Source organism: Leopardus geoffroyi, chromosome C3, assembly GCF_018350155.1.
Source record: "Leopardus geoffroyi isolate Oge1 chromosome C3, O.geoffroyi_Oge1_pat1.0, whole genome shotgun sequence".
Classification (NCBI taxonomy): domain Eukaryota; kingdom Metazoa; phylum Chordata; class Mammalia; order Carnivora; family Felidae; genus Leopardus; species Leopardus geoffroyi.
The window spans coordinates 1,874,978-2,109,471 of NC_059338.1; the positions used below are offsets into that span (position 1 = coordinate 1,874,978).

The following is a 234,494-nucleotide window of genomic DNA, read 5'->3' on the forward strand; positions in this document are numbered from 1 at the left end:
GTTGAGCGTCGGAGTCTTGATTTCAGCTGAGGTCATGATCCCAGAGTCGTGGGCTCGAGCCCCGCATTGGGCTCTGTGCTGCGTGTGGAGCCCGCTTGAGATTCTCTCCCTCTCCCTCCCTCCGCACCCTTCTCCCCAGCTTGGGCGCACGCTCGCTCTCTCTCTCTCTCTCTAAAACAAAACAAAACACCCCACCACGAGACATCATCCCTTTTGTTTTATGGAGTTTACACACACGTTTACCGTTGTTCTTTGTTCTGTTCTTGTTTTTTCTTTTTCTTATGACCCAAGATCACCCCACACGTGAGTCGGCCGGTGGTGGTCTCAGTTTGGCTTTGTCTGAAGATACCTTTATCTTACCTTCATGTGGGAAAGACGTTCTCGCCGGGCGCCGCATCCCAGACTGGCGGGGAGGCAGCATCCACCCCGTGGGCTTCCGCGTCGCGGGTGGGACGCGGGCGCTGGTCTGCCGCTCCCTCGAGAGCCCGCTGTCTGGATTTTCCGGTTGCTTCCAAACGTTTTCTCCTCGCTCGCGCCTTTCTGCAGACTGCTAGTTTATTGCCCGGGCTTGCGGCATCTGTGGACCGCTGGTTTGCACGTCTAGAGAATGGTGACCTGGTTCCTCAGGTTGTCCTTCGGCGTCTCTCCCCTCCCAGGACTCCGGTCGGCCGGCCGCCCGCTTCTTCGTGTGGACCCGTGTGCTCGTTCCTGCAGTTTCCATCACTTGCCCCCCCCCCCCACTGTGTCCTCCCCTCCCCCCGCCGTGGGATCTGCCAGCCCGGTGAGTCCGCCCGCGGACACCCTAACGCCGCTCACTCCACTTGGCCCCTTTCCGATCGTGGCAGATCTGTTTTTGTGGCTTCCAGCGGGAGAACCGGCCAGGCTTAGTCCCGGAGTTCAAGGCTAAATCTCCTGACTTCACTTGCAGGTCTGGATGCAATAGTTTGCTTTGTCTCGGCCTTTTTACCTGAGGTAAGAGTCTTGCCATATCGTCACAGGATGGCAGTAATGACCTTCCTACGCCCCGCCTCCCCGCCCTGACAGGGTGGGGGTGGCGGCATCCTTTAACACCTGTGGCAACTGAACCCCCTTCAACGTCCTCGGGTCTCGCTTTATGAAACCCCCTAAAACCGAGTTTTCTTCGGCCGGCCTCCTCTCCCCCAGAAAGCAAACACCAAGACATCCCGACAACAAAGACCACGTGGTTTATTTACAAAGGCCAGTGTGGAGGTTGGGGAGGTCAGGAGGGACAGCCACACACACCCTCTCCGGATTGCTCAGGACGCTTTCCCACTCGGGAGACAATGGTGCCCCTCGCGCCTCCATACTCTCGGCCACGGGTCCTCCGAGCAGCTGCGCGAAGCTGCAGAGAGAAGAGGCGACAGGAGCCTCCCCTGCGCTCGATACGGCAACGTCCAATTCCACACCAAAGGCGTCGCCGCTGCCCTCTCCTTCCTTCCCTTCCTCAGATAGAACTCTCTGGCCTGGAAGGAAACGGTGAAGGATCCAAAGGCCGGGGCTGCAGGGGTAGAGACCCCTCTACCGTTCCCCGACAGCTTCAGGACCACACTGCCCTTGGGGTGCCCGGTGCCCAGAGGCCCAGGACCTAGCTCCCTGGACTGTGTGCACTCCTGCCCTGGACCAGCCCTCCTGCCTGCCTCTCTCTGGTGGGAGACCGCTCGGAACCAGAAACCACGAGGGATCCGCCGTCCTGTGCCACTCGAGTGTGTGTGTGTGAGTACCCACCGCATACACACCCGCTGCTGACACAGACCCCAATCCCTTCGTGTCTCGTGAGGGGGACTGAGACCCCGGTACCTGGGGATGCAGGCGGGTTCTGGAAACGGAGCCGGCAGGAGCCCCCGTGAACCGTGTCGCTTGGCTTCCCTGAGCCCTTCTGCGGCTCAGACCCCGTTAGCATCTCCAGGGCCCTCTGCCAGGCCTGAGCCTGGACCCCGCCTAAGGGAGCTCCGTGGGGCCTCCACTCCCAAAGTGTCCACTCCAGGTTCCAGCCGCTGAGCCTGTGACTCAGTTCGTTTTCCCATCCCCCTCCTCCAGAAAATCTCCTCCCTCCTTTGCACCCAACTCCATCGGGCCGGTCCAGGGCTCGGTTCCTCACACGGAGGGTGATGTCTGGTCTCTCCCTTCGGACAGGACATCCCAACAAAGCCTGGATGAAGGGACCAGGATGGGGGGGGGGGCGGGGGGGATGGAAAAGAGAGCCTGTCCCCACCCCCCCCAACCGCCAGCCCTGCTTCACTGTGTGGTCCCAGCAGGGGTGAGGCTGCAGGTGGAGAGACAGAGGAGTCGCCACAAGTAACCAGACAACAAGCAGAGCCCTAGAGGCACACACGAAGACCCCGCCCCAGTCCCTCCTCCCACCCAGCATGGCCAGGCCACCGCCACCAGAGGTCTACAGGCTGTGCCAGGAGGTGGTGGGGCCAGGAGCTGGGGCCGACCGGGGACACCGTGAAAACCACTTGAACGGCCCTGCTGGAGCAGGGCCCAGAGCAAAGACTCCATAAGAGATGTACAAGTAAACCCAAAATGCGCAGGGCACTGGGGCGAGGCCCGTGCCCCTAAAGTCACCCTGCTGTCTGGAGAGGACGGGGCGGGGAGATGGGGCGGCAGGCAAAGGGCAGGGGCCGACAGAGGAGCCAGGCGCTGGCGCCCAGGGAAGGGAGAGGCAGGAGGCGGAGCCGGGGGGTTAGGAGAGTTGCGAGCCCAGGAGTCTCTCGATGGCTGCGTTGACGTCCCCTCCTGTGGCGATCAGGGCCTGCAGGTTAGCTTCACGGTTGATGAAGCCCATGGAGTTGAGCTGCTCCAGCTGCTGCTGGAACCGTACTTCCGGCGTCGTCTGCACCTGCAGAGGACGGGCCTCGTGAAGGGGGCGCAGGGCCACCCCCTTCTGGCGTCTGCACCTGCAGAGGACGGGCCTCTCTGAGTCCGAGGTTTACGGCGCAGAGCAGATGACCAGTAGGTCTTCTCCAGCATCCTCAGACCCAACCAGTGGGCAGGGAAGGGTGAGCCTCAGGGGTCACGGAGCCTGCACCCCACATCAGTCAACGACTGTGTAACAGAAGGTGGGGGGTGTCTTTCTGAACATTTCGAAGTAACAGACGGGCCCAGAGCAGCCTATATTCCTAACCACTTTCTGTCCCTGGAGAGGTTAACGGCGCTCCAGAAGCCAAACGGTGTGTGCTCGGTAAGACGCACGGTCTGCACAAAGTCCACCCCAGCCCTGCCCCCGGCAGTCTTCAAGCAGGGAGCCACGGGAAAGGCCAGGGAAGGGCCCCAGGAAAGAAGGAACCTGTTTGATCACGGTTAGCCAATCAACAAACACCATCATTTACAGAAGAGAAGGCTTTTCGTGTCTGACACTCCTGTGTACATCTCCTGGAAATGCTTTCCCAAAGGATGTGCGGGAAGCACTAGACTTGGCCATGAAGGAGCCCAGCAGTGACAGGCCGCCTGGCCTCTGATAGGGTGAACGCACTGTCCCCAGAAGGAAAGGATGTGCCGAGGGTCACAGAAGCCCCCTAACGTGCAGCACGAGAGCCTTCTCCAGGGTTGGGTGCTGCTTCTCCTCACGGTCCGCAGGATCTAAGCTGGACTGGACCTTCCTTGGTGACTCTTGGTCCAACCCTCCTACAGGGTTTTGTGGAACAGAGCCTTCTGCAGAGCTGGGCACACTTACGTTTCTGCCAAAATGGTCCTCCCAGACGAGTTAGGGAAGCCAGAGAAAGGTTAAGGGCCTCACCTGAGGTCAACCCTACTCCTCACCCAATCCCCCAGCCTTGACTTTGCAACACAGGGTTCTAGTTACCTCGTCCCCCAGAACCCTCCGCGCTAGTCTTGGAGGCGGAGGCCAATTTAATCACCAAAGGACCCTGTGATAGAAGGAAGCAGCGGCAGGACGTGGTGGTTAAGGTGTGTAAACTCAGGAGCCAGCCTACCTTGGCCTCATCACTTACTGGCCGCGTGACTCTGAGCAAGCCACTTACCCTCTCTGGGCCTCAGTTTCCCCCTTTTATAACACAGAGATAGCAGCTTCTTTCCAAGGCCGTTGTGAGGAGTGGAGCGAATGTGCTCTCACACACGAGGCATGAGAACGGCCCCCAGAGCCCGGTAAGTTCTATCATTACTCTCGTCTCCATCACACAGCCGCAAAAGCCAACGTGGAAAGGCGGCAACCGGCCCAAGGCCAGCAAGGGGCAGACCAAGCCCTGCGGGTGGCGGTCCGACTGGCTCCAAACCCCGCTCTGCCTCTCCAGGCTGCCGCCACCCCCCACACCGGCCCGCAGCCCCGCGTACCTGGGAGTTCCCGCCCCCTGCCAACAGCTGGACCATCTGCTGCATGAGGTGCTGGGGAGCATTGGGAGCCCCCGCTGGAGAAGGCGTGGCGGGGGGCGCTGGCGAGGAGGTGGGGGCCTCGGGCGCAGACCCAGTGTCGCTGCCTGCCGGGGCCGCCGGGGTCCGGGACATCCCGAAGGAGCCAAGGCTGCAGGCAGGAGAGACCAAGGGGTGGGAGGCAGCCTCTGAGAAAGGGATGGGAACGTGAGGTCCAGAAGGCGGAGCGCACAAGCAGGAGAGCAGACCCTCAGAGCGGCGGGGCGGGGCCTGGCGCGGAGGCGGAGCCAGAGCCTTGTGCCCCTCCCCCCCCGCCCCCGGCCCCGCCCTCACCTGGGTACCAGCCCAGGGGCCTCGGTCTGCAGGGTCTGCAGGCCCTGCTGGATCTGCAGCAGGGCCTGCATGGCGCGGGGGTTGGTGAGCACGGACAGGGACTCCGGGTTCTGCATCTGGCGGGAAACAGGCAAAGGAAGGCAGTGGTGGCAGGACGCAGGCGGCCACCCAGAGCTCTGCTCTGCCCCCCCCACCCCCACGTCCCTGGCCCCGAGAGCCTCACCCACCTGCTGCAGGAAGACGGGGAGCTGGAGGCGGAGCTGCTCCTGCAGCTGGGGGTTCCCCGCAAAGAGCGGCACGTTCACCATCATCTGCGGGGTGAAGGCGGGAGGGAGGCCTGGGCCCGCCCGCCCTCAGAATCCCGGCGGCCTGTCTCCCTCGGCACCCCCACCGCCGTGGGAGATCTGGGTCCCCGTGCATCCCGAAGGCCTCCCGGGGGCAGTGAGAGGAGACGGAACCGCGCTCCGGGCCTCGGGCCAGGGCTCGCAGCCCCGCGCCTGGCGTTGACGGTGTCCCCAAGTACAGGGCGCACTGGGCACCACGCCACGTTCCGGGCGCTCTACTCGTATGAGCTCACTGCGCCCCCCGGGACGCCGTGAGGGAGGGGCCACGGCCACGGCCACGTACAGGTGAGCAAACTGGGAGGCTCGGGACCGGCTGAGCTCACGCAGCTGGGGGGGCGGGACCGGAGACACGAGCCCAGGCCGTCTGGCTCCCGCGGCTCCCGCCCACTGCGCACGACCTGCCCCCACACTGCGTACCTGAGCAGCAAAGTCGGGGTTCTGGGCCAGCGTCTGCATCATGCTGCGCATGTAGGGGGCAGAGATAACGTTCTGCATCAGCTGCGGGTTTTCAGAGATCTGCTGGAGGAGAGCCTGCATCTCCGGGCTGTTGAACACTCCTAGCACGAGGAGGAAGACGACAAGGACAAAAGGGTCCAGATGGAAACCAGATGCCTGCCCCTCTTCCATCTCCCTTACTTCCAACGTTGAGCCGTTAGGGAGCTCAGAGGGGCGGCGAAAAGCCGCCCCCCCCCCGTTCAGGGGCGTGGGCCCCAGCTCTGGCCTTGCTTCCGCCCGGCCCCTCTCCCAGCTGCTCTACGGACAAGCAGGTTGGAAACTGGGTCTCATGTGCGCCCCCCCCCCCCCCCGGGCCGTTCCAGGAAAGGGTCTGACGGAGGTCACATAGGCTCGTGGTTGGCAGTCTTAGTGGCAGAGGCCCTTTCCTCAAACCAGATGTCACTCCGAACCAAGTGTGACAAACGGACTGGCTGGAGCCCCTCCCACTCAGTCCTTTCTCCTTCTGGGGAAAGTCCGGACCTCCGGACTCAGGAGTACAATTTGAAAGCCACAGGTCATAAGGGGACTGGAGCACACAGAGGGGAAGGGACTCTCCCGATCAAGGTGCCGCCCCCACCCCCCCACCGGGGCATCTACCAGAGACGTCCCCGGGGTCATATGTACGGTCACAGTCCAGATAGTGGGGCCTCCCCAAGGGTTGTGCACAGCCCGCTCCGGTCTGTCCATGGCAAGTCCACACATCCTTCTCCCCCAGCCTCACACCTGCCTGTCCCTGGGAGCGCCCGCTTCCTCCCACACCCACTTCCCCAGGTTGACCCATTTGCCTGGATGGTACCAGCAGTGCTGAGCGCTTCGGAGTGGGGCCTGCTTTACTCTGTGCCGCCACCCAGGCTGCTCCAGGGACGTCAGGACACAGCCCAAACCACCCCTCATCCCAAGGGGGCAGAGCTTCTGCCCCAGGCTGCAGACCCCCCCTCCGGGGCTTCAGTACAGGCTCACCTGTCTTCAGGAGGCTGCAGCAGTGCGAGCCCCATTCAGTCCTGGGGCAGAGGGACTACCCTGGTGACCCCACTAAGCTCCTTCCAGCCCAGGACATACCTGACCCCAGGCTAGCCGCATTGATCCCAAAGGGGTTGGAGACTGTCGGGTGCACCTGGCTGGTCCCCGATCCTCCGGTGCCCTCCCCCCCGGACCCGGGGGCCTGGGAGGTGGGGGGCGAGGGGCTCCAGGGGTTAGGGAGGGGCTCTCGGTTCTCAGTCCGCAGAGGCTGGGAGGACGAGCTGTCGGAGTTCCCGGCCAGGGAAGAGAAGGGGTTGTTGCCAAACTGGGAGGAGGGAAAGGTTCTGGGTTAAGGACCGAAACAAACCAGGGTGAGGGCCAGGCCCCCCCGCACCTCTCACCTAGCAGCCTCCCCTCCCTGGGAGAGGGAGGGGGTGGGAGGTCCCGGAGGCCCTCAGCTCCAGGTCTGGCCTGGAGACGGGCAGCCACACCCTCACCTTGCAGGGTGGGAGGTGGCCAGTGCAGGAGCGGCCAGGGGATGACAAAACCCCTCAGGTAACTGGAAACTTCCCGCCTTCCCCGAGGGCTCCAAAGACTTGGTCTCTAGTCTCCTTCGTGCCCTGTGGTACTTTACACACACCTTCTCATCGCGTAAGGACACATATGTCTTCCTCGGTTCTTCAGGGGCACAGGTAAGGTCACCTTTGCACCCCACCCTTCCCCTGACACTAGTAGGCGCTCAATAAATAATTGTTGGCTTGAGGGGAGCTGGCTCTCTACTTCAGCCCTGGGCTGCCTCTAGGCGTCCCCCTGTCCAGCCGTCTTGGTCCAATAGGACCTCCCCAGAAGCCCAGGTCCTCTTCATAGCATTCTGTCCCTCCAAGCACACGCAGGGGAGCCCCTCAGGGGCACTCATCTCCGGCTGAGCGTGCCCTCCTTCCGCTGCTTCCCCCCGCACAGCCTTCTCCTCGGCCTCCTTCCTTCAGCTACGCAGGCCCCCTCAGCACCAGGCTGCCTGCTGTCCCCCAGGATGGCCTCAGGGTCGGCACCCCATCACATGGCGTGCTGCCCAAGGTGGCAATGGAACTTCCTCTGGATCCCCCGGCACCCAGGCAAGAGCTCTGTCCAGCGCTGTGCTCGCTGAGGGAGTCTGTACCCTATTTCCCTGCTCCAGCCCCCCATCCTGAGGTCCTGGGTGGTCCTCAGCTGCACAGCTTCAGCCCCTTGTCACCGCGGGGTCTCCTGCTCATTCAGAGCAGGTCGTGGGGACCAGAGCCAGCCAAGGCCCTCCAGCTCTGAGCCGGGCTTCCTCCGCCTTACCAGATGCCTGCTGGGATGACGGCCAGCAGGCCAGGGTCTGTGTACCCCAGCCTCAGGCTTTGTCCCTGTTTCACACTTCCCGTCCTGGTAACTCGCCTGGCACCCACCACCGCTGAGTTCTGGGCCCCCTAGTTTTCCGCGTGCTCTCTATGGACTGAATCTCCTTCTGACCACCCTCGGGCAATCACAGCTGCCATTTATTGAGCACCTACTACGTACCAGGCATGTTTCTTCTAATGTTTACAGTAGCCCTCCAATGTACCAGTTCTCAAAGTGTGGCCCTGGGACCCTTGCAAGGCTTAACCCTGGTTTTAGAATGCTGAGACGCTATTTGCCTTTTTTCACTCTTGTTGTTTTCATGAGTGTTCAGTGGCGTTTTCCAGAGGCTATGTGACATGTGATACTGCACCAGACCGAGCGCGGAAGCAGAATTGGGTCCCACAGCAAGCCAGACGGCAAGGGAGTCTGCAAAAGTTAGAACAAGGCCGCTCTCCTCTAAAGTTTTGTTTTGGAAAATTAAGTTATTTTTTAAGCGAACGTGCTTTTTATATTAATGTGTAGGGTATTTACTGTCGTTTTAAAACGAATTAATCAACCTTCTGTAAGTTTCTCGGTCTTAATTTCAGATACAGTGGCTATCAAGAGACCCAACCCACAAAAAGAAAACCTTTTTGAGGTCCTCAATAATTCTTAAGGGTATAAAGGGGTCAAGCATCACCGCTTTATTATATCACTTCCATTTTGAAAACACAGACGCTAAGACTCAGAAAGGTTAAGCAGCTAACTTAAAACTGCGCCACTAAAAATGGGCGTTAGGTATTTGAACCCAGGTTTGCCCACGTCAAATGTCTGTTCTTTTAGTTATTCCAATGGTTCTTACAATTTAGCCTGCATCAGAGTTAGCCGGAGGGCTTGTTATAAGCCTTTCTCAGCTCCTTGGTTTTTTGTTTTGTTTTTTTTTTTTAACCAGATGCATGCATTACTTGGATATACGTTTTTAATTAAATACTTAAATTCCTTTAAAAACTCATAGTTGATCCCGACAAGCACGTTCTAACATTTGCAACAGCATTGCCAAGAATAACCAAGAAGACGCAGGAGAGCAAGGTGAGGGGTTTGCTCCACCAGAAGCCCAGGCTTAATTAGGACGATGTGGTGTCACTGCAAGGACAGACAGACCGACCAGCGGGCCCGTGCACAGTCAGCTGGACTCACACTTATTTGTGGAGATTTGGTGTAGGACGGAGGCGGCATGAACAAGGAAATCTGCTGGGACAGCACAGACCACGCAGGACGTGGTGCTCTCGTCCACAAGGAAAAAGGAACAGGAGATCCCACCCTCCCGCCTGGGCCCTGGTTTGGGGTGTGTGTGTGTTCAGTTCGTGAAACTCCCATCAAGCTGCACGCTTATGATATGTGTCCCTTTCTGAAGCCGTGTTATCCTCCAAGAAATGTGTTCGTAAGAAATGTTTTTAAAAAGCAGGTTAAAACTATATGAACAGCAGGATGCCACTTCTAGGAGGTTTAAAAATATGCAAAACAATACTCTACATTATTTACGGACACAAACCTAGGCCATAAAAGAATCAAGGCGGTAAACACCAACTTCTCAGTGGCAGTCAGCTCTGGAGAGGGAAGGAGCTGTCAACTGGGGCAGGGCCGCATGAAGCTACACTTCTTTCTGGAAAGCCTTACTTGCAAGTATAAAATACGCGCAGGAAATTCTAAGAAACACTACCAGTAGTCACCTCTGAGGTAGAAAAGAGGTGGCTGGGAGATGGAACCAGAAGGACGGATCCCCTATTGTTTACTTTGTATAACTTCGGAACTTTGAAGCGTGTAAATATTTGTGTCACGTATTTAGTGCAAATTAAACTTAAAAAAGAAAAAACAAGAACCCCAAAGGCACTGACACTACATACAGGGACGTGACAGGACGCTGTAGTTTGGTCTATACTTCTCACGTATCTGGAAGAATCCATGAGGTACTTTTAAAAGTGCATCTTCCCAGGGCCTGATTCCAGAGATTGAGTCAGGAAGCGGCTCGAAGGTGGGAACCAGGAATCTGACGATCGGCGAGCCCCCCCGGGTGATTCTGATGCAGGTGATCCGAGGACCACACTTGAGACACGCTGCCGACCCCACGGCCCCTGAGCCCCCGGGGCAAGAAGTCGTCGGACGCTTTGCACGCTACACCCCGCCCGCTTCCCTGGGGAATTCTGCTACCTTCCACCCTGCTGCCCTGCCCCGTGCCAGGCTGGACCACCCCCGCCTGTGCTGTGAGAAGCGCTCTCAAGCCAAGGCCCACTGTCGGAGGGCTGTGTAGGCAAAGAGGCTGACTTGGATCCGGGGATAGGGAATCCTGAGCCCAAACAGCCCTCCCGCAGCCCAGCCCCTGGTCCCACCTGTTCCCGGGCGGCACTGAACATCGGCTCTTGGATGTCTGTGTACATGCGGCGGAGGGCGTTATACCCTCCGGGGATGCTCTCCAGGTTGCTCAGGGCCCGGTCCTGGTTCCGCATCATTTCTTGCATCATGGCTGGATTTCGAGCAAGCTCCATGGTCTGGTGGAGAAGGGAGAGAGACAGGAAGAACCCCAGAACCAGGGGGGCACCAGGCTTGGACGGGGGTGGGCCCCGAGGAGGAGGTCTGTCCCAGGACTAGGGTCCAGGGCCCAGGAACTGCCCCACAGCGGCAGGGTGGCCGGTAAATTCCTCCCTCTACTGTCATCTTGGCTCTGTCCCTGCCTGCAAGGGGAGTCTGCCTGGCTTTGTGCTGCGGTACAACGACCCAGGGGTGGGGGGGGCGAGGACAGCAGCTTCTCTTCCTCAGGTTCAGGAGGGCCCTCGAACCTGAGGCCCTCGGAAGTACAGGGAGCAAAAGGAAACTGGTAGGAAAGGACATGAGGAGGAGGAAGCAGAGGAGAGTAACATCTGAGCACCTATGATACACAGGCACCCAGCTAAGTAATTCACACAACGGAAGTCACGTGCTCCCCATGATAATTGTCCCAAGGAGATATTTCTGTCCCTATTCTGCAGATGAGGAAATAGGCTGAGATTCACTGGGGACACACAGCCGGTTAGTGGTGGGGCCAGGTTTTGAGGCCAGATCACTCTGTCTGTCCAAGACCACACTGCGGTTCCCGGAAGATGACCATAAGTTGGGGAGGGAAAGGATTCACGTTGGGGCGACACGACCAGCACCCTCTAACCCCACCCTCAGGTCTCCGGCCTGGCCAAACCTTGAGAAACCCGTGGACGGGATGGGGGCTCACTCTCAATAAGGGCTGGCCTGTGTCAACTCCAGGGGACGGCAGTGCATGACGGGGGACAAAGGGCACCCTGCCTGGGATGCCTTCCCTGTCCCTACTCCCAAGTCCCCCCACAAGTGCTCACTAAAGCACCTTTACGTCTAAGACGGGACCCTGACTCCTTACCCCATAATTCACTCATTCTCTAAGTATTTCCGGAGTGACTTCCACGCACCAGGAGCCATTCTAGGCAGGGAACAAAACACCCGCGAGTCCTTGCTCCGAAGGCACTTATCTCCAGGGGAACCCAGCACCGGTGCCCACGGCTCCGCTGACGTCATCTCTCCTCTTCCCCCGGGGGACTGGGCCACGAGACAGGGCTCCCGAAGCCTGACACGCCGCCGCTGCGGGTGTCCTTCGGCCACCGGCCCTGCCCGGCCCAGCCGTGACGCTCCCCGAACACCCTACACCCAGGCCTTTGCACGTGCTGTCCCTCAGGCCTGAACGCTCTCCTCCTTTTCTTCCTCTGGCTCGTGATTCCTCCTCTGGGTCTCAGCGTGGCTGACACTTCCTCCAGAGCCTCCTCTGAGCGCTCCCCGCCCTCCCCGGGTAGGGCCAGGAGCCCTTCTCTTAGGGGATCCCGGGACTATGACATCACCAACCACGCCACGTTACTACTGCACGCTTGCTTGTCCCGTTTCCTTTTGAGACCAGAAGTTCCTGGAAAGCTAGGCCTGTGCCTTGTCGTCACTACACCCCCAGTGCTCCAAACAGGGCTGCTGGATGAGTAAGTCACCAGATAAGCCAAGGCAGGGCGAGGTGGGAAAAGTCCCGCCGGTGTCTTGTCCGTCCCCACCCCAACCTTCTCTCACACCCACCTGCCTCATGAGCTCCGGGTTGTTGAGCATGTGGCTGATCTCGGGGTTCCGCTCCATCAACTGCTGCATCTGGGGGTTGGCCATGATCATGTGGCGCATCAGGTCGGGGTTAGACATCATGTCCTGGACCAGGGGGTTCTCCATGATCTGCGACAGCATCTCGGGGTTGGACATCAGCTGTCTCTGCATTTGCTGCTGCAGCTCCATGAAGTTGGCGGAGCCCAGGCCCAGGCTGCCCAGGCCCAGGAGGCCCCCAAAGCCAGCTGCGGGGAGGGGCCAGGGTCACGGCCCGCCGCAAAACCCTGCCCCCACCTGGCCACAGCCGCCAAATGCAGGCCTCCCCGCGATGGGCCCTGTCTGCTTCTGGCATCTCCCCTTTCCAACCCTTCCCCGGGCCCAAGCCCTGGCCCGCTGCCGGCAGAGACGGGAGCCTAGCAGACCGAGACCTCTCTGGAAGCCGAGGCCGAGAGCCGGGCACGGCACTGAGCAAAGAGACGGCGACCAGTGACGGCCTGCTGAATGAGCCTAACCACTCCCCAGCTGGCTGCTGCTGGACCCACTCTGTCCCCAAACTCCAATATCCTCACCCCGCATTCCCCACGTCCGCAACCTCATTTCTCCCGTCCCCTTAACGTTCACCCATGCTCCCCTCCTCCGGGAGGCCCTCATAGACGGATGTCCTCCCCTGCTCCGCTCAAGCAGCAATGTCTGGAACCCTATGTCGAGGGGTTCCCTGTCCCCATCAGACCAGGAGCAGGGACCATGTTTCTGCCTCCTCTTGGCTCCCCCCGCGCCCTAGCCCAAAGCAGGACTGGCACCTCCTCCCTCAGGGCTTACAGAGTATGGATGCAGTAGCGCTGGGGGGTCCCTCCCCAGCCCCTGGGGAGGGCCCCCCCCCACTGCTCCTCCGGCTTCCGCTGCCAGCATCCGAAGTGGCGCTGCCGGAGGTGGAGGGCTGGGCAGGGGCGGCGGGTGAAGCAGGTGTGGTGGAGGGTGCCGAGGCAGGGTCTGGAGTGGAGGGGGGAGAAGCAGTGGTGGCAGCTGGATCTGGAGCCCTGAGGACAGAGAAATGAAGTCCCAGCTGAGGTGAGCCCCAGAGGGAAGACGGTGATCTCGGAGGAGGACTTTCGGTGCCTCTAGTACCCTATCACAAGCCACCTCCTAAGCAGCCCTCAGGCGGGGGTGCGGTAATGCTGGGGGCAGTTAGTAGTTCAGGCCGAGGGAGAAGCTAGCACCATCTGCCTCCGGGGCATTCTGGGAGAGGTGAGTCCCGTCCCCTCCCCTGGTAGGGCTTGCCAATTCTTCCCGGACCTTGGCAGGGCCCTCCAGGTACAGACGAGTGGCGGGTGAGACACCGGGTGGGGGGGGGAAAGAGGCCTGATCAGAAGTTGGATGTGCTCCTCTCCTGGACTTACTTCTGAGGGGTCTTGATGACCAGATGGACAGTGAGCCCATCCTTGATCCCATGCTGGTTCAGGGTGTCCCCATCCTTGAGGATCTTGCCTGCGAAGATCAGGACCAGCTGATCCTGCTGAGCCTTAAACCTCCTGGAGATCTCCTCTTTGAACTGTGGTCAGGAGGCAGAAGTCACTGCGGAGGCTCCTGGGCTCCACCCACCAGGGACCCTGCCTCTAGCCCCCCAGGGAAGTCCCTTCCGTAGTCTCAACTCCATCCAGCCTGCTGCGATAAGCAGGCCCCTTTGTTAACCAAAGAGAAGGACCGGTGACGTCCCCTCTCAGCTCAACTCCTGGGGTCTCCCACCCCAGAAGGCCCTTGCTGCTTCCTGCCACCCCCTCCGCAGTCCCTCTGCCCAGCTCCCTGTGAGGGCCCTGCCCTGCTGGCCCCTGCCCATCCCAACTCCTGTAACAGCCTTCCACCCAGGCCCTGCCCCCCCCCACCGCCCCGCCTCCATTCTCAGACCCCAACTTTCCTCACGCCCAGCCATCTTGCAACAACTAGGACAAACGCATCCCAGCAGTGACTCCTCAGGAGTTAAGAGTCTCAGTCCCATGAGAAACGTATGAATCATTATCTCCATTTTAAAGATGAGAAAACTGAGGCTCAGAGCAGTTATGTAACTGCACTGGAACGCAGGACTTGACCCCAAAGCCCCAGCTCTTGACCAAACACACTGTCTCTCCATTCAAGCTGACTTCAAATTCAGCTTTGCAGGGCAGAGAATGTAAGTTCTGGAATGCAGTCACTTTACAACGGGGGAGAGGGAGCAGTGATGGCACTAAAGACTGGCTTGGGAGAGTGAGACTCCCCAAATCTATCAGCTCTCCCCTCCAAAACAAACTTAAACCAAAACAGACACTCTCAGTAAAGAGTGCACTTGCTAAGCAAACGCAGCTTCCAGAGCCCTTCCTTCCAACCAGATGGCCTGTGTTAAGCCCCGCCTGCGTGAAATTGTGGAGCAGCCACAGGAGGTGCGAACACAGGAAAAGCTCCCTCATTCACTCATTCAACACACTTTTATTGAGCACCTACTGCACACCGTAAGTCCCAGAGAGGCCGAGGGCCCACCGTAACCCCCTCGATTTGGGAGCGTCGGAAGGATACGGGCCCGGGGAAATGCTCCCCCGGCGCCCCGCGTCCCAGAACCCGGAGGCGCCCCCCGCCCGCTCTCCTGGCGCAGCGCCGTGCCCGGAGCCCGCCCGGCCTCGGCGCCCCGGCCCCCCGGCCATTCCCCGCGGCGCACGCTGCCCTCAAGGCCCTGGTCCTTCCCCTGCGCGGTGCCAGGTGCCCCCTCCCCACGCTCCGCCACGCCCCCAGCCCAGGCCACAAGGCGCGCCCCGGCCTCGCGTCCGCCGCACGCGCCGCGCTCGCCGGCTCCCTCTCGCCGGACGCCCCCAGCCCCGCTCCGCGCCTCCCGCCCCTCCGAGAGCCTGCGGGGCCCCCGCCCGCCGCCCCAGCGCCTCGGGGCCACCCCTCTCTTCGCAGACCCCTCCTCCGCGACCCTCGCCGCGCGTACTACCTCCTTGACGGAGGCTCGATCGCAGATCACGATTTCCTCCTTGTCCTTGGGGGTCTTGACGGTGACCCGAATGGGGGGCCTGGCCTCGGCCCCGCTCGGCTCCGCCATGCCGCCGCCGCCACCCGGCCGCCCGCCAGCCCGCCCCGGCTCCTCCTCCTCCTCCTCCTCCTCCTCCTCCTCCTCCCCGCCCGGCCGGCCGGCTCGGCTCCGGCCTCCGCCCCTCCGCACCCCCCCTGCCCTGCCCTCCCCTCCCCGCGGCCGCGCCGCCCTCCGGACCAGCGGCGCCCACAGCGCCCCGGGCGGCCTGGGGGGGCACTGCAGCCGGGGCCGCGCCGCCGCACCGGGCCTCACGGGGCGGGGCGGGCTCCCCACGACAGCCGGCAGCCAGCCCAGGCCGGCCGCCTCCGCGGGGACTCCCGCTCGCGGACCAAACGCTGTCCCCGTCACCGCGTTGGCTCCGTTCCCGGGCCCCTCCCGCCTCGGAGGCTGAGTTCGCCCACTTCTGGACGTCCACCCAAGATCTCACCTCTAGGACTGACTATGCCCCCGAAGGTCGTGGCCTGCACGACGTTACTAAGTACGGCTCCAGGGGCCTGGGTTCGGCAGGCGCGGCCTTTCTGAGCCTTGGTCTCATCCCACAGGGCCGTGCATAACGTAGGAAACTGCTTTCAAAAGTAACAAACGTGTGCCTGACAAATACGGGGATTGCTGTTTTCAGTTACTGGTCGTGGATTGTCAAGCGGGCATGATGACGCTTCTGCCCCCGGGGAGGGGTTAAACGTCCTTCCAGTACTGCCACTGTCCTTTTCGCTCCCGCTCTTTCCGCCCCCCCTCCGCCGCGTGGTCCCCGGGGAAAGGGGAACTACAGTTCCCAGGGTGCGCCGCAAGGCCGCACGGAACTACAACTCCCGGCGCCCCCTGCGGCGGGGGCGGTGTTGCGTCGTCACCGCAGAGCGCGGCCGGGACCTCCGGGTCGCGCGGCGTTCCGGAGCGGCCCGGAGCTCGGGGAGGTGCCCGCGGAAGCCCGCGGGAGACGGCTCGGGGGCTGGCGCGGAAGCGGGGGCTTGGGAGCCGCAGGCATGCTGCGTCCCAAGGCTTTGACCCAGGTGTTAAGCCAGGCCAACACCGGCGGTGTCCAGAGCACGCTGTGAGTGCGGACGGAGCAGGCGAGCGGCGAGCCCAGGGCGCGCTGGGGAAGGGTCTCGGGGAGGGGAGGAAGGCGGGGCGGCCGCGGCCGGAGGGGTGGGGGTGGGGGTGGGGGGGAGACCGGAGCGTGGATCCCGGGGCACGTTCTGGACAGGCTCTGCCCAGACCCCTGCTTTCTGCAAGCGCCCCGGCGGGAGCTGGGACGTTTTTGTCGCCGCCGCGGGCACGTCCGAACCCCTTGCCGCCACTCGCCAGGCTGCTGAATAACGAGGGCTCTCTGCTGGCTTACTCCGGTTACGGGGATACGGACGCCCGGGTCACCGCGGCCATCGCCAGCAACATCTGGGCCGCCTACGACCGGAACGGGAACCAAGCGTTTAATGAAGACAATCTCAAATTCATCCTCATGGACTGCATGGTATGGAGAGGAGAGCCACTTCCTCTGTCCCCCAAGGGGATCCCCATGGGGCGACCTGGACCCCATCCTGGATGGTTGGAGGGGCAGGGACAGGATCTCTGAGGGCTAAGAGTTGGTCTGCTGCTGCATTATGGTAGGGCAGGACCCTGTGCCTCAAGTGGTGGTGAGGAAGGAGCCAGGGACCCAGGGTCTGACTGGGCGTCTGGTGTCAGCCAGCCACCTGTGGTTTGTGGAACCTCGGGTAAGTCACTCAACCTCTCTAAGCTTCCCTAGCACATCTCTAAGGTGGAAGCGGTAATCCGTCCGAACACGCGTGCGTGCACACATGCACACAGGTTGTCGTGAAGACCAAAAGAAAGGACGTAAGCTGTGCAGTGTCGTCATCCCAGATTCGCAGACTCACAGAAGCACAGCAGAGTCTCCAGACCCTGGGCCTGTTCCTTCCGTTTACAGAAAACAGAGCTGCAGTCTAGAAAGGGGAAGTAGCCATTAGACGGCAAATTCCCGGGAGACAGAAACGGTTTCGCTCACCTTTGTGTTTGTTGGGCCAGCAAATGTTTACGTCCCTGCAGTGTTCTAAGGACTAGGGAAAAAGTAGCAAAGGAACAAAAAACTGCAGCTCTAACTCCTCACAGAAGCTCGCGGTTTTGTGTGTGCTGTAAAACGCGTCTAAGTTAAAAAACTAGGATGTTAGGTATTGAAAATGCGATGGGAAAGGAAGTGAGGTGGGGGCGTATGTCAGGGACCATCTCACTGGAAAAGTGACATTTCATTAGAGATCTGAAGGAAGTTGGCAAGCCCTGTGGCTGTCTGGGGGAAGAACGTTTTTGACAAAGGCAAGCGTAAAGGCCCTGAGGCAGAGCGGCATCTGGTCAAGGATGGACAAGGTTGATGTAGCTGGTACAGCGTGGGAGTGGGGGAGGTGAGTAGAGGTGAGGCCAGAGAGGCAGGGAGTGAAGCACCTGGCTCCCAGCACACAGCAGATGGCCAGGGAAAGTTCGCGAACCAAACTGAAAAGGCCCAAGAGTGAAGTCTCCCCAAAGGATTTGGGCTGTCACCCACCGTAACCGGGCTGTCTGCCTCATCCTCGCCCCGTGCCCAACCAAGGACGCCATTTCACTTCAGCTGATGACTCCTTCTTCGTGCCTGACCTGGGGTTGGTGCTGTCGAGCAGTGGTTTTCCAACATCTTGTCCACACCCCAGCTGTAAGACATGCCTCTTAAGTCAGAGCCCAATGCACGCCCCCCCCCCCCCCACACACACTAAAACAAAAGTTTCACAAAACAGTACTTCCCTTACCGCGTGCAACGCACTCCCATTTCTCTTCTTTTAAATGCTAATCCACCTCCTTAACTGATCTAACCCTAGAGTCAGACCTGCTATTTGAGAAACATTACCCCGGGGAAAAGAGAACTCTACCTTAGGCTACTGCTCCCTAGCTCCTCGCAGTGTCTTTGGTTGGGGTGAACCCATAGTAAAAACATCACCCATGTGGACAGCCCTTTGTAGATTCAAAACCCCCTCCTGTGTACCCTTACCAGCTGGGATGAGGTGGGGGGGGGGCGGTCACAGAAAGAGAAACCAAGCGGCTGGGAGATTGAGTTTCCCATAGTAAGTCGTAGAGGGCTGTGCTGAAGCTGGAATCTGAACTCAGGATCCCACGTCCAGGGCTGTGGCCAGAGCCCTTGGTCTGGAGCTCCTGCCATGCCCAGGGCATGGAAGGAAGATAACCTTTCTGAAGAGGAGCCCTTGGGGAAAGGGCTAAAGGTGCCAGGCAGAGCATTACATCCCGTGATCTCGCCCCACCAGGAGGGCCGTGTAGCCATCACGCGGGTGGCCAACCTCCTGCTGTGTATGTACGCCAAGGAGACCGTGGGCTTCGGGATGCTCAAGGCCAAGGTGTGTACGTGCCCCTCTGTCTGCAGCCCTGGGCCCAGGCCTGGGCTTTTCACTGTCCGCTCCCACCCCATCGCCTTCCCGGAGTCCTCCTGTCACCCAGCCTGTGTGTGGTGGGGGCGGGGCGCCCAGCGGAGGAACACACGTAGACTGGGACCCCTCTGGTGGCAGGCCTGTGCGGGCCTGATCACTCCTCCCCTCTTGCAGGCCCAGGCTTTGGTGCAGTACCTGGAGGAGCCCCTTACCCAAGTGGCGGCATCATAGCGAGCCTCGGTTGGAGCTGGGGTCAGAAAAGATCAGTGATCATTTGGAGGGGCGGGGCTCCCTGGGGAAACCTTTCTGGACGGTTCCGGAGGCTGAGACTTTTTTCCAAGAATAAACTTGAACTCCTATCTATCTTGCGTGATGGCTGCTTTCTTGAATGGGAGGAGTCCAAAGAGGTGGGAAGGAGCACGGAGTGCTCTGGAGACCCCTGAGGGCCTGCGACTCCTGCCGGCCCCTCACCTTGCCCTCTGGCAGCCAAGTGGCTCCCGCAGTGATGCCTTAGCTGCCTTGGCCTTTCCAGCAACAGGACGTATCATCGGCCCTGCCGCTGGGAGTGAGTTTACCCATCCGACTGTCGCACCGTTGCAAGTGATCTTGGAGGAGCGGGGCGCCGGTGGGGGTCTTGTCAGCAAGATTATGGGGCCCTGCAGATCCAGTGTCCTCCAGTCCCACCTTGGCGGTGGGGGTGGGGGGTGGAATGCCTTTTCTGCTCTTGGAGTTGGAAGAGTGCTTCCTGGCCACCTGCAAGGGCTCACACAGACCCTCCAGACATCAGGGCCCTTTGCAGACGGCATGGCTTCCTCGTGAGGCCTGAGATCCCGGGGCGGGAGTATAAGCAATCCAGAAGCTCTCAAAGCCCTTCATCTCCAGATCCTTCCCGGCACTCAAACTCCACGCTCCATGTACTCTCTGGGTCTCCCCCCCACCTACCCTGGGTCTCTAGAGCAGGCGTGGACAGGCAACCACCAGCCCCTAGCCCAGGGCCTTATGAAGGGACCCATCCCAGGGGAGAGGTAGGTGGCGAGTTTCAGCTCCACCCAGGGTGGGGAACACCGCCCATCCCAGGCCCTGGGCCTTCGGGAGGAGCAGCTGCCAGAACTCTGGGAGCGATGGGCACCCGTCAGCCCCAGCCCCTCGCCCCAACAGCCCTTCCCCTCGTGCCCCCAGTTACCCCTCCCGGAAGGTCCGAAGGAAAAGCAGGAGGCCAATAGGTTTCCGTTCCCTGAGAGGCTATTTCTCACTCATTGGTGGCCACCCAGGTGGGTCCCCGGTCCCAGGAGCCTAGCAGCATGGCTCTCTGCAGGTGCCGTGCGGGCCCCAGCTTCCCCTCCCCCAACCCCAGCCCCCCCTCCCCCCGCACCCCCTGCCGGCCCGCCCCGCTGCGGGAGCCCAGGCTGGGAGCAGACACCCAACCTGCCTAACCTGTCTGACGTCATCGTCTCTCCACCCACCTGGGCCCCAGGTCTCCTGCCGCCTGCTCTTCCTGTTCTCAGCTTCCGTCCCCTTGGCTTCCTCGCAGCACCCCACCTGCCAGCGCTGAGCCTCCAGGGCCCTGCCCGGCCTGAAGTCGCCCTCAGTCCCTCTGCCTGCAGAAGTTTCTTCACCCCCAATGAGAGGAGGCGCGGACCCAGGTCTCTGGAGAGCTGAGGGTTGAGGGCACTGCGCCAACACACAGTCCCGTCACCTCTGTCCCTGAAGACACTCGTACCCTCCATGTGGAGCCAAGATGGGGAACAGAACCGAGGAAGATTATAACTTTGTCTTCAAGGGTGAGTTGGGGTCTATAAAAAAAGAGACCAGCAGAGCCTGAAAGCGCCCGCCCGTTCTGTTGTTTTTGTTTTTTTTTAATCTCTCACCTGGACCCCTGAGGGCTCCTCATTCGTTTTGGATTAGAAAGAAAGCTGCAGGGAGTTGGGGAGGGTCCGATGACTAGGGCAAAAGTCCCGGGGCTTCGGGAAGGCTCTGCTGCTGTAAATAAGGATGTTGAGCAAGCCTGCGTAGGGCCGAGTTAGGCCCCTCTGCTCCTTTCGTAGAGGAAGCCCACGTCCCTAAGAGTCGTCAGCCACCACAGCGTAGGAGGTGGAGGTCAGATTTCAGGGAGGACTTCCCTCCTGAGAAAGAGGAAACAACCTCCAGAGGAAGAAAGTCCTGTCTCTGGGTGCACGTGCAGGAAAGAAAAGAAAAGGAGAGCTTTGTCCAGGGAAGATCTCATAAATTGAGAGCAGGGTCTGATAGAACCTGGAAGACTGAGGGCTGGGGCCCCGTCGGCCGTCCCTCGGCAGCCCCCGTGGGCCCAATAGCAGGCGCCTGGGTTCAACCTGGCTGGCCCCGGGAGCGTGACCTTTCCCGCTCCTTTACCTCAGCCCCTACGTTGGACCCTCTGGTGTCCCCAGCCCCCACGCACCCCTCCTCCAGGGCGGGGTTCACTGGCAGAGCAGTCGTTCCCGGCCCAGCCACCCCACCCGCCCGCCGCCTCTCCCGGCCTCAGCCCCACCCTCGCTCAAGCTGGGACTCGGGCTGCTGGGGCCGGGGGACCCGTGCTGTCCCGGCCTCTCTCCCAGGAAGGGGAGGCTGGGACAAACGGTGCTACTAGAAACTGCCCTTTACTGAGCCCTCAGCGCGTGCCCGCTCTGGCTCGTTGGCCACCGTAACAACCCCAAAATGCATCTCTCTTTCTGAAAGCGGCCAGGGGCCAGATCGACTGTGAGAGGGCAGCTCTGTCGGTCACTAGTTAGTGCGGGTTGGGGTCTCCGGAAGCTGACTCTAAGAAGTCTGGGGTATAAGACGTCTATTGTGGATCAACACCGGTGCAAGGAAGGGAGAGGAAGCAAGACCGAGCAGCGGGGAGAAGCTTTGTGCGGCCCAGGGTCACAAAGCCTCGGCCGAGGGCGGGGAGCGCTGTGGCCCCGGCCTTGCCCGGACGCTGGGTGCAGGCGGCCCAGGACCGCCAGGACCTCAAGCGAGGCCAACCAGCGCCTCCCGCAGGGCACCTCTGCGTTTGCCACACCAGCGGTGGCATCTGGTGCCAGCCACCGAAGCCCAAGTGCCTCCGTTTCCTCGTCTGTAAACATGGGGTGATAATAATACTGGCCTTGCCTCGTGGCACCAATGCGAGAATTATACGAGTGAACGTGTGTAAAGCTTTTAGGATGGCGCCCGGCACGTAGTAGGCACTCTGTCGGTGTGAACGGTCAGCGTCCCCGTTTCACAGCCGAGGACGAGACAAATGGTCACCCAGCTCGTACTCGAAGCCGGGTCTGTCGGACCCCAAAGCCCTTGCCCTGAGCACCTCTTGGGCCTGAGGACAGGCTGAGCCCCTCCCACTGGGAGGGGGGAGATGGGGAGGAGGCAGGGACACACCCCCACACTGCTCCCAGCTCTTTCCTGCCCTGCCCAAGTCTGAGGGGCTTTGACGCATTTTATAAACAAGGAAACTGAAAGCCAGAAGAATTGAGCCACCTGTTCGAGGTCACTAGCTAGTGAGAGGCCGAGTGGGGAGCAGCGCCCAGAGCGTGTGGCTCCCAAGGCGCCAGCCTGCTTTTCCAGAACCTGGGGGGCCTCCTGTCACCCTGGATGCGTGCTCAGTGCTGCCCAATTAGCAGGTCATGCTTGCATCGGCCCCCCTCGCCCTCCTCCAGCCCCTCGCTCACCCGCGGTGGGTAAACCTAGGCCCTGGACGCTTTCCACCGGCCCCGAGGCTCTTTGTGGCCCCACCGGTGGATCCTGGGCCCTGGAAACCTGACGGTGATAACACTGGCCTGCCGACAACGATCACGATGGTAACGGGTTTTTGCACACTCACTCCAGGCTGGGCGACATCTCACTTATTTCTTGCAACAACCGGTAAAATAGATAGTATCACTATTCCCAGTTGTCATACGACAGAGGTCAGGGCGGGCCGGTCCAACACCCAGCCCCATCATGTCCTTACCCGTGTCCCTCTGTGAGGATCACCCGCCGCACATTCTTCTCCCCACATTTCCGTTCACACGACGGCTCCCCACACGCGTGTGCGCACGTGCACGCCCAGCCTCCTCCTCGTCCTCACAGCTCACACACAGACACAGGCACGGCGCTGTCACGCTCCCCAGACTGCCTATGTCTCTGTCCGCATTCACACACGCTGCCAGCCTCGCGGCCCCTGAACACTGACCCCCACAGACAGATGGCACCCCATCACAGAAATGGGGGATGACCGCGCGGCCGTGTCTCCACGGACCAGGCCAAGAAGCCTTACGGGCCTGCAGCCCATTTCAGACTCTCGGCCCTTCACCCGGGGAGGATGGATCCTGCAGAGTTGCAGTCCCCTGGGTCCCCCTCAGTTTCCCGAGCTCAGCTCCCTTTCCGGATGGACAGACCCCCGAGCTCAGCCCTTGTCTCTCTGCCCCCTCAGTGGTGCTGATCGGTGAGTCAGGCGTGGGGAAGACAAATCTGCTGTCCCGATTCACACGGAATGAGTTCAGCCACGACAGCCGCACCACCATCGGGGTTGAGTTCTCCACCCGCACGGTCATGCTGGGCACCGCTGCCATTAAGGCTCAGATCTGGGACACGGCCGGCCTGGAGCGGTACCGGGCCATCACCTCCGCGTGAGCCTAGGGGCTGGGGCGGGGGGGGGGGTGCTGGGGAAGTCAGGGAGGGCCTGTGGAGCAGAGGCCACGGGCCCCGTGCACACTGGGGGGATCCCGGGACGCCGTGGCCCCGGCGAGACACGGGTGGGTGCCGTGAGCCACGCAGCCGGAGGCAGGATGTAGCGACCCCGGCTGCTAGTGGCAGGGGGAGCAGCCGCCCCTGAGCTCTTCCTGACTCCCTTCTGCTTCACACTCAGCAACCGCTGCCATTTCATCACAGACCTGAAGGGCTGGACCCTTCAGCCGCATTTTACAAACATTCGGGATACGGAGGACCTTCCGCCTCCGGACGCCCATGCAGGACATTTGCCAGTGTCCGGCGGGACGTGAGGGGGGTGGTCTGTGGGTGTGACGGAGGACAGCACCTGCCAAGAGGCAGGAAGCAGGAGTCCAGGGCTTCGGTCACACGCACGCTCGCCACTCCTGGGCTGGTCCCCTGGCCTCTCCTGAGCCTCGGTCGACACATGAGTAAAACGGAAGAACCAGATATCACAGCCTGAAAAAGCCCCATCTCACCCCGGGAGTGAGGCTGGATGCCTGCCGGGGTGCCTCAGATGGTCACCTCAGGGACTGCTGCATGGGGTGGGCTTGTAGCTGGTCCTAGAAAGGTGGCCGCGAGCGAGAAGGGGACGGCGTGGATGCAGGAGCCATGTGAGGAACGTGCCCACCGAGAGGGGCATCCAGGAGGCCGAGTGGGGCGCAGGTGCTCTTTGGTGGCCATCCAGGGCTAACATCAGAACGAAGGACCCAAGGGGCGCCTGGGTGGCTCAGGTCACGATCTCACAATTTGTAAGTTCGAGCTTACACGGGGCTCCGTCCTGATCGTGCCGGGCCTTCTTGGGATTCTCGGTCTCCCTCTCTCTCCCTGCCCCTCCCCCCCCCCAAATAAATAAATAAACTTTTAAAAAAGAACAGAGGACCCAAGGAAACAGTGGGCTAGAAAAAGCGGGAGGAAGGAAGGAAGGTGACTCTGGAGGCTGCAATACTGGTGAGCCGGGAGGGCTCTCGGCATCAGACACAGGACCTTGGAGTTGCCCTGTCTAGGTTTGGGTCCCTGGACCTCAGCTTTCATATGACCCCACCTCTGGTCTCGTCTCTGACCTTCCGGCTTGAGGGCTGTGCTCTGACCTTGCCTCTGTCGCTCCTGCCGCCCCCCACGCAGGTACTATCGAGGTGCGGTGGGGGCCCTACTGGTGTTTGACCTGACCAAGCACCAGACCTATGCCGTGGTGGAGCGCTGGCTGAAGGAGCTCTATGACCACGCCGAGGCCACCATCGTCGTCATGCTCGTAGGCAACAAGAGTGACCTCAGCCAGGCCCGGGAGGTGCCCACTGAAGAGGCCCGAATGTTCGCTGGTGAGAGCCCTCCACCATCCAGTCCGGCCCCCCCCGCCTGGCCCGTGCCATCCAGCTCCTGCCTCCCGGCCCCTGCTCCCACCCGAGGGCCCCAGCCTGGACTTCCTCCGTGGGCTCCCCTACCTCTCCCATCCATCACCTCTCTCCCAGTCTCTCAGCACTCCCCTTCTCTGGACCCTGCGTCCCTCATTATGCTTCACTGTGTGCCCCAACGTTGTCTTTATTTACTTATTTATTTATTTGTTTATTTATTTATTTATTTTTTGAGAGAGAGACAGACAGACAGGACACAAGTGGGGGAGGGGCAGAGAGAGCGAGGGAGACACAGAATCCGAAGCAGGCTCCAGGCTCCGAGCCGTCAGCACAGAGCCTGACTCTGGGCTCGGACTCACGAACCATGAGTTGGATGCTTAACCAACTGAGCTCCCCATGAGCCCGCCCCCCCCCCAAGATTGTCTTTATGGGCAATAATTTTGTCATTGGTGTTAAAGGCCAGGCCACTCAGGGATCCAGATCTCCATGGCCATCTCCAGTCACGCCCTCCCCAGGAGTCGGACGGGGTCAGAGGCAGCAGGACGCAGCGGTTAAGGGTGCAGGCTCTGGCGTCCCATGGCCCAGCCTCACTAGATAGGGGACAGTGAGCAAGTCCTTTGTTGACACTCTCGGTGTTTCTGGTCTTCCGTCCTCTTCTGCAAAAAAGGGATGATATTCAAACCCACCTCACAGGTTGTTTTAAGTGTTAAATCAGCAACACGTGCCAAGGGTTTAGCACATTGCGAATGTACGTAGTAAACATTAAGTAAATATTATTATTATTGTGTTTCTTTTCCTGCGAGAAAACAATGGACTGCTATTCCTGGAGACCTCAGCCCTGGACTCCACCAATGTTGAGCTGGCGTTTGAGACTGTCCTCAAAGGTTAGAGCCCCTGCCTGCATTTGGCAACGCCCCCCCCCCCCCATCCCGTCCCTGAGGCTCCTGTGGGCAGGAGTGGGAATGCAGACACCCAGCCCTTGCCCACCCCAGATGATCCCTCAGCCCCTCTGGGGGCCCCCCAGCCTCCTCAGAGCCTCCCTAGTGCCCTCTCCTCTCCGAGCCTGAGGCTTGGGGAAGGAACCAGAACGCTACACTTCGCAGGGAGCTAAGCATTAGCGCTTCACCCAGGTAAGTAGAAGGGACCTAGGTGCCCAAACTCCATTTCCTTCCAGCAAAACCTCCTTGTGTGGCCACACCCAGTGCTCAGTAAGGCCAGTGTGGAGTGTGTGTGTGTGTGTGTGTAGCATGGGTTCTCAGCCTTCTGACCCGATCACTGCCCTCCGCCCCCTCAGAGATCTTCGCAAAAGTGTCCAAGCAGAGGCAGAACAGCACCCGGACCAACGCCATCACCCTGGGCGGTGCCCAGGCTGGGCAGGAGCCGGGCCCTGGTGAGAAGAGGGCCTGCTGCATTAGCCTCTGACCTGGGCTCACACCAACCCTGCCCCCAAGGCTGACCCCACCGCCGCCACCCGGCTCGGGGACCTTCCCCTGCCCCGTGGTGCTTCCAGATGTCAGAGCGGATGCTTCCCTGCTCCCAGCCCCACAGACCACAGGGCCCTGAGGTCAGCACGGTCCCCCCACCTGCCATGTCTCCACTGCCTGCTCCCCCGCCACACACACTCAGTCTTCCAATAAAGCTGTGTTTTGTACCAACGTCTGGCCATCCTGCTGCTCCCATCCCTGCCTCCCCTTCACCTCTGGCCCCTCTGGGCTTCCCTCCCCCTCCTTCCCCTCCCCACCACACCCACTGCCCCCCCCCCCCCGGGGCCAGCTGCCTCTAGAGTCCTGTGGTCTGGGGACAGTGCCAAGGGGGCGGGAGGTGCCCAGCCTTCCCTGTGCCAACCCCCAGGGCAGGTGGGGGAGAGAGGACAGCAGGGCCAAGATGGGGTATCTGGAAGGAGAGACAAAGGAAATCACCGGCAGGTACCATCTGGTGCCCAGGGCCCTGATGCCAAGAACTGAGGTCGCTCCAATGCCAGAGGGGAGGAGGCAGGGGAGGGGTTGGAGGGAAGGGAGAGGCAGGGCCAGCCTGCGTGTGCTGGGCAAGATTGAAGCCTGGGAGGTGGAAGGTCCAAGTCTCACATCCAGCTTGCCGCCTGACCGCCCCCCAGACCCACAGAGGAAAGGGGGTGTCCAACCTGGCAGGGTGGGAGGGGGAGTCCAAGCTGTCCAAGCAGGGTCTCTGTCACCCAGCCTCACCTTCCCCTGTTCTGCAGGACAGGGTGCATGCACCCCTCCACCCCTACCCACCCCCCAGGAGGGGACTGAGCACCTGGAGACTCAAGCAGGGAGCTGTGAACAGCAGTGGGAGCTGTCCCTCCCCTGCACTGCAGGGGGGGGGGCAGGGCACCCAGTCACCCCTGAGAAAACCCCCTCACCCAGCCCACAGTGGGTCAGACTCTGATGCAGAGAAAGAGGCCAGAGCCTTAATTAATAATACTTTTAATAAAATTAAGTTCTTAATAGCACATTTAATACATTAACCCTCCCCCTTCTTGGTTTCTCTGCATTTTGTGCAACATTACTTTGACTTGATTATTCATGGGTCCGTTTCATTTCCCGCCTTTATTTTGCTTTTGAAATCTTTTTCCTCGGTGGGTTTGTATGTGTCTTCGCTAGATGCCTCAAATTAAGTCTGACCACAATCCTATGCTACTTTCTACAGTGGAGAGACCGTCCCCCTGCCCCAGGGCCGTCTCCCCCCCCCACCCTACCCCACCCGCACCCTCCAGTGGGAAGGGGAAGCCCTCCCCACCCCAGACTACCTTCCCGAACTAGCGGGGTTTCTAGGACAAAAAGAGCAGGGGGGGGGATCTCCCTAGGTGGGGTGAGAAGAGTAAATTGGGGAGAGGGAGATGTGATGGGGGGGGCCTAGGGCCAGGGAGGGGCATGACGGAGTCACTGGTGTCAAGGAGCAGCCTCCACGTGCCCAGCGCAGAGCCGAGGGGCCCCCGCCACCCCCTCGGACAGGAGGGCCCACCCTGAGCTGGGGCCGCTACAAGGCAAGTGCTAAGAAAGATCCGCGGGTTTCTTACATGCAAAAGCCAAGCTCCCCAGTCTTCTGTGGGGAGGGTGCTGTCCCCCCCGGCCAGGGCTCGGCGGGTGGCCTCGACCTGACCGCTCACAGCTGGAGGTGGGCTGAAACACAGGGGTAGAGGCAGGGTCCCCCGAAGTCCCTGCTGCCCTCCCCCTGCCTTCGTACCCCTGGGAGCCCTGTTCTCCCAGGCCTTCAAGGACAGCATCTCCCCTATACCCCAGGGGTGGGAAGTCCTTCTTGGAGTCTAACTTCTTTGAGACAATACAGCAAACCTGTGGAGAAAAGGGGCACAGTGCAGCTGTAAAGAACCATTACCGAGATCGCGACCTCCACCACCGCCTCGGAGGCCAAAAGCTGCGTGGAATATTGGATAGGAACGAGGACGGGGGTGCCGACCCCCTCAGTCCTCTCGAAGCTCTACGACCGTGGGAAGCGTGTGCGAATCTGTTTCTAGAATGACCCACCAGGCTCTTGAATCAATCCGTAGCGGGGTGGATGGAGGCTACTCTTCAAGAAGGACTTCCTTGGGCCTGGGAGAAGCAGGCTCCACCCTCCCTGAGACCCCGAGAGGACACCCCACTTTGGAGTAAGGGCTGCTCTGCAGAGACCAGGGATGCGCCTGATGGCAGGCCCCCAGGTGCAAGGGCACAGAGCAGGAGAAATGTGCTCACCTTCTCTGCCGCCCCGCCCCGCTCCCATGCGGTTGAAATGATCAGCGCCATCTTCCAAAGACCCTGGGGACCGAGCCCCGCATCTATTTGTCCTACAATTTAAACATCCAAGGATTCTCAGAATCAACCCCAGCAGACTGGAAGCTCCCCACCTGAACCAGCAACCTGCTCGCACCCGGACACCTGGACATGGGCGAGTTCTCACATGCAGGGTGGAATTGACCGCTTCCCTCACCTACTTTCCTTTTTCGTTACAACTTTTATACATTCTACTGGACCCAGGGGCCCTCAATGCTACTAAACTTTAAGCTATCTGAATATGGTCTACTAAGTAACTAGTAATTCTTTCTTTTTCTCTAGGATTATATGAAATAAATTTGAATTATTATTCTTAATAATTATTATTTTGTAGTATTCTTTTCTTTTAAACCCCTCGGTTTCTTTCTTTTTCTTCTCTCTCTCTCTCTCTCTCTCTCTCTCTCTCATTTTTGGTTAAACAAAACAAAACTATTTCTCTTAAATCTTGTACCTCTCTGAGGGTTCCCGCAGGCCTGCAAGGCCTCAGCTCTGGACTTCCCCCTCCTCACTCGCCCCTGGGACAGGGCAGGGGAAGGGGGGGGAGGGCAGCCCAGGATCCTCAGCCCTAGTGCGTCTTCCTTTCTCGTTAATCCCTTTCTTTGTTTGGCTCTGCCAGCTCCCCCGAGGGGGAGGGGAGCGGGGAGGGGGCCCATGGAGTGAAATCCAATCTACTTGTGGGGCCCCAGAAGGACCAGGTTCCCCCAGCCCCTGTCTCCACCACACATCCCAGGATGCTCCCCACGAAAAGCAAATGACATTCCTCCCCAAAAAAAAGTGGGGGAAAAAAGGAACGTAAACCCGAACATATATTAAAAACACTTTTTTTTTTTTAAGATTTAACTCTGAATACAAATGTATTTTTTTTCTTCTTCTCTCCCTACATATATTCTAAACCTTCTAAAGTTTTTTTATTTTTTTTAAGGATCACTTTATCATAAAATAAAATATCCTTTTCATATAATAAATTACCTAATAAAAAGTCTTTTTTTTTTCATATTAGCCCAGGTTCTTTGCTACATTTATACGGTAATAAACGCCTTTATTAAAATAGAATATTAAATTATAAAGAACTGCTTTTTTTTTTTTTTTTTTTTTTTTGCTATTTTTGTTTTCTCTCCTTTGCGTTGGTCGCCCATCTCGCTCCCTCTCACGCTTTCTCTCCTCTGTTTTGTCTCTCACTATGTGTTTTTGCGTTGGTTTCTAGGTTTGGCTCAATTGGTAAGGGTGGGATTGAATTTTCCGAGCCCCCTAGAGTAACAGTCTTCTGCCTTTGTGGGTAAGAGGTGGAGAGGGGGAGGGGGATCGACAGACAGACATCCCTTCTTCCCACCCCCCTCCCCACGCCCCCTCGGCGACCGGGGGTGCCCATTTGGTTTGGTTTCTATTGTACAGACATCTCAGGACGGCTCACATTGGCGGGAAGGAGGGAAGTTGTCAGCGGCCGGTTTTCCTGGCTGTGACCTCCTTCCTCTCCCCTCCCAGGCTGGTGGTCTGGAGGGGTAGGCCGGGGAGAGGAAGGAGAGGAGGAAATTCCCCCCTGAACCCCCATCCCTGCACTCCCTCTCCATCAGACAGAGATGGGATTCCCGAGCTAAGTGCTCAGAGATCACTTGGAAGAGTCTCACCCCACTATATACAAGAATCTCCTGGGACTCCCATCCCCCACCCTCTCCTGGCCCGGCCAGCGGAACCAGGAGGGTGGCAGGCTGGTGGCAGCCCCAAGGGAGCCTCGGGGAAGCAGTGGAGGGGGGATGCAAGGCCTGTTAGCAATATGGGGCCCTGCGGCACCACGATCCCGACCGGCCCGGGACTGAGCGCTCTCTGAAGACCCAGCCTCTCTCCTCAGCTACAATGGGTGGGACAGAGACTTCATGATTTGCCCGCTGATAGGGGTTCGGGTAAGGCCCAGAGAGGGGCACAGGGGTGGGAGCTGCAGGGGGAGGGGGGGCCCTTCCATCCACCAGCCTCAGGCTCCTTCCTGTCCCCTTGAACGGCAGACACACACACGACCCTGGCTCTCCACCACCGCCGGCCGCTAGAAAATCCAGCCCGAGAACCGCTCCCCAAATGCAATGCCCAAAGACGGTAGAGGCGGAGGTTCGACCCTTGCCGTACCCCAGTATCCGTTCCCTCCTCAAATTGTCACTGAGAATGGGGATACATTCCATCAAGAATTAGAGGTGTTTCTTTGGAGTGGGGAGGGCCTCCGAATGCCAGAAGAGGAATTAAATGGGGGGGGGGGTCCATCCAAATGCTCTTCTCCCCTATTTCTCCCCAGGGGAGATGGTGAACCCAAAGCTGGACTAGAAGAGGCAGGAGGGAGGGGGAGAAGGGAAGAGAGGGGAAGAGGACAGGGCTGGGAAGGGCAGCCATCAAGGGGAAGCAAAGAGGAGTGCCGGTGGAAACAGTAAAGGGAAGGGAGAGCCCAATGGAGGGAAGGTGGGGGCGGGGAGCCGGAGGGGCAGAGAGGAGCTCTCTCTCCAGACCCCTGCACCCAGCTCTGTCGGGGAGATGAGCTCTGAGCCCTTTATAGATTGACATGCTTCCCCCCACCCCCCGCCCGGAATATCTGTGCAGACTTCTGAAAGGGCCCCAACCCCCTTGTACCACTGGAAACCCAGGAACAGATTCCCAAAGAGGATATGGCAGTGGAGGGTCTAAAGGGTCATGTTGGGAGGTCAAAGGTCAGGGCCCGAGAGGGCTTGAGGATTGGAAAGAGCACCTCTAGATACAGATGGAACCTGTCCCCCTCCCTTTCCCCATCCCCTCCGCAGAGGGAGGGGCAGTGTGATGCAGATGGGGAGGTGGACAGAGGGGGTCAGGGTGCCTTAACGGTCACCTCCGGCAAAACAAAAGTTTCTCTTAGCTGCTTCCAGATTGAAAGGTGTGTTGAGGTATCAGAGTTGTAACTCTAGTAAAATCTCCTGCCTGGCCCCCTCCCCACCATTCCAGGACTGGGGTGACCAGAGGCTCTGAAAGTGGCCTACCCCTCCTCAGCCACCATCGCCTCCCCTCCCCCTCCCCACGGAGCGAGTATCTCTAAGCACCTTGCCCCTCAGACCACTGATTTCCAAAAGGCCCCGGTGGAAAACAGATCCAGGGCGGGCCCCTGGGGAGGGACGCAGGAGGCCTGGGGCAGGGGGCTTAGGAGAATATTCGGATGGCTTGCGTGGCCGTGATGTGGCAGACGGGACACTCCGGGTCCGTCCTCTCGCAGATGCGTACTGCACACTCCATGCAGAACAGGTTGTGTCCGCAGGGCACGAGGGCGGCAGTCACCTCGCTCTCGAAGCACACCATGCAGTCCCGCCCGCCGCCGGGGCTCCGCAGGCCGCCCCCCAGTTTGGAGAAGCCCTGCAGCGGCTCTCCCGGCGGGCGTCTGGGCAGTCCGGCCAGCTCGGGCCCCGCGGAGGAGGCGGCGGGCGAGCGGTGCGCCCCCGGCGGCGCGGCGCGGGCCTTGGCGGACGACGACGACGACGAGGAGGCGGAGGAGAAGAGCACCGAGGTGGGCGTGGCGTTCTCCTGGCCCGCCCAGAGCGGGGGGCTGGTCTCGGCCACGCCGTAGTACACGTCCTGCTTGCCCACGCCGTAGCCCGGGAACAGGTAGCCGCCGTAGCCGAAGTCCCCGCCCTGCTCGCCCAGGCGCGGGGCCTCGAAGCCGGAGTCCACCGCGCACTCGCCGATGCAGCCCAGGCTGTTCTGGCGGAAGGTGGAGAGCGGCTTGCAGCCGGGCGGGTGCACCCGCCAGGCCTCGGAGTAGCGGCTGTCCAGGCCGGCGTCGGGGCTCCCCGCCAGGAAGTCGTTCTCGTTGTTGTACTCGAGGATCTTGCCCGTGCGCACCGCGATGTGCGTCTCGATCTCCTCGCGCGCGCGCTCCACGTTCCCCGGGGCGCCCGTGATCTCGAACACCGGGTCGCGGTCGCGGCTCGGCGTGATGATGTACGTGTTGGTCTGCTGCTGGATGCGCTTGATGGTTGCCCCCTTGGGGCCCACCACCAGCCCCACCACGCGGTAGGGCACCCGCACGCGAATGGTCACCTGGCCCGGCAGGGCCGGCGCCACGCCGAAGGCGGCGCCCGACTTGTTGCGGGAGGCGCGGATCATGGAGAAGTGCTCGGCCGCCGAGATGATTTCCCGTCGGGCTGTGGCCACGTCCTCCCGCCGGCCGGTCACCATGAACACGGGCTCTTCGCCGCGCACCGGGGTCTTGATGTACGTGTTGGTCTTGGCCCTCAGAGCCTTAATCTTGCAGCCTGGGATGGGGGGTGGGGGGGGAGGGGAGAGAGAAGGAAACTCACAGGGCAAGAAGGTCTGTGCTGGGGCCAGTCGGCTCCTGATCTTTACTCAGACCCAGGCCCCCAGGGGCGAATGCCCCCTGCCTTCCACCGTCCCCCCCCCCCACCCCCCCGTCTCGGGTCTCCCCAACGCCTCTATCCACCACAGATTTCAAAATGTACCAACTTTCGCTCGGATTCCAGCCAGGACCCTCCAAATTCAATCACTTCTTGAAACCGGGAGATAATCACGGACCCTCCCGGACAAGCTGCTAACCTCAAATCTGCTAACTCCGCCCAACCACGTACTGTTCCCTCAATGTCTCCACGGATTCCTGACTGCTCACAAACTTCCAGGTCACTTAATCACACCGCCGCCCACCCCCCCCCCCCAAGGCTGACACTGACCTTGTAGGGCCCCAAAGTGCTCAGTAACCCCACAATCTCTGACGTGACCTCCATTCATTAAACGTGTCCTCCAGTCTACTCAGGGACCACTGACACCCATTTGCTCTGTGATCTATGATCACCCACCCCCCCCCCCCCCGCCCCCGACCGTGGGAGACTGGGAAGGGTCTGAGAATCAGTTTCAAGAGGGAAAGAAGCATGAGGATAAACATAATGACGTGTGAGGGACAGCACCCGAGCCCACGGACACTCCAGCCACACTGTCCCCTGGGGGCAGGAGCGCTGAGATGGGCTGGGCGCTGAGGAGGTGACAGACAAGGTATTCTGCACCCACACTGACGCTCTGAAGTAGAGGGGGTTAAAGCTGGGAGATGGGGGAGAGAGGCAGGAAGAGAAAGAGGGGAGCCGAGACAAAGAGAGACAAAGACAGCGAAGGGGAAGAGAAGGGTCCAGGGGGCTGGCGTGGACACGGCATCTCTGAAGGCCGCAGCCCCCTGATGGCTGACAGGCCAAGCCTCTCTCCTCTTTCCCAAGTTCTGTCTCTCTGCCCCCTGGCTTCACACGCAGCCAGGCTCACGTGCTTTCTCGAAGCACACATGCCACACGCGTGTGAGTTTGCACACACATGGACCTAAGAGCCGTGAGGCGCCGTGCGCCTTTATCTAAACACGACTCGTGGTGCAAACGCAGTGCACACTCACACTCACACACGGACTGCTTGTGTCTGAACCTCTCGCACACCCTGCTCTCCCATCTCCATCACCCGCAGCCCTCAAACGGCACATTCCCCTGCACGCCCACAACTTTTGCCCCCCGCGCACATGGAGACACGTTCCCACCGCTCTAGCCCCCACCGCGTGCCCTATTCCCCCCAAAACCCATGCCAGCAGTCCTAGCTCTCCCATTGGGCCCCAGCCCTCCGGCCACGGGCCTGAGGGCAGCTGGGGGGGGCGGGGGGGGGGGCTTTCTCTCCTCCCTTCTCTCCAGGTGGCTTCTTCTCCAGCCCCACCAGATTGGGCAGGGGGGAGGGTGGGGTGCGTTGAGGGCAGTGCTCCTCACCTTCAAGAGACCTCGGGAAGGAGAACGGGCTCCTCCCTTCTTGTCCTCAGGCCTCTTGGCAGTTGAGAAGTCCTACCTGTTGTCAAGCCCACATCCTTGCTGTTCTAATACCAGTAAATGCTGGTCCTCCTTTCTGTGAGGCCTGGAGGTGTGAGGAGCAGTGACTTCCTCTCCTACAGCTTCCACTCACATGGCGTCTGCTGGGCACCCGGGGCTCTAAGTTCTAGGTCCCTTAGCTGAAGCAATGGGGTATCTTTGGGGGTGGGGGGTGGGGGTGGGGCGGACAGGCCAGGGCAGGAGACTAAGAAGAAAAGCTGGGGGCCCGGAGGTGCAGAGCTGGTGGACGGGATCCTGGGCTTTGGAACACCGAAGAAGCATCTCTGGAAGGGAAGACCACGGGGCTTCACCTTTCTAGAGGTCAAAAAGAGGAGTCCTGGCACTGCGGCCCAGGGAGGGGGGCTAGACAAGAGGGAGGACTTCCACGTGCTTCAGGGGTGAGGGGGGCTTCTCTTCCCCGAATAGGAGAGATCCCCCTACTTTTCTGAGAGACAGGTCCATCCGTCTGCTGCAGAGGCAGATGACTCCATGAAATCCTGGGCCCTCCCAAGACCACCCCCGCATCCAGGGAGAGCTATCAGTGTCCCCACCCAATTCCAGGGCTCGGGGTCCCTAGTTTCTGGCAACAAGAGGAAATCCAACTTTTTGAACCAGGAATCTCGAGATGGAGAGCCCCGGGGGGGGGGGGGGTGAGGGCTGTGCAGGGGAGTGGCATCTTCCCTCCTCCATTCTGGATCGCCCTGCAAAATGCCCCCAACCCCCAAGCAGTTCGGGTGGATGAGGTGGGGTGTACGGTAGGCAGCGCCCCCCCCCCCAGGCTGGTCTCCCCTCCTCCCCTGCCCGCAGCCGGCCTCCTCCCTCACTCCCAGCCGGAAAGCAGCTCCTCTATTGTTCCCCACTGTGGGACAGCTCCTCCCCTGCTCCTCCCCCACCCCTACCTCCCAGCCCAGCCCCCTTGCAATTTCCAAATCCCGCCCCCCCCACTCCCCTTTGGGAAACCGGGAGAGGGAAGGGTCCCCAAGATCCCGTCTGCTCAGTCTGGACCCTCACCAACACTCCCACCCCCACCCGCCCAGGGATGCTGGAGCTGAGGAGGGTGTGGTATCAGACACACCACACTGGATTAATTCTACACCCCCCACCCCAACAACACACCCAGGCGCACGCCCTCTAACCGAACCTCCGCCCGAAGGTTTCTCACCACCCCCCCTGCAGGCCCCCTCCTGCCCTGTCCTACTCTCACACTAACCAGAGACCCCTCTCCAGGCCTCTGGCCCCTGGCCGTGGCCAGCCCAGAACAAAAGCCTGAGAGGGATGAGGACAGGTCCACGCCAGGACGTGGCACTTCGTTGGAGGCACCCCTTCCAAAACCCCACAGATCGTTCAACTCTGGTGTGTGGGTGACCACAGGACTCCCTCCTCCCAGCAGCCCCCCTCCCCACTTCTCCCCTGGGCTGGGACCCTCCCATGAGCCACACCCCCTTCCATTCCTGCACTCAGCCCAACAAAGAGACAGATACTCAGTCTGGCTTCCCGGGCCAGGTCTCCCCCAAAGTCTGTAACTCCAGCCGTAGGGGGTCCCAGGGGTGCCCCCTCCCCAGCCCACGAGCAGATCCCGGAGCAGGGGCTTCCGAGCAACTCTTTGCGCATTCCTCCAGTTTTTCTGGCTAGGAGTGGACATCCCCTCCGGACAGCCTCCCAGGATTGGGAGACCGATCCCCCTCCCTTTTCCCTCTCTCTGTGAGAGGCTATTTCTTTGTCTAAAGGCAGAGCCCTGGGGAAGGAAGGATCCGAAGAACAGTCCCGACTGGGGGTGGCAGGGAACTTTGTGGCACTTGGAAATCGGGGTAGGGGGCGGGTCCCCCTTTGTGGGGAAGGCACAGAGCCAGAGGCGGGCAAGGAGAGAGGAAATGAACTTTCCGTGCTGGGATGGGGTGCCCCCCACTCCAGTCCGTCTCCGCGGTCCCGGCGCCCGCTTACCTTGCCTGCCCACGATCTCGGCCACGTGCTCGGAGGTGGGCACGGGGACACACTCGGTGGTGTTGCTGCTGCCCTTCAGGCGCAGCTCGGCCTCTTTGTAGAGAGCGCAGAGCTTGGCGTCGCTGGCCCCTTTGGGGGCGGTGGGGGGCTGGGGCGTCTGCGCCGCGGGGGCCGCCGGCGGGGCGGCCGGGGGCGCCGCGGGCGGCGGCGGCGGGGCCGGCTGCGGGGGGGCGGCCGGCTGCGCGGGGGCGCCGCCCCCCCCACCTCCCCCGTCCTCGCCCGCCGTGGGGGCGGGGGGCTCCCCCAAACCCAGGAGGCAGAGTTGATCGAGAGCCAGCTGAAGGGCGCGCTCGTCTTCCAGCAGCCCTCGGTCCTTAGCGCTTCCCCCGAAACATCCTAGTTCTCCAAAGCCCCCATTTCTTTCCATTATTCCAGATACCACTAGACTAGGCATGGCGAAACAAAAGCTGGGGGAGAGAGGGAGAGAGGTGGTGGAAGGGAAAAGAGGAGAGAGGAGGGGAGGGGAGAGGAGGGGGGCGTGTGGGGAGGGGGGAACAAAGAACTGGGGAGGGGGGAAGAAAGCGAGATAGAAAGATAGACCCTCCCCCTAAGCCCCCCTCCCCAAACACCCTGTAACCCGACTCCCCTCGCCCCAGCCCCCGGGGTGGGGGTGGGGGGAAAGAGAAGCAAAACCGAGGAAGCCGCTCTCGTCTCCGCTCCGGGGGTGACGGGGGGCGGGGGGCTGCGGGATCTCTGCCCCCACCCCTCCCGCCTCGGACCCGGGCGGCTCTAGACCCCGCCGTCCAGACGCCCCCCTCAGGCTCCCGCACCGAGCCCCGGTCCGGGAGCGGCGCCCAGTGGCCCCCAGTCGAGCCCAGCCCCTTCCAGCGCTCAAACTCTTTTGTTTTAAATGAACTGGATGGAGCAGCATGGAACTGCGGGGGGGGGGGGGGGCGCGGGGGCGCCCGGGGCATGCCGGGAGTTGTAGTTTCCCGCCCTCGGGGGCGCGGGCTCGGGCTCCTCGCCCCGCGGAGGATGGGGACGTGCCTCCGGTCTCCAGCCCGGCTCCGGGGCGCAGCGGGGTGGGGGGTGGGGGTGGTGGAAGTCGAGGTCCCTGGTTTCCCCGAGGGAGGGGCGGGCGCGGGGGACGGAACCGGAGCGGGTCGGAAAAGGCTGACGGAGCGCCCCCTCCCCAGACGGGCTCGCCACCCGCCCCCGCCTCGTCCGGGCCGGCCGGGGTGGGGGGGGTGTCCCCCTTTCTTATGGTAATGAGGGGGCGAGGGGGCGGGAGCGGCCCGGCCGGGTCGCCGCGGCCCCCTCCCTGGCCGCGCCCCCTCCCCGCGCGCTGCCTCGGCGCCCCTCCCTCCCGCGGAGTCGTCCCGGCTGCGGGCCGCGGGGACAGCCTCTCCGCAGAGCAGACAAAGCCCGCAGCGCGATGCGGGCGCCGCCGGGCCGTGCGCGCCGAGGAGGCCGGGATGGGCCGGAGGGCGGGACCCCCTGGCCAAAGCCGGGGTCCGCTCACCGCCCCCCCCCCCCGCCCCGCCGAGCGGCCAGCCACCACCCCCCCCCTCCGTGCCCTCCCGTTCCCCCCCCCCCCCAGGTTCGGAGATCTGAGCGGCGGCGACTGGGAGGTGAGTTAGTTCTGGTCCTTCCGAGCGGCGGCGGGGCGCGGGGCGGGAGAGGGGGGGCGGAGGGCAGCGAGCGGGGAGGCAGGCGAAGGCTTGGACGCGAGATGTGACTTAACAGTTTCGGGGGAGAGCCCCGGGCTTCGGGCGCGACCCAAGGAGGGAGGGGAGACGGGGTGCGCTCGGGACCCGAACTTCCTTCGGGCCCGGGCCCCGCAGACGCCTTGGGGGTGATCTGTTCTCGGGCCTCCACCGTCATTGCACTTGCCCCCACCCCCACCCCCGAGCCCGTTAATTCGGCTCCTCGCACTCTGGACGTTCGGTGCAAGTAAAAATAAGTTTTTAAGGCGTGAATTGGACAGCTGGGTACTTCTAGAGGGAGTTGGGGCAAGTCGGGGTGTACTGCGACCTTTTCCCTCCCTACGCCGCCTCTCCAGCATTTCTTTTGTCTCCCTTCTTATGCCTGGGCCCTTCCCAAGGGGAGAGACGGTGCACTGCAGCCCGAGGGCTTGAGGTTGGACTTTCAGAAGAACTTCCCAAAATCGTTGCGTGAGAATGGGTGGGGGTGAGCTACAGTGGGAAGGTGTCCTTTTCTGCAGGGCCTTGGAAACCCAAACTCTGAACTGGGTTGTGAGGTAAAGTCCTGCCTGGAGGCGGGGGACAGAGAGATGAGGTGACCTCACAGAGCTGCCACTGTGAGGCCTTGAGGGCCGGGCGGTGAAGCCCAGTTCCCTCAGCTGGTTCTTGGAAAGAGGACATTTGAACAGCGGGAGGCTGGGGGCCAGAGTGGAGGATCCCAGGAGGGGCAGGGCTCTTGTTCAGCAGAAGATCAAAGGGAGGGGAACCATGGCCAGGCACCCCTGGAGGGCCCCAGAGTTGGTGCCCCCTGCGCTGGGGATTTGACCGAACATTAACAGCAAGCTTTAGGGCTTGAGCGGCAGAGGGAGTGGAGAGGTAGGCTCTTGTCCCCTCTCCTTCTGCCCCAGGAACGTGGATTGGGCCACCTGTGCTCCGGGGGGCCCGTGGGGCCCTCTCGTGGGGGGAGGCTCCTGCTCTGTGGACCAGGTGACTGTTTTTCACATTAATAGAAATAGCACACACTTGTATAGGACTTATTGTGTGCCAGGCATTTTTGTCACCAGCTGCTCCGAGCCTTCCTGTCCCCACCGAAATGAGATTCCCCCTTGACACCCACCCCTGAATTTGCTCTGCTTCCCCACTAAGCTAATTAAAGCAGGAGGTTAATGACCAAAGAAGCCCCGGGGATTTGGCCCGGGTGGAAAACAAAGGACAGAAACACGTGTGTGTGTGTGTGCGTGTGTGTGTGTGTGTGTGTGTGTGTGTGTGTGTGCGCGCGGGGAGGGGGCAGCCGCTGAACAGGAAGGGTAGAGTAAGGAGTGGGGCAGGGGAGGCGGAGGCCCCTGCTGGACCCACCTCACTGAGCCGACAAAGACAAGTCAGCTCCCCCCTCCCCCCGCCGCCCTGGGTGTGTTAATGCGCCACGTGTCGCCCTCAGGGTCCCACTGAGACTCCAGACAGATAACCGAGGCGGGAGAGGCCAACGTGACCGACCGTGTGCCCCTGGAGGGCAGGGTGCGTGCCTGAGTGGCAGTTGGGTCACGCGCAGGACCCTGTGCCTGCAGATGGTCTGGGGTATGTCCACCCACAGCGGGGACCACCAGACTGCCCAGGTGACAGAGTTTTCATGGGGCGGGGTTTTGCTGAGTCCTTCTCTTGCTCCCAGAGGCTGATGGCCTCCTTTGTTCCGGGGACTCCCCTCTTCCACTGACACTTGTATTGGACAAGCTAGGTTTCTGTTCAGGGCCCTTCTCTTCCTCTTTCCGCCTGCCTGCCAGCTCCAGAATTCAGGCCGAAGGCCTTAACTTAAACAGTTTTGCTTGGAAATAGACGACCGTGCCGACCCCACCCCACCCCTCACTGTCTGCCTGTGACCAGAAAGGTGTGTGCGTGGCGTATCTCTCCACTCCACTCCAAGGCCTTAAAGGACAGCGCTGTCTTTCCTCTTTGTCATTGTCCCCCTCCCTGGCCCCCCGGTGCCCAGCACGCAGCCCTGCCCAGAGCAGAAGCTCAGTAAGAGGGTGTCCAGTTAACTGCATATTCGAAGTTTCATGGTGTGAGAGGAACGAGCAATCCTCTGGAGGCAGACATGCTTCCTGAGTAGTCGGGTGCTGCCGAGCCTTGGTTTCCTCGTCTCTGAAATGGAAAAACAAGCCCCCAGCGCAGTGCCTGACTCAACATAAGTGTTCGGTGGATGTTAGCGCTCTGGCCCTGTTGTTCTCTCCTCGCAGTGGACTTTGGCTAGATTGCGCTCTTCGTTAATTAATTTTCATTCATTCCTTCTTTCAGCTAACTACTTCCTTTTGAGCTCTTAGGATGTCCCAGGCCCTGGAGGAGATCCTGACCCACTGTGAGTCACTCCAAGCCAGTTCTAGATCTGGCCTCGTAGAAAAAAAGATTATCCCCAACAACCAGCAGATAATTCCAAAAATAATTCCTGTCGAGTGCTGGGATGCAAGCGAATTCTGTCTCCATGGCCGGCGCGGGCAGGCTTCTAGCCGCGGGCCTGAGGAACAAAGAACCCCGTGGAGCCGTTGAGTTGGCCGTGTGTGCAGTGCGTGGCTCAGTCCAGGTGTATCTGTGTGCGTCTCCCTGTGTGCACACAGGCCTGGCCACGAAACACGGCAGGACAGCAGAGTGGCCCAGGGTTTGTGTGGCGGCTCAGGACAGCAGTGGGGTAGGGTGATGCAGACCGTGCTTGTCTGTGTGTGGAGCTCTGTCCCTTCTCTTCTCTTCTCTCTCTCTTTTTTTTTTTTTTTTTGTAAGTGTATTTATTTATTTTGAGAGAGAGATAGAGAGTGCCGGTGGGGCTGGGGTGGCAGAGAGAGAGGGAGAGAGAGAGAATCCCAAGCAGGCTCTGCACTGTCAGTGTGGAGCCCGCTGTGGAGCTCGAACTCATGAACCATGAGATCGTGACCTGAGCTGAAATCAAGAGTCGGACACTTAACTAACCGAGCCACCCAGGCACCTCCCTTCTCTTTTCTGGGCAAACGTGGGCACCCTTTGTCACCACCTGTCCAAGTACCAAGTGATGGGGCACATACCTAGCTCTCGTGCACGCCCCCCCCCCCCATGCCCTACTCCCGGAGCCCCAGGGAGGCTGCCCCACCAAGTTGGCTGGCCCTTATGGAGGCCCTCTTAGCCACCTCCCCCATCCTCTCCATCTGTCCTCATCAGAGGAGCCTCCTCTCCTATGTGTTACGGGGTCTCCATTTTCTTTTCCTAACACCCCTCCTCCTGGGAACCTATCTAAACACCGTGTTTCCTGCTGACAGTGCAGCCAGTTTTCCCTCTGTTGCTGGAACAATGAATTAATTTCCCTCAGTGAGAATGTATTAAGTAAAATTCTGTAGGACACACAAAAGAAATACCAGATGTGATCTCTGCTCTCAGCAAGACACAGAAACTAGCCTATGTGACTCAGAGAACATGGTCACACAGGATTGCATGTGAGGGCAGAACGGTCTTTGGGCCTTGGAGGGCTACGGGGGACGGAGAAGAGAGGAGGCTACTACAGGTCCGTCCGCGCTGTCGTGGACCCGTCTCCAAGGGCTCTGACGCCCAGCTTGAGGTTTGGCCTGGACAGGGGCCCCTGCCCTTCCCCAGCGTCCACTCCAGCACCCCCCACCGGGTCCCCTGCACTCTCTGATTTCCCTAGGGAGAGCAACTCAGAGGGGCCGGGGTGGAGCCAGAGTCCCCCAGGACAGCTGGCTGACAGGGCCCCTCTGGGACTCAGGGCTGGACCCCGGCGTCCGGGAGGCGGGTGACACCGGAGCTGTGACAGTTGGTCCCCAGATTCCTCACCCAGTGGCGCCAGCTCTGGTTTCGGGCTGGGGAGAGGGAGGGGGAAGGGCGCCTGGTGCCAGGCTGGGCTGATTGCTCTCTTGGGGCCGGGTGGGGGGGGGGGGCGACAGCAAGCATGCCCTTGGTAGGTTATCGAGGAAGGACTTTTCCAGTGCCCTCTCCATGCCGGCAACTGTGCTAGATACTAACAGGGGACACTGGAGCATTAGACACAGCTTGGCACGGATGAATGAATGGACATAAAAGGCATACTCATCCTGTAGAATGTCACAGGTGGAATGGAAGTGGAATGAATGAATGAATCAATCAATCAATCAATCAATCAGTATTCGAATAGATTCATCAATTATCCGATGGCCTCATTTTACAGAGAAGGAGAACCCAGGTCCTATGACTGTCTTGTGCCTTCTGTCCTGTCATGCTCTCTTTTTTAGGAAAGGGAAGAGGAAGTCAGAGAGAGGGGTGGGAATGGACTTGCCCTTTGCTGACTGCCTGTTTACTGCTGGGCCCTCTTCTTGGCCTTTGCAGACTTGATCTCGTTCAGCCCTCTTCACGGCTCTGTGAGGCTGGAAACACACCTCTGCCTAACATTAGGACCTAAGGCTCAGAGAGGTCAAATAATTTGCTCAGGTCACACAGCTGGTAAGTGGACCCTCCGGTGTTCAGAGGGGTCTATCTGACCCCAGAGCTTAGGACCCCAGGGGTAAGACAGTGACACCCAGTGAGTGTCTGGAGACTGAGCAGGGAGTGATCACTGAAGCTGGAGAAGTTTGGAGAGGCTTCCTGGATGAACAGGATCCGGAGTCCCAGAGGGATGAGGGAGGTTAATCTGAAGGGAGAGGACTGGAGGGATGCCCGGAGGTTGGTGCCGGAGGTGCCCAGGGAGGCCTGCCGGTTGGGCAGGTGGCCAGCTTGCCTGGGTCTTGAGTGGGGCACGCAGGTGGAGGAGACGCGTCTTTGAACCTCGACCACGAGGTGGCGCTGCAGGCCGACTGCTGGGAGCCGCTCGGGTCTGGCCTTGGACACGGGGCCCAGATGTTTCTTCCCTGCCCGCTGGGGCTCGGCGCCCAGCCCCGCCTCCTCAGGTGTCACCTGGGGCTTCCACTCTGCCCTTTTCTGGCGGGGCATCCAGCACAGGGGAGACCAGTCTGTTCCCGACTCAAGGTGAAAACCCAGGTGGCTGAGGCTGGTCAGACCAGCTCCTCAGGTTGTCCTGAGCCCCCTCCAGCTGCTTAGAAAACTGGCCTCGTGCCCACCTGCCCTCCTGAGTCCCTGGAAGACACGGTTCAAGGAACAGGCCAAGGAACCCGACATTTGACTCCAGCTGGCCTCGCTCTGAAGGGGAAAAATAATAATAATATGTACCTAATAAGGAGGTTTTCTTTCTTTCTTTTTAAGTTGATATACTTATTTTTGAGAGAGAGAGCATGAGGGAGGGACAGAGAGAGAGGGAGAGAAGGAGAGAATCCCAAGCAGGCTCCGTACTGTCAGCACAGAACCCGACGCGGGGCTCGAACCCACGACCGTGAGATCGTGACCTGAGCTGAAATCAAGAGTCAGACGCCTAAATGATTGAGCCACCAAGGAGTTAATTATTATTTTTTTGAATCCAGTTAATATATACCGGACATTGGCTGTGTCAGGCACTGTTCTGGGCACTGGAGACACGGCGCTGAGCAAGACAGACGGAGGCCTTACCCTCGCGGAGCGGATACGCTGCGGGGGAGGGAGACAGACAGACGGTAGACACGTCCAGCGGGAGATGGGGTAGAAAGGCGTGAGGCGGCTCCTTCGGAAGAGGTGGTCACGTCGTGAGAACTTAGCCGCACGTCATCAACACTGACGTTGTGTAGCCATTGCTATCGTTTTGCTCCCCGTGCTCCAGCCCGTTCTGCCCCCTGCTCCCTTCCTGCGGCCCACGTTCTCCGTGCCTTCTCCTGGCAGCCCCCATGGGGGAAATAGGTGCCGGCCGGGAGCCGGGAGTCCTAGAGTGTTCGGACTGGGTCCTGCCACACGGCCCAACCTGCCCCTCCCGGCCAGCCCCCTGCTTCCGGTAAACCCAACCGGGTGGTTCAGGCTGGAAATCTGGAGCTGGCTGTGATTCCCACCTTCCCTGGACTTCCTCCCATCCAGCCCATCAACCAGACCTCCCTGGACACCTCTGGACATTTCCCAAGCCCACTGACTTCCTGTCCCTGCTGCCACCCTCCTGACGAAGCTGGCGGCCCCCCCCCCCACAACCCCTCACCCCCGCCTGCAGCCGCCTCCCACTGCTCTCCCTCCTCCACTCCTGCCTCCTCGGTGCCCCCCAACCGCTCGCCACATGGTGGCTGGAGAGATCATTTTATTTATTTATTTTTTTTTTTTTAATTTTTTTTTCAACGTTTATTTATTTTTGGGACAGAGAGAGACAGAGCATGAACGGGGGAGGGGCAGAGAGAGAGGGAGACACAGAATCGGAAACAGGCTCCAGGCTCTGAGCCATCAGCCCAGAGCCTGACGCGGGGCTCGAACTCATGGACCGCGAGATTGTGACCTGGCTGAAGTTGGACGCTTAACCGACTGCGCCACCCAGGCGCCCCCGGAGAGATCATTTTAAAAACGAATCCGATCCTGAAACTCCTTCTTTAAACCCTGAAGTAGCTCCCCACGGCCGTTAGATCCAAGAGCAAACTCCTCCGTGTGTTTAGAACGCCGTTCACGATCCGGCCCTGCCCTCTCTCCATTCTCCGCTCCAGCCACAGACGGGCCTTGCTTCAGGGGCGTTCTGCTGGTCACCCAGCCTGTGCTGAGCCATCTATGATCCCCTCGCCCTTTGCAGCCCTAATGCTGGCTCATCTTGCAGGACTGGAATGCAGTGTCACTTTCCCTGGGGAATCTCCCTCGGGGCCCTTTGGGGCTCCCTCACCTGTCACACACTATTATAATGGCTCCCCAGCCCACTGGGCGCTCACTGAGGACAGGGACTGCATCTAGCCCACTCCTGTTTCCCAGCTCCGGGCCCAGTGCCTGGCACACAGTAGGTTCTCAATGCCTGCTGTTTGGAAGCTGGCCATGCTCATTCACACGCCCCTCCACCCCCACCAAAGATTCGACCTGTCTCCGTCTTTTCCGTCTTACCTGTCACCCTCCATACCCGGCTCTACCCCCGCCCCCCCCCCGCCACACACACTGGGGCCCTCACAGCCGTCCCTCATCTGATCTCCACGGGGGTGCTGTCTACACGGGCTTTGGGATGTGCCTTCACCGGTCTCCCCTCTGGCACCTAGCCCGGAGCTCACACACGGCAGGAGCTCAGTCATGGCACTGACCCACCAGTGTGGCTTCAGACGCTGGCTCAGAACGGACCTCTGGTCACGTAACCCCCTCGGTCACCACTGGTAAAAGGAGTCTCGCACACAGTAGGCTGTGAGAGTGCCAGGTGTGCGTGGGTCGCATCCTCCTGCCAGGCTCCTGTCCTCCCCCCGAGGCCTCTGTGGCTGCTGCTCCCTCTGCCTGGGGCCCCCTCTCCCCCACTCCCTGCGGCGATCTCCCACTCATCCTGAGCCGAGGCGTTGTGCCCCGCTCAGCCTTCCCGACCACGCTGACTGCTTCGCCTCCAGAGTCAGCTGTGCGCCCAGGACTTACTCCTTCCTTAGCGCTTAGTTAACGTAGCGTAGAGCATGTTCTGGAGGCCGCCCGGACCGAAAGCGCCACCCCTCCCCCCCCCCCCCCAGGATGGGACGCGTCTCTCCAAAGCCTAGTGTGGGGCGGGGGGTGGGGGAGCGCCCAGTAAAGATTTGTTGAGTGAATGAGCGAATAAAAGGAAGGACGTTACTTTATCCTACTGAACAGGCCAGTCTCCATCTTCGGGCCTCAGTTCCGCTTTCTGTAAAGTGGGGGCGAGAGAGCGTAGAACGAGGGATCAAGGACGCGCCTGCACATGTTTAACAACCAAGGGGAGAAAGAGCCTGTGTTTGTGGCAACTGCCAATTCCCATGGTGTAAATTGTGTCGCCGTGGCCGACTGCGGTGTGAGCAACGGGCTCTCACCAGCAGGTGCAAGCCGCGTCTGGCTCACCACTGAGGGCAGACCTGGAAGGGCCCGAGCCTCCACGGCACTCACTGGGTCCGCGTCCTTGCACGAGGGCCCCTGTTGGGAGCAGGCTGCTCCCCGCCCTCGTCGCCACCCCCAGCACCCCCAATTGTCTCTTAGATCCAGTCCCGGGATCCGGACGCTTCCACCCGGGCCGCCCGGTGCCCTTGTTGCCAGTATCCGAGGGCACTTCCGTGCCCTCCGGGAGGACAGCTCTCTGTGACTCTCCCCAGCAGCCTTTGCAGACGATTTAAGGCCGGTTGCTTGGCCCAGGCCCTGACATCAGACTGTGCCGGGTCCCCGTGTTCATGTGCCCCACTTTCCCGACTGCGCTAACCTGACCCAGGCTGCCAGGAAGCAGGGGCTGTGTCCAGGCTCAGTGTTGCTCTCGCTTGACCTCTCACCCCTGACCCTGCTGGTCCCACCCTCCTCCTCCAAAGTCTTTATTCCCTCCCCCCGCCACTGGGTGCCCCTTTCCCGTCTCCTCTGCCCACCTCTCCTCCTGTGTCACCGGCCAGTGGATTCCCTGCCTGCAGTCGCTTCCTCTGTCACACGCTTCCGGCTCCCTTTCTGCCCAGCTGTTCCAGTGGAAGCCCCGGGTGTGGCTGTCCCCGAGCCGGCCTCTAGGTGCCTACTGCCTGCGGGCCCTCTGCAAATTCCTTCTCTCTCTCAACCTGTTTCCCCATCTATAAAATGAAGATCATAGCAGCAGTTAGCTCCTGGGGTTGTTGCGTGGTCAGTGGGCGGAGGCAGGTAAACTCCCACCGCGTCTAGTGCACAGAAGGTGCTTCCTAAATGCTCAGGGCTCACCTTAGTCATCCCTTCCTCCCGAATGCAGCCTGGGGGGAGGGGGGCCTGGCTCGGGGCGCTCACTGCACGTGCGTGGTCCCCGAGGGCACGAGCCCGCAGGGGCACAGGTGGTAACGCCGGTGAAGGTGAAGGAGCGAGGGAGGGAGTGGACACGGGCTGCCCGGAGGACGCGGCGCACCAGTCGGGAGGCCAGCAGGTGGCGCCAGCGCCCGCGGGGCTGTGCCCGGGGCCACCTCCCTGCCCTTGCTGAGGAGCCCCGGCTGGCGGGCTCAGGGACAGACATTTCCGTCGGGGTGTCCAGCCTCACTTGGCGGGAGAGGGGGGGGAGATGCTGGGGAAAGGGGCCTGGCTGAGGGGTTCAGGGCACAGACCGTGCGGTGGGGACGTGAATTGAGAGGCCATTCAGTCGGTGAGTCAAAAGCTGAGATCCAGGAACCAGACACAGCGTGGGGGACGATGTGGTGAAATCAATCAGTGAGAGGAAGGGGAGGCCCGGTTTCTATGGCAACGGTAGTGTTTGTGGCAAGCCGGGGACGCCCGGGTCCCCAGGCTTGTGAGCAGTGATTCAGTACAGGAAAGGGAAGGTTTCGGAGGGACTGGGTGCTGCAGCCCGGATGCCCTGTGGCTTCTTCTCGGTGCTGAGCGCACGCACCCCGAGCGCGGCCCCAGGGCCTGGGCTCTGGAAGATGCCAGGTGGGGAACCGAGCCCCTGCTCCTCACTGCACTTGCACAGCTCACTGATGGTCACAGCGGCCCTCTGGAATTATTGTTACCCCATTAAAAAAATTGTTTTTGGGGCGCCTGGGTGGCGCAGTCGGTTAAGCGTCCGACTTCAGCCAGGTCACGATCTCGCGGTCCGTGAGTTCGAGCCCCGCGTCGGGCTCTGGGCTGATGGCTCAGAGCCTGGAGCCTGTTTCCGATTCTGTGTCTCCCTCTCTCTCTGCCCCTCCCCCGTTCATGCTCTGTCTCTCTCTGTCCCAAAAATAAATAAACGTTGAAAAAAAAAATTTAAAAAAAAATTGTTTTTTAATCTTTATTTTTGAGAGAGAGACAGCATGTGAGCAGAGGAGGAGCAGAGAGAGAGGGAGAGACAGGGAGAGACAGAATCCGAAGCAGGTTCCAGGCTCGGAGCTGTCAGCACAGAGCCTGACACGGGGCTCGAACTCACGAACTGTGAGATCATGACCTGAGCCGAAGTCGGATGCTTAACTGACTGAGCCACCCAGGTGCCCCTATTGTTACCCCATTTTAGAGAAAAGGAAGCAGTCACCTGCGCCAGGATGACATGGGTGGGACATGAGGATTAGAACCCAGGCTAGTCTCACCCTGACCGTGCTTGTGAAGACCCAGAGAGCAGAAAAAGAGGAACAGAGGCATGGGAGATAGAGTGTGGCTAAGACCCAGGACGAGACGGGAGAGGGCCCTTCAGCTCCCTTGGCCTTCCTGCCTGCCCTGCCCTGTGTGAGCCCAACACTGATAGGGAGGGAGGCTGGCACAGTGCTTGGCTGGATGTGGGCCAGACACTGGGCATCCTGCCCCCCTCCCTCTCCTCCAAGCCCCAGAAAGCAGTGCCCAGGTCTGGTCGAGCCAGCGTCCCCCATCACTTTCCCTGTTCCCTGGTTCTGGGGACGAGAGGGACAGTTGGGAGGGCGTCATATCTGTCCCCTATTCTACCCTCCGGGCCCCTGCTAGAGCCTGGGAGTTCCTGGCCTCTCTGTTGCTGGCAGGACAGTTTCATTCTTGTTAAGCCACGGGGCCCCCACAATTTCAGTATGAAAGGGGTATCCTCTCCTGCCCCCAGGCCCTGATGGCACGCAAGAGGGAAGCCCAGCCAGTCCCCATCTCTCCACCTGCAGTGGGAGGGACAGAGGTTGTTAGGGCCTTGGGGCTCTTCCATTCCAGGCCTCCTCTTGTCTTGCAGATGAGAAAACGGAGGCCCATAGAAGGAAAGCAGTTCTTCCAAGGTCACGGAGTGAATCCCTGGAGGAGAAAACTAGATCCCCTAACTCCTGACACTACATTCTGTGATCCCAGGAAGAATATTCTGGAACATGGCACTGGGGTCTCAGAACGGAGTCAGGCGGATGGATGAACAGAGGGAGAGAGGGCAGATTAGTTGGCATAACCTAGCCCCAGCTCTCTACCTTGTTACCTCAGGATCACGGAGGGGAGATCATCGCGTGCACGTCAGGGGTGTCGGTGTCGGGGAGCTAAGTGGACTGTGTGACCTTGGGCCACCTCCAGGGTTGCAGGGAGGGTGGATGAGGTGGCAGGGGAGCACTTAGGAATTATGGGGTGCCTTGAATGTTCTTGGTCTTCAGGGAAGGCACGTCATGTCCTGTGGGACCGGGAGACAGAGCCGCCCTGCAGGGCCGAGGCTGGGGACGAGCAAGGTGCCTGCCCCTGCCCCTCAGGAGAGCAAGGAGGGCGTAGGACTTTTTGCTGTGTTCTGTAGGAGCAGCAGTCTCCTCCCCTGGGGGTGGGGGGTGGGTAGCAGGTTCCCCAGACCCGGGGAGGTACCCAGAGGCTGTGGGAAGCTGAGCACTAATTAGCTCTCCCTCCCTAATTGGACTTAATTGCCTCCTGTTGCTCAGCATTTAAGACACTGCATCACTTAGCAGGGGAAGGGTGACAGCTCAGCAGGGGGTGGTCAGGGCTCCCCTTGGGGAAGGGAGGGAGGCAGGCGGCCCGTGGGTGGGCCCGTGCCCAGCCTTTCTGCTCCTGTGGGGGAGGGGGCCGGGAGCCTCTCGGCCTCCCATCTGGTGCCTCTGGCCTCAGTTTCCCCACTCTTGGGGGCTTTCTCATTTTTCTGCCCAGAGGAGATGTGGGATCTGGGCCTGGACCCACCCCTGGCTCCTCTGCCGTGGGGTCACGGTTCAGAGTGTGGGCTTCAACTGGGTCTCTGGGGTCTGAATTCCAGCTGCACCACTTCCTGGTTGTGTGACCTTGAACCCGTGGGGCTTTGTTTTCTCATCTTTAAAACGGAGCTGATAATAACAACCCCTCACTCAGCCCGCTCTGCGGAGGGCCAGGTAAATAAGGCACCTGTGCTCCTTAGAACAGGGCCCAGCCGCGAAAGCACTCTGTCAGCCGCTGGCACAGTCCCCGTCCCCAACCTCAGCTTCCTCATCTGTAAAATGACAGACTGAAGTGGTGTTTACTGAGACGTGCCCCCAGGTCCCACCCCAGACCATTCCCAGAGTGTGGAATCAAAACATCTGAGACGTCGGGTGCTGGCGGTCTTGTGATTCTGACGCCCAGTGAGGGTTGAGAGCACTGGATGGACGGTTCCCCCGCAGCCCTGACCCCTGAACACTCACTCTCAAGTAATGCGCCCCCCCCCCCACCCGCCCGCCGCCCTGCACCGCAGCAACGCAGGCCCCAGGACGTGCACCTGCCCACACCGGAAGCAGGTCCCTCCCCGCTCACTTGGACAGAGTCCTCCTCTATAAAATGAGAATGGTAACCTGCTGTGTTCACCTCCCTGGAGATAACGTCACTAGTGACAGAGCCTGGTCCAAAGGTGGGCAATTATACTGTTCCTCCCGCTCTAGGCATTTATTGAGCACCTAGCGTGTACCCCATCCCCTGTACAGACAGTGACTACTGAGTTCTAAGCTCCCAGAGCGACTGGTCCTGACCCATCGGACAAGTCAGGGTCTCGGGCTAATGTCTTTCATTAGCTCTTGCTTGGAATCAAATTAGCCAATGAACAGAAAAAGCCTAGTGCTCTATAAACAGCGACACCCGCCAGGCTGGGGGTGGGGAGGCGCCTCGCTGCAGGGCATGCGGTAAAGAGGGGGGTGTGCAGGTTCAGGAAGGAGTATGGTGACATGCTGGGCTCAAGTGTGGGCGGAGTATGCGTCAGCCACTGTGCCAGGGCCTGAGGGTACGGGGCGGGGGGCAGGACAGGACCCCTCCAGCCCTCCCCTCAAGGAATTCCCCTCATTGGGGGATAAACAGAGGCATCCACAGTGTCACTACGTGTGACAAGAGATGCTGGGGGCTTAGCGGGGACAACTAACCCGGCCTCAGTGGCACTCTCAGCTGAGCCTAGAGGGTGAGGAGGAGTTGGTCAGAGGGCAAAGCCTGTGCCAAGTTCAGGCAGGTTAGCCTAGAAGCAGCAGAGAGGTCAGGATTGTTAGAATCTAGAGGGCAAGTGAGGAGGCTCTGGGGACCCAGGGCGTTAATGAGCCAGCTCAAGGAATTTGGACTTTATCCCTGATACATTGGGTGCGCTGTAACTTGAAGTTTTGTGGAAACATGCCAGGGTTTACATTTTGGAAAGACGGCTGTGGTGTGGGGAGGAGAAAGGGTCGTGTAGAGGCAGGGGTGAAGGCAGGGAGACTGGCCCGGGGGCTCCAGCAGTTACCTAGAATGGGGAGCGATTCTAGAGGCAGGGTCCACAGGACGTGGGGGCTCAGTGGCCAAGGGAGATGCAAAGAACTCCATCTGGTACATGCAGGGGGTGGGGGGATGGCCAGTACGGAGGCTCGGGTCACTCCCGGGTGGGGATGCTGGCAGAGAAGGGCTTTTCCCTGGCCTTCCCGGGACAGGCTGGGAATCCCTGGCCCAGAGACACCCTGTTGGGGCAGGTCTATCTGGATCCTCCCCAGCCCACAGGGCAGGATGTGTGGGGTGCCTGCTCTGGGAATTCGTGTTTCTGACCCAAAAGAGGTGCGGGCAGGGGAGTTCCCGGGAGCTCCACTCCCACCTTCCGGCCCCTGGCCCTGGGGAACAGGTTGCAAAGGGGAGGCCAGAAGGCAAGCTCTCTGGGCGGAAGGGCAGTTCGATTGGGGAAACGTGAATGTTCCCACTTGCACTTAAGTTCTGCCCCAGTCCGGGGGTCTGCAGCGGCCGGTCACTGTGTCCTTGTCTGCCCCAGCCCTGGCCGCTCCCTTCCCAGGCTCCTCCTGCACGCCTCTCTGCTTCCTCAGCCTGCTCTGTGCCCTCCCTCGTGAAACTTGGTTTCTGGGAGAATGTGATTTGAATTAACTCCTGGGAGAGAAATCACAGAAACCAGGAAAGGGGGGCCTGGGCAGGGGGCAGTGAGTCATGTTTCCATGTGTATTTTTCAAACTTTCCGATGGGAGTTTGGGAAACAACGGCCTTTTGGTTGCCAACTTAGACCTGGCTCTCCAGGGATTCCTGGTTCTGTGTCTGTAGGTTTCACCTTGACCGCCACTGCACCCAGGCCAGTCCTTCGGGTCTGCTTCATCTCCGGGGATCCCTTCCCTCTCTCCCTCCGGGCCCATGCTGTCCCTGTTGGAGGGGCCCAGAGAAGTCTCTCCTGGGGCGACTTCAGTCTGTCCTCTGCTGCCATCGCACAGTAACAGCCTTCCATCTACCCCATTTCAGGGCGGACCCATGGGGCCTGCAGTCACTCTGGCCAGCCCTGCGACCCTTGGGAGCGACCATCAGCACCAGGGAGCGTGGGCTCCAGGAACCTCCTCTCTGCCCCAGCGGCTTCCTGTCGGTGCCCTCCCCTCCCACTTCTGTACCCCAGTTTCCACGGGGCCTGTGGCTGGGGGTAAGAACCCACCGACTCCCAGGGAGAAGCCTGCAGAACAGAGACCTCACCCCAAGGAGGTGGGTAAGAAAGAACGTGCTGCGTGTCTGTCCTGTGCGCAGCACAGGTCTTGTGCCCTGGGAAGGGGTGTCAATTCCTGTCCTGCACACAGGCTCCTAAACTCAGCCATGACAGTGGGTGGGAGCCCTGAGGGTGGTGGACAGAGGGATGAGGAGGGCGGCCCTGCCCTGCCAGTGCCTCCTCGCAGGTTCTGAGCCCTCCTGCTCTTCCTGAAAGTGCCCGTCTGCTTCACGGGGGTCTGGGACTAGCTGTCCCCCTCCCTTCTCCCTCCCGGCATCTGACTAATCTTTCCTGGCAGGGCAGCACATCCTGCCCCCCTGTGCCCATGCCAGCAACAGCCCACATCACATGGGCCACATCTGGCTCCCTTTGAGCACATCCTCCCCGCCTTTGTCCCTCCCCCTTCTCTGCCTGGGGGCCTGGGCAGGGAGTGCCCCTGAGGACCCCTCTTGGCTGTCCTGCCCCCTCACAGTGGCAGACTGGCTCCTTCCCCTCCTTTCCACCTCCTCAGTCCTGGACATCTGGACTCCATCCTTCAGTGACCCCTCCCTCACCATATCCTGACTCCTTGGATCACCCCCCCTTTCCAGCTCCTACTGAATAGCCCATTGGGAAGGGGGCCTTTTGCAAGGTTTGAGCCCCCAGGACTGTCCTAGGGTGGGGGAAAGCCTGGCAGCCGAGGGATTAAATCCCCTGAGCCCAGCCCCCTGGCCTGTGGCCAGCCTGGGGTGGGGGGTGGATAGAGGTGACCCCAAGATCTGCATGCATGGAGGGGTAGGAGTGAGCCTGGGCGGGAGGAGGGAGGGCTGAGGGGAGCGGTTTGGCTCACCCTCTCCCTGCAGTCTTTTGTGAGGGATAGGGAGGAGCCTGGAAGGCCCTCCAGCTACTGGCCTCCCTCCTCCTTCCTCCGTGCTTAGCAACCGTTGTTGCTGGGTAAATATTTGCCCCACCAGGATCTGGGGCTGGAGCGTGGGTGTCAGCCTAGGCAGCGGCCCCTCTCCTCAATTCCTGGGCCTCTCCTCTGTCCAGCTCTCCTTTCCAAAGCCCTCTGGCCTGGATTCAAGATGTGACCCCCACTGCCTTGTCCCAAAGCTCCATTCCTCCTCCCCCCTCACAGTAGACCTCTTCCCAGGCTCCTCCCTTCACCCTCTCTGATCTCTCCCTTCATTCCCACTTGCCGTCTGTGCTCACCTCTCTGAATCCACCTTCCGCCCCTGATCCACAAAGGTACCTGGGGGAGACCTCACCCCTGAGCTGAATAGGTCCCTGCCACATCCCACTGGGAGCCCAGCCTGGCTTTCCCTTCTGCTAGATCTTGGTGCTGAGTGCCAGGACCTCACCTCTCTGCTTCAACAGGAATATGCCCCCATGCCTTAAGCCTTAGCTCAGCTCCCCAAGGCTCCAAGGGGAGAGGGAAGGGATGCGGGATGTTTTGATGGATACCTGTCCATCCTCCACCCACCATCCCCAGGAAGCTCTGCTTCAGGAAGCCAGCACCATTTTCACCTCCTCTGGGGACAGAGTTGAGGGAAAACCATGGCCAAGAGATGCCCCCTCAGCCCCTCCCTGGGCAGCGTGACAGTGCTCCAGCCTGAGCCCTTGCATCCTGTCCCAGCCGGCCCCCTGCTGCCCTACCCCCTCCTCCAGTGGTTTCCCCATTACCTGTCCCTGTGATGAAGAGCCCCTGGGGGGAGGGTCCAGGGCCAAAATGAGGTGGGCTCTCAGGGTGCCCTGAAACCTGTGGACTTACTGGGTATAGAGGCCCGTACTGCGCTGTGCGGCAGGCCCGTGGGCTAGCTTAGGGAGAGCGCCATGGGGGAATCTGGGCACTTGGACCAAGGCAGGGCTAGAAAAAAGGGGTTGGCCTGGATGATGCCCTACGACTCCTCCCAGCTCTGAAGTTCTGGCTTCTAGGCCGTGAGTGGGGGAGCACGGGCCCAAGACAGTCCATTCCCAATCCCTAGGGGCCTCCCTCCTGGAGCTCCTGGTCTCCGCCCGGTTCACCTGCCCCACCTGCAGCCCCACCACTTCTGCAGCGAGTGCCCCTTGCTCTGCCCCACTCATAAGGAAATCGGCACTTTAACCAGCATCCTCCCTGCCACAGTTCACTTGACCAGTAGACCCCCCCCACCCCTCCCCCGCTTAAAGGGCCCCGGGGAGCCTTCCGAGGGGACCCGGAGGGGCTTGGGGGCTGGGACTGGCAGGAAGGTGGAGCTTCCAAGACGCTTGGAGGGGCCTGCCCAGGTGGTCACATAGTCGCGGACAATTTGTAAAAGGTATTTTCACACTTTTCAAAATAGGGCCTCCCCGCAACAACAAGAGGAGCATGTAGGGAGACCGACTGCCCGGTCGGCCTGGTGCTAGCACCGAAAGCCCCCCGCCCCAGGTCACTGCTGCCGGCCGCTGACCCCCCAGTTTCGGGCCCCAGCAGCGATTGGCCGGCTGCGGGGCGAGGGGCGGGTGAGAGGGAATCCTCTTCTGCCTCACTTCCCGGAAGCGTGTAGCGGTGCGGGGGCCTGGGGACCCTGTGCTCCAGCCCCGGCCCCGGGCTTGTGGCGCTTGTTTGTTTCCTTGGCAACAGGGAGAGGAAACCCCCGCTCGCGAGCCCGGGGAGGCCCCGGCAACCGCGCCCACAGACGCACACAGCCTCACGCGCAGCCGCCCACGCGCAGGCCCTGCGTCAGCACAGCCCGCCGGCCCCGCCTCGGGGCTGGGGGCGGGGCCGGGCGCGGCCGGGGGGCGGGGCCGGAGGCGCCCGGGCCAATTGCAGCCCCATCCCCGTCCCGAGGCCCCGCCCCTCTCCGCCCACCCGCCTCCCCCACCTCCAGCAGGGGCGGGGCCCGGGGCCGGGGGCTGTGCGGGAAGGGGGGAGGGAGAGGGCGGTGTGGGATTTTTGTCGGACTGGCTCTGGTCTGGTGTGCGTGTGGCTGTACGGTGCACTGCCGCGTGTATTTTGACGGTTCCGGGAGCCTGAGACTCGAGGGTGGGACGACTACCTGGGCCCAGTTTGCTGGGGGTGGGGGGAAGGGAGTGGTTTGGAATGTTGGGAAGGAGCTCGGGGCGGTTCCGGGATCTTGCTTTTGGATTGGTCTTCTTGGGGTCCAGTAGGATGTAGTTAACCTGGAGGCAGACACCTGGGGTTTGGGGCTGCCTCTGTCACCTTTCAGCTATGGAGCCTTGAACAAGTCAGTTAACCCAAACCTCAGTCTCCTCATCTGTATGGTGGGGATCATGGTGCTTGCTCTGTGCACCTCCAGGAGATGTGGAGGGTTACGATAGCCATCTTCGCTGTGAAAGACTTGTCACCCCAGAGACATCGCTTGGGTGTGAGAGTGAGGGGTTGGCTCTCTACTCATTTACCCGCCACCCCTCTGGCCTGTCTGGAGCGGTGAGGGAGGATGGCTGAGCCCTGGCCCCACTCCTCCTAAAGCTGAGCTAAAGATTAAATGGGACCCCCTCCACACAGCCCCTAGTCCAGCGCCTGGAGTCCTTCCAGTCTCAAGGTTACACTGATCACCTGTGCACGATTGATTCAGCACTTCAACGGCGGTTGAGTACCAGCCCCTGTGAGCCAAGGTTGCAGGACCCCGGCCTTCCAGGAAAAACTCACTAAGGGATTCCCAGACCATGGCCTTGAACCTCCAAATCATTCCCCCCACCCTTCGCCACTCCCTAGCCTTTCAGATTTTAACCTGTGTTAAAATTCCAGTTGTGCTACTAACCACATGACCTTAGACAAGTAGTTCTCAACTGGGGGAGATTTTGCCTCACGGGGAACATTTGGCAATGTCAAAGACATTTTTGCTTGTCACAGCTGGCAGTGGAGATGCCCCTGGCATTTAGTGGGTAGAGGCCAGACACCCCACAGGGCACAGAACCCCACCCAAGACAGAGAAATAACTGGCCCCAAATGCCAACGGTGCCACGGTTCAGAGACCCTGCCTTAAGTGAATAAGTTTACCTTCCAGGGCCTCAGTTTCCTCATCTGTAAAATAGGCTAATGATAGCCCTTATAGAGCTATTGTGGTGGTTCAACAAGGTAGCGCGGATGCTCAGTGCCTCATAATAGCAAGTACTCCATAAACATCCCCACCCCGCTCATTATTGAATGCCTCCGGAATCCCTCCTGGCTTCATGCTTCTGAGCCCAGTCCCTCTGGCTTACCTGGTGTCGAGGCCGGGGCCACCACCTCTTTCTTTCCTTGCCAGGCTCAGTGCCTCCCTGCTGTCCCTCTTGACCCCAGCCTTATTCCCACAGCAGGCCCCTGCCTCCGTGCCCCTCTCGGCCCACCCTTTCCCACTTTGCATCCGGTGGCCCTGCTCGGGCCAGCGGGCCAGGCTGCAACCCTCCTCCGCTCTTTCGTACTCCAGCACCTCTGCACACACTTCCTCTCGGGCACCAGGCCACCCACGGCCTACCTCCCACGCGTCCCGTCAAAGCGGCATGAGAGAGTGAAGCATGTCCTGGCTGCTTGGTCCAATCCTGAGCTCAGCCTAGTACTATCTAGTTTGAGGGAAGCCAGTCTCACCCGTAAAACAGGGAAATAATCTTCCAGCTGTGAGGTGGTTCTCTGGACCAAGCTGAGAAGGTGTGTGAAAACGCACAGCTATGAAATCGTGTGGAAAGAGAAGCGATTGACTGCGGAGCGTTGTCTCTCTTTGTAACTTTATTTCCATAGCGCTTACCACCTTCTAACAAACCATGATTTTCTCTTTTGTGTATTAACTGTCTCCCTCCTCCAGAACGTCAGCTTCGTAAGGGCTGGGATTTTTGTCTGTTTTATTCACTGCTGTATCCCTAGTGTCTACAGCAGTGCCTGGCCCATCGTAGCTGTCCACTAAATATTTATTGGGTGAGTGACTTCACTGTTTATGTAGAGGGTATTTCTCTAAAGCTCCTAAATCTACCTCCTTCAAGAAGCCTCCCTTCAAATGCATAGATTTTTTTTCTTTTTTAAGTTCATTTATTTATGACAGAGAGTGCACGGGGCAGAAAGAAAAGAAAGAGAGAATCCCAGGCAGGCTCCACACTGTCAGCACAGAGCCTGACACAGGGCTCGATCTCACGAACTATGAGACCATGACCTGAGCCAGAAGCAAGAGTCAGACACTTAACCAACTGAGCCACCCAGGCGCCCCAGATTTTTTTTTAAAGTAAGTCCTATGCCAACGTGGGGCTCAAACTCAGGGCCCCGAGAGCAAGTCACATGCTCTGCTGACTGAGCCAGCCCAGTGTACCCACGTGCATATTACTTAATCACCGCAGCACCCTTGTTTTATAGCTAAGGAAACTGAGGCACTTGCCCGGGGTCACTCCCCTGAAAAGTGGCAGGGCCACATGCATTTGTTAGGGACACAGATGACCGAGACCTGGTCCCTCCTGTCTCTCACAGTACTTTTGGGAGGAAGGGTCATGGAGGCAGGCCCAGGATGCTTTGCTCCCCCCTCTGGGGTCATTAATCATCAAGGCAAGTGGCACTTCCACTGTCCAAACCAACCCTCGGACTGAACCCCTATATTCTGATATGACTCATTCATGCTCCAGCTCTCGGGCCTCTGGATTCCATCTGGAACTCATTATCTAGTCCAGAGTCCTGTGCTGCTCTTTAGCCGCTGTGCTTGGCTTTGCCTCTCCCTCTGTGTCCCTACAGTGGGCAAGTCCCCTGTGAACAGGCACGGTGGCTCAGTCCTGTGCCTCTTCTAGGCATTCTGCCCATGTTACAGATGAGGAACGGAGGCCCAGGGCCTTCAGGAGCAGGTCTGTCATCACACTGCAAGCGAGAGGCAGGACTGGAAGCTGGTCACCAGCCAGCTACCTCCGGCCACAACCCCAGCAGGCTCCCTCCTCTGGACGTGGCTTTGTGTGCTTTCTCCAGGTTCTTCTGGGCCTGGGATCTCTGCCCTGGCAGGGGAAGAGCAGACTGATGGCATTTGGAGTCCAGAGTGAGGATGGAATATTCAGGATACAGGCCCACTTTGAAGTTCAGATTTAGGATTGAGGCCTTTGAGGGTGGTGGTGCAGGTTGGCAGGGGGGCGCTTTGGAAAGAGCCTAGAGTGAAATTTGTGGTTAAGTTCCCCCTCCCTTCTCCTGCCTCTTTTCTGCAGAGATGGGGAGGTCTGGGATAGGAAGGGTTAAGTGTGGTTTTGCTTCCCCAGCCAGGAAGGGAAGCCGGGGCCTGTCTGGGCTGGGACCGGGTGGGGCAGTGCCGGGGGGGGGGGGGGGGGGGGGGGGGGGGGGGGGCTGAGGCAGTGGGAACAGCATGAGCCCTGTCCCTCACGTTTCAGGGTAACCCACCCCTCCTCTGCTCTAGTTTGGGAAGCAGAAGCAGAACAAGACTTTTTGTTTTGTCTGAAAAGTGGAGAGTGGGCGCCACGCCCTGGGGGAGAGGGCTGCAGGGAGGGGAGGCCATACCATGGGTCCCTCACCTGGGTGCGTGTGGATGCTCACCACAATGCCTAGCCACCCTCCTAGGCCCAGGGCCCTGAGCATCCCCCCTCCACGGTTCCCTTCCGTAAACACTCAGAGCCCTTGTCTTAACCCCAGTCCAACCCCTGAGGACTCAGGCCTGGCACAGGACCTGTCCAGCCAGGCTTCCCTTTCGCATTACAGAAACCCTGATGTCCTGGGGCTGCAGGAGTTAGCAACGTAATTTAGTCTTCTGGGTTCCCACCAGAGACTCCACTGTGGGAGGCACAGGGGCAGGGCAGGGAGGCGCACGGGTTCTGGAGCCTCAGCACGGCCACCTAAGTCTTAGAGAGGATGAGGTGGCCGGTGGGGCCAGGGCCAGGATTAGGGGAGGGGAGCAGAAGACTGATCAGAGGGGTGGTTGGTGAGGCCTGGGGTGGGGGGCCTGGGTGGTCCTGCTTTGTGAGGGGGCCTGGCCCCTCGCTGAGCCCATGGGGGAGCAGACCTGGTCAGAGAGGGATGTAGGGTAAGTGTGGTGCACCAGGAAGGTGGTGGGGTCTCTGCTGTCCTGCCCCCCCATTACCCGCTTTCTGGCTCAAACCAGGATGGAGAGCCACCACTGGCTGTCCGGCTCCCTGCCCTGCTCCCCCTTTCAGGCCCCTCTGGGAACCACAAAAATCTGGGACCTGGTGTCCTGGCAACGTGATGAATGCACAGCTCTGGTATCTGTTTTAAATTATCCGTTAAAATAAGTACAGTCCTGGAAAAAAAAAAATAAGTACAGTCTTGGAGTTGGCGGGGTGGGATAGAAGGAGTAGAAAGGGACTGAAGTGGTGGGGGGGGGGGGGGCGGGGCGCTAGGCAGTCTCTTTTTCCAATCTCCAATTGCTTGGGTCCGAAGGAAGGGGGCAGGGGATGGGGGCAGTGCCTGGGTCCTCCTCTGACTTTCTGAGGGGGCCTGTGGCTTGGTGCTTGGGTCTAAGGCCCAATGCTTGATTTTGAAGGGAGAGGTTGGGGCACAAGATAGGAAAAGAGGGACCCCAAAGTTGAGACTTAAAGGATCTCAGGATCCAGAATTTCCCTGCAGCCCAGCTCCCCGGGGAACCCAGGCATTCCTTCCCCACCCCACCCTGGCATACAGAAATGCAGCTTTGAATGGGCTGCCCACGTGTGGGGGGGGGGGGTTGGGGTGACTCACTATTACTATGGGGAGGAGAGAGGGAGCCACTTGTGGAAGAAGAGTGAGTCACCCTGATGGGCACCAGCCTCAGCACCCCCCCCCCCCCCACTTTCCTGGATCTGCCTGCCTGGTTCCTTCCCCTGCTTTACACCCGCTTTCCCTCCCCCCCCCCCCCCCCCCCACTGCTCTTTGCCCACCCACTCTCACCCTTTGGCTCTGCCTCCTACCCACGAAGGCCCGAGACGGTGGGGTGGGGGCAAGCTTGAAGCCGAGAGCCCTGAGCAGGCAGAATCAAGACGGGAGGAGCCCCAGGCCCACCGGGTGCGCGGGACAGGGCGGAGCCCCGCTCGGCCACCGCCCGGCGGCCCTCGCCCCTCCGCGCCGCCCCCTCACCTCCCGCTGCGGGTGTGCGGCGGCCCCTTTAAGAGCGGCGGCCCCTCCTCCCACTCCCTAGACCTATTAGAGCCTCGGCCCGGCGTCGGTGACTCAGAGTGTCCGCGGGAGCGCCGCAGCCACAGCCGCGCACCCGAATTCCGAGGTCCGACAGCACCCGGCCCAGACCCCACGCCTGCCAGGAGCGAGCCAGCCGGCCGGCGCGCTCCGACCCCAGCCGTCTCTGCCCTTCGGCCCGAGCCCCGCGCCCTTCCCGGGACCTCTGCCCCCGCGGGCAGCGTTGCCACCCTGCCGGCCATGGAGACCCCGTCCCAGCGGCGCGCCACCCGCAGCGGGGCGCAGGCCAGCTCCACCCCGCTGTCGCCTACGCGCATCACCCGGCTGCAGGAGAAGGAGGACCTGCAGGAGCTCAACGACCGCCTGGCGGTCTACATCGACCGTGTGCGCTCGCTGGAGACGGAGAACGCGGGGCTGCGCCTCCGCATCACCGAGTCCGAGGAGGTGGTCAGCCGCGAGGTGTCCGGCATCAAGGCCGCCTACGAGGCCGAGCTCGGGGATGCCCGCAAGACCCTCGACTCGGTGGCCAAGGAGCGCGCCCGCCTGCAGCTGGAGCTGAGCAAAGTGCGCGAGGAGTTCAAGGAGCTCAAAGCGCGGTGAGTGCGCCCAGGTGGCGGCGCGCGGGCGGGAGCCGAGGGGGCGGGCGGCTGGTAACTAGGCTGTACCGCCCCCTCCGTCCCCGGAACTGCCCCAGCGGTGACTGGCAGTGCCGAGGGAAACCGTCGGGACCGGACAGAGAAGGGAGGGGTCTCGGGGAGAGGGTGGCGTGCGCAGGGAATGGCGCGGGCGTCAGGGGCGACAGAGGAAAGGCGGGCGACAGGCCCACGTTCAGTCCGGTTGGGGCTTGCCGGCCGTTTGGAGCCAGGGGCCGGGGCTTGGGCAAAGGACAGCTGGCCCTGCTGGTCTAAGAAATCGGGCTCCTCAGGACACACTGGAGTGGGTGAAAGGGTCCTGTTAGAACTTTCTTGACGGGCTTGGCACTGTGCCACCTCTGCCCAGACCGGCTCTGGACACATGATGCCCACTAAGACCGAGCACCCGTGCTGGCAGATATCCAGTGGTGCTGGAGAGAGGTTACCAAGTCAGGGACACGGAGGTGACACCCCCCCCGGGGCACAGCTCTTTGCGGCATTGTTTCTAAGAGTCGGGAAGCTCTCCCCTCGCCGCCTCAAGTCTGGGACCTTCTCTGGGCCCTGACAGGCCCACGGAACAGCTCCAGGAGCTCAGCTTCCCCGCAGCTCCCACAGCCCTTGGCCTGCTTGGCCCAGGAATGCAAGAGAGGGAGGGAGACGGAGGACAGGGGCCCCCGGCGCGGGCTCAGGAGGTCGTGCTATGCCCAGGTCTGCCGCACCCGCCTCGGCCCTCTGCCTGGGGTCCCGGCGGTTCGGGGCTCTGCCCCTCCCTGCCTCCCTGCTTGGGGTGAGCCACTTTCATTTCCCGGCCAAGCCCAGTAGTCTTTGCTCTGGCCTATCCGCTGGGCCACTGACGTTTTCTTGATCTTTGCCTTATGAAACTGCTGGAGTACGGTGACATTTTTGAAATCCAGCCGTTGGAAGCTGCAGGCCACTCTACCGCACCCATCACTGCCCCACCCTACCCCACCCTACTTGACTCCACCCTCCTGTCTAAAAAGGCCTTTGGAGCCTGGGAGTGTAGGCCCTCTTTCCCTAGCCCTGAGAACTTGCGTTCCTCCTCTCCCCTCCCCTTTTCTCCGAGGACCCCCCCGAGCCAAAGGGCCCTAAAGGTGCTTGAGGTCCCTGGGCCGGGGGCCCCCCTGGCTTGACTTCCTCTCTTTACCTCCCTTTTGATCCTATTCTCCGAACAACCGCTCTCTTCAGAGCCTCTCTGTATCCCGTGCTCGTTCTGCTATGCCCCGGTGAAGGGTGACTGGAAACTGCAGAGACAGGCTGACTTCTGGGGGAGACTGTTGACAGAGGTCATTCCTGGTGATATGACCGACTTAGCTAGCCGGACAGACAGGCAAGCTGGGGGGTGGCCAGAGAACGAAACTAGTCCACTCAGCAAAGCCCCCCTCGTGGATTCTTGTGCAGGGCGTTCTCAGCAGGCCTTTCTGTGGGGAGGACATTGATCGGGAATCAGGATGAGCAGAGTCTGTGATCCCTTAAACTAACCCAGCCACGCCAGTCTGTCTCCTCTGCCTCCTGGTGCAGCTGTCCGGGCCTGGGACACCAGGCGGGTGTGCACGCACGTGGGACAGGGGCGGGGGTGGTGTGTGTACTTGTTATATTTAGCCACCTGCCTCTCTTTCTCCCCCACTGATCCTGGCTGGGGAGGCTGGGCTTCCGGAAAAGGGGGGTGGGCTTGCACACCTGGATCTCAGGCTGATGGGAGGCAGGCTGGAGTCAGAGGGGCTCAGGCTGGGCTGTCTGTCCCCTTCCGTGTCCCCAGCCGGAGGACCCAGGATTTGTGGCTTCTTTTTGTGTCTGCTGTGCTCAGGGTGAAGTGGAGGAGAGGAGAATGAGGAATTCGGGAGAGGAAGAAAGGCATTGTCCTAACTCCTCCCCACTAAAGCCGAGAGAGAAGGTGTTGTCTGGATTAATGTTTAATTAGAGCTCAGAGTTCAGGGCCAGGCTTCCGGTTGGGATGCAAAAGCTGTCTGTAAGATCCTGTGGCAATCCCTGGCCCAGCCTGGTACCTTGACCACACCCAGGGGCTTGGGGTGCCCTCTCACTGGGCTGGGTTATAGGCTCCAAGCAAAAACAACACCCCAAGTCCCCCCCCCCCCCACACACACACACTCTGTCTATTCTGGAGTCTGAAACATTTGGACACCTAAGTGTGGCAAGAATGAGGAGCTGAGCACCAGGCAGGGCCCCACTGGGGTCCAGGCTTGGAGCTGGGCCCCATCCCAGGCATGACAGCTGGGTAGATGACTCAGATGCTGCCCCCTCCCTTCCACCCTGGTGGCTTTATGAGAGCCAGCAGGAGACAGGGTGGAGACGGCAGATGTCTTAAAGGGAGGGATGGGGGCCTGAATATCTGCATCCTCTGCCCCTGCTTCCCAGTGCGTCCTGGGAGCCTTTCCCGCCTCCCTCCTTAGGACCTCTGGTGGTGGTCTGGAGCAGGGACCCGCGTGGCCAGTATGTAGCAGGTGGCTCTAGAGCAGAGTCCAGTTACGGGGCTGCAGCATAGGACCGAGGTCTGTGTCTTCCCATGCGGAACTGGTGGAGGAAGCCTGAGTCAGAAGTGGGGAGATCCTGGGCCCACAAAGCAGAAGCAGTTCTTCCCCCCCGGACGAGGCTGGGTGCTCGACGACTTCCTGTATTGTCTGCCTTGCGCAGCCCCAGTGGGGAAGGACAGGGAAGCGCGGGCCCAGGCTTATCCCAGCTCTCACTGAGACAGGAACAGCAAAGGCCAGAGAGGTGCAAAGCCTTGTCCCGTGTCACACAGCAAGAGAGCGACAGGTCAGGACTTGAGCACGGGCCTTCTGACTTCCAGTTGTGTGCCTGTATCATTAAGCCTTACTTCTTTAGCTTAGAGGACAGGTTGGAGGGTCCTGAGGGTAGGATGGGGTAGCCGAGGCTCCTGCAGCCTGAAGATTCTGGTCTGAGACCAGTGGGACCAGTGATACCTGAACGGTCTGCTGTCCTGTTAATAGCCATCCTTTGTTCTACCCTGTCCCTGGAAAGACCCAAGACCCGGCCAAGACAGGGATCGTGAGACACAGCTCTGGGAGGCTGGGGATTCCTGTCTCGAGACTGTCTTGGGACCTGTCGTGGGAAGTGTCTACCTGGCTCCGACCAAGGCTGTGCCCTTTGGCAGAGACCTAGGGATGACGGATGGAGCCTTTGAGGGTACCCGGGCTCGTGTCCTCACCTGAGGGAGCCCCTGGTGTTGTCTGTCCCTGCCACGGCCCCCCCAGCCCTGAAGTCTGCATTCTGATCCAAAGGGAAAGAAGGTGCAGCTAAACTCGGGGACTGAGCACCGCTTAGGGAGCCCAAGAGAAAACAGAAGAGACGGTCATTCCTACTCAGCCCCTGACTGCTTCCCTGTGATCGAGGCCCCTGGCTGGCACTTCCCCTGGCCTCCATTCTGAGATTTACTCTTGCACAGGATAGGCCCATGCCTCAGTCCTACCCCCCAGGGATTCAGTAGTTCAGTGTCAGGGCTGAAGCCAGGGACAGCTGGGGGAACAACTGGGAGGGGACGCCTTCACCCACCAGCTGTGCCTCCGCTCCCCTCCCCCAGCCTGCCTCCCCGCACCCCCCCACCAGGTCGGCTCAGAGGCCTGGCCCCAGCAACTTCACCCCAGTCCCACCTCCTGGAGCCCCAGTGCCCCTGAAGGTGATGCAGGCCAACCTCTCATGTGCTTGGAAATGTCTGGAGAGAGGTCGCAGGTCTCCTGTCCCTTAACAAGACGTGAGGTGGTCCACTAGCCAAGCGACAGGTTGCATGAGGTAGTGGAAACAGCCCTGGCCCTCGGTGTCCTAGGCTGGGTCCTGCCACTAAATGGCTGTGTGACCCTGAACAAGCCACCTCCCCTCTCTGGATTTCCCTAGCTGTGAAATAAAGGGGTTAGAGCAGAAGGTCTACAGAGAGCCCTCACGGAGTAGAACCGTGACCCACGGCGTGAGACGTCAGTCCTCCACAATACCCAGCTATAACGTGAGAAACAAATATACTTAATGTGAATATAATTAGCAGCCAGTGCTGTGCTCAATAGAAATGTCTGCCACAAGCCGTGGAGTTAAACGTGCGGACACGCTTCTCTCTTTCTCAAAGAAAGTTTGTCAGGAGCAGGTCATTATGACAATACGCTCTTGGCCTCTGTTGTTTTTATTGCTAGTAGGAGAGGACACTTTGCTGGGACGCCTCCCCTTTGAGGACAGTGGCGAGGGCTGTGTTGGGGAGAAGGCCTGTGCTGGGGGCACGGGACGCCCTGGGAAAGGCAGGGCTGTTACCTCAGAGTTGGCCAAGGCCTGACACACGTGTTTGCAGCCGGAGGGAGGCGCACGCTGACCTTGGGTGGCCTACCCGTTTCCCTTCCAACCTGGGTCCCAACCTGGGGCCGGGCTGTGAGGGGGTCTTGCAAGAGGACAGAGTTTGGGAAGGAGGAGCCGGGCGGGGAAGGGGTGCTCCCTGTCCCTTGGCGGGAGAGGAAGCCGGGATTAATTCTGGCTGGGATCCCAGGCCCGAGAGAGGAGCTGAGTCACGGCAGAGGGCGGAGTGCAGAGTGGACAGGAGACCCTGAGCTGTTCCGCCAGACAAGAGATGGCTCCGGGTGGCCCCTGCATGGGGGACAAAGGGAGAGGACAGAGCACGTGTGTCCGTTTCGGGCTGGATCGGGGGAGCTAGAGACCCTCATATCAAGGAGCCCGGTTTCTGGGCAGCTGAGGGGAGAGGGATCGCCAAGGCCCCCTGGTGCCGAGGCTCTAAGGCTGCATCTTCCCAGGCTGGGGCTGGAATGCGGCGGGACTAGAACTCCTAGGCCCTCCCACTTCCTTTGCCGAGCTTGGGGTGCGGCTCCCACCCCCTCTTGCCATCATCAAGGCTGATAATCCAGATAGAGGGTTAATGCATCCCAAAGAAGGAACTCCTGAGTCAGCTCCTTGTGGGGATCCCCTAAATGTCCCTACTCTGGCCGGCGCCTCCCTCTCTCTCCCCTCAGGACAGTCTGCCTCTTCCTAGGCTGTGACCCAGGCCCCTCCTTCTTTTGGTCTGTCCCCAGGCCTCAGCGCTTCATTGTTGCACAGAAGTCAAGAGTGACTTCTTGAGAGTCAGGCCAAGAAGAAGGAAAGCGGAGTTGGCAGGGACCGTAAGAGAGCAGTTGGTCAGGAAGCCGGCTGCCTGTCGTCCAGGACCCGGGGCCCGGCTCCTAGCCGTAGGCTCCTCCTGCCTGCGAACAACGCCACGTTGATACACCCGGCAGCTGTGACTCAGGCCTGGCCCCTGCCAGCCCCAGCGCCTCTGCCGGAGTTGAGTCTGAACATGTCCACAGGCCTCCCGGCCCCTTCTCGGCCCGGCCCTCTCCTCCAGCCCTCCCTCTGCCTACAGTTGCCACCTGGCTTTGTCTAGGGGGAGGACAGCTGGGGCCGAGCGCCTCTGGACGGGGATCTGAGGGCCCGGACCCCAGGCGTGTGTGGCAGGTGGAAGCAGGGCCAGGCCCGTGTGGGGAGGTCGGGGTGGGGTCCACCCCGAGGGGCCTACCTGCGCTTTCCAGCTGTAAGACCCTCAGAACGTCAGCGGGTGGGATTCGAAGAAAGCTGTTCCCCCTCAGTTCCTCTGTTGAAGGTCTCTTTTCCAGACGGGGCTGGTGCCTGGAGCGCCAGATGTCCCCGCCTTCCCACATCCTGCCCTTACCAGAAGGTGCTGGCAGACCCACAGACCAGCCAAGAGACCAAGCAGTGGTTCCCTTTCGGGGTGGGGGGTGTCCAACCCGCCTCACCCCCAGCTGTGGGAGTGTGTGCGTTTGGGCCGCATCACTCTTGGACTGGGAGCCGGAGGTCGAGGCCTCTCCCAGGCCGTCTTCCTGGGTGCCTGGGGGCCACTCTCCCCGCACCTCCCCTCCCCCCACCCTGCCGTGCACCCTGCCATTCTCAGTGCTCTGTCCCTGTCTGCCGTGAGTGTCCTCAGGTGACCCGGCGGGAAGGTTTTCAGTGCCTGAGCCTTTTCCTGTCTAGGCCTTGGTTTCCCCACCAGTAAAGGTGCAGAGGCTGGCCCGGGAGGAGGCCCCCCGGAAGCCAGGATTGTGTGGACTCCTAGCCCCCAGGCATTCCAGGCACAGACTGGAAAAGCCCCAGACAGTAGTGGACAGATAATAAACTGGCGGATGAAAACAACAGCTGAGCACATGTCAGGGGTGGGGACAAGAGCTGCAGGGCTGAGGGCCCCGCAGCCCAGGGAGGTGGAGGCAGATAGATTGCAGGGGGAGGAGCTGCAGGAACAAAGGGAAGGGTGGCCAACAGGAGCCGCCCCTCACTGGCAGGAAGTAGGCTTGGGCCGAGTTCTGCCGTCCAGGGAAAAGAGGGGACAGTCCTGGCGCTGGTGCCTACTCGCCCGCCCATCCTGACACTGGGACGCCCCGCCCTGCACGGCCCTGTCCTGCCACAAGGGGCGCGCCTGCCCTGCACGGCCCCGTCCTGCCACAGGGGGCGCCCCGCCCCGCCACAGGGGGCGCCTTTCCCTGCGGGCCCTCGGAGACCTTGCCCTCCCCCCGCCCCGCCCACCCTCACCCGTCTCTCTGGTCCTGGGGTCTCGCCATGGGGAACTCTGTGTGCCGGTGAGGCTGAGGGGCTGAGGCTGGAGGGGACTGGGGCGGGAGCCCCTGCAGGGCTGGGCCAGCTCCTGGAAGCCCCGTGGCCATCTTCCCCTCCCCCTCGTATGTTCAGCCCCAGGTCTCTGTCCCCGTATCTCTTCCTCTGCCCAGTGGGGGAGGAAACGAGGGCCTTGCAAGTTGTCCCCAGCAACGGGGCCCAAACAGGCCTGGGCGGCCTGGCTTCCATATCTGGCATCCGAGCAGGGCTGAGGCGGGGGGGGGGGGGGGGGGGGGGGGGGGGGGGGGGGTGACTCAGCGAGCGGGCCAGCTCCTGGCCCCGTGCCCAACCGACCCCTTTGCTGCCCCCGAGGCCCGGCAGACCCCCCCCCCCGGCCCCGCCCTGGGCCCGGGTTCGCCGCCCCCTGCCCTCCCCGCCCCCTGCCCCCTCCCCCCTCCCGAGATGGGAGCTGCCCGCCGTGGGAAGAGGCAGAAACAGGATGCCCAGCCCTCCTCGCCCCACGAGGCCCCTGGGATGGAGGAGCCTGGACGTGAGGGCTGGGGCAGGACAGGGGCAGAGTCAGGGTCTCCCCTGTGAGCGCTAGAGGATTTCCTGACCCCGCCGGGGTATTTTCTGCCCCAGGATGAGTCACCTGCCGCCCAGCTCCGCGGCCCAACCCCACCCGCCGCCCCAGTGGCCCTGGCACCTGACGCGCTGACCGCCTGGCCAGGCTCTGCTTGCGGTCCCTGCTGGCGCAGGGAGGTGGGGGACCGTGGAGGCGCCGGGCCCTGCACCCTCTCTTGGGGTGTGCGTGTGGCTCCCCGGCCACAACTCCTGAGGCCTGAGTCATGAGCCTGTGGGTGATAGTGGCTTCTTCCCCACAGATGGGAGCTCCCCAGCCTGACTGAGAAAACCGCGGGGGCCCCCCCTCCCCTCCCGGGTGCTGGCGGTTTCCCCCTGTGGGCAAAGCCAGTCCAGCCTCCGGGACGGACAGGCAGCTAGACCCCTTGCTGCTCGGGAGGCCGCCCTGGTGGCGGGGCCGAGGGCTCCGCAGACCCCCTGGCTGCTGGGCTACCGACTTGCTGCGGGCCCCCGGACGTGCTCTGTGCCTCAGTGTCCCTGGTCACACGGTGATGGCCCGACTCGTAGGCAGCTGTGCAGACCGAGCGCTAACGTTGAGAGCGGTGCCTGCTCCGTGACCAGCCCCGCCGGGGCGTTTGCTGCCGTCGTGTTGTTAGGATTACTGCCGTTGTACCCCACGGCCCGAGGCTGAAGGTGGTTGGCCGACTGAGCCTGGCAGAGGGCCGGCACCCGCTCCTCTGTTCTCGAGGCCCGGGAAGGGCGTGTCTCCAGAGATGCCGCCTGAAGCCTCGAGAGCGGGGGGCTCCTTCCCGCCTCCCCCGGCCCAGGCCACCCCTCTTCCTCCTGTGGCCAAGGAGGGCGGTGTGGCGGAGGGGAGGAGCCCCCAGCGGCAGAGGGGACTGTGACCCTGTCCCTGCTGCCACCGTGTGCGACACTGCACACGGGCCTCAGTTTCCTCATCTGTTCAAGGAGGGCTTGAGCTGGCCCCACCCTGAGCTCCCTGCAGCTCTCCCAGGTGCTGAGAGCCGGCCGTGGCGGTGGCCGTGGCCATCAGCCTGCAGGCAGAGGAGGCCTCTGTGGGGCAGGCCCGGCACCTGGAACTGGCCCAAGGAGCGGGAGCCTGCGGCCGCCGCGGAGCTTCACTTTACCAGTGGTTTCTTCTTTTTCATCCCGCCCCCCCCCCCCCCCCCCCCCCCCCCCCCCCCCCCCCCCCCCCCCGCAGCTGGCTCAGCTTCGGAAAAGTTCTGAAGTCATGGAAAGTTGGGGCTGTGCTCCCAGCCAGGGGCTGGGCCGGATGGCAGCCAAAACCTGAGCTGGGTTTTGACTTTATTTTTAGCTTTTCTGGCTGAGACGGAGGAGGGGAGACATCCTCCAGTTCTGGAAGGGCCTCTTTTCACGGGAGACAGACACTGTTGCTTGTTCCGAGGTGTGGCCAGAGGCCGGGAGCAGCAAGACTGTGGGGGAGGTGAGGGCCCCCTCGGGTCTTCCCATCTTCCCCCCACCTCCGAGGGTGTCTCTGTGTCCCCTCCTGGTGGAGCCTGTTTGAAAAGTCCTGAGCTGGTGGCAGGAGAGTGCTGCCTGTCCGGGTCCCTCCTTGCAGAGCCTCCTCAAGGCTGGCCTCTGCCACTGCACCCTGTCACCATCACCCGTGTCACCATCACCGCTGGGCCCCTTGGAGCTTAGGGCTTTTGCAGAGGCGGAAAAATGCTGGCGGGGTCACTTTGCTTCTTCCCAGGACAGAAATGTCCCCTCCTGCCCACATTTGGTTCCTTTTTTCCCTTCTGCCACGTGGGCCCACGCTTACAACCCAGGAGTTACGGATGGCAGCCAGGGCCGGGCCCCCTGGGTCTTTCCCTGCACTCCCTGGGTCTCCTGCTTTCTCTCACCAGATGCTGGTGAGGTGATAATAACATCTGGAAAGTTCTTGGGTTCCCCAGAAGTTTGGACCCCTCTCCTTCTCCAGTTCCGTATCTTTGGGGCCCAGAAAACGGAAGGAAATGGCAGAGGCATCCCCCGTTTATGTGTTTATTTGGCTAAAGCTTCACCCACTTTCAGGGCTGGAGCCCAGATGGGCCTGGAGGCTCAGGGGCCACATCTGGAGCCAGATGCTGAGGCTTGTGGCCGAAGGGTAGGGTTTAGTGTTCTCTCAAGCTCTGTAAGGCCTGGGGGGAAGGCAGCTGGACCCCCGTGCTTGGCCCCGGTCAGGGGACTCAGCCTGGGTCTGGAAAGGGAAGGGCCAGTACCGAGCCTAGTTGTCCTTATCCCTGACTTTTAACCGGACTTTCCCTCTGCACAGTCTCCGTGTGTAAAAGGGGCCAGGAGAGGTGACCAGTACCTTGGGGGCCCAAACTGAGAAGCTATAGGGATGCATGGACCCCAACACTGGGAGCCTGGTTGTCTGGGTCCCTGCAGGGAAGGAGGCCTGGCCCAATGGGGGGGGAGGTGGGGAGTCAGGGAGGAGGAGGTTAAGGCCCTGTGTGGGAAGGGCAGGAGACAAAGGTGGCCCTGTCTCTTTGGGAAGGCATGGGAGGAGAGGGAGGGAAAGCATTGATCTCACGGGATTGCGCTTTCCCCTTGGCCCCGGGCACGTTCCTGAGCACTGAGTCATGGGAAGGGTGGAGAAGCAGGAAGGGGGTTTTGGGGACCTTGGGGGAAGTGGGAGTCCAGTCCCAGAGGCGGGCAGATGCTAACAAACCACAAGCAAGGATGCCCTCTCCTGGCAGTTTGAGGGACAGCCAAGCCAGGCCCCGGCTGGGCTGGCCGCCTAGGAAGTGGCTTCTGTCTCTCCGTGGGGGACCTGGCTCTCTCTAGGGATTCTAAAGCTACTCTTCCTTTGTTTCTTTAGCAATACCAAGAAGGAGGGCGACTTGATGGCCGCCCAGGCCCGCCTCAAGGACCTGGAGGCCCTGCTCAACTCCAAGGAGGCCGCCCTGAGCACCGCGCTCAGCGAGAAGCGCACCCTGGAGGGCGAGCTCCATGACCTGCGGGGCAGGTGGCCAAGGTGAGGCCCACCCGCCAGGGCCCGCCATGACCCCTCCTCCCCCCAGAGAAGTGCAGGCTCGCCCTACCCCACGCTTTCACCCCAGTGGCTCTCCGAGGCACCTGTCTGTCCCGTTACACGGACGGGGCATCACAGCCATCTGCCCGCCCTGGTGCCATTTCACCCGCCCCCACCTCGCCGCGTCCTGCCCGTGCATTGGCACAGCGGGTTGACGGTCGTCCACAGCTGGGGCGCCTGGCTGGGAGAACGTGCGACTCTTGATCTCGGAGTCACGAGTCAGAGCCTCATGTTGGGCATCTAGCTTATGTTAATAAAGAAAGTAGTACGCAGACGTTTGCACGTAAAGTCTGCGACAAACCGTGCCTGGCCCTGGATCCCTCCTGGTGTGGCTGTCCTGTAAGAGAGCGGAGGTCTCTGGAAGACCGAGCCAGCCTGAAGTCGGCAGTGGATGGTCTATCACAGACGGGACGGGTGTTCTGGATGCTTGGCGTGTATATGGCTGTCTTTCCTTCCAAGGCACGTTGCTGTCTGTCCTGGGCTCTCGTCTCTCACATCGCAAGCTCAGAACAGAATCAAAGAAGCCCACTGGCTCCCGGTTCTGCCGCCTCACTGCTCAGAGCAGGGCCAGGACCAGGGTCAGGGGCCAGGCTCTCTGGGCTCGGCCCTCTCCCAGGCCCCGCCACCAGAGCGCGCCCCAGCACACGGGAGACGCCAGTGGGTTGAGCACTAAGGCTGGGCTGGAGCCTTCTCCTCCAGGCCTCCTGCCGGCCCCTGCGCTGGCCAGTGGGCCTCTCGGAGACCAGAATCTGGGAGGGGTTCTCTTGCCACTCAAACTTCAGAGATCTTTCTGTGGCAGAGAAGGGGGCATCTCTTCACGGTCTAGCCCCTGCCTTCCCGCGCAGCCGCTGTCCATGTCGCCACCCCTGAGCCCTGCCGGCTCTGGCAGAACCGAGGACCCTGAAGCTCGCTGTGCCTCTGCGCCTCCAGGCCTTTACACGGGCCTTTGCTCCTGTGCTCAGGCAGTGTCCCCCTCTGCCCTGGGCACGTCCCAAGAGCCTGTCCTGCAGGCCTCAGCCCCCCGGAGGCCTTCCCAGACCCCCTCTACCACCCCAGGCGCACTGTGGTTCCAGCGTACTCTGGACGTGCGTCCTGTAGAGCGCTTGCTGTGTGTGTGGTGTGCTCCTCTCGTTTCTTAGCGGCGGGTTCCGGCGGGTAAGGGGACCCCATTCTGTCCGTGACAGCGGAGGCTGTCCGTCCCCCGGGCCTGTCCCTCACCTCTGCCTCCCCCCTCCCAGCTCGAGGCCGCCCTGGGTGAGGCCAAGAAACAGCTCCAGGACGAGATGCTGCGGCGGGTGGACGCGGAGAACAGGCTGCAGACCCTGAAGGAGGAGCTGGACTTCCAGAAGAACATCTACAGCGAGGTGGGGACTGTGCCCCGCCCGCCGGAGGGGCAGGGGGGCAGGGCTGGGGGCAGCTGTGGGCAGAGCTCGCCCGCCTGCCTCGTGCTGCCGGACGGGGAGTGCGGGGTGTCTGGCGCCCGGCCCCCAGGTTACGGCGGGGGTGACGGTGGCCCCATCGGGGGTAGGATGGGACGGGGGACGGGGTGGGGGTGGGGGGGGCCGGCCATCCGGGCCGCCTCATCCTCCGAGGACGAGCTCTGATCTCGGTTCCTTGTCCCCCCGCTCCCAGGAGCTGCGAGAGACCAAGCGCCGCCACGAGACCCGGCTGGTGGAGATCGACAACGGCAAGCAGCGTGAGTTCGAGAGCCGGCTGGCGGACGCCCTGCAGGAGCTGCGGGCCCAGCACGAGGACCAGGTGGAGCAGTACAAGAAGGAGCTGGAGAAGACCTACTCTGCCAAGGTGCCTGCCCGCCCCCCGGGCCCCCGCCCTGCGCGCCCTGGGTCCCTCTCGGGTCCCCGCGGCCCTAACCCTGCGTCCTCCCCCGCAGCTGGATAACGCCAGGCAGTCGGCCGAGAGGAACAGCAACCTGGTGGGGGCCGCGCACGAGGAGCTGCAGCAGTCTCGTATCCGCATCGACAGCCTGTCGGCCCAGCTCAGCCAGCTGCAGAAGCAGGTGGCGCGCGCCTCGCCTCTCCACCCCCTCACCTCTTCCCGCCTCACTTCTATCCCGCCTCGCCTCTCTCCTGCCTCTACCCCGCCTCACCTCTATCCCTCCTTGCCTCTACCTCGCCTCGCTTCTCCTTGCCTCACCTCTATTACCGCCTCGCCTCTCTCCTTGCCTCGCCTCTCTCCTGCCTCTACCCCGCCTTGCCTCTACCCCGCCTCGCCTCTACTCCACTTCACCTCTCTCCTGCCTCACCTCTACCCCACTCCGCCTCACCTCTGTCCCATCTCACCTCTGTCCTGCCCGCCAGGAGCCAGTGGCAGTGGTCGGGCGGGATGTAGGGCCCGGAGGAGGGGAGGGTAGAGGCGAGGGACAGAATGTGCCCCCAGGACCACAGACTGAGACGACCTGGCTGCTCCTCCAGGCCTCTTACGTCCCCATGTGACCCTCACTCCCGAGAGCCTTGGTTTCCCGTTTGAAAACGGGGGCTGTATTTGCCCTGCACGAGGCTCAGTGTGCGGTCAAGCTTCCGCCACCTCCGGCTGGCCGTGCGTGTGGCCGCGGGAGACAGGTTCCGGGCTCGGCACAGGGCTTTCACTTAGATGCGGGGAAGGGCTTCCCGGCCACCGGCCGCGCCACGGGACAGCCCCATGCGGGCTCCGGTGCCTCGAGAACCTGGGGAGGGGGGCCCGGGGGCCGCGGGCGCTCACCAGACCCCGGCTCCCTCGCCCAGCTGGCCGCCAAGGAGGCGAAGCTGCGGGACCTGGAAGACTCGCCCTGGCCCGGGAGCGCGACACCAGCCGGCGGCTGCTGGCGGAGAAGGAGCGGGAGATGGCGGAGATGCGGGCGAGGATGCAGCAGCAGCTGGACGAGTACCAGGAGCTGCTGGACATCAAGCTGGCCCTGGACATGGAGATCCACGCCTACCGCAAGCTCCTGGAGGGCGAGGAGGAGAGGTGGGGCAGGGGAGGGCCGGGGCGGGGGGTGGGGGTGGCGGAGGAGCGCCCCCCGCCCCCCACCAGCCGCCCACCTTGACGGGGCCCCTCTGTCCCCCTCGCCAGGCTGCGCCTGTCCCCCAGCCCCACCTCGCAGCGCAGCCGCGGCCGCGCCTCCTCGCACTCCTCCCCAGACGCAGGGCTCGGGCAGCGTCACCAAGAAGCGCAAGCTGGAGGCCGCCGAGAGCAGGAGCAGCTTCTCACAGCACGCTCGCACCAGCGGGCGCGTGGCCGTGGAGGAGGTGGACGAGGGAGGGCAAGTTCGTGCGGCTGCGCAAACAAGTCCAGTGAGGTGGGTGCCCCCCCCCCCCCAGCCCCAGGCCCAGGGGCTCCAGCTCGGGGAGGGAGCAGACCCCAAGAAAGAGAGCGGCGCCCCTCCCAGAGGCACTCGGGGGCGGGTGTGTCCCTCCACGGTAGGGAGCGGCTCCGGACTCGCCCCTGGCGGCCAGGCCCCCGTGAGCTATCTGACCCCTCTGAGCGCCCGAGATGAATAACAGCCCCTCGGTCTTTGAGTTGCTGGAAGCCGAGAGTGTCCAGCGTGCACGGTCCCGCCTGGGCGTCCGCGGGACCTCGGCTGTTTTCCGCGACGGGGCCCTGCCTGGGCCCTTGAGCAAGACGGACCAGGAGTCTGAATGAGCCTCCCCCCGCCTCCCCCTTCCCTTCCTTCCTGGCAGGACCAATCCCTGGGCAAATTGGCAGATCAAGCGCCAGAATGGAGATGACCCCTTGCTGACCTACCGCTTCCCGCCAAAGTTCACCCTGAAGGCCGGGCAGGTGGTGACGGTGAGTGGCAGGCGTTTGTGGACCCTGGGGCGGGTTGGGTGGGGGAGGGGTCGGCCTGAGGATGGGCACGCCGGACTGAGCACCTTCTCTAAACCCTGCCCCCCCCCTCCAGATCTGGGCTGCAGGAGCCGGGGCCACCCACAGCCCCCCTACCGACCTGGTGTGGAAGGCACAGAACACCTGGGGCTGCGGGAACAGCCTGCGCACGGCTCTCATCAACTCCACCGGGGAGGTGAGTGTGCCGCGGGCCGGCACAGGGCTGGACAGGGCCCCCCCCTTGGTGGGCAGTACTGGAGCCGGGGGCACCCAACCCCAGGGAGCCAGTTCAAGGCCACTTCGCCCTAAGTCTCCCTCCGCTGCAAACCCCAGGCGCCAAACTCTCCACCCAGCGCTCACACTCCGAAGATGCCTCCCCCAGCAGCACGAGGGAAGGAAGGTGGGCAGCGAGGGTCATTACAGGCAGAAGCACACTCCTACCCAGAGAGCCTGGCAGTGCCCTCTGGGGAGAATAGCTCCTCGGCTTGCACCCACAGAGGTCGGCAGCAGGCCGGACAAAGGGCACGCCGTGGGAAAGGCTCTTTGGTGGCCACTGTGAGAGGATACACGAGCCCGCTCCTGCCCCGACCCGCTAACCCTGGGGCCTGGCCCCGTGTCCCCGCAGGAGGTGGCCATGCGCAAGCTGGTGCGCTCAGTGACCGTGGTCGAGGACGACGAGGACGAGGACGGAGACGATCTGCTCCATCACCACCATGTGAGTGGCAGCCGCCGCTGAGGCCGAGCCCCCGCCGGGGCTCCCAGCCAGGCCTCCCCTTGCCAAAGATCTTTTCATTAAAGAACGTTCTGGAACTTCACGCGCTGCCCTGGCTTTTCTTCTCTCCTCCCTGTTCCTTGAGCAGGGAGCCCAGGTGTCTGGGAGGAGGGACTTCCTGACGCCACGGCGTCTTCCCACAGGAGCAGTGGACGGGGCTGTGGATTTGTCTCCCGGGACGGGGATGGGAGGACAGAAGTGGGGCACCCAGCCTGCTTCTCTCCCCAGCCCCTGCTGCATGCACCTCCTCCCCCCACCCCCCCCCCCATCCCTGTCCCTCATACCACGGATTTTCCTGCAGGACCGTCCCCCCTCCCCCACCCCATTTATTTTGCATGCCTGCCACCCAACAAGCTTGCTCACTGGCCCTCCCCTGTAAGCTCAGAGAGGCCGGGGCAGAGCCCAGCCAGAACCCCAGTTCCCTGTCCCCACGTCTTCCTGACCCTGTCTCTGCCTTTCCACGCCTTGCCCTCCTCCCAGCCGGGCCCTGCTCCGGGGGGGCCCTGAGCACAGAACCCTCCCTCCTGCCCGGTGGCGGTGCCGCAGGCGTGCAGAGCCGGGTGCCGGGCCTGAGCGCTGTCCCAGACCCGCCGTCCCGCCTGAGCCTTGTCTTCCTCCTCAGGGCTCCCACTGCAGCAGCTCGGGGGACCCCGCCGAGTACAACCTGCGCTCACGCACCGTGCTGTGCGGGACGTGCGGGCAGCCTGCGGACAAGGCTTCCGCCAGCGGCTCGGGAGCCCAGGTGGGCGGAACCATCTCCTCTGGCTCTTCCGCCTCCAGTGTCACGGTCACCCGAAGCTACCGCAGTGTGGGGGGCAGTGGGGGGAGCGGCTTCGGGGACAGCCTGGTCACCCGCTCCTACCTCCTGGGCAACTCCAGCCCTCGAACCCAGGTGAGTTTGTCCCTTCGCCTCCACCCCTGCAAGCAGAGGACCCTGGTCCTTGAGGGTTAAGACGAGGGGGCCCTGTGGGGGGGAGGCCTTCTCTTCCGCAGCCCGGGGGAGCGGGAGCCTCCTCCCCTCAGCCCCAGATCCTAGACAGTCGGCTCCTGCGTCCTGCCCCTCCCGTCTGAGCCCCAGACTGGAGGGCGGGGGCGGGGCCGGGGGCACCGGGAGGGCTTCCGGGGGAGTCCCCCCCCCCCCACACTTGGCTCACACCCGTCCCCTCTCTCTTCTCTCTCAGAGCCCCCAGAACTGCAGCATCATGTAATCTGGGACCTGCCAGGCCCGGGTGAGGGTGGAGACCTCCTGAGTCCTCCTCACCTCATGGCCACCCCCCGCCCTGCACCTCAGGGGAGGGGGCTTGAAGCCAAAGAAAGTACCCCTTTGGTTTTGTCTTCTATGTTTCATTTTTTTCTAAGAGAACTTATTTTCTACAGTGGTTTTATACTGAAGGAGAGACACAAGCAAAAAAAAAAAAAAAAAAAAAAAAAAAAGCTCTATCTCCACCCCCGTCCTTTCCCTGCTTCCAGGAAACTCACATCTGCCTTAAAACCAAAGAGGGCTTCCTCCAGAAGCCGAGGGAAAGGGATGCTTTTTACAGAGCCTAGTTTCTGCTTCTGCGCCCTGCTGCTGCCCCCACCCCGGGGACCCCACGAACATGGTGCCTGCGAGGCGGGTGTGGAGCCTTCTGGGCCGGCCTCCAAGGGAGAGGGGGCCGAGCCGGGCCCCTCGGCCAGCCCCCCGTCAGTCCACTACACCTGGCTGAGGCTCCTTGCCCGCCCCATCCCAGTCCCACCCCTGCCCCAGCCCCGGGGGCGACTCATTCTGCCAGGTACCAGCCGCACTTGCTTTTTCTGTATTTTATTTAGACAAGAGATGGGAATGAGGTGGGAAAGAGGGGAAGGAAGGTTCTTTGAGCCTGCCTCACCTGGAGGCCAGAAGGGAGGGCTCTGCCCTGTTACTGGAGGTCAAGGTCAAGTGGGTGCAGGGGAGCAGGGAGAGGGGAGGGTTCGAGGAAGGGCGGGAGCCTGCCGTGGCCCCACCCCGGAGGAGGAAGGTGACGAGCGGTGGAGGGTGTGCGTCTGTGGGTTTGCAAACACTAAAGAGCCCCTTGCCCCCCTTTCCCATCTGCACCCTTCTCTCTCCCCAAATCAATACACTAGTTGTTTCTATCCCTGGCTGCTGTGGTATCTGTCTCTGTTGATGGGCGTCACCGAGAGTTTGGAGGGGCAGACACACACGCACACACACATGTCGCGTGGTCATCCACGTCCTCGTGCTCGGGACCGTCCAGCCTCACCCCTGCTCTGGGGGACGCGAGCTGAAAGCCCTCAGAGCTTCGGATCCACACCTGGGTCCTCCGGTGCCTGGTGGGGAGAGGCTTTGACATCAGCAGGGCCCTGTCCCCAAGGACAGAGGGGTAGAGCCTGATGGAGGGCCCCGCCTTCCTGACCTCCTTCATCTGGTCAGCACCCACCTGAGAGCCTTCTGTCTGCCAGGCCCCGAGCTGCCTCGGGACCTGGGGCAAGGGCAAACGGGGGAGGGTGTAGGAGAGAGTGAGGGCAGCAGGACAGCATTCAGTCTGACTTTGCAAGCCAGCAGCTGAGGTCCCTTTGTGCTCAGCTTGGGGGCAGGGAGACAGGACCCCGCACACTCCGCGTCCTCGGAGAAACTCCACCCCAGCCGACGTCCCAGCACGTGCGTGCGGCTGCAGACGAGGGGACTGTTCGGGGGAGCAGGAGCCTCGGAGGGGGAGATGACTTTATAAGCCAGGAGCCAGGGGTCTGGGGCGAGGGAGAGGGCCGCACACAGGGAACAGGAGCCACGGAGAGCAACCGCTCCCCTGGCCCTTTCTAGATCCCGAAGCATCTCTGCCCTATTTCATTTGACCCCCCCCCCCCCGTAGTCTTTTTTTTTTTTTTTAATTTTTTTTTCAACGTTTTATTTTTATTTTTATTTTTGGGACAGAGAGACAGAGCATGAACGGGGAGGGGCAGAGAGAGAGGGAGACACAGAATCGGAAACAGGCTCCAGGCTCTGAGCCCTCAGCCCAGAGCCTGACGCGGGGCTCGAACTCACGGACCGCGAGATCGTGACCTGGCTGAAGTCGGACGCTTAACCGACTGCGCCACCCAGGCGCCCCTGACCCCCCCCCCCCCGGTAGTCTTGAGAGGGATCATCCCCTCTGCCCCTGGAAACGGGGCTCTAAGTGAACTGCCACAGGGCCAGTAGGCGCCCCTGCTCCTGTGACATCACTTTCCCCTCTGAAGGGAAAGCAGAGATGTTAAAGTATATGTTCCCTGGGGCGAAGGAGCTGGGCCGCAGTGACAAGTCAGTGAGGAAAAGAGCAAGGCCTGGGATGATGGGGGACGTTCCGAAAAAGTGTTAAGGGGGCTGCGGCCAGGTGCCCCTGGGAGAGGGATGCTGAGAGGGAGGGGTGTGAGCTTGAGGAAAGGGTCCCTGCCGGAGGTGGGCAGCTTCCGAGAAGGAAACCCCCCTCCCGGCACCCCCCCCCCCCACTTCCGGCGATGGCGCCCGCGGGGCCGACGGGTTTGGGCCCCTGGGCGGCGGCCGAGGGGTCCGTCCTGTGCACTCCCCGGGCCGGGCACCCGAGGGCGCCAGAGCGCCGCCCGGGCGGTGGCTGCGGGCGCGGCCCCGGGACCCAGGCGACGGCGCGGGGGGGGACTCGCGCCCCGGTGCCTCGGCTCCCACGCCTGTCACCGCGCCGCGACGCAGCCCCGCGCGCGTGGCAGGCCAAAGAGATTAATTTTTAAAACGTGGTTGTTTTTGGCATCACGTAGTGATAGTGTGCAGTAAAACTGAAAACGCAGGTAAGTCGAAAGAAGGGGAGAAAGTCATCCCTTTGCAGTCACCCCGAGACAGCCACTGACGGGTTTCTTCGCAGACGTCGTCCCCGAACACATGCTTTGCACAGTTAAGATCTCACTGCGGCTTGAATTTTGATTCTGCTTTTCAGTTCACCTGCGTGAGCCCTTTCCCAGGTTCTTTCTAAGTTTATAAACATGATTTTTAAATAACATGGATTCTTTCTCCACTGGCTCATGTAAGTGACACTTGGTCGTCCCAGGGCGGGGAGAAAAGGGGAGAGAGGCCCACCCTCCTTATCGGCACTTTCACTACTGCCCCACGGCCACCGTCAACAGTTGCGGGGGGAGGCCTCCCACCGTTCTGGCGCAGTTTCGATTTTCAAATACGTCCGTACGTCTGCCATGTTCCGCGGCTCGTCGCAAATAACGTTTCCTGGGACAGACATCTGCCCGGGCATCTCTGGGCATTTCCACGAAGTCGACTCCAGGAACAGGACCGGCTGCGTCAGGGCTGTACGTCGCAAAAGCTGTTGATGAGGTTGCCAGCCACCTTCCAGAGAAACTAGACTTCCTGTCCTGACCTGCTGCTGAGCTCACTTCTCCGCGAGTGGCTCCTGACCACCAAGCTTTTGCTGGTTTTAATCCTCGCCAACTTGATAGGAAAGTGATCACATGTCATTGTTTCCCAACTGCGTTTCTTTGAAAAGAAATTGAAATCAGGGGCGCCCGGGTGGCTCAGTCGGTTGAGCGTCCGACTTCAGCTCAGGTCACGATCTCACAGTTTGTGGGTTCGAGCCCCGCGTCGGGCTCTGTGCTGACAGCTCGGAGCCTGGAGCCTGCTTCGGATTCTGCGTCTCCCTCTCTCTCTGCTCCTGTCCCGCTCGCATTCTGTCTCTCTCTCAAAAATGAATAAACGGTAAAAAATATACTTTTAAAAAAAGAAGTTGAAATTGTTTTTTCATTCGCGTGTAATGGTTATTTGCATTTCTTCTGGTGCGAATAAGGTTTCTATCCTTTGCTCATTTTTTTATTGGGAAGATTATCTTTTTCATATTGGCTCTTAAGATTAGGGGAGAAAGCCCTCTTGACTTTATAGGTATTAAACCATATTTTTTGCAAATATTTTATAAAGGATGTTTATCATATAGAAATACTTAAAAAAGGCTAAGTGTATATGTAACACCTCATTTCACAATCGTCTCTGGGTATTTGAATTTGTTCTCACTTCTGTGATTATAAATAATGGGGCAGAGAATACCTTTTAAGTATTCCAGGTAATTTCTTACGGTGGAGTTTGGGTGGTTCCCCTGCTGACTAGGTCGACTTTAAAGTCATGACCACACATCCCTAGCGTTGCCCCCTGCCCTCCTGTCCCTAACCCCGTCACCCCCTTTCTCCAGATGACCACATCACACCTCCTCCTGTCTCTTCAGATTCCCCTCCTCATGCTCAGCTGCCGACCCGTTTTCTGGCTTCATTCCAGAGACACTGCTGTCGCTGACGTCCATGGGCCCTGCATGTGGCTGGCCCACTGGTCCCTGCTCAGTCCTTACCTTCCTTGACCTTGCTGGTCACGGACAATGACTCTGGTCCCTCTCAGCCCACACTGCTGGGTCTTCCTCTTCTCCCCCACCTCTGACAGACCGAGTGCCCCGACCCGACCCCTTTCTGTCTACACTGGGGCCTGGAGACATCTCCTCCAGGCTCACGGCCTTCGACACCATCCACACACTGCTGACTCCCAGGTTGACACCTTCAACTCATTCCTTTGCCCTGAACCCCAAACCTGATGCTTGTCCAAGTTGCCATGTCCGGAGCGGATAGCCTGACTGCCACCCACCCCCGACCTGCTCTGCCTGTCGTCTTCCCCGGGGCACCTGCTGACCGTCCTTCTCCCCAGCTGCTCAGGCTGGAGTCCACCCGTAACTCCTCAAGCCCTCTCGAGCCCCACACTCAGTCCATCGGCACGTCCCGTCACCTCCGTCTTTAGCGTGGATCTGGAATCCAGTTCATTCGATGCCCCCCCCCCCCCGCCTCCGCCTCTTGTCGGGACTGTGGCAGTCCCTCCTGGCTGGTCTCCTGCCCCCGCCCCCCACGCGTTGCTCTCCACGCAGGGGCAGAGTGACCCTTTACCGCTCCGGCCACTCCTCTGCTCAAAACTCTCCAGAGCCTTCCCAAAGCAGTGAGAGGCCAGACAGCAGGCACGAACGCCGTGTGAAGCCCTGCGTGACAACCTGGGGGACAGCGCGTCCCTCACCAGCCCCTCAGGCCGCACTGACCGCCTTGGTGTTCCTGGAACCCCCCCAAGCGCCTGCCCGCCTTGAGTGCTTCCCCAGCCTGGACCACTTTTCCCATCAAATACTGCGCGCCTGTCCCTGTACTTAGCACCACCGGACGTATCTCATTTCTGTGTCTCCTCATGTTGTGTCCTCCACCCCGGACAGGCGTTTTCGTGTTTTATTCACGCTGATCCCCCCAGCACCGAGCGCAGGGCCTGACCCCAGAGCAGGTACTTGGTCAGTACCCGTAAGCGCAGGAATGGGACCGCTCAGTGTGAGCACTTCCTGCAGGGCCACTGCTGGGCGGGCGGGGGTGGGGTGGGGGCTAGTCCTTGCTTTGGGTGAAGCACCCCGAAGCCAGCGAGGAGACAGGGTCGGCCACAAAGTCACCCAGCTTGCTGGTGGTGGGGCGCGGGGCTCCTGACTCCCACAAAACACGGCGGCAACTCAGAACACTGTGGGGACGCCAGAGGGCTTTCTGGATGAAGGGGTTCTTTTGGGGGGGCAGGGAAGGACAGGAAGAGTTTCATGGGGGCGGGGGGCCTGGCTGGCTCAGAGGAGCCTGCGACCCTTGATCTCGGGGTCGTGAGTTCGAGCCCCACGTTGGGTGTAGAGATGTCTTTCAGAATATTCTATCGGGTAGGAATGGAAGGAAAGGACCTGTGCTGCAGATCGCAGACTTAGCATTCCCCGAAGCTGGGGGAAAGGCGGGGCCCAGGAGGACTGGGGCAGAGCCTTCCCACACTCCAGAGACTGAAATTCATGCTGTGGACACTGGGGGGCCAGGGCTGAAAACTGGCTGCTGTCTTTCCGTCTCCATTTCTGTCTCCCCCTGCTGAACGTTTCTCTGGCCGCCCGGCCCCTCCGTGGCCACAAGTAACCCACCAAGTCATTCGCTTTTTCGCTGTCCCCGCCCTAACAACCCACAGGCTAGGACCCTGCACCCTCAGCTTCCTCGGAGCCCCTTATCCCACAGCCAGAGGGGCAGCCGGGCCAGACTTGGAGGGGGATTGGGAGGGGAGGGTGCCTCCTGTCCCCGGCCCCCTGCAGTGACCTTGAGGTGCTGGCCTCCCCTCCCCCCCCCCCCCCCCCCCGCCTCTGGGGCCAGGCCTCAGGCCCTTACAATCCTTGGGCCAGATCCTTAGTACCAGTCCGTGCCAGCTGGCAGCTCTCACCGGAGACTGAGGTGGCACGCATATGGGGGAGGGGGAGGAAGTGGGCAGGGGCCCAAGGGGAATAGGGGCCAGGATGATCCGAGGGGGTGGCAGTCAGAAGCTGGGTGGCCACCGTGGGGGTCACATGGGATGAGGGAACGGCTAGACTGAGGAGTTGGAGGGCTTCCGGGCCCTGGAGGGGGTGTCAGCACCCCCGCTCTGGCCCTCCTGCCCCTGACAGGTCTAATCCTCTCCCCGCCACCCACTTTCCTCTACACCCACCCCCTGAAGCTGTCCCTAGCTAATTTGTCTTGGTTCCTTTAAGAGCTGCCTGGGAACTGGGACACTGGAGGGGGCTGGCGGGGGCCCCCACCCCCTCCCCCTGCCAAGCCCGCCTCTGCTCCGCCCCCTGCCCTGGCCGGACTCTGCTGGAAGTCTTGGACGCCTGGGTTAGGGTCTCCACTGCTGGGCTGGGGGTAAGGCTGGGAAGTGGTGGGGAAGGGGGACCGTGGTCCCCGGGGGAGGGGGAGGGGAGGGGGGATGCCAGTTTCCTCATACCCTGGGTGTCTGTGCCAATTTCAGTGGACAACACAGGGGGTCCTTCTGGGTGGTCCTCGGCCTCGGACTGGGGGAAGGGCAGCTCCAGGGGTCTGGAGGGGCAGGGACCGCGGGGCAGGGCGCCTGCGGCTCCTCACCCTCCACTCCCCTGTCTTGTCTTCCTGGGACTCTCCTTTGATCAACTCCATCAGCCACTCGCTGCCCTTCCTGCAATTAAAGACGTGGGGCCCTGACAGGTGGGGAAACTGAGGCCAGGCCAGCCACAGGAAAGGGAAGTGGATGAGCGGGTGCAGGGGAAGTGGAGATTAGGCTGCAGAAAGCCTCTCTCCCTCCTCCCCACCTGGAACAAGAAGATACAGGGCGCTGGGTGTCCAGCTCGACCCCGGCACATTTCTAGCCGCAGCCGCAGCCGCTGCCCGAGACTGGGTCCTTCCTGCCTCACAGGACATCTGGGCTCCTTCCTGGAAGCCCTGATTCCATACATCGAGGCTGGGAGAGGCTCCCCGAAGCTCGCCCGGGTAACCCTGGATTGCAGGCTCCCTCTACCTTGCTCCCTTGGAGTATTTCAGAGATGTGGCCCTTACAGTTCCGTTCAGAGACTGCACCCAGTTCCCCTGGAAGGAGGGAAGGAGAGGGGAAGGACCCGGGACCCTCCCCGGCGGGCGGGAAGTCCTTCTATAGTCTTACCTTCTTCCTTCCTGTTCCACCGCTAGCCCAGTTCCCTCCGGGCCTGGCCACCTGGATTTCCAGTCGGTTCCTCCCCCGCTACCACAGCCCCCTCCAGGGGGAGAGGAGCCTGCGGGCGCCCTCCGAAGCCCCGAGGCCTGGGTGCTGGCGGCGGTGAAGAGATGGTGGCGGTGGGGGTGGTGACAGAGCTCCGCTCAGAGTCCACTTCTGCTTTCGGCCCAGGCCTTGCCCTCGCCACCCCACTCCAGACGGAAACGCTCACCCACCACCCCGACCCAGACCTGAAAGGGGACCAGGCTTGGCCTCTGAACCCCCGAGCCTGGGCTGGTCCCAGCACACTTACTTCCTTCTTAAAAATACTATGAAGTCTCGAAATGAGCTGAGCTGCTCCCAGGTAGGCTGGAATCAGAGAGGACAAGCAAGCTGCCCAGGGTCACACAGCAAGTTACAGGCAGCCGTGCCTGGGACCCAGGCCTTCTGTGCCCTGGCCCCGGGGCTGTCTGTTTCCCAGTCTTCCCACAGGCCGAGAGAGGGGCCAACCCTGAAGGGGCTTTTCCACCTCCTCCTGTTAGCAGTGAGAAAGGTGAGGTCCAGCGGGGACAGGAGGCCGCTCTGCTGAGTAGGTGCTCAGGGTCAGGGCTGGGAGAGGACACAGGCCCAGCTTCAACACTGCCTCCAGAGCCCCTGCTTGCTCCTTCGCAGCTGGGGAACAATAATAGCTCAGCCTGTCTCTGTTTTATCCCTATCTGGCCTCGACCTTTGGGAAGTCCCTTCTGAAGTCTGCCCTCATCCTTCCTCTTAGAGCATAAGACTTCTCCTAACAGGTCTCAGGGGGTTGGCCAAAGAAGGCTTCTGGCACAGTGGCTTGGGAAGAAATGGCGGAAGCTGAACCCGGAAGCCAGGATAGTGAGGTTGGAAGAGGGCCTCTTAGCCTGCTTGACGGAGCCCCTGTCCCTCGGCCTGTTTGCACAGATCTCCGTATGTGCACTCGCCTCCTCCTTGGCAAACTCAGTTTGCACGGGGTCCGGCCAGCTGGTATCCAGTTATGACCCCCTGTCCCCGTGCATATACACAGTTCCCAGGGAAGAGGGAAAACCCTGAGAAATTGACCATAAAAGAGAATTGGCCCCACGTGACCCCTGAACCCAGCTCGGGGACATCTACGAGGTGGTGCCTGCCTGACAGGGGGAGAGGGAGCTGAGCAAGGACCCCCAGGGGCTCCCCCCATATCTGGAGTCCCACCTCCCGCACACTGTGGATCCACGAGCAGCAGAAGGTGGGGCGCAGGGGGACACGGGTAGGAGGAGGAAGAATATGGGGAGATTCTAGTCCCTCCCACTTAGAGATGCGGTCGCCATGGTGACTGAGGACCAGTGAGGCGGGATGGGGTTGGGGATGGGGGGCGGGGGTGTGGCACGGACGAAGGCACTGGGAGACAGGAACTGCCTGGCATTCCAGGGGGAGGGAAGCTCGGTGCATCCCCAAGCTCCAGGTAAGGGAGCCGGAGGGCTGAAGGGGGGGGGGGGGCGGGCCATTGTCTGGTGCTGGCTCTGCCTTGAGAAGGGGGCAGACAGAGGGGTCGGGCCATTGTGTGCGGCGCTCAGCTCAGCCTTCCAGCTCCGATCCAGGAGGCCTAGGAGGCCCTGGGGAAAGGGTTGGGGGGATTGGGCTTGGCGGGTGGTGAGGATGCTGAGAGACAGCGTGGGTGGGAAGAGGTGCGGGGATGCCGGGGGAGTAGAGGCTAAGGAAGCGCCTCACACACAGTAGGCACCTAAATATAAGTTGATGGGATCATAAAAACAGGGCAAGACGGGGCAGGGCAGGTAGGGCTGAGGAAGGGGAGCCAGGAAGCAGATGTACCCCAGGACCGCGCTCTTCTAGGGCTACCCCTGAGGCTGGGAGGGAGAGGGGGTAAGGGGAGCTGGAGCTGGTCATTGATGAAGCCCGGAGTGGCTTTTCTCCCCGCTCCTGAAGCCCCTTCCAGTGAGGTATCCATGTTGCCAGGAGCCCCAAAGGGACAGAGTTCCCCAGAGTTCTGTGGGTGAGCACAGGGTAGGGATGAAGGGAGGTGAGCATGGTGTAGGGGTGCAGGTGGGGAGAGCACAGGGTAGGGGTGGAGGGGTGTGAGCATGGGGTAGGGGTGGAGAGGGGTGAGCATAGGGTAGGATGCAGGGGGGATGAGCATAAGGTAGGGGTGCAGGGGAGTGAGCATGGGGTAGGGGTGGAGAGGGGATGAGCATAGGGTAGGGATGCAGGGGAGTGAACATAAGGTAGGGGTGGAGGTGGGTGAGTGCAGGGTAGGGGTGCACGTGGGGAGAGCACAGAGTAGGGGTGCAGGGAAGTGTGCATGGGGTAGGGGTGGAGAGAGGTGAGCATAGGGTAGGGTTCAGGGGGGTGATTACAGGGTAGGGGTGGAGGGGGGATGAGCACGTTGTAGGGGTGGAGGGGGGATGAGCATGGGGTAGGGGTGGAGGGGGGATGAGAATGGGGTAGGGGTGCAGAGGGGATGAGCATAGGGTAGTGTGCAGGGGGGTGAGTACAGGGTAGGGGTGCAAGGGAGTGAGCTTGGGGTAGGGTCAGAGGGGGGTGAGTACAGGGTAGGGGGCAGGGGGTGAGTACAGGGTAGGGGTGCAGGGGGGTGAGCATAGCGTAGGGGGCAGGGGAGTGAGCATGGGTTAGGGTCGGAGGGGGGTGAGTACATGGTAGGAGGCAGGGGTGTGAGTACAGGGTGCGGTGGAGAAGGAGGACGATGTCTCCATCTCCCCTCCCCCCTCCAACCCCCACGGCTACATCTCTACCAAAGGCCAGAAAGCCTGGCAGGAAGGGGCTACTGTTCGATGTGGTCTAGGGGCCAGAGGGGAGGTGTCCCCTGAAGAGGTGGACCCTCAGCGGGTGACAGGGTGGAACTAGACATTGTTGTTTTGCGGGGGGAGGGTCCCCAGGCTGGGGAGAGAGGAGCTGGGGAGCCCCCACGTCGGTGCCATGAAAGGTCACAGCCCCTAAGGCTGGGCCCTGAACACCCGGCCCGTTCTCGCCACTGCCCCACCTGAACCCCGCAGACCCCAGCCCCCCCCAAGACACTTCCCTGCTGGCCTTGGCTTCTTGTGTGGACAATGAGGAAGGTCAGCTGAGGAGCCCTGTCGGCCATGAGCTTGCTTGATGCGGGGGCAGGACCTGCTCCGTCACTTGCGGGCCTGGCGCAGAGTGAAGACGTGGGGTCCCGCGCTCAGCAGTGATCAGGCACCTTCAGGACGGCAGCAGGAGAGCACTAGGTCACGTGTGGGCCCTTCCGAACGGGGGGCCCCCGGGACTGCCCGGGTCATGTGCCCCTGAAGCCACCCTGGCCGTGGGCTCCCCAGCGGCACGGGGGTGACGGCCGTGTGACTTTGCCTCCCACTCCAGAGCCCCCCACGCAAGAGGACGGTGGTGGGCAGGGTGTCCTCCCCCGGCAGGCTCTCCCGCGGAAGCGGATGGCCCTGCTGCGTGTGGGGCTGGTGCCCGTACCTGATGGCCAGAGAGAGGTCTCTGTCCCCTCCGGAGTCGGGAGTCCCTGAGGTACACTTTCTCAGCCCGGAAAAGCCAGAGCTGGCCACCCCCTCCCTCCGAGGTGTCTTCCCCATCCAAGTGGCTCAGAGCTGAGAAGGGACCACACTGGGTGGCCAAGGGGTTGGCTTCCGAACGAGGCCCATCTGAGTCTAACTTGGCTTCTCACTGCGTAACATCACTTTCCTCATCTGTGAAATGGGACGATGGTGGTGCCCATCTGCTAAAACTGTTGGGGAGACCAAGGCCTAATAACGCGAACTACTCATGTTGGCGGGAGGGGCTGGGGAAGGAGAATCCCCGGGTCTCTGGGGCAGGAGGAACTAGCCCGGTGAACTGAGCGCTTCCAGAGGGCAGACGCAGGGCGTAGGGCTGGGAGTTTGGAGCTGGGCTGCCTCCCCCGTCTCCCCCGCAGTCGGAGCCCCTCCCTGTGACCCAGATAAGCCAATCTGTTCAAGCAGAGAGGCCAAGGGGCAGAGCAGGCCCCAGATCTGGACTAGGGTTTGGGGAGGCGCGGAAGGCGGAGTCCAGGAGGGATCTTCCCTTCCCTGGATTCTGAGTCTGGAAGACCTTCCCCGAGTGGCGTGGCCCCTGGCATCTCCCCAGGACTTGGCCACCAGCCTCCATGAAAGTCTGGGAGAGTCTTAGGCGAGTCGCCACGAAACAGTGGTCAGGAGGGCTCCGGCCGGGACCAGCCCCCAGAGAAACTGAGGGAAGATGAGTGGGCCCTGACCGGGAATTCTAGGGAATGACGGGCTGCGCCACGACCAGAAGGATGGCAGTGACACGGCAGGAAGGCCATCCTGCCTGAGCAATGGCAGTGTGAGAAGGGCTGGGTCACCAGCTGGAGTCAGGTTAGCCCTGGGACGGCCGTGCTCTTAAACCAGCAGCCAGCCGGCCTGGGGCCGAGTGCGCCGGAAGCTACCCACTTTATAGGTTGTGCGCCCCGGCTGGAGATGCCTCGTTAACCCTGCGTTAGGAGGTTCCCCCCCGCCCCGGGGCCTCCAGGGAGAGGTGAGCAGACACTGGGGGGTTGGGTGTGAGCTCAGATGGGAAGTTTTCTGGGCTCCCCCTGGCCTGATGCTGCCCCGGGGAGGGATGGACGCCAGGCCGTGGGAGGGAACCAGCCACGGGGGAGAGCCCAACGCAGCCCTCTTAGTCTTTCAAGGCCGCGGCCCCCCTGAGGCGGGGGTCCCAAGGGGAGACCACCGCAGGCACTTCTGAGCACGCAGCCGTGGAGAGACCCCGCTTTGTGGGTGAGCGAAAAGAGGAACAGAGAGGACAGGGTCACGTCCTATCTGAGAAATCTTGAGCAAGAGAAGAAGCCACTCCCGGGCTGGTTGGACTAGAGGCGGCACGACAGAGGGCAGTGGGGTGGCTGGCATGGCCCAGAAACTTTCTGGATAGACGGAGGGGGGGGGGGCAGAGGCGTGTCTCCTTTCTTGCCCTCCCAGCGTCCCCCCCCCCACTTCCGCCTGAGCCAGGGATCTGTCACAACTCGACTCCAGAGGTGGAAATTCTGGTTTTCCAGAGCTCTCAGTGCCGGCTCTGGCGCTATGGGTACCTGGCGGGCCGCACACTCCCGGCCCAGCCGGGCTGACCTTCCATCCCCTGTCCCCTGCCTCTGGGGCCTAGGAAGCCCCTTCTTCTTTCCCTTGGATGCACCCCTACCCAAGACTCTGGACACCGGGGGTTCTGCACTGTGGCTGGCTCGAGGGTATGTGCGATGAGGCGGGCGGCTGGGGGGTGATGATCCTGGGGACCTTGATGCAGCGACCCAGGGAGTCAGAGAGCAGGGGGAGGGGCAGCCGCAGAGCTGCCTGGTGGCAGCGGCCCCTCATTACCTCCCTACAAGGGAGGGCCAGGTAGGCCAGGGTGTCAAAGACCTGCACCCAGCAGGGGAAGGGGAGAGGTCAGCATAGGCAGAATCAGGCCTGCCTGGGGCCTCTGAGGGCAGGGGAGAGGTCGGCCACAGATCTGGAAGTCCCAGCAGAGACAGGTCTGATTAACCTACATTTTGAGTGTAGGAAGCTGCTCCCCAGAAAGTCCCCTGCCTGGGCCCGGGGAAGGGAAAGGTCTGGGCTCTGGGCGACGGGGGAGGGAAGGCAAAGGGTAGACAGCAAGAAGGACTTCCTGAGACTCAGGTGAGAGAGGGCAGAGCAGGGCTGCTGGGGGCCGAAGATCAGAAGGGCAGGCAGGAAGCTGGACTCCGACCCACAGGGGAGCTCGAGGCAGCAGGCTGGTGCCCGTGGATGATGGAAGTGAGACTCAGAAGGCACTCTGGAAAGGAAACTGTCCCCTCCCTGGCACCCCCCACCCCCATACGCACTTCTGCTGCCTGGGGCTCTCCTATTGGCTCCCGGGGGGGATGTGGTGAGGCCTGCTCACCCAGAGGGTGTCTGGCTGTCTGTTTCCGCAGAGCCATCTGGTGACAGCCTCTGGCTGAGCATGGCCCTCCTAGCCCCGGGCCCGGACCCCTGGAGCCTCCCGGGCCTTTTCCTCTTCTGGCTGTTTCTGCTGCCATGGCTGCTGACCGCGGGGGCCGCTGGGCAGGGGCCCCTACCCAGGGTCATATACCACGCAGGTAAGTGTCCGACGGCCAGGTAGCGCAGGGCGGCAAGCGGAGCTGGAGGGGAGGGGCAGAGGAAGGGGTGGATGAGGAAACGATGTGCCACGGCCGGAAGGCTAAGGGGGAAGACCGAGGGAGGAGAGGAAGGGGCCGGGGTGGTTCTCCGGGGCTGGTGGTTTCTCTTTCCCTCCTTACATGTCACTGTCCTTAAGCCGGGCACTTCCAACCCCTAACTGCTTTCACACCCCCACGTGCCCGCGAAGCCACAGCCACGCCAGAAGATCATCCGTGGCCCCGGTGGCCCCGCACACACCAGGCCCGCAACAACCACACAGAGGGTGCTGGACCGTGCCACGTCCAGACGTCAGGAATAAGAGAACTCGGGGTGGCCCGCTGGGGTGCAGGCCCTGACGCTCTGCCGCCCGCCCTCTCAGCTCCAGGCCGAAGGCTCAGGAAGGGATACGCCAGGAGTTGCAGGCGCAGGGTCTCCTGGGCACGGCTGTGTCTCTGGTATCTGTCTGGGGCAACCTGGTAAAGGACACGCACGCTGGCCGCTGTTGGCGAGGACGCCTCTGTGTCCAGTGCTGGCATCCCCAACATAAGCAACGCTGGTACTCAGCCCGCCCTCCGGGTTCTGCGCGGGAAGCAGATGCGTGGCCCGGAGGTCATGCCACAGGATGGGGCGTCCAGTAACCGAGGGGTTCACGCAGGTCTGGGGGAGGCCAGCACCTTGCCGACTTCTCCTTTTGGCCCTGAGATTCTCACAGCTTCCAAAGGGAACACTTAGCTAGACAGGACAGGCCTCTAGGGCTGACGTGCAAACACAGCCCTGGGGGGGGGGGGGGGGAGGGGAGCCTGTCCCCTTGCCGATGTACCAGCGGGACAGGAGCATCCCCCCAGCACCACCGCCACCCCGAGGTGACCATGAGGGCCTCACTTGCCTCCCGGTGGCCGGCTCACTGCCCCCACACAGGTGCCAGCCAGGCACGCCCACAGGGCCTTTGGGGATGAACGTTTCCTCTCTGTTCAGCTGATGGCAGTGATTCTAGTGGTAGAAATGTCCTGCTAGAGAAGGGAAGGGGGGTTGGCGAGTGTGACCCTACAGCCCACAGCCACCCTGACACACAGTCCTATCTGTCTGTCTGCTTCCGCTCCCCCTGCTCCTCCCCCTGCCCCCGACAGCTCCCCACCCCCGCCAGGCCTGGAAGGGTGTCCATTGTGGCTCACTCTATTTGCTGGCCCTTTGTGTGTCTCTTGGGTTCAGGCCACCCTTCCCCAGCCCTGGGCTGTCGTTACCCTGTCTCTGGCTGCCTCTTCTCTCCACTGTGGGATCAACACAAAACTCCTGCCCTCCCAGCAGGGTGGGTGAAGGGGGGGGGGGGGCGGCTGCTGGTGGAGTGTAGGTCTGGCTGCCAGGGCCCGGGGGGGGGGCTCACTCTGCCAACACTTCCCCTCCCCACCTCAATCTCGGAAGTCAGCTCTGTGCCCAGCCAGCCCTCATCACTCACCCCTTCTCCTCAACTCCCAACAGGGGACGGACGCAGGGTTCTCAGCCTCTTCCACCAGAAGGGCCTCCAGGATTTCGACACTCTGCTTTTGAGTGGTGATGGAGGCACTCTCTACGTGGGGGCTCGGGAGGCCATTCTGGCCTTGAACATCCAGGATCCAGGGATGCCAAAGCTGAAGAACATGGTGAGCAGGCCAGGGGTGAAGGGCATGGGCTGGGGGTGGGGAGGGGGCCGACAGTGCCCCCAGTGGGTGCCTGGTCTGCCTACGCATGACCGACTACCCATCCGACCGGGTCGGATGTACCCGGTCTGCAGAACAGAGAAGAGACACCGTAGTGGTCTCCCTACTTGCTGGTACCCTGCATTCTGCTTGAACCATACTAACTGCTAGAATGGCTGAAATGGACATCATTGACATACGACAGAAACACTGGCTCCAATGACATCAAGAACATGACATCCACCCACTGGTAGAAATTACTGAAGCCTGTGTCTTAAATTACAGTCAGCCTCCTAACGGGAATGGTGTGAGGAAGAGAGGGGGAAGGAAGGAAGGAGGGAGAGAGGGAGCAATTTCTGAGCATCTCCCGGTGGTGCCTCTCAGCGTGTGGCCTGTGGGCCACCTGCACGTGTGGGTTGCCGGGTATGGGTATGCAGCTTCTCTGAGGTGGCAGCCAGGAACCGACATTTTGAACAATTGCTCCAGGAAACGTGTGGTTTGACAACAGCTGCTCTGTATAGCAGGCATCGCCCTAGGGTACTTTGCGTGTGTTCCTGGTGGGTGCCCTCCAGAAGCCTGTGCAATTGACTGAGATCACTTCCCCACCAAGCGGCCGATTCTGGATTCAAACTCAGGTCTGATTCTGCAGGCCGTGTTCTACCATAGAGCTGCGTCCCAAGGAACGCCAGCATCATCAGAGCAGTGGCCACAGTCACAAGCTGATGTTATCACAGCTCATTAGCATGTCACTGGCCACCATGCCTTCCGGTGACTTCACACCTGGCCCAAGGAGACGGCAGCAGGTCAAAGCTAGAGCCGAAGACCTCACTTTCGTTCGTCTCCCTCCCCACTCCCCACCGCAGATACCCTGGCCGGCCAGTGACCAAAAAAAGAGAGAATGTGCCTTTAAGAAGAAGAGTAATGAGGTAAGCCGAAGTGGGGGTGCAGGGGCTCTGGGCAGAGCCCCCAGACCGCCACCGGAAGACCTCAGGTGGGACAGGCAGCGGAGGATGCCTGTTTCCACCATGACGCCTGCATCACCCTCTGTGAAAACGTACTGAGGCCGCGTCGGGGGTGCCCCGCCCTCTCCCCCCCAGCAAGGGAGGGGCAGCCTGAGTTCTCTGTCTCCCCAGACACAGTGCTTCAACTTTATCCGTGTCCTGGTCTCTCTCAACGCCACCCACCTATATACATGTGGCACCTTCGCCTTCAGCCCCGCTTGTACCTTCATCGTGAGTTATTGGGCACCCAGCTCTCGGACCCAAGCATCCCTTCCACACCTACTCCCGGCCCATCCTCTGGAGCTCTGGAAAACTCTGCTCTTCCAGATGCAGGACCCTCGTGAGCTTCCTGGCCCCACCTTCCCTCCATGTTCCTCCCCTTCCCTCAAGCCCTTCATTTCCCAGACATGAGACCCTGGCGTTCTGGCCCCCAGCCTCTCCCCCCCCTTTAGGAACTCCAAGACTCCTACCTGATGCCCATCTCCCAGGACAAAGTTGTGGAGGGGAAAGGCCAAAGCCCCTTCGACCCCGCCCATAAGCACACAGCTGTCTTGGCAGGTGAGTATCAGGTTTCCAGTATCTGCCTTCCCAGGTCACTCTGGGAACTATGGAATCTGACAGTTTTCTGAAAGGCAGGGGATGGAGGGAGGGGAAGCCAGGAGCCTCAGGGCACCAGATCAGAGAGAGACTCGGTCCCACCCCAACCGGTCCCCGCTGAAGCCGCCCCAAAGGAGGTGGAGGGAGGTAGATATAGAGAGGTTCACACAGGCAAGAGGGTCCGGGAAGGGTCTTGGGCAGAAGAGAGGCCTGAGGCTCAGCCATTTTTTCGGTGGAGTTTACGAGAAATCACGGCCTGTGCCCTCCCAGACACAGACCATAACAGATTCCCCGCCCCGGTTTCCTGGAAGAGGTGGCCTTTGGCTTTTGAGTTGGACCTTGAAAGAGACGTAGATGGGCAACGAAGATGTTCCAGGAAGGGAAGGGTAGGGCCAAGGGGTGGAGGCAGAAAACACAGCCACCTTTGGGGAACCAGGAGTGATTCTACTTGCCAAGTGGTTCTGCTGGGCCTGCGAGGGAGCAGCCAGAGGAAGGCTGGACAAGGCCAGTGAACAGAGGGACACAAGGCATGACTATTCCCTGAGGCAGTATTCCCTAAGAAGGGGGCTCAGCGGGGTCTGTGAGCTGGGCTCTGGGCACCACAGGAAGGTGTAGAACACAGAAGGGGGCCAGAGACCGATGTGAATGCTGGCCCCAGGCAGAGGCAGGTCTGAAGAGAGCAGGGACCCCCTCCAACCAGGACGCCTCCCGCCCTCTCCCCGCCCTAGATGGGATGCTCTATTCTGGCACCATGAACAACTTCTTGGGCAGCGAGCCCATCCTGATCCGCACGCTGGGACCCCAGCCTGTCCTCAAGACCGACAATTTCCTCCGCTGGCTGCAGCGTAAGGACCCCAGTCCCCAGCACAGGTCTGGCCCGTCCCAGAGCAAGCTCGGAGGCCAGGCCTGAGAACCTGAGACCCGCTGTTCCCCCTTGTGCCCTTCTTGAAGGGGCCTCCTCCGTGAGAGGCAGTACTGTTGCTGGGGGTGCAGTTCTCAGCCCCGCGAAGCGTCAGTAAACACAAAAGGGACCAGGTGTCCCCCCACCCCCACCCCCCAGGGCCACCCACGGCCGGCCTCTAGGCAACCAGTCTGCGGACCAGCGCTTGGGGGGGTGGGGGCGGGGGTAGTCCCAGCCTTAAGCCTGTCTGCCCCGCCCCGCCCCGCAGCGGACGCCTCCTTCGTGGCAGCCATCCCCTCGACCCACTTCGTCTACTTCTTCTTCGAGGAGACGGCCAGCGAGTTCGAGTTCTTCGAGAAGCTCCACACGTCCCGCGTGGCCAGAGTCTGCAAGGTGTGCGGCCCGGGCGGGAGGCGGTGCTGGCCGCGGGGCAGCCAATGGGAAGATGGCAGAGGCGGGGCCGAGCGCCCGGGACTCAATGGGAGCGGGGCGGGCGCGCGGGAGGCGGGGCGCCACTGACTCCGCCCACGCGGCCCTAGAACGACGTGGGCGGAGACAAGCTGCTGCAGAAGAAGTGGACCACCTTCCTGAAGGCGCAGCTGCTCTGCGCGCAGCCGGGGCAGCTGCCTTTCAACGTCGTCCGCCACGCGGTGCTGCTGCCCGCCACTGCCTCCGCAGACGCCCGCGTCTACGCCACCTTCAGCTCCCAGTGGTGAGCAGAGCGGCGGGAACGCGGGGGCTGCGCGCGCGGGTCGTGGGGCCGGCGGGTTGGAGCTGTCACTCCGCGCACCTCACCTAGGAAGGCGTGTGATCGCCACCACGTCCCACGGATCAGACCCACCCCCTTCATGTAGATGGAAAAAGAAAAGTCAGGTTCTTACTAGTTTATAGCCTGCCTGGTTCCAAAAAGGATAGGAGACAGCTTACCAAAGGCAAACACTGAGACAAGATACTATAAAAACTGATGAGGAAACAGGAGTAAAAGAAAAATAAGACAAGGCAGGGACTGGGGCGACGCATTACAGATGTTTGTGATTTATGCAGTGCCAGGTGCTGATCACAATTTAGCTCTGAGCTTCCTAATGGCCAAAGCAAAAAGGGAAACACCATCAGTATCACTAAAGTTAAAATAGTCATTGCTTGGAGGCTGAGAAAAGCTAGTTGATTTGCTGTGATCTGGTCACACGGTGTTTAGGTACTTCCTGACAATGTGGCAGGTACCACAAATACCCGCTGTAAGCAGAGGCTGGTATCAATGGCATCCAGAACCGAGAACAGGATGTGTGCCACAATCAGGTTAAAGAGAACAAGAGAAACCTGTTGTCCACAGGCCAGGGCTGAAGGAATACAAATATTCTCATAGTCAGGCTCTGGTTGGTTCCCTGAGGGTCAGGAATCAGTAGGACCAAAAGGAGCAGGGCTTCATCTGGAGCCTGTTGGGAACTGTTTACACTGCCCCTCCCATGGGTACAGCCCAGCCTGGGCAAGACAGGCAGCAGCCGCCCCCACGGCCTGAGCCCCAATCACGTCTCCTTAAGGATAATCACACTTCAGGTCCCAAGACGGTCCACAAGGGACTCCCCCAGCCTTATCACCACAGCTCGGGGAGACTAGGCATCGGTAGGCCACCCTCCACACCCCTTCCCTCCTGGGCTTTCTGACCAGGGTGGGCCAGGGCTACAGGGGGAGCTTCCTGGTATAGCAGAGGAGATAACGGTGTCCCCTCTGGCTGTCCCCAGGCAGATCGGTGGGACCAGGAGCTCTGCTGTCTGTGCCTTCTCTCTCAAGGACTTCAGACGTGTCTTTGAGGGGAAGTACAAGGAGCTGAACAAAGAGACTTCACGCTGGACTACTTACGGGGTTCCCGAGATCAGTCCCCGGCCAGGCAGCGTGAGTACCACCCCCAACACCGAGCGACCGCCCTCCACAGATACACACACACACTTCCCCCATGTCAAAGGACCTGTCGTGGCGCAGTGAGTGTCCAACCGTTGGTGCTTCCTGCCCTAACCGGCCCTGTCTGCTCAGATACACACTTGGCCCAGCTGCTCCAACCCCATCCTACTCACAGAGAAGCACCCCCTCCGCTGAGTGCACCCCACTTACCTGAGTACATCACTGAGGAGACAAGGGGGCACGGGCTGTGCCAAGGACTGCCTGGCATCTTCATCTGCGTTTGTTATTCAACTCTTGTTTTTTGACCCGAGTGCTATACGGTCACCATCTAAAGAATCAGAGAGAGCTACACGGTCGGTTATAAAAATCTGCCTCATTCCCTGCCCTACGCTTTTCCCTCTCTAGAGGGACAACCCCCTTCAACTCTCTTAGCCGATACTTTGTGTATTTGTCTCCAAACCTCTCACGTACTTTTATTTTCAAATGTTCACTTACTTATTTGGAGAGAGAGAGTGCGAGCAAGGGAGGGGCAGAGAGAGAGGGAGAGAGAGAATCCCAAGCGGGCTGGGTGCCGTCAGCGCAGAGCCCGACGCGGGGGTCCATCCCACGAACCGTGAGATCGTGACCTGAGCCGAAATCAAGAGTCAGATGCTTAACTGACTGAGCCCGCCAGGCGCCCGGCCCCGTCTCTAACATACTTTTATTGCCGCCTCTTGATGCTTCATTTTCAGGCAGGATCTATTGAATTCCCCGTGCTGGATGGTGAGGATTTAACTGTGTTCCTCCCCCTCCCCCCTGCCACCCCACCCCCCCCCGCCCCCCAGTTGTGTGTGGCCTGCAGCAGCTAGCAAGAACTGTTTTTGTGCGTCTCTTTCCAAATTCACGGGCACTGACATTACGCTGGTAGCTTGAGGTCAGCCACGGGGGGGAGTATAGGTCACGGCAGTTGGCAAACCCGATGAGTCAGGAGACAGGGATCGCCCACACCGGAACTGCTCTGTCAGCACACCACCGCACCCACCCCTCACCTCCCAGGGTAGTTTTGTCACAATTTTGGTTAGATCAATATTTATGTCGGACTCTTCTGCACCACTGAGCTACGTAGAAGGCCATGATTACTTTTCCTTTTTACATAATTAAAAATTTTCCCTGGGGTTAGTAATTGTCTCTCTGTCACTTTTTTTTTTTTTTTTTTTTTTTTGCTTGCTTTGTTTTCTAAGCTCTTATCATTAATTCAACCTCAGACTCTTCCTCAGTTATCTGCATTTCTTCTGAAGACACAGCCATTAGGCATTCAAACAGTTTCACGTTCCTGGAAACGGCTCCTATCCACTGTGGCCTGGACCAGCGGCTGGCCGTCCGGGGCCAGAGCACCGCTGCCATCCTGGAATTTCCCTGCTCATCATTCTGGGCTTTCCCTTTGTATCTGTCCGTGACATTCTCGTGTTTCTTGCAACCTGTGACTTCCTCTTTTTTTTTTTTTCTTTCTTGTTTTACTATCTTATTTCATGAACGTGGCCTCCATAGATTCCTGGAAAGGGATACAGGGGAGGTAAACTTTTTGAGACTGAGTGTCTGAAAATGTCTTTATTCAACTTTCACATTTGGTAGTTTGATGTGTGCAGGTAATTCTAGACTAGAACTAAGCTTCCTGCAAAACTTGGAAGGCTTGCCCTGTTATTACCCAGGGGGTTACTGAGATACCCAGAGCTATTCTGATTCTTAAGTCTCTGAATGTCCTGTGTTTTTCTCACTGGAATCTTGTAGTGCCTTTTCTTTGTCCCCAGTTCTGAAATTTCACAGTACTGTGCTTTGACGGGACTCTGTTCATTTATTGTGCTGGACATTCAGCCTGCCCCTTCAGCCTGGGAAGTTGTTCCTGCAGTTTGAAGTTTTCTTGAACTATTTCCCCCTATTTTCTTTTTAATGAGCAGACAGTTTTTGAGGCTGCCTGCCACTGTTGTAAGCACTAGGGGATGGATACACCAGTGAAGAGAGCAGACAGAAGTCCCTTCCCTCATGGAGTGGACACGTTCATGTTACAATGTTTTCTTGCTTCTTTCTGGCCCTCCTGGACTGGTCCTCTCCATTTTTAAATCCTGTCCAGCTTTCCAAGACTTCGGTTTTGCCCTACGTTCTGAGAGAGTGTCTCAATTTTGTCTTATTTTTTTTGAAATGTTTCTTTTCAGAGAGAGAGAGAGAGAGAGAGAGCACACACGAAGGGGAGGGGCAGAGAGAGAGGGAGAGAGAGAGAATCCCAAGCAGGCTCTGCACTGTCAGCACAGAGCCTGACATGGGGCTCGATCTCACAAACTGTGAGATCATGACCTGAGCCGAAATCAAGAGTCCGATGCTCAGCTGACTGAGCCACCCAGGCGCCCCCAGGCGTTGTTCTTTTAAGTCTCTTTTAATCTATACATTCCCTTTCCATCTTCTTATTTTCTCTTGCCATTTACTTGTCATGTAGAACTTTTCACTGTCTAGATCTTGGTGACCATGTCTCTCTGTGGTGGAGTTTAAGGAATTCCTGTAAATTCATTGGAGGTTGGGTCTAGAGACTCAGTAACATGAGTTTGATTTGATCCCTTCACCGTGGTCGTGTGTCTTCCTTCGGGACACACGTGGTGTCTGGCTCCCTCTTTGAAGTAGAGTCCTCTTTTGTAGCATCATGTTCTTGTTTCGTGGATACACTCTCTTCACTTAGCTCTCTGAAAATGGTCATACTACTTTGCGTGAAGGTCTCTTTTCTCTGAATCATTTAGCTGTGTTGTTTGTTTGTTTTCCATTTGTTTGTTTTGGTCCGGTAGCCCTGGGCTCTTTGCTGTACTTGAGGGTGGGGACCATGCAGCTGTTTGGAAACTGCACTGGTGGATGGGACTTGGCTCCACTGTTGTCCCCTGGAGGTGGCCTGGCTGGGCGGTTTTCTTGGGGGCCCTCAACATGAATATCATCAAGTCTTACCTTTGACCTCCAGTCAGTTTTCCGGAGCCCTCTTCTAGCCTTCTGCTCGGAGGGGGACGGCCTGGCTGCTGGTGTTGGGGGAGAGGGGGTGAGGGAGGAGTCTCAGCATGCACTGCGCCTCCCTGCCTTCACCCCTGCTTTCATGGTGTGCCCGTGCCCTCCGCCCAGAGACCCTCTACTTTACCCTCTCCAGAGAGTGAGCCTCCAGACCCGGGCCAGGCCCTGCCAGGGCCAGTCCCCCAGCCACGGGAGCTGCAGGAGACCAGCCTCCGTCCTGGACAGACTTCCAAAGACTCTTCTGACTCCGTGCCTCCCTTGCCTCACTTCTGGAGGTGGCTGGGGCCACTCACTCATGACCTTTAGGAATTCTGCCTTGTAAATCAGACAGCTTTGGCTACCCCAGGGCTGGCTTGAGAAAAGTCCTTTCTTTTTTTCCTGCTAAGTCCTTTACTGTTTGTTCATTTGCTTTCCAGCTTCCAAACTGTGGCTGCCTTCGCTTCCCCTCCTGTTCTCCCAGTCCCTGTAGCTTTCTGCCTTAACCCACCCCCCACGTTTTCGGGGGAGGAAGTGAGAATAGGTGCGTGTGCTCGTTCTGGCATCAGAATGAAACATGGATGTTATTACCTCACTTACAGACAAGGAAATGGGGGCTCATAGCGGGGCGGGGTGGGGAACCCTACCTGAGGACACAGCTTGCAGGGGACAGAGTTGGGCTGGCCCTGACATAGTGCTTTTGGGTGTGGAGGACAAGGATCCTGACTGCGATCAGGACACACAGCGTGCTGGTGTTGGCAGGGCCTCTGGAGAACAGCCGGCCCACCGCGTCCGCCGTCCCCCTCACTTTATGGGTGAGAAAAAGGAGGCCCCGAATGGAGAAGGGGCTCTGCCAGACTCATGTGGCAAGTTCATGCCACACCGTGGTGACAAGCACTTCCTGCTACACCACCCCTTTCTGTCACATCCGTCATGCAGTCCCTGACTCCACAAACACCATGGGGCACCAGCTGGGTGCCGGTCTTGCGCCGGCTATGCCTGGGGCTCCCGATACGAGTGAGACGTGGTCCCTGCAGCGGGTAGCTGTCACCCTACTTCCTGCCGGGCACCCTGGATGAAGGTGATGAGGAGGAGGAAGGTAGTAGCCGCTAACACTCACTGAGCACTTCTTCATGTCACGCCTGTTCTAGTTACTTTTCGCGTATTCGTGCATCTCGTGCGCGCAGCAAGCCTGTGACATACGCGGCACTGTGTCCGGAGGCTGGAATTCAAGGCCAGGCAGCTCCAGAGTTTAACCGCCTCCTCAGATGAGGACTGCTTGGAGGGAGGGAGGCGCAGCGGGCTCGAAGCTGGGAGGGAGGGGAGAAGCAGCGGTGAGCTCACGGGAAGGAGAGAGCTGACCTGATCTTCGTCCTCCCCGCTTTAGTGCTCCGTGGGCCCCTCCTCTGATAAAGCCTTGACCTTCATGAAGGACCATTTCCTGATGGACGAGCAGGTGGTGGGGACCCCCGTGCTGGTGAAGTCTGGCGTGGAGTACACGAGACTCGCGGTGGAGACAGTCCAGGGCGTCGACGGGCACAGCCATCTGGTCATGTACCTGGGCACCAGTGAGTAAAGGGCTCCAGGACCTCCCTCGGCGACCACGTAGGGGCTGCATTTCAGGCTGAGGAGGGAAGCCCTGGAGTTCGTTCGCTCAGGCTTTCATTCGACAAATGCTTTCTCAATACCGGCTGTGTGCCCGGTGCCCTGCTAGGCTCTAAAGATACAGCGGGGTTACCCGTGCCTTCTGAGCTTTAGTGCTGGAGGGGGTGACAAACACAGAGGACTTTGGGGGCCTTCGCGGGAGCTGTTTCTCTCATGGAGGAGCCATGGAGAGAGGTGAAGAGCGGGCAGGTGGAGGGCAACTGGGAGCAACCAGGACAGGGCCCCTCCTTAGGAAGTCTGCTGTGAGGGGAAGCAGGGAGGGGACACTGCGGCGGGGGGGGGGGGGGGGGGGCGGCAGCCTGCATGGTTTTTTTTTAAAGAAGGAAAGGTCAGTGGGATCCAGGAGAGGGGCAGGTGGTGAAGAAAGGGGCAGGCCAGGGGGTCACTGGCAGGTACAGTTGCAGAGAGAGCAGGAAGCCGGAGCCTGGGACACGGGTGGGGGCCAGCACCCGTGCTGGGTTGGTGGTGAATGAAGAGAACAGGCAGGATTGGGTGGGGGGCTGGCAGGTTATGGGCAGGCCCCTCCGTGCGGCTGGAAGATGCAGGGTCTTGGGCTGGGGGTGAGGGGCAGAGAAGGTGGGGGGTTTGGAGAGAAAGGGGGTAGACTCAAAAGTCGTCGTGGAGAGGAGGAGAGAGAGCCCGCAGGGAATGTGGAAGATTGCCAGGCGCGTCTATGGAGGGCCGGGCGGGGGTGACCTTGAGCTTCAGTGGAAGAGACCTGCGGGTTCCTTCCTTCTTTTAGGACATGTTTCCAGCCACTGTGTCAGCTGTGCCCACCCTGGGTCCCAGCAGAGAGCAGAACGCCCCCAGAGCTCGGTCCGTGTGGAATGCACGGAGACAGCCGATAAACACGGCGCATGAGTCACTACTCGGCGTGTTAGGAGATTAGAAAGCGATTCAGCACGAGGGCAGATGAGGAATGCCAGTTAAGGAAATGGCCCTTTTTAAAAGGGCGGTCAGGGTGGGCTTCACTGACGTGCCTCGGAGCAGGGACACTCGGTGGAGCTGAGGGTGGCCGGTGACATGCTTTTCTCCGGAAAGCACTCAGCTGTCCTCGGCCCCAAGTCCGTGGGGAAAGTGGGCTGGGTTCCAGCACAGGAGGGGCAGAGGGGCAGGGGCGTGAGCCACTTACGACGGGACCTACGCGATCTCCGCGGCATCGAAGGCAACAGCCTGACAGATCCGTGTCTGCGCACTTTGCACTCAGCAGGAACGTTCTGACAGCTGGGAGGCCGTCTGGAGTGAGAAGGGTCTGTGGACCCGTGACAGTCTCTGCTCTCTCCCCACAGCCACGGGGTCCCTCCACAAGGCTGTGGGGAGTGGGAACAACAGTGTCCATCTGGTGGAGGAGATCCAGCTGTTCCCTGAACCTGAACCTGTCCGCAACCTGCTGCTGGCCCCCGCACAGGTGGCAAGGGGCCCTGCGATGAGGTGGGGGGCTTGGGTGCCGGGTCCTCACTGGGCAGGGTGACCCCGTCACTCTCCCTCTCTTTTGCAGGGTGCGGTGTTTGCGGGCTCCTCAAGGGGCATCTGGCGGGTCCCACGAGCCAACTGTAGCGTCTATGAGAGCTGTGTGGACTGTGTCCTTGCCCGGGACCCCCACTGTGCCTGGGATCCAGAGTCCCGGACCTGCCGCCTCCTGCCCACCCCCATCCCGTGAGTGCCGGTCCCGGATGGCAGTGAGGCTGGCCCGCCAGGACCTTCTTCCCCATCATGCGGGGTTCTTCCTCTCCCCAGGGGCTCCTCCCTCCAACAGCGTCCCTCCTGGGGAGGGGTCACAGCAAGCCGTCCTGGGTTCACCTCCCCTCTTCCTCCTCCTCTTCCCACTTTGGTCTGTTTCAAGGGATGAGTGTATTCTCCCCGCCTTCTCAGGAAGTCCTGGAGGCAGGACATGGAGCAAGGGAACCCACGGTTCGCCTGTGCCACTGGCCCCGTGGGCAGAAGCCGCCAGCCTCAGAGCCGCCCCGAAATCAGTGAGTGCGCAACCAGGGGGTGGGGGGGGGGGGAAGGCTCAGGGACTTCTGGGCAGGGATGGGCCTTTCTGCCTCAGTCTCTTCCCCCAGCACCTGCCCCGCTGGAGACCTGAACGCCCAGATTTGGGACGGATTTGGGTCCTGGCTTAGGGAGGAAGGTTAGGAGCTCTAAGCTGGGATTCAGGATTGAGGCCGCAGTCTGTTTTTGGTGCAGAGCTGGAGTCAGATGGACTGAGGTCAGTTTGGGGTCCAGACTGGAGATAGGGGAGGGGTCAGAGTCGAGTCGGGGAGTCGAAATGGAAGCCGGAGAGGGGAGTCAGGGTCCAAATGTCGGCACAGCTTTCCTGCCCTCCTCTCCCCTCTCTGAACCGCTCACCCTTCACCTCCAGTTAAAGAAGTCCTGTCTGTCCCCAACTCCATCGTGGAGCTCCCCTGCCCCCGCCTGTCAGCCCTGGCGTCTTACCGCTGGAGTCACGGCAAAGCGGCGGTCCCAGAGGCCTCTGCGGCGGTCTACAACGGCTCCCTGCTGCTGCTGCTGCAGGACGGGGCGGGGGGCCTGTACCAGTGCTGGGCCACCGAGAACGACTTTTCCTACCCTGTGGTCTCCTACTGGGTGCACAGCCAGGATCAGCCCCTGGCCCTGGACCCCGAACTGGCGGGCATCCCCCGGGAACGTGTGGAGGCCCCGCTGACCAGGGTCGGGGGCGGGGCCGCCCTGGCCGCCCAGCGGTCCTACTGGCCTCACTTCCTCACGGTCACTGTGCTCCTGGCCCTCGTGCTTTCTGGAGCCCTCCTCCTTCTCCTTGCCTCCCCGCTGGGGGCGCTCCGAGCCCGGGGCAAGGTGCGGGGCTGTGAGACCCTGCCTCCCGGGGAGAAGGCCCCCCTGAGCAGAAAGCAGCACCTCCAACCTCCCAAGGACCACACGACCTCGGCCGGCGAGGCGGACGCGGACAACCACCATCTGGGCTCTGAGGTGGCTTAAACTCTGGGCGCAGACCGGGGCTGTAGGGCGGGCAGGGCGCCTGGCCATGCCGGCTGTGGGGACCTGGGACTTGGTGGGGGAGTACCACGCAAGACCACCTTTTCCTGCCACTGTGTGCCACCAGGAGCCCTCAGCGGGGCTGGACACAGCGGCCTGACCCCCTGTGGGCCTTCCTTCCACCACGCACACAGGCTCTCCAGCTTGGCTGTTCCAGAACCCTCTGGCGGGGGGGGGGGGGGGGGGGGCGGGGCGGGTTCCAGGACCCTGTGGTAATAAACACCAACATACAAACGGGACAGCACGCCAGTACCCCTGGCGACCCCACTCTGGTCGCAGCCGCCATCTCACCTCAGACGCCAGCGCCCCCCTCCCGGGGATCTGCAGGGAGATGCGCCCTCCCCCTCCCTTGTCAACCATGCACCGCTGACTCCCAGGAAGTCTTTCTGGAAGTCTGACCACCCTCCTTCTTGCTTCGGTTGGGGAGATTGTGATCCCTGCTGGCCTGGCTGGAGTAACAGGGGTCGTCTGAGCCTTGTTCACTCCTTTGCTGTGGCTGACCCCTTGATCTTTGTCCTCTCCCCTCCTTTATTTTGGGATTCAGAAAACTGCTTGTCACAGACAGTTTATTTTTTATTAAAAAGACAAAGCTTGTGAGTGGTGCTTTTGTCCGAGCAGCATGCCGTAGCCGAGGACCCTGGGGGTGGGGCAAGCAGGCAGTCCCACGACGTCAGCAGGGAGGGTTTGTGGGGTGACTGGTCTCTTCCGCGCTGCCGGCTCCCCACCCGGGACCTGCCCCCCAGCCCTCTCCTCTGCTCAGGCGCTGCAGAAGAGTGGCTCAAACCCCGCTGTCAGGCCAGCGCAGCTGGGGGGCGGCAGCCTCAGCCGGGACCCACCGGGCCGCGCCTCACCTGTCGCTGACCCCCGCCGCTTCTGTTCCCTGCTGTCCCAGCTTCCCGTGACGCCGATTCGGCACCCCTTCCCCACGGCCCCAGTTGGTGTCAACTCTCGTGGACTGGATTGATGGAGAGACCGTACAGCCACCCCATCCCCACCCAAATCTGACACGCGGCGCTCTGTCCACGCCCCCGTGCCACCTCCCTCGGGCTAACCAAGCCCCCCCCACCCCGTCTGCCAAGACCCCCGGCATTGCCCTCTCACTCCACGACCCCTGCCTTCCGTCTCCCCCCCGCCCCACCCAGGTGTGCTAGGTGTTCTCTGCGGGAACCAAACACATGAGAACGCTGCTCCCCACCCCCACCCTCCCCACCAAATGCCAGAGAGGGGCCTTTCTGGCTGCCCCCCCCCCCCCCGCCCCAGGGAGGCCCTCGCCCTCTCCGATGCCCTGCGGTCTGGCTTTCTCCGCACAAATGACTCTCTGAGACTACCTCTGTGTCACCTTCACACCTGGCCACCCTTTTCCCATAGCTCTCTTCCCCTATGGTTTACTGTTTTTATTTACGTATTTATTTTTAATCGTGGTACAAAGCAAATACCGTAACATTTACCCTCTTAACCACTTTTAAGCTCAGTAGTGTCAACGATATTCACGTTGCTGTGTAACATCTCTAGGGCGTTTTCGTCTTGCAGCCCCCTTCCCTGCAGCCTGGCAGCCACCGTTCCACTCGCTACGAGTCTGACCACTTCAGGGGCTTCAGGGGGAGTTGTACAGCGTCTGGCCTTCCGCGACTGGCTTTTTCCACTCACCATAGCATCCTCCAGGGTCACCGTGGCGTAGCCTGGGCCCAGGATGCGTTCCCTCCTCTCTGGGGGCTGACGCGTGCTCCGCCGGGGGCGCTGGCCTCGATGTCCTCACCTGCTCATCTGTGGGCGGACGCCCGGTTGGCCGCACCTCTTGGCTGTTGTCAACTCGATGCACAGGGGTCCCCTCCAGATCCCGCCTGCCGTGTCTTCGTTGCTGGCCTTACGTGGCTTCTCTAGGGGCTTCTCTCTCCCCTGCTGACTCCTCTTCCTCCGCCCCCCAGTGCACTCTTACCCCGGGCCTGGCTTCCACTCTTCCAAGGACCCGCCAGCCTTCTCCCGCGGCTCCCCTGCTGGCCTGGAGACCCGGGGCTGTGGGGCCTCGGGCAGGACACGCCTCCGGGGCGGCACCTGCTGTGAGTGCAGAAGCCTCCCCTGTCTGCCCCCCCACCCCGGCCCCCCAGCTCCTCACCTGTCAGAAAGAAGGTCCACAGCCTGCAGCGTGGGGCGCTACGCTCGGGCGACCAAGGCCTCGGGGGTGCTTACCGTTTGTGAGAGCACAGCCTTGGTCAGTCTCACCCGATGTGACCTCTCTGCAGACTTCGGCGACAATTCCTTCCTGCAACACCTGTCCTTTGGTCTCTGGCTGCGGTGCCCTCGTGCTCACCTGCCTCCCCGTCTGCCTCTGCATCTCGTTCCCGCGAGCTCTGTTCTCTCCCTCTGAGGGTTCCCTCGGACAGGGACAGGGGTTCTCGAGGGGTTCCCTCGGACAGGGGTTCCCTCCCTCTGAGGTCTCCAAGCCTGCTGCTTCCACTCCCGCCTCTTAACCAAGGACGCGCATCCGCCCATCCATCTGGCGAACATGCACTCGGCACCTGCTATGGCTCAGAACTTGGCCTAGACGGCGGGAGACACAGGGTCAGGTCTGCTTCCTGTCCTCACAGGGCTCACTACGCAGCAACAGGGCAGGCCACTGGGAAGAGGTATCGTGGGGGACAGGGCATTGCCCGCCCCTCTAGCTACTGCTTACCTGTAACTAGACACACCCCAGGCGTCTCTAACGCACCATCTCCCAGGTTCAGTTTGTCATCCCCTCCAGACCTGCTCCCCTCCAATGTTCCCCTACGAGGGGAGGCTTGGAACTCACCCTACGCGTCCTCTCTGCCACCCCTCCACACCACTGGGTGGGTCCCCAGCCCCCCCCCTCCTCCTCGCTCACCCTCGAACTCCTCGGCACCTCTGCAGTCCCACCGGGTCCCGACCACTTCACCGAGACAACCAGAGCCGGCCCCGCACCAGTCTCTGCCACCTTTCTGCCACTCGCCTCCAGTCTCCATTCTCTGGTCAGGGTCAAGAGAAGCTTACTTAAAAAAAAAAAAAAAAAAAAAAATTCTTCCTAACACTTGAGATGGCTTTTCGTTAGATCCAGAATACAGAAACGAAAACCTCGGAACAGCGTGCCTTCCCTCCAGCTCCTCCAAACACGCCTTGGTGCTACTTACAGCTTCTGAGCACCTCTGTGCAGTTTTGTGGAAACCTTTCCCGAATGCCCGGCGTTATTCCACGTCTCGCTAACACAGAGATGAACAGACATCCTGCCTCACGGAACGAACAGTGAGGTTCTTCTCCCACCTAGAACATCATCCCCTCCAGATTCTTCTCTAACCTACCATGCAGAATTAGTGCCCCCACCCCCCCCCCCTTGCTTGCTCCTTCGCCGGGTGTCTGTGTGCCTGGCATATGGTAAGCACTCTCAGTGCTGAAATCCATTCATTCATTCATTCAAATATTCACTGAGCACTTTTTATGTGACAGGCGCTGTCAGGTGCCGAGGGCACACTACTGAGCAGAACACACAAGTCTTGTGATCATAGAGCACACATACATTCTAGTGTGGGAGACAGATAATAATAGATACATAAGTCAAACACGTACCGACATTAGATGGTGATGTGCTATGAAGGAAAGAATCGAGTGGCAGAAAGAAGCTTGAGTGGAAGGAGTGTGTACAATTTAAAATTTTTTAATGTTTATTATTATTATTATTTTAAGAGACAGAGTGCTAGCGGGGGAGGGGCAGAGAAAGAGGGAGACACAGAGTCTGAAGCAGGCTCCAGACTCTGAGCTGTCAGCACAGACCCCAATGTGGAGCTCAAACCCGCAAACCGTGAGAACGTGACCCGAGCCAAGTTGGATGCTTAACTCACTACGCCACCCAGGCGTCCCTGTACAATTTTAAATAGGAGATTCAGAGTAGGTCTCACTGATAGGGCAGAGTTTGAGCAATGGAACATGAAGTAAATGAAAGCATGGGCTATGTGGATGGCAGAGGAAATGCCTCCAGATTTAAGCAGAAGCCCATGCAAAGGTCCTGAGGCAGGAGTGATAGAGGTAGATGAAAGGAGAAAGATACTGGGGGTGGGTATGAGAGAGATTGTAGGACCCTGTAGGCCATTGCCACGTAGATGTTGGTTTTTATTCTGAGTAAATGGGGAACCACCAGAGTGTTTCGAAAAGGGGAGGGAAAATGATCTGACTTAGAATTCAAAGGCATCATTCTGGCTGCTTCTTTGTGATTAGAACATAGCAGGAGCAAGCATCAACAAAGAAATCTGTGAGGTAGCTGCTGGGATAATCCAGGTGGCAGTATGGAGGTGGGAAGTGGCCAAGCTCTGGAGATATATATATATATATATATATATATATATATATATATATTTTTTTTTTTTTTTTTTAATTTATTTTTTTAAGTTTATTTTGAGAGAGAGATAAAGAGAGAGAGAGAAGATCCCAAGCAGGCTCCGTGCTGTCAGCACAGAGTCCGATGCGGGGTTCCATCCCACAAATGTGAGATCATGACCTGAGCGAAAACCAAGAGTCAGTCGCTTAAGGGACTGAGTCATCCAGGTCCCCTGGGTATATTTTTAAGATAAAACCAAAGGTGTCTGATGATAGATTGCATGTGATGAGTGAGAAAAAGAGAAAATTCAGCGATGGCCCCCAGATTTTTGGTCTGGGCAAATGGAAGAATATACTTATTAATGAACCGAGGTAAGGAAAAGAATGTCTATTCGAACCCTTTGTCTATTTTTTAAAAAATATTTTTAATATTTACTTTTGAGAGACAGACAGAGAGCAAGCGAGTTGGGGAGGAGCCGAGAGAGAGAGACAGAATCTGAAGCAGGCTCCAAGCTGTCAGCACAGAGGCCAACGCGGGCTGGAACTCAAAAACTGTGAGATCATAACCTGAGCCGAAGTCAGTCACTTAACCGACTGAGCCACCCAGGCGGCCTGCCTTCTATTCGTTTTTAAATTGGGTTGATGGTCTTTGTTGCTGACTTGTAGAAATATCTCTTGAAGTGAACTGATTCTCCACTCTGGCCCCCCAGTCCCTCATCTCCTCCTTTTATTTAAAAAAAATTTTTTTTTTTTTTCCTGGAGAGAGGGAGAGAGAGCACGATCCGGGGAGGTGCAGAGAAAGAGGATCCAAAGCAGGCTCTGCGCTGACCGCTAAGTGCCCTATGCGGGGCTGGACCTCAGGAACCCCAAGACAATGACCTGAGCCACAGCCAGACACTCAACGGGCAAATAATGTCAGAGCCAGAAGAGACCCTAATGTCATTTACTGCACCTCCAGGATGTCCCCCATCCCTGCAATGTTTTGAGTCCGCAAACCTCAAAACGGGTTATTCTAACCCATTTGAGTCCTTCCTCCTGCACACTGGCCTCTACTATTTTGGATTTACAGATGAGAAAATTACAGATTACATTGAATTTAAGATAGCCAACAGACCCAAAACACAAGGTGACCCACTTTCATCAGTATCTCCCAGAAGCGCCCGGCGACTCGGTTTCGGCGAAGGAGAAAGGACACGCACGCGCCGTAGAGCTGAGGGCAGAACGAAGCCAGTGGAGGCGTGGCTTCTGCCCGAAATCAATATGGCCACAGGACCCGCCCATCCACTCTTCGGGGGCGGGGGCAGAGGCTCAAGGCTCAGTACTCCATTGGTGGAGTTGCCTCACAGGGCACCCCCGCCAGGGGGCGGGAATGACAGTGTCCCAATTTCCGGTTCCGGCCGTACCAGGAGCCGGGTCGAGATGGGGGAAGATGCGAGCGGAGGCCGGCGGTCGCCAGGCATGGAGGCTAGAGTGGGAGCTGTGGCCTAGAGGTCCGGGCTTGGAGTTCGCCTCGGACGCGGCGGAACCGCCGTGATCGGAGAAGGTAAGAAAGCACCGGCGTGGGGTGCCTGGCGACGAAGGTCTCCGAGGACCTGGACCTGTCAGGGAGGCAGGGCTGCCTGCAGGTCCACGGGAGCCCGCCACGCAGCTCTGGAGGTGCAGGGCGACTCCAGCGAAGCATCTCTTCCAGTCGGAGGGGCGTGAGGCTCGCCGCCAGCGACAGAAGCGGGGCGAGAGGCGTGGCGGGGGCCACGTCTGAAGACCCAGCCGAGGGTGGCTGTGCGGGGAGCAGGACAGAGGCTGCATAAAGGGGTGTCATGTGGTGTCTAGGATGAGGGGTCACGTGGGTGGAAGACCAAAGGAGGGCTGGGTGGGAACTCACGGCGACCGAGGGAGGAGATTCCCTCAAAGGAGGGGTCGGAGGCAACGCCAGGGACCTCCCCTAGGGACAGGCATATTCATTAGGACACGTGGGCCAGCATGTATATATATATTCGCGTTCACGTCGCGGGTCGCTCCCGGGATGCAGAATCTGATGCACATGCAGAGGGAGAGCAGACGAACAGAAGGGGGAAGCAAAGATCCTGTTTCCAGCTGAGAATCCGAGACCCAACCGCACGGGTGTGGTGTCCGGGATTTTTGCTTTGGTGGGGTGGTTGGCGGAAAAGATCTGAATGCGTCCGCTAGTCATCATTGGGCCCAGTTCTGGTGACGAGTCCGGATGGAGCCATCATGGTCCTGGACCCTTAGAGTCGTTTTTATCATTGTTGTAATACTGACGGCCCTTTATATGTAAAGCGCTGTTGTCCAAACGCTGACACACACTGGTCACCCAGAGAACTTGTTAAAATGTTGGCTCTTACTCAAAAGGTCTAAGCATGCATCCTCAATGTTTATTTATTTTTGGGACAGAGAGAGACAGAGCATGAACGGGGGAGGGGCAGAGAGACAGGGAGACACAGAATCGGAAACAGGCCCCAGGCTCCGAGCCATCAGCCCAGAGCCCGACGCGGGGCTCGAACTCACGGACCGCGAGATCGTGACCTGGCTGAAGTCGGACGCGTAACCGACTGCGCCACCCAGGCGCCCCTAAGCATGCATCCTGATATTCTGTATTTCTAACAAGCTCCCAGGTAATGTCCATGCTGTGGTCTGTGTGCATGTGGTCTGTGCAGCATTGTCTAACAGGACTTTCTGCAATGATAGAAATGCTTGGCTGTTACAAAATGCTTTCACGCTTATTACCTCACATGAGTTGCACCACACTTTTATATAGCCGTGGCAGGCTTCACTAGCCCCCTCTCACCGATGAGGAAACCGAGTTTCAATGAAGCGACTTGGTTCCAACCCTACCAGTAAGTAATGGAAGTAGAACTCAAACCCGGATCTCCTGAGTACTAGTGTTCTTTCCACCTCGTGACCTGGCCTTCCAGGTGACACTGCCTTGCCTCTAACCAGAATCTTCTGTCAGAGCCTAGTGACTAGTCTGGCGTGATGTTTCTGGTTCAGGAAGAGCGGGAGTGGAAGGAAGGGAGGTGTACCGAGACCACCAGTTTGTCCCTTTGCGCTGGTGGCTCTGCCTCTGACATCTCATGTGATGGTTTCAGGATGCTCTGGGTCATCTGAGCAGGGTTGAAAGGTGGGAGGAAATTCAGAATTGGAGCTGTGTGCACAAATAGCCAGGAAGGGGCCATAAAGAGCCGGGGCTGATTGAGTTGGGAGAGGGGAAGGCTGGAAGGCGGACAGGAGTCTGTAAAGAGGATTCTCCAGAGGGTAGAACAAGAAGAACTGGTTTTGATATGTCAGCAGGAGGTTGGGAAGTTATGTAACAAAGAGCAGGTTGAGATCCCACCCTTGCCGCACAGCCCCACCTTTGGAAGGGGTAGAGGCAGTGAGTGCAGTGCCCTCTCCCCTTCAACTTAGAGGCTTATTCCTCTGAGGCATGACCCTTAGTGGCTCCTCCTGTCACCACGGCGATGGTAGGAGTTATCTGCTTTGGCCTCGGAGGGGAGAGTCCTCCTTCCTTTCGGGAATTTAACATCAACTGGCTCACGTAAGAGACGGAGGAAAGCAGAAAAGGGGCACGGGTCCTGCCTTCGGGTTTCTCAGCGGGAGATACTGGTACTTTGTGATTCAGCTTGACGAGTCGAGAAGGTGCCCCCAAAGCCAGGTCCTGGAACAGAATCCTTCGCTGCTCCTCCTTTCTGCCCGGCCTAGCACACGGCTTGCACAAGCCCGGCAGGAGGCCCTCGTGCTTGAGCCCAGCCGTGTTTGTCCTGTGACAACCATGTGCCCACTGGCCACTCAGCTCTCCCCACCGGCACACTGGGAAAGCATGGGCAGATCTTGGTTTCTCTGGAACAAAGCTGACAGAAAGCCCTGGTCATCTGCAGGGCCCGGAGCCTATGCTGAACCCTTGGGGGACTGGTAGTCATGAGGGCATTCATTCTGCCTCCCACAGGTAGGGGTGACTTGGCTTTAGGCTGAGCAGTGTGATTTGTGCTGGAGCCTCAGTTCCCGTGGGGCAGAAGGCGTGGTAGTGTAGGTAGAAGATCTTGGCTCATCACTGCCCTCACTGCTGACCAGCTGGGTGACCTTGGACCTGTTCCTTTTAACTTCTCTGATGCTCTGTTTTCTCATTTAGCCGAAGTGTCTAACTGCACAGGCTAGGTTGTACGGATTATATGAGGTGATAGGTGCTCGGTAAATCCTAGAGTCTCTCTCTCTCTCTCCCTCTCTCTCCTCATTGCTCAGTGGTTTGGGAAACATGACCATGGGACCCTGGGTCACACTCTGGGCAGGGCAGACGGTGACCACCTTCTCCTGAAGGCCTCAAAGGAGAAGACTGCCCTGCTGGATTTGGTGGGTGTCCCAGTCTGAGGCTGGGGAGGAAGGGCCACTTTTGTCCCCAGCAGGTGACACAGTAGTGTTCCTTTCACTCATCTCCCGCAGCCTAGACTCTCCATTCTGGCAACCTCATTGTCCTAAGCCATCGTTCTCTTGTTTCATTGTCTACCTGCTCGGCCTCCATTCAAATACGTCTGTCCTCCAGGGGATCTTCTCGCTTGTTCAGCAGCCCACGCATGGCCAGCTTGCTCCGCAGGTAGCCTGTACATAGAGAAGGTGACACCATTCACACTGTCCAGCTCGGTGCATTCCGGAGCGCCAACCTTGCTTCTCCGCTGACTTCCATGGGAAGGCGGGAGGCTCCTTAGGCTGGGACCTTGGGTTGCAGAAGGTGGTTTAGGATGGGATTCTGTTTAGACACTTGACACGAGGTTTGCCAAGGCACTGGCCGCGGGAGCACTTCAGCTTCTAGACTTGTCCCTTTGAGGTGGCCACCTCCGTTCCCAGCCTGTAGGGATTTCTCTCAAAGCCTGGGCAGCCTGACTGTTCACTACCGGTTTCACTTCCCAGTTTCCCCTCTGGCTGAAAATGTCCAGTTTCTTACGCAGGAACACATTGCATTGTCACGAAGAATATGTCCAATATATCATGACCTCTTATTTGACAGTTCTTGAGTTGGAGGCTCCTAATTTTATACAATTATTAGTATTACTTTTATTTGGAAACTCAGGCGAAGGATACACTTGACATGAGAGCCACATGTGCAGTGATTTGCCCTGGTTTCTTTCTGTATCTTACATTCATTCCCGGAGGGATACCGTGTCATCTCGAATAGACTGTGAGTTTCTCGAAGGCAGAATCTGTATCTTCCTTGTCACTTTGAAATGTCCCCTCATTATACAGGACGGAGGTTATGATTTATATGCTTGGGGGTGAAAGGGGCAGACACGTTCTCTACTGTGTCGTTCTCAAGGCTCTTCGGGGAAACTACTTAGCTCTCTGCTGGTTTTTTTCTTTCTCTAGAGTGAGTTATCTAATAACCAAAGAGGACTCCGACCTTTGGCTTGTTCCTAACTTTCTAACTCCTTTCATCGGAGGGAGGGGAGAGGTGGGGGGGGTGCCACACTTTCTTCTAATGTGGACTGGAAGCCATGTAAGGGTGGTGCGTGTGGGGTCAGGATGGGGGGGGGGGTGTTGGGGACCAGAGATTAAGGCGAGGCAGCTAGTAATGGTGACAAAAGAGGCACCCTGCTGAGGGTGAAAGGTCAAGGCCTTGCCTCCTCATCTGAAATGGAGCACTTCCCTTCATTGCTGGGAACCTGCTGTGTCACTTAGTGACGTCCCTTTAGCCCACTTGAAGGCCTTGCATCTGGCCAGGTGGTTTGTCCTCAGCATCCTGAGCTCTGCCTGGGTGCGCAGAGAAGGAGGAGAACGGACCATGACACCGGGGCCCAGGCAGAGGCAGAGACCGGAATGGGCCGTTTGATGAGCCCAGGGCAGGGAGCCTAGGCGGGCATGGAGCCTAGGGAGTCACTGACGTGAGGACAGGGCTGATAAAGGAGAGAGAAGGGGCAGCACCCTGATCCGTGAAGGAAGGCTCAGGCGAGAGTTGGCCAAGCTAGACTGGGTGGAATCTAAGCTTTGGGGCCGTGAGTACCCCAGGAGATGAAACTGGGGGGGAGGGTGGTCAGAGCCCGGCCAGGAGGGCCGAGTGCGAGGTTCTGGCCTCCTTTTCCGCATCTACCCGCCCGCTCACATCTCCAGGTCTTCAGGCACCATGGAGGACAAACGCAACATCCAGATCATCGAGTGGGAACACCTGGACAAGAAGAAGTTCTACGTGTTTGGTGTGGCGATGACGATGATGATCCGTGTCAGCGTCTACCCCTTTACCCTCATCCGCACCCGGCTGCAGGTTCAGAAAGGCAAGAGCCTCTACCACGGGACTTTTGACGCCTTCATCAAGATCCTGCGAGCAGATGGCGTGACTGGCCTCTACCGGGGGTTCCTGGTCAACACCTTCACCCTCATCTCTGGCCAGTGCTATGTCACCACGTACGAGCTCACCCGGAAGTTTGTCGCCGACTACAGCCAGAGCAACACGGTCAAATCGCTGGTGGCCGGGGGCTCGGCCTCCCTGGTGGCCCAGAGCATCACGGTGCCCATTGACGTGGTGTCCCAGCACCTGATGATGCAGCGCAAGGGCGAGAGAATGGGCCGCTTCCAAGTGCAAGGGAGCCTGGAGGGACGAGGGGTGGTTGCCTTCGGCCAGACCAAGGACATCATCAGACAGATCTTGCGGGCTGATGGGCTTCGAGGCTTCTACCGAGGCTACGTGGCTTCACTGCTTACCTACATCCCAAATAGCGCCGTCTGGTGGCCCTTCTATCACTTCTATGCAGGTAAGTGGGGCCCAGGAGAGTCGGCGCAGAGGGTGGGCCTGCTGACGGGGCTGAGCTGCTGTGGTTTTGCGCTTGCTATGGTGGAGGATTTAATGGGAGAGTGGGCTGTTCATCCAGCAAACATTTGACTCCAGGAGGGTTCACGGATCATAATACCTGGTTCTTCCTTCCGGGAGCTCACATCATCGTGGGGGAATCACACAAGTAAAGTCGATGACTGTAGGACATAAAGTACATTCTGGGCGCATCAGAGTCAACAAGGGTTAGTGGAATATTGGCAGAGAAGTGGAAGACGAGGAAGCACAAAACTCATGGGATACTTGGGATCTGAACGTGAAATTTCAGGTTTCAGATGAGCATTTGACTTGCATGCCTTTCCTCAGCATTGTTAAGTTCAAGATGGTGTAGGACCTTGAACCTCTCCACTCCTGTGATGTATTTTGGTTCATAAGACATTTTACTTCTTTTTGAGTATTTCCCCGAACGGATTACTGGGCCCAAAGATGACATTTTTGAGGCCCTCAATAAACATAATACCAGATTTCCTTCTGAAAGGTCAGACCACACTGCCCAGAGCAGGACCTGAGTGTGCCTGCCACCCTCGACATCCACAGCTTTAGGTGGCCACCAAACTCCCATGAGGACCGTCTGTGCTTGTAACCTCCCTGATCCCTGCTGCTGGCAATGGACATTCTATCCAACCCATTTGGGACCTTTCTAACCAGATTTCATAATGACTTCCTCACCTATAATCATTCTGTCCTGGGGCGCCTGGGTGGCTCAGTCGGTTGGGTGTCCGACTTCGGCTCAGGTCATGATGTCACGGTTCGTGGGTTCGAGCCCTATGTCAGGCTCTGTACCAACAGCTCAGAGCCTGGAGCATGCTTCGGATTCTGTGTCTGCCCTTCCCCTGCTCACGTTCTGTCTCTCCCTACCTCTCTCAAAAATAAATAAGCATTAAAAAAATTAAAAAAAAAAAAAACAACATTAAAAAAAAATCATTCTGTCCCTATGCCACTACTTTCCTGATCGCACCTTCTTCTTTATTGCTAGTTCTGTTTCTCTCTTCTGTTTAACACAGTCTTTCTAGAGTATTTGGTAAAGTTCACATACCTGGATTTCACCCCTGATTCTGCATCAGATTCTTTGGGAGTGGATCCTGGTCATCTTAATGTTAAAAAAAAGAAAAGAAAAAACAACAACTCTGGGTACCTAGGTGGCTCAGTCAGTTAAGTGTCTGACTCTTGATTTTGGCTCAGGTCATGATCTCATGGTTGTGAGACTGAGCCCTAGCACTGGACTCTATGCTGAACATGGAGCCTGCTTGGGATTGTCTGTCTCTCTTTCTCTCTCCCTCTCTCTCCCTGTCTCTCGCAAAATAAATCAATACTTAAAAACAACAACAAAAAACCCCCACAAACCTCTAGGAAACGGGAGCATTTTCTCTAGCATCTGTCTTCACCCTTCTCTCCTCACTTGATTTTATTTATAGTTGAGTTGTACTTTTCTAACATGTCAGAAAACCTCTTTCCGTCCCCAGACTAACTTTCAGAGTTCTGGACAGACACTCTGACTGTCGGACCCTCTTGACTTGGATGCGTGCATTTCCGTCTGAAATGTTACATACTTAACTGTTTTTCATCCCAAGCCGGCTTTCCCTTCTGACCCTCTTCCTTCCCTTAGTGGCCTCATCATTCTCCACAGCACTGAGACCAAAGCCCTAGGGACTGTGCTTGCCATCCCCTCTTCCTTGTCCCCACATCTCGTCCTGGTGACCCCAGAATGCCTTTCCTACTCGCTCTCCATTCCTCCTGCCTTTCCTGGAAACCGTGCCTCAGTTTTCACTCTGCTGGGTGCCGCACCAGCCCTCTAGCTGCTCTCCCTTCCCACCTATCACATGCTCCTAACATTCACGATTTAATCCCTGGTTGTGATGCTCTGGGGCTCCACTGCTCACTGAGTGCAACCCTGTCTCTTCAGCCTCCCTTCACAGTGAAGCCTCCCCTCGTGCAGTCTGCTGCAGCCAGATAACCCACACTGCCTCCACTGTGCACCGTCTCCCTCACCCCTGCTTTGTTCTTCTCACCCCTCTGCCTGGGTGCCCTCCAGGCCCACTTACCCTGGTGAAATCATGACTTTCCTGAAGTGCTCCTTGCTGCCCCTGTCGCATCTCCCTACATAGCCCTTAACCTTCAACAGGTGATCTTTCCCTCCTTACAGCCCCTGGGGCAGTGCTTGAATCTTTTGGGGGGCACCTTATTGCTTGCCTGATGTTATTATTTTTTCGACTAGGTGGAAAGGTTCCTTTTTTTTTTTTTTTAAGTTTATTTAAGAGAGAGAGAGAGAGAGAGAGTGCACATGAGAGAGCGCATGAGCTAGCAGGAGAGGAGTAGAGAGAGAGCGAGGGGAAGAGAGAGAATCCCAAGCAGGCTCTGCGCTTGTTAGCACAGAGCCCGACACAGGGCTCGATCTCACAAACCATGAGATCATGACGCGAGGCAAGAGTCAAACACTTAATTGATGGAGCCACTCAAGTGCCCCAAGGTTCCTTTTTTTAAAATGCATTTCTTCCTAGTTTTATTGAGATAAAATTGGGAAGTTTCTTGGAAGTGGGAGGAAACTACCATTTATGAATATGCACTATGTGCCAGGCTCTGTGACACGTGTGCTTAGTAAATATTTGTTGAATGAGGAGATTGGTTCTTGTCATTCCCTTTTGCTTAAAATCTACCCACGCTGCCTTCTGGGCCCTTAGAATAAAACCGAACGTGCTCCTGGTCCGTGCAAGTCCACGTGATCCGGCCCGTCTGCTGGGCCAGCCTCACTGCCGGCCTCGCTTGCCTCCCTCAGCTCCGTCCTGTCTTTCTCTCGGTTCCTGAAATACACCACGCTCTGTCCTCACCTCTCCGCTTTTGCAGATGATGTTCTTTCAGCCTGGAAACGCCCCACCCCCTGCCCTTCTCGTGCTTCAAGCCTCGGCTGACATCGCCACCTTTGCACAGACCTCTTCACCCAGTTGGAAAGAGGGCTCTTTCTGTTCTTTTCAGCTTGTTTCCTTCATAGCACTTGTCACCATTTGCGATCATTTTATCCCTCACTCACAGCTCCTTAATTAGGCTGTGAGTCCCATGAAGACACCGTTCATTCCCCTGTTGTATGTCCTGTGCTCACCACAGTGCGTGGCATCCAGTAGCATTAAATAAATATGCATTTATATTACTGTCCACAGACATTTAGCCAGGAGGGACTTAACCCAGGTCAGCCTGGGTTTATCTTCTGCTTTGCAGATAACAGGTGCCCAGTAAGCACTTGCTGAGTGAATAACAGAGCAAAAACATGGGGCTTCCTCCCCCACTGCCTGGCTTTGGCTTTTCATCCTGTCCCTAAGTCACAGGAAAAGGGCACGTGTGTGTGATTGCAATTGGAATCCGAATCCTGCTGTGGCCGGCAGACCTAGGGGCCAGTGCCGACAGGCCCACGGAGGCTGGCAGTGCCCGTCCAGATGCCACCTTCTCAGGAGAGCCGGGACACGTCTGAGGAGGTGCCGGCAGGCCGCTCTGTCTCGGGTCATGTGACCCCGGGGAGGGAGGGGGCCGGGGGTTGTGGCTTCAGGAGTCCCGCCAGGCCGATGCGTCAAGAGATGCTCAGTGCCAGCTCCCACCGTCCCACTGCCCCTCATCTTTATTTAGGTGGCCACAGATTACGAAAACTAGGGGCATGAGGGAAAAACTCTCGAAGGTGCTATGGGAACTGGACTGTAGAGAGCGGACGGAGAGGGAGTCTTCGAGATGACCCACGCTAGACCCAGCCTCCCTCAGAATGAAAGCCAGAGCCTCACAGTGGCTTCAAGGCCCTAATGACTTACCTCTCAGGCCTTGCGTAGTGTTCTTTCCCTCGCTCATTCATACGGGCCTTGCTGCCCCTATCCTTTGCGTTGGATGTTGCCTCTGCTTGGAAAGTTCTTTCCACAGATCCGTGCACTCTTCCTCAGGCCTTTGCTCAGACTTCACCTCCTGGGAGAGAGCTTCCATGACCACCTTGTTTAAAAGGCAACCCCTTCACTCCCAACACCTGGCATTCCCTGTCTCCCTTCCCTGCTTCATTTTTATCTCTAGGTAGCACACATCACCTTCTGATATAGCTATCGATTTTGCCTTTTATTTGTGTATTGCCTGTGTTCCCATTTCCTAAGGGCAGGGATTTGAGACTCTTTTATTCACCATTCCATCCTCAAGAGCCAGGGTGGCTGGTGCACGGCAGTCACTGAGTCAACTCTGGTCGAACCAATGAGTGAACTCCTGATTCTCGCTTCTAGGGAGGCTAAAGCAAAAAATTCAACTGCAGTCAGCTTCCCAGTGATGCTGGGAGTGGGCGAATCTGGGCACTATGCCCTTGTCTTCATTAGCATTTTGGAAACTGAGTTCTTCTTTGTTAATAGAGCCTGCAGAAAACATCTCACTGCAGGGTACGACCTTCTCTTTAGGCTGTGATTGTTTTTATTTTTAAAAACATTCACACGGGCGTATACATACGGTGGAAGGTGACTCGGCCATTAAAAAAAAAAACTTGCGACTTGCAACAACATGGTTGGATCTAGACTGTATTATGCCAAGTGAAATAGGTCAGTCACAGAAAGACAAATAGCATCTGATCTCACTCATAAGTGGAATTTAAGAAACAGGACACACAAAGAAAAGAAGAGAAAACTGAAAAACAGACTCTTGACTACAGAGAACACACTGCTGGCCACCAGAGGGGAGGTGGGCGGGGGAAACAGGTGAAGGGGATGAGGAGTCCACTTCCTGTGAGAGCACGGAGTGCCGTATAGACGTGTCGGATCACTGTACTGTACATCTGAAACTAACACGATACCGGACGCTAACGAACTACAATTTAAAAAAATCTTCTCACGGCTTAAAATTCGAAAAGAAAGACAGGGACGCGGTGAAAAGACTCCTCACCCACCACGGTCACCCTGCTCCCTTCCTTAGAGACAGTGGGCGAGACCAGCTTTAATGTTTCCTACCAGCGATGGGGTCCCCGTGTGAGAAAACCCGTGGCGTGTGCTTGCCTGGCCTGGGAGTCGGGAGGAGTAGAGCACACGCGTAAGGTTGTTACGTCAGGAAGGATTTCTGTTCATCAGAGGAGGGGAGTTGGCAGGCAGAGAGGTTCTGAAACCCCTTCTCCAGAGGAATCCTCTGTTCACAGCGGGTAATGTACCCAACATGGCTTCCGGAAGGGGCCTGAGGGTCCTCATTTTTTCTTGGTTCAGAAGGAAGCAAAGAAAAGAGGATGGGAGTGACAGGACCTAAGGTGGCTGATGATGGAGAGGGTCCGTCCGCGTTGGGCCAATGAGCAGAAGCAGTGTGAGGGCAGACAGGACGGCGCCTCACGTCTCTCCCGTGGTCTCTCCCTCGCTTCCAGAGCAGATCTCGTACCTCTGTCCTAAGGAGTGCCCGCACATTGTCTTTCAAGCCGTCTCGGGGCCCCTGGCCGCGGCCACCGCTTCCGTCCTGACCAATCCCATGGACGTCATCCGAACCCGCGTGCAGGTAAGACCGGCCTCCCTGCCCCCGGTAAGAAGGGTCACCTGTGCTCCCCAGTGCTCCCCCGACCTCTCTGTGTCACGGCCTTCTAGTCCAGCCAGCCTCGTCCCGGTCAGCCAGGCCCCTCCCTTGTGCTTACGACTTACCATGTGCAGCAGGCAGCGGAGCACTCTGAAACGCCTAGAGCGTTCCCCTCACCATGTGTGCCCCCTTGCACGCCCCCGCGCCTGTCCCCGCCATGCCTCACTGGCTCCTCCCTGCCTCTCATCCCGTTAGCACGGCCGATGCTTTTCTTTACCGAGACGGAGCCCTTGGTGGTGCTGTCCAGAGATCATAGTCCCTGTCTGCACTCAGCTCAAAGATGCTTCCCCAGCACCTAATCCAAGGAAATGGAATCTGAATGCATGTGTAACATACAAATGGCAGGTTCTGCTGTATGAGAACGGGGGTTTGAACATCTGATGTGGGTAGCTGAAGAGGACAGCTGTGCAGGAGAGTGGGGTCACGGCTGTGGTGAGGAGGAGAGGGAAAGAAAATAACCTCGACAGGTTGGGGGTGAAGTCGGCTTCCCTGATACGAGGATGTTGGGATGGAGATGGCTGGCAAATCTAGGTGTATTTGTCTGTAGGAAAGAATGCCCTTTCCACCCCCACTTTTGAAGATGAATCAATTGACATCTGATTGGTTTGCAGACCCCAAAGCGCACAGGTTCCCTTCTCATTCTCTCCCGAGCCTTGTTCCGAGTGCTCCCAGGCTGGAGGAGACCAAGCGCGTGTGAGGACCAGAGCAGAGCTGGAGCAGCCCTTGACGCGGCTGTGGATAGGGGAGGGCAGGGGAGCAGAGGTGGTCAGAGGAGAGTGCCGGAGAGGAAGAGGGGAGCGTGGAGGAGGGTCGGGGTGGGGATGAGTGGGCAACATGCTCAGCCAGAGGGTCGCCCTGTGAATGTCGCACGGTACGGGGGTGTGCAACACGCAGTGCATCTGTCCGCTGGCTGAGCGTCCGAGGGGGTGGTGTCTAAACGTGTACCTGGGTGGCAGAGTGAGGGGGGCCAGGGCAGGGGGCAGGACTGTTGAGAGGGAAGAGAGATTTCTGCCTCAGCCCAATTTCCAGTGTAGTAGGGAAGATGGGTCCCAGGGTGTGTGGGGGCGACAGGGCCGGGGGTGGGCCCAGCCTCGGGGACTCAGAGGGACTGACACACGGGAATGGAAATGACAGACCTGGGCTCCCTGAGGCCAGAGAGGAGCCCCCACGGCAAGGAGCCCTAGCTCAGTAGCTTACCTGATGACAGGAACAGCAGCTCACAGTTATGGTTCTGGTGTCCAGAACAACCACATGGGTTAGGTCTGCTTCGTTACTGTTTTACATCTGAGAAAACTGAGGTACGTTACCTGAGGCTACACTGTTAGCAAGTTGGGGAGCAGAGTTCAACCCAGGCAGGCCGATACCAGAGCCCATATAAACCACTGTGCCGCCCCGTCCGGCCCCCGGGCCCCAAGTCCAGTTCTTTCCACCGTAGCCCGAGGCTGCGCTGAGTGGCCCTGACTGTGGCCCGTGGCCTTCCGCCATGTTGCATTTCCAGGTTGAAGGCAAGAGCTCCATCATCCTGACCTTCAGACAGCTGATGGCAGAAGAGGGGCCTTGGGGCCTCATGAAGGGCCTCTCTGCCAGAATCATCTCAGCCACGCCCTCCAGCATTGTCATCGTGGTGGGCTATGAGAGCCTCAAGAAACTCAGCCTCCGGCCTGAGCTGGTGGACTCAAGACACTGGTAACCGGTGGCAGGGCGAGAACCCTGCTGTTTCCCACACTACTTCGGGGCGGGGGTGGCGTGGGGAGGATAGCACCCTCTCCAGGTGCCCCCGCCACACTCACAGCCCTGCCCGGGGCCAGGGGGCCTGTCTGGGACAGGGCAGAGACTCCGAACTGCTCTTGCTGAAGAGGCTCCACACCTGGACCCCCTGCCCCTGGTATTTTTTATTTTCTTGCCAAACTGGGCTCTCTGCTCAGTCCCGGTACTCCGTCCTGATCCAAGGAACCCCCATCCCCAGCGATCCCACTCCCCCGTCCCCCGCGGAACCTTCTCCTGGCCTCCCCCGCCATCTGTGCCCCTGAGGCCCTGACGAGAGCTGTACAGGGCGCTGGTTTCCTACTGCCGACCCTCCCCCCGGCCTCTCAGCCCTGATTCCCAGCAGCTGTCGTCAGCCCTCTCCTGCTTCGTCTCGTAGGCTTGCTTCTTTTTGCTTTGGGACTGAGCCGCCACCCGACTGTTCCGTTTTCCCTGCCACTGGGGGCCAGGTGCCAGGTACTTCTGCACAGGGAGCAGGAGCAGCGAAAACCTCTGGTTCTCCAGAGCACGTGTCCTCTCTTCGGAGAGTTATTAGGTTGGGGACAAATGTCGATACTTTATTTTGTGTGTGTATTTTTTTTTTAACATCTGTGAACTAGGTACTGTCAGTCCTGCTGAAGCGCCAATCCTGCAGTCAGAGCCCACCCCTTCCTCAGGTGGAAAACGTAGCTTTCCCTCAGTCCCAGTTACCCACCCCACGTTCCTTCAGAACCAGCAGCCCCAGGACATGCGACCTGTGGGCTCCCTCGGCCAGGTGACTGCAGGGGCGGGCCCAGTCCTGAGTAGATCAGGCCGTCCGGGCTGGACTGGGAGAACTACCCTGCAAAGCGAGGTGGAGAGAACAGGTTGGCAAGTGAGGACAGGGCGCGTGTGCCTGTGCCCCGGCGCATGTCCCCAGGCCGACCGGGTGAGGCCTAGGAGAGGGCGGTCATGACTTGCGTGTCCGTACCCGTCACCGGAACTCACAGAAACAGAGGTGTCCCAACGGGAATCTCTGAGACGTGGGACTGGTTGTGGTTTTCTCCTCCTCCACGTGAAGAGTCATCCCAGTCGTGGCTCTCCCGAGGGGTGCCTGGGGGAGAGTAAGGAGCAGGTCAGGAAGTCCCCCGATACCAGGACCACTGCGTCCACCAGCCCGATACTGCCGAGACTCTGTTGAGGCTCTTCAGGGGCGGACAGCGTGTCGTGGGCAGACAGGTGCAGCCCCCAAGCGAGGAGAAGGCAGGGGAGACCCTGCCCTTGTACTTGAGACGGCTGGAGGGATGACCCTGCACACCTCTTTTGGGTCCCGCCCCTGGGAAAGGCCCTGGTGCCCTTCTGAAAGGTGCTAGCTCCCTGAAGCCTCGCTGCTTCTCACGGCTGCCCTACATTGTCGCCCAGGTCAGAGCCCGGAGGCCCCCTTCCTACGTGCACCGCCACCAGCGCCCATCCGTCTCTTACCCCCCAGGGTTATTTCCCCTTTCACCTCTCTCCACTTTTGTTTGTCCTTCTTTCCCTTTGTCGGGAGTCTCCCAGTTTCTATCCACAGACGGTCACCCCAAGGGTCCTCAGATGACCCTCAACCGCCCTGCCCCGCAGTCACCCATTTATCCCCAAGAACCACCAACGCAATGGAGGCCGGGGACCCCTCGTCTCTTTGAGCCCATCCTAGTGAGGCCCTTGTGGCTCCGCTCAGCGCCCCACCTTCTCCCCAGTGGCCCGTCTGCGGGCGGCCCTGCCCCCCTGCCCCCTTCCCGCCCTCGGATCTGCCCGCCGGTCTCCCGCCCGCTCCCTCACACGGACATGTACACACACGCACAACTGACCTTCACTCACGCACACACACAACACACACACACACTGACATTCACACGCACGGTCTCGTACACACCGACATATGCGCGCGCGCGCGTTGTGAAAGGACGCGCATCTGGTGGAAGGGACCTCGGCCGTGACCTTCCCATCGAAGAGCCCAGGGGCCGTGGCCGGCCGGCCGCACCCGCTGGTCCCCGGCGGGCTGGTCGGCAGCCCGAAGTGGAAGGGGCGGGAACGCGCGCGCAGTGGGCCCAAGATACGGGCATTAAGATCGGACACTCCCTGTTGCACTGTACAAGGTCTCTGAACTGTAATTAAAAGTTTTTGTCGAGCCCCTCAGCCTCGCCTTGCGACTCTGCGGCCCGCCCGCCCAGCCAGGATCCGGGTGCGAGGCGCGCCCCTTCCCAGCTCCGCACCGCCCTCGGGCTCCCGCGTGTGCGCGCCCCAGCGCGGCTCGGTGACGGACGCCCGCCGCTTCCAATCGGGAGCGCCCGGGGCCGCGGCCGACCAATAGCCGGCCCCGGGGGGCGGGCCGGCCGAGCCAGTTTGGTTTCGCGCGGCGACTTCAACATGGCCGAAGCGCGCAGCGGCTACGCAGGCGGCGGCTGTGAGGGAAAGGGGCCTGAGGGGCCGTCCCGGGAATCCGTGCCCCCCGGCACCACCGTGCCCAGGGTGAAGCTCCTCGACACTCTGGTGGATACGTTCCTCCAGAAGCTGGTCGCCGCCGGGAGGTAAGGCGGAGGGAGCCAGACGGGCGACAGGCCGACCGGGGAGGGCTCGTGCGGGCCGGCGGCGTCTCGACCCCGCGAGACCCCGAGGGCGCGGCGGCGGCGGCCTGTTCACGTGGCCTGGCGTCCCCCGTTGGCAGTCGCGTGGTCGCGCAGCCGCCTTGGGGCGGGACCGCGCGGTGGTCCGGGCCGGAGGTGCCGGTGGCGGGGGGCGTCCCGGGCGCGCTCAAACCGGCCCGGTGGGGGCGCCCTTCTCGCGCGGTCCTGTGGGCGGCCGGATGCGGAAATAAGGGGGGCGCGGGAGTGCGGAGCTGTCGCTGCGGGAGGGGCGCTGCCTTCCTCCCCGGGTGGTGCCCCCCCGCCCACCTCGCTCGGTGTCCTGGGCGGACAGGGCTGAGGCTGGCGGGTGTTCGGGGGGGTTGCCCGCGCTCGGATCCCTGCAAGACCCCCGTCCTCGCCTCGTCCCCTGGCGCCGCGCCTTGGCCCTGCCCTTGAGATCGCCCCTCAGTTCACCGGTTCGCTCAGCGAACGCTCGGGTGCCCGCCGTGTGCCGGGCACGGTGGCAGGAGCTGGGGAGGCGGCAGAGCAGACGAGGGCCTGGCTCGGGGCCTGCACCCCTGGCGGGAAACAAAATAATCACTGGGCTTGAGGAGGTGCTGAACAGGTGATGTGACAGAGGGCGGCGTGGGGAAAGGGAGCCCGCTCTGACCAGGTGACGCTGAGCAGAAACTGGAAGAATGAGAAGGAACCAGCTCTTGAAGAGCTAGGGGGAAAGCTCCTTGGCAAAGGAGACAGCTTGTGCAAAGGCCCTGAGGTGGCCGGGGCCTTCTAGGAGTTGGCAGAGGGCTTCTAGGAGGGCAAATGAGGGCCTGTTCATGCCAGATGTAGTTTATGGAGTAATGAATTTGATAAAGTGATCTGTCATTAAAAAAAAATTTAATGTTTATTTTTGAGAGAGAGCATGAGTGGGGGAGGGGCAGAGAGAGAGGGAGACACAATCCGAGGCAGAGGCTCCAGGCTCTGCGCTGTCAGCACAGAGCCGGTCACGGGGCTTGAAGCCACCAGCAGCAAGATCATGACCTGAGTCAAAGTCAGATGTTTTAACCGACTGAGCCACCCAGGCGCCCCTAATTTGTAATTATTTTTAGGGGCCCGTCATGACACGCCACCACGAAATGTCCAGGCAGGGATACCCCCTAACCCCCCAGCTCATTCTTGTCTTCCCCTCCCCTCTCCATAGGCCCGGCTTCCTCCATTTATTCGTGTACAAATGCATACTGACCATCGACAGTGTCCCAGGCTCTGTTCTAGGAGCTGGAGATAGGCGATCGAGACAGAAAGGTCCCTGCTCTCATGGAGTAGGCAGGCACTCTGGTGCCTGAAAGAAAAATAAATCAGGCTAAAGGAAGAGAGCAGTGGGATGGGGGTGGGGGGCCTGGGTTCGCGTGAGTGCACGGAAGCGACTTTTGAGTCTGTTTGTATCCTTGTAAAGTACGTTGTTTTGTCCGTGCACGTTGTGCGTGGTGTTGAGCTACATCTGTCTTTTTTCACCCAACATCCATCTATCTATCTATCTATCTATCTATCTTCCTTCCTTCCTTCCTTCCTTTCTTCTTCCTTCCTTCCTTCCTTCCTTCCTTCCTTCCTTCCTTCCTTTTCTTCCTTTTCTTCCTTTCTTTTCTTCCTTTTTTCTTCCCTTTTCCTTTTCCTTTTCCTTTTCCTTTTCCTTTTCCTTTTTTTTCTCCTAGCCCTGTTCTGGGAGGGCGTATGGTTCGGGGCTTCTCTTGCCGCCTTTCGTTCCGCGATGTGCATCATGCACTTACCCAGGCCCGTCGCAGACACCTGCTTGCCTCCAGGTCCCTCCTCCACGGGTCGTGCCACGGCCAATGCCCTTGTGCTAGCGCTAGCTAGCAGCTCCGGCGGGCAGGTAATGGAGAGGGGTCCCTGGATTCCGAGCTTCACACCTGCCCGTGTTCTGTCAGGCTGCCTTCCAGAAAAGCTGTCCCGCTGCCTACATCCTCGCCGGCACCGAGCGTCCGCCGATCTAATACCCGCCATTCTGAAGGTGTCAAAGGGGCATCTCGCTATCGTGGCTTGCACACCCCTGCTCCCTCACAGCTGCGGACGTCTCCTTGCACCCTCGTGAGGCCTTTGGCTTCTCTTGTGAACAGTCTGCTCACTTCCTCCAGCTTTTTTTTTTTTTTTTTTCTCAGACTCGTTTTCCTTATTTATGCATTTGTTTACTTTTTTTAAGTTAATTTATTTTGAGAGAGAGGTCACAGGAAGGGCGGAGAGAGAGAGGGACAGAGAATCTCAAGCAGGCTCCACACACCAGCGGAGCCTGACGCGGGGCTCAAACTCACAAACCATGAGATCCCGACCCGAGCCAGAATCAAGAGCCGGACGCTTAAGTGACACCCAGGCGCCCCTCGAGGGTGATTTTTTTGAGACTCCAACTCACGTCAAGTCTTTAAGAAGCGTCCAGTATCTTGACTGAGGTAGTAAGTAGGTCTACACGGTTACACGTGTGATAAAGTTACAAAGATGTCCACACAAACAAAGGTACCCTAACTGTTGAGGTCTGAATGAGCCAGTGTGGGGTTGTGGTTTGATATTGTGCTATAGTTGTGCAAGATGTCACATCGTGGAAGGCCCATTTCTTTGCAACTTCTTACAAATCTCTAACTATTTCAAAATAATGAGTTCAAAAAAAGCTTATCTGCAAAGGATAGGACAGTGTTCAGTGGAAAATAATTGAAAACCACCTAAAACATCCAACATTTGAAGAATGGTGGTCGCTCAAGTATAATAACTAATAAAGTACTCTGCTGCTTTAAAATTCCATTTTGAGGGGCGCCTGGGTGGCGCAGTCGGTTAAGCGTCCGACTTCAGCCAGGTCACGATCTCGCGGTCCGTGAGTTCGAGCCCCGCGTCAGGCTCTGGGCTGATGGCTCAGAGCCTGGAGCCTGTTTCCGATTCTGTGTCTCCCTCTCTCTCTGCCCCTCCCCCGTTCATGCTCTGTCTCTCTCTGTCCCAAAAATAAATAAACGTTGAAAAAAAAAAAAATTTAAAAAAAAAAATTCCATTTTGAATAATATTGAATCATGGGAAAATTATCACATTATAATGGTAAATTTTAAAATCAGGTTATAGGGGGCGCCTGGGTGGCTCAGTGGGTTGAGCGTCCGACTTCGGCTCAGGTCATGATCTCGCAGTCTGTGAGTTCGAGCCCCGCGTCAGGCTCTGTGCTGACAGCTCAGAGCCTGGAGCCTGTTTCAGATTCTGTGTCTCCCTCTCTCTGACCCTCCCCCGTTCATGCTCTGTCTCTCTCTGTCCCAAAAATAAAAATAAACATTAAAAAAAGAAAAAAGAAAATTAAAATAAATAAATAAATAAATTGGGGCGCCTGGGTGGCGCAGTCGGTTAAGCGTCCGACTTCAGCCAGGTCACGATCTCGCGGTCTGTGAGTTCGAGCCCTGCGTCAGGCTCTGTGCTGACAGCTCAGAGCCTGGAGCCTGTTTCAGATTCTGTGTCTCCCTCTCTCTGACCCTCCCCCGTTCATGCTCTGTCTCTCTCTGTCCCAAAAATAAAAATAAACATTAAAAAAAGAAAAAAGAAAATTAAAATAAATAAATAAATAAATAAATAAATAAAATCAGGTTATGGGAGGAAGCATCCATATCCCACATTGAATATACTTTTTATCTAATTGTATTAAAATTGCAGTTGACTAGGGGCGCCTGGCTGGCTCAGTCAGTAGAGTGTGTGACTCTTGATCTCGGGGTTGTAGGTTCAAGCCCAATGTTAGGTTTAGAACTTGCTTAAAAGAATAAGATCTTAAAACAAATAAATAGGGGCACCTGGGTGGCTCAGTCGGCTGAGTGTTCAACTCTTGATCTCATCAGGTCATGATCTCCTGGTTTTTGGGAGCGAGCCCCGCGTCAGGCTCTGCACTGACAGTGTGGAGCCTGCTTGGGATTCTCTCTCCTCTCTCTCTACCCCTTCCCCACTCTCTCTCAAAATAAATAAGTAAACATTTAGGGGCACCTGGGTGGTTGAGTTGGTTAAGAGGCCAACTTTGGCTCAGGTCATGATCTGGCGGTTCAGGAGGTGAGGCGCTCAGAGCCTGGAGCCTGCTTGGGATTCTGTGTCTCCCTCTCTCTCTGCCCCTGCCCCACTCACGCTCTGTCTCTCTTTCTGTCTCTCTTTCTCAAAAATAAAAATAAACATTAAAAATTTTTTTTTAAAATAAGCATTAAAAAAATTGCAGTTGAGTAGTTGACATGTTACATTTTATAGTCGTTTAAAAATAACAATTACAGGGGCGCCTGGGTGGCGCAGTCGGTTAAGCGTCCGACTTCAGCCAGGTCACGATCTCGCGGTCCGTGAGTTCGAGCCCCGCGTCGGGCTCTGGGCTGATGGCTCAGAGCCTGGAGCCTGCTTCCGATTCTGTGTCTCCCTCTCTCTCTGCCCCTCCCCCGTTCATGCTCTGTCTCTCTCTGTCCCAAAAATAAATAAACGTTGAAAAAAAAAAAATTAAAAAAAAAAAAAATAACAATTACAATATTAGCTAACCTGAACGTTTTGTTTTGAACCCACTCCGTTTTTTTTAATTAAAAAATTTTTTCTTAAGTTTTTCTTTATTTTGATCGAGAGAGTGTGAGAGGTTGGGGAGGGGCAGACAGAGAGAGAGAGAAAATCCCAAACAAGCTCCTCACTGCCAGCCTCCGAGGAGCCCAGGCTGGGCCCCGGCCAGTTCTCGTGCCTTCTCAGGACAGCTGTTGTAAATCTCCATGACGTCCCTCAGGCCCTTCCCCTGCGCACCCCCGCCGCCCCCCCCCCCCCGCCCCAGCCCCTCGCAGTGAGAATGACCCCTGGCGCCTGGTTTGTAGAGACAGTTGAGGTCGGCAGAAGGAGTTGCTCTGACTGTGGATCTGGCTGAGAGAGACCTGGTCGCGCGTCCCCCCGCCCCCCACCAGCAGCGTCCCTCCCTTTACCCCCAAGGCTGCAGCTGCAGATCCACCTTCAGGCTCTAGTCCCACCTCCAGGTTGGTCTCCCTCGGAAGCAGTTTGCCGCCACTCCCTGGAAACTGTTCCTTTCAAGGTCATGTGTAATTCTTTGTCGATAAGTCCTGTGGATATTTTCTCATCCTGATCCTCCTTGCTCTCCTTGTAGTAGTTGACCCCGTTAACCACTTCCCTGTCCTTGACATTTGTCCCTTGGTTTCCACACCAGGCTCTGCCCCTCTGCCTTCCTGGGCTCCTCTTCCTCTCCTTGACCTTAGATGTGAGCATTGGACTTTCCTCCCGTCACCTCTGCGTCCCGTCTGATGTCCAGATGCTTCAGTGTCCACTGCTCCTTACGTTCGCTCCCAAGACCCCGCACGCTCTGGTCCTTGCCTGCCTCTTGTCACCCCCTCACCCATAATCAGACCTCCTCCTCCTTTCCTGTGAGGTCAGGGCATTTGCATTTGACGTAGCCTCCCCGGGGATGGTTTCCTCCATTTCTTCCCAGACCTTCTCTAAAGCCTTCTTTCTCCCCGGTTATTCTTGGTCACAACACCTGATGTTATTCCTTCGCAGCACTTACCCCAGGACACAGCTCCGGGGTCTGTCTTCCCCACATTAAATGTAAGGTCCTGAGCACAGGTTCTGGTCTATTCCACTGGCCACTCTCCACTCATTGCTGATCACGGTGCCTGGCCCATAGGAGATGCTCAATAGGTGCTTTTGGAATGCATGAGGATTCCCAAGCTGCATCTCTCTGCCAAACTCCAGACCTCTGTCTCCACGGTCTACACTGGAGATGACCCCTTGGTGTCCACACAGCCATCAAGCTCAGCATGGTGGAGACAGGATGGCTGCTCCCTAACTGGGTTGAAGATACTACCGTGTGCCCATTGTCTGGGCCAGAGGTTTGAGGGTCCTCACCCGTCCCTTGTCCCCGTCAGCCCCAGCCCCATGGGCTCGCACTGCTCTCCCCAGTCTCCTCCTTTCCACCTGTGTACCAGTGCTTAGGTTCAGGGCCACCTGCCTAGACTGCTGTGGCAGCCTCCACCCTGGCCCTCCAGCCTCAGTCCTGTCCCTCCCTTACCGCTCAGACTGGAGGTCCTTCTGCTTCAAAGGGTTAATTGGTGGGGCGCCTGAGTGGCTCAGTCAGTTAAGTGTAGGACTTCAGCTCAGGTCATGATCTCGCAGTCAGTGAGTTCAAGTCCCGCATCGGGCTCTGTGCCGACAGCTCAGAGCCTGGAGCCTGCTTCGGATTCTGTGTCTCCCTCTTTTTCCTCCCCTCCCTAGCTCACACTCTCTCTCAAAAAAAAATAAACAAACATTAAACAAACCAAAAAAAAGGTTATTTGGCTCAGGGCTGCTTCCAGAATCAAACATAAGCTCCTTAGCTCAGCACACAAGGCCGTGCACCCCTCGGCCCCTCCCTGTGTCTCCAGCACAGGCAGGGCAGCAGGTACGCTCTTGCGGGCACACGTGCACAGGAGCTCCTCTGCCTCGACCTGCTCTCCCCCGCCGCTTCTCCTAGCCAGGACCCCCATCTCTCTGTGTGCAGCTGCTTTCCACACAGAAAGGGCTAGACAAAGGTCACGTATGCAAATACTTGACCCTCTCCCAAGCCGTTAAGTTAAAAGTCCTCGTTCTCGGGGCGCCTGGGTGGCGCAGTCGGTTAAGCGTCCGACTTCAGCCAGGTCACGATCTCGCGGTCCGGGAGTTCGAGCCCCGCGTCAGGCTCTGGGCTGATGGCTCAGAGCCTGGAGCCTGTTTCCGATTCTGTGTCTCCCTCTCTCTCTGCCCCTCCCCCGTTCATGCTCTGTCTCTCTCTGTCCCAAAAATAAATAAACGTTGAAAAAAAAAATTAAAAAAAAAAAAAAAAAAAAGTCCTCGTTCTCCAAGACCAAGTGCTTCTCCCGGGACAGGAGTCTCTGCATAGTGCAAGCTAGTTTATTCACATGTCGGGTATCCAAGAGGATATTTTAAACCCTGGATTGATTTTCCCTACAACTCAGCGTATTTTTCATGTACGTATTAGCTTGACAAAGAGGCAAGTTACATGATGCACCCCAGAATGCCTGGAAGGTTATGGGCCTCGCTGGGCCAGCGGATCAGACGGACCCCCGCCACTGTCTTCCTTTCCTTGGGTCGGCCATGGCAAAGACCCCACCTGTCCTGTCTTGGGCATCAGAACACAGAAACACGGCTCTATTGGAGCTTACCATTTGTGACCTGTGCCTTGCTGTCAGAAAGGAAGGGTTCTCTTCTGTCCTCACACGTTCCTGGACCTGCTGAGAAACCACCCTTCTCCTGTTTAGCTAAAGCAGGCAGATGAGGCCATTCCCCCTCCGTGCACTGAGAGGGGCACTGGCTAGAGGCAGTGGGGGGCCCGGGCAAAGACCGGTTGGCCCCGTTTGGCAGAAAGCGGGGTCTGCTGCAGGTGCCGTGCCACGGGCGGGGGCCCAAAGTGGGGGCCCAAACTGGTTGAGTGCTGGCTGCCCCCGGGCTGGCCCAGTGGTGTGCTATGCCTGTCGGGTCTGTGGAACCTGACTTCTGCAGAGCTGACCGCCTGCCCCTGGGCGGGAGCCGGCCCCAGTGTTGTTCTTAGGAACCGGCTCCTGGAGGGAAAGAGTGTGATTTAACAGATCAAGTGTTCCCACAAAATAAACGCCTCCCAACTATCTCCCCCTCTTTGTGCACGTGCCGTGCTGCTGGCAGTGACTTGTCCCTGAAGCACGTGTGACTCCCGACTGCGGCTTCAGCCCATGCTCTTCCCACAGCGCTCTGTCCCCCCTGTGTCTTGTCATCACCCCGCCGTGCCCCGCAGCAGCCTGCGGGAGCTGCCTACAGCGCAGACTGCATCCCGCTTAAACCCTTTTCTGGCTCCTGTGTCTGCCCTTCCCAGCCTTCCCCACCGGCCGTGGGCCCGAGGCACCTGATCCCGAGCCGGGTGGCCCCAGCAGGTCCCAGCCGTGCAAGCTTGGGCCAGCCCCCTCATCTGAAAACTGGAGATGGTGAGAGCAGAACCTGCCCCAGAGCATTATCGAGGCCGTTAGAGTGGCTGCCTGTGAGTGCTCGGCCCACACCCAGCAAATGTCGCCCGGTGCTACTTTGTCGCACATCCTCTTCAGCTGTGCTGCCTGGGTCTTCGACTCCTGCCTCCCTCTTAGGCTTCAAATGCTGCTTCCTCCAGGGAATCTTCCCTGAGCTCCCTGCAAGCCACCCCTTCCCCCCACCCGCCGGCTACCCCAGCCTCATTTTCTTGGGATTGATCTGTCTTTTAAACAGTGTCCCCTCTGAGGGCGGGGACCACGCTGGGGCACGTTTGGGTCTGTACCATGGCTGGGCCTGGCACGTGCTCAGTGCTTGGTGTTTGTCGAATGAATGAACGAATACAGTAGTCCCCTTATCCAGAGTTGCGTTCCGCAGTGTCAGTTACTCACTGTCAGCCACGGTCCCGAAGCTCCTCCCTCTGACATCTGCTCACTGTCAGGAGTAGAGAGCAGCTTGTCACACGCCTCCATCCTTCACCTCCTTCACCTGTCACGTGGGCATTTCATCACTGGACCTCATCAACAGGAGGAAAGTGAATATAGTACAGTCACATATTGAGAGAGAGACCTCCTAGTGACCCCGACACCGCCATTGACCGCGTCCTCTCTCCTCAGGGAGGCGTGCACCTGCTCCCTGAGGCTCTGGGTGGCTGAGGTCCTTGACAAGTGATGTGTGAGCCTGGTGTGTCATAGGACTCCCCCCACCTCCATCTGGTGACCAAAGTCCTGGCCACAGTAGGTCATAATCTCTCCACCCACGCCTTACGGCTCAGGTCGCCCTCACCAATGGGAACACCCTCCCCCATGCCCCCGATGCTGCTCCTGGCTTTATCACGGTCCATGCAGTCCTTGGGTGGCGTCCGATGAGTAGTTCCAGACCCCAGCCACCCCAGCTGCATCCAGGAGACCCCAATAAATCCCTCTCTGCCCCACCAAAATAATAATGATAATAATAATAATAATAATAATAATAATAATAATAATAATGTATTCAGGGAGAGAGAAAGACTACATTAATGTAACTTTTATTACAGTATGCGGTTATAGGGATGTTATATAGAACAATTATTTTTGTGCTGGTGTTCATCTCTTATGGTGCCTAATTTATAAGTTCAACTTTATCACAGGTGTGTATGTATGCATAGGAGGAGAACATAGTGTATGTAGGGTTCAGTACCCTCTGCAGCCTCAGGAATCCACTGGGGGCCTTGGAACATGTACCCCTGTGGATAAGGGGGACTACTGTAGAGTTACCTTGATGGACATTTTTATCTGCATGCAAATATTTATCAAATCAGAAGTCTTTTTCAGGGACACCTGGGTGACTTAGTGGGTTGAGCATCTGGCTCTTGATTTCAGCTCAGGTTATGATCTCAGGGTCATGGGATGGAACCAGGTTGGGCTCCCCACTGAGTGTGGATTCTGCTTAAGATTCTCTCTCTCTCTCTCTCTCTCTCTCTCTCTCTCTCTCTCTCTCTCTGTCTCGCCCCCCCCCTCCCCCTGTGCATGCTCTGTCTAAAATAAACAAGTAAAAATCATATTGGAAAAAAAAGTCTTTTTCAGAAAAAGTATCCCAATTTCACATTCTCACTATTAAGCTTCTAGCAGTTGCCAAAGAATCCAAGTAATAAAAAGTTAGGTTAGCCCAAAGGGCCTAAAAACCTAAAGACCTAATTAAAATTAGGATTTTTTTTTTTTAATTTTTTTTTTTCAACGTTTATTTATTTTTGGGACAGAGAGAGACAGAGCATGAACGGGGGAGGGGCAGAGAGAGAGGGAGACACAGAATCGGAAACAGGCTCCAGGCTCTGAGCCATCAGCCCAGAGCCTGACGCGGGTCTCGAACTCACGGACCGCGAGATCGTGACCTGGCTGAAGTCGGACGCTTAACCGACTGCGCCACCCAGGCGCCCCAAGGATTTTTTTTTTTTTTTAAGATTTTTTTACAGTCCTCTTTACACCCAAGGTGGGCCTCGAACTCACCCGGAGATGAAGGGTCGAGATGAAGCATGCCCCCCCGACTGAGCCAGCGGCAGCCTTAAGATTAATTTTTACAGGATAACTTTCTGCCGCAGTTATCACCAATCATGGACTGGTGCTGTCACCAGGAAGCTTTTCTCGGGTGGCAGCCCGGGGACCAAGGACTGGGTGGTGCAGAAGCACGCAGAGAAGCACCTGGGCGAGGGGGCGGGCACTCCCTCCGTGTCGCGCGCTCCGCCCGGCCTGGTGGCGGCTCCAGAGGGCGGGGCTGGGCTGGGACCGGGCGCCCTCTGCTGGCCACTCCGCGAACAGGCGCTGGCGGGCAGGTTAACACACCACGGAGGGCTGGACGCTGGGCTTAAATATTTTGCAGTCAATTGTTTTTAAAAGTTAAACTTATGTGATAACTCAATTTGCAGTGAGTTTTTAGTGCAGTAAGTGCAATGCTTTTTCCGTGAAGCATTTCAAAACCAGTGAAGGTGCCTCAGATGTTGCGGAGTAAGAATTTAAGAGAGAGGGGTGCCCAGCCGGCTCAGTCTGTGGAACGAGCAACTGTTGGTCTCGGGTTGTAAGGTCAAGACCCACGTTGGGCATAGAGATTACTTAAAAATTAACTTAGGGGCACCTGGGTGGCTCAGTCGGCTAAGTGTCCGACTTTGGCTCAGGTCACGATCTCACGGTTTGTGGGTTTGAGCCCCGCGTCGGGCTCTGTGCCGACAGCTCAGAGCCTGGATCCTGCTTTGGATTCTGTCTCCTTCTCTCTCTGCCCCTCCCCTACTTGTGCTCTGTCTCTCTCTATCAAAAATAAATAAATGTAAAAAAAAAAGTTTAAAAAAAAATTTTTTTAAGTATAAGAGAAAAAGATTAAAACCAGTTAATATAGTCATCTTTGTTTTGAAGAAGAAACTTCCATTGATAACAAAAGTAACCCTTTGGGAGGGCACAGTTTAGCCTTTTCTCTGTAGTGGGGCCAGTGTGTTGTTCTGCCACAGGGTTGCCACCAGGATGCATTTGCCAAGCGCCTGCCTTCTGTAGGGGAGGAGACGCCTTGACTCGGGAAGCCAACTTACTGCTGGACACTTCTGAGGGGGAAGTGGGGGCCGTTCTTTTGAAATTAATAGTAACAACTGTGGCTAGGGGTGCCTGGGTGGCTCAGTTGATTGAGCATCCGACTTCGGCTCAGGTCATGATCTCGCAGTCTGTGAGTTCGAGCCCCGTGTTGGGCTCTGTGCTGACAGCTCAGAACCTGGAGCCTGTTTTGGATTCTGTGTCTCCCTCTCTCTCTGCCCCCCCCCCCCCCCGCTAGTGTGCACGCTCTCTCTTTCTCTCAAAAATAAACTTTTTTAAAAATTAAAAAAATAATGACTGTGGCTAACATGGAGCTTTTCAATGTGCTAGGCGCGGTACATATAGTTATTATTCCCATTTGAGAGAGGCAGAAACTGAGGCTTATAAAGGTGAAGAACTTGTCAGAGATCACTCATCAGATGAGTGGTAGAGGTAGGATTTGGACCCAGACAAAAGGACAGGCCGGGAGTCCTCAGAACCAGTGTGCAGTGCCCAGCCCATAGCTGGGTGGCCCCTTGTGTCCCCTTGGAAGGCCAAGGCCAGGAGACCACTCCAGCAGAGGGCAAAGGGGGGCTTGGCAGAGAGGCCACCGGGGAAGCTCACGAGGGAGTACTCCTCCGCCCAAGTAGCCCGGGCCCAGTAGCCTGGGGTCCAGGGTGGAGAGATGGCTGGGAGTGGTGGGGCAGGCCTCCCCTCAGCCCCAGCCCCTGGTCTGCAGGGTGGTCACAACTCTGGACAGCCTGGAGATCCCAGTGATGTTGCAGATGGCGTCCCCGCCCACAGGGATATTAGTTTACCTGACAAGACAAAATTTGACTTTGCGGTAGGGGGCCGCATGGAAATGCATCACTTTTCCTGCTTCTCCCTGAGAGCATTTTTCCCAGAAATTCACAAGGGCGTTCACACCATTCCTAGGCCCGCACCTGCTCTCAAGAAAAGGACTCCTGGCGGTGGGGAGGGGTTGGATGAAGGGGGACACAGGCCCGAGGGTCCGGCTGGAGGACGAGGGAGTACCCCGAGGTGTACCACGTGGTGCCCATGGTTTACGCTGCTCTGTGGGGAAGGGGTCGGAGCGTCCTCAGCACGAGGGGAAAACTTTGTGTCTCTACCAGACGATGATGGATGTTAAGTGCACTTCTGGCGGCCATCGTTTCACTGCACACGTGAGCCAGGCCCCGTCGTGCCGCAGCCTTCAACTTCTACAGTCAAGCTGGAAAAATACAAAGCAAGGATCCCTGTCCTCCTGTGCCCTGACACTGGCCTCCAGTGTGGCCGCCTGCGCTCCGTGTCCAGGGATGTGTGCGAATGTGCTTTGCTGTCACTGAGCTCTGAGCCCAGCGGGGCCTCGGGAAAGCCTCCCCGGCGGCACTGGAGGCTCCCCCAGGAGAGGGGGTCTGGCTCAGCTCAGACCCTCTGCCGTCCAGCGGGCTGCTGGCAGGAGGAGCAGGATCTCCGGTGTCCAGGCCGCGCCCGTTTCAAGCCACAATTACCCGGTTCAGTTCCAGCCCGGCTTGGCCAGGCGTCCTGCGTCCCTCCACATCCCTCGTGAGCCACGGACTGCGTGGCGAGGGGGGCCGGCAGCACCACAGGATGCCCAGGGCTCCGCCGAGGGCGAAGGTTGCCGGTCGTCCGTTCCTTGCCCCCAGGTGCACCAGTGTCCGATGTGTACCCTCCAGCAGGGAGAGACTGTCCCTCCTGCAGAGGGGCCGGGCGGCAGAGGCTTGCAGCCGGCCCTCCGAAAACAAAGCCCCGGCTGACTGTGTTTGCCAGCTTCCGAGGCGTAAATACTCACTAGAGCTGCGGAAAGATGGGTGGTTGGGCACCGTCACAGAGTGCTTCCACGGGGACGCCGCCAACAGCCTCGCGCAAGGAAAATGTGCTGGAAGGATTAGGAAGCCGTGTGTTTTGAATAGTTAGTACCTTGTTTTTAACATAACTTACTGCCAGATTATATAATTTAGTGTTCCGTGCTGGCTGTGTCTCCTGAAGATGTAACGGCTGTCCCTCGCAAGCCTCTGTGTGCTCTCCCTTGTCACCTGTTTCACAGCCCCTGTTCAGGGGCAGGAACGGGGGGGTGGGGCGGCCGAGGGCCAGCAGTGAGTCCCGGTGGCAGGGGTGGGGGGGCGGGGGCGGGCTGCGCACGGGCTTCCAGGGACCCGATCCCAGCCTGGCCACACAGCTGAGGAACATCCGGACCCACAGCCAAGCACAGACGTGGGCTTTTGTGTGGTTGAGCGCTCACTGGCTTGGACACTTCCAGCAGGTCATTTGAACATTGCTTCATCAGACAGGCTGTCACTGAACCCCCACCCCCACCCGCCCCCAGCTTAATGGCGATCCCCGTGACACTTGGAAGCCCGTGGCCCTTTTCCTTCTAAGTGCCCTCCACAGTGGTCATCACCACGTTCTCATGAGTGTCTGCGATTGCTGCCATCTCCCTGCCAGAAGCTCCAGGAGGGCCGTGTGGCCTCCCTCCTGCCCAGTGCCCAGTAGCCCGTGGGTGGCCAGCACGGACATAGGCAGAAAGGGAAGGGCCTGAGGGGGAAGGTAGAGAGAGACAAGCAAGCAAGGAGTGGGGAGAGAAAAGGCAAGACTTCTTTAACTTACTGGCATGTCTTTGTGCAAGACGGCCAGCCATCAGAAGTGTCCCGGGTACCCCGATCTTTCCAGCTATAAGGGCTGTAGCAGCGAGATGCTCTCGGCCGCCGCTGCCGGAGACCTGATTAGAAATGGCTTGAACAACAAGAGGCATCCATCACTTCACTAGCGAGCAGCCCCGAGAGGCGCGGACTCTAGCTTGGCGTCTTCGGCAGCTTGACGATGTCCTCAGAGACCCCAGTTCTTTCCCTCCTTCCGTTCTGCCTCCTTAGGGTATAAACTCTGCCCTCAGGCCAGAGACCCCTGCGGTGGCCGGGAGCCGGACGCATCACCTGGATACGGTCACGTCCTCCAGAAAGGGCATCAGTTCCTTCCTCTGTGGCTCCTTTGAGGAGGCAGGAAAACTCTCCCACAGGCCACATGTCCTGTCCTAATCCAGCCCAGCAAGGGGCCTGGAGCGACCAGAGTTTCTCCGGGACCCCTACCCACACCAGCAGCAGTGTCACCTGGGAGCTGGTTGGAAACCGGGGAGGCGGCTGGCGCTGAGGCTTAGCAAGCCCTCCACCCCGGTGGTTTGAGTGGCTGGACCATCGTGACCCACCCTTGAGGGTAACCCCTGGGCTCCCCTGCGGCTCTGCGGAGAGGCAGTGAGTGGTCAGGTGGGGCTGAGCCGTCTGCAGTGACCGGAGGTGCAGGCGAGACGCTTTGCACCCACCGCCTTTAACCAGCGCCGTGAGGCTGACCCGGCCCGGAGCCCTGCCGTGGGAGGCAGGGCGGGGCGCCCCGGCAGCTGCTGAGGGCTGGCTCTCCTTCCCACCAGCTACCAGAGATTCACCGACTGTTACAAGCGCCTCTACCAGCTGCAGCCTGAGATGACACAACGAATCTACGACAGGTTTATCACCCAGTTGCAGACGTCTGTCCGGGTGAGTGGCAGGGAGCCCGGCAGGCAGTGCTGGTTCGGGTCCTGCAGGCAGGGTCCATACGCTCAGCCCCTGCCGGTCCCCAGTGGTCAGGCCACGGTGGCCACCGTCCCTTCCTTCCCAAGGACGGGCACCTTGACACCCCTGCTCTTGTCCTCCTGCATCGTGACCGTCTGCTGGGTCGTCTCGTCTTCGTACCTCCAGCACCTGGTGCAGGGCCTGGCACGGACAGGGCACTTAAACCGTTGAATTCAACGGAACTGCATACGACAGGGAGCCCAAGAGAGGCCGCTGCATTCAGGTCTTTCAGTGACCGTGATCCCTCTTGAGGGCTCTGTCTCCCTGCCGGCACGTGCCAGGGGGGCCCGGAAGCACCCAGACGCATCTGTGCCACCGGCAGGGGTGCGCTGGGCCTGGGGCTGTGGCACCCAGGGTGATGGGCAGGCTCTTTTCAGATGTTTTCCATCTTACACTTTCTGTTCTTCGTTACTAAAGTCCCCTGGAGAGAAGAGGGTGTGTGGGTACAAAGGCACAGAACAGGAATTCGCCAGAATGTTACTGAGTCCTGTACTTTCACTGTGGGCTTGTGTGGTGTCCTTACAGCCCTTTGCTGCTCTCTCTTCAGGAGGAAATCTCCGAAATCAAAGCAGAGGGGAACCTGGAAGCCGTCTTGAACGCCTTGGACAAGATCGCGGAAGACCGCAATGGCCAGGAGGAGCCGGCCTGGTGAGAAGGTGGTCCGCGAGGCTCACGCGGGAAGAGGCCGCCCCCCAGCATCCCGACGGGGCTTCCGCCCAGAGCTCACATGCCTGAGACTCAGGGTGCAGCCACCCGTGTGGTGCCCTCCGGGAAGGGGAGCCCCAACGCAGGCGCGGGCGGACTGACGACAACCTTCCTGGAGGGACCCGTTTCAGGACCCCTCTGGCCTGCGGGGCACATAGCCGGCGGGAGGCGGAAGGGCAGGTTGGCGATCGTCGGGCCGGCTGGCCCCGGGCATCCGGGTTTTATTCGCTCGTCCACTTAAATGTTTAGGGAGCACCCACCACACGCCCCGAGATCAGCAGCGCACTGGACCCAAGAGACCTGCCCCCTGGGGCCGCACTCCCGGGGTGTCCCGCGCAAGGTGGAGGCGCCCTTAGCTCCTGCCTCCCCCCAACCCTCCCCACCTGAACAGCACGTTAGGCCAGAGCGACGAAACACCTTTCTTGCGCTTTCCAATTTTTTTATGCTTTGTGACCGGAATACTTAAGAGAATGACGTTATAGAACTGAAAAAGACATTTGTGAAGAACTTGCAGTGCCCTTCACCCGGCTGCTCATCAGACCCGCCCCCCCTCACTTGGGGTCTTCAGAGGCCCCGCCCCCCACTCTTGCCTCCAGGCCTGTCTTCCTCCACTTCCTCTGTTACCCAACCCTTGCTGGGGCCTTTCCTGTCATCCTGCCCCAGCCCACGCCACCCTCCAGCCCCGTGTCTGAGGGTTCTGGGGACAGAGGCGGCCGTGGGGCCGGGTGTCGGGGGGGGGGGTGGGGGGGTGGGCGTGGCGTGCCGGGGAAAGGGTCGCCACTCACCCCATCCCCGTGCCCCCTGTGGCCTCGCAGGCGCCCAAGCGGGAACCCGGAGGCGGACCTGCGCAGCGCCCTGGTGCCCTACTTCCGGCAGCAGCGGGACGCCTTGCAGCGGCACGTGCGCAAACAGGAGGCGGAGAACAGGCGGCTGGCGGAGGCCGTGGTGGCCGGACGCCAGCAGGTGCAGGAGCTCCAGCGGCGGGGCCAGGCCCGGCAGCAGGCCTGGCAGGTGAGTGCCCGGCCCTACCCTCGGGCACAGACTCCCCCACGACCTCGTGTTAGTCGGGGTGACATGGGGTTCCCCACACAACTGCCCCCCAGTAGCTTTAAAACGTGTACATCGGGATGACGTCCAGAGCCTTCGGCACACGTAATGTGCTCTGTGCAACGACTGTGTTCTCTGAGGGCGAAGGGAACCTTTGGGAGTGGCCCGCGTCCCCTGGGGCTAAGCGGGTGAGCGGGTGACCGGGCTGAGGACCCAGGGAGCGGGCATGGCCATGGAGACAACACGGGTTTTCTTACCGGCTCGAGAGGTGGCTCCGGTCAAGGGTTGCCGGCAGGGCTTGAGCGGTGGCCACACTGTTGGGCTCCTTCCGCTGTCCGGGTGTCCAGCTTGTGTCCTCTCTCCCACCCGATGGCTCCCCTCCTGGGGCGGGCCTTCCTGCGGCGGAGGGCAGCGGGTCCCCAGATCCCCGGCTGCCGGGACCCTGAGCCCTGGAGGGCCCGCAGCAGGACGAGGGCCAGAAGCTGGCCTTTTCCGTCTTGTCATCACCCCCTCCCTGGCTCCGGGGCCTCCGGGGAAGCAGGCCCCAGCGTGCTCGTGACCAGGGCCCACAGCCTGGCGCCGTGTAGGGGCGCTTTGGGGCCACCCTGCTGAGTCCTCAGGCAAGGTGCTGCCCCACCATCCCCCTCTGTCACCACGAGGCCGCCAGTCACTCTTCTCTCTAGGCCCTGCTCATAACCCACCTCACCCGGTGCCGCTGCGGGCCCGAGGCGTGTGTGAAGCTGGTCCCTGCCTGAGCTCAGCCTGGGCCCAGCCACTAGCACAGTCAGGTCAAGAAAGTTCCTCCACTAGAAATCGCTGATGGGGGTCAAAGGATCACAGGGACACTTTGGGGACCCTTATTCAAGATGGGCGCTGCTCTGGGGAGGCCCAGCGTCGGTGGCCATGGCGCCCAGCCTGCTGTGAACACCTGCTGAATAGGGGGGCCCCTGCTGGGTCTGTGACATGAGCCAAGACCCCCTCTCTGTGTTGTCCTGGGGGACATAGGCCCGGAGTCCAGCACAGCGGAGGCAGAGGGTTTGGATTTTCTCATCTGTCTGTTCCCTCCTACTGCTGCCAGGCCCTGCACAGAGAACAGAAGGAGCTGGTGGCTGTGCTGGGGGAGCCGGAGTGAGGAGGCGACGGCCGGACCAGGAGCAGAGGGCCGTCGAGGTCGAGGGCCTGGCCTCCGAGAACCACTGGCATAGTGCCCAGTCCCTGAGTGGGGATGGAATTAGCTGGAGGATGAGGCCTGTCTATCCTGCTTTGGGGGCTCCCCTGGGGTCCCCCCCAACACACACACACACACACACTTCAGATTCTTCCCTGTTTTCTTGTAACTAGGACTGTTGGGCAGCTCCAATGCCAGGAGTCGGGTCCCTGCCTGCTCCTGAGCCCCTCCCCTCCCCTCCCCCCCACTCGGGGAGTCTGTGTCCGTTCTCCACTGATTGCCCCCTTGCTGGCCAGCCTGAGGACCCGTGCCATGTTCTCCCCACATCCGTAAATAAACTTCCTGCACTTCCTACACTGTAATCTGTGAGGATGCTTCCTCCGCGGGGCCTCTCCCAGGCCAAGACCCCTCTTGGCTCTCAGAGCCCTGGCTGGGGTGGGGGTAGGGGGGAGGCCGTACCCGACCATCAGGTGCAGGAGGGCAGCGAAGACCTTGTCACAGAAGGCTGGACCCCTGGGTTCCACCCCTCTTTGCTGTCTGGGTTCATTGTGAGACAGGCTCTGTGCCTCCCCCACATCCCCCGGGGTGTGCACACGGTGAGCACGCACGCCAGCGGGTGGGCCCTCCGAGTAGCTGGTGCTCTGCCCCCTTCCCCGGCCAGGGCTCAGCCAGGCATCGGGAGGGGCTCGGCCACGGGCAGGATGGGTGCTTCCTCTGGCCAGCGGTGAGGGGACGGGTACAGGCAGGGCCCCGGGGAGGCCAGGTGCGGTCTGTCTGGGAGCACCGGGAACACTCGGACATCAGGGTGGCCCTTGCTGGCCACCCGCTGCCCCGAATTAAGCTCAGTGGAGCCGCGGCATCCAAACACGGGGCGGTGGGGCGGGCGGGGAGCGCCTGGTCAGGTCCCCACCTGAGGTGAGAACACCCTCCCTCCTCTCCAGGCTGGGCCGAGTGGGACTTGGCTCCCAGGTGTGCTGGGATGGGCCTTTTCAGGCTGGATGTCTGCCTCTTGGGAGACAGGTCCCCACAGTTGCTAACACTGGGGAGGCTGTACGGCCAGGCAGAGGGGCCCTCTCCCTGCTCCTCACTGGCTCTGCCTCCCCACGTGCCAGAGGCGCAGGGGAGAGGGTCCCCACTGCCCCAGACAGAAGAGCTGTCCTGCTCTCACTCCCGGCCCACCTCTCTTGGCTTTGGGTTCCGGTCCCGACACACGAGGCCTCCCCCTGGTGTCTGGCCGGGGCAGGGTGCCTCCGGGTGAACGAGGGCATCGCTGCCTTGGGCCCCTCCCTCCCTGGGGTTTGGCTCCTGCCCACAGGCCGTCAGTGGCAATCACAGTCTTAGAGCGACAGTCCAGCTCTACTCGAGTCTATTTTAGGCCTCGAGCCCCCCTTTCTCCCCTCCTGCCCCTCCTACTCCACCCAGCTGGTGCTCAAACTGAGGCTGGGGGACTTGAGGTGACCCCCGTGGGCAGGGGCCGGGCCTGTCCAGAGGCTGGCGGCCCACACCCTCCTCCATCACTTCCATGGGCCTGGCCAGGCAGATCAGCTCCAACCACAACATCCTTTGGGGTTTGGCCTACAGAGCCGGGGCGGATGACCCCCAAATAGCCCTGGCAGATTCCCCCTGACCCACCCTCGCCTCCGGGGCGCAGCCCAGGGTATAAAATGGTGCTAGCGGGAGAGGCAGACCAGCCGAAGTCCAGCAGCAGCCCGGGCGGCCACTGACAGCCACGCCATGAGGCCCCTGACGATCCTCGCCCTGTTGGCCCTGGCCGTGCTCTGCCTCTGCCCAGCTGGCCCGGCAGGTGAGTGCCCCCACCTCTGCCCCCGCCTCCCCTCCCGCCGCCCTCCCGGTCTAACCACCTCCTGCAGGCTCAGTCCCAGTGCAGGGAGAGGAGGGGAGGCCCGGGGGGTGAGCAGGGGTGAACTGGGCCCTCTCCTTTGCAGATGCAAAGCCCAGCCGTGCAGAGTCAGGCCGAGGCGCAGGTATGTGGCAGGGCCTGGTGGGGGGCCGTGCCTGCGGGGCTGCCCGCCGTGCCCCCAGACCCAGAGCCATCTGACCTCTGCCTTTCTGTTCCACAGCCTTCGTGTCCAAGCAGGAGGGCAGTGAGGTGGTGAGGAGGCTCCGGCGCTACCTGGCCCCTGGGCTGGGGTGAGTGCTGGGCCGTGGCCGTGGCCGTGGATCCGGGCTGGGGTGGGGGGCAAAGGCCAGGACCCGGGTCTGCCAGGGCCGTGGGCGGAGGGGGTGGGCATGTTTCTTGGAGGCTGATGCCACTCTCTTGGGCCGTCAGCGCCCCAGCCCCCTACCCGGACCCCCTGGAGCCCAAGAGGGAAATATGTGAGCTCAACCCCGACTGTGACGAGCTGGCTGACCACATCGGCTTCCAGGACGCTTACAGGCGCTTCTACGGCACGGTCTAGAGCAGGCGCCCCGCCCCCCCTCCGCCGTCTGCCGCTCCCCACCCAGGACCCCTCCCCTCCCGGCACCCTGACCTCCCTGCCCGGCACGTGTGGGGCCCCCCGGCATCCCCGCTGCTCCAAAATAAACTCCAGAAGAGGAATTGGTGGGGCTGTCTCTGTCCGCCCGTGGACGTCCGTGGCTTCCGTGGCGTGGGAGGGGAGGGAGGGGAGGGAAGGGAAGGTGCGGGCGGGGACGGGAGTGGAGGGGCGGTGTGAGCTCTTTGGTCCCAGAAAGTGCTTCCCAAAGTCCGCTGTTGACTTATTTATTTGTACTGTACTCGCCTCATCTGGAAGCGTCGAAAGCAGCTTCCTAAAAGTCTTATTAGGATCCCCCCTCGAGCCCAGCACCCCTCCCCCCACAAGCCCCTGCACCAGCCACGACGCCCAAATTTAGACCCAAGGTCCTGGACACCTTGAGCACACGGCTGTGACCAGGACTGACAGACCACATCCCTGTGGGCAAACAGCCCGTTTGGGAGGCGAGGGCGCCAGCGGGCCTCCGGCGCAACAAGCACGCGAGGCAGGCCTAGGTTAGTCGTGTTAGTGACCCCCCTGGGCTCAGCAGAGACTCGTGGGCAGGAGGGCCCAGCGCCTCCCCCTCCCAGCCTCCAGCCGGGGCGCTCCGGCCCCGGACGCTTGCACTGCCCCTCTCGGACCCTCAGCACTTGCCCCAGCCCCCTGAGAGCACCGTCACTGACCCCTCCTGCTCATGGCCAGCACCCCCTGCCCCCTGCCCTCCTCTCCTGTGCCCCCTCCCCTCAGTCACTCTTGGCCCCAGGCTCCGATGTGCCCCTTCTGGGCTCCTCCCCGGCATGGGGGGGGGGGGGAGGGGGGCCTGGCCTCTGCCTTTCCCCAGGGCAGGCTCACTGCTGTTTGGCCTTCATTCCCCCCTCCGGCGGGCCACCCTGCAGCAGGGGGCACGTGCTGGGGGCCCGAAATAGGGAGGTCGTGAAGGCGGCAATGATGAGCAGGTTCCCGGCCACCGCCAGGCCCAGCGTGGCCAGCGTGCCCACCAGGCCCAAGGGGGGCTCCTGCGCGGCCAGCCAGGCGCGGCGAGACCCCATGTCAGCCAGCACCGCCTCCAGCTGGAAGTGGGTGCCCAGCACCGCGCAGATGTGGAACAGCTGGTGGCTGTGGCCTGCGGGGAGGGTGGGGCAGGTCAGGGCACACGGCCCATTCCCAGGGCGGCCCGGACTCACCCTGGGCCCCGTCACCTCGTCCTCCGGGCCTGCTGCTCCCCCAAAGTGGGAATATGAAAACCTTCACGAAGCAGGGAACGAGCTGGTCTGCACGAGGCCCCTGTGTCCTTGCTACCGGGGTCACCTGAGGGGGAGGGGAGCGCCGGGACCAGGGCCCCTTCCAGGAGCACTCCTCCGTCCCTCGGTCCCCGCGCCCCTCCCGGGGCGGCTGCCCCTCTCACCGATGTAGTCGAAGCGCCCGGGGGCCAGCCGCTCGGGCAGGTGCGAGGCGAAAAGGAAGCCGGTGAGCAGCGCGCAGAGCAGGTGGTAGGTGTGGCTGGAGCTCAGCGCCTCCCGCCCGCAGCTGTGGCCCGGGTCCCAGCACAGGCCAAGCTGGCAAGGGGAGAGCGGAGCTGGTGGGGACGGCCTTTGGGAGGGGCTCCGGGGAGGTCCGAGCCCCAGGCCCCCTTACCCGGTAGAACAGAGGCAGGTTGTCGAACAGGAAGGGGTAGGCGAAGGCGGCCGTGCGGAGGATCTTACTGAGCCGCGGGCTTTCCAGCTCGGGAAACCTGGGGGGCGGGAGGGAGAGGCGGTCGCCATCCTTTCTCCGGGCGGGGGCGGGGGTGGCGGTCACAGAGGGACAGGGGGCCTTGGGCCAGGATGGAATGTCAGTGCTGTTAGGGCACGTGACCCCTCTGGAAACGGCCACACCTGTGGCGGGGGGGAGGGGGACGGACGCCTGGCTCCTCTGGCGGGGTAGCGAGAATTCGAGGGGGCGGCGCAGGCGCGGCGCTGGCGAGGGGTGCGCTCCGCCCCCCTCCGTGGCATCCTCGGCAAGCACAGGCCCTGTTACTCACGTGGGCCACCCCGAGGCGCGGGTACCCCGTCGCTCGCCCCCGGTGTGTTCGGGGTGCCCTGTCCCGTCCCTCCGCCTTCCCCTTCCGCACCGGCCGAGAACCCACCGGGAGTAGCAGGAGAGGCCGGTGCACAGGAAGGAATTGAGCGCGGCGGCGGGCACAAAGAGCCGGTGCAGGCGGCTGTGCAGCCAGGAGGCCGGCATGGAGTAGGCGGCGTAGGGGAAGGCGCAGCCTGGGGAGGAGGGGGAGGGGGAGGGGCGGGAGCTGAGGCCCGAAGGGGGGACCCCCGCCGCGCCCCGGGAGCGCCGCCCCCGCCCCCGCCCCCGGAGCGACCCCGGCCCCGCGGGGCTCACCCAGGCTGTAGAGGCTGAGCGCGCCGTAGTCCAGGAAGTAGCAGATGTGGCGCGCGCGCGGCGACATGGAGCTGAAGGTGTGCGCGCAGCACGACGCGAAGGGGTAGAGGCAGGCGGGCAGCAGGAAGACGAGCAGCGGCCGGTGGTAGGGCTCCGCGCGGAAGCCCGGGCCCCCCGCCAGCGCCAGCAGGCGCCACAGGAAGTACCTGCGGGGCAGGTGCTCAGGCCGCCGCCCGGCCCGCCGGCCCGCCCGCCCCGCACCCCCTCGGGCCACCCCTCACCAGGTGGGCAGGAAATGAGTCCAGATGTTGACCGTCTCGTTGGTCATCTGGAAGGAGCTGAGGACACAGTCCCGGGCGGAGCTGCTGGGGCGGCGGTACCCTGACATGATGCCGTCTTCCCAGAACACCTGTGCGGTGGCGGGTGGGACAGAGGGGCGTCATTGTGTCCGACCCTTTCTCTCGCCGAGAGCTCTCGGAAGCAGCGTTCAAGAGAATGGGCTGGAGGTCGCAAAGGCCTCAAAGCCAAACCGACCGTCCCCCATCTTACCACCGGCAGATACCCAGAAAGCAGATGAGAAGCAGGAGAGCCGGTGGAGGGGACCAGATAGGAGGGGGCGGGAGGGGGGCGGCACAGACTGGGCGCCCTGAGGAAGGAGGGGATTCTGGAGGGAGGAGCGTCCTGGGCTCCGGGAGGGGTTGCCAGCCAGGTCCTCCGCAGGGGGACGGCAGGGACGAGCCGGCCAGCAGGAAGGACTTCCCCGGCGGCTCAAAGAGAAGAGCCTCTGCCCCAGTCGGCACTGGGGAGGGGGAGTCGATGGGTCAAGCCCCTCACCCGAGGGACCTGGTGGACGCGAAGGAGTTGGGGCAGCTTGAGACTGAGCATGGTGACCCGGCACCTCCACGCTGACCTGGAGACAAAGTGCGGGGTGAGGGGGATCAGGTCTCCGCATCCGCAGGCCCCTCTCACCCTGGTCACCGGGCCCCGGGGTGGGCTGTGGGCACCTACGTGCGTGCGGGTGGGAGCTGGCCACTGAGCTGCTTCCCGCAGGCCGGGGAGGGGGGGGGGCGGCCCCGCTTCCCCGACTCTCCATCCCAGCCGGGAGCACTCGGTTCCCCAGAGGGGCTGCTCAGCCTCAGCCCAGGACAGAGCGAGCGCAGGATCCTCCCCATTTGGAAGGCTGCCTCGGTGAGTGGCCCGAGACCCTGGATCTAGGCCCCCAGCCCCCAGTTTTTTTTTGTCCCCGGAGAACCCTGACTCGTGGAGGTCAGCGCAGGGAGGGCCCCGGCACCCCCGTGCCACCATCAGAAAGCCCCTCGGCCCGCGGAGCCTGGCTGAACAGAGGAAACTTATGACGCTGGCGGAGAATTCCTGGAGAGGCCAGATGGCCGCGGGAGGGGCGAGGAACCGGGATGCCTGGCTCCCCTCTAAACACTACGCTCGTACCCCGGGGTCCCCGACCCTCCTGAGCCCCATACCCCTCGGCTCCAGACCTGCGCGCCGCCTCCGGGTGGCCGCGGCTCTGCCGCCCCGCTGGCCTCTCCCAGGCACATTCCTTGGCACCGGTGGAGGGGCTGGGCCAGCCGGGCGGGTGGAGCCGCCCCGGGGGAGAGAGAGTAAGACCCTCCCTCCCCAGGCCCCAACTTCCCTGCAACAATACGGCCCAGCCCCGCCCGTCTTCCTGCCGCCAGCCGGGCCAGGCTGGGTCTGCGCCGCGCGCACGCCGGACCCCGGCGCTGCTGGGTCCCCGCCCCCCCAGTCTCCACTGCTGCCAGGCCCTCTGCCCCTGAGCCGGGTCCCTGGTCTCCGATCCCCGTGCCCTGGCCGAGCTTTTAGGTGAGGCCCCCGAGGGCACCCCCACGCCCCCAGGAGTGGGATGGGGGTGGTGTGGCCTATCCTGCACGCCACCCACCTCCCCACCTCCCCCGGGGGGACGGGTGGCAGCGAACACGGAACACGCCTGGGCCTAGGTCCCCTCAGAGTCCCTTTCCCCCTTTGCGGGAGGGCCTAGGGTCTCTGGAGTAGTTTGTGCCGGAGGCTTGGAGACAGAGGAGGGGCGGGAGCAGTCGCCTTAGCTCCCAGTCGCCTTAGCTCGGTCCCCAGAAGGGGTGTCACAGCCTCAGGGGAGCGTCCTTACCCAGAGCTCGGGGGGAGGGGGCGCTCCCAAGCCTGTGGGTCCACGGGCCCAGGGCCGCTCCGGCAGAGTCCCAGGCTCCACCAGCCAGGCTGCCGCGAGGGAGAGTGGCAGGCGGGCCAGGCCTGGGCGGCGAGTGAAAACAAAAGGGAGCCAGGGAACAATCCCAGCCTTGTCCAGCCCCCAGGGAGCAGCTCGGGGAGGGGGGGGGGGCGCCCCATTAGCAGGCAGCTCACTCGGCCTCCTGCACACAGCCAGCCCCTCCAGCTCGACCCAAGCCCACTGAGACCAGAGCGGCCACAACTGGCTGGAGCCCCAGCCGGGACCCCAGCCGGGACCCCGCCAGGGCGACGCGATCTTCTCAGACCAGGCTGCACCGGGTGCCAGGTCCTCCCAGGAGTGGGTGGCTCTGCCTGAGGCCAGGCACCGGAACCCCACTCCTGACCTGTGACTTCAGAGTGCACCTCTCAGCAGCCAGGGCCGGGCAGAGACCAGAGCAAAGGCCTTTACCGAACGCTGGTTCAAGCACAAGGTTCAAGCCGTGTTCACTCCCCAGACACACGTTGAGGTGCCTGTCCCTGCAGAGGGTCGGGGACTGAGGGCCCGGAGGCTGCTCTCCAGGCTCACCGCCACGTCCCCCTTGAGGATGAGCATGTGTCTGACTTAGAAGGGCCAGCAGGAGCAGCGAATTGCCCCCGGGGGGGGGGGCTCACTGGTTTTCACACAGCCAGCACCCCAGCAAAGGCGCCAGCTCAGCTCACGGGGCCAACAAACTGGACGGCGTCCTTCCCAAGAGCATCTCCGGAGCTTTCTCCTGAGTTGCCGGCATCTTGAAAAGCCGCTCCAGCAAGAAACCTCCAACATCCCAATACAACCGTGCAGAACGGGGGTGCCTGGGTGGCTCAGTCAGTTAAGCCACGGATTTCGGCTCAGGTCGGGATCTCGCTCGCCATTTGTGAGTTCAAGCCCCACGTCAGGCTCTGTGCTGACAGCTCGGAGCCTGTGTCTCCCCCTCTCTCTCTGCCCCTCCCCCCCCACACTCTCTCTCAAAAATAAATAAAAAATATGTATTTAAATTAAAGTGTACAGAATGGCACCAGGAGACACGGAGTGGGCTTCGAGGGGTCTTTATTAAGTGATGCCTTAGTCTCAGTCTCTGCCAGGGACTGGGAATGGGGGTGACCCCACTCCCCCTGGTTGTCCCAGACATGCGGTCTTAGAGGAAGGAGACAGGAAACCCGCTTTCCTCTGAGAACAGCCTGGGAGGCGAGGCTAGTGCTGGGGGAGGCGGCAACAGAGCCAAGACCCCCAGGCCCCCTTGGCCAGCCCCAGGGAAAGGGACCCTAGGGGGTCCTGGCCGGGGCCCCCCCACAACCTGCACTCGATGCTCCGCCCACCGCCCTGAGCTCTTCATGATCTCAGCTCCCACTTCACCTGCCACTGGCCCCGAGAGCCCCGGCTCAGCCCCTCCAGGACAGCGGGCCCCTGACCGGGCAGCTTTAAGGGCCTCGACAGTAAGGGGGCCGGCGGCCTCACACCGCACCCCCTCCTCGTACTGGCATCCCACTCGGCCCCGCACACGCCCACTGGGCGGGGGGCCCAGGAGCCCTCACTGGCACACAGGCCTGCTCCCTGCCCTGGCACCGGACAGATGGAGAGAAAGCAGACGTGGGGCAACCGGGTGGGCGGGCCCCTGCGGCGGCAGGAGGAGCACAAGCCCTGGCTCTGCTAACGGTGCGGGCAGCTCCAGGCCCCTCTTCTCGAAGAGTCCCCAAGGCTCCAGAGCTGCCCAGCCTGCGCAGAGGGAGAACGGGAGGTCCTTGAGGAGGAAAGGGTCCGCACAGAACCAGTCAGATGTCTGGTGTTACCCAATTCTTCCCCCAGTGCCGGAGGGTCCGCCCCGGCCCCGACCACCCTGCACCGTGAGGAAGAGGGGCCCTGCCGCCCCTCCCCCTCGGAGGCCCACAGACCACTCCCGTGGAACACAGACGCCCGTGCCTGCCGCCTGCCCCCAGGGACAGCAGGGGGCCGAGGCAGAAGGGCGGGCTGGGGGCCCACAGGCCTCTCCTGCTCCAAGCACTTCCCTTGCTTTCCTGACGTCTTGACAACAAGGGGACCCGCCCTCCCAGCCGGCTCCGGGCCCTCCCTTCGGCTCCCGGGCCCTCCCTGTGGCCTCCTTTCTGCGTGCGTGCGTGAGTGAAGTCTGCGTGTGGTGGGGTGACTACAGGTGGCGGTCCTGGCTGCCAGGGAGGGCAGGAGAGATCTGGAGTCAGCCCCACTGCAGGGCCTGGGGGTCCATCTCAACCAATCTCCTTCCACTGCTTGTAGAAATCCAGAACATTCTTGATGTCCACACTGGCGTGTGCAGCGGCCTGCAGGGCTGCCTGAGGAACGGGAGGGGGGCTGATGGTGGGGGCCTGACCTCCTGAACTCCAGGACCATTCGCAGGGTGGGGGGAGGGGCGGCAGAAGAGGAAAAAGTACCCGTACAGAGTAGTCTGGGGGGGGGTGGTTTCTACTCTGGCACCCCTTCCCCGTTCACCCCCGCCCCCCAGCTCCCCCTGTGACCCACCTGCATAGGGCCTGACAGCGCACTGGGGTCATCCAGTGGGAGGCCCGTGACAATGGTCACCATGCCGCTTGGATCCTCCTCACCTGCCCCCTGGGCCAGGGTCAGCTGTTTGCAGCTGTCCAGGATCTTATAGAGGGTCCTGGTAGGAGGAGGAGGAAGAGGGTCGAGCCCCGCATTAGAACCTGGACTCCAGGATCACCAGGGCACGGGGGAAGCTGGGGACAGGGAGGGCAACAGGCAGTCAGGGGCAGTGTTTCTGGAAGGTGATGCCAGACGGTGTCCAGCGGGCCCACGTACACTGAGCAAGGACACCAAGACTCTCAGGGCGACAGGGGGTCTGGGGCTGCAACTTCTTACTCCCTCTGAGGGGACACGAACAGGTGGCCCGGGGCTGGCCCTGCTCAGAGAGCAGCGAGGCAGCAGCGACCTGAGGCCCAGGAGCGCCGGGCTGACGTCTTACCAGGCATCCGCATCCTGCCTCTTCAGCTTGTGCCTCTCAAAGCTCCTTCCCACCTCTTTCTGGCAGCGAATATACCTGGGAAGGAGGCGGCAGAGGGAGGTGGGGGGTCAGAGGAGAGGGCGGGCGGGCGCCTCACACAAAGCACCTCATTGTGGCCCCGGGGAGGGGGAGGGGCGCCTCTCTCCCTTCGCAGCTCTGTTCGGAGCCATTTCAAAGTGGCTTCCTGGCGGCTGAGCCCAGCTTGCTTTTTCCTCCCGATAACACGGAGCGTTTGGTTCCTCCCAGGGGAGGAGCTGGAAGAGGAGAAGCGGCGGATGCTTTTCAAGTCAGGGCTTCTGGAGACCAGGCCCAGACAAGCGGGCTTTGTGCAGCTTCCTGGGCAGGCAGAGGCAGAGGCAGAGGCAGAGGCGGGGGGGAGCAGGGGCCGGCCTCTCCCTCTTCCGCACCCGCCGCCTGCTTCTCTTCTGGCCCCAAAGCCCAGAGAGAAGGGCCTGTACTGGACAGAGCGCCGACCCACTGCCACCTGCTCGTCCCTGCACAGCTCCGGCGGGATGTGCGCGGGCCAGAGGAGGCGCTCCCAGCCCGGGAAACTCTGCCACCGGCCCGAGCCTAGAGCAGGAGCGACTCCTGCAGAGGAGCCCGCAGCCTGCAGTCAGAGGTCTGCCCCCATCTCCCTGGTGATGCCCTCTCCCGGCTGCCCCAGAGGCAGACACCCTGCAGGTCAGAACGCCCCACGGGGCTCCAGGCCCACTGACCACCCTCCATCCAGTCTCCGGCCTGCCTTCCCGCGCAGTGAGCAGGATTACAAGCGTGTGTCTCACCCAAGGGAGCGAGAGCAAACATGCGTCTGTCGACCGGGAGACCGACACGGGGCTCAGGAGTCACCCTGCCGGGGCCCCACTCACCTGTTTCCTTTTTTAAACTCTGCCTCCAGGTATCGGATCCCATCCCGGGCCCCCGGGTGTTCCTTCTTCAGCAAATCCAAGCCGTCGATCACTGGTGGGGGAGGTGGAGGTGGGGAAGGACAAAACACATGAGCCCGTGCCTTGGTGGCGTGGGGCCCTGCGGGAGGCCATCTGAGCTGCAGGAAAAGCGGGGACTGTGGCTCCCATGGGGCTCCCGAGGCCTTTCAGAGTACAACCTGCGAGCAATGTACCTAGCGATTTACCAAGTGCATTCACTTCGACTTTTCTGTTTCTCCCAACTGTCTCATAAGTCAGAGTTAAATAGAGATTGTCACACACACTTCATAGCTGAAGAAGACTGAGCTTTAGAAAGGTGGCAGGACTTGACTGAGGCCGCTGTGTGTAACCTGGGCCCCCATGAGGGTCTCTCACTTGTAAACCCAAAGCCTCTCGTGGCCACACTCTGTCCCACCACCTGCCCAGTATGCCTACCTGTCCTTGGGATGATGACAATGAAGCGGCCACTGGTGGCCAGCTGGCGGATAACCGGGAGGTGGTGGCAGAGGGCCTGGGTGTCGGGGACGAGGTAGGGAGACATTGCCGACTGGGCCTTGGGCTGCTGCAGGCTCCCTTCTAGCTGAGAGACCTCGAGCTGGGGAGAGAGGCAGAGTGTGGGGCTGCGTGGGCCTGCAGCCTGGGGCAGGCAGGGGGAAATGGAACCCAAGAGGGTTCTTGTGTGGACGGGGGACTCCTTGTACCAAGGGCCTTGGAGAAAAAGGAGACAGAAAGAAGGGTAAGGTAAAGAGAAAGACCAGGAACAGACCAATGAAGGCCGAAAGGGCATTAAGACTCAGTGAGGAAATGAGAAAGGGAAGGTGGTCTGAGAGGTGATCTGGGTCAAAGTAAAGGCCACTATGGAATGGGGAGGCAGAACAAAGCAGGATGGGGGTGGGAGGCATGGATCAGAGCAGGGGTGGGGGTGGGGGAGACAGGAGGACGGGGTGGGGGGGACAGCAGGACGGGGTAGGGGGTGACAGAAGGACGGGGTGGGAGTGCGGGGGACAGGAGGATGGGGTGGGGGTGGGGGGGACAGGAGGACGGGGCAGGAGCACCCGAGCCCTGACCACTCACCTGGAGCCGTAGCTGGGCCATGTCCCGCATCAGCCTGTTCCGACGCGCTTCCTCCTGAGCCTACGACGCAAAACACCATGTGCTAAGCTCGGGGCCAAGAGCTGGGCCCATAACCCTTTCCGCAGCCATCGAGAGGTTTAAGAGATCATCCAAGAAGCACTGCCAGGGTCGGAAACGGGTGGGGCCTCATACAGAGTCAGCTCTCGCTCCGGGTGGTGAGGGAAAGGGAGGCTTGGGAGAAAATCGGTTTCTCCGGCAGGCAACTTGTGAGCAGACACCCCGGGAGGGAGCAGGACGGCGGCCGGCTGCACGGGACTGTTCATCTCTGCTCCGCCCGACCCTCCCTCCGGGGCTGCCTCCATCACCGCCCACCTGCCAACTTCCCCAAAGCACCAGCTCCAGCCCAGACGGCCCCTTCCTCTCCTCACAACCTGCCGCCCCCCAGCTTGGTGACAGGCCACCGCCTGCCCAAGTCAGGAGGCTGAGCTGGCCGTGACTGTTCCTTCCCTCTCTCAGCTCCTGAAGTCACCGCTTTCCAGTCCGGTGACCGCACCTCCTTCGTCGCCCCTGCATGACCGCGGTCTAGGCCGGTTCCTCCCGCCCTGCCGAGCACAGCCTCACTGGTCCCCGCCTGCACCCCAATCCACTTTCCCTGCCTACAACCAGGCAGGGAATGCTGCCGACGCCGTCTGGTGCCCACCGTGGTCCTGACTAAAACCCTCTGATGGCTTTCCTGGGTCTTCCGGAGGATGTCCCAATTCCTTACTGGGGTCTAGAAGATGAGGTTAAGGATGGAGACTTATCCTAAAAGATACTGGGGGGTGGAGGGGGAGCCACTGAAGGCTCTCTGATGAGCAAAGGGGTGTCCTCAGAGCGTGCTTTAAGACATTAACCTCAGTGGGGGGACAGCTGGTGGCTCAGCCGGCTAAACATCTGACTTCAGCTCAGGTGATGATCTCACAGGCTGTGAGTTCGAGTCCCACATTGGGCCGTCAGTGCAGAGCCTGCTTTGGATCCTCTATCTCTTTCTCTGCCCCTTCCCCGCTCGCGCGTGCGCGCGCTCTCTCTCTCTCTCTCTCTCTCTCAAAAACAAACATTTAAAAAAAACACATTAACCTGGAACACACAATCCCATTCCAACCATCGGAATACACGGCTAACACGGATCTGGACAAAGTCAAGTGAGCAACATTCTACAACATAAGCGACCGATACTCTTCAGAACCACCAAGGTCCTGAAAGGAAGACTGAGGAACTGTCACAGACTGCAGCAGAACAAGGACACGTAAGAACCCAACGTGATGTGGGAGCCCAGAAAAGGAAACAGACATCAGCGGGAGAACTAGTGAAAATGAACGAAATCTACCATTAACAGTGTCGTCCGGTCCCAACGCCCTGTCCTGACAATTACACTACGGTTCCACAGTACGCACCTACCCCTCCCCCCTCCCCCCCCCCCCCCCCCCGCAGAGTCCTGCACAACAAAGAACAGCCCCTTGGAGAAACACCGGTGGCGGAAGCGAGGGAGACGCACAGAGCCTGTGTGATGGCCACCTTCCCACAGGCCCCGTGGGCAGACTGGTGAGAACGGCTAACGCGGTCACCGTAGAAGTCGAGCCCAGGAAATGAACGCTCAGGCTGGAATTGGAATCAGGACGCGCCACGTTCCAGAGGGGGCTGGGGGCGCCTGAGGCGCAGCGCAGGGGGCGGGGGTCCACCCGGGGCCAGGCAGCTCGGAGAGGCGGCTTCCGAGCCCCTCGGGGAGACACGGGTCCCTAACCCGGGTCGATGCTGGAGCCTCAGGGCAGAGCCAGTCTGTCTACCCCCAGCCCCGGTGCCTCCTCGTCCAGGGCAGGAGAGCGCAAGCACGCGCCTCACGGAGCCGCGCCAAGGGCTGACCGAGCGGCCACAGGCGAAGCGGGCTTTGCACACAGCCCTTGCCACGGCTGGAGGGCAACAGTGCGGCCAGACCACGGTGCTGAGGGAGACACCCCTCAGGGCGCACATCCGCGGCCGAGGCAGGGCCGGGCGCAGCCCCAGCAGGCGATGTGACCTGGTGTCCGGAACCACCCGAGCGGGGCTTCCAGGAACGCCCTCTCCCCTCGGAACAGTCTTTGGGAGCTTCAGGCTAAAGGAAATGCCTACAAAAACTAACATTTTTTAAAGCTGTGTAATTTCCCCAGAATTATTTTTGTAATTCTGTGTTTTCCTCTACAGAACGGTAATAAAAGCCTCAATACGACAGGTTTGTTTTTAACAGAACGTGCCTGCTTTGAACACAGCGAAGGGAGTTTCTGGGAGCCTATGCCCCTTCCCAGCCGAGCAGAGCATCTGCAGGAACGGGGTGCTCAGAGACGCGGGGAGGCCCGGGGCTGGGGAAAGGAAGGGCACAGGGGAGGGGACTGGCTTGGGACAAGCAGGAGCCCCCAGGCTTTGGCCGCGACGCGTGGGCCAGGCTGCAGTGCCAGGCCCTGGCCCCCTCCAGCTCAGGGCAACACGGGCCTGACCGTAGAACCCCGAAGGTTGGTCACGGAGCATCAGCCAGCCTCACACAGAAAGGACCACCTTGTTCGCCGCTGTAGCCCCAGTGCCTACAGGACCGACTGGGACAGGACGTCTGGCACAGCGCAGACGCTCAGTCAGAATTCGGGGACTGAACTACCCAACGCAGAGGAGGCTGTAACTCCAGGCCTGTCCTACTGTGGGGCTGCTGGAGGTGGGAGTGACCCTACACGGCCTCTGGTAGCCCGCCCCCCCCCCCCCCAGGTCCCAGTCTTCAACCCCTAGAGAGGAAGAAGGGTTGGGAGCACCTGCCGGGCACACACCCTGCAGTGGGCAGGGTGCCTGAGACACACGGCCATCCTGTCCACACAACAGCCCCAGGTCAACCCCGCCGACGCCATGTAACTGCTAGGCAAACAGGCTTAGCAAGGTCAGGTGACGTGCCCAGCTCAGACCCGGAGCAGACAGACACGGCCCTCGACCCCCAGGCGGTCTGGACACAGGCACCTCTCACTCCCCACCCCCTGGTCCGCCCGCCACTGCCCTCCCTGCACCCCCTCTCCCCGGGCTCGGTGTCCCAACCCCACTCGGCACGCTCTTCCATCCAGGGCACCCCCATCTGTCTGGGCCCCTCAGGCTGGCTTCTCAGTGAGCCTGGTGGGGAGCAGAGCAGGCAGGGAGGGAGGCGGGCCGACTCACCATGCGGATCTGGGCCTGGGCCTGTGGCAACACGCCCTCCTGCTCAGACTGGGCGATGCTGACGAAGATGCCGGCCTCCGCGCTGAACTGCAGGACGCTGCCTTGCAGGCGGGCGACGAAGTGGCCAAAGCTGCGGATGCAGCAGATGCGCACGACCGACTGAGGGGACACAGTGGTGGGGGGAGGGGCTGAGCAGGGCTCTCCAGCCCCACCCCACCCCCGGCTCCTGCCGCCCAGCCCCTCAGCCCAGGAGCTCCTGGGAAGGGCCTGCATTCTGCGGGGTAGGAGAGGGGAGCACCGAGGCCCAGAGCCTCCGGTGCCAGAACAGGGACTCCTGGGAGAACCAGAACTCGGGTGAAGACGGGAGGCAGGGCGCTGCACTGGGAGCGAGAAAACCTGGGCACTAATGTCACCTCCCTCCTCAGGACCTCGTGTGTGACACGAGGGCATTAAGCTACACTGACATTTCCAATCTATATTTTGGTGGGCACGACGACTCCTTCCCCTCAGACAAAAACCTTCTCTAGGATCCTAAAACGTAAAAGACTAAAGCCAGGCTTCTCTGGCTGGAGAGAAGCAACCAAGAGGCTCGTGTGTGTGCTGGGAGGCCGGCTCGCCTGGCTTTCCCCAGCTGTCCCCAGACGGCCCCTGTGGTGACGCAGATTCACGGGTGACCGGCCTGGGGCACCTGGGTGGCTCAGTCACTTAAGCGTGCGACTTCAGATCAGGTCATGATCTCGCGGTTCATGAGTTCGAGCCCCTCATCAGGCTCTGCACTGACAGCTCGGAGCCTGCCTAGGATTATGTGCCTCCCTCTCTCTGTCCCTCCCCGGCTTGCGCACCTCTGCGCACGCGCACGCTCTCTCTGACGTTAAGTAAACATACATATGTGTGTGTATAAAAAGAGTAACTGGCCTAGATGAGCAGCACTGTCTCTTCCAGCCCTAACAGTCCCGTTCCGTCCTCTATAAAAGGTGGATGCAGTGGAGCGAGGCCTGTCCTACAACAACTCGCCTGTAGACGAGCATCCTGCCGAGAAGGAAAGCGAGCCCCGCGTGGCTCTCAGGAGGAAGCCGTCCCAGCCCAGCCCGGCCCAAGGACACTCTCCCTGCCTGGACGGTAGGGCTACCCGCGTTGCTGCCAGGTGAGACTAACAACGGAAGCTGTGGCACGAGAGAACCCATCCTCACCTCTTCTAAGGCGCTGAGCAGGGGCCGATCTGTGTCAAAGTTAAAGCGTCTATGGGCGGCCCGGAGGGGAGGCAGGTTACGAAGGGCCGTGTCCTCTGGGAGCAGCAGGCTAGAGGGCAGGTCAGGCAGTTCACCACCTTCGAGAAGGTCCTGGACCTCGGGACACAGGGCCAGGCCTGGGAGAAAGAAGACATGTGAGACCACCTGCCCTATGGAAGCCCCCGGAGGACACGGCCCTTCTTCCCCTTGAGAACAGAGAGGTGGACACACAGGGCCATCCGCACGGCTCGGAAAGACCAGAGCTGGTTGGGCGGGGGCAACAATGGCTCGGATGGGGAAGGCTCCCCGACAGCAGGGTGGAAACGAGGAGGGCACATCTCTCAGGCGAGGCCAGAGGTGGGGAAAGCTGGAAGGCGGCAGGAGAGAATGAGCTCTGGAGGCGGAGGCTGACTCAGGGACAGGCACGGGCACCAGCAGCCGGCGCTGCCTCCCAGGCTCCCCTCGCTGCTCCCGCCCATCCCCTTGCCTTCCCCGGGGAGCACACTCCCTGGCCGACCGGCAGGGCAGTGTCGGGGGAAACCGGAGACGCAGACACCACAATGGCCACTGTGTGTCAGGGTGGCCGGGCAGTGAGGCCCATTAACCTCCTTACCCCCAGGCTGGGTTACCAGGAAGGGGGGGGATGGGCTTTGTGGGGCCACTGAGGAGGGACAGGGGAAGGGAGGGTGGTGCCAGGGCCTCACTCACCAGACTCCTGGAGCTCACTGGCAGCTGGCAACAGGTTCAGCAACACAGACAGGCGATTCCACAGGCTCTGAGAGCTCTGGGGGGGGGAGCGGGACAGGAGCAAGAGGAAAGTACTACACCTGGGGTCTGGGGCGATGGCCACAGACCCAGAGGGAGCTGACGGGAAAGTTTACAAGAGAGGCCGGGGACGGGCTCATGGAAGACTTGCAAACTAGGGAGCTGGTCCCATGAGGAATGGAGGGGGCCCACGGGCCCAGCTGAACTTCATCACCAGCTGCAGCTTTCGTGGGCAGGGGCGAGACCACAGGAAGGACCCTCTGGATCTTGGGAGCGGGAAGAGCTCGAGTGCTGGGAAGGCACCTCTCCGAGCCCCTACGTGCCCATTCTGGGGCACCCGTGTGGAGACATGACCCCGCATCCCCGCCTTTACCACACCTCCCTTGATGACCAAGGACGGTGAGTAACCAGCTGCCAGCAGACATAAGCACACACCCAAGGGCGTGCCTGGCCTTGACCCAAGGGTCTTCTCGGTGGAGCGGAGCGCTGCTGTGATAAAACACCTCCGGGCCAAGGCCGCAGGGCCATCGAGGCTCAAGACAGACTGGACCTAAGAAGGCGCCGCTGCCCCGCTGTCCTCCACGGCGCCAGCCTGACACCTGACTCTGCTGCTTCCCCGCCCCAACACCTCCACCCCTGGATCCTATCTCCGCGGCCCCACTCGGTGTGCTCTCCTCCCTCTGGACTCTGGGACCGGGATCAGAGACCAGTACCCGCCCCCCCGCCCCCCAGCATTCATCAAGCCTGATCCCAACCACAGGCATAATGCCCAGCGCTACGGACACAAAGCAGAATAGGCAGCTCTTGCTTTCCCCGTTCAGAGAATTTGTGTCTCAGCCCAGGCCACAGGCTCTTGAAGCAGAGGTCACATCTAACCCTTTCCCCATAAAAAGCCTAAGGGCCCAGCACAAAGCAGGTGCCTGACGTGCTGGAACCATGTGAGGGGGCCCCTCAGCCCCACCGTGAGCCTGTGCCCCTCCCCCCCACCCCCCCCCCCCGACACCCCCGGAGCCACACCTGCGCACACACGACGATGAGCTCCGGGTTGGCCCGCAGCCAGTCCAGGAAGACCTTGACCGCAGGAAGCAGGCCTTCAGCCGCCAGCACCTGCAGCTTCTCCTGGACACTGCGCTCGTTCCGACAGGAGCGCCCGCTGGACTCGCTGCCCTCCGACTCGGAGCCATCCTCAGAGGCTGTGGCGGGCACAGAGAATGGGGTGAGCCGCAGGCAGGCGGCATCAGGCTTCAGCCCCAGGGGTGGGGGGCATGCTCGCCCGGACTCTTCGGAAGAATTCTGATGTGACAGATGGGGAATTCACTACACACTCTGACTCGTTTCTCTACACCCGCTAACGGGTTGCTTTCAAGCAAGGACCCTGGTGCCTTTTAAAACATGCTTCCTCCTGATCCCGGCAGATTTGTGAAGAGTCCGGAGCTGGTCGCTCGAGCGGTATTTATGAAGGACCTGCTCTGTGCTAGAAAGCAGGGCCAACACTCAGGAGGGGGCCAGTGGGGGGGGGCCAAGGCACACAGAACTGAACCACGAGCCCCCAGCTGTCCACCTGTGCAGGTCAGAGCCCCGGGCAGGCCCCTTCGCCTCCGCACATCAGCCTCCTCGCTTCTCGGATTCGTTCCCTAAGTCCCAACCACACACAGGCACAGCGTTAGGTTCCGAGGACACAACAGACCAAGCACAGACTGCCCTGCCCTCAGAGACTCCCAGCCAACAGACGGCCTCACCTGAGTACTAAAGGCCTGGAAACCGTGGAGGGGCGGAGACTACAGGAGCCCACGGGAGAAAACCTAACCTAACCTTGGAAGAATCCCAGACCAAGCGATTTGAGGGAAAAGCCAGAGGGCAGGTAAGAATTAGCCAAGCAACAGGCTCTGGGCAAGTGGGGGGGAAAGTACATTTCAGACCAAAGGAGCACGGGCCACAGATGCCTAGGGTCAAGGGACAGCACAGGGAGGACAACTCCTCCACCACAAGGGCTGCTGTGAAAATTAGACAAGACAATACCCAGGGCACCTGGGTGGCCCAGCTGGCTAAGCGTCAGACTTCAGTTCAGTTCGTGATATCGTGGTTCATGGGTTCGAGCCCCGCGTCGGGCTCTGCGCGGACAGCTCAGAGCCCGGAGCCTGCTTCGGATTCTGTCTCCCTCCCTGTCTGCCCCTCCCCCACACTTGCTCACTCTCTCTCAAAAAAAAATTTTAAGGGGCGCCTGGGTGGCTCAGTCGGTTAAGCGGCCGACTTCGGCTCAGGTCGTGATTTCACGGTCCATGAGTTCGAGCCCCGCGTTGGGCTCTGTGCTGACAGCCTGCTTCGGATTCTGTGTCTCCCTCTCTCTGACCCTCCCCCGTTCATGCTCTGTCTCTGTCTCAAAAGTAAATAAACGTTTAAAAAAAAATAATGATGATAAAAAAAATAATAAAAAAATTTTAACAAGACAACACCCGACAACAGTCCAGCCCAGTGCCTGGCAGACAACAGGCTCAGTAAACACTCGCTGTGCCAACTGGGTGCCCCCTGTGCAGGGAAGACCCTAGGAGAGCGGGGTCCCTGGAGCCACCTGCCCCGGTGGGACATGGGCTGGCACCAGGGGGAGATGGCAGCGGTCGTTCGGGGAGCAAAGCCCCACACCCGCAGGGCGGGGGGGTGGGAGGAGGGGAAGACCACGCAACAGGCGGGGCGGCACAGGTGCTGGGAGTGAGGAGCCAGCAGGAGTGCGGAATCCGGGAAAACGCTCCCGGACAGCACCACAGGCAGAGGGCCGAAGGTACGGCAGCGAGCGTGGGGATGGAGGCACTGCGGCGAAGATGGCGGGGAGGTGTGGACCCGAGCAGGGCGATGACCAGAGGCCCAAATACCTGGCTCCGAGGGCTTGTCTGCATCTCCGTTGACACAGGGCCTGCGGCTGGCCGCGGTGGGGGCTTCGGCAGGGGGCTGGAGGAGCAGGTTGCTGAAGGTGGGGGCCAGTCGGAAGCAGCGCTTGGTCTGGAACATCTGGGTGGACATGGCTTGTAGATTGCTGGCAATGCTGGCCTCGCTGGGGCCCAGTGGGCCATTGAGAGACTCGGGAGCCTCTGACCTGGGCCGAGGGGGCTCCAGGGCTGGGGACCGTGTCCCCTCCTCATCCTCAATATCTTCCAGGTCTGATCGGGACTCCTGGCTGTTCATTTCCGAGTCTGTCTCCGCATCAAAGGCCGTTCCCCCACCTTCCAGACTCTTGTCGGAGCCGCTGTCCGAGCCCTCGCTGGCCCTGGCCGAGTCATGGCTGGAGTCCGACTCAAAACCTTCACTCAGGTCACTGTCATCCCCAGCTCTGGGTGGATGGCGACGGCGGCGGAGGCAGGAGAGGCGGGAGAACTTCCGGCTCTTTCTGACCTCACCAGCTTGAGGTGCTGCGGGAGGGGGCTCAGGGCCCGGCGCCTCCTCCTTCTCCAAGGGCTCATCTGTGCAGACACAGCAGAGCCCAGAAATTCTAGGCGCTCTCTGGTACCACCTCTAAGCACACCTGTTGCCCCTCCTCGACGCGACGAACCTTCCCCGGCCACGCCCCCATTCCCGCACCTGTGCCATCACTCTGGAACGCCGGCACGGGGTTCTCGCCCTCCTCCAGCTCAGCCTGTAGCCGTATGTTGACGTGATTGACGAGGTGGGAGAAGAGGGCCAGGGTGAAGGCGATGGCCGCGCTGTACTGCTTGGACCCTAAAGCCAGGGGAGCCAGGCGTTAGGGCCCAGGGCTCCGATGAGCGGGCGCCCGCGGCTCCAATCCCATCTCGTGTTCTCAACCCTTCCGAGGATCCAACTACCCCTCGAAGCCTCCCCTAAGGAAAACAGACTCCTCAGGTCTCTGCATCTAGAACGTGCCAGCTCGCTCTGTGCCTCCTCGGGCAAGCATACCCTCTTGTGCCACGCCGTCCTCCCTGGCTCTGATGCCTTCACACCGGCTCCTCCTCGCAGCCCGAGCACCTGCACCCCCAGCCCGGCCTCTCCCGCCCTCCCAGGCCGGCCCCACACACACCTCTGCCGGGAAGGCCCGCAGAACTGCCTGACTGCCCCCAATAGCAAGGTCTAAACTCGGTCTGCACCCTCAGCTCACTATCCTGCCCTCTCGTCCGCCTGGGTCACGGCCAAGACTGTGTCTGTGGGACTGGAAGGGGTGAAGATACGCAGTCGCCCTCGTTCGTTCACCAGAGCAACTTCAGGGTGGGGTTCCTCGTCCCTCGCGCTCCCACAGCCAAGCAGTGACACAGGTGGCGACGGCGCTGCCCACGGGAGGAAGTTCAGGAATAAGGAGCTACGGGAAGAGCGCCGAGGACCCCGGATGCCGGGGGGAGAGAGCAGGGCACACAGGGAGTCACCTGCTCTCTTCAAGCTGTGCACACCCATGAGACAGACGATGACCATCTGGAAGATGAGAAGGTCCGGGAGGAAAGCGTAGCCACCCTCGTAGTCCTCCTCGCCCTCGCTGGCCAGGCTGAGGCTGGGTGAGGCGGGCAGGTAGAAGAGGCACAGGTTGAAGTCCTCCAGGACCGACTGGCACAGGGATGTGAGCTCCGCGTCCACCGGGCTGCGGAAGGGCAGGAGCGGCAGGGAGGTCAGAGATGCGGCCTGGGGCGGGCACCAAGAGCTGGGGACACAGGGGAGACTTCGGAGAGAGCCGCCCCGCCGGGGGCCGGCAGGATGCGCTCCGCGTGCCGGCCCTCTTCCGCTCACCTGCTTCTGGGCTGCAGGAGGCTTTGCAGGTACATGAAGTTCACCAGCAACCTCTTAATGTCTTTACATCTGGAAGGAGAGGAGCCCCAGGTAAAAGGCCAGCAGCCGCAGGGCCCCTGCGCCCCACAGGCCCTACTCACCGCTTCCTGCTGGGGGAGAGTTTCCGAGTCTCACACTTCTTTAGCTGGTGGTACATTTTGGCAGCCTTGTCATACAACCGCTTGAGATTCCCATAGGCCCCCTCAAAGGACACCTCCGACTGGATGCTGTGGGAGACGCAGAGGGAAGCTACGGGCTCTTGGCGGCGGGGGGGGGGGGGGGGGGGGGGGGGAGACGGTGCTCCGCTCTGTTTTAGGGAGCAATGCTTCTAGCAGTACAAGCTACCCCCAGCCTCCCCTCCCACGGACACACTCAGGGTGAAGGCCATCTTTCCAGATAAAATACAGACACGACTTCTAGATCAATCAAAATATAATTAATGCCTTCGCTTCCTCTATATTCACAAACTCAAGTTCATCACCGTCCCTAAGTTACCCTTTGTCTTTTTTACAGTATAGAGCACTTAACAGGTAGCAGTCAACAAGGGGCGGCCACGTACAAGGGTATTTACACACACAACTAAGTGTCCTTACAACACTCTTCTGAATAGGAGGAGTGTGTACGGAGTGGCCCCCACATGTCAGGCACTGCACCTGCCCCTGTCGGCACATACGCACGACAAGATGGAGCCTGGAAGGACAAGAATGCGGCCAAGGCCACACGGCTAACGCATGGTGGAGAGGAGTCCCCAACCCAAACCTGTCTCGCTACGGCGTCTACGACACCAGCACTGTACTGTTTCTAATGTCTTTCCTGGGGGAAGAAACCTCTTCGTCATAAAGAACAAGGTACAGAAAAGGATATCTGCTTGTGAGTAAAAGGTAGCCACAAATTTTTTGACCCTCCTTCCATCCACACGTGGGTTTTCTGCCTGCTCCCCTTTAATAGAGGGCCAGGGGGAGAGGACGACGCAATGCAAGTGCTCTGACCCACAGAACACTGTGGAAGTGACTCGGCCAGCTTCCAGGCTCAGGCATTCATTCTATTTCCACATCTCTTGGGTCATACTTCACTGTTGGGAGCCCTGAGCTCCCATGTAACACATCTCTCTCTCCTCAAGAAAGACCACATGGGGCGGGGGGGCAGATGAGCCTCGCTTCAGACCTATCAGCCCCCCAGGTCAGCTGAACACCAGCGACTGATCCTAGACAAGGCCACCAGGGGAAAAGAACCACCCAACTGAGCCCTACCCAAATGCCTGACCCAGGAACGACGAGATGTGCTTAGCACACACAGCAGGGCAGGACCTTAGCGGGCACCTTCCAAACCTGGATGTGCTGGGCTCTCTGGAAATGATTCGCCCTAAATCACAACCATGAGTGTGATGAGGGACCAAGGACAAGAGGGCATTCCCTGGAAGGCATGTGAGGCATAGAGAAGATACAATGGAAGGCTACAAGCCTGATCACTATATTTAAGAATGAATACAGTGGCATCCGTGGGGGTGGGGGTTGGGGGGTTCAGAAAAGGAGACAGACACCTCAAGAGCAAATACTCTGTTGATACAAGGAAGAGCTTTCCTGGATCAGGTGAACCAAGGAACGTGGCACGTGGAATTTTGAGGCGGGACCATATCTTATACTTTAGTGTTTGATCAGCAAAGTTATGAAGACCAGCTCATTCCCTCTGCCTTGAAGCCGGGTTTATATCAGCCCGTCCCGCACGCGACTGGCTGCTCAAGTTTAAGGTGGCCCTGACTAGGCGGCAGCAGGTGAGTCCCAGCCAGTGGCACCCCCACCTACCCGGCCCCACTCGGGTATGCTGACTCAGCAGACTGCCCACCCGAGTCCAGGCCTCCGAAAACGATGTCCCTGATTCTGAGAGCGGAACGTCAGCACCAGGGAGGCAGCGAGCCGCCCTAAGCCTAGCCCACCCTGTCATCGGGTCACCTCAAAACACTGAAGGTCTACAGTTCTGCAGTTCTCGTCATCCGCTACTTCGGTAACATTTCGCTGACTAGGTCGAATTTACTTTCTTCCGGACGGTGGGCAGTGTTCCCGGCTGCCCCGGGTCCTACACATGCAGGTGGACTTGCGAACAGCAGCAGGGCTGTGTCAGAGCGCCCCTGACGGGAGGGACGCCTCAGTGGCCACTTCCCCTATTTCAGCCAGGAGCTGGAAAGGGGGGCGAGAAACCCGAGCAGGGGCAGCACGGACGTGGCAGGGGAGGGGGCGGGCGAGTGCTCACCAGCGGAGGTAGCAGTACATAGCTTCCACGCTGTAGTACTTGCCGCCGGCGAGCGTGCCCAGCTGGTTGAAGGGCATTCCTGGAGAGAGAGAGACGTCACGCGGTCTGCGGACACGACGCGCACCCAGAGCTGCCAGGACCAACGGGTGCCAAGCGGCGGCGAACCCGGAGGGAGAACAGCGGGGTCTCGGGTGACGAGCAGCGGACCCTGCCGTGTCTCCAGGGGATCGCCGATCGCAGACTCCCTTCCTATCAGTCTAGTCCTGCCCGGCCCGGCCTACCAGGGATTTCAGCCCCCCGGGGGTGTCACCCCCTCACCGGTGGCTGTGGCTCTCGCAGGGGCGATGGTACGTCACAGAGCCCTCTCCTCTACCCCGGCTCGGTTTCTCACCTCTGAGCTCTCCTGCCTACGGGCTAATAATCCTCACCTCTCCCTATAAATTTTTTTTTTTTTCAACATTTATTTATTTTTTGGGGACAGAGAGAGACAGAGCATGAACGGGGGAGGGGCAGAGAGAGAGGGAGACACAGAATGGGAAACAGGCTCCAGGCTCTGAGCCATCAGCCCAGAGCCCGACGCGGGGCTCGAACTCACGGACCGCGAGATCGTGACCTGGCTGAAGTCGGACGCTTAACCGACTGCGCCACCCAGGCGCCCCATCACCTCTCCCTATAATGGAGCCTGAGCTCCTCTCTCTGTGCCTCCTGCGGGGAAAACAGCTGAAGCGGAGTTTCCTCCTCCCACAGAGACCTCGGGGACAGGGAAGCCATCTTCTCGTCCTTCCCCTCTGCCTCCCTCCTTAGATCAAGACTGCATTTCTCTCGAGCGTGCGTTACGAGGGGGACAACGCATAACTGAGGTGAAGTGTGGTAGAACCGAGCGCGGGGGGGACCTAGGGAGCCGGCGCGGCCTGCCTGCTGTCTCAACGTGGTCTTCCTCTTGGAAAACGCGGCTGGGTAGGGAGGCCCAAGCGGGGGTGCCACTTACCAATCTGGGGGGCTACTGACAGGGCTTGATAGTAAAATCTCTCAGCTAGCAGCTCGGTGTCTACGCCAGCTAATTCATTCTGATACCGTGCTGCAGGAGAGAGGAGGAAGAAAACTCCGTGATGCCGCGTTTCAGAAAAACGTCCCCTCGTCTGGGAGTCCACTCTGCAGCTGTAGTAAGAGCCTGGGAGGAAGATAGCTGAGCTAGGAGGCAGGCTGCTTGGGTCTCTGCGTGACCATGAACAAATCGTTCAACTCTCTCTTGCTTGTGAGTAGCTTCGAAATGTAGACACTATTTGGTGTTGATAACAGGCTCTTGGTTCTCTCTCCCCAAGGAAGGGGACCCACGGCAGATGTAACTGCCTGCAAAGACCTCTGGTGTTTGGATCCAGAACGCAGCTGGACATTACCGTCCTGTAACGTCCAGACCTTACTACGGACACCTGGTCCGTCTAACACGAAGCAGCTTGCCTCTCCCTGTGCATACCGCTTATCAGAGGTCCAGAAGTGGGCTGGGGCCAAGAAGAGGAGCCTCAGGAAATAAAAGATAATCCTACAGCCCCCCACCAACAGCCTAATGAGGAACCTTTGGCTGCCAGGACTAGAGACCCAGGGGCCATCAAGCAAGGGAGCACTTTTTCACTCTGAGAAACATCTGTTGGGCAGGTAGGTCCTCCACGAAGTCGAACTTCTACTCCTCTAGGAGTCCATCAAGAGAAAACTCCAAAGGAGAAAAGCACCGAATTAAAACCTTCCTAACCCACCACTGAAACCGAGTTACCACTCAGACTTTCTCAAAGTTCTTTGCTTTCTTCCGTGTTCACTGAACCTTTCTGCTAACGGAAAGGCAGCGAAAAGAAGGAAACATCTAATGACTGAAGGGAAGAGTCACAGCGGCCAAACGTCCCCCTGCTCTCCCAGCACCTAAAGGGCGGTACCAACAAATGAAGCAGCTTTCTGCCTGTCCCGGAGCCCCGAACAGAAAACAAAGAGTTCAGATTCTTACACAAATCCCCCAGGTACATGAGACATCGGTGGCACGCCATCTGTGCCCAGTCCATCTCCTTCCCCGAGGCAGATACTGGCTTCTTGCATCCTGAAAAAGACAGAGAAACTTAGAAGTGCATCCCCCTGCCTCCCACCTGAGGAGAAACACCTTTCCTAGGTGGAGAAAGAAGATCAGAAATCCACCGCTAGTCTTGAAAAGACTGTGTTACGGGGCACAGAAGACACTCATCCAGGACACAGGTTGACAGAGGCTCGCAGGTAGGAGTCCTTCATGGGAAAACCAGAAACCAGAGGAGATAGGCTAGGGTCCCGGACCTAGGACAGTGCCCTGGGGAATGGCTACGTGAAAGGTCATCACAGAAGGCTTCTAGAAAGGACGAAGAGAAGCTCCGGTGTCAGGACAGTCTTGGGTGTCCTGCCTGAGTGGTGAGGGGGACCAAAGCTGAAAGGTCTGGGTACAGACGAGACCCGCCCAGGAAGAATGGCCTGAATGAGGCCAAGGTAAGTGCTCCTGGCTTCCACCTGGGGGGCGGAGGCCCACCCGAGAAGGCCGCCCACGAGGGAGACGGGTGAGCTCGCCTTGCATGAGGACAGGCGTGGCCAGAGCCCCACGTGCTGGGCTCTCATCCCCCCTCCCCCAGCAGCTGTGTAACCTCAGTTCAGAGAGCCTGAGCTCTTTGGGAGGCAGTTTTCTCACGTGACAGGGACCAGTCCGAGCGCTGTTCAGTGTCAACTTCACCGACCCTCCAGCAACCCCATGAGGTGGCCGCTCTCATCACGGAGAGCTGTCACCCAGCGGGTAAGCGGCAGAGCCAGGATTCAAAAGGCAGACCGGCTCCAGAGCCCGTCCCCTTGCCCATGCCACCTTGCAGCCACTCTGCTTGCTGTGTGACTCCCACTCTGAAAAGCCCTTCCTAGTGTCTTCTACACACACCTCGTAGCTGGCTGCATGAGAAAACATCGATGAGAAGGAAAACGGGAGTTTGGGGAACTGATTCTTTGAGGTAAGGGTTCTTCACCTGTTTTTGGACTGTGGACCCCGCAGGCCATCTGGTACAAGGCCTGTGAGGGTGGTCTTAAGTTAGGTTGTTTTGTTTTTATTTTTAAAAGTTTATTCTGTGAGAGAGAGCAAGCAGGGGAGGGGCAGAGAGAGAGGAGGGAGAGAGAGAGAATCCCAAACACTGTCAGCTAGGAGCCTGACACAGGGTTTGAACCCGTGAACCACGAGATCATGAACTGAGCCGAAATCAACAGTTGTACGCTTAACGAACTGAGCCACCCAAGCGCCGCCCCCTGTTTCGTTCTTAAATAATTTTTTGTAAATGCACGAAATGCAGTGCTGTGCTTCTGATGGGAGAATGCTACCGTGTGGTGGCGGGGTCACAAACCGGGACCCAGAGGGGGCAGCAGGGCAGGGGCAGGGAGGTGAAGAGCAAGGGGCTCAGGGGTGGAGGGGAGGAGTGCCAGAGGGTGGCCAGACTAAAAAGAAAACCGCCAATGAGAGACGGAGGTACGGCACGGCCACCGATCCTGGGGCAGGTGCACGGAGACACGTGCTACTGTGCAGAAGCGTCTGTAATCCCTGGACATTTCCAAGACCTTCGGTACTTACAAAAACACTGGGAAACCATCTCTGAAGTTAAAAGAAACAGTGCCAGGGGTGCCAGGCTGGCTCAGTCAGTAGAGCGTGCAGCTCTTGATATCGGGGTCCTGAGTCTGAGCCCCATGTTGGGCATAGCAATTACTTAAGTACAAACTTTAAAAAAACAAAGAAAAGAAAAAGAAACAGTGCCAGCCAAACTCAACTGGGAGAAGCCAATAAATGTCACTGTCTTCCAGAGCCAGCCCTGCTCTAGATCATCCCATCCCTCCCTCCGACTACACCTCAGTCTACAGTCCCAGAGCAAAAGAAACCCTTCTCTTTCCTGAACATCTTCACCCTACGTCATGCGCTTGCTTGGATGAACCATACTCCACGAGCCACATGCAGGTCTGGCTAGAATCCTCCGGCCCGGCCAGGTCACAAGCTACGCCGACCCAGAAGAATAAGAAGGCCAGATGCGGAGGCACAGAATCTTGCTCCTCAAGCCCACCTTTCAGACTTCACTGACCTATGAGGGGGTCGGTGACGTGGGTCCAGTCGATGCAGCACTGAAGCTCCAGCTGGTAGTGGGACTGGATGTAGAGAAGCAGGTGCTGGTAGAAGCCAATCCCAGCTACCAGATGTGTCCTGTAGGCACATTCCAAGGTGCTGCGGCTGTGGATGTGCTGGGCGTCGGGGAAGGGAAGGCGCTGGCTAAGCAAGATGCTCAGAGCACGGTTCCCCCTCCCTAACCCCGTTCCTTCGGGAGGAAAGTAACTTATCTTCTTGGCTCTGAACTGCATCCACACCTGCTCTCGCTCATGAGTTATCCCCACACCCGTAGATCCACTTCTCCGGTCTTCCCATCTGGGATGAGGCTCCTTTCCTCCCCCGATCCGGAGTACCCCTGGCCCCCTCCCTCCTTCCTGCCATCTCTTCCGCGGCTCCTCTTTCTCCAGCCACGTCCTGGCCCACTTCCCAGCTGTCTCTTCCTTTCTTAGCTTCCCTCTTTGGACACATTTCTTCTCAGGACCCAGGACCTCCCCTTACCTTTTTGTTAGTCTTGATAAGCTGAATCACTTCATAGTACACCTTTCGCCACAGCAGCTCCTCAGCCTTCCTCCCATAGTCCACCGGGTGCAGGAACATGAGCTTGACACAGAGCTCACGCAGCCTGCGGGTACAGAGGAGCACGAGACACTGACCGCCCTGAGCGGAGCAACGAGGCATCTGCCAACACCCGGCCGAGAAGTCCCTGCGCCTCCCAAGAGACATCCAGGGTCAGTCTGCATGACCCAGGACAAAGAGCAGTTCTGGGGGGACAGTGGGAGCCCCAGAGCACAGAGGCAGGAACAGTAAGAACTTTAATAGTCTTCTTCTTCCCCTGCACATTTCTCTCCTTTTTTTCTGCCTCTTTACCCCATCTTTCTTTCCCGTCATGGAGCAGCATGGCCAGCCCCCCAGCTCCAATGCCATTCGTATGGCTCCAGTCTGTTAGATGCAGGAGCTTCAGAGAGAACGAGGGGTCCCCATCTCTTCTCTCAGGAAGGCCAGAGTTCACAGCCCGTGATTGTACCACGAGGCCAGGAGGTAAGAGAGAACAGGTGTCTCTATGCGACAGAGTTTCAGGCAGAGAGGGGGTAGAGAGACCGTAAGGATCTGCGGTTTTGCAGTCTCCAGCTTACTTGTTCCTCAGGCTAATGTTCTCTGGCTTGAACACTTCTTGATAAGCGGTTTTGTTGCAAAGGATGAGGTCAAGTCGGTGCACGGCCTCCACCACAGCCCTGGAGGGAAACACAGGCACGCAGTCCCTGAGCCATGAACGTGTTCACGCAGGCTGGGGGCCCTCCGATCCTGGAGGAGGAGCTACAGAATTAGGGGAAGTGGGCGGGCTGCAGGCTGAGCAAAACAAGAGGAACACAGTCTCCCTCCGAATGTAACAGCTCTCCATCCCAGGGGACGTTTGGCAACAACAGACGTTTCTTATTGTCTCCACTTGCCGCAGGGGTTTGAGGGTGTGGGAGGAGTTGCTACTGACATTTAGTGGGTGCTGCGAGACACCCCACAATGCACAGGACAGCCCACCACAATAACTACCCAGCCCCAAACATCAACAGCGTCAAAGTAGAGAAATCCTGTGATATAAGAAGGTAGACTCTTCTAACATTTATTCATTCTTGAGAGGCAGAGAGAGACAGAGTGTGAGCAGGGGAGGGGGCAGAGAGAGAAGACACAGAATCCAAAGCAGGCTCCAGGCTCCCAGCTGTCAGCACAGAGCCTGACATGGGGCCTCAACCCACGGACCTCGAGATCATGACCTGAGCTGAAGTCCGACGCTTAATCAACTGAGACACCCAGGCGCCCTAGGAGGTAGGCTCTCTTAATGCAAAGAGCCTACACTGTGATAGGCAGAAAATCTAGAGTTTGATCCCTGGCTGTGTCTGTCTAACTCTGTAACTTTGGGTAAAGTACCTAACCTCTTTAAGTCTTAGTTGCCACATCCATAAAAATGGAGAGAACAGTAGCAGCTACCTCAGAGGGCTGTCAGAATTCAAGGAAAGAATTTATATATGACATTGATACATGGTAAGCATTCAATAAACAATGGAATGAATTAATTATGCAAGGGTTTATTATCTCTGACATAAAAGAAATGCATTCGTAGCATAAAATTCTGTTTTTGAAATAGTGGGATATGGGAAAATGGCAGCGGGGGGTGGGGACTGAGCTGTTTAGGTGTAAGGTCTCCTGGATTCTGCTGAAGGAATTCTTTGATATTAGGGTGTAGGCTCTGGGTGCTGGGTAAAATATCTAGCTCATGTCCCAGTTCTCCCATCTGCAAAATGGAAATAATATCATCACCTACTTTGTGAGAGTTAAATTAGCTACTACACAAAGCACTCAGAACAGTGCCTCATACATGGGAAGTATTCAGTAAGTGTTAGTTTCCACCTTTCCTGCTATAAGGCTAAGGAGGAGACTACAGACCTGAAGACAAAGGAAACTCTACAATGGATGGCTAAGGAGCGCCAAAGGGAGGTGTCATCTCTAGAAGGGCGAAACCCAGAGGGTGACAGACAGCCGCCGCGAGAACAGGTGAAATCAGACACAGCTCTGGGCACAAGAGCTACCAAAAAGGGGAGAGTGATGATCCCCCAAACAATCCAAGCTTGTTTCGGAATCCTGAAACATGTGCTCCTGGGCAGGGGAAGTGGGCCACCGCAGGATGGCACGCTGTGCGGGCTCAGGTGGCTCACCACTCACGGCTACCTTGTACAGGGCACGGTGACCGCCAGCACCCAGAGTGGGTGGCACGGTGATCTAGGCCTTCTCACAGGCAAACCTGAGAGCTCAGCATTTCTCCAAACACCCTCTGGGCCTGGAGAGGGGAGCCAAGCCCTTTTAGCCAGCCTGGCCCTTGATGCCAGGGGTGTGACTTACTCTATGCCAGCCTAGTTCCGCAGGGCGGGGCTTTTTGATGTCAGTGCTGTGCACGAAGTAAGGAGTGTGCGCATACGTCTTTATGGACAGGCTTCAGAGTTCTCCTTAGATTCTTGATCCAGATAAAAGGTTAATAACCACTACTTTAGGAAGTTCTAATTGCAAATTCCTTCTTTAAAAAGTAATCTCTAGGCCCAACGTGGGGCTCCAACTCCCGACCCCAAGATCAAGAGTTGCATGCTCTACTGACTGAGCCAGCCAGGTGCCCCGAAAAACATCATTTGTAAAGTCCGTTAACTGGCCTAATTAACTGGTATTTGTGGCCCTTCCAGCATTCCTTCTGCTGCTGCCTCTTCCTCTGAAGGGCTTTAAAACATTTCAGAATTTCATTTCTGTAAGCACACTGTGGGAATTTCCCAAATTTACTGACGCTCAGAGAGACAGTTTCATAGTCTACCAACACATTTATCTTGGGCACGGCAGTCAGACCTTCCTCCCCCAGTTCCTTCCAACAATCACCGCGGCTTTGATAAAGGACAAAAACAGAGACCTACTGCCTCACGTTTATTTCCACCCCGCTCGACGCCAAGAGCGTACAATCCCAGGCAGGGGTACCCGGGGGCACAGATGTAGGCCACCTGTGCAAACGCATCACCTCGGGTCAGTCCGAGCTGCGAGGGTGGCGGCTCGAGAAAAGAAGCAGATCTGAGAAGGATCAGGATGACCAGAGCTATTACCCGAAGCTGGAGACCAGGAAGGAATCTTGCAGGCAGGGCCCACGCTCTGACAGGCAGCGTGACATTCGGCAGCATGACGAGGCACACGTGCCAGCCCCAGCCAAGTCCGCGCTGGCCCTGAGACGGCGGGGGGCAGCCCGCAGTGGGAGCCCGGGGGCTGCTGCATCGGATCACTCTTCTATTTTTGGAGCAGCCTATACTCCCCTGTGCCTCTGCCTGACAAAGCCCTGGCAGGCAGGATGCCCACTCCAGGGAGAAGACAACGTGCTCTGGCCTCTTTCACTGCCAGGAGGGGGCCCCCTGCTCTGAGCGGGGTCTTCTGCAAACACCCCTGTTCTACAGAGCTTGAGCCCAGCCAACAGCCCAAGCCCTACTCCCCACCGGAAAGCACAAAATTCAACTTGGTCTCAAACTTCACCCCATTCTGACCCAGTTCTGGAGCCCATGTTCCGGCTGCACCCCCCCCCCCACACACAAACACACACACACCAACGCCCCGCCTCCCCTCCCCCACCCCAATCCTTGACCCTGGGTGGGAAGACCTCATGCGGGCCTGTTCCCAACAGAGGGACAGGGGCTGGAGGTGTCCTGAGGAGTGCCAGTGGCTCTGTGGAAATCAGAAACCAGGAATGGAAGCTGTCTGGCAAGACACCGTAGTCATGAGGCTGGGAGGAAGCAGAGGACTCAGGATCAGGAGTCCCCGGGTGCCCTGAAATGGGCTCCCATGACCTAAGGACACTCTGGACTCAAAGCCTTTCGTGGCCCGTCCAAGCCAACACAACGAGCCTTCAGTCTCTCCCCCTCTCTTCATTCAAACTCCCCCCAAAATTAGAGCCACGAGGGGCTTCAGAGCGCATCCCACCCCCGGCCCGTCCTCTTCAGGAGGCCCAAGGTCACACGGCGAGCGGCGAAGCGCCCGGCCCCGCGGACCGCAGCCCAGGGCTGTCCCCTCCGCGTCCTGCGGGGTTCGGGGCGCCACTCCCTTCCGGGTTTGCTCCGTCTGCGCCCCTCCCTCACCTCCCGACCCGGCCGCCCGCCCGCCGCACAGCCGGGGCCAGCCCGAGGCTCCCGGCCAGGGGCCCAGCCCACGTGCTTCCCCAGGCCGCCCGGCCCCGGCCCCGGCCCGGCCCCGGCGCCCACCCCCGCCCCGGCCCGCACCCGAGCCCCGCCCGCCGCGGCCCCGCCCCCGCGGCGCCCACTTCCCCCGGCGGCCGCTCGCACGCCCCGGCCCCTCACCGGTAAAGCCGCTTGGTGTGGAGGACCTTCGCCTCGGGCTCGCTGCTCTCCCCTGGGGGGGGGCCTTGGCTCATGGTGCCCGGGTCCGGGGCGGCTCCCGGTCACAGGCCCCCGCCGCCCGCCGCTACCGTCACCACTGCCGCGTTCGGCCGGAGCCGCAGCCGCCACCGCCGCCGGCCCTGCTCGGCCGCCATCGCTGTGAGGCGGCTGCCCGCGACAGCTCCTCCTCCGCCTGCCAAATCTCGCGATAGTGGCGGCTCAGCGGCGGGCCGGCGCGGGGGGGCGGGGGGGGGTGGGCCCGCATGCTACCAAGTCTCGCGAGGCTCGTTTTCCCTCCCGGGAAGTTGCCAGAACTAACTCTGGGCAGCGCGGCTTCTTTCCGGCCTCTCCAAGCCCTTGCGAAAAACTTTATTGACAAACCTGGCAGAGAACGGACAGTGGCCCCGGCGAGGGGCTGGGGCTCAACTAAGGGTCGCGGCAGATGGGCCCACGGCCAGGAGCGAGACTTTGTTTTGTGCTGCGGTGGCCATTTGGTCCGCTCTGCCGACCCTACACCTGTCCCCCCATTTGAGTCGCGTCTCTCTCAGGTTGCAGGTGATCCAGTTCTCCCTTTCCCCTGTTGCTTAAAAGAACAAACGAAAGTGTATGTGAGAGTTTCCTGGGGAGAGGAGGACCGTAAGGGTGAGGCCCCTCCGAGACGTGACCCTCGTGCAGGCGCCTCGCCCTCAGCTCCCCTACCCCACAGCCTTCCACTTGCTGTCTCTCAGCAGCCCAGCAGACATTTATTGAACGCCTGCTGTCTTCCAGCCTCGGGTTCTGGAGACACGGGCGAAGAGCGATCCAGACCCTGTCCCGCCCTCACAAAGCTCAAGTGACTTTGGGGTGAGGTCCCACAGGAATGAGAAGCCCCTCTCTCACGTTTCTGCCTCGGAAAGATGGCCTTGGATTCCTATTGCTTTCTTGGCGTTGAACCTAGGCTAAAAGAGCAAGGTATCTTGGGAAGTCTGGGGAAGTTGTGATAGGAACATAAATTCCCTTCCACCTCGGTGCTCCTGGTTCCAGCCACCAACCTTTCTTCTGTTCCTGAACCAGCCTAAGTGGGTCTTCTGGTTGCTCTGTCTCCTCCTTGGAGCCCTCCTCATTTCCTGTCAGGTCTCAGCTCAAATGTTGTCTTGGCAAAGAGGTTTTCTCTACTCAAACTGTCCTATTGATTAGGCTCTTTGTTATCTGTTACCGCAATAGAACAGGCTACTCGAGGGCAGGGACCTTGCCTGCACTCTTCTCTCCTATGTCTGTGCCTAGAATAGTGCCTAGCCAATAACAGGTGCTCACCAAATACTGCACAAGTGTAGAAGTTCCACTTTTTCTACCTACTCCGAGCACCCTTTGATGTGCCCTCTGCTTTCCTGAGCTTCAAGCTCCTACACATCCCACCTGCCTAGAGCACACACTTACCCTTGTGCCCAGCTGCACCCCCACTTTCGGAAAGGGTGACGTCCTCCAATGCTTTTTCTGTCGGCAGATTCAGCAGGGCAGGGCCTGCCCCTTTAATCTGGGCCCCACCTGCTCTGGTCAGACAGGTTTGGAGACACAGGTAAAGGGAGAGAGACTGAGAGGGATACTTGCAGAGCCAGCAGGGAGCTGGGCAGCTCCTTCCCAAACGTTGGGGACCCTCCGCCTCTGGAGATGGAAAGTAAGAGGGTGTCATGGGTTCACATGGCAAGGGGTAGAAGGCCCTTGAGGAGGTGGAGGGAGGGGACTCTGCCCCATCCAGAAGCAGTGAGATGGGGGAAACGGAGAAAAACAGGAGGGGAGGCATGGGGGACGGCCATAATTAGACCTAGAAGCCAGAATGGACAGCCCCAGGCCCTCTGGAGAGGGAGGATGGAGGGCACGGACTAGCGAAGAGCATGGAAACCACCCAGGTACCCACACTGCGGACGAAAGAACAGGGCGCACTGCTGCTGCGGGCTCCTTGGGACAGATTTATTAGCAAATCACTGGTATCGGTTTCCAGGAGAGTTTCAAACAAGGATCTACAAGAAGGGGAGGTTTGAGGGTAAAGGCGCGGCCTCTGGCCACAAGAGGCCCCTAGTGGGAAGGGGGCTCCAGGCAAAGTTCTGGACACCCCACCTTCCTCTGGTTTCTGCACTAGGGTGGGCGTGACCCCGAGGGTTTCGGAGGGGGCTGGTAGAAGGCACGGGCGGGAGCTGGCTGAGGCCACAGCTGCCAACGCCTGTGCCCCCTGACTCACCCTCTCCTGCTGGATGGCATCTGACGTCGAAAGGGTGTCTCCATTTCAGCCGCTCCCTTCCCTCCCACCTCCTTCTGTTTCAACACCTTCCTCGGGACCGTGTTCTCCCTAAGGTCTCAGAAGGGGCTAAAGCCCATGAGACCAGCTGCCCCAGAGAGTTCCAAGTCTATCCCCTTGTCCCAAGGGCCAGAAGCCAGGAACTTTTGACAGAGCTTTCTTCTGCTCCCTCTAGGGTGATAGGACCTCATGGTAGACCCCAGAACTGAGGCCCCAGGATGACAGAACCCGAGACCCTGGCCCTGCTGGAAGTGAAGGGGTCTGAGGCCCCGGAGAAGAGCCCGCCCCAGGCCTTGGTCCCCAATGGCCGGCAGCCGGAAGGGGAAGGTGGGGCTGAGTCCTGTGGAGCCGAGTCCTCCAGGGCGGGGTCTTCTGCTGGGTCTCCCACAGCCGAAGAGGGGACTGAGGATGGTCTCGACAGCACGGTAAGCGAAGCTGCCACCCTGCCCTGGGGGACTGGCCCTCAGCCCAGTGCCCCGTTCCCAGACCCCCCCGGATGGCGGGACATCGAGCCCGAGCCCCTCCGCTCAGAGCCACCCACCAAGCTAGAGGAGTTGTCCGAAGATGATGCCAACCTGCTGCCCGAGAAGGCGGCCCGGGCCTTTGTGCCCATCGACCTGCAGTGCATCGAGCGGCGGCCCCAGGAGGACCTGGTTGTGCGCTGTGAGGCGGGTGAGGGCGAGCGCCACCGGACCCGCCCGCCTGCCCGGGCCACCCAGCCCGAGCCCCCCGAGCGCAAGTGGGCCGAGGCCGTGGTGAGGCCGCCAGGCCGCTCCTGCGGGGCCTGCGGGGGCTGCGGGGGCCGGGACGGGGTGCGGGCCGTGGCCTCGGTGGGAGCCGCCCTCGTTCTCTTCCCCTGCCTGCTGTACGGGGCCTACGCCTTCCTGCCCTTCGACGCCCCGCGGCTGCCTACCATGAGCTCCCGCCTCATCTACACGCTGCGCTGCGGGGTCTTTGCCACCTTCCCCATCGTACTGGGTGAGCCGGGCAGGGGAGAAGGGAGCGGGGCCGGGGGCGGAGTTCCCCTTCCCTGGGCCTCCCCCGCGCCGCCCGGTGTGCCCAGCCGGTGCCGGGGTGGGAGCCCCACCGCGAACCCTCCCCCGCGTCCCGTTGTCGCTGGGCACTGACCCCCTGTGCCCCCTTCCCCCCTCCCCCCTGCCCCAGGGCTCCTGGTGTACGGGCTCAGCCTCTTGTGCTTCTCGGCGCTGCGGCCCTTTGGGGAGCCGCGGCGGGAGGTGGAGATCCACCGGCGCTATGTGGCCCAGTCGGTCCAGCTCTTCATCCTGTACTTTTTCAACCTGGCCGTGCTCGCCACCTACCTGCCCCAAGAGACCCTCAAGCTGCTCCCTCTGCTCACTGGTCTCTTTGCCGTCTCCCGGTGAGTGGGGTTGCGGGTGGGGCCCGGGGGAGACGATGGTGCTGGAAGGGCCCAGGCGTCTGGCCTGGGGAGATGGGGCCAGGGAGCCTTCTGGACTCCGCATTAGCCTACACGTGCGTCCCGTATCAGTGCCTCCACTGTCCCCCTTGCACCTTGCCTCACCTGGTAGCAGGTGTGTCTTCCCAAAGGAAGTTGAGTTCAGAGACCCAGGTACCAGCCTAACACTAACACTGGAAGGACTTTCCGGTGTCCTCTCGATCAACCTCCGGCTCCTTGCTGGGAGCGCTCTTCCGTGACCCTCTGGTCAGCTGGCCACTGGCCTCTAGCTGAACACTCCCTGTGACCAAGTGTCCAGTTCTTTGTAAGAGTGTCTGTTTCATTTTTCAAGTCCCATCACTAGAAAGTTTTTATTTATATTGTGCTAAAAAGTGCGCCCCTGACTTTGACTCTGGAGTTGCCTAAGACAATTCAGACACTTGACCACAGCTCCCTGTCCCCCCACCGCAACACCCTGCTCCCCCAGGGTCCCTCAGGCTCCCGTGACCTTCCCTCTGGCCAGGGGAGTCTCCTGCTTGTCCGTTGTCACAGGCATTGGCCTCCTGTTCCTACAGACGGGAGGCCACAGTGGCTCTCATGGCAGCCCCACTCCTCTGCTCTCATTTGGAAGTCACCTGAACCCTTGGGGCTGCTTTCACGTGAACTGCTGCTGACCCAGAAAGTACTTCTGAATTTCTGGAGGCACACGGAGATCTTCCCAATTTTTTCCCCTAACGTATTTCCTGTTGTTAACTTTTGATACGGGATTCCTGGTCACTTTAGCTGCTAGAACATTCTTTCTCTTGAGCTGGAATCTGTCTCCTCTGCCGCTTCTGATTGTAGTGTAGTGGTTGTCTGTCCCACCGGCCTCCTGACCAGCGTGCAGCCTGGTTTCTCCTCCTCGTGTGACTCACCCTCCCGTGTGCGTCTTGGGGAGTGCTGATCTCAGACAGAAGTCGGCTTGAGCAGTAAGAATCGTCAGGGGGCTAAAGAGCGCCCCAGGGTTGTCCAGCCTGCCTCACCCACTTCACCGTGGGGAAGGCACAGCAGACCAGGGAAGAGGAGCTGCTGAGGCCGCTCAGCAGTGGTGGGGCCTGGAATACAGGCCCCTCCGTCTGTCACCAGGGCCCTTTCTTCCCTACCACGGGGCAAGTTACTCAAATGCTCGGGCCTCCACTTCTCCATCTGTGAAATGGAGCTGTGGGGATTAGCGAGTTAATTCACGTAGCGTGCTTGCCAGAGTCGGCCTGATAAGGGCTCACCAGGGGAACCTTTCCTTCATTCTGCCTTGCTGCCCCCCAGGGCAGTACGGAAGCAGCAGGTACTTTCCCCTGTTCCGGGAAAAGAGCGAGGCACGTCACTTCTGTAGTAAGGGGTCCTTCCCGTATTGAGAGGAAGCTGAGGGGTGTGGATTTGGAGTGGATCTTCCGAGAGGGGAAGGTCCCATGCCTCTGGGCTTCAGGCCCTCTCAAAGCTGGCTTCCTTACCCTCTCTTCCCCCCGCTCCTCTAAAATGGCAGGAGAGAGGGCGATGAACGGGCTTGGGTTCAAATCACGGTTCTACGAGATTTCCCTGATGTGTGACCTTGGGCCAGTTTTACTTAACCCCTTTGGAATCTGAGTTTCTTCTTCAAAAGGAGAGAGAAATACAGTGGAGCATACTACAGCCATAAAAGAATGAGGAGGCTGTTTCTGTACCGATGGAGCTGCGCTCAAGACGCGGTCAATGGGGAAAAGCGTGCAGGGCAGTCTACACGGCATGCTACCAAACTTGAGAAAAGGAAAACATAAATCTTTTGCTCACTCATCTACACGTACAACAGCCCTTGATGTGCAAGCCACCGTGACACTGGACGTCCGAGGAGGGGGTGGAGTGGAGGTGGAGAGAACAGGGCGGCCGCGAGTCAGGACAGGAAGACATTTTACCGCGCTCACCGCGGCCTTGGCGTTTCCAACCATGTGGCTGTATGGTGCCTACGCCAAAGTTTTACACTTAAGTTTAAAAAGGAGACAAAGAGGGAGGGGAATGACGCCTCGGCCTCTCAGACACGTGGGGAAGTCTAAACAGGCCCCTGGAGGAATCAGTGTGGCGCCTAGCCCATAATAAGCGCGTAACCGCCAGGGGTTGAGAAGTGTCAGTTGTAGGCACCGACCCGCGTGGGTCCCCCTGCCTGTGCTCCCCTCCCCCAGCCTGTATGCCAGCTAGCCCGTGCACCCCTCTCCGGGGGCCTGACTTCCTCTTGCCCCCCCCCCCACCCCGCGCCCCAGGCTGATATACTGGCTGACCTTCGCCGTGGGCCGCTCCTTCCGAGGCTTCGGCTACGGCCTCACGTTCCTGCCCCTGCTGTCCATGCTGGTGTGGAACCTGTACTACATGTTCGTGGTGGAGCCCGAGCGCATGCTCACCTCGGCCGAGAGCCGCCTCGACTACCCCGACCACGCACGCTCGGCCTCGGACCACAGGCCCCGGCCCTGGGGCTGAGTGCCCGCCCTCTCACCGCCCCCACCCCAGGCCGAGCCCCACTACTGCCCTGACTGTCCTCTGCCCTCCGTCGGTATTGCCCTCCACCTTGGGGGCCTGGGGCAATCATGAGGGAGGGACTTTGGTTTCTGGCAGGGAACGAACTGGATGGCTACGCCCCTTACGGATGCTGAGGGCCCAGGGCCAGGAGCAGCCCCCAGCACCGCCACTAGCCCACATGCCCACAGTGGCCACCCCCCCCTCCGCCCCAGCCTCCCGTGAGGCACCAAGTGGGCAGAGCCACAGCCAAACTGACCGTTTCTGTGCCACTGTCCAAGCAGAGGGCCTCGGGGAGACTGGAAGTGTTGCCCGTGCCCAAGATAAAGGCTGGGCATCCCACCAAACTGGACTTCCACATTTGGTGAAAACCTTCCTGGGGCCCTGGGCTCAGGACCCTCCACGACTGGCCTTTGTAGGATCTTTAGCCTCCGTCTAGATGATCAAAACTGCCCCCGCCAGAGCTGCGGCCTCCAGTCTTCCAACCTATTTAGGCCCCTCGAACCTCCGGCATCCAAACTGCCCAGAAGCCGCCACGCCCCTCCCATGGGAAGAGGTGCGGAGGGGGAGGCCTGCCTCCCCAGAGGGCAGGGGTATGTGTGTGCCAGCACCCACGTGTGTGCTGGCTGGGGAGCAGCTGCAAGGCACAGTGGCCGACGTCGACCCCGTCTGACCATGTGTCTGACAATAAATGGCTGCCACAGCTTCCCCGGCTCTTCTTTGTGGTCGCCCCCCGCTCTCAAGCGTCCCTTCCTCGTCAGACCCAAGCTGCATCAGACTCTCCCCACATGACGGAGTGAGGCTGGCGGCAGCCTGGTCCCATGCAGGGAGGGAAGCTATGTCTGGTGAGAAGGGGCCGCACTGGAGCAGTGCCTCCCACGCCCCTCCCACCGCCCCCCATTCCCAGGACCGGCCGCACAGCAGCCCGCGACACCCACACACCGAGAGAGGAGCCCAGGGCAGAAAATGAGTCTATTTCGTGCCCTCCAGGGCAGCCAGTCAGTCAGAAGGCCTCTCATTTAGGCCTGTGAGTCCCATTTAAGGGAAATGGGGTAAGAGGGGCAGTAAGGCATCGCCAAGGGACCCTCCCTCCAGCCATCGCCCTGCCTCTGGCCCTCCCCAGAGTATGAGGACAGCCCCATCTGGGGGTTCTCCAGAAAGGTGGAGGCGTCCCTGATGTTCTGCAGAAAAGCCAGGTGGGAGAAGGGAGCAGCTGACCCCCCGTCTGGCAGACCAGCAGGGCAAGTCCGGGGACCAACGTCCAGCCCTCCAGAGAGCGGGCCTCAGTTTATGGGCTGGTATTCTGAGCACTGCCTGTGGCCCAGCAGCAGAAACACGCCTCCAGCCAGCAGCATGAGCCCCGGGGCACCCAGGGCCACCGCCATGATGCCTAGGACTAGTGGGGACAAGGTGTCCAACGGAGGGGTGCCCACACCCAGGAGCGTCGACCTGAGGCAAGCACAAGTGAGAAACAGAGGTGAGCACATTAGACGAATATGCTGGGAGGCCAGGCTCCCCCACGTCCCCTCCCAAAGCCCCGGCTCAGCACCCCCGCCCTGCCCCAGGCCCTCACCAACTGAGGTAGTGTGCGTCCCAGTAGCCAGGGCCTGTGGAAGCCCCAAATGTCAAATTGAAGGCACAGAAGTTATTGTGGGACTCAAAGAAGGCTCTGACTATGGGTGACTGGGGGAGGTATGCCAAGGAGGGGTGAAGAGGGGAAGCTTGGCAGGGCAGGGCTGATTCCCGGCCCCTCTGCCTCTGGGAGAAAGCCACTGGTCGCCACTGCACGAAGCCGGATGGGAGGGAGCCCCACAGCAGCTGGTTCACCTGGGGAGAAAGACAAGCCACAGGCTGAGGAGGACCAGCCTGTGCCCAACCCTTCTGCTCCCCCACCCTTCCCGGCCTCCAACTGTCACTAGGTGTCCTGAGTCCTGGGTCTGCTTCAAGGACTCACAGGCTGTAGGCACAGAGCCTTAATCTCTCCTCTGTCGGAAGGGGAGTTGGGCCACGGGCACTGGGTCCCTTTCCAGCCCCAACCCTCTGCAAACCTGCACTCAGCTCCTGCCCCCAGGCCCCCAGGCCCCCAGGCCCCCAGGCCTGCCTTCCGTCTTCTCCACTGAAGGCAGAGATTTGTCAGCACGGTGACCGTCACTTAAAGGAGCTGAACTATGTCGCTAAAAGATAAACGGTTCCATGATTCTCTCCCGCATCCCCCCACCCACCCGCCTCTCTGCTGAAGGCCTGACCTGGAAGACAGCAGGTGCATATTCATCGTCGATGGAATGTTGCTCCTGCATCAAGGGGCAGTCGGGGCCCTGGCCCAGGGTGGCTACCTCCAGCCCAAACAGGGAGCGGTTTCCCCGGGGAGAGGCCCCGACCAGGGCCACCTCTAGCTGGCAGGTGTCGGCCGAATGCAGGAGGCGCGGGGGCTGGTCTGGTCTGCCGGATCCAGAGAAGGCCTGCACCTGGGATGGGGGAGGTGGGGGAGGACGGGAAGCAGGGGGGCAGGCCTGGCTTTGAAGGGCACCCCCACCCTCATACACCAGCCTTCTGAGTTCCTCTGCTTCCCCACACCCTTACCCTGAAGGTGAGGCTGCCATTGGCAAAAGCCCCGGTGGGGTCGTCGGTGGGGCGGCCTCGAAATGTGGCGCTCAGGGTGGCAGGATCCAATGAGTCCGTGATATTGTCCCAGGAGAACTTGGCCAGGGAATACGGGGGATACGGTTCTCCCGGAGGCTCGGCCCCCTCGGATGTGTTGGCGCCGTCAAATTCAAAGAGCTGGCGGGTGGGGCGAGGTGGGGCAGGGCTTGCCTGAGTCCAGCTGTCCCCGGAACCACCCCCACCCACGGGCCCCCACCCGCAGGCCCCCGTACCTGACTGCTTCCCGTACCCCGTCTTCAGTCCCTCCCTCGAATCCGGATGAACCCTCTGCTCCGCACACGCTCCCCCTTGGTTCGCCCCCAACCTCCTCACCCTGGTAAAGACAAGGGCAGAAGAGAACTGGATGCTGTCCTTGGGGAGCACCACCAGGCCCCCGTCAGGCTCAGGGGACAGCAGGAGGCTCCAGTTGACAGTCAGGGTGCTGTCGGGGGTGTCGGTGGCCACGAGCAGCACTGCCGGAGGCCCCACGCTGCTCCACACGTAGTGCAGCGTGGAGTTGGTTCCCACCGCCCGGATGTGCAGGAGGTTCTGGGGGGCGTCCAGCCCGGGAGGGATGACCTCCAGAGACACCTAGAACACGGAGCAGTGGAGGGTCAAGGGAACAGGGTCGGGGGAGAGACACAGGGCAAAGCAGCTTGGACGTGATGGGGAAAGGCAGGAGGCGTGTTGAGGGCTGGGGGAGAGGAGGGCAGAGCCACAACTGCCCCGCCCCCAGCGGACGGATGAGGGCGCAGGGCAGGGGCAGGGGGAGAAGCAGCCCAACGCTCGCCCGGACCTGGGTCGCTCAGGGCTGAGTCAGGGCCCAGCTTCCACCGGAAGACAGGGAACCCTCACACCCGCCCTCCTCCACAATCCTGTCCCAGGAGCCCTGGCTGAAGAACTCGTCTCCAAGCAGCCACCCCACCCCTGCACCTCGGGTGCCCCGGATTCCAAGCTCCCTCCCAGGGTTGCGTTTCCCGAAACATCTACTGCTCTAGCCCCTCACCTGGCGGGTCTCCTCCCCCAGCAGGCCAAGTGGGGCTGCAGACGCAAGCAAACTCAGGAGGAGCAGGGGGCTGGGGGCACAGCGCCCCCAGCCCCGGCGGGGCCCCTCAGAGCCGCACATGCGGCCCCAACCTCCGAGGGCGGAAGACACACCGCAGTCATGTGACTTCCAGATGCAGCTGATCTCTCTGCAGGGCGGGGCCAAGCCAGCAGCTCTTAAAGAGACCGCCTCCTTCAACCCAGATTCTGGCTTGAGCAACTCGTCCCCTGGGGCTGCGAGGCGTCCAGGCCCGCACAGGTGCACAGCCACACTCGAGGCCTCTCCTACCCGACTGGCCTCACTCTTGCCTACAAGTGGCCAGGGTGTCTGCCTTCAAGATCCGAATGGATCCCAATAAACTGACTTGGTCCTGTGAGGGAGGCAGAGGGATTTGAAGGACTTCCAGGGCGAAGACAGCAGACCCCAGATAGTTCTTTTTAGTCAATTATTAATATTTATGGAGCCCCCGGGTAGGCCGGTTCCTGTCCTAGAAGAGCTCACGGTTTTATTGTGGAGAAGAGAGACGTCAGTAAATAGGATGTGAGAACAGCACGTAGTATTTGCAAAGGAGCTCCTGTCTGGCTGAACAAACCCGCTTTTTGTTGTTCTTTGGTGTTTCTGCTTAAAATTATTTTGGCTAATTATTTTGGCTAATAATGCATAGGACACAAAATTCCTAAGTTACCAAAAGGTATCATCTTTATTCCTCAGTGACTTGGGTCTTTCCCTCAAACAACCACTGTTACTTTTGAGTCCTTCCGAAGACATTCTATGCAGGGATGCCAGGACTCTTGATCTCGGGGTTGTGAGTTCAAGCGCCAGGCTGGGCCTAGAGCTTACTTGCCACATACATACACATATTGCATGTATGTACATACGGGCGATACCACACATTGGCATCCAGACACGGCTCTGCAGCTTGCTTTTTCATTTTCTCTTGCACATGGAGGACTGTTCTGTATCAATGCACCTGGCACTGCCTTTGTCCACTGGTCTTTCAGTGACACTGCAGGGGGACGTCCCATGGATATGTTTGACCAGAACCTCGCGTTTCCAACATTTGGCTACGGCGAACATTGAAATGAATATCCCTGTATGTACTGCATTTCATATATATTTGAACCCAAATCTGTAAGATAAAGTCAGGTTTCGAGCTGCCAGGTGGAATTGACCTCTGCCTGAGACCAGAGGGCCTGTTTTCCCCCACCCTCGCGGAGTCTTTACCAGGCTTCTTTGCATTTCCCACTGAATTAGGTGCAACACCTCCTGTTCTACAGTCACTCTGGAGCTGTCGCTTGCCTATTTTTCTGTAGTCCCAATCGTCTTGACTGCCACATTCTGAAAATTCTGTAAAGAAATTCACCTTTGTATTGGTACAAATATCACACCCCCCCCACACTCCGTTCTCAGCACGTAAATTTTTTTGCCCTTATTTTTCCCCACTGTGATAAATACATTTAAAAATCTCATGTTTTCTTCTAGTTTCACTTGCTTGTATTTAAATCTTTCAGCTGCCTCGAATTAATTTTGCAAACAATGAAGTAGGAATCCAATTTCATTTTCCCCCAAAACGGCTACTCTAGGATGAACTCGAGTTTTCTCAAAAAACCCATTTTTGAGACAAGTAACTTGTATCTTCTGAGTCTCAACTCCGGGACCTGACAAGGGCAAGCGAAAACAAGAGTGCTGGCGGAGTACAGAGGGCCGGAGTAGTCTGGAATCCAAGCCTCCCCACCACCCAAAGAAATGTTGCTTTATAGGAGAACAGGATTTGGTGGAGTCTAGGAGTCTGACAGTAGGAAGGACCATGAGCAAAGTCAAGGAGGAGGCAAAGCTGTGTTCACGGAACAGTTTAGTGATGGACTCACGCCAGGCAATACAGAACACGGTGTGGGCAGCCCGCAATCCCAATGTTGTTTCGGCCCGGGCAGCACTAAGGGCCTTTGAAAGCCAGATGGGAGAACAGACTTGCCAGATCGAACTTGCCAGGAGAGATTTCCACGGGCCCAGGACACATAGCTGCTCCCAGAGGAGAGGCTCCGACAGCAGCAGGAAAGCCCCCGTTTACCCAGCAGTCACCCAAGTCCGAACTGCAACCAGAGTGGACGTCAGGGCAAATCACAAACGGGAGGGAGGAATCCTCACGGTGTGACGAGCTTCCTCTGTAACTTCTCAGGTCCTGTGAGCACTGCTTCGTCAACATCTATTCACTTATTTGAGATTAATCCATTGTCTTTCTCGAAGACAGAATGACAAGCACGGCAAGTAAAGAGGCAGGGAGGGCGCCCAGGTAGCTCAGCTGGTTGGGCGTCTGACTCTCGATTTCAGTTCGGGTCACCATCCCAGGGATGTGGGATCGAGGCCCATGTCAGGCAGGCTCTGATTCTCTCTCTCCCCCACTCTACCCCTCTCCTCTACTTGGGCTGTCCCTCTAAAATAAAAAAATTTTAAACAAAAACTTCAAAAAAAAAAAAAAAAAAAAGAGTCAGGGATTTCAGGAAGAAACAGGCTTATCTCAGATCCCCTCAGAGGAGAGGAAAAGCCAACGACCTCCTAGTGGGCTGAGCAGGAAGCCAGACCCGGGTGTGAACAGACAAGAGGCCTCCAGAGCCCCATCGCGCCTCCTATGCGGGGAGCACGGCCGGCTGAGGACACGGCTCTGGAGCCAGACTCCCCCCGCAGCAATTCCATCTTCCACTCACCAGCTTTCTGTCAGGCAGATTCTCCGTTGTAAAACGGGGGATGTTACCCGTCTTAGTCTTGGGAGGATTAGCCGATATGTGCAAACTGGCTAGAATGTTTAACACACGGGAGGGACTATGTGCCATTATTCTACCTAGTATTCAACCTAACGTGACTAAGTCCTGCGATCAGGGAGGAGATAAATGACTGTATGAATCATAAGGACAAAGGGGACGTGGAAGGCCCAGTAGCCAAGAGGAAGGGCAGCGAAGAAACCAAAGGCTAGCCCCACCTAGCCTCCAGCATCCCACGGCCACCACTTTTTCCCTGGATAAAAACAAAGCACGAAGTGAGACAAAACCCTCTGTTTCTGCCGGCAGGGGAAGCGGAGGCCCTCCTGTGACACAAGGAGAACAGAGAACAGACTGCTGCCAGAAAGAACAGCGGCAGAGGAGAATTCCAGGTAAGATAGGAGGGATTCTGAGAAGTTATAGAACACGATAGAAAAAACGCATGTGGTTTTTTAGGACAAGTGCCTGAGCCCTGGCACGTACTGGGTGTTGCTCTACACACAGCCACATGTGGGGAACACCCACGGTCCGGACAGGTTCCTCCTGTTCTTGGGGTGGTGGACACAAAGCGGTGCTTCTTCAAGCTTTAACGTATGACCCTCTGGGGCGCCCGGGGGGGCTCAGTCGTTAAGCGTCAGGCTTCAGCTCAGGTCATGATCTCAGGGTTCGTGAGTCTGAGCCCCGCGTCAGGCTCTGTGCCGACAGCTTGGAGCCTGGAGCCTGGTTCTGATTCCGTGTCTCCCTCGCTCTCTGCCCCTCCCCTGCTCATGCTCTCTCTCTCGACAGTAAATAAACATTAAAAATTTTAAAATAAAGTACGATCCCTTGAACTCCCAGAGTCTTCCCAACCAGCATCTCTGAGAAGGTCTGAAAAATACCTTCAAGGAGGCACTTACCTCATTCCCCTCCCTCCCCTCCCTCCCTCCCTCCCTCCTTCCCTCCCTCTCTCCCTCCCTCCCTCCCTAGGACAGTCTTCTGCCTCCTCCCTCTTTGCCAGGAGGCAGATACGACCCAGGTTGAAAAACACATAACCACCATCTCAAATGACTTAGATTTAATCATCGGAAGCAAACTAAGTGGAAAGCTTACAATAGAGAGGAATTACGTGTCAGCGCCTTTTGCGAACCGAGCTGGGACAGAAAGGGGCCGGGGCTGCCCCTCAACCTGATCCCCTCCAAACAAAGACATCCAGTGTCCCTGGCAGTCTGGCTCAGGGAAGAGGGAGCCTCTGCTGGCTCTGTGCGTTGAGGCCGCCTTGCCCACCACTCACTCCTGGCCGCCATCGGGGGCCCCGCCCTGCCGGCTCTGGTCGTCACCCTTCTTCTTGTGCCCGGAGACGATGTCATCAATCCGCAGTAGCAGAACTGCCGTCTAGGAGAAACACCACAGCGCCACAGAGGTCAGCAGAGAGCGGAGGGACACTTGTTTTCTTCTAAAGGCAACACTTAGCTCCTCCTACATAATTAGCATTTTATCTGCCTTCCATACTATACCCCTCCCTTCCAGACTGCACCAAGCACCCTGGCTTCTGCTTCCCTGCAAAGAAACAGCGCAGTCCAGGTCTTAGGGTGCCTCACCTCCACTGCCGTCTTGTAGGTCTGCAGCTTGACGGCCAGGGGCTCCCAGATGCCCAGCTCCCTCATGTCCACCAGAGTGCCGGTCTCCCCGTTCACACCCCAGGTCTCACAGCCCTCCTGGGTGTGCTTGGCCTGTGGTTGGAAGGAGCATCACCAGTTAAAGGGGAAACACCAGGAACAAGCGAGCTGGCAGGGAACATTAGGTAGCGAAACAAAACGAAACCAACCAAACACTAAACCCAAAAGACTGAAATGACAAACGGAAATGGCAATGACGGCAAACGAGTCCAACGCCGAGAAAGGACACTTTAAGGGAACGAGCCTGAGGTCAGAAGCTGGTGGACAGATGTGAACCAGCCTCTCGGGCCAGGCAGGTGCCCCTACCCCGTCAGGAGAAAGCAGGGGAGGGACTCACCCGAAGGGAGGTAAGCAGACGAATGGTGCTGGCCCCACAGTTCTGGATGAGGGTACGAGGAATGACCTCTAGGGCCTGGGCCACAGCCCTGTACGGCCACTGCTCCACACCAGTCATGGCCTTGGACTTTTCTGTCAAAGCCTGGGCCACGGCCATCTCAGAGGCCCCGCCCCCGGGGACCAGCTGGGGATCCAGGAGGACATTGCGGCACACCTGCATGGCGTCCTGGAGGTTGCGCTCCACTTCCTGCAGAGAGCGAACACACAGCATGTAGAAAGCGCAAAGCGCGAGGACTCAGGAATGCATCGGAGGAACTGGAGGGCTTCCCACTAACAGGCAGGGAGATAAGAAAGTTCCTCGGAACCCCTGCTGGGTGGGGCAGCCACCACTGGTTTGGAAAAACGCATGAACGACAACTGCAAGGGAGCCAAGAAGTGGGCGTGTCACGGCGATGTTGGGCCACGCCCACTATGCTCGCCAGTGGTGTTGTGCCCTTCTGCCACCCTAGCTGTGTCCCTGGGAGGCTGCGTGCTGTGGTTACTAGCCGTGTACCTTTGGGTAAGTTACTTAACTTGAGGAAAAAAAGCGAGAATTGTCATTTTAACTTAAAAATTAAGGAGGAGCGCCCGGGTGGCTCAGTCAGTGAAGCGTCCGACTTCGGCTCAGGTCATTATTTCCCAGTTCCTGAGTTTGAGCCCCGCGTCGGGCTCTGTGCTGACAGCTCGGAGCCTGGAGCCTGCTTCTGATTCAGTGTCTCCCTCTCTCTGCCCCTCCCCCACCCCCATGCTCTGTCTCTCTCTCAAAAATAAATAAGCATTGGGGCGCCTGGGTGGCGCAGTCGGTTAAGCGTCCGACTTCAGCCAGGTCACGATCTCGCGGTCCGTGAGTTCGAGCCCCGCGTCAGGCTCTGGGCTGATGGCTCAGAGCCTGGAGCCTGTTTCCGATTCTGTGTCTCCCTCTCTCTCTGCCCCTCCCCCGTTCATGCTCTGTCTCTCTCTGTCCCAAAAATAAATAAATGTTGAAAAAAAAAAAAAAATTTAAAAAAAAAAAAAAAATAAATAAGCATTAAAAAAATCTTTTACAGGGCGCCTGGGTGGCTCAGTCGGTTAAGCATCTGACTTCAGCTCGGGTCATGATCTTGCAGTTTGTGAGTTCAAGCCCCGCGTCAGGCTCTGTGCTGACGGCTCGGGGACTGAAGCCTTCTTCAGATTCTGAGTCTCCCTCTCTCTCTGCCCCTCCTCTGCTCATGCTCTTTCTCTCTCAAAAATAAATAAACGAAAAAAAACCCTGAAAAACAATCTTTTATAAACAAGGAAGCAGTGGTTGCTGGGGGCTGGCGAAACGACGAGTCATTGTTGAATGGATGTAATGTTGCAGTTTTGCAAGACGACAAAGTTCTGAAAATCTATTGCCCAAGAATGTGAATGTATACTGAACTATACACCTAAAAATGGTTAAGGTAATTTTTATCACTCTTTACAGACTTTTAATTTAATTAATAAACTAATCTTACAAATGATCTGTACACCCAAAGTGGGGCTTGAACTCATGAACCCAAGGTCAAGAGTCACACATTCTACCGACTAAGCCAGCCAGGTGCCCCCAAAATTGCTTTAACTTTAAAAGAAGTTAAAATTTTGGCTAGCTATGAAAGGGTAACAGGAAAATTTCAGGCCTTCTAGGAATCTCTCAAGAAACGGAATGACCTCGAAGGCGGACTCACCGAGAGAATCTCTTTGCTGGCCCCACGGAGGAGAATAGTACAGGCCTTGGGGTCTTTGCACTCAGTGATGAATGTAAAATACTCATCTCCAATTTTCTTGATTTCCAACACGCCTGCTCCTGTCCCAACATCTTCTTCTCTCAGCTCCTCTGGCCGGCTGACTATCCGGGCCCCACAGGCTCTAGTGATTAGATGGGAAGGGGAGGGGATTTCAGGTACTTTTTACTCATCTTCCTAGTCCCTAGGGTCTGTGGCTGGGGACAAGGCCAAACACGGATTGCTGGAAACGCTGCTACATAACTAGAGAGGTCTTGGCTGCCTAGCAAGTTGGTTTTCGAACGTATGTAGGCAAAGTTTCCTTAAACTAACGAGGCTTTACAAACAAAAGCATATGTACCTAAGACAACTGTTATAACCAGATGCAGTTTAAGCATATTTTGTGATAATAAAATTTAGACAAGTGAGTTCTCAGGTATACCTAACATGTACCCACTCCTGGGCACGTTGTCAACTATGTGTGCCCAGAGCCATTTCAGAGTTAGCAAAAGTATAAAACTTGATTTGGATTGGGTAGGTGATATTGGGGTAGACCTCTCTCTTTAAAATATAAATTAATATTAAGAATGAATGATATGTGAGCACAGACACCAGTGCAAAAGTAGGAACCACCATCTTAAGTTGCATTAACAGCAGCTGAAGATCCCCTCAAGGAGACTGAGGTTTCTGCTGTATTCTGAGCTAGTTTAGACAGACAGTCACGGACCCCAAGGTAGAGACCACAGGAGGCTAAGCATAAGCTGTTCCCTACTGGTTAGCAGCAGTATAAAGAAGATTCCTGCAGCAGATAATTGCCAGACTAGAGAATTTCTCAGGGACCACACAGCAAAACCCAGGCTGGTTCCACCTGTAACTGACACGGCTGACCGTATCCGGCGCTAAACTTTCTCAGAGACAGCAACGACATCATAAAGCTACACAAGGCGAACCCACGGGAAGGAAGAATCTTATTTTTACGTGGCCTACTCACCTAGCAATGCGATTGTTGTCTGTCTTCCGAACCCTGCGGATTGCCGTGATGTTGGCCCGCATGAGGTAGTGCTGAGCTAAATCTGTAAACCCAAGAGCAGAGGGGTCAAGAGGGAGGCCAGAACTCCTGGGCTGTGACCTGGTTGCATCCTCAATGCACACTAACTACCACGTTCACCCTGCCGTCTCTGCCAACCTGTCCACCCTCTTCACCGCAGTAAGAGGTCGGAAAAACGAAGAGCCCTACCCGAGATGCCCTTTTCTGTGATGACCACATCGGGCTTCAGATGGATGATGTCCTCACACAGCTGCTGGATGTACTCTTCTTCCATTTGGAGGATCCGGGTAAAGTCTTCCTCTCGTGTGATCTCAATGTCCGTCTGCGTGGTGAAGAAAAGTCACGGACTTAAAACCTCAGACGTGCCCAGTACCAGGCCCCTCTACCGAGTCCTCACATGCACCCCAGAAGTGAGTCAGAGTCCTGCTGAAGCCAGGAGCCCACGCCTCTGTGAGCTAGTTTAGCTCAAGAACTCCAGCTGAACTCCTTCACTGAAGTACTCCTCAACTAGGATTCAAAGTCAAAGGCCATCAGTGGAGATTTTGGCCTAAGGTCTCTGACCACTCAGTACGACATTACATCTACCCTGCATGGTAACTCTGGGTCTTAATTCTTCCCACCAATAAACTAAATCTTCTTCCCAATTCTCGTGTTAACAAGCTCCAATCACTTTTATTCTATCCGAGGGTGATACGGCCTTGTGACCCTCCTGCCCTCTGGAAATTCTTCTTTAGCGTTTCCCAGCTACATTAATTCCCACTCTATATTCCACTCAGGCACTGGGAAAGGTGGTGTGGTAGTGTGGAACTGAAGCCAACAGAGCTGGGTTCAAATACTGACTTGGTCAATACCAGTTGTATTCCCCAAACAATTACCCAAACTTCTCTGAGCTTTAGATCCCTCATCTGTAAAACTGGGGTGAATATTAACTATGTCCAAGAGTTCTTATAAAAGGGGCGCCTGGATGGCTCAATGGGCTAAGCATCCGACTCTTGGTTTCAGCTCAGGTCATATCTCAGGGTTGTGAGACGGAGCCCTGTCAGGCTCTGTGCTGGGAATGGAACCTGCTTAAGATTCTCTCTCTTTCTGTCCCTCTGCTCCTCCCCCTGCTCACACGGACGCACTCTCATTCTCTCAAAACCAACAACAACAACAAAAAGTTCTTGTAAAATCAGAGATCACGCATAAAGGTCAGTAATTGACACAGAGTCTACAACGTTACAGACATATCTTTTATTTCCCTTATCCCTATCAGCAGTCAGATTCTTACACCGACTTTAAGGAAAAAGACCAGGAACCTTACCTGGCTTTCTCCTTTCTTGTATTCCAGAGAGGAATCCAGCAGCACAATGCGAGGGTTCTTGATATAACGCCGCATTCGTGGATGGGTCACATCTTTGTTAATCATGACTCCCCGTAAGACACACGAGTCTTCAATGATGCCCCCAGGTATCTGAGCAAAAGATCCACTTCCATCCATGACCAGGAGGAGACAATTTCTCAACTCCCTTCCCAGACATTTATCTTCCCCAAATGACCACTATTCTAGGTTTCCAACATCGCTTTCTTCCTTGAACCTCAACAACAAATATGGTTGCAATCACATTTTTTTCCCCTCTAGGAAGCATACCAATCTCGGACCATGACAGGCACTCTCAAGATCAGCTGAGACTCAAAAGAAATTCAGTGACTGACGAAGATTTAAAGGGCTTCAGGTCTCTCCTACTTCCTGAAACAGATTCCCACAGAACTTCCAGGCTTGGAGCTCCATCTACAGGCCACACTATTAATGCTACTTTTGGACCTTAAAGGAGTAGAGAAGGCTTTCTGAAGCATAGACAGTGCAGAGCCTTTGTGTCCCATCCCCACCACGTGTCGGACATATGTAAAGGCACAAACAAGGAGACACCACTAAGCGCTTCTCTAGTCCCTGGAAACCTCGTTCAGAACAGCACTGAAGGGAACAGAACTATTTTGGGAATACCTCCCTGGGACTCTCAAGTTTCTGTTTTCAAGGCAGCAAATAAGTGTTGTTCTAACTACAATGACATCTTGTGCCGATTTAAACACATTTCCTCCACGAGTGGGAAGGCTCCTACTAGGGAATAACTTGTCTTCTAAATACACATCGAAGGGCGCCTGGGAGGCTCAGTTATGCCTCCAACTTTGGCTCAGGTCACGATCTCACGGTCTGTTGAGTCTGAGCCCCACAACTGTCCCTCTGCTGTCAGCACAGGGCCTGCTCAGATCCTGTCTCGCCCTCTCTCTGTCCCTCCCCTACTCGCTCTAAAATAACATTAAAAAAAACACACATCGAAAGAGTTTACCTTTTCTACCCTTGCGTATTTCTTGATGTCTATCTCCTTGCGACCGTTCTCCTCAAACTGCACAGTTTTGACAGCATCTAGGGCAATGTTGCAAGCCAGAGAGGACCATCGACTGATTGCTTTGGTAGTAATAGAACTGTTGATGATGTTCAGCATCATATCTCGGTTATTGGTGTCAACAGGGGTACTGGAGAAAAGAAAACAGGTGCTATGCTCAGCAGAGACCTTGGATATTTAAGGAAGTGCCTGATCTACAGCTCGGGGACCATAGTGGGCCACGAGTCAGAACCGTCCATCCCTCTGCCTTTCAGCAAGATCGTAACTAACCCATCCCTGGAAGCTGTCTCAAATCCCTGTGTCATGGGTTCCCACGGCTGACCACCCTGCAGAGTTTACAGAAAATAATTTGTTCTTTACCTTCTGCTTCAACCAAATATACTCAACTTGTCTAACTTGGGTCAAGACACATTTGGTCTTTGAAGCCTTATCCCACAACCAGCAAATTCTGAGAGCTCATCTGACACTCACCATCAGTTGTTACTATCCACCTGAACATCTGCATTCTATTCTATCCAGCATCTTACTTCATGCTGTGCCATAGTGCCGTGTTCGTGTGTTTAGTTTTCCCTCACCAGATCGTAAATTTGTACAGAAGTCCACTTAGAACCCTAAAATGAAGTTGTAAGAGGCCTTGGATGCCATCCTGCCCAAATTTTCACACACTGCAATCGTTGCACAGTTGCATTATGGGTTTTAGAGGAGAAGCAAGTGCTCCCCAAGTATTATCTAAGGGACTTAGACCATTACTGCTCGATGAGAAGGAAAACTTTTCTAGCAATTCGGCTCCACAAACTCAATACACCCTTTGGTTATCTCTACATTCTTACACAGCTTCTTTCGTAAAAACAATTCAAGGCAAACACGGCATTCCCTCGGACTGCCACACACGTTGCCATACGCTGCTTTTTTATCCTAACGACAGGCGCTACGGCACAAAGCTCACCGAATTACTTGATCCCTACGTACCCAACAACCCAACCACAGGAGAGTCGATCACAGCTTTTCCTCTTTAAACAAAAATTTTTCGTGGAAGACATTTTGCATTCTGCACGGTCACGACCTAACATCCTCTGACATTAGAAGGCCTGCGTTTCTATACCGCATTCGTGACCCTGTCAGCGCTCTGCATGGACAGCAAATGCCTGGATTCCCACACGGGGTTCTAACAGCATTTCCAGTCCCACTCCTTGTGATCTGAACAGAAAACTGCTGGCTGCCACCAGGGCGGCCCTTGATCAGATCGGACTGCGATCTCTAGTTATGGTATTAGTTATAATCATACTTGATGGTGGGACATCTTTACATTCGGTCCTGAATAATTACACTCATCTAACTCTTCAGTTTATTCCCCACACCAGCAGCTAAAATTCTGGAAGGGTAGGTTTTGCTACACATTTTCCGTGGCAGTGCCTAACACGGAAATAAGCAAACGGCGTGGAGCCACAAGATACCCTGAAGCACTGAACTAGCTCCTTCTGTCTGCCCTGTAGCCTTTGTCATTTTCTAAAACATTTACTTCCCTTATCCTCTCTTCGTTCTGCTCTTCTCTGTGTCTCCCTCACAAACCAACCACCGTGGGACGTGCCTGGCCTGCCTTCGTCACCTCAGAAGAGATGGCTCTTCCAGGCCTCCCACGTCTGATGGCCCACTGCTGGTGTCCTCAGTACCTGATTTTCTTGAGGGTGCTGATCATGTCGTCCAGGGCCTTGCGGTAAGCGCTGATCACCACCGTCGGGTGCATCTGCTGCTCCAGGAAGTGCTCGGCCACAGACAGCATCTCCCCCGCTGAAAAAGACACAGATGCCGTGAGGTTACTTACAAATACCCAGCCTTCAAGGCAACTTCGTCAAGCTTCTAAAAATACCTTTCTTCCTAAACAGACTCTCCCAAAAGCCATGCCATTTGGCTCTTGATAACCATGCCGAACTTCACACTTTCTACAAGGCGATTCATAAAGAAAGTACCCTTGCCAGACGCATTTCAAATGATCGAAGATTGAAGCTGTTTTATTCTCTTGATCTAACTTTGTCACCAGTTTTCTAAACAAAAGGAAACACTTGTGTTTCAAAGTCTCTAAACAAGGAAAAATGTATAAAGGAAAACAGACTTGTTTACCATCATCTAAACACCTAGCATACAGTCCAACTGCTGGTACTAAAAACAGAAACACAGGTTTCCTTATACCTAGAAACAGCCATAAAACTGTACAAAATTTATCCTCTGGATGAGAGATTATTCGTGGAATGTCCCCCTACTTAAAAATTTGTCTTTCCTTTTTTGTACACACACAAATTAATACATACCTAACCTGCCTAATCTCACCAGGAGATTCAACTAAGATTATTAGCTAGAAAATCTGGCCTGATATCTAGTGCTCCTCAACAACCCAAAGAATCCCAGAATCCCACGTCTGCCCTCTCTCTTTCATCCTCCAAGTTTTTCTTCAAAGCATAGAACCAGCCACATGTACTTTTCAATCCTTGAAAGAATTGGGTCTGAAGCGCTTAGCTGGTGATGACTCAAGTCCATCTCCATCAACACATTCCAAAACTAATTCAAAGTGTCACTTTTTAAAAAGTTCCTAGGGCGCCTGGGTGGCGCAGTCGGTTAAGCGTCCGACTTCAGCCAGGTCACGATCTCGCGGTCCGTGAGTTCGAGCCCCGCGTCGGGCTCTGGGCTGATGGCTCAGAGCCTGGAGCCTGTTTCCGATTCTGTGTCTCCCTCTCTCTCTGTCCCAAAAATAAATAAACGTTGAAAAAAAAAAATTAAAAAAAAAAAAAGTTCCTATAATAATTTTGTTGTATGGACTCCATCTTTAGGCATGTGGGCCAACAGTATAAACTGGCACCCCTTAACATAGCTCTCATTTCCCGACAATGTGTTGCTGTAATCAGATTTTACACAACAAATGCCTGTATTATAAAATTTCTTGGGGGCGCCTGGGTGGCGCAGTCGGTTAAGCGTCCGACTTCAGCCAGATCACGATCTCGCGGTCCGTGAGTTCGAGCCCCACGTCGGGCTCTGGGCTGATGGCTCAGAGCCTGGAGCCTGTTTCCGATTCTATGTCTCCCTCTCTCTCTGCCCCTCCCCCGTTCATGCTCTGTCTCTCTCTGTCCTAAAAATAAACGTTGAAAAAAAAAAAAAAAATTTCTTGAAGTTTGTTTGGGGAGAGAGAGAGAAAGGGGGAGAGAGGGAGGGAGAAAAGAGAATCCCAAGCTGTCAGCACAGAGCCCAACTGGGAGCCCATGCTCAAATGCATGAACCTTGAGACCATGACCTGAGCCACAATCAAGAGTTGGATGCTTGAACTGAGCCACCCAGGCAGTCCCGACGCCTCTATCAGAAACTTCTACCATCAACGTAAAGTGTTCACGGCAAATAAAGGCAGCATATCAAGTTTTCAGAAGTGACCTTTTACAATCCTATAGAAAGTTGAAGACTGACCATTACCAACTTGTATGGTCAAGACGTGTTGTCAAAGTTCTGCATCTGTCAACCTAACCACTGGCTACAATGTTACCCGCAAGCTGCAAATCAGCACTCACTTGGGGCACTTTCCTGGTCACTCACACACAGGTGCACAGGTGAAAAATTTTTGTCACCTGACTCATTAATTTTCAGATTGACGTCAACCAAGGCAACGCTCTGCCTTGTTTCAGCTCTCATACTTTATGTGGTATATTTAATTTCACATTTTTACACATTTTGTTGGTGACTTCACTGTTTAAAATGACCCCTAGGTATGGCACTGAAGTATAGCCTAGTTTTCCTAAGCGCAGGAAGGCTGTGATGGGCCTTACAGAGAAAACACATTAGACAAGCTCCATTCTGGCCGGAGTTAACAATGCTATTTGCTGTGAATTCAACGGTAAGGAATCAGCAACACGTACCACATAAGGTGTCTTTAAAACAAACAGAAAGGGGGCACCTGGACAGCTCAGCTGATCGTGCATGCAAGTGCTGATCTCGGGGTCGTGAATTCCAGCCCTATGCTCGGGGTGGAGATTACTTGAAAAATAAACGAATAAAACAGGGGCGCCTGGGTGGCGCAGTCGGTTAAGCATCCGACTTCAGCCAGGTCACGATCTCGCGGTCCGTGAGTTTGAGCCCCGCGTCGGGCTCTGGGCTGATGGCTCAGAGCCCGGAGCCTACTTCGGATTCTGTGTCTCCCTCTCTCTGCCCCTTCACTGCTTGTGCTGTCTCCCTCTCCCAAAAGTAAATAACGTTAAAAAATATATATATTAGGGGCGCCTGGGTGGCGCAGTCGGTTAAGCGTCCGACTTCAGCCAGGTCACGATCTCGCGGTCCGTGAGTTTGAGCCCCGCGTCGGGCTCTGGGCTGATGGCTCAGAGCCCGGAGCCTGCTTCGGATTCTGTGTCTCCCTCTCTCTGCCCCTTCACTGCTTGTGCTGTCTCCCTCTCCCAAAAGTAAATAACGTTAAAAAATATATATATTAGGGGCGCCTGGGTGGCGCAGTCGGTTAAGCGTCCAACTTCAGCCAGGTCACGATCTCGCGGTCCGTGAGTTCGAGCCCCGCGTCGGGCTCTGGGCTGATGGCTCGGAGCCTGGAGCCTGTTTCCGATTCTGTGTCTTCCTCTCTCTCTGACCCTCCCCCGCCGTTCATGCTCTCTCTCTGTCCCAAAAATAAATAAACGTTGAAAAAAAAAAAAATTTTAAAAATGTATATATTAAAAAAAGACAAATGAATAACACAAAAAACCTCATATAACAAGATATATTTATCAATTGAAGAGTATCTGAACAGAGGCTCACAGCAGCCTAACCTGTGTTTCCCCCAGGAGTAATGGCATTTGCTAATTAGTGTCTGTGGTGACTTTATAGAATACAACCTACCGTGAACGACAAGAACCTGCTCTGTATCTTGTTCAAGCAGATTTTTACAGTTCATCCTATACTATGATGAATGTTTTACACTCAATTGGAGAAAACACATACAAAATTAGCAACAAATTATTTAAATATTTATAACCAGTGGATTGGTACCAGTTTCCTTAAAATAGGACACAAATACTATTCTGGGCAAAAATCTTCATGTTTCACTCCAACTTTCCTTATGAACCTTCTGTTCTCCTCTTACCAAGAATAATCACTGATGTGGTCCCATCTCCAACCTCTTCATCCTGTGTCCGGCTGATTTCAATCATGGATTTGGCTGCTGGATGCTGGACTTGAATCTTAAAATAAAAATGTAGGTTACCACTGAATCAACACGACTCAAAGACCTCTTAACCCACTGTGCTTGGTCCTCTCGGACTTCTTACTCCCATACCTCCTCCCTTATCCTTTACCTACTACAGCTTGAAAGATTAAAAGCGGCCCCCAAAATATCTAAGTAAATCCTCTTCCCAAGTCCCTTTCTTTTTGGGGAAAAACGCATTTGCCAGCTTGACTATTAAAGTTTCTTGAAGACACGGAGTGGTATTCTTTCAGCTTATTTACCGGGAGCACCACTGTTGTGGCTGGATTGTTTTCCAAAAGGACGTGTTGGTCCTACCCTCCAAAACTGTGAACGTAAATGTTTTTGAAACTGGGTCTTTGCAAATATAATCGTGTTAAGATTGGATCATACAGGATATGAAAATAGGTCCTATATCCGACCACCAGTGTCCTTATAACAAGAGACACAGAGGACAATGGCATGTAACAACTGAGGAGACAAGAGTCTAGCGAGCCAAGGAATGTCAGGGGTTGTGGTCAACTACCAGATGCCAGGAGCAGCAAAGATTCTTCCCAAGAGCCTTCAGAAGGAGTAGCGCCCCGATGACAAGTTGATTTTGGACTTCTAGTCTCCAGTTTACGAGAGAACAAATTTCTGTTCTTTAAGGACACCCACTTTGTGGTAACTTGTTATACCAGCCCTAAAAAACTAATCATCGTGTATATATGACTTACGGGCCCCTTATAAAATTATCAGAAAGCAAAACGAAAAGTCAAACCTCTCGAAGGATGGCATTGCCATCATTGGTCATCACAATGCCTCCCATTGGGTCCAAAAGCATCTAGGAGAAAAGCAAAAGTTTTACCTAATTGTTCCAGATTACGGAAAAGGAAAATCTGTAGTCACAAAGTTTCAATGAGAGGCCTACCTTCATCATGGATTTGGGTCCCAGACATGTTCGGATGATATCTGCAATGGTCTGTCGAAAGGAAAACATAAAACATGCAACCACCAATCAGGAGATGGTGCAAACACATGTGTGAGAAGGGACACGAGGAACCTGCAGAGCCAGTGTTTAACCCTCTAAAGCCAGGCTGATAACCACATTAGACACAGGGCACCGTGTGGCTCCATTCTGCTGTCTCTCCCCTTAAGGAATGACTTCAGCGTGGTGTATACAGAAATAATATTTCCCAGGAAAAGAGGGGGACGTGCCTCCCAGAGTTTCAGTTTCTCAATAGCTCAGGTAACTGGAAGTCTACCCGTGAGCACTTCTTTCCACGATGTTGGCCTCCACGCCACTGACTCAGGTCTAGGGCTGTTGCGTTCCTTCATCCCAAGATATTTACTGACTACCTAACCAGGCTCTACAGCGGGCACTAGGAATACAAATGGGAACACGGTCCTTCCCCTCAAGTAACTCAGTCTAGCATGCGAGACAAACACAAAAAGACTCTAAAACTTATACACGGTAACAGAATTATGCACAAGTGAATATGGGAAGACTGTTAGGTCTGCCTCATTGAGGGAGGGCTTCCTTCCACCTACCACCATCAGAGACATGTACTGAAAGAAAGGGAAGTCAACATTTCCTCTGCCTATTTGCGAATAGATACAGAAATCCTAAGGAAGGCAGCTAGAGACAAAATAATACTCTAAACTACTTAAAAGATAAGCTACTTTAGGGGCGCCTGGCTGGCTCAGTCAGAAGAGCATGAGACTCCTGATCTCGGGGTCATGAGTTTGAGCCCCACATTGGGTGTGGAGATTTTTTTTTTTCTTTAAATTTGTAACATTTATTTATTTTTGAGAGACAGCGTGAGCAGCAGAGGGGCAGAGAAAGAGGGAGACACAGAATCTGAAGCAGGTTCCAGGCTCTGAGCTGTTAGCACAGAGCCTGACTAGGGGCGTGAACTCACGAACCGCGAGATCATGACCTGAGCTGAAGTTGTCCGCTTAACCAACTAAGCCACCCAGGCGCCCCTGGGTGTAGAGATTTTAAATAAAGATATCCTACCTTGGCGGCATTGATGTTTCCAGATTGAACTTTTCTTCCAGATTCACGCTTTGTGTTCTGGCCTAGAATAGAGAAAATAAAATGCAATAGACCGGGAGTGGCCCGTTGTATAGCTACTATTTATCCCCTGACCTTTGAAAGTAAACCACACACACACACACACACACACACACCTCACAGATGTAACATACCTTCAAACCTCATCAAATTGTACACTCCAAGTATGTGTAGCTTATTATATACCAATATGCCTTAAAAAACTGTTAACACAAAAAAGTACACGTACTTACAGCTACTTCTTTACGTCAACTTGATACACATACGACCCATGACGGTCCCTGGTCATCACTTTCCCACTCATCAAACATTCACCTATTTACAGCAAGGACTCATAACCTGAGATCCATGAATGGGCCTCGGTGGAACGGTGAACTCGCAGAGATTATACGAGAAAATGGGAGATACTGCAGTTCTGTCTGGAAAGAGGATCTACAGATGCTCAGAGGGCTGGTGACCCTCAAAAACAAATATCCGAGGAGGGAGTCTGGGCTCCTATTTTCCTACTCGGACAGGGGGAATCACAGGAGGCAGTCCCAGTGGAATTACTGCCAGCGCCCCCACAGCGTGCTGTGCAGTGAGAATATCCTCTCGGAGGGTCTCCGTTCTCCAGATACGGTCACTCCATGCTTGGACATCATAACAATGCTCGGTCAGAGCCGACCACGTATTTTAACACGCGGCCTAATGGGTTACATCCAACCAGTGCCAGGGATTAATGCAGACCTAAAAAGGGTTTCACAGTGCACAACTCACCCCCGGGGGCCACTCGGTGAGACCAGCCAGTGGCTATAACCAAACCGACACGATGCTTATTCCGCTCCTCTCTCTGAATCACACACTCCGTACAATTTAAATCGGCGAAGTTTTCAATGCAGTCCCACCAAGTCTACACTCACAACCCTCGGAATTTAGATTCCTGTGTCGGGCAGTGGTAACTCAAATCCTGCACCGGCTGTTCTGACAGACTCATCAGAAGGAACGGCGCCTTTTCTCCCTTAAGTGCATCTTTTTTTTTTTTTTTTTGGTAATAGTTATTTCCCAGGTATGAAGAAAATGGATGAAATCGCTTTACTGCATTTCGTATACAGAAAATGGTAAGGGAGGGAAAGGCGCCCAGGGCGGGCTCGCACATGGGGTCCAGAAGTTAAAACGGAAACAAGCCAGGGGAGGACAAGGGAGGTGGTACTCCTTAGCCAGAAACCAGGGGCAACTCCGTGGGAAAGACCACCACGCGGGGGACACGGAGGGGCTCGCTGCGTCTAAGCCAGGCCAGCGAGGGAACGGGGCTGCTTCACCAACCGGGGTCGCTCAAGGGAAATCCTGGAGGGCTGCTTCTGAAAAGCGACCAAGGACCCCACTGGCTGTCCGCCAGGCCCCCGTCTCAGCAGCTTACCTACTTGGGCCACTGAACCCTCCCAATCCTCCGGGGAACACTGTCAACCCCGGTACTAAAGACGGAAACGCCACGATCCACCCCGTCGGCCGAGGACACACCGCTCCGCGACCGGCCAAACGGAAAAACTGCTCCTCCGCACCCTGAAGCCACGCGAGGAGGGGGCGGGGCGGCGCCGCGTCCCCGCACACCAGCGGCTCGGCGGGGGCAAGGGAAGGGCTCAGGCGCACAGAGAAAAGAGGCAGAAGGGGCTTTCGAAAGGGACGAGGACTGGAAGCCTCCGCGGCCGACCAGGACGGGGCTGGGCTGGGGCAACACGGCCAAGTGTGGAGGGAAGGGCCGAAAAGGGGGCCCCTGCCTCGGCTTCCCCCCAACTCACTGAGCACGAGCACCGGACGATGGCCCATCATGGCGGCGCGATGCGGAGCCGGGTACCCACAGCTGCGGGAACCGGCAGAACCTTCTGGAGAGAGAGAACCAGAGAGAAGCCCAGCAAACGCTGCCTCCTCAGGGCTTACACCTCAACCCGCTACCCTCCGGGTCGCCGCCAATCACCGCACCCAGCTCAGTGACCGGCACCAAAACTGGCCAATCGACATTCTTAGCCCCGCTCCCTACGCAGGAACGGCAGGGCAAGCTAGATAGAGAGCGCGCGATGTTGGAAATGGGAGGGCGCCGGCGCTTGCGCAGTAGAGAGGCCGCTCCCGGCCGCGTGCGGCGCGCACGTCGGCGCAAGCGCGGAGGCTGGGGCGGTTGGCCGGCGCGCCACTGCGCATGTGTATCAACTACACGGGTGGGTGCCGGGCAGGAGGCGTTCGAGTAACAGAGAGGGTGAGGTCGCTGAGCTGGCCGCCGCCTCCGGTCTTCTGGGGCCGCGAAGGTCAGGAGAAGCGTGACCGTCTCCACCCTTTCCAGCCTGAGCTGCGGGAGGAATAGCGGTGCGGGCCGACTCGGGAGCTTGGTCCCAGGAGCTGGCCGGCTGGCCGAGCCCTCCTTGGGGCGCACTGCGAGTCGTGCTTAGCTGCCCCTGGGCTCCTGGCCGAGCGTGCCCTCTCCCTTCTCACGCAGGTGCTTTCTGCTGAGGCAGGCTGCGGCTTCCGGGTCTCCCACCCAAAGCGTGGTCCCAGGGGTTCCCCGTGGAGCCTTGCGACTTCTGTCCCCGCCCTCCGTCTAGGCCACGGTGGCCCTTTAGACGTGATGGGAGTCAGGTTTCCAACCTGCCTCCTAGGACAGGATAGGGGCTGATGCTGCCGAAGGAGACCGTGGAGAGGACGCAGACAGGAGTCGCCCGTTAGTGCGGGACTCTTTTAAGGTCTGGGTTTGGTTAAATTACTATTTTGTCCAGAAAAAAAAAAAAAAAAGGAAGCAGTGATAATAATAGAACTGATTTCCACACTACTGAAGGGACCTGTAACCCAAGCGCTTATGTTTGGCCGTGAAATGGAACCATACGTTTTTCACACTTTTTCCTCCCCAAACTGGAACAGCCGGAGACGTGCCGTCAATAGTAACATAATAGCATGGGTTGTTGATCATGTAACGCTATGATTCTTCCCCAGGCGCCACACCTGTTCAGATGGAGCAGCGTGCTAGTCACCCTAACAGAAAAGGTGTGTGTCGGAGGCCCTGCTCCCCTTCCCTTAAACAGCAGACCTCCTAAATTACTCAGAAATTGGGGAAGTGATTCTAGTTGTATGTATGGTTTTGTTTTGTTTTTTTCCTTTTTCTCGGTTAATTGGAAAAGATTTGTATCTGTCCTGCACTTGCCCATCAAATGGAAACATTGCTGGGACGGTACCCGGCTGGCTCAGTCGGTGGAGCATGTGACTCTCCGTCTCAGGGTCGTGAGTTCGAGCCCCATGTTCAGAGTTGAGCTTGCATAAAAAATAAATGGGAACATTGCTGTGTTCCCAGTGCTGAGAACTGGGTCTGTTAGATGATAGATGCTCAGTGACCGTATGCTGAATGAATATATTATTCTTCCTTTGTTTCCCCTCTTAATACTTAGAACAGGACTTGAAGTGCAGGGATCCCAGGAGACATCGTGTTAACTAGAGTCAACAGATACTCTGTTTAAGTGGGACGGTCCACCTAGTGGCCAGGGAAATGGCCTGGGGCCATCTGACTCCAGAGCCCATCCACTTGGCTGTGAGTGGAGTAGATGACTCTATCCGAGAGGCCTGCTACGTCATAGCTTACATGTAACGGACCAGCTCTTTTCACAGAGTATGTTGTGCGTTGGTGAAGAGCACGACTTTGAGCCCACAGGCCTGGATTTAACCCCAGCACTGCCACACGGCTAGTTGTGGGATGTTAAGCAAATTTCCTAACTTAGGTTTTCTCAAATAAAATGTGGCTAATGCTACCTACTTCTTAGGGTCATTGTGAGAACGACACAATGTAGGTAAACACTTTTTACTATGATTTTCTATGTTCTGCTTCCTTTTACTGCTCCCCAACCTCATTCTCCGTTACTGTGTAGTCAGAAATCTGGTTCCTGTGGTATGGATTGTAAGTACTCTCCAAACCTCACAGCCTGGTAGAAAATTTGTCCTCATATACCTAGGAAGGGCCTGAATTGTTGGGAAGTGTATTTGCATGGAAGCTGAAGTTATATTTTTCCAATGGTGAGAATAATCTTTTTTTTAACTTTTTTTTTTTTTTTAGTTTTTATTTATTTATTTTGAGAGAGAGAGAGAGAGAGAGGAGAGAGAATCCCAAGCAGGCTCTGCACTGTCAATGCAGAGCCCGATGTGGGGCTCAAACCCATGAACTGTGAAATCAACACCTGAGCCAAAGTCAAGAGTCAGATGCTTAACCGACTGAGCCACCCAGGCACCCCTAAACTATTTTTTTTTTCCAACGTTTATTTATTTTTGGGACAGAGAGAGACAGAGCATGAACGGGGGAGGGGCAGAGAGAGAGGGAGACACAGAATCGGAAACAGGCTCCAGGCTCCGAGCCATCAGCCCAGAGCCCGACGCGGGGCTCGAACTCACGGACCGTGAGATCGTGACCTGGCTGAAGTCGGACGCTTAACCGACTGCGCCACCCAGGCGCCCCTAAACTATTTTTTTTAATGTTTACTCATTTTTGAGAGCATGAGCAGGGGGCAGGCAGAGAGAGAGGAGGACAAAGGATCGGAAATAGGCACTGTGCTGACAAGCCCGACGCGGGGCTCTAACTCAAAACCATGAGATCGTGACCTGAGTCGAAGTCAGACGTTTAACCCGACTGAGCCACCAGGTGCCCCGTGGTGAGAATAATTTTGAGACCTGAATTTCAGCTTCTGTCTCCTTACCGTTCTGCATGAACCGTCAAAGGGCTGAGGAGACCAAGGGAAAAGGAAGTGGAGGGCCGTGCTCCTCAGGCAGCACCTACACTGAAGCTGGAATGATACAGAGACTAGCATGGCCCCTGCATGAGATGACACACGAATTCATTGTTGCATATTTTTACTCTCTTAAAAAAAAGGAGGAGAAGGAGGACCTTCAGTGGGGCTTGGAAAATCCACAAACCCGGCATCAAAAACAAAAACAAACCCCGATTTCCCTCGCCAGGAGTAATCGGGAATAAAACAGATTTCAATTTCGACAGGCTCAGTGAGCTTCCAGATAGAAAGCCTCGGCCCGGCCCCCACACGTGTGACCACCCCTTCCCCTTAGCAGGCCATTGCTCTGTTGCAGTCAGAGTTCAGGACAAGAGTCCATCTTCCTTCATACGACCTACTTGCCACACCTCTGCCCCCAGGCCTGTTGTCCACGAAGAGGTCCCCATACCCTCATCCTTCGGATCCCAGCCGAGACAGGATCGCTTCTGGGGAACACGTTCCCCAGCTGCACAGACGAGGTTATAGGTCAGGCGCGCTTCTAGCACTTACGGGATGCGATAAGGTGCGTGCTCTATCACTTCGTGACTGTGTACACTGCAACACCGTCAGTTGCGTGAGGGTCGCGGGCACGTGTGTGTTTAGCTTGCTGTGGTGTCAGCGGTGGACGCTTCACAGGCTCTCTGCTGTCTCGTAAGTATAAATGAGCGAGTGGGTGAACTTTTTCTGTCCTTTTTGACCTCAGTCTGGCAGTGAATCCTGGGCTCCTTTGGAGGGCCGGCCGCTCGCCTCCGCCTGTCGCTTCTCTGCTTTGCCGTTTCCTTCTCATCTTCCAAACTGCCGAGGAGGGGCTCCCCAGCGTCCAGTTTTCCCTCTCAGTCTTTTACTTTGGAGAGCTAATTTAGTTTTGCAGCTTCTTTATCACCGCTTTGTGGCTAGCTTGGCAGTTTAACCTTTCACCTGAGCTCGGTGCCACCTCCGACTGTTTCTCTAGGCATTTCTGTCTGGACTGTGTGTCCACGGTGTGGGTTGTGTTAGTCGGATGGGACCCAACTCAGACTCCCTTGAGTAAAAAAGGAAATTCAGAGGCTCGTGCAGTTGGGAGGGGTGTCGAGATGGTCACGGAATAGGAAGAAGGCCTGTAAAAGCCAGAGCCTCAGGGACCGAACTGCGGAATTCTGTGCCTAGCGGTGTCCGTCCATCCACCTCCCTCCTGTACTCTTTTCTCCTGTCTTGCTTGTATCTGCTCCTTACGGCATGCCAGCCGAATTCGGTAGCTCTCATCTGCCCCTGCTTTGCATTTTCCCAGCGTAGCAAATCACAAGAAAGCAAGCTGCTTTGACTACAGAATCCGTATGTCGACCCCAGAGAATGAGCCTGGCCCAACTTGCCCATTGCACTCACCCCTGGGATCAATCACAGTTGCCACGGAGGACGAGATACCGTGGTTGGCCTGGATTGGGTCACACCGTTTTCCATTGGGGAACAGGGCCTGCTGTGGTCCCAGCTGTGTGGCCTGGGGTCTGGGGAAAGAATAGTTTCCCAGAGGAAGTGTTGCTCGCTAGACAAAGATAACGTACGCCTGTATAGGACTCATTACCTTCTCCCTACAAATCAATTTTTCCTTCTAACTTAACTGTTTTTGCCAAAGGTTATTTATTTATTTTCCCATTCAGAAACTTCTTTCACGTCCAGCCCATTTTAATACCTATGCATTAATAAGATACAGTTTTTATACAGTTTTCTAATCCTAAAAGGCTCAATGGCATTGTCATATTCAAGAGAAAGCCTAAAGTCTCAGATTCGCTATTGTGAAGGGTCTTCTGTGGCCCACCGTGTGCTCCTGCGCTCCTGCCCTCTTTTTTCCCATTCGAAACATCTTTTCCAGGGGCGCCTGGGTGGCGCAGTCGGTTAGGCGTCCGACTTCAGCCGGGTCACGATCTCGCGGTCCGTGAGTTCGAGCCCCGCGTCGGGCTCTGGGCTGATGGCTCGGAGCCTGGAGCCTGTTTCCGATTCTGTGTCTCCCTCTCTCTCTGCCCCTCCCCCGTTCATGCTCTGTCTCTCTCTGTCCCAAAAATAAATAAACGTTGAAAAAAAAAAAAAAGAAACATCTTTTCCACTCACCGAAAGCACCCTGTGTTCAAGGTCCAATAAGCATCCTCTACCTGCCTGGAGTTTTCTCTGACTACAGTGCTCCTACTGAGCTCTTGCACTTTTCCAGAAACATCCATTTCGACATTAATCACACACTTGGTATAGCCACAAGATGAAAGGCCTCATTTTCACCCAGACTGACGCACGGTTTACGTCCTTCGGTTGTTATGTCACATTTCATCAGTGCCCCGGTTGTCTCCCAACGAGGTAGTAAGTACCCGAGAAACCATGTGTTAGGTATCTCGTGATGCCCTGTCGCCTAGCACACTAGTAAGCGTGCAGCACGGGGCCATGAGAACTTGTCAAATGGAAGCAAACTAGATTTTAGCTGAACCCATCTCCCTGCTTGCCTTCCCTTAGTCCACTGTGGTTTCTTTTTTGTTTGTCTCACCTAACTTTCTCCAGAGCTATTCAGGGCAGGGCCTCGGCACTTGTGTTCATAGACCAACTGCAGGGATCTAGCTAGAAAGGCCATCCCTTGTTGGAAATAGCTCTGATTAGTTCCCTCTGATTTTGTTTCAGCCAAAGAGGAAAGTAATGCCGTGCCTCTTTGTCGAGCCAAACCCTCCCCTAGCTTTATTAATCTTCAAGCAAGTTCCCCACTGGCCACATTCCTGAGCGTCCAGACAGCAAAGCTGCCCTCAGGTAAGGATGCAGGCCAGGCTTCCCAAGTGGGCTCAGTGCGGGAGGGGTTGCACGGAGGAAGGGGCCCCAGCCTTCTCCCCTGGATCTGGTGCCAGCTCTGGCTCAAGCCGCTTCTAGGTTTTTCGCCGGTAGCTTGTCTACTGGTGTCATTTTCTTCCAGATTCTACAAGTTGTGTGGTTTCCTTGCATACGGGCACCTTTACTAGGGCTAGGGAGGACCGAGAGGAAAATTTTATTGCTTGCTAGGAATGTTAGTTCAAAAGGGGCCAGGGAAGGAAATGGTAGTTATTAGCTCAGTTTCCGTCTGTCTCTTTTTTTTAAATGTTTATTTATTTTTGAGAGACAGAGAGAGAGAGAGAGAGAGCACATACACAAGAAGGGGAGGGGCTGAGAGAGAGGGAGACACAGAATCTGATGCAGGATCCAGGCTGTCAGCACAGAACCTGACATGGGGCTTGAACCCCCACACCATGAGATCATGACCTGAGCCAAAGTCAGACACTCAACCGACTGAGCCACCCAGGTGCCCCTGTTTCTTGAATTTCAGTTATATTCATCCTCCCATGGGGGAGGTTGGTGGGTACTTAGGGTGCCTGTGGGGAGCCTACCCGGGCACTAGACAGTCATGACACCAATTTTTGAGGACCTCCGAGTTTAGCAAAGAAGTCAAGACCAATAAATACATGAACAATAGGTAAATAACCACCAAGGTTACCTAGGAGCTGACTGCATGTAACATAGTTGAAAACATTAGAAAAAACTGGGCCAGTGCAGCAAGGCCGGTGGAAACGATACCACAGGAGGACCGCAGGTCACTGCTGATGAGATGCTGTGTCAGGCAAGAGAAGGAGGCTGAAAGGGGAGTTAAGCCTCACTCTTAGGTCATTTCATTCACCCATCAAATATTTTTTCAATACTTATGCACCAGGTGCTGGGGATACAATAGTGAGCAAATCAGGACGAAAACCCCTGCCTTCCCGGAGCTTACATTCTAGAGGGGAACTTAGCAATTAAATAAGTAATTACGAAATATGCTGTATGATCCTAAATATGGAAAAAATAAGGCAAGGGAGAAGGTTAACAAAGTCCTGTGATTGTCCGCAAATTAAAATAGGGTAGCCAGGTAGCCACCCCCCCCCCCCCCCGCCCCGAGAAGGTGACAGCCAAGCAAAGGTGTGTGTGGGTCGAGTTGTGCTTGGAAAGATTAGACGGTCATCCTGCTAGAGCCCTTCCCGCCTCGTACAATTACAGGATCTCTTCTTTGCCCCTTGCACCTCTGTTGCTCTCCCTTCAGGAGTCGACCCCAAGCCCAAGGAATGCCTGGGACTTCTGGAACGTATGTTTGCCAATCTCCAGCTTCAGACCCAGCTCGCCCAACAACAGATGGCTATTTTGGAAAATTTACAAGCATCTATGACACATCTGGCTCCTGGGAGGGGAAGCAAGAACTCTGCCCTCCCGGCCTTACCCCGTAATCTGTTGCAAAATCGCCTGCCCCCATCCAGTAAATGACTTGTGGAACAAAGTTCTTGTGCATGTTTTTTCCTTTATCCCCAGCAAACTCCTGGTGGAACGTGGGCATATGCATCCCGTCCACGGTTGGTTAGTTCACATGTTCACAATAAGGGCTCACCGGGCACAAAGTGCTGGACAAAGCACTTGGGGATACATCTCACAGAAGAGTCAGTCTCGGGGGATTTACTGTCCAACAAGGCAACGAAGACAGGTAATCCATTGCAAAATGTAGTGGTACCGAAACGGGGACTGGAAGCGGGGAGAGGCCTCGAGGAGGATGCCGCTGGGTCGTCCTTGGACTCTGGCTGCAGGAGGTGAGCTTATGATGGCCCGCGATGGAGGGGCGGGGTGGGTGCCATAGATAGATGACGTAAGCTGGTTTCACGTCACTTGGGAGGCTTGGACAAAGACCTAGGCGTAGTAGAATAAGTCATTAGGAATTGAGAGAAGAGGGGCGCCTGGGTGGCTCATTCCGTTGAGCGTCCGACTTCAGCTCAGGTCATGATCTCACAGTCTGTGAGTTCGAGCCCCGCGTCGGGCTCTGTGCTGACAGCTCAGAGCCTGGAGCCTGCTTCAGATTCTGTGTCTCCCTCTCTCTCTGCCCCTCCCCTGCTCATGCTCTGTCTCTCTCTGTCTCAAAAATAAATAAAATTATTAAAAAAGAAAGAAAGAAAGAAAGAAAGAAAGAAAGAAAGAAAGAGAAGAGACTCCCCCCTCCCCAAATAGGATGTGAGGTTGAATATAGAGCAGCTGAGAACTCACAAGACAGTTTTCCCTGGGCAGTTGTACAAACGTCAGCCATTAGAAGCCCTGATTTTATTTGAGGCACCAGAGGGCCATTGGAAGCTTTCAAATAGGAGCGGGGCACGCAGAAGTTCACTTACCCAAAGGAAATGAAAACGAGATGTTGAAGAGATATCTACACTCCCATGTTGACTGCAGCATGTTCGCTGTAGCTGGTGCAGGGAAACAACCTAAGCGCTCCTCAAATGACAAATGGATAAAAAAAAGTTATGGTACATATACACAGTGGAGTTTAGCCACGAGGAGGAAGGATATCCGGCCATTTGCAAAGACATGGATGGACTTTGAGCACATTATGCCAAGTGAGGTAAGTCAGAGAAAGACAAGTACTGTATGATATCACAACGCAGAACCTAAAAAAACAAAACAAGACAGTAAGATAGTGGTTACCAGTGGACGGGGAGTTGGGGGCAAGCGAGTGTTAAATAAGCCACAGTTATCTAATCACAATGTAACGAATATAGACAATAATATCACACTATAAGTTTGTAATGTGACATAGTTACAAAGACACTCATAATGCAGTATATAAATGTACCAAAGTAACATTGTTCGCCTTAAATTTACACAATATTATTTGTCTAATACATTCAAGAAATTTGTCTTTAGGTCATGCTCGATGGAAGGTATTCCAGGTCCATGGATAGGAAGACTCAATCTTGGTAAGATGTCACCAACCCGATCTAGAGGTTAAACGTAATGTCAGTCAAAATCCCAGCAAATTATTTTGTTGATATTGACAGACTGATTCTAAAGTTTCCATGGAGAGGCAAAAGACCCAGAATAACCAACACGATATTGAAGAAGAACGGAGTTGGAGGACTGATGCTCCCTGACTTCAAGACTTACTAATATAAAGCTACACTAGTCACGACAGTGTGGTATGTGTGAAAGGCTAGACAAATAGACCGATGGAACAGAATGGAGAGCCCAGAAATAGACCCATATAAACATAGGCAACTCCTCTTTGACAAAGGAGTAAAGGCAATCCAACGGAGAAAGGATAGTCTTTCCTTTTTTTTTTTAAACTCTTTTTTAATGTTTATTTATTTTTGACAGAGAGAGGGAAACAGAGCACGAGCGAGGGAGGGGCAGAGAGAGAGGGAGACACAGAATCCAAAGCAGGCTCCAGGCTCCAAGCTGTCAGCACAGAGCCTGACGTGGGGCTCGAACTCATGAGCCATGAGATCGTGACCTGGGCCGAAGTCAACTGACTGAGCCACCCAGGCGCCCCAAGGATAGTCTTTTCAACAGTGTTGGGACAACTGGACATTCACAAGCAAAAATGTGAATCTAGGCTCCTTTCTTTCTCACCCCCTGTCCAATCCTTCAGTAAACCCTATCAGTTCTAGCTTCCAAACAGATCCAGGGCCCGATTGCTTCTGCCTTCTCCTCTGGGATCACTACCACCGGCTCTTGCCTGGATTGTTGTGGTGGCCTCTCAACTGGCTGCCTGCTTCCACTTATCCCTACAGCTCACGCCTCCCAGGCAGCCAGAAGGATCCTTTAAAATAATAAATCAGATCGGGGCGCCTGGGTGGCGCAGTCGGTTAAGCGTCCGACTTCAGCCAGGTCACGATCTCGTGGTCCGTGAGTTCGAGCCCCGCGTCGGGCTCTGGGCTGATGGCTCAGAGCCTGGAGCCTGTTTCCGATTCTGTGTCTCCCTCTCTCTCTGCCCCTCCCCTGTTCATGCTCTGTCTCTCTCTGTCCCAAAAATAAATAAATAAACGTTGGAAAAAAAATTAAAAAAAAAAAAATAATAAATCAGATCATATTACTTCTCTGTTTTTAACTCCTCAGCTTTTCCCCATTATCCTCACAACAAAGCCACACTCCTTCCCAGGGCCTTGATCCCTATGTGTGCCGCCCGCCCTTCCCTGCCCTGCCCCCTTGCTCACCACCCTACCCACCCTGCCCTCCATGCTGTTCTACCTCAGAGGAATGCGAGTCTCCTGAGGCGTACCCCAGCCAGCCAGTCTCATGCCCACCCCACCCCCTTCCGTCACTCTGTCCTCTCTCTCAGCCTTGTTTACATCAAACCTCTCACGGCATTCTATATAGCTACGTGTGTGCGTTTATTGAGACGCCCCCACTAGAAAAGCATCTCCTTGAGGGCAAGGTCGGTGTCTATTTGTTCACTGCCAGTGTCCTCAGGGTCAAAGCAGGGCCTGCTTGACCTTGCAACGTGCGGCTCCATCAACAACTATGAAATGAGGGGCTGAGTGGCTATGACTTTGCTTAGCAACAGTAAGAGCCCCAGATTTCACAGCCCCCCTGTGAGTCAGGGGCTCAGTACGTGGCTGGGGCTGCAGGAGGGAGACCCAGAGCATGCAGCCCTCGTCCTCAATGTGTCCTAGATGGGGCCAAGTTCTCCTGTGCCTCCGGCCCCATCCAGCCCCTCTCTGGCCACGAGCCCTCGTCGGGACTGTAGCGCCCACCTCCCCACGTTCGCCAGGCTGCCCCCTGCCCTGGGTCAGGCGTCTCACCAGGCCCGGGGCAGAAACCTGCTTTATTATTGTTCTTTCCTGGGTCATATGCGAAGAATATTTCTACTCAGTTGCTCCCTATCCAGAGAAGAGAGGTGTTCATCCAACAGCCTCACGTTTGGGGAAGACAGGCCGGGAGGATGGGGCCGGCCCAGGAGGGGGGAGCGAGGGTACGGTCCCTGGAACGGCTCCTGGCGGACGGAAGCGGTGGGACCCGAGCCAGCTTTCCTGGCTGGTCCAGGGTGGAGTGCGGCTCTGGTTGGTTCCGTGGCGCTGGTGGAGTCCTTGGGCCAACTGAGGAAGAGCAACTGGGGTGGGGATGATGTTCTGCCCCCCGCCCCCTTTCGCTGCGGTCACATCCCCGTGAGCCGCCGCCCCGAGTGAGCCCCCTGCACCCCACGTTCCTTCTGGCTTTTCTCTTAAGAGGCCCCACCCAGGCACGTGAGAGTTCACAGAACAGCCCTCCTTTTATGTTTACCCTGTCCTTTGTAACGGGACTGAGGGCCGGTTTCCCCGTAAACAAATCTCCCCTAGGCCACTAGCCCGAGGAAAAGAAATGGCCAAACAGTTTATTTACGTTTCCTTAGTAACAGCGTTAAGGACACGACTCCCGCTGCTGCAGACATACTGGGTGTCACGTGCTTTGTGGACGTCAATCCTCACAATAACCCCGGTGAGGTGAGTCCTCTCCCTGTAACAGGGGAGGACGCGGAGGTTTCGAGGCTTGGTAAGCAGCTCGGACAGAGCCCTTACCTTCTGCATTTTGTTGTCTTCCAGAACTTTCCCTGATGGGGAGTTGACCTACAGACCTGCAACAGCACAGGCAAGGATTAAACTTCAGAATCAGGGCTGCCGTGAGGCCTTAGCAGCTGGGACAGCATCTCCTCTGACTTGGCGGAGAACAGAGTGCCGCTCTGTCCCATGCGGTGGCGGTGGAGTGTGGAGGACCGTCCCCAGAGCCCGGCACAGCCCCTGGCACACAGCAGGAACGCGGAGAGAGTTTCGTGAATGAAAAAAAACCGGGGGTTTGAGATCGTTGCCTCTTGACAAACTTCTTTCTAAGTACTGTCGCTTTAATTTTTTTTATATTTTTAATGCTTATGTATTTATTTTGATGGAGAGCGCACATGTGCATGAGCAGGGGGAGGGGCACAGAGACAGAGGGAGAGTGAGAAGCCCAAGCAGGCTCCACGCTGTCAGCGCAGAGCCCCACGTGGGGCACGAACTCACAAACTGTGAGATCACGACCTGAGCCAAAATCCAGAGTCGGTCACTTAACTGACTGAGCCACCCAGGTGTCCCTAAAAAATCTGTCTTAAGTACACATTTGGTAAAGTTTACTTATTTTGAGAGAGAGAGAGAGCACGCACACGTGAGAGCAGGGCAGGGGCAGAGAGAGAGGAGAGGGCGAATCCCATGCAGGCTCTGTGCTGATAGGGCAGAGCCAGACTCCGGGCTCAAACCCACTAACTATGAGGTCATGACCTGAGCCAAAATCAAGAGCGGGAGACTGAGCCACCAGGAGCCCTGATTTTTATTTTACAAACAAAGTAAGCTTAAACACGAGTGATCTGACCACCTTTCGCGTGGACACCAACACGGCGAAGTCCCGGGGGGAGAAAGCCCTGACTGTGGGCACAGCGTTCTACACGGCGCCCACGGCGCCTGTGGCTTCAGGAGAGACTGAGGCCTGGGGCTTGCGCAGCCCCAGAACAAGGGCATCGAGGGGCCCTCTAGCACAGCCCCTTTTCTCTTCGCACCAGAGTGCTGGCCAGAAAGGGATCCTCCTCCACCCAAGCTGTGAAATCAGGCCAAATCTCAGAGAGAGCATTGCTTCCTCCGGGAAGCCCTCCCTGACCACCGCCACCACGGGTGAGCCCAGGCTCTGTCCCCATCACAGCCCTCTGCAGCCTGACCACCTATGCATATACATCCTCCTGAGGGCAGGGGCTGTCTTGTTCCGCTGGCTGCCTGGCCCAAGCACAGTGCCCGGAATGCAGCAGATGCTCGGTATGTCTGCTGAATGAAGGAAGGCTCTGCCTTTCCCCAAATCTCCTCGGTTCGACAGCTGCTGTGTCGCTGGGGCTGCTGGTCTCATGGCCCTTCCCCAGTGTGCTTATCCCAGGCCCCTGGCCCCTCCAGCCTTGACAGGAGAACGCATGGAGACTGCCTGCCCCTCTGCCTGTTCCTGTCCTCAGAGGCACCACGTGCCCCACAGTGTGCCAGACACGGTCATTTCTTCTCTCTGCTCAGCCACTCAGAACCCTAACGATCATCACATCTGTTGACGGCTTAGAAGCTCCCAGCACTCTCTACATTCACTGTGCAGAATCCTTAAAACAGTTCATAGAGGTGAGGAAACGAACTCAAAGAGGGTTCAGTAACTTGCCCGAGGTCCCTCCATGAAGATCTAGTGAATGAATGAACGAACGAACGAACAAGAGTCTTAAAGACTCTGGTGCTTTGTCACTTCTCTCCTTTGTTCCCATAACCCTGGGGATAGCTCAGTGGAACTAAAGGAACGAGGTGGCTCTTTCGGGGATTCCTGAGGCAAGAGAGCAGGGAGTCGGGAGGAGGTGACCCAGGGCCGAGCAGCTTCCAGCAACCCTGAGTTACTCAGTAACCCGAACCCCGGTCCCCACGGACAGCCTGACCACGCTGGGCCAGTGCAGGCGGCAGAGTGCAGTTCCCCGTGGCCACCCTTCAGGCGGCCTGCTGATCCCAGCTGGAGACTGGACAAGGAAGGTCAGGGGTTGGGCAGACCCCAAGCCAGCAGGGTGGGAGCTGGTAACAGAGTCAGGAGCCTCTTGGGGGAGTCTGGGGCGGAGGGAGGAGGAAGAAAGTCCCCCCATTCCACCAGAGTCAGGGCCAGAAGAGGAAGGGGGAACAGACAAGGGCCCTGACATCACTTGGAGTTCCAGAAGAAAACCATGGATGGAGCCTCTTCATTCTAGGTGGTGGGCCAGAGGAGCCCTCACAGGTGGAGGCTCACCAGGAGAGCCCTTGGGGGAGGGGGTTGGCTGGGGGGGGGACCTTCAGAAGGGGAGGACTGTCCCTTCTGCCGGACGAGGGGTGACATGAGCTGGTACCACGAAGTTGCTGAAATAGAACGATCTTTCCATGCAGGTTGGTAAATAGATGTTGCCCAAATACCTACCCTCCACAAACTGGCCCAGGTATTCTGGCCTTTCCAGGGGCCCCCTCTCGACTTCTCGACATCCAGTAGATAAAGGGTTAACCCCTGCCTGGCCCAGGGGACTCCAGGACCCAACTGTGTTACACATTTTGATGAGAATCTCAGGTCACGGCCCCAGGACCTGGCCCAGAGTTGGTATTAAACAAACAGTTGTTGAATGAATGAATGAATGAATGAATGAACAACAGAGGAGCGAGAAACCAGAGATCCAGAGGCATTCAGAGACTAAGAGAGACAACAGATGAGACAGAGGTCAAAGAGGCTGGAATCAGCGAGGAGGCTCCCAGAAGACGCTCTCTCTGGTTCTGCAGCTTGTGAAGGCTCTTCCTCTGGCAGAGCCTGTCCAGACCCTGCCTCCCCCTCCCAGACAGGGCCCAGGAAGCAAGCTGTGTCCCTGGGGCAGAAGGCTGGGCCTAGAGGGATACCCCAGATGAATTGTCCAAGAATCATTATCCAAAGGCTGCTGACCAGACATCTCCCACCCCCACCCCCTGCCCCTGCAGAAGGAGCTAAAAAACAGCCTTCTTGCTGACCAAGTAGTGACAGAGAGCCTCTGGGCCAGGGGCCAGGGGCCACTGAGGGCCAGAGAGCCTGCTTGGTCGGCTGGGAGCAGTGCTATCGAGGTGACCCCTGCCCTCCCGGGCCCGCTTGGCTGGGCGCTTACTTAGGTCAGGAAGCTGGACACCTAGAATCCAGCTGTCCCGCAGGGTTCGCACTGGGCTGGAGGCTCAAGCCGACTGTGGGAGGGGAGGAGGGGGGGGGGCTGCAGAAAGGGCAGCCGGGGAAGCAAGGAGGAGGGTCAGGGATTCCACCATCCCCCCCCACGCCCCGCCCCTTTGTGAGACCCGGCAAGCGCCATTCCTAGGAGGAGCTCACTTCGAATCTGCTCTGGGGGAGAGGCTGGCCCCTCTGAGCCTAGACCACATCTTCTGGGAACGGCAGGGGTCCGGGACTCCTTTGCTAACACGGACAAGCCCCTCTCACACAGTAGCCCCTCAGACTGGGCTGGGCAGCAGGGTGGACGGAGAGCCTCCCCTTCCACCAGCTCCAAAGAGACCGGCCTTCAGCTTTTCTTCCTTGAAGCCCCTGTGACACGCAGGTGTCAGAACTGATAGCAGCGGGGTCGCCCCCCTGTGAGAGTCCTCCAGCCACCCGGCCCCCACGGGGTAGAGGCCGCATGCCTCAGCAGGGCCTTTGAGGCCTTTCTAGACTCCCCACCCCCAGCTTCAGTCCCTGAACACACTGGACACTCACAGGGCCAGGCTTCTGTCTCCACAGGTCCCTTCTAGAAATATCCCCTCTTTCTTCTTCACTTGCCCCATTTCTAGGCGGTCCTTCTACACTACCTGCAGACATACCTCCCAGGAAGCAGTTCTCCACGTCTGTGCCTGCACTCACCCTCACCCCAGCGGGCTCTCCTCCTGGGCCCCTAGGGCCTCTGCAACTGCTAGGGTCACACATTCACTCCGGTGGGCATTCGGTTTCCTCCCAGGTGTCTGTCTCCCCACAGGACGGTGGCTCCTGGAGGGAGGGGTTGTGTGGTTCATCTCCAAAGCCTGGCTCACAGTAGATGTCAGTGAGTCTGTCTCCTTACTGTCTCCCAGGACCCCCACCCCCTCCGTGGATGTAGGCCTTGCTTGTGTTACCAGTGGCTCCTGACTCCTGAGGGAGAAGACCCTCCTCCATCTAGCTGTTCAGGCTGCCCCGGGCCCCTTATCCCGGTGCAAGAGTGCAGGGAACCTAGCTGTCAGCGTGGCCAGCTGCTGCTTGGCTGGGGTGCAGACCCAGCTGGGAGGCTTAGGAGGCTTGGGGCGAGGTGAGGGCTCAGAACCCCCCTCCCCCCAGTCAGGTTAATCATCGATGCCTGGACGGCACCTCCGTTTTGCGTCTGGCTTGGGAAAAGATTGAGTAACCGCTCAACTCTCTCTCTCTGGTGTTTACTCTGGACGGCCAGGCCGGGGGCCTTAAAGAGCCTCTTATTTCTTGGGACACGTTCTGTAAACTAACACTACGTTTGAGGGGGAGGGGGCCTCTCCTTTCCCCAGCCCCGCCACCCCGGGTCCCTCGGTTGTGCCCCATCAGGGCAGAACACAGGGAGCCTTTCCAGGGCCATTTCCACGGACCTGTCCCAACCCGAAGACAGCCAGGGGCAGCCAGGTGAAGGGAGACAGGACAAGGGGGTCCGGACGCCCCCTCTCCGCCGGCTCTTGCCCCGCCTCAGGCCACGGGCCCACGCCCTCGGCGCCCCTGTTCCGCACCCGCGGGACCGGGTTGGGGCTCCCAGCTGCGCGGGGCTGGGGGCGGGGGGGGGGGGGGGGGGCGGGGTTTGGGGCGCTGAGCCTCGGCGTGGGCGGGCCCTGGCGCCGGTGGGCGGGCCTTGGCGCCGGTGGGCGGGCCCTGGCGCCGGTGGGCGGGCCCTGGCGCCGGTGGAACCTGCCGGCCCTGCCCGGGAGCTTGTGTCCCGCGCGCCCGGAGCCGGAGCCGGACGGAGCCAGGGACTCGAAGCCCTCGTCCATGGCCGGGTCTCCCCGCCGCGCCGCGGGCCGGCGACTGCAGCTGCCCCTGCTGTGCCTCCTCCTCCAGGGCGCCACCGCCATCCTCTTTGCGGCCTTTGTCCGCTACAACCCCGAAACCGACGCCGCCCTCTGGCACTCGGGCAACCGCAGTAGCTCGGACAATGAATTTTACTTTCGCTACCCAAGTGAGTGCGGGTGAGGGCGCGGGGAGCGAAGAGCCCAGGCTCCGCGGTGTCTTGGGTGTCCACGTTTACTCCTAGGAGAGCAACCCTCTGGCTTTGAGAGGAAGGTGCCCCAGATTTATAATAACACCCTGTCGCTGGTGTCCGCGGTGTCCCAGGTCTCATCTCGTCTATCAGGCAGACAGAGATGGGGAAATTGAGACTTGAAGTGGCTGGTTCAGGTTCGAGCTGTCAGGACTGAGGGAGCTGGGACTCAAGCCCAGATCTGAGCTTTAATTGCTTCCTTTGTCTCACCCCCCCCCCCCCCAGTTGGCCTCATTGGGCTTCGTAGGGCGACCGCCTTTCCTAGGGGCTCCACCCTGACCACGGCAAAGACAGTCCTCCTGGGCAGGGGAGGTAGGGAGGGCTGTGCAGGAGTGGTAGTGCAGGTATCAGCTGTGAAGGCAGCCGAGGCGGGTGGGGCTCAGGCATTGCTGCCCCAGTCACTCAAAACCGGCCCTTCCAGAGTCCGAGAGAGGATCACACAACCACCCACCACAGCCCAGAGCAGCTGCCCCCAGCTCTAAGCAGGAAGCATGGCAGGGTCATTGGCCCATTTCATAGGGGAGGAAGCTGAGGCTCAGAACGCTTGTGACTTGCTCACGATCGCCCATCGGGTGAGTGGCAGAGAAGGAATTGGACTCAGGCATCCCAAGCAACACAGCTCTCCTGTCTGCTGGTGAGGCCCAGGAAGGAGAGGGCCGAGCCCCTGCCGCCTGCTGGGGGACTTTAGGCTCTCCCTCTAAGGTTGGGGGCCTACCTTGCTACTCAGGCCCTGAGCAGCTGGGACCCAGGATACTACAGCTCCTCATTTCATCACCACGGCTTGGGTAGGGCTTATGTCAGCCTCAGTTTTTCCCATCTGGGCAATGGGGAGAAGGATGCTTCAGTTTGAAGGACGCACATTCCAACAAGACCTACAGTGTGAGAGTCTCCTATAAAATCCCAGGCTGTTATTACCCTGCTTTTCCTATACCGAGCTGGCAGCAGGCTGTCCCCAACCGACCGTCTCCCAGTCCCAACTCCAACACAGTGCTGAGGACACAGGGAGTGAGATGCAGGCTTGGGCCTGAGCAAGACGTGCTAGACCCCCAGCCCCCCAGCTGTCCTCGGCAGAGGGGCTCCAGCTCCTCCCTCTTGTGTTCCACCTCAGCCCTGTCTGCGCAAGGTGAGCCCCGGGAGCTGGGACAGCAGACCCCTGGGTCCTGCATTTGCCCAGAGAGCCAGGGAGTTGAGAGGGAATAGCCCAGAGGCTGAGGGAAGCAAGCTCTTGTCCACGGTGTGACCTGGCTGCCTGCCACGCCCTCCATTTGCTTCTTCCAAGGGCCCCACTCAAGCCTCCGCACCCTGCTCCTCTCCCCGCAACGCCCCCACCTGTCGCCCCTCTGCTGCAGTGGGGGGGGGCTCTCCTTGGGCATTCAGCTCTCCCTGGGCTGTGGTAAGGGGAGGGGAGTGGGGATCCTACCTGTCTGCTGCCCTAGGTTTCTATCCCCGTGGACTTGGGACCCTGGTGTGGGGGAAGGTTGGGGTGGAGGGAAGTGTGAGGTCTCTGGAGTCTGGGGCTTTGATGAGCCGGGTCTTCCCCTGCCCTTGTGTCCAGGGAAGGGGTCAGGGTCAGAGGGAGGCGTAGCCACTGCCCTTTGGTTCGGGAGATGAAAGGGAGAGCAGCTGGTGCCCGGGACACGGCTGCTCCAGGGGTCGGTCTGTCGTCGCTGCAGGCAGGGCCCTCAGAGCCCCTCAGATGTGGAGAGAGAGAGAGCCAGAGAGGCCACAGGGCTGCCCAAGAGCACACAGCAAGTTAGCCAGGCCGCAGCCAGGTCTCTTGGCTGCCCAGCTGTGGCCTTTCCCCACATTACGATTCTCCCGAGGCAAGTCATGGAAAGAAAGAAAGAGGAGAAAAGACAGGGTGACAGGGGACACAGAAGCAAACATGAGAAAGGGTTCTAAGAAAACAGTATGGACAGGTCCTGGGTCACATACCTCTGAGACCTTACTTTTGGTGAGAGGGATTTAGGATAGCTGGAATCAGGATCTTCTTGGAAGAAGCGGGGAAGGGGGACGTGACAGGGACCAGAGTGGTCGGTGACCTCTTCTGGGAGAATGTGGCCCACCTCCCTCATAAGGCGGGGGTGGGTAGAGTGTGGTGGGGGAGGGGGAGGGGGGAGGGGCCTCCTCAGCTCACCACTCTCTGCTCCTTGCGTTTTATAGCCCCACTTTACAGATGAGGAAACCGAGGCTCACAGAGGCGAAATGGCTTGTCAGCCGTCACACAATCCAGCCTTAACTGTCCCCTTGCCCCGTGTTATCTTGTTCGGGAGCTAGCTGGTGGGGTTGGGGAGGCAGTAGGCGTCGCTAGAGGGCTTTTGTCTTCTCTTCAACCGAGGCTGCATGGTCGGTGGTCACAGCCAATGGAGAGTCGGTGGAATGCTCCCCAGTGAAGGAGATTTCTTAATGTTTAGCCTCCATTTGAAAGGTCAAGGGACTGAGTTGTGATGCCAAACAAACCCGGGGTGGGAGACGTAAATGTTACCGCCAGTTATGACCAGCTCTGGAGCAGTTCTGCATGTCCGGGACAGGGAGCCCTGCCACCCAGCCCCCTTTGCCACCCTGCTGCCCTTGGACGAAAGGACAGACGCGGCATCCCCTTTACTGTTGGCACAAGGAGGAAAGAAGCCAGGCAGAGAGGTCTGGAAGAACTTAGGCTGCGGGCTGAGTTAGAAGTGCTCCTCCTCCTTTTCTGTTGGGTGTTAGGATCTGAGGGAAGGGAGATCTGGGTGATTTGGGAGTGCACAGGGCTGGAGAAATGGCACAGTGTCGGGACGTTGAGCAAAGCCAGTGGACCTTTAGACCCTTACCCCCCTTTGGCAGCTGGGGCCGGCAGCTGAGGTGCCGACCCGCAGTCCCAGTACCCACCCAAGCCTCTGCCAGAGGCTTGCAAACTCATTTCCTGTCAGCCAGTACCCAGCACAAAAAGGGCAAAAAACGTTTGGTCCTCTCAAAATTACTGATGGCATTCTAAAGTTCAATAATAAATTTTTGGCTTGCTAGGTGCTTCCTCAGATTAAAGAAAAAAGGCACCATGACCTTTTTCTTTATGATCTGCCCCTTTCTACAAGAGATTTGAGGTGTGTGTGTGCAACAAGAACATGAGTCTGAAAAAATAAAAGCAGGAGGGCGGGATAGAGACAATGGACACTGGGAGCGCCTCCCCAGTTGTTTCGGTTGCGATGCCAGGGTAGCTCTGAGCTTCCAGGCAGCCAAGAAGAAAAGGGAAACGCGGCCGGTTACATGTTCTCATCAGAGGCAAGGAAGGCTCACATGAGTGATTTTCCGATTCTTTGCCGTCTGCCCGCCAGGCTCCGTGAGGGCAGGCGTGTGGCTGCTGTGGTGCCGGCACCCTCCCCAGAGCCTGGTGCCTGAGCTCTTAGTAAACCTCAGATGGGTTCCCTGGGAGAAGTGACATATGCTAGCATTAAGCTCCAAGAGAAATTTCTCACGTGGAGCTGTAAAAGGGGAGTGAATTTAGGGTCAGAGTTGACCCTGTTTCTCAATAACTTATTTGCCCTGCCCGATTTCTAACAGCACTCACGATACTCTTTCTCCAGCATTTCTGAATTAAAGCCAAAGACAGAGCATGGACTTACTCTATACATAGACCCGAGGCTGAGAGAACAGGGCCAGATGCGCTGGCTGAATTGTCACACTAGGTTATGTTTCAACCCTTTTTTGCAAGATCGGGGGAGGCGTGTGGAACAAACTGATACTGAAGCAGGTATTTGTATGTGTCTCACTCTCAATATTACTGTGTATCGTTTGTATTAGCTTGGTCTTTTATGCATACACAATAGAAAGCAAACAGAAAGGCTCCAATCTCCCTGCCCAGAAACCTCACTGACACACAAAAGACTTCAACTAATGCATCTATAAAATTAACATATTCAAATTATAGAAAGAAACAAATGCAAAAGCAAAATCCCCCTTCCCAGAGCCGCCTTACCGCACAACTCCAGGGGGCGTGGTTTGCGGCTCAGCTGTGCCCCTGCAGCCCTGCGCCTCCCTTCGGCTCCTTTCCCGGAGGTAATCTCTGTTAACAATTAAAGCTATTTAAGACAAAATTAGGGGCGTCTGGGTGGCTCAGTGGGTTGAATGGCCAACTCTTGATTTAGGCTCAGGTCACGATCCCAGGATCATGGGATCGAGCCCCACATTGGGCTTTCTGCTGGGCGTGGAGCCTGCTTAAGATTCTGTCTCTCGGGGCTCCTGAGTGGCTCAGCCGGTTAAACTTCTGACTTCTGCTCAGGTCGTGATCTCCCGGTTCGTGGGTTCGAGCCCCGCATCCGGCTCTGTGCTGACAGCTCAGAGCCTGGATCCTGCTTCGGATTCTGTGTCTCCCTCTCTCTTTGCCCCTCCCCTGCTCATGCTCTGTGTCTCTGTCTCTGTCTCTCTCTCTCAAAAATAAATAAATGTTAAAAAAAAAAAAGATTCTCTCTCCTTCTACCCCTCTCCTAGTTCGTGTGCTCACTCTCTCTCCCTTTCTAAAAATAAAGAAAAAGTTTTGATAAAAAAATTAAGGCTATTTCATAAATTATTTTTAAAAACCTTAAAATTCTCGGGGCACCTGGGCGGCTCAATTGGTTAAGCGTCTGACTTCCGCTCAGCTCATGATCTCGCGGTTCGTGAGTTCGAGCCCCACATCAGACTCTGTGCCACAGCTTGGAGCCTGGAGTCTGCTTTGGATTCTCTCTCTCTCTCTCTCTCTCTCTCTCTCCCTCTCTCCCTGCCCTTCTCCTGCTCATGCACTGTTTCTTTCTCTCTCAAAAATAAACATAACAAAAAAAAAAAACCCAAACCCTTAAAATCCTCAAAACGGAGAGGTATAGATTCTGAAGTATGAGGGATGGAGGTTAGACATCAGGAAGGACTTCCCAGCAGAAAGGGAAACTTGAAAGGAGCCCGAAGAAGATGATTTTGAGCACGGAGGGGCAGGGACTGCAGCCGGAGGGAGCGCGGGCAGGACGTCCCGCCGGTCGGTTGTAGGAGACCCAAGGACAGGGCGGGAGACACGGGGACAGCGGGACCGGCGTGGGTCCCGCTGCCCCCAGCCGGCCAGCTCTGCCCGGGGGGGGGGGGGGGGGCCCAGGCTGGGAGGCCCCGCCACACCTGGGGAGTTTCCCAGGCCCGGCTCCAGCCTGGAGGCGGCGGCCCTGGCTGGCGAGAACCAGGGGCACCGGCCGGGCGGCTGCTTGGACGGCGGTGGCCGAGCGGCCCGGATGCCCCCGCAGGTTTCCAGGACGTGCACGTCATGGTGTGTGTGGGCTTCGGCTTCCTCATGGCCTTCCTGCAGCGGTACGGCTTCAGCAGCGTCGGCTTCACCTTCCTCCTGGCCGCCTTTGCCCTGCAGTGGTCCACACTCATCCAAGGCTTCTTTCACTCCTTGCACGGCGGCCACATCCATGTTGGTGTGCAGAGGTGGGCAGCAGCGGCCTCCCCGGCTCCCCCCCTCCCCGCCCCATCCCCTGCCCCCGGGGGAGCCAGCCCTCCAGCCCCGGGCCTGCCTCCGTCTGCTGCCTGAGCCACAGTAGACGCGTGTCCAGCGCCCTGCCCGTCCGCACTGCCACCCCCGGGGCAGGGCTCGGGATCTGGTTCTCGCACCCCTCGCGGGCCGTGCGGTCCACGGCACAGAACCTCCCCAGGCTGCGTCGAGACCCCTTCCCCCCCCCCCCCCGTCGCCGCCCCGGCCGTGGGGCTGCCCTCCCCACCCCTCTCACCCTTGCGTCCCACCCCCGGTCCCCAGCATGATCAACGCGGACTTCTGTGCCGCTGCTGTGCTCATCTCCTTCGGTGCCGTCCTGGGCAAGACGGGGCCGGCCCAGCTGCTGCTCATGGCCCTGCTGGAGGTGCTGCTATTTGGCGTCAACGAGTTCGTGCTCCTTAGTCTCCTGGGGGTGAGTCGGGTGGGGCAGGGGTGAGGGGTGGCGAGGGCCAGCAGGGTCAGGCCCCGAGCAGGGAGAGCACGGGTCAGTGGGGCCGGCCGCCCACCTCCGCGCCCCCTCCCCAGGTGAAGGACGCAGGAGGGTCCATGACCATCCACACCTTTGGGGCCTACTTCGGGCTGGTCCTGTCCCGGGTCCTCTACAGGCCCCAGCTGGAGAACAGCAAGCATCGTCAGGGCTCCGTCTACCATTCGGACCTCTTTGCCATGATTGGTGAGGCCTGCCGGGGCGGGGGGGGGGGGGCCGGGGAGGACCCCGGGCAAGATGTCAGGCCGCCCGCCTACGGTCCTTGGGGTCCCTGCTGGGAAGTCCCTGCCGAGAGCCCGGGATCTGGGCTCATCATTCCCAACAGTTTCTTTGACAGGTTCTTAGAACTCAGCCCTGGAGTACGCGCCTGCCCCAGACCCCTTCCCGGGGGCCTTTCTAAATCAAGTCTGACCGCACGGATCCCTGCTTAAAACTCTGGGGCTGCCCCCTTCCCCCCTCAGAAGCCAGGCTGTCCCCTGCAGGCTGTCCACCCGCCGCCTCCAAGACTCTGCCCTTCACATGCCTCCCAGGCGATTTCCCAGAGGCCCCTGCACGCCCAGGAGCAGGGGGAGAGGTAGCGGGTCACCCCCGGGCGCCGTGGGGTCTGACCTTCGAGCACCATCACCACCACCTGTTTCCTCCAAGCACCAACCTCTACCTTGGCCTCAGCTCCCCTCTCTGCCTTCGCAAATGAGGCAGGAAAGGAGATTGATACCTTCTTTTGCCGTGGGTCCATGCCTCTTCCCACGCCAAAAACAGAGGCTGGCTTTGTATTGTATTTGTGTTTGTTGCTCACCTCTGGGTTTGTTGTGAAATGACGTGGATGCTTTGGCTAGAAGTCCAGGGGCTTCCCCAAGAAGGCGTGCTTCCCCAGGAGCCTGACAAACCAGCTCTCCTCTGTCCCCTCCTTCCAGGCAGGGAGCCCTGCCTCTTCCTGGGTCCCCCTGCTCTGCCCTCTGAGGACACACGTGGGAGCGTGCTGGGTTCCACAGCAGACTGCGGGGTTGCAGGGAGAAGTCACAACGCACCCTGAGACTGCTCAGGACGAGGGGCAGTCCCTCAAGCCTCCTTGCCTTGGTGTCCCGAGCCTACAGGGTCCCCAGCCTTCCCCTCACCTTGTCCCTCTGCCCCTCCCCACCCTCCAGGACTGGCCGGGAGCCCATCAGGTGCCCGGCAGGCTGAGGCCTCACCTGCACCTTGCAGGGCCCAGGTCTCCAGGAGGCGGTTGAGGTTTTAAAGCATATTGTTTCCCTGATACGAATACTGAGCTCCTTCCGAGCCACCACGCACGGCCCGCGCTCTGGAGGTGCTCTGGCCCCCACTTGGCGAGCGAGGACACCCAGGCTACCCGGGGGCTACTTGCTTCCTCTCACTCTGCCGGCCTGCCCGTCATTTAGGGACCATCTTCCTGTGGACCTTCTGGCCCAGCTTCAACTCTGCGCCCACCACGCTGGGGGATGGGCAGCACCGAACAACCCTGAACACGTACTACTCCCTGACCGCGAGCACCCTCAGCACCTTTGCCTTGTCAGCCCTCGTCGGGGAGCACGGCCGGCTGGACATGGTGCGGGAGAGGGCGCTGGGGGGGGCGGGGGCAGAGGGACGGGCGGGGGGAGGACCCTGCGAGGCCCGGTCTGCAGGGGAACAGGACAGGGCGCAGGCACGGGGCAAGAGCAAGAGACAACCACACAACAGCAGGAGAGTTTGCGGTCAGACGGCAGAGGGACTTCCAGAAGCCCTGGATGCCACTGCGGTGGACGGGGTGGGGTTGGATGGGGGCGTCGACCTGGACCGGCCCCCGATGCCCCGCTCCCCTGTGCTTCCCCAGGTTCACATCCAGAACGCAGCGCTGGCCGGAGGGGTCGTAGTGGGGACGTCAGGTGAAATGATGCTGACGCCCTTTGGGGCCCTGGCAGCCGGCTTCCTGGCTGGGACGGTCTCCACGCTGGGGTACAAGTTCTTCATGGTATAGACGCCTCTCGGGCCCCGGGCAGAACAGGGGGTCCCCCAGCACCTGTTCCCCCCGTGTCTCCAGCAGCTTGGAGGGGGGGGGCGCACAGGACTCATTATTGGTGTCCTGTCCTCTAGCCTGTCCTTGAGGCGAAATTCAAACTCCAAGACACGTGTGGCGTCCACAACCTCCACGGGATGCCTGGGGTCCTGGGAGCCCTCCTGGGGGTCCTTGTGGCCGGGCTGGCCACCCACGAAGCTTATGGAGATGGGTGAGTCCTCACCCAGGTCATTACCCCCCTGGGGTGACCTCCCTCACTCTCTTCCTCCTCCTGTGGACCAGCACAAAAAGCTGTGTCTATTTTCATGCATTCGTTCGTGAATAACGACAGGAGGATGTAATGACCCTTAGGCTCAATTCTTGCACCGTCAGGGGTCAGAGGAGAGAACAAGCAAAAGCGATCCTAAACTGAGTCTGGAAAAGTGTGTGGGTGTCCCAGGCTCCCGCGGGCCCTTTTGGCCGCTGCGTGACGCACTGAGGAACCCTGTGTCCCCCCCCCCGCCCCCCGACCTCCTCTCCCTGCAGCCTGGGCAGTGTGTTTCCGCTCGTAGCCGAGGGCCAGCGCTCCGCCACGGCTCAGGCCATGTACCAACTCTTCGGGCTGCTTGTCACACTGACGTTTGCCTCTGTGGGCGGGGGCCTTGGAGGTGAGTGACCTTGGCTGGGGGTGGGGGGTGTGGTTGCAGAATTCAAGGGTAACCTTCCCCAGAAGTGGGTACTCGCTCCCTCCTGGGGCTAAGAGAAGATGGGGAGTGGGCTAGGGGCAGAGTGGGGTCCCTCTCCCGTTTTCTGGCTTCCCTGTACTGCTGACTCTTCCCACCAGGGGGCAGCCCGACCTCAGGCTGAGGCCCCGAAGGGGGAAGCTGAGCAGTCTTTCCGGGGCAGGGGCAGGGGCAGGGAGGGGCCGGAACACCAAACCTCCACGGAGACCGACTGCCCGCCGATGCGCATCAGACAGTCCTCCCTGATGTCTGGCTTTACTCCTTCTGATTCAGTGTCATCTTGAGATTTTCATTCTCGAACTGGTTCGATTCCGTCCCCTCGTTCATTTCCTTATTTGCTCAATAAACTCGTGCAGCACCCCTCCCGGACAGGGGGCCCCAGGAAGCTCAGGAGCCGTGTTCGGGACAGGATCACGATCCGGTCCATTGCCAACTGTCCGAACGAGTGAGGTGCCCAGGACTTCTCTGAGGCTCGCTGCCTTCACTGTACCGTGAGGGTCACGCCCAGCAGGGCTGCTGTGGTGACGAGCACCCGTGGGGGCCTGGCTACAGTAGGGGCTCCCCAAATACAGCTGCAGTTCCTCTGGGACAGGCGTGTCAGGCCGCTCAGTGCCCTCGGTGCCCTCGGGCCTGGGGTGGCCACCTCCCCCACAGGAGCGCCAGGAGCCCCACCCACCCTCCCCTCCCACCACCAGGGCTCCTGCTGAGGCTGCCCTTCCTGGACCCCCCTCCAGGCTCCCAGTGCTACGAGGACCGGATTTACTGGGAGGTGAGCGTGTCCCCAGCCCCTTGGACCGATGGCCGTCTCATCCGCCAAAGCTCCCACCCTGCTGCAGCTCCTATGATCCCACCTGCCTCTTTCCTTCTTGGCTGGCTCTGCTCTGCTGGGGGACACCCTCCCCCCAGCTCCAGTCTCCAGCCCCCTGGAGCTTCCCCTTCACCTGCTCCCCCCCCCCCCCCACCTTCCAGGTGCCTGGGGAACGCGAGGACAAAGCCCAGGGATCTCTGAGGGCAGAGGAGACAGACACCCGGGCCTAACTTGCTTCCAGCCCGTGAGAGGACACTCTCTTCTTAGAAGATGGTGACCGCAGGGAAGGTCTTTTCTGGGTCCATCCCTCCTGCTGCAGGAACGAAGACGGCACTGAGGACAGGGCCGTGGAAGGTGGGGGTATGGGGGAGGCTGCTGCGCCCGGCGGGGGGAGACCCCTCAGCACCCCCAGCCCCACCCCGTGGCCCGTGAGCGAGGTGCCCAACTCACTCCCAGCCCACCGCCCAAGGCCACACGGTCACAGAGAGGTGTGCGCCAGCCTGGCTGGCCCGGTGATAAACACCACTGGCACCAAGGATTCAGACGCCTTGTTTTTGTGCGCTGGGAATGTGGGGAGCTCGTCTCTCGCTCTCTCGCTCTCACGCACCATGTTGGAAACTCGGGTGGGGAGGACCTCAGTGCCAGCAAGCTCCTGTCCCCTGGGCCCACGGAGCCCCCTCTAGCATGCCAGCTTCTACGAGGTGGGTGCCCAGCCTGGGCTTGCCTGCCACCAGGGACAGCTCCGTTCTCTCCTGCTGAATGGCCGCCACTCCCATCCTGACTTGGGCGGTCTCTGAACGAAGGAGAACAGGGAGTTCTTTGCCACCGAGTCTTCAGAAGCTGGAAGCAGCCAGCACCCAGGAACCCCTTCTTCCCCCACTCCCACCCCCCCCCCCCACCCAGAGTCTCAGGAGAGGGGCTGCAGAGAACAGGGAAAGCAGGCCGCGCCTCTGCCGCCTGAGGTCTTCTGGCCACCAGAGGGCGCTCCAGACCCAGCACAGGCCTCTGTGGCCTCCCAGCCTCCACCCTGCACCCTCCACCCTCCACGGATCCGGCGTCCTTCCTGCAGCCTGACGGCCTTCCTGCCTTCCTGCCTTCCTGTCTGCTTCTGCTCTGTTCCTCACCATTCTGGGAGACACTGCTTCCCAGTTCTTAGTCCCCACTGTATGTCAGGCTGGTTCTGGGGCTTTCCGATCTCACGCATCAGAGACACCACCCCTGCAGCAGACCGGAGGGCCTCTCCCCTCCTGGAAGAGCTGGGACCCCGTGGCCCTGTCCTGCCCTCCCTCCAGGCTTCTGGTGGGAGCTGGGCCTGTCTGTCCACGGACCTCTCCCTCAAGACCAAGCCCGTTGGGACCTAGGGAGCCAGCCACTGGGGAGAGATTCCTGGGGCCTGACCCTGGAACAGGCTTCATCCTCACTGTGGTTGGAGGCCCTGAGTTTGGCTGGGGAAGGAGGCCAATCACGGAGCTGAGGGGAAGGGGAGGAACGAAGAGGGCCACTGAGGCACAGGCGCTCCCTGGGACCCATCCCTGCCCCCAGGGCCCCACTATGCCCCAGCCCATCGGCTTCCTCCTCCTGCTGCGGCGCCCCCCCCCCCCACCATTGCTGGCTGGGACGGGAGTGCTGTGGGGAGACCCTATGCCCAGCAGAGGATGACCGCCCAGATTGCAACAGGGCCCCCTGTCCTGTCAGCCCCTGTGGGGAGGGAGGGGGCTTGGGAGAGCTGAGGCCACCTCCCCCTCCCCCTCTGGGGCCTCAGCTCCCAGCCCCTGTGCTGAACTAGAGTCCCCAGCAGTCCTTACAGGGATCTGAAAGGCTTCCAGGAAAGGGAGACTGACTCCGCGGTGGGAGGAGACCCTCCCTGCCCTGGCCCGGTCTGGGGAGTCATTTATGCCGGCTCCTCTCCTCTGCTTCCTGTTCCTCCTTGACTGACCACGGCCAGATCTCCTCCCGGCACGAGCGCATGAACAGCTCCAGCCCAGGCTGGCCACTGCTCCCACCTCAGCGGAGAAGGGACATGCTTCCAAGGGAGGAGACGTGGGACGCCCACCCCAGGCCCCTGAGAAAGGAGGGCAGGGCGTGGGCTGCCCCGCAACACACAACACACGGCCTTACAGGTCCTGCAACTCGTTCCAAGCTCCATCATCCCTACAAAGTCCCCTGTGGCCTGGAGACGGTGCTGAGCTCTGCTACAGGACCCAACACCCGGGCTCAGGGGACTCTGTCCGGGGCCGAGATTTCCTGAACCCGCTGCCTGGTTTGTCACACGTTCCCTCCTCTCCCTTCCCCACCGGTGCCTGGGGCAAAGCAAGCTGGTGAACCAACATGGAGCCCCTCCCCCATCTTCCCTACAGCCGGCTCAGCACCATTGGTCCTCTGCACGGTGGCCCATCCATTCAGGCTGGGTCAACAGGGTGACAATGAGCAGGTCAAGGAGATGGCAGGGACAGGGGCCAAGGGGGCACCTTCCTTACCCCTTGAGGACAATGAGGTCCCTGCCCCTCAGGGACAGCCCCTCTGATCACCATCATTATCACTCTCAATGCAGGACAATCAGACACTTGTCCACTCATGAACTCTGTCCGGCCCCAGTGCCTGAGCTCTGGGGACAATGATGGACGAGGACACTGGGGCCTCGCTCTCCTCCAGGGCCCCACTGATGGGAGAGACGGGCCGCACTGGGGTCAGCGTGGAAGACAGCAGAGCCGGGGCATTGAGGGACGGGCTTTGGGAAGTGGCCACTGTTCTGGCTTCGGGTAACTGTGTGTCTGTGACAAAGGGGTCTGCAAGATCCCCCTCTGCCCCATGCTTCTGTGTCTGTGGGGCTGGAACCCTTTGGCCACAGCGGCTCCTCTGACCTCTGGAGGACCTGGCCTGAACCACGCAGCCTGGGAAAGGCCTGAGCTGCGCCATTGGGATTCACATCACGGCGCGAGGCACCGGCTCAGGGAGGAATTAGACACGGCCTGGGTGTCCAAAGTGGGGCCCGGTGGCCGTACCGGGGCAGACGGGCTCGGCGGGCGCCCCGCCTCACCCCGATATTTCTCTCCCACCGTCAGGACCCCTACCCGCCGCCTCCCGGCTCTGCGCCCCGGCCCCTTTGTCTGGCCCTGCCGCCCGCGCCCTGCGCGTCCCGGCCCCGTGCGCCACCACCGCCGGTGGGAACAATGCGGGCCAATGTCTCCGGCAGGCGGGCGAGCCGGCTATGCAAATGCCACCGGCCTGTGAGAATTCCCCTCCGCCGCCGCCGGCTTCCACCGCCTGAAAGGGGCCGGCAGTCACTGCATAGGGATGAGCTGGCGTCCCCAGCGCCCTGGGACAGAGCGCCATTGTCTCCACGGCACTGTCTGATCACCAGCCTTGGCCAAAACGGTCCCGTCCATACCTACCCCTTGCCCCAAAGAGGCTTGACTTTGGGGTCAGACCGCGGTGGGCACCTAGCTGACCTCCCCCTCTCACTAGCTCCGCGGTCTGCAGGAGTCCGTCCCTGTCTCTGAACCCGTCTCTTGGGGGTTAAACCTGGCTGCGGTCGCTGTCCCTCCGACCCTCGCTACGTGTTAGCCAAACCCCAGTCCCCATCTGCGTCCATTTCCTCGCACTGCATTGACCCGGTGGACTCTTACAGGTGTTCCTGGAGCCCGTTCCCGTCCAGAGCCGTGGGGGAAGTGCTCATGGTGTCCCCAAAGCAGCTTACTGGACAGAGACTCCCCAAGGGATCCTCTCTGACCAGGGAGCCCCAGGCCCAGTGCAGGCCTCCCTTCCTGCCTCCTTCTGCTGTCGCCACAGTTAGGGGCCCCGCCTCTGCCTGGGAGAAGGGCTCACCAAGGCAGGACTAAAATAGCTTCTCCAGGGGTGTAGGCATAGGGGTCCCACATAAAGTCCCCTCCCAC

The 234,494-nt window shown here is 58.7% G+C and overlaps 16 protein-coding genes, 4 long non-coding RNA genes and 1 pseudogene across 45 annotated transcripts; 12 read left to right on the forward strand and 9 right to left on the reverse strand.

Moving 5' to 3' along the window:
- Positions 1–1,182: 1,182 nt before the first annotated feature.
- On the reverse strand, positions 1,183–15,079 carry UBQLN4 (ubiquilin 4). 7 transcript variants are annotated; one of them, XR_006706444.1, is made up of 12 exons: positions 14,911–15,079; positions 13,349–13,500; positions 12,771–12,988; positions 11,934–12,196; positions 10,208–10,366; positions 6,582–6,807; positions 5,445–5,584; positions 4,911–4,994; positions 4,684–4,799; positions 4,315–4,538; positions 1,819–2,921; positions 1,183–1,484 (listed from the first exon to the last, which is right to left on the reverse strand). XR_006706444.1 is itself a non-coding variant. In XM_045454439.1 (11 exons), the coding sequence occupies exons 1-11, from the start codon at positions 15,016–15,018 to the stop codon at positions 2,770–2,772; spliced, it is 1,842 nt and encodes a 613-aa protein (XP_045310395.1). In that variant the 5' UTR covers positions 15,019–15,079; the 3' UTR covers positions 1,183–2,769. The 7 variants fall into 7 exon arrangements, 4 of the variants coding, with proteins under 4 accessions (XP_045310395.1, XP_045310397.1, XP_045310398.1 ...); XR_006706446.1 differs by having other exon boundaries at positions 4,315–4,501; positions 14,911–15,078; XR_006706445.1 differs by having other exon boundaries at positions 1,819–2,863; positions 4,315–4,501; positions 14,911–15,076.
- A 758-nt stretch (positions 15,080–15,837) lies between these two features.
- On the forward strand, positions 15,838–18,767 carry LAMTOR2 (late endosomal/lysosomal adaptor, MAPK and MTOR activator 2). The gene is made up of 4 exons (XM_045454445.1): positions 15,838–16,057; positions 16,312–16,474; positions 18,285–18,374; positions 18,579–18,767. The coding sequence occupies exons 1-4, from the start codon at positions 15,990–15,992 to the stop codon at positions 18,633–18,635; spliced, it is 378 nt and encodes a 125-aa protein (XP_045310401.1). The 5' UTR covers positions 15,838–15,989; the 3' UTR covers positions 18,636–18,767.
- A 1,100-nt stretch (positions 18,768–19,867) lies between these two features.
- Positions 19,868–26,091, forward strand: RAB25 (RAB25, member RAS oncogene family). The gene is made up of 5 exons (XM_045454444.1): positions 19,868–20,185; positions 22,810–23,005; positions 24,210–24,403; positions 25,240–25,320; positions 25,731–26,091. The coding sequence occupies exons 1-5, from the start codon at positions 20,143–20,145 to the stop codon at positions 25,856–25,858; spliced, it is 642 nt and encodes a 213-aa protein (XP_045310400.1). The 5' UTR covers positions 19,868–20,142; the 3' UTR covers positions 25,859–26,091.
- A 4,776-nt stretch (positions 26,092–30,867) lies between these two features.
- Positions 30,868–36,946, reverse strand: MEX3A (mex-3 RNA binding family member A). Its single transcript, XM_045454446.1, has 2 exons — positions 36,003–36,946; positions 30,868–32,477 (listed from the first exon to the last, which is right to left on the reverse strand). Exons 1-2 carry the CDS (start codon positions 36,454–36,456, stop codon positions 31,369–31,371), a joined length of 1,563 nt encoding a protein of 520 aa, XP_045310402.1. The 5' UTR covers positions 36,457–36,946; the 3' UTR covers positions 30,868–31,368.
- A 14,822-nt stretch (positions 36,947–51,768) lies between these two features.
- LMNA (lamin A/C) lies at positions 51,769–77,578 on the forward strand. Its single transcript, XM_045454447.1, is given in 16 exon segments — positions 51,769–51,982; positions 60,023–60,614; positions 70,660–70,834; positions 72,111–72,236; positions 72,505–72,675; positions 72,764–72,889; positions 73,614–73,655; positions 73,658–73,836; positions 73,942–74,005; positions 74,007–74,126; positions 74,128–74,162; positions 74,550–74,658; positions 74,771–74,890; positions 75,320–75,409; positions 76,089–76,358; positions 76,648–77,578. Coding segments are annotated over 15 exon segments (2,010 nt in total). The 5' UTR covers positions 51,769–51,982; positions 60,023–60,258; the 3' UTR covers positions 76,675–77,578.
- Positions 64,800–66,513, reverse strand: LOC123585862. The gene is made up of 2 exons (XR_006706447.1): positions 66,187–66,513; positions 64,800–65,267 (listed from the first exon to the last, which is right to left on the reverse strand). It is a non-coding gene; the product is annotated as an uncharacterized LOC123585862 (long non-coding RNA).
- A 5,461-nt stretch (positions 77,579–83,039) lies between the features above and the next one.
- Positions 83,040–104,411, forward strand: SEMA4A (semaphorin 4A). 7 transcript variants are annotated; one of them, XM_045454450.1, is made up of 15 exons: positions 83,040–83,143; positions 89,875–90,039; positions 91,556–91,716; positions 92,616–92,678; positions 92,886–92,984; positions 93,206–93,311; positions 94,079–94,195; positions 94,520–94,644; positions 94,791–94,963; positions 95,991–96,141; positions 100,529–100,709; positions 102,096–102,214; positions 102,305–102,462; positions 102,679–102,779; positions 103,169–104,411. In XM_045454450.1, the coding sequence occupies exons 2-15, from the start codon at positions 89,904–89,906 to the stop codon at positions 103,759–103,761; spliced, it is 2,283 nt and encodes a 760-aa protein (XP_045310406.1). In that variant the 5' UTR covers positions 83,040–83,143; positions 89,875–89,903; the 3' UTR covers positions 103,762–104,411. The 7 variants fall into 7 exon arrangements, with proteins under 7 accessions (XP_045310406.1, XP_045310408.1, XP_045310404.1 ...); XM_045454452.1 differs by lacking the exon at positions 83,040–83,143 and adding an exon at positions 84,194–84,306; XM_045454448.1 differs by lacking the exon at positions 83,040–83,143 and adding an exon at positions 85,300–85,404.
- Positions 104,412–109,513: 5,102 nt separating this feature from the next.
- On the forward strand, positions 109,514–124,411 carry SLC25A44 (solute carrier family 25 member 44). 2 transcript variants are annotated; one of them, XM_045454472.1, is made up of 4 exons: positions 109,514–109,681; positions 114,250–114,887; positions 120,312–120,439; positions 120,710–121,128. In XM_045454472.1, exons 2-4 carry the CDS (start codon positions 114,263–114,265, stop codon positions 120,893–120,895), a joined length of 939 nt encoding a protein of 312 aa, XP_045310428.1. In that variant the 5' UTR covers positions 109,514–109,681; positions 114,250–114,262; the 3' UTR covers positions 120,896–121,128. The 2 variants fall into 2 exon arrangements, with proteins under 2 accessions (XP_045310428.1, XP_045310427.1); XM_045454471.1 differs by lacking the exon at positions 120,710–121,128 and adding an exon at positions 122,013–124,411 and having other exon boundaries at positions 109,518–109,681.
- Positions 124,412–124,611: 200 nt separating this feature from the next.
- On the forward strand, positions 124,612–142,775 carry PMF1 (polyamine modulated factor 1). The gene is made up of 5 exons (XM_045454473.1): positions 124,612–124,803; positions 139,321–139,426; positions 140,049–140,149; positions 141,022–141,217; positions 142,332–142,775. The coding sequence occupies exons 1-5, from the start codon at positions 124,643–124,645 to the stop codon at positions 142,383–142,385; spliced, it is 618 nt and encodes a 205-aa protein (XP_045310429.1). The 5' UTR covers positions 124,612–124,642; the 3' UTR covers positions 142,386–142,775.
- Positions 136,214–137,350, reverse strand: LOC123585872. The gene is made up of 2 exons (XR_006706449.1): positions 136,826–137,350; positions 136,214–136,699 (listed from the first exon to the last, which is right to left on the reverse strand). It is a non-coding gene; the product is annotated as an uncharacterized LOC123585872 (long non-coding RNA).
- LOC123585873 lies at positions 140,629–142,338 on the reverse strand. The gene is made up of 2 exons (XR_006706450.1): positions 141,511–142,338; positions 140,629–140,690 (listed from the first exon to the last, which is right to left on the reverse strand). It is a non-coding gene; the product is annotated as an uncharacterized LOC123585873 (long non-coding RNA).
- A 118-nt stretch (positions 142,776–142,893) lies between the features above and the next one.
- LOC123585870 (bone gamma-carboxyglutamate protein) lies at positions 142,894–144,981 on the forward strand. Its single transcript, XM_045454474.1, has 4 exons — positions 142,894–144,225; positions 144,368–144,406; positions 144,503–144,572; positions 144,712–144,981. The coding sequence occupies exons 1-4, from the start codon at positions 144,156–144,158 to the stop codon at positions 144,839–144,841; spliced, it is 309 nt and encodes a 102-aa protein (XP_045310430.1). The 5' UTR covers positions 142,894–144,155; the 3' UTR covers positions 144,842–144,981.
- Positions 144,982–145,127: 146 nt separating this feature from the next.
- On the reverse strand, positions 145,128–149,547 carry PAQR6 (progestin and adipoQ receptor family member 6). Of its 3 annotated transcripts, none has more exons than XM_045454467.1 (8): positions 148,762–148,862; positions 148,103–148,178; positions 147,550–147,677; positions 147,269–147,474; positions 147,021–147,147; positions 146,531–146,627; positions 146,301–146,451; positions 145,128–146,018 (listed from the first exon to the last, which is right to left on the reverse strand). In XM_045454467.1, exons 2-8 carry the CDS (start codon positions 148,151–148,153, stop codon positions 145,744–145,746), a joined length of 1,035 nt encoding a protein of 344 aa, XP_045310423.1. In that variant the 5' UTR covers positions 148,154–148,178; positions 148,762–148,862; the 3' UTR covers positions 145,128–145,743. The 3 variants fall into 3 exon arrangements, with proteins under 3 accessions (XP_045310423.1, XP_045310425.1, XP_045310424.1); XM_045454468.1 differs by lacking the exon at positions 145,128–146,018 and adding an exon at positions 146,051–146,203; XM_045454469.1 differs by lacking the exons at positions 148,103–148,178; positions 148,762–148,862 and adding an exon at positions 149,406–149,547.
- On the forward strand, positions 148,886–150,269 carry LOC123585871. Its single transcript, XR_006706448.1, has 2 exons — positions 148,886–149,104; positions 149,657–150,269. It is a non-coding gene; the product is annotated as an uncharacterized LOC123585871 (long non-coding RNA).
- Positions 150,270–150,513: 244 nt separating this feature from the next.
- SMG5 (SMG5 nonsense mediated mRNA decay factor) lies at positions 150,514–175,907 on the reverse strand. Of its 2 annotated transcripts, none has more exons than XM_045454457.1 (22): positions 175,661–175,907; positions 171,932–172,030; positions 171,297–171,420; positions 170,776–170,932; positions 168,663–168,752; positions 167,658–167,747; positions 166,670–166,748; positions 164,524–164,649; positions 164,384–164,452; positions 164,029–164,237; positions 163,235–163,372; positions 162,532–163,116; positions 160,682–160,857; positions 159,608–159,683; positions 158,861–159,036; positions 157,671–157,829; positions 154,470–154,529; positions 153,831–153,990; positions 153,339–153,429; positions 152,434–152,508; positions 151,974–152,112; positions 150,514–151,786 (listed from the first exon to the last, which is right to left on the reverse strand). In XM_045454457.1, exons 1-22 carry the CDS (start codon positions 175,732–175,734, stop codon positions 151,703–151,705), a joined length of 3,036 nt encoding a protein of 1,011 aa, XP_045310413.1. In that variant the 5' UTR covers positions 175,735–175,907; the 3' UTR covers positions 150,514–151,702. The 2 variants fall into 2 exon arrangements, with proteins under 2 accessions (XP_045310413.1, XP_045310412.1); XM_045454456.1 differs by having other exon boundaries at positions 167,658–167,840; positions 175,661–175,901.
- A 92-nt stretch (positions 175,908–175,999) lies between these two features.
- TMEM79 (transmembrane protein 79) lies at positions 176,000–182,605 on the forward strand. 4 transcript variants are annotated; one of them, XM_045454466.1, is made up of 5 exons: positions 176,553–177,353; positions 178,147–178,949; positions 179,136–179,349; positions 180,229–180,353; positions 181,653–181,766. In XM_045454466.1, the coding sequence occupies exons 2-4, from the start codon at positions 178,190–178,192 to the stop codon at positions 180,326–180,328; spliced, it is 1,074 nt and encodes a 357-aa protein (XP_045310422.1). In that variant the 5' UTR covers positions 176,553–177,353; positions 178,147–178,189; the 3' UTR covers positions 180,329–180,353; positions 181,653–181,766. The 4 variants fall into 4 exon arrangements, with proteins under 4 accessions (XP_045310420.1, XP_045310422.1, XP_045310421.1 ...); XM_045454464.1 differs by lacking the exons at positions 176,553–177,353; positions 180,229–180,353 and adding an exon at positions 176,000–176,254 and having other exon boundaries at positions 181,653–182,605; XM_045454465.1 differs by lacking the exon at positions 181,653–181,766 and having other exon boundaries at positions 176,554–177,353; positions 180,229–180,541.
- A 250-nt stretch (positions 182,606–182,855) lies between these two features.
- LOC123585865 (glycosylated lysosomal membrane protein) lies at positions 182,856–185,732 on the reverse strand. Of its 4 annotated transcripts, none has more exons than XM_045454460.1 (6): positions 185,549–185,732; positions 184,876–185,133; positions 184,483–184,680; positions 184,149–184,367; positions 183,476–183,729; positions 182,856–183,351 (listed from the first exon to the last, which is right to left on the reverse strand). In XM_045454460.1, exons 1-6 carry the CDS (start codon positions 185,666–185,668, stop codon positions 183,186–183,188), a joined length of 1,215 nt encoding a protein of 404 aa, XP_045310416.1. In that variant the 5' UTR covers positions 185,669–185,732; the 3' UTR covers positions 182,856–183,185. The 4 variants fall into 4 exon arrangements, with proteins under 4 accessions (XP_045310416.1, XP_045310415.1, XP_045310418.1 ...); XM_045454459.1 differs by having other exon boundaries at positions 184,125–184,367; positions 185,549–185,712; XM_045454462.1 differs by lacking the exon at positions 183,476–183,729 and having other exon boundaries at positions 185,549–185,714.
- Positions 185,733–189,379: 3,647 nt separating this feature from the next.
- CCT3 (chaperonin containing TCP1 subunit 3) lies at positions 189,380–204,726 on the reverse strand. 2 transcript variants are annotated; one of them, XM_045454475.1, is made up of 14 exons: positions 204,555–204,726; positions 202,723–202,784; positions 201,634–201,684; positions 201,484–201,546; positions 200,625–200,721; positions 197,194–197,311; positions 195,467–195,653; positions 194,443–194,592; positions 193,329–193,461; positions 193,083–193,164; positions 192,056–192,236; positions 190,333–190,578; positions 189,918–190,049; positions 189,380–189,711 (listed from the first exon to the last, which is right to left on the reverse strand). In XM_045454475.1, the coding sequence occupies exons 1-14, from the start codon at positions 204,583–204,585 to the stop codon at positions 189,607–189,609; spliced, it is 1,638 nt and encodes a 545-aa protein (XP_045310431.1). In that variant the 5' UTR covers positions 204,586–204,726; the 3' UTR covers positions 189,380–189,606. The 2 variants fall into 2 exon arrangements, with proteins under 2 accessions (XP_045310431.1, XP_045310432.1); XM_045454476.1 differs by lacking the exon at positions 204,555–204,726 and adding an exon at positions 204,176–204,275.
- Positions 204,727–204,915: 189 nt separating this feature from the next.
- TSACC (TSSK6 activating cochaperone) lies at positions 204,916–211,825 on the forward strand. 3 transcript variants are annotated; one of them, XM_045454481.1, is made up of 4 exons: positions 204,916–204,968; positions 205,735–205,785; positions 210,180–210,302; positions 211,554–211,825. In XM_045454481.1, the coding sequence occupies exons 1-4, from the start codon at positions 204,950–204,952 to the stop codon at positions 211,775–211,777; spliced, it is 417 nt and encodes a 138-aa protein (XP_045310437.1). In that variant the 5' UTR covers positions 204,916–204,949; the 3' UTR covers positions 211,778–211,825. The 3 variants fall into 3 exon arrangements, with proteins under 3 accessions (XP_045310437.1, XP_045310435.1, XP_045310436.1); XM_045454479.1 differs by having other exon boundaries at positions 204,949–205,055; XM_045454480.1 differs by having other exon boundaries at positions 204,949–205,055; positions 211,597–211,825.
- LOC123587075 lies at positions 207,535–207,632 on the forward strand (annotated as a pseudogene).
- An 8,902-nt stretch (positions 211,826–220,727) lies between the features above and the next one.
- Positions 220,728–231,139, forward strand: RHBG (Rh family B glycoprotein). The gene is made up of 10 exons (XM_045454478.1): positions 220,728–221,004; positions 226,323–226,509; positions 226,835–226,985; positions 227,099–227,246; positions 228,458–228,624; positions 228,889–229,026; positions 229,149–229,282; positions 229,597–229,718; positions 230,489–230,562; positions 230,763–231,139. Exons 1-10 carry the CDS (start codon positions 220,818–220,820, stop codon positions 230,829–230,831), a joined length of 1,377 nt encoding a protein of 458 aa, XP_045310434.1. The 5' UTR covers positions 220,728–220,817; the 3' UTR covers positions 230,832–231,139.
- The last annotated feature ends 3,355 nt before the right edge of the window (positions 231,140–234,494 follow it).

Excerpts from the sequence above, each read along its gene's own strand:
- TMEM79 (XM_045454464.1), top strand. The coding sequence starts at position 178,190 with ATGACAGAACCCGAGACCCTGGCCCTGCTGGAAGTGAAGGGGTCTGAG. Across the intron at positions 178,950-179,135 it reads CACCTTCCCCATCGTACTGG|GGCTCCTGGTGTACGGGCTC; the intron begins GTGAGCCGGGCA and ends CCCCTGCCCCAG. Across the intron at positions 179,350-181,652 it reads GGTCTCTTTGCCGTCTCCCG|GCTGATATACTGGCTGACCT; the intron begins GTGAGTGGGGTT and ends CCCGCGCCCCAG.
- SLC25A44 (XM_045454471.1), top strand. The coding sequence starts at position 114,263 with ATGGAGGACAAACGCAACATCCAGATCATCGAGTGGGAACACCTGGAC. Across the intron at positions 114,888-120,311 it reads CTTCTATCACTTCTATGCAG|AGCAGATCTCGTACCTCTGT; the intron begins GTAAGTGGGGCC and ends CCTCGCTTCCAG. Across the intron at positions 120,440-122,012 it reads TCATCCGAACCCGCGTGCAG|GTTGAAGGCAAGAGCTCCAT; the intron begins GTAAGACCGGCC and ends TTGCATTTCCAG.
- LOC123585870 (XM_045454474.1), top strand. The coding sequence starts at position 144,156 with ATGAGGCCCCTGACGATCCTCGCCCTGTTGGCCCTGGCCGTGCTCTGC. Across the intron at positions 144,226-144,367 it reads CTGCCCAGCTGGCCCGGCAG|ATGCAAAGCCCAGCCGTGCA; the intron begins GTGAGTGCCCCC and ends TCTCCTTTGCAG. Across the intron at positions 144,573-144,711 it reads TACCTGGCCCCTGGGCTGGG|CGCCCCAGCCCCCTACCCGG; the intron begins GTGAGTGCTGGG and ends TTGGGCCGTCAG.
- RHBG (XM_045454478.1), top strand. The coding sequence starts at position 220,818 with ATGGCCGGGTCTCCCCGCCGCGCCGCGGGCCGGCGACTGCAGCTGCCC. Across the intron at positions 227,247-228,457 it reads GGACCTCTTTGCCATGATTG|GGACCATCTTCCTGTGGACC; the intron begins GTGAGGCCTGCC and ends CCCGTCATTTAG. Across the intron at positions 230,563-230,762 it reads AGGACCGGATTTACTGGGAG|GTGCCTGGGGAACGCGAGGA; the intron begins GTGAGCGTGTCC and ends CCCACCTTCCAG.
- SEMA4A (XM_045454448.1), top strand. The coding sequence starts at position 85,308 with ATGGGGGGCGGGGGTGTGGCACGGACGAAGGCACTGGGAGACAGGAAC. Across the intron at positions 85,405-89,874 it reads GGTGCATCCCCAAGCTCCAG|AGCCATCTGGTGACAGCCTC; the intron begins GTAAGGGAGCCG and ends CTGTTTCCGCAG. Across the intron at positions 92,985-93,205 it reads GCCCCGCTTGTACCTTCATC|GAACTCCAAGACTCCTACCT; the intron begins GTGAGTTATTGG and ends CCCCCCCTTTAG.
- UBQLN4 (XM_045454439.1), bottom strand. The coding sequence starts at position 15,018 with ATGGCGGAGCCGAGCGGGGCCGAGGCCAGGCCCCCCATTCGGGTCACC. Across the intron at positions 12,197-12,770 it reads CGCTACTGCATCCATACTCT|CTGGCTTTGGGGGCCTCCTG; the intron begins GTAAGCCCTGAG and ends CCCTCCCCGCAG. Across the intron at positions 4,539-4,683 it reads GCCCCTGGGCTGGTACCCAG|AGGCTGCCTCCCACCCCTTG; the intron begins GTGAGGGCGGGG and ends TCCCTTTCTCAG.
- SMG5 (XM_045454456.1), bottom strand. The coding sequence starts at position 175,734 with ATGAGCCAAGGCCCCCCCCCAGGGGAGAGCAGCGAGCCCGAGGCGAAG. Across the intron at positions 164,453-164,523 it reads CTCTCCCCCAGCAGGAAGCG|ATGTAAAGACATTAAGAGGT; the intron begins GTGAGTAGGGCC and ends CTCTCCTTCCAG. Across the intron at positions 153,991-154,469 it reads TGGCCCAGCTACGGCTCCAG|CTCGAGGTCTCTCAGCTAGA; the intron begins GTGAGTGGTCAG and ends CTCTCTCCCCAG.
- LAMTOR2 (XM_045454445.1), top strand. The coding sequence starts at position 15,990 with ATGCTGCGTCCCAAGGCTTTGACCCAGGTGTTAAGCCAGGCCAACACC. Across the intron at positions 16,475-18,284 it reads TCATCCTCATGGACTGCATG|GAGGGCCGTGTAGCCATCAC; the intron begins GTATGGAGAGGA and ends TCGCCCCACCAG. Across the intron at positions 18,375-18,578 it reads TCGGGATGCTCAAGGCCAAG|GCCCAGGCTTTGGTGCAGTA; the intron begins GTGTGTACGTGC and ends CCCCTCTTGCAG.
- RAB25 (XM_045454444.1), top strand. The coding sequence starts at position 20,143 with ATGGGGAACAGAACCGAGGAAGATTATAACTTTGTCTTCAAGG. Across the intron at positions 24,404-25,239 it reads AGAGGCCCGAATGTTCGCTG|AAAACAATGGACTGCTATTC; the intron begins GTGAGAGCCCTC and ends TTTTCCTGCGAG. Across the intron at positions 25,321-25,730 it reads GTTTGAGACTGTCCTCAAAG|AGATCTTCGCAAAAGTGTCC; the intron begins GTTAGAGCCCCT and ends CCGCCCCCTCAG.
- MEX3A (XM_045454446.1), bottom strand. The coding sequence starts at position 36,456 with ATGCCTAGTCTAGTGGTATCTGGAATAATGGAAAGAAATGGGGGCTTT. Across the intron at positions 32,478-36,002 it reads CGAGATCGTGGGCAGGCAAG|GCTGCAAGATTAAGGCTCTG; the intron begins GTAAGCGGGCGC and ends CCCCCATCCCAG.
- CCT3 (XM_045454475.1), bottom strand. The coding sequence starts at position 204,585 with ATGATGGGCCATCGTCCGGTGCTCGTGCTCA. Across the intron at positions 200,722-201,483 it reads GCAATGCCATCCTTCGAGAG|ATTCAAGTCCAGCATCCAGC; the intron begins GTTTGACTTTTC and ends TTTTATTTTAAG. Across the intron at positions 192,237-193,082 it reads GACAACAATCGCATTGCTAG|AGCCTGTGGGGCCCGGATAG; the intron begins GTGAGTAGGCCA and ends TCTAATCACTAG.
- TSACC (XM_045454479.1), top strand. The coding sequence starts at position 204,950 with ATGTGTATCAACTACACGGGTGGGTGCCGGGCAGGAGGCGTTCGAGTA. Across the intron at positions 205,786-210,179 it reads TAGTCACCCTAACAGAAAAG|CCAAAGAGGAAAGTAATGCC; the intron begins GTGTGTGTCGGA and ends ATTTTGTTTCAG. Across the intron at positions 210,303-211,553 it reads GACAGCAAAGCTGCCCTCAG|GATCTCTTCTTTGCCCCTTG; the intron begins GTAAGGATGCAG and ends GTACAATTACAG.
- PMF1 (XM_045454473.1), top strand. The coding sequence starts at position 124,643 with ATGGCCGAAGCGCGCAGCGGCTACGCAGGCGGCGGCTGTGAGGGAAAG. Across the intron at positions 124,804-139,320 it reads AAGCTGGTCGCCGCCGGGAG|CTACCAGAGATTCACCGACT; the intron begins GTAAGGCGGAGG and ends CCTTCCCACCAG. Across the intron at positions 140,150-141,021 it reads GGCCAGGAGGAGCCGGCCTG|GCGCCCAAGCGGGAACCCGG; the intron begins GTGAGAAGGTGG and ends GTGGCCTCGCAG.
- LOC123585865 (XM_045454458.1), bottom strand. The coding sequence starts at position 185,668 with ATGTGCGGCTCTGAGGGGCCCCGCCGGGGCTGGGGGCGCTGTGCCCCC. Across the intron at positions 185,134-185,548 it reads TGGGGGAGGAGACCCGCCAG|GTGTCTCTGGAGGTCATCCC; the intron begins GTGAGGGGCTAG and ends TCCGTGTTCTAG. Across the intron at positions 183,352-183,475 it reads GACGCACACTACCTCAGTTG|GTCGACGCTCCTGGGTGTGG; the intron begins GTGAGGGCCTGG and ends TGCTTGCCTCAG.
- PAQR6 (XM_045454467.1), bottom strand. The coding sequence starts at position 148,153 with ATGCTCAGTCTCAAGCTGCCCCAACTCCTTCGCGTCCACCAGGTCCCT. Across the intron at positions 147,148-147,268 it reads GCTCAGCCTCTACAGCCTGG|GCTGCGCCTTCCCCTACGCC; the intron begins GTGAGCCCCGCG and ends CCTCCTCCCCAG. Across the intron at positions 146,452-146,530 it reads ACCTGCCTCTGTTCTACCGG|CTTGGCCTGTGCTGGGACCC; the intron begins GTAAGGGGGCCT and ends TCCCCTTGCCAG.